General features: G+C 44.5%; 7 protein-coding genes, 1 long non-coding RNA gene and 1 pseudogene across 33 annotated transcripts in view; 2 read left to right on the top strand and 7 right to left on the bottom strand.

Moving 5' to 3' along the window:
* LOC105482937 (potassium channel tetramerization domain containing 6) overlaps positions 1-3,871 on the bottom strand; it is an 11,137-nt gene extending 7,266 nt beyond the window's left edge. Inside the window, exon 1 of one of the 3 annotated variants that reach the window (XM_011743428.2) lies at positions 3,744-3,871. The gene's annotated coding sequence lies outside the window, so the exon portion shown is untranslated. The other 2 variants (XM_071091985.1, XM_011743437.3) reach the window with 2 other exon arrangements.
* Positions 3,872-3,990: 119 nt separating this feature from the next.
* LOC105482930 (uncharacterized) lies at positions 3,991-11,977 on the top strand. Of its 2 annotated transcripts, XR_987939.3 has the most exons (5): positions 3,991-5,413; positions 6,872-7,046; positions 8,335-8,468; positions 9,949-10,130; positions 11,496-11,977. It is a non-coding gene; the product is annotated as an uncharacterized lncRNA (long non-coding RNA). The 2 variants fall into 2 exon arrangements; XR_987938.3 differs by lacking the exon at positions 8,335-8,468 and having other exon boundaries at positions 3,992-5,413.
* A 33,366-nt stretch (positions 11,978-45,343) lies between these two features.
* LOC112427148 (U2 spliceosomal RNA) lies at positions 45,344-45,491 on the bottom strand (annotated as a pseudogene).
* Positions 45,492-72,995: 27,504 nt separating this feature from the next.
* On the top strand, positions 72,996-79,214 carry LOC105482923 (pyruvate dehydrogenase E1 subunit beta). The gene is made up of 10 exons (XM_011743402.3): positions 72,996-73,140; positions 73,224-73,277; positions 74,892-74,999; positions 75,083-75,145; positions 75,248-75,283; positions 75,915-76,200; positions 76,622-76,732; positions 77,070-77,161; positions 78,238-78,379; positions 78,669-79,214. The coding sequence occupies exons 1-10, from the start codon at positions 73,099-73,101 to the stop codon at positions 78,812-78,814; spliced, it is 1,080 nt and encodes a 359-aa protein (XP_011741704.1). The 5' UTR covers positions 72,996-73,098; the 3' UTR covers positions 78,815-79,214.
* Positions 79,215-80,793: 1,579 nt separating this feature from the next.
* Positions 80,794-178,715, bottom strand: LOC105482885 (PX domain containing serine/threonine kinase like). Of its 11 annotated transcripts, none has more exons than XM_024793242.2 (19): positions 178,516-178,715; positions 142,896-142,946; positions 139,026-139,073; positions 125,574-125,760; positions 117,424-117,501; positions 116,867-116,940; positions 116,244-116,318; positions 112,493-112,597; positions 111,836-111,937; positions 110,395-110,556; positions 109,875-109,992; positions 108,222-108,300; positions 103,659-103,707; positions 98,836-98,913; positions 98,222-98,308; positions 97,677-97,746; positions 94,880-94,939; positions 83,325-83,358; positions 80,794-82,065 (listed from the first exon to the last, which is right to left on the bottom strand). In XM_024793242.2, exons 1-19 carry the CDS (start codon positions 178,615-178,617, stop codon positions 81,882-81,884), a joined length of 1,743 nt encoding a protein of 580 aa, XP_024649010.1. In that variant the 5' UTR covers positions 178,618-178,715; the 3' UTR covers positions 80,794-81,881. The 11 variants fall into 11 exon arrangements, with proteins under 11 accessions (XP_024649010.1, XP_011741657.1, XP_011741666.1 ...); XM_011743355.3 differs by lacking the exon at positions 83,325-83,358 and adding an exon at positions 86,592-86,624 and having other exon boundaries at positions 94,880-94,942; positions 178,516-178,714; XM_011743364.3 differs by lacking the exon at positions 83,325-83,358 and adding an exon at positions 86,592-86,621 and having other exon boundaries at positions 94,880-94,942; positions 178,516-178,714.
* A 16,072-nt stretch (positions 178,716-194,787) lies between these two features.
* Positions 194,788-201,361, bottom strand: LOC139355279 (hydroxyacyl-thioester dehydratase type 2). Its single transcript, XM_071091974.1, has one exon. The coding sequence runs from the start codon at positions 201,359-201,361 to the stop codon at positions 200,855-200,857; it is 507 nt and encodes a 168-aa protein (XP_070948075.1). The 3' UTR covers positions 194,788-200,854.
* A 41-nt stretch (positions 201,362-201,402) lies between these two features.
* Positions 201,403-212,015, bottom strand: LOC105482860 (ribonuclease P/MRP subunit p14). Of its 11 annotated transcripts, none has more exons than XM_071091980.1 (7): positions 211,846-212,015; positions 210,301-210,391; positions 207,882-207,979; positions 207,695-207,779; positions 202,386-202,462; positions 201,980-202,058; positions 201,403-201,536 (listed from the first exon to the last, which is right to left on the bottom strand). In XM_071091980.1, the coding sequence occupies exons 3-7, from the start codon at positions 207,956-207,958 to the stop codon at positions 201,480-201,482; spliced, it is 375 nt and encodes a 124-aa protein (XP_070948081.1). In that variant the 5' UTR covers positions 207,959-207,979; positions 210,301-210,391; positions 211,846-212,015; the 3' UTR covers positions 201,403-201,479. The 11 variants fall into 11 exon arrangements, with proteins under 11 accessions (XP_070948081.1, XP_070948077.1, XP_011741560.2 ...); XM_071091976.1 differs by having other exon boundaries at positions 208,093-210,391; positions 211,846-212,014; XM_011743258.3 differs by lacking the exon at positions 210,301-210,391 and adding an exon at positions 208,093-208,204 and having other exon boundaries at positions 211,846-212,014.
* Positions 212,016-223,890: 11,875 nt separating this feature from the next.
* On the bottom strand, positions 223,891-279,495 carry LOC105482849 (abhydrolase domain containing 6, acylglycerol lipase). 3 transcript variants are annotated; one of them, XM_071091973.1, is made up of 11 exons: positions 279,119-279,495; positions 275,939-276,035; positions 267,593-267,657; positions 260,873-261,016; positions 249,254-249,410; positions 247,154-247,267; positions 245,503-245,635; positions 241,758-241,915; positions 231,007-231,061; positions 230,693-230,793; positions 223,891-225,029 (listed from the first exon to the last, which is right to left on the bottom strand). In XM_071091973.1, the coding sequence occupies exons 4-11, from the start codon at positions 260,989-260,991 to the stop codon at positions 224,853-224,855; spliced, it is 1,014 nt and encodes a 337-aa protein (XP_070948074.1). In that variant the 5' UTR covers positions 260,992-261,016; positions 267,593-267,657; positions 275,939-276,035; positions 279,119-279,495; the 3' UTR covers positions 223,891-224,852. The 3 variants fall into 3 exon arrangements, with proteins under 3 accessions (XP_070948074.1, XP_011741523.1, XP_011741530.1); XM_011743221.3 differs by lacking the exon at positions 275,939-276,035; XM_011743228.3 differs by lacking the exons at positions 267,593-267,657; positions 275,939-276,035.
* Positions 279,496-282,769: 3,274 nt separating this feature from the next.
* Positions 282,770-283,140, bottom strand: LOC112426866 (translation machinery-associated protein 7-like). Its single transcript, XM_071090507.1, has one exon. It carries the CDS (start codon positions 283,109-283,111, stop codon positions 282,917-282,919), a length of 195 nt encoding a protein of 64 aa, XP_070946608.1. The 5' UTR covers positions 283,112-283,140; the 3' UTR covers positions 282,770-282,916.
* Positions 283,141-288,358: the final 5,218 nt, after the last annotated feature.

Below are 288,358 nucleotides of genomic sequence, written 5' to 3'. Positions count from 1 at the left end.
CGAAACCCCGTCTCTACTAAAAACACAAAAAATTAGCCGGGCGAGGTGGCGGCGCCTGTGGTCCCAGCTACTCGGGAGGCTGAGGCAGGAGAATGGCGGGAACCCGGGAGGCGGAGCTTGCAGTGAGCTGAGATCTGGCCACTGCACTCCAGCCTGGGCGACAGAGCGAGACTCCGTCTCAAAAAAAAAAAAAAAAAATTGAAGCAAAGTCACTATTAGTCACTTCCAATAACAATGACTAAACTGTCTAAAGAAATCAAATTGTTCATTAAAGAGTTCAAAGGGAAAAAACAGTATTGATTAGTTTAAATTTTATCTCTAGCTGCTTCTAAATATCTTCTGTGGAGATGCTTAAATACAGCAAGAAACAAACAAACAAAAAAGCACGAAGAATTCCTTGTTATACAATAGCTGGATAATGATCAATTTCTGAATTCTGAACTGACGACCATTAGGAACATCTCTGAAATGATGCAGATGAATGAAATACAATCCCAAAGAATTTCCAGAATAGTTTCAATCTCTTCTACTAAATCATTTTCCAGAGCTACTAACAATTACAAAATGATTCATTTGCTTTTCATCTTCTCTCCCTTCTGGCACAGTCTCCAGTGGAGGGCTTAATGAGAAGTTAAATGACCACAAGACAGGCAGCAGAAGGAAGATCTTGAAATGGGTATCAAATAGGCCGGTTTTACTTGATGAAAGCAAATAAATATCTACTATTTCAGAAAATATACCAGGAATGGTAACAATGAAAAATGAAAAAAGTTTTCCTTTACAGTGACTTTCCCTACTAAAACTAAAGATAGTTTTGAAAGACAGCAAACGCAACCAAGCACCAACAGCTATAAAGTTCAAAGAAGTATCCGACCCTGTAAAATCAGTTCACCTGAAAACATGTAACCTTTGATGCAAAGAAAATTCTTGTGAAAACAACACTGACCATTCCCCAAAGAATATAAAGCAGTGCTGAAAATTCACCCATGTTTAAGCTTCAAAGGTTATTGTGACTAATGTATAAATTCTGACAGTGTCATGTTAGCAGGTAATTAAGCTTAAGAAAACACATACTGAAGAATTTACAGAAGCCTTAAAAGAAAATATTAATTTTCTAAAGTAGTATATCTGAAGAATGCATAATTCAGTAAGTTAATAACTTAAAAAAGTAACCTAAGAACCCTTAAATGCCATTCTCCCTGTCACTGCAGAATTGCAATTTCAGGCCTCATGGTTACGATGAACCAACCTAACAATATTCTGGGTTTATCATTCTTGCTATAGATTAAGAATTCTCCAGGGCAAAAGTCCTAATCCTGTATAACTACCTATATGTTGCAATAAAAACCTCCGAACTTCAATGAAAAGTAAAAACTTCCAACTACTGACTTCCCAGAGTTTCCAGGCAGCCCTTTAAAATGCGTTTTTAATGAAACCTTCGTGTCTGGTAGTCAGAAAAGACTCAATAAACTCCCTCTCTCTATACTTACCTTCAAAATTGCCTTTTTACTGAGTTTTGCTCTTCTTGAAATGTGAGAGTTTGAAAGTGAAATACTTTTTATAGTAACTAGTTCAGCGACATCTAAAGGAGCCTTTGGGGTTAACATTCACATACAGGCCAGCACAAGTAGCCAGGCATACAAGGATAATGTGATTATGGTGTTACATTATCCTTAACCATACCACTGCAGAAATGGATTTTTCTCTAAAAGTAATCATTTTCTCTTTCTCCTCTCTCAACCATGTGGTCAAGAAGAGAGGAGTTACAGGTTTAAAAGTGACCTAATATTAAAAAGCTGTCACAAAATCGTAACACTCCTCTTAACCCTCAGTTTCCGAAAGGTAAGATGGGCTAATACCATCTTCCCAAAAGTAATTACACCATTTAGGCACTACACAAAAGCAAAAATTGGCCTATAAGAGTAACACATCACAGGACAAGGAAAGAGAACAGGTTCCCAGGGAGGTCCTGTAGTCGAATTTTGCTCCATTACTGATTATGAGACCCTGAGAAAATGACTCTTTATGCTCAGCTTCTTCTTTGGGGAAATGGAGAAAATAAAGGAGATCATGAATATAAAACCATCTGTAAACTGGCAAGTATTAGACAAACGTGAAAACACTAGTGGCAGCAGCATAAACAAAATTTCTATGTTAACATGAAAAACTTGAGTGTGAACAAAGTAATTTAGAGCATTGGCCTGGAGACGGCAAATATGGAGGAGGCAGCCTCTTAATTTGCTCTAAATCTCCCCGGGTCCTCTTTTTCCCACAGCTCCAGAAGGGAGAACTACATACAGGTAAAGGGGAATGTCTAGTTTTCCCAGAGATCACCCAACATCTGAGCTCCTGATCTCAGAAGGAACTTCCTTAAAGCATGACTCAGGATTATCTCCAAGGTAAAGCTGAATCCAAATACATACATGTACTCCATTTTAAATGGACCCCAAATATCAAAATCCAAACGCACCGAAGGATTCATAGGGTTCACCCTAAGATTTCTGTAAGTAGTAATGCTTTGGTTAAAATATGATTTATGAAAATTCAAATCACAAAACTTTGGGATGGCATCCGTGGCTGTCCTGACCACTCCACTCCATCGTTCATATCTAAAGCATAGCACAAAATCAAGTATCCTTATGGACTGATGGTTTTCGGCCAAAGAGAAAATTCTCTCAACCTACCAACCCTGCTGACAAAACCATTTTCCTTTTCCTAGCTACATATTTATTCATTTGAAAACATCTCAATCTTGGGCTCAGGACTGTGCTACATGCTGTCCCCAAGCTTCTCTCCTATCCCAGGATGATTCAAGTAATAGGGCATTTGTGACAGCGAAAAAAAGAACATGCCAGGGGGATATGGAAGAGATGCTTAGGCTACCCCAAATATTCTTAGCCGAGCCGGGTCATCCCAGGTCACTTTGCCACCCAAACCTCTTCTATCACAAAGTCCTAAAATTGGATCCATCAACTTGTTCTAGAACTGGTATACTTGAACAGAAACCTGATAACTTCAGCAGAATATCCAAACAGGATCTCTGTCACGTTTCATTTCCCCGTCCCACCCCCAGACACAGCCTCCACCACTGACAGCCCAGCAGGTGCTGCCAGGGCTCCCCATTACCACAGCCATTTATCACCTCTGACATCAAGCATTAAAAACGCCACCACACACACAAATCTAGGCATAAAGAACTCAGCTGCAATCTGAGTGTCTCTTCAGGGTAGAAAATCCCAAAGCCAGGGTTTTGAGTCCTGGCTCACGCTTTAAACTAGGGCAATTGGTGGCTAATAAGCGCAATCTCCCAAAAACAATCATTTTCGAGCACACCCCGAATGTCTCCGTCCGGGCCGTGCTTCGCTGCTGCCCCACCAGCGAAACCCCCACAAACCCGACCCGGCCAGGGGTAGGGCGGGCGATGCTCCGGGCCCGGACGAGGGGCGCGCCGCGGAGCTCCGAACCCGGGCCCGCAGAAACCGCGCATCCCCGCGGGCGGACCCCAGAACCCCCGCCCAGGCCCCGCCGCGGGCACCTCCGCCGCCGGCTCGTGCCAGCCCCGGGACGCGCGGTCCCCTCAACGCGGCCCCGCCGCCGCCGCCCGGTTCCAGGAGCCCCCGCCCAGATAATCCTCTGCCCCGCTCCCCTGGCCGCTCCGCGCAGATGTCTCCCGAAACCCGGCCCTCCCAAGCCCCGGCCCTCCCAAGCCCCGGCCCCGCAAGCCCCAAGCCAGCCCCACTCACTGCGCGGCGGCGGCGGCGGCGGCGGCGGCCGGGCCGGGAGATGCCCGCGGCCGGAGAGCGCGAGCGCGGGGACGAGCGAGCCCGCGCCCGGCGGCGGCGGCGGCGGCGGCGGCAGAAGGGACGACTGAGCCCGCGCCCGGAGTTGCGGCTCCAGCTGCCCGGCGCGGGCGGCGCCTTCCCAGCAGAGCCGTAGCGCCACGAGCGCGGGCGCCCCCTAACGGCAGCGCGGGCGGGAAGCCTGAGAGCCGGGCGGCCTTAGGAGCGAGCGCAGCCGGAGCCGCGCGGTCAAGACCGCAAGACCGCAGCCCCGAAGCCCCGCCCTGAAGCCCCAGTCCCGCCCCTTAGGCTCAGCTCAGAAGCCCCGAAGCCCCGAAACCCCGCCCCTGCGTCCCGCCTCCGTCCGCAGCCTGGGGTCCGCCCAGCCCCAGGCCCACTGCGTCCTCAGAGCTGGTGTTTCCACAGCTGTTTCTCCTTAGTCATTTCATGAACTTGTATGGGGCCCCCACTATATCTCAGGCCTGGGGGTTTAGGAGATACAGCGGCTACCAAGACGGAAGCGGGTCCTAATGAAAGGAGAAGACAGACAAGATTCAAGGAAACAGCTAATAGACAAAATAAGGACAGGTTATGATCATAAGCGTTGGGAGAGGCGTGATTAGAGGACTTAGATGGAGAAGGGAAGGGAGCCCCTGCTTCAAACGCAGTAGCCAAGGAAGACCTGGACCCCGGACCTGCGGTCGGAGCCTCTCCTGCCTGCCCTGCACTGGGGAGACAACCCTGCGATGAGGCCTGTGAAGAAGACCCCGCGGCCACCCCTCCGGCCTGGTGGGCAGGACAGCAAAGGACAGCTGGGCCCAGAGCCTCAGCAACACGGGCAGCCAGGTGGAGAGAAGGGCAGAGCCACCTTCAGCAGACGAAACGACCCGTGCAAAGGCTCTGGGGCCTGGAGGAGCTCGGCCCTAGATGAGACTGGCGCCGGTATTGTCCCCACTTCACCAGGAAGGAAGCCAAGACTGCAGAGGATGGGCAGCTCCTAACGCCTCAGGGCTAATTGGCCTCCATCCGTCCACTCGTTCCAAGCTAGCCAGGCCTCTGTCCCCTTCCGTTGGGACCGGTTACCTGATGCTGGGTTTAACCTTCTCCACCAGAATAACCACTGGCCTTAGAAACTTACTTGGGGCCGGGCGCGGTGGCTCAAGCCTGTAATCCCAGCACTTTGGGAGGCCGAGACGGGCGGATCACGAGGTCAGGAGATCGAGACCATCCTGGCTAACACGGGGAAACCCCATCTCTACTAAAAAAAAATACAAAAAACTAGCCGGGCGAGGTGGCTGGCGCCTGTAGTCCCAGCTACTCGGGAGGCTGAGGCAGGAGAATGGCGTGAACCCGGGAGGCGGAGCTTGCATTGAGCTGAGATCCGGCCACTGTACTCCAGCCTGGGCGACAGAGCGAGACTCCGTCTCAAAAAAAAAAAAAAAAAAAGAAACTTACTTGGGTTTCACGTCTGCATGTGTGTGAGCTAGCTCTGGGATTGAAATTATATCAGCATGATCATCACAGTTGTATCTGATACTTGATTCTTCTCCAAAGCTCAAATTGATAGGTTAAATAAATGACATATGCTTCATCAACATACCCAAGTGCTACATGATCAAATTCACAAAGACTAGGTGAGAATACAGGGAAATGTGTGTGAAAATGATCAAAATGATCAGTACACAAACTAGTATACATGATATCCTGATTTTATTTTTAAAAACATATATACAGACAAAAATGTTGAAGGATCATCGTGTTCAAGATAATAGTATGGGGATGTTAATGGCATTGCTTCTTAACATTCTTCTGAATTTTCATGCATATTGAATTTATAATCAGAAAAATACAATGAATTTGGGGGTTTTTTTGTTTTTTTTTTTTTTTTGGCCCCCCGCCCTGCCCCACCCCGCTGGGTTTTGTTGTTGTTGTTGTTTTAATAGAAGGACAATACCAAAATTACCCAATACTCAGATCTCCAGAATTTGGTGCCACTGATAACCCAGAATTGCCTCTGACTTACTGGGTGTCCTTGGAAGAGTTATTTCCCCTCTCAGGGCTTCTATTTCCACATATAAAAACTGATGGATTAATTTTGTTATTGGTGATTTTGTCAGACCTAGTCCTTCCTATCTTAAAATTTTTATAACTATTGCTAATTGTACTTTCACTTTTGTATTTTATAATCGATAGATGGCTATTGAAATGCAGTTGGGTTTTACATAATCTTATATTCAGCAAAATTGAACTCTTTCCGTTCTAATAAGTTTGTAGGTTCTCTTGAATTTGCTGTGCAAATAATCATAGAATCTGCAAGTCGTAACAGTGTGGTATCTTCCCGTCCTTTTTTTCCTTTTTCTTGCAGTACTGTGCTGACTAAATTCTCCCACACAATGTTGAAGAGCAGTGATGGTAATGGGCATTTCTATCCTGTTCTTGACTGCTTCTAACATATCACCGTTAACTATAGTGTTTGTTGTGGATTTTTTTGATAGATATTCTTTATCAGGGTAAGGAAGCACTATTCTTCTTTACTATGAATGGGTGCTGAATTTTATCAATGTGAGATTCCCCCCATTGCAATGTAATGAATTACAACCATGGATCTTATTATATTAAACCATCCACGTGTTCCCAGGATAAACTCACCTTGATGATGTATTTTTTTAAGTCAATATATTTTTATTCAAGGAATTTCACACATCATGATGTATTATTTTTTCAATATACTGCTAGATTCCATTTGCTAATATTTCATTAGGGTTTTTGTATCCATGTGGATGACTGAGATACGCTACTATTTTCCATTCTTATTCTCTCCTCGTCTGGCTTTGCTATCAAAGTTACTTGAGCTCATAACATACCTTAAGGAATGAGTGTCTATTCACTAGACTGGGATTTTCTATAGAATTTGAATGTTCTATAGGATTCTCCCGCAAACCATCTGGATCTGTTAGTTTGGAGGATTGGGGGTGGAAAGGGTTTATATTGGAAGCTGTTTGCCTCCATAGAGCTCAGGGTTGCAAGCCTGCTGGGGAAGGCTGGCTTCTGGTTTACAACTGCCCCTGACCCTCTGCACCTCTCTTTTCCAGGTGGCCACCAAGTATCCAGGCTCTTGTGGTAAAGACACTGATCCTGGTCTGCCCCGGGCCAGGCTGACCTGGAGGAGGCTGTTTATTATTGCAGCTACACCTGTTACAGGAAAGAACCAAGCCCAGCACGGTGCTGGGAGGGCAAAGGGGGACCAGCAGTTGACACAACTGATTGGTAGGAATGAAGCCTGGAGTTCTGAGTCCCCTGCCTCTCTCCCTTCTTCTTCTCCCAACTCTCACTGCCTAGCCGACCTCACCTCCTACTTGTCAGGAAAACCTTTCCCCTTCAGTGGGAGCCCCCTGGACCTCTCCTCTGCCCTCTTTTGGATTGACCAGCATTGCGCTACCCTCCCCTCATGAGATGGCTGGGGGATTCCACCTCCTGTTCAGGTGATCCCCTCCCTGGGCTCTGGTCCATTCCTTCTCCCGCCCTTTAGCCTCTCCAGGCTCAGATCTTCCATCCCTCCCTCTCTCCAGTCCCCATCTCCCATGCCCATCAGCAGATAAACAGCCTCAGGTCTCCGTCTGACTCAAGAATTTTCAGACTTCTCCTTTGACACAGTGTCCCCCTCCCTCTCTTCCTTTGCTGTGTCCCCCACTTCTCCTAAACCCCAACCTGTAACATTCAATCTGACCTCAGGGCCCACCTCTCCATCTAAATAGGTCACCAGAATCTTCCTTGATACTAAATCCCAAAGAGGCTCCTCTGACCTACGTGGCTCAGTCTTCTCCACAGCAAGGCCTCTGCAGTGACGTCTGCCAGGGGACAGCCCCTTCCCTTGGCTTCTAGGATGAGTGTTCTCCTCGTTCTCCTCCTTCTTCTGTAGCTCCTCCTCTTAGACTTAACAAAGATGCTCCTCTTGCTTTACCCCGACACTTATGCCCAAGTTTCTGTCCAACACCATCCCCTCCTCTCCATGTACCTCTCTCCATGGAATGACTCAGCCACCTCCATGGGTTCCTTTACTGTATCTGAGCCAAAGGCTTCCAAATCCATGTCTCTGGGCCAGCCCTCTGTCCTGAATCCAGAGCTATAGATCTTGTCTATTCTATAGCCCCAATTGTGTACAAGGTACTGTGCCAGGTGCTTTTACCCACTGTATCGGTTACCTTTTGCCACATAACAAATAATCCCAAAAGGTAGGGTCTTAAAACAACTTCCGAGCACTTTCCTCTCCGTTTCTGTGGGTCAGGGACTTGGAAGCAGCTCAGGATCCCTCAGGAGCTTGCAGTCTAATGGGTAGTAGGGGCTGCAGTCATCTGAAGCCTGGAGACTTCCCTTCCAAACTCCCTCACGTGGCGTTCAGCACAAGGCATTCATTCCTTGTCATGAGAGTCTCTCCTGACAACATGGCAGCAGACGTCCCCCAGAGCGAGTGACCCAAGAGACAGCAAGATAGAAGCCACAATGTCTTCTATAACTCAACCTCAAAAGCGACACACATATTATTATGGTCCCACAGATAAACCCTACTACAGTGCGGGAGGGCACCACAAGGCATGAAGCAGGAGGCTGCCACCACACCCTCACCACAGCTCGGAGGGCAGAACACCCCCATGGCCCACGGGATAGATGAGAAGGCGAAGGCACACAGAGGTGAAGTTATTGATCCAGGCACATGACTAAGTGTGGGAGGAGAGACTGGAACATGGTTCTGCCGGCTCCCTGCAGTTTCCTCCTCCTCACAGCCCGTCGAACCAGGGTCCACTGCCAGCCTCCTCACCCTCAGCATGTGCAAACCTGAACTCTCCTCACCACCCCCAAACCTCCCAAGTCTCCAGCTCAGCTCGGCAAATGGCGCCTCCGTCCTCCCATCTGCCCAGACCAGAAGCTTTGAGTCATGCCTGCTCCTCCCTCCCCCTCACTTCCCAGTGCCAGAGAACCCAGCCCTGCCAAGTCTTCCCCCTCAGTGCAGCCTGAATTCATTTCTCCTTCTCCCTCTTCATCTCCACCACCATCAAGTGAGGCCAAGCCACCAATATGTCCATCTCAGACCTCTGCAGTAGCCCCCTCCTGGTGTCCCCTATTCCCTCAGACCCCCATGTTGCCCATCCGTCCTCCTCTCTCCAGCATAAGTCAGCTCTAAGAGCACGAAGCTGCGTGTCACCCTGCCTGCTTTATACTCCCTCAGTGGCACCCATTGCCTTCAGGGTCCAGTTCAAACTCCCCACAGTGTGGTCTCGTCCCTGACCACTGGTCCTTCCTTCTCCCCTCTCCTCTCTCTCTGGGCCCAGCCTCTCTGGCCACATTTTAGGTCCTGGGACCCACTGCTAATTTTCTCACTTCAGGGCCTTCCATTATGCTGTTTCCCTGACCTAGATCTCTCTTTCCCCACCCCTTAGCATGCCTGTCTCCTCATCCTTTAGCATACTGTCACCTCCTCAGGGAGGGCTTCCCTGACCTCCCAGCGAGGCTGAGTCCCCCCAGCTATAACTTCCACAGTGCCTATCCTTCCCTCTCTCCACCTCCCTGCTTCTCAGCTGGACTGTGAGCTTCCTGAGGACAGAGGCTGTGTCCCCTTAGCTCATAACTGCACCCTAGTACTTCACCTGGTACCCGCCACTTAGCACGTTCTCAACAGCTATGTTACAGTTTGGTGCATTCTCTGCACTGTCTCCCGCTTGCACTCCATACTCCAGCACGTGGACAATGTTCGTTTCCTTAGATGAATTACGGGATCTCTGACCTCCAGATGTTCACTCATGCTATTCCCTCTCAAGGCATGCCCTTCCCTTTTTCCCCCCGATTCACTCAGCTAACTCCAGTTTATTCATCAGCAACTTGGTTTGCCAGATTTAGCAAATGAAAATACAGGATGCTCTGTTAAATTTGAATTTCAGATAAACAATGAATAATTTTTTCATATAAGTATGTCCCAAATATTGCATTAGATACAAGTATCCAGTATTTTACCTGGCCACCCTCTCAGGAACCAGCACCACTCCCCTCTCCTTTGAGAGGTCTCCCTGGCCTCCACCTCTACTTTAGGTCTGCTCGCCCCCTCAGCCAGGGGTCCCAAACCAGCCCCCTGCTGGCTCCTGCTGAGCACGTAAACACTCCCTCTGTTTTGAAACAGTCTGTACCAACTGGACTGTGATCTCCTGACACAGAGAACTGTGTCTCAGACTCCATTCAGAATCTCTCTTCACCTGGGACAATCTTGGCCCTCAGGAGAGGGTCAGTCGGGTTTACAGAGAAGAGAAATGAAAGAGCAATGAAGAGAAAAAGTAAACAAGATGGGAAAAGGAACTACAAAAGGTAACACAGCCCAAGGAGCAAGAGCAGGCTGAAGCTCTTGACTGATTGCGCGCAATGTGGAGTTGCCCTTCCCACCTCCCTCCATGCCTTGCCTTGCCTCTGTCAGTTAGAGCCCCTCTTCCCCCAGCTCCAGTCTCAGGGAGCTTTCGGATTATTCTGGGGCAGGAATGCAAAAATAAACCAGTCTGGGTCCCTTTAAAAGGTTTTCCAAAACAACCTCTTTAGCTTCAGAATGGAAGGCCCTAGGCAGGCGCAGTAGCTCACACCTGTAATCCCAGTACTTTGGGAGGCCAAAGCAGGAGGATGGATCACTTGAGCCCATGAGTGTGAGACCAGCCTGAGAAACATAGTAAGATCCCCCCATCCCTACAAAAAAAATACAAAAATTAGCAGGCCATGGCGATGTGCACCTATAGTCGCAGCTACTTAGGAGGACGAGGTAGGAGGATTGCTTGAGGTGGTTGATGCTGCAGTGAGCTGTGATTGCATCAGTGCATTCCAGCCTGGGAAACAGAGTAAGACCCCAACTCAAAAAATAATTAATTAATCAATTCATTAATTAAAATAAAATGGGAAGCCCTGTGAGGGAGCAAGGTAGGAGTTCATGCTTCAGCCCCGGATGGAGGAGCGCTGTGAGGGTGCAGTGGGCAAGGAGGCACCCCCAAAGTGGGGGGCAGCTCAACTGCTATCAGAGTCCAAGCAGGTCACCTGAGGGCCAAACCTGCACTCAGCTCACACATGGCCATTCCAATTACCTCCCACAAGCCCTGCCATGCTGGGGGTGGTCCCTAGGGACTGCAAGAGCTGAGGAACCCTAAAGCAGTGAGTTGCATCGATTATCTGAACCCTCATCTCCGCTGATCTCCTTCCAACTACCCGTTGTGGCATATTCTGAGGAGTCCAGGAACTGGCCAGTGGGGAAATGCAGTCTACTCTGCCTCTCTTGGTGGTGGGCTCTGTCTCTTCAGTGTATGGGGGTGTGTGTGTGTGTGTGTGTGTGTGTGTGTGTGTGTGTCCCTTTCTTTTACTTTGGTCCTTGTGCCACCAGTTTCACCAACTGTGATTTTCTTAGGACTTGTAAATGGCCTTCTTTAGCTTTTTACTCACTGGGTGCATCAACTCAGAAATAAATTCCTAAACAGCCCCCTTGCACTCTCTGTCCCTGGGAACTGGCCCCAGCCCCTCTCCACATTTGCCTCAGCTTCCAGGCCACCCTCTGGCACAAGTGACCCTTGCAGCCAGCAGTTTCCAATGCCTCCTCCACATCCAGCCATTAAGACGCTTTGGCAAGTTTGATGAGAGTGTTTTTCCTTTTTTTAATAAGGTTTCTAATTGCCTGTTATTTCCAACCTTCTCTTTCATCAGCTTCCAAAACTCTGCTGGGAGCTACAGAACCAGGGAAAGGAATCTGGTTCTCACCAGTGTCAGGAGAGAGGCCCTGCGGTTGTCCTTGGATGTCACCATCCTCTTCACCATTATGACTCGTAATTATAGACAACGGATCTTAAATTAGCCCAGGAATCAGAAGCTCTGGCTCCTGTCTTCAGCCCCAGGAGTGTCTCAGCGTGGCACCTCTGAAAAGTTTACTGGCTTTGAGACCCCTTTTATGTCAAATGGGAATAAAGCTGCCTAGCCATAGCATCACCGGCTGGTGTGAAAAGAGCTCATAAAACAACTCCAGATTCTGAAGTCTCACCCTTACAACTCCGTGCCCCCAAACACTTGTCTGTAACACATTTCAGGCCTTGGTTTGTCCTCTTGCCCTGTTCCTAATCCAAGCCATTTCCTCTGCATGTGTTTAGTTGTTTAGCAAGGGCGTAATCACTAGCAAAGCCTCGCTTCTGCCTTTTCTGTCCAGTCCCTCCCAGGCTGGAGCTCTCTGGGTCCTCGGGGCTCTCTTTCCACACTTTTTCCTACCTGGATGCCTACTCTCAATCTCAACCCAATAAGGGGGCACCAACCCGCTGCCCCTGCCCCATCTCAAATACGTTGCCTTGTCAAGGAGTTCTGCATGACTGTCTGAAATATGGTTACGACAGGGATTAGGATATGCTCCCCCAAAATATGGCAACTTGGTATACTGGATATTTTTAAGTTGAAAGAATTTGAGAAAGAGCAGATGCAGGAAGGACTCTTTGACCTTCCCCTGAAACTAGTCATAAGCCCTTATTTAGTTCCTTATGAAGTCCTCCACACACAAAACTTGTATTACATAAATGTGTAAGTTTTTATCTTGTTAATCTGTCTTTTGCTACAGAAGGAAAAAGGTATTTTTTCCTCCATATAATTACCTTTATAGAACTCCTATGTTTTATACAACCTGCAATTAATATTTGTAAAGTTGCCATAATACTGGATCTGTGAATGTTCTAGGAGCTTCTGAAATGTAAAGTGTGATTACAAGGCAAGAATGCTATTTTAACCCTATTAAAATGTCCCTAGGGTTTTGGGGCAATACAGGGGTTGGAGGGCTCAACACCTCAATAGTTAACAGTGGATCCATTGTCATCTCAGAAAAAAAAAAAAAAAAGAGAAAGAGAGATAGACACAGCATCATGTCGAGCAGTAACTATAGCAACTGCATGAAGAGCCATGTTTTGGGATTCAGAATTGCCTTACACATGTCACTTATCTCCTGTTACTGACGTCAGGTCCCAAGATGACTGGGTGGGACCCCAGTTTGCTCTCTGGCTGTGTCACTTACCAGCAACCAGGGCTCGGACCCACTCAAAAGCCTCTCAGCCTCAGTTTCCTCAACTGTAAAATGGAATAAACAACTTCTTGGCAGGGCTGTTATGACACTAAAATGAAACAATTAAAGTATGAAAAATTCTGACAATGCAGTGCCTGGCATGAAGTTGGCACACAACAAATTGGTAGCTCTTATTATAATAACTAATTGCTGCCCTGCTGATTTGAAGAGATAAATATAGAAGTGAAACCCTGGCAGGCAGCAGGAGAACTGGGCTAAGAGAGAGGGGACTTTTTGAGACTGATGATTTGATTGTTCCAACAAGATCTCTTAAAACATCCATTTATTTTGGTGGCAAGTTGAGATATTGTCCACCTTGATAATTGCTGTGAATAATTAAGGAACAATGACTTCCACTGACGTTCTTATAGCACTTGTGTGATTAATTAAATATATCTTTTTATAATCCTTTCTGAATTAAGACGCACAAAACCTAAATTCCTAACATTGTAAAACTAAGTTGGCAGAGTGATGTAATTATACACAGTAATAAACAGGAAAGCAATAACTTAAATATCATTAAATACTTAGGTAATAACGAGGAAGAAACAGCATCCCCATTTTGACTGAATTTTTTTTTAAGTATAATTTCGCGACTGCGGTATAACATCCATATAGAAATATACACAGAGCAAAAACAACTCAATGAATTTTCACAAAGTAAACATACCCTGGTAACCAACATGCAGATAAAGACAAAGAACAACACCAGTACTCCAGGAGCCCCCTCATATCCCTTCTTGGCTAATCTTTCCTTTACTTTCTTTATTTTTTTTTCTTTTCTCCTCTTCCTCCTTCTTCCTCTTTGAGATATAATTTGCAAGCCATACAATATATTCATTGTAAATATAGTTTGATGATTTTTTCTAAATGTATGCAGTTGTGCAACCATCACCACCATTCACTTATTTGTTTGTTTGTTTGTTTGTTTGAGATGGAGTTTCGCTCTTGTTGCCCAGGCTGGAGTGCAATGTCACGATATTGGCTGACTGCAGCCTCTGATTCCTGGGTTCAACAGATTCTCCTGCCTCAGCCTCTTGAGTAGCTGGGATTACAGGCACCCACCACCATGCCTGGCTAATTTTTGTATTTTTAGTAGAGACAGGGCTTCACCATGTTGGCCTGGCTGGTCTTGAACTCCTGACCTCAGGTGATCCACCCGCCTCAGCCTCCAGAAGTGCTGGGATGACAGGCATGAGCCAACACAACAGACCACTATCCAGTTTTAGAATCCTTGCTTTGCTCCAAAAACTTCTCTTGTTCAAAGTCAGTCCCTTATTATGGTCAGTCCTTACTCCCGTCCTCAGCCCCAGACAACCATTGATCTGCTTTCTGTCCCTAGAGTTTAGAGTTTTGCCTTTACTAAAATTTTTAAATAAGTGGAACCATACAACAGGAGACAAACAATAATAGTCTTTTGTGTTATAACTGTTGTTTGTTTGTTTGTTTGTTTTTTGAGACAGAATCTCGCTGTGTCACCCAGGCTGGAGTGCAGTGGCATGATCTCGGCTCACTGCAACTTCCGCCTCTGGGGTTCAAGCGATTCTTCTGCCTCAACCTCCTGAGTAGCTGGGACTACAGGCGCCCGCCACCATGCCCGGCTAATTTTTCTATTTTTAGTAGAGAAGGGGTTTCACCATATTGGTCAGGCTAGTCTTAAACTCCTGACCTCATGATCTGCCTGCCTCGGCCATAACTGGTTTTTTAATCATAAAACATATAAATATGAATATTGCCAGATTAGAGTTTTCAAAGTGTGGCACATGAAACAACTTTAGTTCCTCAACAAAACACTAGCAAACAGAATTCAACAACATATTAAGAAGATTATTCACCTAATCAAGTGGGATTCACTCCAGGGATGCAAGGATGGCTCAGCATATGCAAATCAATAAACATGGTACATACATCATCAGAATCAAGGACAAAACCAATATTAGCATTTCCATAGATGCTGAAAAAAAAAAGACAAAAGTCAATATTCCTTCATAATAAAAACCCTCAACAAATTGGGTATAGAAGGAACACACCTTGACACAATAAAGGGTATATATGACAAGCCTACAGCTAATATAATACTGAACAGGGAAAAATTAAAAGCCTTTCCACTAAGATCTGGAAAAAGACAAGGATGCCCACTTTCGCCACTTTTATTCAACATAGTACTAGAAGTCCTAACCAGAGCAATTAAGCAAGAGAAATACATCAAGGACATTCAAATTGAAAAGGAAAAAGTCAAATAATCCCTGTTTGCAAATAACATGATCTTATATTTACAAAAGCCTAAAGACTCCATGAAAAAAAACCTTAGAATTGATCAATAAATTTAGTAAAATTGCAGAATACAAAACCGACATGCAAAAATCAGTAGTGCTTCTATATGCTAACAGTGATCAATCTGAAAAAGAAATCAAGAAAACAATTTTATTTATAATAGCTACAAAAAAAAAAATACCTAGGAATAAATTTAAACAAAGAAACAGGGCCAGGCATGGCAGCTCATGCTTATAGTCACAGCACTTTGGGAGGCCGAGGTGGGCATATTACTTGTGTTCAGGAGTTTGAGACCAGCCTGAGCAACATGGGGAAACCCCATCTCTACAAAAAGTACAAAAAATTAGCTGAAGTCCCAGCTACTTGGGAGGCTGGGATAAGAAGATACCTGTGCCCAGGAGGTCGAGGTTGCAGTGAGTCATGATCATGGCAATGCAGTCCAGCCTGGGCACTGGAATGAAACCCTGTCTCAAAAAAAAGGAAGATCTGCACAAAGAAAACTGTAAAACAGTGATGAAAGAAATTTAAGAGGACACAAAAAATGGAAAGATATCCCATGTTCACAGATTGGAAAAATTAATATTATTAAAATGTTTATAATACCCAAAGTGATCTACAGATTCAATGCAATGTCTATCAAAATAACAATGACATTCTTCACAGAATTAGAAAAAAAAAATCCTGGGTGGGCACAGTGGCTCAAGCCTATAATCCCAACACTTTGGGAGGCCGAGACAAGAGGATCACCTGAGTTCGAGAGTTTGAGACCAGCCTGACCAACATGGAGAAACCCCGTCTCTACTAAAAATACAAAATTAGCCAGGCGTGGTGGCACATGCCTGTAATCCCAGCTACTCAGGAGGCTGAGGCAAGAGAATTGCTTAAACCTGGGAGGCAGAGGTTGCAGTGAGCTAAGATCGTGCCACTGCACTTCAGCCAGGGCAACAAGAGCAAAACTCCATCTCAAAAAAGAAAGAAAGAAAGAAAAAAGAATCCTAAAATAATGTGGAACCACAAAATACCTCAAATAGCTGAAGCAATCCTAAGCAAAAAAAAAAACAAAGTTGGAAGCATCACACTACTTGATTTCAAATTATACTACAAAGCTCTAGTAACCAAAACAGCATTCCACTGGCATAAAAACAGACACATAGACCAGTGGAACAAAATCAAGAACCCAGAAATAAATCCATGCATTTACAGCCAACTGATTTCCACAGAGGCACCAAGAACATACATTGGGGAAAGGGCTGCCTCTAATAAATGGTGCTGGGAAAATTGGATATCAGTATGCAGAAAAATAAAATTAGATCCCCATCTTTCATCATATACAAAAATCAACTCAAAATGGATTAAAGACTTAAATGTAAGGCCTACAACTCTGAAACTACTGGAAGGAAACATTGGGGAAACACTACAGGACAGTGGTCTGAACAAAGATTTTTTTGGGTAAGACCTCAAAAGCACAGGCAACAAAAGCAAAAAATTAACAAAGTGAAGAGACAACCTTCAGAATGGGAGAAAATATTTGCAAAGTATCCATCTGCTACAGTTTGGATATTTGACTCTCAAAAACCTCATGTTGAAATTGACCCATGTTGGAGGCAGAGCCTAACTGGAGGGTCCACTTCCAATGGGTTATAGGGGCAGATCCCTGATGAATGGCTTAGTGTTGACCTCACAGTAAGGAGTGTGCTCTCTATTAGCTCCTGTGGGAGCTGGTTGTTTAGAAAGAGCTTGGCACCTGCCTCCCCTCTCTCCTACTTCCTCTCTCTGGCAATGCCAGCTCCCTTTTGCCTTCTGCCATGGGTAGAAGCAGCCTGAAGGCCTCACTGAAAACATGCTGGTGCCACGCTTCTTGTATAGCCTGCGGAACCATGAACCAAAGAAACCTCTTTTCTTTATAAACAACCCAGCTTCAGGTATTCCTTTATAGCAACACTGCACAGACTGAGACACCATCTGTATTAGTTCATTTTCATGATGCTAATAAAGACATACCCAAAACTGGGGACAAAAAAGGTTTCATTGGACTTATAGTTCCACATGTCTGGGGAGGCCTCAGAATCATGGCAAGAGGTGAAAAGTTCTTCTTACATGGCAGCGGTAAGAGAAAATGAGGAAGAAGCAAAGGCAGAAACCCCTGATAAACCCATCAGATCTTGTGAGACTTGTTCACAATCACAAGAATAGCACGGGACCCAGAAGGAGGTAATTATTACCTCCTGTCCCCAGGTAATGATTACCTCCTCCTGGGTCCCTCCCACAATATGTGGGAATTCTGGGAGGTACAATCCAAGTTGACATTTGGGTGGGGACATAGCCAAACCATATCACCATCCGACAAGGGATTAATAGCCAGAATATATAAGGAACTCAAACAACTCAATAGTAAAACAAACAAACAAACAAATAATCCCATAAAAATGGGCAAAATATATGAATAGACATTTCTCAAAAGAAGACATACAAATGGCCAACAGGTACATGAGAAAATGCTTGACATCACTAATCATCAGGGATATGCAGATCAAAAGCACAATTAAATATGACCTCACCCCAATTAAAATGTCTGTTATCAAAAAAACAAAAAATAACAAATGCTGGCAAGGATGTAGGAAAGGGGGAACAGTTGTATACTGTTGGTGGGAAAGTAAATTAGTTACAGCCACTATGGAGAACAGTATGGAAGTTCCTCAAAAAACTAAAAATAGAACTACCATATGATCTGGCAATCCCACTGCAGGGTATATACCCAAAACAAAGGAAATCAGCATGTCAGAGATATCTGCACTCCTATGTTTATTGCAGCACTATTCACAACAGCCAAGATATGGAATCAAGCTGTGTGCCCATCAATGGATAAATGAACTTCATAAAGAAAATATGGTATATATATACAATGAAATATTCGTCAGCCATAAAAAAGAATGAAATCCTGTCATTTGCAGCACCATGGATGGAACTGGAGGAGGTCATTATGTTCATATAAGCCAGGCACAGAAAGACAAATACCATATATTCTTATTCATATGTGGGAGCTAAAAACGTGGGTCTCATGGAGGTAGAGAGTAGAATGGTGGTTACCAGAGTCTGGGAAGTTAGCGGGGATGAAGAGAGCTTGATTAATAGTTACAAAAATACGGTTAGATGGAAGAAATACATTCTAGTATTTGATAGTGCAGTAGGGAAATTATAGTTAACAATAATTTATTGTGTATCTCAAAATAGCTAGAAGAGAAGAATTACAATGTTTCCAACACAAAGAAAAGTGCTTGAGGTGATGGATATCCCAATTACCCTAATTTGATCATTCCACATTGTATACATGTACCAAAATGTCACCTGTAGCCCCAGAATATATACAACCATTACATATCATGTTTAAAAAAGAAAGAACTGGCCGGGCGCGGTGGCTTATGCCTATAATCCCAGCACTTTGGGAGGCTGAGACGGACGGATCACCGGAGGTTGGGAGTTTGAGACCATCCTGACCAACATGGAGAAACCCTGTCTCTACTAAAAATACAAAAAAAAATAGCTGGGTGTGGTGGTGCATGCTTGTAATCCCAGCCACTCAGGAAACTGAGGCAGGAGAATCGCTTGAATCCGGGAGGCGGAGGTTGCAGAGAGACGAGATCACACCACTGCACTCCAACCTGGGCAACAAGAGCGAAATTCCATCTCAAAAAGAGAAAAAGAAAGAAAGAAAGAAAGAAAGAAAGAAAGAAAGAAAGAAAGAAAGAAAGAAAGAAAGAAAGAAAGAAAGAAAGAAAGAAAGAAAGAAAGAAAGAAAGAAAGAAAGAAAGAAAGAAAGAAAGAAAGAAAGAAAGAATTAATTTCGTGTGTATAGATAACCATTTGCTATCTTAATTGTGTATTTTTAATTAGATACATGAAAATAACTAGCACATCATGCCAATGATGTCACAGATACTATTGCTTAGATCTGGACTAAGTTTTAAAATTAATCAATTTAAAAAAACATTAGGCCCGGCGCGATGGCTCACGCCTGTAATCCCAGCACTTTGGGAGGCTGAGGCGGGTGGATCACGAGGTCAGGAGTTCAAGACCAGCCTAGCCAAGATGGTGAAACCCCGCCTCTACTAACAGTACAAAAAGTAGCCAGACATGGTGGCAGGCGCCTGTAATCCCAGCTACTCAAGAGGCTGAGGCAGGAGAATCGCTTGAACCCAGGAGGTGGAGGTTTCAGTGAGCCGAGATCGTACCACAGCATACCAGCCTGGGTGACAGAGCGAGACTACATCTCAAAAAACAAAAAACAAAAAAATGATGTTTATGGCCATTGAGGTGTTTTATTCATCATTTCGACACTTTTTTTATTGTGTGCCTTCTATGTACTAGATGCTAGATAAATGTTCATTTGATGATTCAAATTAAGTCAGAAAATGTCTATGGAGGTTTAGGAGCATAAGAAGGTGCTGTGCTGTCCTTTCCCCACTCCCATGCAATGAAGGGGGTAGTGGGGTGTGCGGGATAGACCCCTGACCCTCAGAGAGCTAGTGTTGAGGTTAGAGAGAAAACATACCAATAAAATGAGAAATCGCAGCAAAACAGGAAAGAATAATCCCCAAGGGATGCAGGACACACAGTAGTGCATGGTTACGTGTTTGCATATAGCAGCTGCCACAAAGGCTTTGGACTGACAAGAAGATTCAGAATTCTGGAAGGGGAGTGAAAGTGTGTATGGATGATGAGGGACTTGGCTCAAAGACAGATAGAATTCAGACAGGCAAAGAAGAAAGTGATGGGTCCAGCAAAATCAGAAGCAGAACAGAGAAAAACACATGCTAGGGTCAATGAGCTGACCGATGGACTAGTGCAGAGTTGAAAACGGTGAAGAGTTGGCCACAGGTCAGAAGGGCTGATTCCAATGTTCTACCCACAAACAACCATGAACTGGACTCATGAAAAACAAAAGATGTCATGAGAATGTTTAGGCTGCCTCAATCAATCATTTGTGGAATCTCTACAGAATAGATAGGTGGGTTGGTAGACGGATGGATGGATGGATGGATAGATAGATGGTTGAATAGATGGATGAATGGATGGATGGATGGATGGATGGATGGATGGATGGATGGATGGATAGATGGTTGGATAGATGGATGGATGGATGGATGGATGGATGGATGGATGGATGGATGGATGGTTGGATGGATGGATGGATGGTTGGATAGATGGATGGATGGTTGGATAGATGGATAAAGGAAAGCAGGAAAGGAGGTTGTGCATATGTAGCCCACATCCATCCCTGCCTGTGTATGTAAGACCTAAAATTAAAGTTCAATATTATGTGCTGTCTTGACATCTGGTAAAATGAAAGGGCCTCAGATGGCCTAAGAACAAGTTCTGTTCCCCACTATGTTCCTGTAGATATGGTCCCCTGGCCAAATAACCTTCCTTATTTAAGGGACAAGGCACAGTTCCTGCTTATCACTGAGTAACAGGTTTCACTTCCTGCCAGCCCACAGAATTCTTCCAAAAGCCAATCACTTCCTCCTGTAGGGACTAAAGAGCACTTCAGCCTCTTAAAACTACAAAGCCTGCCTCCCAGAGCCCCTGATTGTTTTCTCTGTTCCCGGGTGCAACCCCCATATGGTCCTGTCTCCGCCTTCCCTGGGCTGTGAGTATATGTGATGAGTAAGCTGTCTCAATCTCACCTGGCCAGTGTACTCTTCAGTCACGCCTATAATCCTAGCTAGGAATCCCTCCCTCACTAATGGGATGAAGAAGAGGCAATCAAAATAATCCTCTCCATTTTTCTTTGCTGATAGAACCTGGATTTTGTTCAAGGGGCCATCCCCCACAACATGACTTAGAAAATGGTCGCTTCATCCCTAGCTCAGAGATAAATCCTAACTGGTTTTATTCCCTCTTAGTGGTACCATTAGACTGTAGTATGTGACCCAGTTCTGCCCATTAAAACCTGAGGATATATCTGATGGGAGGTTTCTGGGAAGGAATTCCTGACTCCTGAGAAGGGAACACTGAAATAAAGGCCCCTGTTCTCTCTCTCTATGTTGTTGTGTCTAAACACCATGTGTTCACCTGCAGCTCTAGTTACCCTGTGGCCATGAGCATATGCACCCTACTCTCGAGGAAACTGGAAAACAGATGGAAAAGCCTGGGTCAGGCTGGGAGCAGTGGCTGACACCTGTAATCCCAGCGCTTTGGGAGGCTGAGGTGCCAGGATCTCAGGCCCAGGAGTTCAAGACTGAGTCTTAACTGCCACCATTGAGCCAGTGAATCAACCTTCGTACCTTTGAATAATGTCTTTTCTTATTGTTTATGCCAGTTTGGGTCAGTATTTTCTCTTCTTTGCAACTGCAAACATCTTACTGATACATCAGCTCTAAGCTGTGTGGGTAAACATGAATTCCTAAATCCATCCAAAGGGATGGCATTCTTAAAGAGTTTTCAGAAGGACCTTAAGTTTAAAGTTCAAATTGACGAAATACTCAGATGAGGTTGATTTAATTATCAGAGAAAGGAACTAGCCACTGAGCGCCTACTGCATACATTCACAATATCCCTAAAGTTGGTTACATTATTGCTCCTGTTTTATGGAGGAGGAAACAGACGCTCGGAGGTATGTGACGAGTTCAGGTCACATGAGCAGCAAGCATCAGAGCTGGGGTTTAAAACCCAGGTCTGTGTGTCTTGTCAGACCCCTGCAGGGGGTTTCACCCTGAGTGCATCAGACTGGGAACTAACTGGAAAGGCAAAATGAAGGAAGGGTCGAAGGAATATCAGCAAGCAATTTTTTTTAAGCAAAACTAGAAGGACTTCTTCTATTTTTTAGAGAAAACAACGCTATCAGCAATCTCTCACTTTTTCTGGCACATCTGAACCAGACACAAATGTATGTGAAAATGCAAAATCACATGGGAGATGTACAATCAATCAGTCAGCAAGTATTGATGGAGCTCACAGCGTGAGCCTGGCAGCCAGGGTAGCTGCTGGGCGTTGTGTTTTCTAGTCCCACTGAGAGAGGGGCCAGACTAGAGTACAAACTCCAGTTCAAGATGAGAATAATCATTAAAATGTAGTTTAAAGATCCCCTCAGCCGGGCGCGGTGGCTCAAGCCTGTAATCCCAGCACTTTGGGAGGCCGAGGCGGGTGGATCACGAGGTCAGGAGATCGAGACTATCCTGGCTAACACGGTGAAACCCCGTCTCTACTAAAAATACAAAAAAAATTAGCCGGGCGTGGTAGCGGGCGCCTGTTGTCCCAGCTACTTGGGAGGCTGAGTCGGGAGAATGGCGTGAACCCAGGGGGCGGAGCTTGCAGTGAGCCGAGATCGCGCCACTGCACTCCAGCCTGGGAGACACAGCGAGACTCCGTCTCAAAAAAAAAAATAAATAAATAAATAAAGATCCCCTCACAGGCTGGGCACAGTGGCCTCCCGCCTGTAATCCCAGCACTTTGGGAGATCTCTTGACGTCAGGAGTTCAAGACCAGCCTGGCCAACATGGTGAAACCCCATCCCTATACAAAAATACAAAAAATAGCCGGGCATGTTGGTGCATGCCTGTAGTCCCAGCTAGTTGGGAGGCTGAGGCAGGAGAATTGCTTGAACCTGGGAGGTAGAGGTTGCAGTGAGCTGAGATCCTGCCACTGCACTCCAGCCAGCCTGGGTGACAGAGCAAGACTCTGCCTAAAAAAAAGAAGAAAAAGAAAAAAAAAATCCCCTCTCAGGATTATAGGTCTGTATTAAAATCTCTTCTATCACCGCAGTGTCACCTTGAGCAAGCTTCTTATATCACTGAGCCTTAGTTTTCTGATCCGTGAAATGGAAATAATAGTAGTGCTCAGTACAAAAGGCTACTCTTCCAGGTCCAGTTTGTATCTAACAGATGTTAGAAAATATTATTTTTTATCCTTTTATTATTCCTTTTGAAAAAGTAGATGTCTGGCTCATGCCTGTAATCCCAGCACTTTGGGAGGCTGAGGTGGGCGGATCACAAGGTCAGGAGATTGAGACCATCCTGGCTAACGCGGTGAAACCCTGTCTCTACTAAAAATACAAAAAAAAAAAAAAAAAAAAAATTAGCTGGGTATGGTGGTGGGCACCTGTAGTCCCAGCTACTTGGGAGGCTGAGGCAGGAGAATGGCGTGAACCCGGGAGGCAGAGCTTGCAGTGAGCCAAGATCACACCCCTACACTCCAGCCTGGGTGACAGAGCAAGACTCCGTCTCAAAAAAAAAAAAAAAAAGAAAAAGTAGATGTCTATAATCTCCCACCTGGAAACACAGAGCTGGCTGTGGGCCTGGATCATGCTGTAGGGTGTTAATCCACATGGTTGGGTCTTCCTGTATTTTCCTTTCTCTCTTTCTCCCAATTCAGAAGGCAGCTGACTCTGGGAATACTGTCCGGAGTCTGGAAGCCTGTGGAAGGTGATACAACCAGCTGTTACTGTAACTTCAGAAAGGGTCCCAGGATGGCAGGAAAGCAGCAGAGGACCCTGAAGCCAAAGGGACCACTTAGCAGGACCAACAGATCCCTTGACCAACTATGTGGGCCAATGACCCAGAGCCAGATTCATTTCCCTCCCTAATCATGGCCTTACTTCAACCTCTAGGACTGTGGACAACTCAGTGAGTACGTGTTGCTGGGGAAGTGGGTATGTGCCCATGAAAGACCATGGTTAGAGGTTTTATACCAGTCTGGCACAGCAAAGACCTGGACTCAGAGTCAAGTTCTAGAAAAGAAAGCTTTATTTTTCATATACCTGAGTTGTGGCCTGAAATGCCTACCAGCCATAGCTGGTGTGAAGAATTTCCAGTTGCTTGTTCCAAGGAGACCACAGTGGACACAAAGGTCTGCAAATCTCAACCAGGAGCAGGAAAGAAGGTAAACCTAGAGGAGAGACCACAGGCCCATCACCAAGAGGAGGGCGTGCAGGCAGCGATCAGCCAGAGGCCTTTGGTGTGGGCTTGGGCACCAAGGAGGAAGCAAATGAGGGAATTAAGGAAAAAATAAACCCACCTGGCAGAAAACTGCCACTGTTCACAGTCTCTCACACCCAATTCTTATTAAATCCAGAGATTTGGGTTTGCAGCTAGGGTTTAGCAATTAAAACTGTTACGTTGCAACACCTTTCCGGTTTGAAGTGGTAAAGGCATAAGGCCTGCGAATTTGTGGATTTGACACCGCAGCCTTCTGTGCAAACATCTGACTCACTCTGCACACACCCGTGGGGGAAGCAGCCAGCTCAGGTTTCATTCTTAACCCCCAAACTCTGCTGTGAATGTCAGTTCTTTCCCAGAAGCAAACTGAACAAAGCAAATCTCTTTAAATCAGTGCTGACAGCCTAAACCCAAGTTTATGAAGGTTCAGGCCACAGAGGAGGGCCTGTGCTCCAGCGTTGCACCGTGAGGGGTGAGGGGTTCTGACTCAAATGAGCCAGAACCTAGACTTCGCTATTTTCATCACCTTAACATTTACATTCCGAGAGCCTGGGGAAATGGATCTTTGAGATGACAGAACATTAACCTTTGCTATAGCAAAGTCTGGGCCGTCTCCAAGTGCCTAACAAAAAATGGTACTCCTTATCTTCATTCTAGCCTCCAGTCTGTTGGAAAGGTCACAACAGGGGAGGGGTATGGACAGCAGCGAAGTCTCAGGAAATCTTAGTGCTCACAGGGCCTGTAGCTACCCTCCAAGTCCACTCTGGCATTTTCTGCATAAGTAAACTCAGGCTTAGGAGAGGTTAGGGAACCTCTACAATGTCCCAGCACTGGGTGGTCCATGAGCTGCTGCTGAGATCCAAGCTACCTTCTCTGGTCTGTTCATTCACTGTAATGAATGTGTGCTGGTTACTGCCAAGGAACTTGCTTCTGTGGTTGTGTGGGTCATGGTGGACAGCACACCCCAACCTCCCCTGAGGAAGTCAAGGAGGCCCCAGATCCCCTCTCCCCACCTCCTGAGAGCAGAGATGTGACCCACACCCTGCCATCAGGACACTCCACCTGCAACGTCTGTGGGAGATCGGAATATGACCCCCTAAGTACGCCTCTTTGTTGTAAGCACTGTTGAGCTGAAGGCAATTGAGAAGACACAGATGCAGAAAAGCTCTCTGCCCTTCCTCTACTTGCCTAAAAGCAGGACATGGATTACAAAGACAAAAGGTATCCTGTACCCCTTTCTACCAAGGAGGACAAAGGTTGGGACTGGGCGTGGTGGCTCACGCCTCTAATCCCAGCACTTTGGGAGACCCAGGCGGGTGGATCACCTGACATCAGGATTTCGAGACCAGCCTGGCCAACATGGTGAAACCCTGTCTCTACTAAAAATACAAAAAAATTAGCTGGGCATGGCGGCGGACCCCTGTAATCCCAGCTACTCGGGAGGCTGAGGCAGGAGGATCACTTGAGGCAGAGGTTGCAGTGAGCTGAGATCATGCCACTGCACTCCAGCCTGGGCAACAGAACGAGACTCTGTCTCCAAAAAAAAAAAAAAGGAGGACAAAGGTTAACCACTGAAGACAACTCGAGACCCTCCTGGGCCCCTGGAGATGACGCCAGAGGAATCAACATGAACAAGCTTCACTCACTGGCCTTTATCTGCCAATTACTTGCCTTCCCACAAGTTGCTGCCCCTGGAGACTCAAATCCTTTTCCCATCTTGTCACTTCTCTAAACATTCGCTGTTCTTTGTTGGAGATGCTATATAAGCTGGAGTTCCTGGAGAACAACTCACTTCCTGGGTATCCCCCATGTATATATGTTGCTGGAAAAGAGGGTCCTGATCCAGACCCCAAGAACAGGTTCTTGCATCTAGTGCAGGAAAGAATTCAAGGCAAGCTGGGCACGGTGGCTCACGCCTGTAATCCCAGCACTTTGGGAGGCCAAGGCGGGTGGATCACTTGAGGTTGAGAGTTCGAGACCTCCTGACCAACAGTGAGAAACCCCGTCTCTACTAAAAATACAAAATTAGCCAGGCGTGGTTGCGTGTGCCTGTAATCCCAGCTACTCGGGAGGCTGAGGCAGGAGAATCGCTTGAACCTGGGAGGCAGAGGTTGTGGTGAGCCAAGATCAGCCATTGTACTCCAGCCTGGGCAACAAGAGCAAAACTCCATCTCAAAAAAAAAAAAAAAAAAAATTCAAGGAGAGCCACAGACCACAGTGAAAGAAGCAAGTTTATTGGAAACTACCCTGTTACAGAGTCAAGTAGAGCATCCTCAGAAAAGCAGGAGGAGGAACATGCCATCCTCGGTTAGCATCTCTACTTATAAGAAACTATAAGGACTATAATTAAACTTGAAATGTGCAGATGTGCTCGCTAAAGGTAGTGGCTATTAGTATTGTTAATGACCATTAATCCTTCAATCGAAGCCTGCTCATTATCATTATCTTTAAGTACATGGGCTCCATGCTTAGGACATCTGGACATTCTGCAAGCTTGGTGGGAGCTGCTCTGTAGGGCCATAAATATTCTGTAATTATAATTGGTGGTCAGCTTAGGGTGTGGCTATTTTCAGATCCTAAATATTAATCTTTTAAGCGTCTTATGTGTGCCCAGTTACTCACTTCAAGAGGGAGTCACTCTGGTCATGTGTTATTAAACCAGAGGCCTGGTAAGCAGGGGTTCCTCTAACATATATAAAATATATACATTAATAAACTCCTGTTTGCTTTTCTTTTCTTTTGTTAATCTGTCTTTTGTTACAGGAGTCTGTTCCAACTGAGAACTTAGGAAGGTTGAGGAAAAATTTGGGTTTTTTTTTTCCCCAACATGCCCAAACTGCCCACGACTGCCATGTTGGTTCTGCCCCAGGAACAGACTACTGTGACCAGAGCCACATATTCTTTTTTTTTTTTTTTTTTTTTTTGAGATGGAGTTTGGCCGGGCGCGGTGGCTCACGCCTGTAATCCCAGCACTTTGGGAGGCCGAGGCGGGCGGATCACAAGGTCAGGAGATCCAGACCACGGTGAAACCCCGTCTCTACTAAAAATACAAAAAATTAGCCGGGCGCGGTTGTGGGCGCCTGTAGTCCCAGCTACTCGGGAGGCTGAGGCAGGAGAATGGCGTGAACCCGGGAGGCGGAGCTTGCAGTGAGCCGAGATTGCGCCACTGCACTCCAGCCTGGGCTGGGCGACAGAGCGAGACTCCGTCTCAAAAAAAAAAAAAAAAAAAAAAAAAGATGAGATGGAGTTTGGCTCTTGTTGCCCAGACTGGAGTGCAGTTACACAATCTCAGCTCATTGCAAACTCCATCTTCTGGGTTCAAGCGAGTCTCCTGTCTCAGCCTCCTGAGTAGCTGGGATTATAGGCATGCACCACCACGCCTAGCTAATTTTGTATTTTTAGTAGAGACAGGGTTTCATCATGTTTGTCAGGCTGTTCTCAAACTCCTGACCTCAGATGATCCACCTGCCTCGGCCTCCCAAAGTGCTAGGGTTACAAGCGTGAGCCACCGCGCCCGGCCCCAGAGCCAGGTATTCTAATGATAACCTTGCCAGGTGATCAGTTCACCTGTTGACTAATTTGCATAATGAACAGTTTGCCTCGAATTCAGACCTCTTTTGAGAGTTTTTGCATTTATTCAGCTGCCCTATTCATTTTTTATTTTTTTTAGCCACCTTTTAGGCATTTTTAACAATTTAAAAAATTAATTTCCTCTAAGGGGCTTTTCCCCTGCTAAATTTCATATTTCTGATTATTTATGAAATGTATCGTCTTTTCTAAGCAATGAAATTGTTCTTTATGGTGTAGGAGTCTTTTGATAATATATTTACCTTCAAACAAACTGGAAGATACTTTTTTGTTTTTGTTTTTGTTTTTGTTTTGCAACAGAGTCTCACTCTGTCACCCAGGCTGGAGTGCAGTGGCCGGATCTCAGCTCACTGCAAGTTCTGCCTCCTGGGTTCACGCCATTCTCCTGCCTCAGCCTTCCGAGCAGCTCGGACTACAGATGCCCGCCACCACGCCTGGCTAATTTTTTGTATTTTTAGTAGAGATAGGGTTTCACCCTGTTAGCCAGGATGGTCTCGATCTCCTGACCTCGTAATCTGCCTGCCTTGGCCTCCCAAAGTGCTGGGATTACAGGCGTGAGCCACCAGGCGTAAGCCACTGCACCCGGCCAAGATACTTTTTTGTAAGTTTCCATAAAGACTCTTTCTTCAAAGTTGTATGTTTACAGCAAGAGACCCTTACTGAGTCTGCTGTTCAAGATACTAAATTCAGAAAATAATCCTAGATTTTAAACATCAAATGAGTGCTCTTGGTGGGCAATAGAGCTGACTTTCATGGTGGCATGAGACACCAGCACAGCTCTTAGCAACTAACCATAATTAATGTCTGATGATAATGAATAAGAATATACTAGACCAAATGTGTGATACTGGGTTCATATTCCATTTCATTCCATAAATAAGTATTGTGTGTGACTACATTTATAATAAAAGCAGGCCAGATGCAGTGGTTCACGCCTATAATCCCAGCATTTTGGGAGGACAAAGCAGGTGGATCACTTGAGGTCAAGAGTTCGAGACCAGCCTGGCCAACATGGTGAAAACTCGTCTCTACTGAAAATACAAAAATTAGCCAGTCGTGGTGGTGTGCACCTATAGTCCCACCGACTCGGGAGACTGAATGAAGCAGGATGATCACTTGAACCCAGTGAGCTGAGATCCTGCCACTGCACCCCAGTCTGGGTGACAGAGTAAGACTCAATCTCAATAAAAAAAATATATATATATACAGGCCGGGCGCGGTGGCTCAAGCCTGTAATCCCAGCACTTTGGGAGGCCGAGGCGGGCGGATCACAAGGTCAGGAGATCGAGACCACAGTGAAACCCCGTCTCTACTAAAAATACAAAAAAATTAGCCGGGCGCGGTGGCGGGTGCCTGTAGTCCTAGCTACTCAGGAGGCTGAGGCAGGAGAATGGCGTGAACCCAGGAGGCGGAGCTTGCAGTGAGCCGAGATCGCGCCACTGCACTCCAGCCTGGGCAACAGCGTGAGACTCCGTCTCAAAAAAAAAAAAAAAAATATATATATATATATATATATATATATATATATATATATATACAATAAAAATAAAAACAACTAACATTTTTTAAAGGCTGGCCATGTGCTGAAGACTGGGCTGAGCTGTGTACCTCTATTTTCTCTTTTTCTGGTGCTTCCTGAGAGCAGGGCCTTGTCTTTCTTCCCCACCGTATTCTCAGCTGGCCCATAGTAGATGCTCTATAACTATTTTCAGAATAACTGAGTGACCTTGTTGGCTGGTACTGTTGTTACCTATCACCTCAAATGTGTAAGTGAGGAAATTCAGGTTGAGGAGTTGATACTTGCCCAAGAACAAGAGAAAGGGCAGCATGCCTCTGGAGCCTGCATTCCTAATGCAGGTGAGTGTGACCTCACCCTTGTGCTCTAACAAGTAAAGCCCTAGACGGAGGCAGGGGAGGATGACAGATGAATTAAAACATCATTTTAATGTGAGGCTCAGAGTTGGGGGACTGAGGGTGGGTGTGTAGGTGCAGCGATCCCTCCGTGGGATGGTTCTGAAATGGCTCTCTATGAACCCTAAATGCCTTTATTATTGGGAATGTGGGAGTAGAACATTCCAGAATGAGCCAAGGCTTTCTAGGGAGCCTTGGGACAGAGAACAAGCTAGGGACAGAGGCCAAGAGTACAACAGGTGGCCTGTTCAACATGTTGTAGTTTTCCAACAAAAGGTTAGTTTTGACCTCTCTTTTTTGCTTCATCTGACACATACAAATTATTATAATTATAATTATTATTATTATTATTGTTTTGAGACAGAGTCTCACTCTGTCTCCCAAGCTGGGGTGCAGTGGTGCAATCTTAACTCATTCCAGCCTCTGCCTCCCAGGTTCAAGCAATTCTCATGCCTCAGTCACCCAAGTAGCTGGGATTACTGGTGTGGGCCACCACACCCTGCTAATTTTTTTTTTTTTTTTTTTTTTTGAGACAAAGTCTTGCTCTGTTGCCCAGGCTGGAGTGCAATGGCGCGATCTCTGCTCACTGCAACCTCTGCCTCCCCACTTCAAGCGATTCTCCTACCTCAGCCTCCCGAATAGCTTGGATTACAGGCGCGAGCCACTATGCCCAGCTAATTGTTTGTGTTTTCAGTAGAGACAGGGTTTCACCATGTTGGTCAGGCTGGTCTTGAGCTCCTGGCCTCACATGATCCACCCACCCCAGCCTCCCAAAGTGCGTGAGCCACAGCACCTGGCTAGTTCTGTATCTTTATTGTGGTGGTTGCCCAATTCCATACGTGCAACAAAATAGCGTAGGACTATCCACACACTATACCAATATCAATTTCCTTGTTTTGATATTCTGCGATAGTTACCTGAGCTGCAACCATTGGAGAAACTAGGTGAAGGGCACACAGGACCTTTCTGTACTCTCTTGGTAACTTCCTGTGAACCTATAACTAAATCAATAATTTAATCAAAATAGAAAGATTTTTTAAGCCAGGCTCAGTGGCTTACACCTGTAATCCCAGCACTTTGGGAGGCCGAGGCAGGCGGATCACGAGGTCAAGAGATCAAGACCATTCTAACCAACATAGTGAAACCTCATCTCTACTAAAAATATAAAAATTAGCTGGGCGTGGTGGTGCACACCTGTAATCCTAGCTACTCTGGAGGCTGAGGCAAGAGAATCGCTTGAACACGGGTTGCGGAGGTTTCAGTGAGCCAAGATCACACCACCACACTCCAGCCTGGTGACAGAGCAAGACTCCGTCTCAAAAAAAAAAAAGAAAGTTTTTTTTTAAATTGTGGTTCATGCATCACCTGGTTTCTCAGATTTCCCTTTATAAACATTTGCAGAGATTCTGGTGAAATGGAAAGATGGATATGCCTTTCATATACAGAAAGTCCCCTTATTCTTTTGACAGCTTCATAATATTCTATTTCATAACTATGCCAGGTATTTTTTAATCCAGATCCTAACCCATGAATATTTAGGTGATTTCCATTTTTTGCTGTTATAAATATTATCATAAATAGTTGCCATGAATCATCTTATCACTCATTGTTTTTGTGACTGTGTTTGCAGATTCCTCTAAGTAGCAAAACTGATTTTCTTAAAATCAGTTTTCAAGAAAATCTATGCTATGTTGTTATATTTATGCTGTGTTTTAAGCCAATACATACATTTTTTTCAAAGAGCCTCAAAATTCTGAAAATAGATATTTATATCTACATTCTAAATGGCAAAGGTAAAAAGAAAGAAAAGGAAAGAGAGAAAGAAAGAGAGAGAGAGAGAAAGAAAGAAAGGAAGAAAGAAAGAGAAAGAAAGAAAGAAAGAAAGAAAGAAAGAAAGAAAGAAAGAAAGAAAGAAAGAAAGAAAGAAAGAAAGAAAGAAAGAAAGAAAGAAAGAAAGAGAAAGAAAGAAAGAAGGGAGGGAGGGAGGGAGGGAGGGAGGGAGGGAGGGAGGAAGGAAGGAAGGAAGGAAGGAAGGAAGGAAGGAAGGAAGGAAGGAAGGAAGGAAGGAAGGAAGGAAGGAAGGAAGGAAGGAAGGAAGGAAGGGCGGGCCAGGCACGGTAGCTCATGCCTATAATTCAAGCACTCGGGGAGGCCAAGGCAGGCATATCACTTGAGCACAGGAGTTTGAGACCAGCCTGGGCAACATAGGGAGATCTTGTCTGTACAAAAAATACAAACGTTAGCTAGGCATGGTGGCATGCCCCAGTAGTCCCAGCTACTTAGGAGGCTGAGGCAGGATTGCTTGAGCCTGGGAGGCAGAGGTTGCAGTGAGCCAACATCATTCCACTGCATTCCAGCCTAGGTGACAGATTGAGACCCTGTCTCAAAAAATATATATAAAACAAAAAAATTTTAAATAAGTAAATGGCAAAAATAGTCTTGATATGGTTTGGCTGTGTCCCCACACAAATCTCATTTTGAATTGTAGTTCCCATAATCCCCACATGTCATGGGAGGGACCAGGTGGAGATAATTGAATCAGAGGCAGTTACCCTCTTGCTGTTCTCGTGATAGTGAGTGAGTTCTCACGAGATCTGATGGTTTTATAAGGGGCTTACCCCTTTGCTCAGCATTCACTTCTTTCACCTGCCGCCATGATTATGAGTTTCCTGAGGCCTCTCTAGCCATTTGGAATTGTGAGTTAATTAAACCTCTTTTCCTTATAAATTACCCAGTCTCAGGTATGTCTTCATAGCAGCATGAAAACAGAATAATAGTCTACTTCAAGTTACTGTACATATTCAACATTAATAAAATAACATTTCTGGCTGGGCACAGTGGCTCATGCCTGTAATCCCAGCATTTTGGGAGGCCAAGGCAGGTGGATCGCTTGAGCCCAGGAGATCAGCCTGGGCAACATGGCAAAACCCCTGTTATCTACAAAAAAAAAAAAAATGGAAAAAATTAGCCAGGAGTTGTGGCACGTGCCTGTGGTCCCAGCTATTTGGGAGGCTGAGGTGGGAGGATCACCTGAGTCCAGGAGGTCAAGGCTGCAGTGAGCCAAAATTGTGCCACTGCATTCCAGCCTGGGGTGGGTGGGGAGAGAGTGAGACCCTATCTCAAAATAAATTTAAAAAATAAAATAACATTTCTGTGTGGTTAATTCAAACTAATCATTTATCTATTGGCATTGATTTAATTACTTTTAAAAAGGAATATACTATTATAATATAGTTCCTTTTTACACAGACGCAGAGATAATATGGTGAAATCTTGTCTCCCTAAATATAAGAACAAAACATAAGACTGGTATAATCGTTCAGAGCGACATTAACGCCAATGTTATAAGTCAGTTCTAACGTATTTAATAAAACGACTTTCCTTTAGTCAAATTTTTTTTTAAATCTAGTCAAGTAATCAGCATCGAAATGTTTCGGACACTAAGCAGTGTCTCTTTTGTGCCTGGAAATGGGTGTCTTATTCATCCTCTAGAAGTTCACAGTACAGAGTGTGGGCGAAGCTTTCTGGACAACCTGTCCCTCTGTCAGCTTTTGCCTCTGCAAAGCCAAAATGTGTGTTCTGTGTCTGAGTATTGCAACCTACAAGAAATGTGGCTAAGGCCAGAAAACAGAAGTGTGTGTACTTTTGGAAGGCTGCGCATCTCATGAGTCACATGGGAGCAGCCCCGACCGTGGTTTGTGCACCTTCTGCCCTGGCAGCTGCCGGTCAAGCGAAGAGGGCGCCCTCTAGGGGTGAGCCTGGGCAGCAAAATCGTCACCTTCCCCTGGGAAAGAGAATGCAGGGATTCACCTTCAGGAATTCTCTTTCCTAAAAAGCTACACCTCTAAAGCTATCAAAAATGAAATTCTATCAATAAGGTACCAGAAGTAACCAAATGGACCCATGTGTGTGCCTGCGTGTGTATGCATGCGTGCACGCGCATATAAACTGAGTATCAGTATGAGCAGGAAACCGGTATCCGTGCCGGCCTCCTGGGAGGGGAACCGCATAAAGAAGATGGGGACAAGGGGGAAACTCGCTTTCCCCTCCCCTCAACTTTTATTATGAAAAACTTTCAAATAGAAAAGTTGAGAGAATAGTGCAATAAATTCCCGCATACTCAGCACCTAGATTTCACGTGGTTAGCATGTTTGTTAGCATGTTTGTATTTGCTTTCTCTCTATATTCGTTTGTCTGACTTCTCTTAGACTCACCTTTCACAGTAAAGTCTTTGGACCCTTTCAACTGTATACTATGTGTATGTCACCTATCCAAATAAGTTTATTAATAATTAATAGTAACCACCTCTGAGAGGTGTTGTGAGTGAGGGTTAAATTAAATGAGAAGGGCATAAAATACCGGGCGCAGCGCCAAGCACAGAGTACCTGCTCAAGAAATGCTGTGGTCACTCTCACACTTCCCTTCATTCACTCCTAGGTCCCACAGGAAACTCAGCACCTTTGATTTCTTCTCAGTCTTTTCCCAAGCCAGCCCTCTTTCTCCTGTTCCACTTTTCCACACCTCTCTCAACTTCTGTATGCCTCCTGGCAAGGCGCAGAGTAAAAGAGATCATCACACCCTGCAGGAAAAGAGATCATCACACCCTGCAGGAAAGCGGCGGGGCCTCCAGACAACAGTTACAAGTAGACCACTGCGCTGGAGGAGGCCTAGGCAGCCACGACACTTAACCCTTAACCCTGCCCCGGCTGCTCCTAGAAAATGGCTTCATGTCTGCAAATAGCCACCCTTTCTCATGGCTTATCTTGTAATAGGGTTGGCAATTTTCTGATGTCAGAATACGTAAGTACGAAATATTAAAATAATATAAAATAAGGCCGGGCACAGTGGCTCACGCCCGTAATCCCAGAACTTTGGGAGGCCAAGGCAGGTGGATCACGAGGTCAGGAGTTCAAGACCAGCCTGGCCAAGATGGTGAAACCCCGTCTCTACTAAAAATACAAAAATTAGCCGGGCAGGGTGACAGATGCCTGTAATCCCAGCTACTCGGGAGGCTGAGGCAGGAGAATCACTTGAACCCGGGTGGCAGGGGTTTGACAGAGTGAGACTCTGTCTCAAAATAAATAAATAATATATATATATATAATATATAAAATATAAAATGTAAGTATGTGGTAAAAACCAAGAAGAGATGTTAACTCTATCTCTAAATTTATATCATATAATATGTATATGCAGTATAATATACATATATTAATATACTACACTACACATAATATGTGTTAACATGTATATGTTTCATCACATAGTATAACATAAATGTGCAATATAATTCAATATGTGGTAAAAATTTAAAAAAAAAAAGAGAGATTTGGCCGGGCGCAGTGGTTCACACCTGTAATCCCGAACTTTGGGAGGCTGAGACAGGTGGATCACCTGGCGTTGGGAGTTCAAGACCAGCCTGACCAACATGGTGAAACCCCATCTCTACTAAAATTACAAAATTCGCCAGGTGTGGTAGCAGGTGCCTGTAATCCCAGCTACTCGGGAGACTGAGGCAGGAGAATCGCTTGAACCCGGGAGGCAGAGGTTGTGGTGAACCAAGATCATGCCACTGCACTCCAGCCTGGGCAATAAGAGTGAAATTCTGGCTCAAAAAAAAAAAAAAAAAGTAGAGATTCTACTCTATGTCTTTCTTGTTCTCTATACACATGTATATTCAACATATAGAACATGTATATAACACGTTACACATGTGTATATTAATTACATATGCTATCTATCACACATATGTATATGTATCATAGGAAAAAGCAACTCTTTTTTCTCTACATACTCACACCCTCAGTTTACTTCTGACATCAGATGTGTGAGTTTTTTCCCACACATCAATTCTCTGGCAGACACCAATTGGGTGTCCTACAATTAATTCAATTTTGACACCAATTAGAGTTAGTGCAAACCCCACAGGTTAAGGGCTCAGTCCCACAAGGCTGCCCCCACTTCAGATGCTGGTTGCAAGTCCCAGGTTGTCACTTGTACTTCTGACCAACTACAAATCGGGATTCCCTTCCTCAGGTTTGACACTTTGCTAGGGTGGCTTATAGAACTCAGAAAACACTTATGTTTACCTGTTTATTATAAAGGATATCACAAAGGATGGAGATGAACAGCCAGATGAAGAGGTACATAGGGCAAAGTGCTGGGTGACCCATACCCCAGCACTTCCACCCATTCAACAACCTGAAAGCTCTCCAGAGCCCACGGTTTTGTAAAGGCATCATCATATGGGCATGATCAATTATTAACTCAATCTCCAGCCCACTCACCTTCCCAGAAGATGGGGAGTGGAGCTAAAAGCTCCAAACTTCTCATCATGGTTTGGTCTTTCTGGTGACTGGTCCCCATCCAAGAACCCACCAAGAGTCACCTCATTAGGACAAAAGATGCTCCTATCACCAATTCCAAGGCATTAGGAGCTCTGTGGAACGAACTGGGGTCAAAGACCAAATATTAGAACAAAAGATACACCTAGCACCTCTATCGCTCAGGAAATTACAAGGGTTTTCAGAGGTCTGTGCCAAGAAGTGGGTCGAAGACCAAAATATATTTATTATAAATAACATCATCATGGTATATTACATATATATACACATACTAACATCCACAATATGATACATATAATATGAGATATAGATATGTTTACAGATCTAGTTAACATCTCTAACTACTTGGTTTTTGTTTTTTTTTTTTTTTTTGAGAAGGAGTCTCGCTCTGTTGCCCAGGCTGGAGTGCAGTGGCGCGATCTTGGCTCACTGCAAGCTCCGCCTCCCGGGTTCACGCCATTCTCCTGGCTCAGCGTCCCGAGTAGCTGGGACTACAGGCAACCGCCACCACGCCTGGCTAATTTTTTGTATTTTTTTAGTATAGACGGGGCTTCACCATGTTAGCCAGGATGGTCTTGATCTCCTGACCTCGTGATCCGCCCATCTTGGCCTCCCAAAGTGCTGGAATTATAGGCTTGAGCCACCGCGCCTGGCAACTACTTGGTTTCTAACCATGTACTGAATCATGTTTGGCCAGACTCACCCTCCACCGAGCCAGGGCCCTAAGTCCCATCTCTTATTTTTCAAAGTAAACCAACTGAGTCACCACCTGCTCTGTTAGCCACATCCAATGTGACTCTGGGGTCTCAGATCTTTCTGGCAACTGTGCATAAGCCCAGACCTTACTCCAGTCCTTGGGGAGAGAAAGCTAGGGAACTCCTCTGCCCCTCAGAGGCCCTGTTTTTCCATTGCCTTGGTTCTGTTGCTACCACAGTGGGTACCAGGGAGAGCAATTCCCTATAAGCCATGTGTGCCTTCTCCACCACCAGAAGGCTGCTCCATGGGGCCTGACCCTGCCCACGTGTGACTATTCCTAGAGGAGAAGAGTTCGCTCCTGCAGGGTCACGGCAGCCCCAGATGCATCAGCCTTGGCTAACAGTTCACAGCCACTTGCTGTGGAAGGGCCCACAAAGAAAACCAAGGAAACCCCAACAAAAATAACATTTGCTGAGCATTCACTGTGTGCCAGGAACTGTGCAAAATGCTTTTTTTTTTTAAAGAGATAGGGTCTCACTATGTTGCCCGGGCTGGTCTCGAACTCCTGGACTCAAATAATCCTCCCACCTCCACCTCCCAAGTAGCTGGGATTACAGGAATGAGTCACTGCACCTGGCTTAAAATACTTACAATATGTTATCAAATTTAACCTGATCAGCTCAACCCCTCTACAAAGCAGGCATTTTTCCCTGACTTGAGTTCTGCTTTTTTTGGTGAGTTCCTCTTGGGAGACCTTAATTCATGTTTTAAAATTAATTAATCAATTAACATTTATACAGCACTTACTATGTGGCAGACACTGAGTGAGCAGCTTTACAAACATTAACTCACTGAGCCCTCATCACAGCCCTATGAGATGAGCACTACTATTATTACCATAATAGTCACAAGCAATGAGCTCAAAGTCACACAGCTAGTAAGTGGTAGAAGTGGGATGCCTGTTTTGCCAGTGGAAATGTAATGGAGGTAACTCAAAGTGGGAACATGTGCACATGAAGTATATTGGCAAGGGCGTGGAGAAATAGGCACTCTCAGGTATTGCTTATGGGAGGGCAAATTTGCAAGGCAATGTGACAATATTGAACACAATTTAAAATGCATATGCAGTAGTTACTTTGACCTTGATATTCTTCCACTAGAAATTATTCACAGATATTTATATGCATATGAAAACATATGGACAAGTCATCTTATTGTACCATGTTTGTATTAGTAAAGACTAGAAGCAACCAGAATGATGATTATGACATCAGGGCCGGGCGTGGTGGCTCACACCTGTAATCCCAGCACTTTCGGAGGCCAAGGCGGGCAGATCACATGAGGTCAGGAGTTCAAGACCAGCCTGGCCAACATGGCAAAGCCCTGTCTCTACTAAAAAATACAAAACTTAGGCCAGGCGTGGTGGTTCACACCTGTAATCCCAGCACTTTGGGAGGCCGAGGCGGGCGGATCACACAGTCAGGAGATCTAGACCATCCTGGCTAACACAGTGAAACCCCGTCTTTACTAAAAATACAAAAAAAAAAAAAAAAAATTAGCTGGATGTGGTGGTGGGTGCCTGTAATCCCAGCTACTGGGGAGGCCAAGGCAGAGAGAATTGCTTGAATCCGGGAGGCGGAAGTTGCAGTGAGCCAAGATCATGCCACTGCACTCCAGCCTGGACAAAACAGCAAGACTCTGTCTCAGAAAAAAAAGCAGGACATCAGTTAAATGAGTTATAATGTAGCAGGACAAGCCACAGACAAAACTCCTTAGACACCGAGTTAAAGAAGGAAGGGGTTTATTCGGCTGGGGGCATTGGCAAGACTCCTGTCTCAAGAGCTGAGCTCCCCAAGTGAGCAATTCCTGTCCCTTTTAAGGGCTCACAACTCTAAGCGGGTGCACGTGAGAGGGTCGTGATAGATTGAGCAAGCGGGGGTACGTGACTGGGGGCTGCATGCACTGGTAATTAGATTGGAAGAAAACAGAATAGGGATTTTCACAGTGCTTTTCTATACAATATCTGTAATCTATAGATAACATAACCGATTAAGTCAGAGGCTGATCTTTAACTACCAAGCCCAGGGTGTGGCACAGGGCTGTCTGCTTGTGGATTTCACCTCTGCCTTTTAGTTTTTACTTTTTCTTTCTTTGGAGGCAGAAACTGGGCATAAGACAATATGAGGGATGGTCTCCTCCCTTAATAATACAGCCACACTCTGGAATACTATAAAGCTGTGAAGATGAGTGAAATCTACTGGCACTGAAGTAAAGTCCTCCAAGATGTATTTGTAATGAAAATACAAAGCACAGAGCATATGTGTGTTTTCAAGGCTAATATCCAAGACAAAGTCTAGGGTCTGACTCCAGGGAAGGTAAACACATCCTCTGTCTATAACTGTATGAATGTGGTGATAGCAGCCCAATTGAATTTGTTGCCATTTCAACGTATAAATTTGGCTGTGTGGGGAGGGGGCAAAATTCAGGCCACAGTGGGGCTTTAGTCTCCCTGTCCTGGTGCACACTTTCCCCACGGAACTGAATCTGGAACCAATAGAGAACACAGAAAAAGGCAACGGGGATTATCCACTCCCTCGCGCACGCGCTCTTGGACCACAGCGCCTCTGGTTAATGACAAATAACCCTCCTCAATGTTATGTGCCTGCCCACTCGCTGCTGCCACCAACTCCAAGGTATTGCCTCCTGGCAGGGGCAGAGGAGAATAGAAAAAAGAAAGCAAAAATCAAAATGGGATTCTCTCCGCCGCTCCCTAGCAAACGTGGGGGCGCACACACATACACACACACACACACACACATCCCAGATGAGAAAGAGAAGGCTTCTGGAACACTTCCCGTCTGGACCTACTGCACGGCTTCTGAGTTTCCAGCAGCTGTCTTTGAGTCCAGGCTGGGCAATACCCAAGGGGAAAAAATATGTAAACTTTCCACCATTTTGACGGAACTTTTTTTTTCTTTTTTGGAGACAGAGTTTCGCTATGGAGTAGTGACGCAGTCTCGGCTCACTGCAGCCTCTGCCGTCTCGGTTCAAGCAATTCTCCTGGCTCAGCCTCCCGAGTAGCTGGGATTGCTGTATGTGCACCACCATGCCCGGTAACCCAGCTAATTTTTGTATTTTCAATAGAGACAGGGTTTCACCATGTTGGCCAGGCTGGTCTTGAACTCCTCACCTCAAGTCATCTACCTGCCTCGGCCCCCCAAAGTGCTGGGATTACAAATGTGAGCCACCGTGCCCGGGTGGGGCTTTTGAAGGGGTGGCCTGCCCCTCCACACCTGTGGGCGTTTCTCGTTAGGTAGAACGAGAGACTTGAGAAAAGAAATGAGACACAGAAACAAAGTATAGAGAAAGAAAAAGTGGGCCCAGGGGTCCTGCGCTCAGCATACAGAGGACCCGCGCAGGCACTGGTCTCTGAGTTCCCTCAGTATTTATTGATCATTATCTTTACCATCTTAGAAAAAGGGAAGTGGCAGGATAATAGGGAGAAGGTCAGCAGTAAGACACATGAATAAAGATCTCTGTGACATGAATAAGTTTAAGGAAAAGTGCTGTGCCTTGATATGCATATGCAAACATCTCCATAAACCTTTTTAGTGCATAAAGAGCAACGTTGCGCTAGCAAGTCCCACCTTCAGCCCTAAGGCGGTTTTCTCCTTTCTCAGTAAACAGAACATATAATCAGGTTTTACACCTAGATGTTCCATTGCCCAGGGACGGGCAGGAGACAGATGCTTTTCCCTATCTCAACTGCCAAGAGGCTTCTTTGCTCTTGTACTAGTCCTCCTCAGCACAGATCCTTCACAGGTGTCAGGCTGGGGGACGATCATGTCTTTCCCTTCCCACGAGGCCATATTTCGGACTATCGCGTGGGGAGAAACCTTGGACAATACCTAGCTTTCCCAGGCAGAGGTCCCTGCGACCTTTGGCAGTGTACGTGTCCCTGGGTGCTTGAGATTAAGAGAATGGTGATGACTTTTCACAAGCATACTGCCTTCAGGCACTTGTTTAACAAAGCACACCCTGCACAGCCCAAAATCCGTTAAACCTTGAGTCACCACAGCACATGTCTCTTGCAAGGACAAGGTTGGGGGTAGGGTCACAGATTAACAGCATCTCAAATACAGAACAAAATGGAGTCTCTTATGTGTACTTCTTTCCATATAGACACAGTAACAGTCTGATCTCTCTTTCTTTTCCCCACAGCTTTGAATTCTCATCTCTTTCCCCAGTCCACTGACTACAATTTACTTTTCAGAGTCCTTAGCCACTCTATGCCTTCTGAAAGGATCTGTAGTTGCAGCCAATGTGATCAGAAAGTACTGGGAAGATCACAGAGATGGGGGAGATCAAGAGAGACATCCCAAATAGTTGTGTATGAACTCACGGGGTTCACCCGGTGCTTGCATGTATGGATCTCACCCCAAACAGAATGCTACAGGTTTTGTGAACTCTGTTGCAGGCAGGTCTCCGCCCAGGTCACTGAATGACCTCAATTTAGTAGAAGCCAATTACAGTTTGGCCAGACTTGGGGGCACACAGGTGGGACTGATCTGAATAGCCCTGCAAATACTTTCAAAATTTTACTTGGAACCACAGCTTACACAAAGCTGGTTGAAATTTCTAACCTGAACTTCAGCTTCAAGGTTACCTGCTAAAATTAAAAACATCAACATTATTTAGCCAGACTGACAATGAAATAGAGACAAAAGACAGAAACTACTAAATTCAGGAATGAAAGAAGGAATATCACTACAGACTCCCTCCTTGACACTTTAAAAGGCTCATAAGTGAATATTATGACAAACCAAGGCATAAAAACTTGGTAACTTAGATGAAGTGGACCAATTCCTTGATACATACAAATGACCCCAATTTTCCCAAGAACAAATAGATATCCTGAATAGTTCTATATTTGGTGAAGAACTTGAATTTGTAGCTAAAAGCACCTGAAAAAGACATCTCCAGGTAGTTTCACTCACAAATTCTATCAAACATTTAAAGAAGAAATAACACCAATTCTACACAATCTCATTCAGAAAACAGAAAAGGAGAGAACACTTCCCAGTTCATTTTGTGAGGCCAACATTACCTTGATGTCAAAATCAGACAAGACAAGAAAATTACAAACCAAAGATCTTTCTTGAACATAGACCTGAATCTCAGCAAAATATTAACAAATTAAATCCACCAATATACATGCATGTGTGCATATCTTACCATGATCAAGCCAGGTTTATACCAAGAATTCAAGGATGGTTCAATATTTGAAAATCAATTAATGTAAAATCCACCATGTTAACAATCTAAAGAAGAGGCCAGGCACAGTGACTCATGCTTGTAATCCCAGCACTTTGGGAGGCTGAGGCGGGTGGATCACAAGGTCAGGAGTTTGAGACCAGCCTGGACAACATGGTGAAACCCCATCTCTACTAAAAATACAAAAATTAGCCGGGCGTGGTGGCGGGTGCCTGTTGTCCCAGCTACTTGGGAGGCTGAGGCAGAAGAATTGCTTGAACCCAGGAGGCAGAAGTTGCAGTGAGCCGAGATCACGCCACTGCACTCCAGCCTGGGCCACAAAGCAAGACTGTTTGAAAAAAAAAAAAAAAAATGCTAAAGAAAAAAATCAATCAAATAAACTGATGTAGACAAAGTATCTCACAAAATTCAATGGTCATTCTGGTAAAAGGACTCGGCAAACTGGGAATAGAAGAGAGCTTCCTTAGCCTGAATAAGGGAATCTACAAAAAAAACAAAAACAAACATCATTCTTAATGTTGAAAGATTGAACACTTTCCCTCTGAGATCAGGAACAAGACAAGGTCATTCATTCTCACCACTCCTATTCAATTGTACTAGAAGACCAGCAATAAGACAAGAAAAACAAACAAAAGACATGCATTTTAGAAGGAAAGAAATTGTATTTTTCACAGACAACATAATCGTCTATGCAGACGATTCCAAGGAATGTATAGAAAAGCTCCTAAAAATAATAAATGAGTTCAGCAAGACTGCAGGACATAATGTCAACATGTGAAAATCAATTGTATTTCAAAACACTAGCAGTAACTGATTGGATTCTGATCTGAATTCAATTGAAATTTTTTTTAAACAGCATTGACAAATCCTAAAAAACAAAATACTTGGGCATAAATCTAATAAAATATCCACGATTGATATACTGAAAACTATAAAACATTGATGAAAGAAATCAAAAAACACCTAAGCAAATGGAGAAACAGGCTGCACTTGTGGATGGTAACATTCAGTATAGTTAGGATGACAATTTCCCCAAAATGTTCTATAGATTTAACACTATTCTAATAGATATTCTATCAAGATTTTTTTTTGTAGATGCAGATAAGCTGATTCTAAAACAATTTTGAAAAATAAGAGCAGGCCAGGTGTGGTGGCTGACAACTGTAATCCCCGAGGCCAAGGCAAGCAGATCACTTGAGGCCAAGAGCTCAAGACCAGCCTGGCCAACATGGTGAAACCCCATCTGTACTAAAAATACAAAAATTATCTGGGCCTGGTGACACACACCTGTAATCCCAGCTACTTGGGTGGCTGAGGTGCTTGAATCTGGGAGGCAGAGGTTGTAGTGAGCTGAGATCGTGCCACTGCACTCCAGCCTGGGCAACAGAGTGAGACTCTATCTCAAAAAAAAAAAAAAAAAGGAAGGTTGGAAGACTCACACTACCTAATTATCAAAAGTACTATATAACTACAGTAATCAAGACTGAATAATATTGAAGAAGAGATAAGCACACAGATCAATGGATCAGAATACAAAGTCCAAAAATAGATCCACTCAAAATGGCCAATTGATTTTTGACAAGGGTCCAAAGGCAATTCAATGAAGAAAAGATAGTCTTTTCACCAAATGATGTTGAAACAACTGGACAACCAGATGCCAAAAAAACTCAGATCTAAACCTGACACTTTAAACAAAAATTAACTCAAAGTGGACCATAGATCTAAACGTAAAACTATAAAACTTCAGAAAAAAACATAAAAGAAAACTTTGCAACCTGACACTAAGCAAGGAGTTTGTAGAAAATGACACCAATACATGATCCATTAAAAAAAAAAAAAAAGTGATAAATTGAGTTTCATCAAAATTTAAACTTTTTTCTTTGCGAAAGGCTCTGTTAAGAGAATGAAAAGATATCTCTCACTGGGAGAAAATATTTGCAAATCACATATTCAACATAGAACTTATATCCAGAACAGAAAGATAGATATCAATTGTAAGAAGCTATAAGAAAACAAATGACTAATCCCAGCACTTTGGGAGGCCAAGGCAGGCAGATCACGATGTCAGGAGATTGAGACCATCCTGGCTAACATGGTGAAACGCCATCTTTACTAAAAATACAAAAGATTAGCTGGGCGCTGTGGCAGGCACCTGTAGTCCCAGCTACTCAGGAGGCTGAGGCAGGAGAATGGCGTGAACCCGGGAGACGGAGCTTGCAGTGAGCCAAGATAGCACCACTGCACTCCCGCCTGGGTGACAGAGCAAGACTCCGTCTCAAAAAATAATAATAATAATAAAAATTTTTAAAAAAGAAAACAAATGACTAATTAAAAAATGTGCAAAAGATTTGAACAGACATTTCTCCAAAGATGATATACAAATGGCCAATAAGCACAGTAAGAGATGCCCAATATCATTAGCCATTAGTGAAGCACAACTCAAAACCACCATGAGATATCACTACACACCTACTAGAGAGGCAAAAATTAAAAACAAACAAATGATAATACCAAATACCAAATATTTTTTTCTTCACAAAAGGCACTGTTAAGAGAATGAAAAGACATCTCGGCCGGGCGCGGTGGCTCACGCCTGTAATCCCAGCACTTTGGGAGGCCGACGCGGGCGGATCACAAGGTCAGGAGATCGAGACCACGGTGAAACCCCGTCTCTACTAAAAATACAAAAAATTAGCCGGGCGCGGTTGTGGGCGCCTGTAGTCCCAGCTACTCGGGAGGCTGAGGCAGGAGAATGGCGTGAACCCGGGAGGCGGAGCTTGCAGTGAGCCGAGATCGCGCCACTGCACTCCAGCCTGGGCGACAGAGCGAGACTCCGTCTCAAAAAAAAAAAAAAAAAAGACATCTCACACTGGGATTAAATATTTGCAAATCACATATTCAACATAGAACTTGTATCCAGAATAGATAGATAGACATCAATTTTAAGAAGCTGTAAGAAAACAAATGACTAATTTAAAAATGGGCAAAAGATTTGAACAGACATTCCAGTTGTGGAGCAACTGGAACTCTTACACATTGTTGGGGAGAATACAAAATAGTGTAGCTGCTCCAGAAGACAGTTTGACAATTCCTTAAAAGTTAGGCTGGGTGCAATAGCTCATGTATGTAATCTCAGCACTTTGGGAAGCTGAGGTGGGCAGATTGCTCAAGTTCAGGAGTTTGAGACCAGCCAGGGCAACATGGCGAAACCCCACCTCCACAAAATAAACAAAAATTAGCCAGACATGGTGGCATGTGCCTGGTTCCAGGTACTTGGAAGGCTGAGGTTGGAAGGTTGCTTAAGCCCGAAAGACAGAGGCTGCAGTGAGTTAAGACAGCACCACTGCATTGCAGCCTGGCAATAGGACAAGATGGCAGCTTTTACCACTTCTATTCAACATAGTATTGGAAGTCCTAGCCAAAGCAATTGGGTAAGAAAAAGAAATAAAAGGCATCTAAACTGGAAATGAAGGAGTAAATTGCCTTTTTTCCTCACATGACAAGATCTTATATGTAGAAAACCCTAAAGATTACACACACACACCTATTAGAACTGCATTTGATCTTAGCCAAAAGGCCAAGAAGTGATTCTGTTAGAATGAATGAACAAATTTAGCAAAGGTGCAGGATACAAAATCAACACACAAAAACCAGTTGTATTTCTATACATTGATAATAGACAATCTAAAATGAACATTAAGAAAACAATTCAATTTACAATAACATCAAAAAGGATAAGGCCAGGCACAGTAGCTCACACCTACTATCTGAGCACTTTGGGAGGCCAAGGTGGGAGGATTGTTTGAGGAGTTAGAGGCTGTAGTGAGCTGTGATTGTACCACTGCACTCCAGCCTGGGCAACAGAGTGAGATCCTGTCTCCAAAAAAGAAAAAAACAAAGTTAAGGTAACAGGAAAAGCAGCTTCTGTTGACCAAGATGCAGCAGATAAGCTCCCAGATGACATTAAGAAAATCACTGAGGCTGGGTGTGGTGGCTTATGCCTGTAATCCCAGCACTTTTGGAGGCAGAGGTGGACAGATCACCTGAAGTCAGGAGTTCAAGACCAGCCTGGCCAACATAGTTAAACCCCATTTCTACTAAAAACACAAGAAATTAGCCGAACTTGGTAGCAAATGCCTGTTATTCCAGCTACTTGGAAGACTGAGGTACGAGAATTGTTTGAACCTGGGAGGCGGAGGTTGCAGTGAGCCAAGATGGCACCACTGCATTCCAGCCTTAGTAACAGCGAGACTCTGTCTCAAAAAAAAAAAAAAAAAAAAGAACTGATGAGAAAGGATATCTGCCTGAGCAGGTTTTTATGCAGATGAAAGTGCCCTGTTCTGGAAAATAAAATGCCAAAAAGAACATTTATTAGTAAGGAAGAGAAGGGAGCACCAGGAATTAAGGTAGGAAGGGATGGGCTAACTCTACTGCTTTGTGCAAATGCAGTCAGGTTTGTGATCATGACTGCCTTTATCCATAAAGCTGCTAACCTCTGAGCCTTGAACAGAAAAGATAAACACCAGCTGCTGGTCTTTTGTTTGTACAACAATAAGGCCTAGACAACGAGAACCCTTTTTCTGGATGCGTCTCATCGATGCTTTGTCCCTGAACTCAGGAAGTAACTTGATAGTAAGGAACTGCCTTTTAAAGTTCTCTTAATATTGGACAATGCCCCTGGCCACCCAGAACACCATGAGGTCAACACTTGGAGTTGTCTACTTGTCCCCAAGCATAAGGTCTATAATTCAGCCTCCAGATCAGGGGATCATAAGGACCTGCAAGGCTCATTACACACAATAGTCTATGGAAAGGATTGTCAGTGCTATGGAAGAAAACCCAGACAGAGAGACTATCATGAAAGTCAGGAAGGATCGCACCATTGAACATGCCATCATTGTTATGGAAAAAACTGTGAAAGCCTAAATAAATAAATAAATAATAAAAATTAAAAGCTGTGAAAGCCATCAAGCCCAAAACAAAAAAGGTGGGGAGGGTGTGGGTGGAGGGTTTCAAGATATGGATCTTGGGGAAATTAAAGAGCTAATAGATGCCACACCAGAGGAATTAATAGAAGACAGCTTGATGGAGATGAGTGCTTCTGAACCAGTGCCAGATCATGAGGAAGAAGACATAAAAGAATCATTACTAGAAAAGAAATTAACATTAGACAGTCTGACAGAAGGTTTCTCATTATTCATGACTGCTTTTTACTTCTTTTACATGGACCCTTCCATGATATGGGCACAAAAACTACAGCAAATGGTAGAAGAGGCATTGGTAGCATATAGAAATATTTTTAGAGAAATGAACAAAAAAGTCAGAAATAAATTACATTGCATTTCTGTGGTTTCACTGAGTGTGTCCACTTCTCCTGCCTCCCCTTCCACCTCCTCTGCCTCTGCCACTTCTGAGACAGCAAAAACAACCTTCCTCTTCCTCCTCCTCCTCCTCAGCCTACTCAACAGGAAGTGAAGAGGATGAAGACCTTTGTGATGACACACTTCCGCTTAATGAACAGTGAATGTGTTTTCTCTTCCTTATGATTTTTAAATAGCATTTTCTTTACTCTAATTTACTTCATTAAGAATATAGCTCGGGCACAGTGGCTCACACCTGTACTCCCAGCACTTTGGGAGGCCGAGGTGGGTAGATCACCTGAGGATGGGAGTTCAAGACCAGCCTGGCCAACATGGTGAAACCCTGTCTCTACTAAAAATACAAAAATTAGCCAGGCGTGATGGTGCAAGCCTGTAATCCCAGCTACTTGGGAGGCTGAGGCGGGAGAATCGCTTGAACCTGGGCGGCGGAGGTTGCAGTGAGTCCAGATTGTGCCACTACACTCCACCCTGGGTGACAGAGCAAGACTCTGAATTAAAAAAAAAAAAAAAAAGTAGTATACAATAGATATAACATACAAAATGTGTTAATTGTGTTATTGTAAAATTTCTAGTCAACAGTAAGCTATTTGTAGTTAAACTTCGGGGGAGTCAAAAATGACACATGGATTTCTGAGTGCAAGGAGGATCAATGCCCCTGATTCTTCAAGTTCAAGGGCCAACTATGTACAAAAATCAACTCAAAATGTATCATAGACCTAAATATAGGAGGTAATATTATAAAACCCTGGGAAGAAAACATATGGGAGCAGCTCCATGACATCTAACTTAATAATTTCTCACATATGACACCAAAAACACAGGCAATAAAACAAAAAAATAGTTAAATTGGACTTTACCAAAATTTAAAAATGTGTGCAACAAAGGACACTATCAACAGAGTAAAAATGCAACCCAAGGAATAAGAGAAAATAATTATATCTGATAAACAATTAATATCTAGAATATATATGGAGAGAACTTCTACAATTCATAGCAGAAAAAAAACTATTTAAAAATGGACAAAGGACTTGAATAGACATTTCTCCAAGGAAGATATGCAAATGGCTGATAAGCACGTGAAAAAATATTCAGTATCACTAATCATTAGGGACACAAAAATCAAAATTACAATGAGGTATCACTGCAAACACACTACGATGGCTATTATCTAAAACACACATATACATGGCCGGGCATGGAGATTCATGCCTGTAATCCCAGCACTTTGGGAGGTCAAGGCAGGTAGATCACTTGAGGCCAGGAATTCGAGACCAACCTGGCCAACATAGTGAAACCCCATCTCTATCAAAAATACAAAAACTAGCTGGGCATGGTGGCGCATGCCTGTGGTCCAAGTTATTTGGGGGGGAGTGGGGGCGCTGAGGCATGAGAATTGCTTGAACCTAGGAGGCAGAGGCTGCAGTGAGCCAAGATCACACCATTGTACTACAGCCTGGGCAACAGAGTGAGACTCCATCTCAAAAAGTAAATAATTAATTTTTTGAAAATAAAAAACACATAAAGGAACAAAACAGAAAATAATAAGTGTTGTTGAGGATGTGGAGAAATTGAAAGGTTTTGTTTTGTGTGTTCTGACTCTTCCACTGACCAGTTACCCCAACCAGTCCACCCCATCTCTCTCTCCCTTTCCTTGGGCCTTTCTATTTCTTGAGACACAACAATATTGAAATTAGGCAAGGTGTGGTGGCTCACACCTGTAATCCCAGCACCTTGGGAGGCCGAGGTGGGAGGATTGTGTGAGCCTGGGAGGTCAAGGCCACAGTGAGCCATGATTGTGCTACTGCACTCCAGGCTGGGCAACAAAGCAAGACCCTGTCTCCAAGAAAAAAAGAAGAAAAAAAACTAAGCCAAATACTAACCCTAAAATAGTCTCAAAAGTGTTCAAGTGATAGGAAGAGTCATACATTTCTCATTTTAAATCAAAACCTAGAAATAATTAAGTTTAGTAAGGAAAGCATGTCAAAAGCCAAGATAGGGTGAAAGATAGGTCCCTTGCATCAAACAGCCAAATTATAAATGATAGAAAAAGCTCTTGAAGGAAATTAAAAGTGCTACTCCAGTGAACACACAAATGACAAGAAAGCAAAAACAGCCTTTTGCGAATGTGGAGAAAGTTTGCATGGTCTGGATAGATCAAACCAGCCACAATATTCCCTTAAGCCAAAGCCTAATCCGGAGCAATTCTTCAGTTCCATGAAGGTTCAGAGAGTAAGGAAGCTGCAGAAGAAAAGTTGAAAGCTAGCAGAGGTTGGTTCATGAGGTTTAAGGAAAAAAGCTGTCTCCATAACATAAAAGTGCAATGTGAAGTAGCAAGTGCTACTAGAGAAGCGGCAGCAAGTTCTCCAGAAGATCTAGCTAAGATCATTGATGAAGGTGGCTACACTAAACAATAGATTTCCCATGTGGATGAAACAGGCTTCTGTTGGAAAGAAGATGCCATCTAGTACTATCATAGCTAGAGAGGAGAAATCAACGCTTGGTTTCAGAGCTTCAGAGGACAGGCCGACTTGTTTGTTTTTGAGACAGGGTCTCACTCTGTTGCCCAGGCTGGAGTGCAGTGGCACAGTCATGGCTCACTGCAGCCTTGACCTCCTGGGCTCAAGTGTTATCCTCCTGCCTCAGCCTCCCACATAGATGGAACCACATGCCCAGCTAATTTTTAAAAATGTTTTTGTAGAATCAGGGTCTCCCTACATTGCCAGGCTGGTCTCATCTGGGCTCAAGTAATCTTCCTGCCTCAGCCTGCCAAAGTGCTGGGATTACAGGCATGAGCCACCATGTCCAGCCCAGGCTGACTCCTCTGTTAGGGGCTAAAGCTGCTGGTGACTTTCAGTTGAAGCCAATGCTCATTTATCATTCCTAAGCTCCTAGAGCCCTTAAAAAATTCCACTCTGCCTGTGCTTTAATAAACAGACAAAGCCTGGATGACAGCACATCCATTTACAGCATGGTTTACTGAATATCTTTTTTTTTTTTTTTTTTTTTTTTTGAGACGGAGTCTCACGCTGTTGCCCAGGCTGGAGTGCAGTGGCGCGATCTCGGCTCACTGCAAGCTCCGCCTCCTCGGTTCACGCCATTCTCCTGCCTCAGCCTCCTGAGTAGCTAGGACTACAGGCGCCCGCCGCCGCGCCCGGCTAATTTTTTTTTGTATTTTTAGTAGAGACGGGGTTTCACTGTGGTCTCGATCTCCTGACCTTGTGATCCGCCCGCCTCGGCCTCCCAAAGTGCTGGGATTACAGGCTTGAGCCACCGCGCCCGGCCGGTTTACTGAATATCTTAAGCCTACTGTTGAGACCTACTGCTCAGAAAAAAGATCCCTTTCAAAAGATTAGTGCTTATTGACAGTGCACACGATCACTGGAGATGTGTAAGACGTACAAAAACATTAACGTGTTGTTTTCATGTCTGCTAACCCTACAGCCATTCTGCAGCCATTCAAGAAGTAATTTCAACTTTCAAGTTTTATTATTTAAGAAATACACTTCATGCCGGGTAAGGTGGCTCACGCCTATAATCCCAGAACTTTGGAAGGCCGAGGAGGATCGCTTGGGCCCAGGAGTTTGAGACCAGCCTGGGCAACATGGCGAGACCCCATCTCTACAAAACATTTAAAAATAAGCCAGGTGTTGTGGTGCATGTCTGTGGTCCTGAGGTGGCATACACCTGAGGAAGCTCAGGCTGGAGGATTGCTTGAGTCCAGGAGGTTGAGACTGCAGTGAGCTGTGATCATGCCACTGCACTCCAGCCAGGGTGACAGAATGAGACTCAAAAAAAAAAAAAAAAGAAGAAATGCACTTCATAAGGCTTCAGCTGCCATAGAGAGTGATTCCTCTGATGGATCTTGTAAATTGAAAACCTTTCAGAAAGAATTCACCAGTGTAGATGCCATTCACAACCTTTGTGATTCATGGGAGGAGGTCAAAATATTAACATGAACAGAAGTTTGGAAGAAGTTGATTCTCACCTACACGAATGACTTTGAGGGGTCCAAGACTTCGGTGGAGGAAGGAACTACAGATGTGGAAACAGCAAGAGAACTAGAATTAGAAGTGGAACCTGAAGATGTGACTGAATTGCTGCAATCTCATGATCAAACTTGAATGGATGAGGAGTTGCTTCTTAAGAAAGTGGTTTCTTGAGATGGAATCTACTCCTGATGTAGACGACTGTGAACATTGTTGAAATGACAACAAAGGGCTGGGCACAATGGCTCATCTATAATCCCAGCACTCTGAGAGGCCAAGGCAGGTGGATCGCTTGAGCCCAGGAGTTCGAGACAGGCCTGGGCAACATAGTAAGATGTCATCTCTACTAAAAACTTTTTGAAAAAATTTAAAAAAAGAAATGACAACGAAGGATTTAGAATATTTCATAAACTTAGTTGATAAAGCAGTGACAAGATTGGAGGAGACTGACCAATTTTGAAAGAAGGTCTGTTGGGGGTAAAATACTATCAAATGGCATCATGTGCTACAGAGAAACCTTTGTGAATAGTCATTTGACATGGCAAACTTCACTGTTGTCTTATTTTAAGAAATTGCCACAACCACTCCAACCTTCAGCAACCATCACCCTGATCTGTCAGCAGCCACCAACATCAAGGCCAGGCCCTCGGCCAGCAAAATGATTACAACTCACTGAGGCTCAGATGATGGTTAACATTTTTTTGTAATAAAGTATTTTTAAATTAAGGTATGCACATTTTTAGATATAATCCTATGGCACAATAGACTGCAAAATAGTGTAAACATAACTTTTATATGTGCTGGGAAACAAAACAATTTGTGTGACTTGCTTTATTGCAATATTTGTGTTATTGTGGTGACGTGGAACCATACCTGCAATATCTCCAAGGTATGCTGTATACCCAAAAGAGGTAAAAGCAGGCATTCAGACAGATATTTGTACACCAATATTTATAGCAGCATTAGTCACAAATCCAAAAGGTGGGGGCAACCCAAATGTCCATCAACAGACAAATGGATCAGCAAAATGTGGTGTAGGCATACAATGAAATACTATACAGCCTTAGAAATAAATGAAATTCTGGCTGGGCGCGGTGGCTCACGCCTGTAATCCCAGCACTTTGGGAGGCCGAGGCGGGCGGATCACAAGGTCAGGAGATCGAGACCACGGTGAAACCCCGTCTCTACTAAAAATACAAAAAATTAGCCGGGCGCGGTTGTGGGCGCCTGTAGTCCCAGCTACTCGGGAGGCTGAGGCAGGAGAATGGCGTGAACCCGGGAGGCGGAGCTTGCAGTGAGCCGAGATCGCGCCACTGCACTCCAGCCTGGGCGACAGAGCGAGACTCCGTCTCAAAAAAAAAAAAAAAAAAAAAAAAAAAAAAAAAAAAAAAAAGAAATAAATGAAATTCTAACGTGTACAACATGGGTGAACCTTGACATGCCAAGTGAAATAAGCCAGACACAAAAAAAGACAAATTTTGGATGATGCCACTTACATGAGGTACTTAGTCAAATTCATAGAGAGCAGAATAGCGATTGCCAAGGGGTGGAGTGTTGGGGTGAACAGACCCAACACCAGGTTGTGGGGGTGACAAAGTCCAGTGGAGTCGAAGGATTGAGAAAAAGAGAAAAAGATAGGACACTAGGAGGCCATTGCTATTGTATGGAGGCCGCGAAGGCTCTGCGCTCTGGGAGCCCACGGTATTTATTGGTAATCCAACAAAGAAACAGGTGCTGAGAATGTGGAGGTCAAAAGAGCATGTTGCATTAAACACATGATTTACAGCTGTGATGGTTTAGCATTTATATGGAACATATTCTGCTTCTTGAGATAATGGGAACAGGAGCCTAGGAGGGCTAGAAGCAAGGAGCCAGCAAGTCTAGACACGTTCCAAAGGACATTATGCAAGCCCTGCCTCAGTTTGCCTCCCAACTTTTGCCTCCCAGCTTTTTCCCAACCTGCCCCCCTTCTCTTTTTTGTAAAAGAGAAGGTATCGTTATTACTATCATTATTACTAGCATAAGAGCTGGCCTCTTTAAATTGAGCAAGGCAATTGTAGGCTGTGCAGCCCTTAAAAGTGATCCAGCTTCATTTTTCTTAGCCCTCATTCAAACTGGAGTTACTCTGGTTTGGATGCTTCCCACATACCTCCCCTTTCCCTTTTACAAGAGGACGCTTAATCCTAGAGGTTGCAAAAGGATGAAGGTCCATCTTCCATAACTTCTTCATGCTGAATAGGGGCGATGATACTCCTGCCTAACTATTAGGGTTTCTTGTATTCAGAGTAGAGAGGAGCTGAGTCAGAAAGCATTGGTCCATTACGCATGGTGACTCTGGTCACTCTTCGTTCCATCTTGGCATTCAGATTCAACTGGCTCATGGCTCATACTGGGGGAACCCGGTCCATGGTTGGGATCCATGGGTCCCTCCAGTCTCTCGTTCCATGGTCATGCACATCTTGAGGGCATCCACACGGTTCGTTCATCTCCTGCAAAAACACAAGCATACCGTCATCCCCACATTAGTAAATCTACTGAAACAGAAGCAAAACCTTTTTGTGGTTGTAGCCAGGAGGCATGCAGTTGCTGAAGCATTTGTTAACTCACTTTCTGCCTCTTTGGTTAATTACCACGAGGTAAAACTTTCCACTGATAATGAGAAACAGGCCTTTTCTGATTAACAGAAGGCATGGAGAAAGCAAATTGAGGCTTTTTATTTTATTTTATTTTTTTGAGATGGAGTCTTGCTCTGTAGCCCAGGCTGGAGTGCAGCGGTGCAACCTTGGTTCACTGCAAGCTCCGCCTCCCGGTTCACGCCATTCTCCTGCCTCAGCCTCAGTCCCTGTAGCTGGGACTACAGGCGCTCACCACTACACCCAACTAACTTTTTGTATTTTTTAGTAGAGGCGGGGTTTCACCGTGTTAGCCAGGATGGTCTTGATCTCCTGACCCCGTGATCCACCCGCCTCGGCCTCCCAAAGTGCCGGGATGACAGGCGTGAGCCACTGCGCCTGGCCAGATTGAGGCTTTTCAAACTTTCAGTTCACACTGTACAGGTGGGTCCACTAGATGCTGTGGCTCATGATAGATCTTCAGATGTTTGGTGGGCGCCCACACAGGCACCTGATCGTCACCTGGAGACACACAAGCAAATCCTCTTCCCATAAAATTATCTTTAGGCAGGGATCGGAGCAAGTATATTCAGAGGTAAGGAGAATTTGGGGGCCTAATGGCTTCCTGATGTTTGACAGGTGTTCCCTCGGAAGTTAGGAATTCCCTTTCTCTCCATATTGCTGCGTGGGCATGGGGGACTAGGTAAGCATACTTAGAGTCTGTATATAAATTTACCCTTTTTCCTTCTAATTCTAGTGTACAATGGCCCCTGCTTTTGCTGGGATGTCTCTCCCTAACAAAGGAGTGGGGCTTTCAGGCATAATTAGAAAAGCATGTGAAAAGAGTAAAGTTCCCCAGTCACAACTTAGTGCTGGGAGAAGTATCTAGTGACTGGCTCTCCTAGCACCCCTCGGATAGTGACAGATCTGGAGGACAGTTGTCCGGCACAGGAGAGTAAGACTGAGAAGGCTGTGCCAGTGTCCAGGAGACAGTTAACCTCCTGGCCCTCAGTGGTCAAGCATACCTGGGGAGAGTGATGGCATGGGCTGGCGCTTGCCCTGGGCACCCTCAGTCCTGCTGCTGGATCGTCTGGTTAGTGGTTTTGGACTCAGAGGACCTTCGTTCCCTGGGGCAGTGTGCCTTCCAGTGATTCCCTTGACACAAGGGGCAAGGACGAGGGGGCAGCTTATTTCTATTCGGACAATCTTTCTTAAAGTGTCCTTGCAGCCCGCACTGGAAGCAAGCCCTACTAGGCATTTGATCTTCCCAGCCTTTCCCTTTTCCAGAGCCTCCAAAGTCTGCTTGCCTAAGGGTCATGACTAAAGTGGCGGCCTTTTTTTTTTTTTTTTTTTTTTTTAATCCCGTTTGTCCCGTTCAGCCTGCTCCTCCTGATCTCCGTTATAAAAAAACCGAGGTTGCCAAGTTCAATAGGGTTTCTAAGTTTTGCTCCAGGCCTAGGGCGGACTTTTGAAGTTTTTTCTAATATCTGCAACTGACTGATAAACTCATCAAGATTAGTTGCCTTCAACAGAGTCAGGTGACAGGGAGGTATGCTTCCTCAATGCCTCTCTTTGTCTCTCCAGAAAGGCAGTAGGATTTTCTTCCTTTCCCTGTGTTATAGTGGACGTCATTAAATAATTCATAGCCTTCTTCCTAGTTTTCCTTAGTCCTTCTAGCACGCAAGTTAACAAAAGTCTGCGGCACCAATCTTCATGTTCTGATTCTGCATCCCAGTGAAGGTCTGCACTGGGAACTGCCTGCTGGCCTGTGGGGAATCGTTCTCTTTCCTCTGTTGTCATCCTATCATTGACCTGACTGAGATACCAGAGATCGCCAAACTCTCGGGCTGCAGTTATGGTGGGTTAGTGTCTGATCTAGCAATAACATATCTCTCCATGTCACATCAAAGGATTGTCCTAACCCTTGTAAAACATCAATATAGTCATCAGGGTTATCTGAGAATTTACCTGGTCTATTTTAATTTGCTTCAAGTCTGACAGGGAAAAAGGTACAAATACTCTGGGCTGAATTCTCCAGAATACATCTTAGGGATGTTTTTGCCTTGGGGGGAACCTTTCCCATCTGAAAAAAAAAGAACATAGGGATGCCAGCATCCCTAGTCACTTTCAGATGAGCATTAGTCCTAGAGCATCCTCTATGGTCCTAAGGCTTATTCCTTTCCAGGGTGCGTAACCACCCACGGGCCTCTGCTTATCAGATTAGTTACGTTCACCGATGTAGCAGTTCTCACCCATTTTCCCGTCTTTCTTGACCACAAAGAAAGGGGTCCAGGCTGCTGGATTCTAGTAGTCCTTTACCAGCGTGCCCAACATTGCCTTTGCGCTCAGAGGTAAATTCTAGAGCTGGGCTGGGTCCCCGAGTATTTCATAACAACCCAACTGCCCCACCAAGATGCATTTCCATAAACAGTTCTTTTTTTTTTTTTTTTTTTTTAGACGGAGTCTCGCTCTGTCGCCCAGGCTGGAGTGCAGTGGCCGGATCTCAGCTCACTGCAAGCTCCGCCTCCCGGGTTCGGGCCATTCTCCTGTCTCAGCCTCCTGAGTAGCTGGGACTACAGGCGCCCGCCACCTCGCCCGGCTAGTTTTTTGTATTTTTTAGTAGAGACGGGGTTTCACCGTGTTAGCCAGGATGGTCTCGATCTCCTGACCTAGTGATCCGCCCGTCTCGGCCTCCCAAAGTGCTGGGATTACAGGCTTGAGCCACCGCGCCCGGCCCATAAACAGTTCTTAACGCAAATTCATTTCCAAGTGTGTAGGTAACCTTTTGAGTCAGGATTAAGATAGTTTTTTGATTCTGTGAGTACTTTAATACTTGGCTGAGTGCAAACAGCTCACACATTCAAGCAGACCAATTATTAAGCATTTTTAATTTATTTTTTGAGACGGAGTCTGGCTCTGTGGCCCAGGCTGTAGTGCAGTGGTGCGATCTCGGCTCACTGCAAGCTCCACCTCCCCAGTTCACGCCATTCTCCTGCCTCAGCCTCCCGAGTAGCTGGGACTACAGGTACCCGCCACCGTGCCTGGAAAATTTTCTTGTATTTTTAGTAGAGATGGGGTTTCACCATGTTAGCCAGGATGGTCTCAATCTCCTGACCTTGTGATCTGCCCACCTCAGCCTCCCAAAGTGCTGGGATTACAGGTGTGAGCCAAAGCGCCTGGCCTCCCACCGAGCTTCTTTTAGATGTCCTCGGATGTCCTTTGATGATGCATTCTCCACTTTCACACGCTCTGGCATTCCTTCACTGAGGTCTTTGTCGCCCCACATTAAGCAGCCAGGAATGTTGGGGTGATCAGACCCAATACCAGGTCGTGGGGGTGACAAAGTCTGGCGGAGTCAAAGGATTGAGAAAAAAGACAGTAAGAAATAAAGATAGGACACCAGAGGGCCATTGCTATTGTATGGAGGCCATGAAGGCCCCGCGCTCTGGGAGCCCACAGTATTTATTGGTAATCCAACAAAGAAACAGGTGCTGAGAATGTGGAGGACAAAAGAGCACGTTGCATTAAACACATGATTTACAGCTGTGACGGTTTAGCATTTATATGGAACATGTTCTGCTACTTGAGGTAATGGGAACAGGAGCCAGCAAGTCTAGACACATTCCAAAGGACACGATGCAAGCCCTGCCTCAGTTTCCCTCCCAACACTCAGCTTTTTCCCAACAGTGGTGGGAGGGGAGAATGAAGTTATTGTTTATTGGTAGAATTTTAGCTGGGGAAGATAAAACAGTTCTGGAGATGGATGGTGGTGTGGCTAAACAGTGTGAATGTGCTTAGTGCCACAGAACTGCACAACTAAAAACCATAAGTTTTATGCAAATTTAATCACAATTTTAAAACACAATCTAATTAGAATATGGTCAAAAGACATAAACACACACTTTCACCACAAAGGATGACCTGTCACCAAAGATGGATGGCAAGTCAGCACATGAAAAGATGATTGGGCTGGGTACAGTGGTAATAGCTCATGCCTATAGTCCCAGCACTTTGGGAGGCCAAGGTGCAAGGATCATTTGAGGCCAGGAGTTCAAGACCAGCACAAGCAACATGACAAGACCCCTGTCTCTACAAAAAATAAAATAAAATTAGCCAGGTGTGGTGGTGCACACCTGTGGTCTCAGCTATTTGAGAAGCTGAGGTGGGAGGATCGTGTAAGCCCAGACAGCAAGGCTGCAATTATCTGTGATTGTGCCACTGCATTCCAGCCTGGGTGACATAGTAAAACCCTGTCTCGTCAGGCGTGGTGGCTCACGCCTGTAATCTCAGCACTTTGGGAGGCCGAGGCGGGCAGATCACGAGGTCAGGAGATTGAGAGCATCCTGGCTAACACGGTGACATGGTGAAACCCTGTCTCTATTAAAAATACAAAAAAAAAATTAGCCAGGCGTGGTGGCAGCGCCTGTAGTCCCAGCTACTTGGGAGGCTGAGGCAGGAGAATGGCATGAACCCGGGAGGCGGAGGTTGAAGTGAGCCGAGATTGCACCACTGCACTCCAGCCTGGGCGACAGAGCCAGACTCCGACTCAAAAAAAAAAAAAAAGAAAAGAAAACCTGTCTCAAATAATAATAATAATAATATTGCCAAGTGCTAGAAAGGATCCAGATTCTCATACATTGGGGACATAACATTAAATGACACAGCCACTCTGGAAAAACAGTTTGGCAGGTTCCGAAAATTTAAAAATACACATACCATTACAATCATACAATTACAATTATACAATCTACGATTTCCTGCAGAAATGAAAACTGATGCTCACTCCTAAACCTGTAAGCCAATGTTCTGTGGTGAGCAGGTCTATGTAAACTCCCAAAGACAAAGGGAGGTGAAAGGCTGAAGACAGAGGGTGAAAAATCCAGTTTCTCAGAAGGAAACATTTAATAGGGACTTACAAACAGAAGTGATGTCTCTGGCAGCCAAGAGATGGTGGATGCCCACACCCACCTGCTTTCCAGAAAATATTAATTAGCAAGCTGTTTTTGATAAAACGTGCAGTTGGTCATGGCTCAGACCCTCTTGTGAAACAACTAGGTACCACTGGGGAAGTTAGATAAGCATCTTTATGAGGGGTTATCTATGTACAGGCATTGTTTCTCTATGAGGAGTTGGATGCTATGGGCATTGTTTCTTGACCTTGTTGTGGGAATGGGAGCGAGTTCGTATGCAGACATCAGTCATCATGGCAGTTTTGCTTCAAAATGGTGTTACTCTTGCCATGCAGCAGGCTGTTTTCCTACAATCAATGTTGATAACAGCGTTATTGGCAATAGCCAAAACTGGATACAGCCCAAATGTCCTTCAATGGGTGAAAGGGTAAATTAATGCAGCCATACTATTTAGCAATAAAAAAAAAAAAATTGACTGGGCACGGTGGCTCACGACTGTAATTACAGCACTTTGGGAGGCGGAGGCAGGTGGATCACTTGAGGTCAGGAGTTCGAGACCAGCCTAGCCAACATGGCGAAACCCCATCTCTACTAAAACTACAGAAATTAGGCCAGTGTGGTGGCACGTGGCTATAGTCCCAGCTATTCGGGAGACTGAGGCAGGATAATAGCTTGAACCTGAGAGGCGGAGATTGCAGTGAGCCAAGATGGTGCCATAGAACTCCAGCCTGGGCAACATAGTGAAACTCTGTTTTCATAAAAAAAAAAAAAAAAAAAAAAAAGGAAAAAAATTTGATACATAGTTTTGTTTTTTTGTTTTTTTGTTTTGTTTTGTTTTGTTTTGTTTTTTGAGACAGAGTCTCACTCTCACCTAGGCTGGAGGTGGTGCGATCTCGGCTCACTGCAAGCTCTGCGTCCTGGGTTCACGCCGTTCTCCTGCCTCAGCCTCATGAGTATCTGGGACTACAGGTGCTTGCCACCACGCCCAGCTAATTTTTTTCTATTTTTAGTACAGATGGGTTTTCACTGTGTTGGGCAGGATGGTCTCGATCTCCTGACCTTGTGATCCGCCCACCTTGGCCTCCCAAAGTGCTGGGATTACAGGCGTGAGCCATCGTGCCAGGCTTGATACATAATTTGAATGGATCTCAAGGGCATGTCAGCTGATGACAAGAGCCAGTCTCAAAGAGCTATATATTGTATGATTCTTGAAATCATACATATTGAACATTCTTGAAATAACAAATTATAGTACTTGAGAATAGATCAGTGGTAGCCAGGAGTTAGGAGTTGGGGAAGACGTGACTGTGAGGTAACAAGGAAGTTTCTTTGTGGCAAGAGAACAATTCTGTAATCTGATTGTGGTGGTAGCTACATGAAAATGTATGTGATAAAACTCTATAGTACTACACACACACACACACACACACACACACACACACACACAAATACATTTACAAACTGATGAAATCTGAATACAGTCTCTCCTAGAGTTAATAGTATAGTTGTACCAATGTCAAGTTACTGGGTTTTGACAACTATGGCTATATATTATAATTGGGTAAAGGTACACAGAAAATCTGATTATTATTATTTTTAATAGAGATGAGGTCTCACTATGTTGTCCAGGCTGCTCTCAAACTCCTGGCCTCAAGCCATCCTCCTGCCTTGGCTTTCCAAAGTGCTGGGATTACAGGCGCGAGCCATGGCACCCAGTCCGAAAACCTTGAATGAAGGACTTTCTGACACGGACAGAGAACCCAAAGTGTTCTCAAGGACAAATATTCCGTGTAACCCTGCAAAGATTTAGTTCTGAGAGAAGCCTAGTTGGTCAATTTACACCTTGAAACCTCTTTTAGGAAAATCTAGTGAGCATAGAGATGCAGTCATTTTGAAAAGATTATGGATTTAAAATTCACTACTTTGACCTTTTGTGTTTTTTACTCTGTAAACTAAAAATAAAATACTAAGCCCCCCAATCAACTGAATGGACCCTCACCCCCTTGCCCAAGGAGATCCCCAAGACAACCTAAAAAACAAGTTCAGGTCACTAGATGGGAAGGGAGGTAGGATAACCTCAGTATACTTTTCTCCCTTTGGAGTTTAGGTGCAACTGACCAGCATTAACATTAAAATAGAGATCTTAAGACTGATAAAACAGACTCTTTATAGCAATAAGATCCCAAATTCCAACCCAACTCTGGCATAGCATCACATGACAGATAACAGGGTCTAAAGGAACTACAAGTATTTTACCCTAAAATATATTTCTTTGACATATTTTGGAATGGCCTTGCGAAGCTTTGTCTTGGGAAAATTTGCATTCTGTAGAGAATCCCTTCCTTTTCCAGGTCTTGCCCTCATCCAGGAGAAATTCAACTAAGAGTCGGACACCTTTTAAGGTCTGATAAGAGACATTTACCATCTATATACTCTGAAGCCTGCTACTCAGAGGCTTCATCTACCTAACAAAAACCTTGGCTTCCACAACCCCTCTTAACTCAAGCATTTCTTTATACTGACTTCAATTCTTCAGGAAAAGCTTAACTCTTTCAACCAACTGCCAATCAGAAAATCTTTGCATCCATCTATTACCTGGAAGCATCCCACTCCCAACTTGGAGATGTCCCACCTTTCCTGGCTCAACCAATGTATACCTTACATGTGTTGATTTATGTCTTTGCCTGTAATATCTGTCTCCCTAAAATGTATAAAATCAAATGGTAACCCAACTACCTTGAACCCATGTTCTCAGGACCTCCTGAGGCTGTGTCATGGGCCAAGGTCACCAAATTACAAGGTTCAGAATAAACTTCTTTAAATATTTTACAGTTTGACTTTCTTCGTTAACAACTTTTGAAGGGGTGGCCTGCCCCTCCACACCTGTGGGCGTTTCTCGTTAGGTGGAACGAGAGACTTGAGAAAAGAAATGAGACACAGAAACAAAGTATAGAGAAAGAAAAAGTGGGCCCAGGGGACCGGTGCCTGCACCGGTCTCTGAGTTCCCTCAGTATTTATTGATCATTATATTTACTGTCTTAGAAAAAGGAAAGTGGCAGGATAACAAGATCATCCTAGGGAGAAGGTCAGCAGTAAGACACATGAATAAAGATCTCTGTGACATGAATAAGTTTAAGAAAAAGTGCTGTGCCTTGATATGCATATGCAAACATCTCCATAAACCTTTTTAGTGTATAAAGAGCAGCATTGCACTAGCAAGTCCCACCTTCAGCCCTAAGGCGGTTTTCTCCTTTCTCAGTAAACAGAACATACAATTGGGTTTTACACCGAGATGTTCCATTGCCCAGGGACGGGCAGGAGACGGATGCTTTTATCTATCTCAAGTGCCAAGAGGCTTCTTTGCTCTTATACTAGTCCTCCTCAGCACAGATCCTTCACGGGTGTCAGGCTGGGGGACGATCAGGTCTTTCCCTTCCCACGAGGCCATATTTCAGACTATCGCGTGGGGAGAAACCTTGGACAATACCTAGCTTTCCTAGGCAGAGGTCCCTGCGACCTTTGGCAGTGTACGTGTCCCTGGGTGCTTGAGATTAAGAGAATGGTGATGACTTTTCACAAGCATACTGCCTTCAGGCACTTGTTTAACAAAGCACATCCTGCACAGCCCAAAATCCATTAAACCTTGAGTCACCACAGCACATGTCTCTTGCAAGGACAACGTTGAGGGTAGGGTCACAGATTAACAGCATCTCAAATACAGAACAAAATGGAGTCTCTTATGTGTACTTCTTTCCATATAGACACAGTAACAGTCTGATCTTTCTTTTCCCCACAAACTTTTAAACAGAAAATTCCACCTAGCCTTTCCAAACTGGCCAGTTTGAGTTTGAAAGGAAGGCACGTGTACTAATGAGTATCTACAGTCATTATTTCAAAAGAACATTCTCAGCTGGGGCCTATGACTCACATTGCCTTCCAGACTAGCTACACAGACTCAGTGTTCCTGGCTTTTCTGGATCTCTGTATTAAATATAGCTCAAGAATACTGTCCTTTGTTTAGACCACAGTCCAGATCCTGGCTTCTCTTTGGGCTATCATTCCTTCATCTTGATGTCTCTGTCAAAGGCATGTGAACCAGAGCAACTCCATATTGAATAGGAGCTGGGTAAAATGCGGCTGAGACGTACTGGTGAGATACAGGACTAGCTGGATTTCCTAGGCCGACTAAAAATCCCTAAGCCTAGCTGGGAAGGTGACCACATCCACCTTTAAACACAGGACTTGCAACTTAGCTCACACCTGACAAATCAGGTAGTAAAGAAAGCTCACTAAAATGCTAATTAGGCAAAAACAGGAGGTAAAGAAATAGCCAATCATCTGTCACCTGAGAGCACAGGGGGAGAGACAATAATTGAGATATAAACTCAGGCATTCGAGCCAGCAATGGCAACCCCCTTTGGGTCCCCTCCCATTTTATGGGATCTCTGTTTTCACTTTATTAAATCTTGTAACTGCACACTCTTCTGATCCGTGTTTGTTACAGCTGAGCTTTCGCTCACTATTCACCACTGCTGTTTGCTGCCGTCGCAGAACCGCCGCTGACTTCCACCCCTCCGAATCCGACAGGGTGTCCGCTGTGCTACTGATCCAGTGAGATGCCCATTGCAGCTCCTGATCTGGCTAGAGGCTCGCCATTGTTCCTTCACGGCTAAGTGCCCGGGTTCATCCTAATTGAGCTGAACACTAGTTGCTGGGTTCCACGGTTCTCTTCCATGATCCACGGCTTCTAATAGAGCTGTAACACTCACTGCATGGCCCAAGATTCCATTTCTTGGAATCCGTGAGGCCAAGAACCCCAGGTCAGAGAACAAGAGGCTTGCCGCTGTAGCAGGACGAGTGGCAGACAAAACTCCTCAGACACCAAGTTAAAGAAGGAAGGGGTTTATTCGGCCGGGGGCATCGGCAAGTCTTCTGTCTCAAGAGCCGAGCTCCCCAAGTGAGCAATTCCTGTCCCTTTTAAGGGCTCACAACTCTAAGGGGGTGCGTGTGAGAGGGTTGTGATCGATTAAGCAAGCAGGGGGTACGTGACTGGGGGCTACATGCACCAGTAATTAGATTGCAACAAAACAAGATATGGATTTTCACAGTGCATTTCTCTAGAATGTCTGTAATCTACAGATAACATAACCTATTAGGTCAGGGGTCGATCTCTAACTACCAGGCCCAGGTATGGAGCTGGGCTGTCTGCCTGTGGATTTTATTTCTGCTTTTTAGCTTTTACTTCTTCTTTTTTTGGAGGCAGAAATTGGGCATAAGACGATATGAGGGGTGGTATCCTCCCTTATTCCCCCCTTTTGAGAGTTTCACTGTTTTGATTTGTGGGAGTTCTCATTTTCATTTTCGCTACCCATGTCTTCTTCCAAGACAGATTGATAGTGATTCATATAGTACACTTGTGCTAAAGCATTTTGGTGAACTAAGGTAGCGATGAAGCTTTTTATCATTTGAAGAAGTGCAGGTAGCAAACAAGGGAGCAGTAGGCAGGTTCCTATTATTATTATAACTCCTATTATAAGAGTTTTAGATCCTCCTATCGCTGGGAACCATTTTCCAAACGTGGCCCCAGGATCAAATCCATGCCACACTTGCATGGGCACACGTGCCAGTTTTGTCATATTTCTAACTATTTCTTCAACTACTTGCCCTTGATCATGTATGTGTAGACGGCAATTAGTAAGGTTAAATTTTCCACAGACCCCTCCTTCAGCTGCTAGCAAGTAGTCGAGAGCTAATCTATTTTGATAGATAGTATTTCTCATCTGAGTTTCTTGCTGGACCAGAATAGTCAAGGCTCTGCCGGTTTTATTAGTGATTATTTCTAAGACAGCTTGTTACGGTATGATTCAGTTGATCATGTAAATGGGGGTCCGGGATCCCCACGAGCCGTCTTGTGCCCAAGTAGCAGGCCCACAATATTGTATGATTCTCTCAGGGGGCCATTCATGGTCTTTCCAATTTCCTATAGCTATGCTTCTCTTTTCGCAGGAAGCATAGACAGGGAAACCCAGGAGTTCGCCTGTTTTTATGGGCAGTAGGAAGAAAGATGGTTTAATAGTGCCAATAACATAACTACCTGCCCACGGGTCAGGTAATTTGGCATAAGCTCTATGCCTACATATCCAGTATAATCCAGTGGGGGCTGTCCAGTCCCAGTGAGACTCTGGGTGGGTCCACACGGTTTGCAACTTTGGGAATTTACTAAATGGATTCCTCTGTTTGATTTGAACTCCACCACATGATTGTTTTTGTGGTACCATTATATAGTTTCTGTCCCAGACAACTAGGTCATCCTATAGGGTGACTGAATTCTTTTCTTTCTTTAGCTATGCCATATTGTCCAATAATTGAGGCTTTTAGGACCCAGAAATTATCAGGGTGGTTCTTTTGAGCTGGGAATTCATCAGGAACTGGGTCTGTAGGTACTAATTCTTGGGCTTCCCATGGCCATTGATCTCCTATTACAGTTCCTCCACATACATAACATGAAGTGACATTGAGAGACTGGGCTACATGCTCAGCTAATTGCAAGAACAAATTTCTTGTTTTTCCTGGAATTTCTGGTACTAGCACATTCAGTTCATCAATGATGTGGTGTGATCTCGGCTCACTGCAAGCTCTGCCTCCCAGGTTCATGCCATTCTCCTACCTCAGCCTCCTGAGTAGCTTGGACCATAGGCGCCCGCCATCGTGCCTGGCTAATTTTTTGAATTTTTAGCAGAGACGGGGTTTCACTGTGTTAGCCAGGATGGTCTCGATCTCCTGACTTCGTGATCCGCCCGCCTCGGCCTCCCAAAGTGCTGGGATTACAGGCGTGAGACACTGCACCTGGCCCAGGCTTCCTTCTAATGGCAAATCTACCTTTAATGCTAGCCAGTCTATCTTACACAAAGTTTTAAGTTTTCCTAGTGTCATAGTACTCCATAGTCTCCTTTAAATTCTTTTTTGAAATTTTTCAACATAGTTCCTAGTAGGGTGGGCTTATTTGTGCCTGACCTATGCTTCTTCGAGACAAAACACCATGCTCACACCACATGCACACCACAAAACAAAGAATGGGTAAAAAGGACACACACACACTTTTGCAGTTTGCACCAAAACAAAATCAAAACCAAAATCAGAACATCCAGAAATCCAAGCCAGGTCAAAACCAAAACCAAAGTATCAAGCAGGCCAAGTCAAGTCAAAAACAAAAACCAAAGTGCTGGTACAGGCACACCATGGGTGATCAGGCCACACTTCCACTCAAATGGAGTGGGCAAGTTTCCAAGACCAGTCCTGTCAAGCAATTAAAACCAAGTCAAAATGAAAACCAAAACCAAAGTGCCAATAAAGGCACGCCATGGGTGATCAGGCCACGCTTCCACTCAAACAGTGGGCAAGTTTCAAAGACTAGTCTTACCAAATTTTAGATGTGCCCATTCCTTCCTGGTGTTCAGCCACTACTTGGATCCTCCATGGGGGCCTGCCACACACTGCTCTGGCAAGGCGTCCCACTGGGGCAAATGCTTACCTGGGAGCACTCTCAGGATCTGCATCGCTCTGGCTGGTCGGAGTCCCCCACAGGGATGTTCCACAGGGCAGGCTTAAGCCATCTAAGGAGCTGCCTCCACCATCTGCCAATCACCTCGCTTACTGATCAAGGAACCAAGAAATGTAGCAGGAGGAGCCACAGACAAAACTCCTCAGACTCCAAGTTAAAGAAGGAAGGGGTTTATTCAGCCAGGAGCATTGGCAAGACTTCTGTCTCAAGAGTCGAGCTCCCCGAGTGAGCAATTCCTGTCCCTTTTAAGGGCTCACAACTCTAAGGGTGTGCATGACAGGGTCGTGATGGATTGAGCAAGCAGGGGGTACGTGACTGGGGGCTGCGTGCACTGGTAATTAGATCGGAACAAAACAAGATAGGGATTTTCACAGTGCATTTCTATATAATGTCTGTAATCTATAGATAACATAACCTGTTAGGTCAGGGGTCGATCTTTAACTACCAGGCCCAGGGTGTGGCGCTGGGCTGTCTGCCTGTGGATTTCATTTCTGCCTTTTAGTTTTTATTTCTTTTTTCTTTGGAGGCAGAAATTGGGCATAAGACCATATGAGGGGTGGTCTGCTCCCTTACCGCCATCTTGGAAGTGGCCCACTACCATCTTGGGAGCTCTTTTTTTTTTTCTTTTCCCTTTTTGTGGAGAATGGGGTCTTGCTATATTACCCAGGCAGGTCTTGAACTCCTGGGCTCAAGCTATCCTCCTGCCTCTGCCTCCCTGAGAGCTGGGATTACAGGCATGAGCCACTGCACCTGGCCCATCTTGGGAGCTCTAAGAACAAGGACCCCCTGGTAACACTGGGCTGCATTCCCAGAAAGTTAAGGCATTGTCAGTCACAGAATGAGATAGGAGGTCAGCACAAGATACAGGTCATAAAGACCTTGCTGATAAAACAGTTTGCAGGAAGGAAGCTGGCCAAAACCCACCAAAAGCAAGACGGAGATGAGAGTGTCCTCTGGTCATCCTCACTGCTACACTCCCACCAGTGCCATGACAGTTTACAAATGCCATGGCAACATCAGGAAGTTACCCTATATGGTCGAAAAAGGGGAGACATGAATAATCCACCCCTCAATTAGCATATAATCAAGAAATACCTGTAAAAATGGGCAACCAGTAGCCCTTGAGGCTGCTTTGTCTATGGAGTAGCCATTCTTTTATTCTTTACTTTCTTAGTAAACTCGCTTTTGCTTTGCACTGTGGACTCGCCCTGAATTCTTTCTGTGCCAGTTCCAAGAACCCTCTCTTGGGGTCTGGATGGGGATACCTTTCCTATAACATCTTTCTGGTGACCACTGAAGGGACTACAGTGTGGAAACCCTGGACCCAAACCCCTTACTTACCAAGGTTTTCACCAAAAGTAAAAGTTGCTAAGAGTTAACATTGTAATATGTATTTGAGACTACTAAAGAAACAGTTCTTCCACATGTAAGGCATGTAGGGAAAGTGAAATGTATTTTTGGTAAAAGATTATAAGAAGTCCCGGGAATGTGGATTTTTCTTGCCTAAAGGGTAAAGGGATTGTTTTAAGTTAAACAGGATAAAGCTAAATGTTTGAGCAAGTTATGAAAAGTTTATAAAAAAATGAATCTTGTAAAAATAAATTCTTCATGTGAACATATTGGCTAAAGTTAAAGGGGTATTATTCAGGTTTTCCATAAATTAAGCATTGGAATAAAAGTACAACAGGTTTTTCTTAGAACACTAATCTGTTCTTTCACAAAAAAAGTAAAGGGTTAATAAAAGGTTTATGAAAATCTTACATATGGTCAAACTAATTGAGTATTCCTAATTTATGCAATATAGTTATCTGCATAAGTACAAATAAGTATATGTTTTCTTTTGCAACAGGACACAATTGGAGAAACTGGTTATTTTATCAAGGCTTTGACTGGAATGGCATGTTTTCTTTTAAGGAATTAAACTTGACTTATAGAGCCAATAGAAGCCCCCTGGGGAACTGGCCTCATACCTTGCCTACACAGTCCTTGTACAGGGTTTCTGACCTGCGGTAAGTAAACAATGTCACTTTCTAACAGGCCCAGGAACTCCAAGTTATCTTGAAACCTCAAGAAGAGAGGAATTTACCCAACTCATAGGTATCTGAGGGTACAAACCCATGGCAGGGCTCAGTTCTAGGAGTCTTATCTAAGATTCCTTCTTTGGAACAGAGTTCCATGAATGCCAATTTAAAAAGAGCTTATGTGGCTGGGTGCCATGGCTCACACCTGTAATCCCAGCACTTCCGGAGGCCAAGGTGGGCAGATCACTTGAGGTCAGGAGTTCGAGACCAGCCTGGCCAACAAGGTGAAATCCTGTCTGTACTAAAAATACACAAATATTAGTAGGGCACGGTGATAGGCACCTGTAATCCTAGCTACTTGGGAGGTTGAGGCAGGAGAATTGCTTGAGCCCAGGAGGCAGAGATTGTAGTGAGCTGAGATTGCACCACTGCACTCCAGCCTGGGTGACAGAGTGAGATTCCATCTCAATAAATAAATAAATAAAAGAGCTTATATGAAAAATAATTATTCTTGCTGCACTTTATACAAATAATCAGGCCAAGTATAATAAAGTAAATCAGTCTTACCAAGATTTGTCTTTAGTAAAAATGGGAAACTGGAGAGAGAAATATTATGTTTCAAGAACTATGGTACACTTGTTATTAGATTCTAGTCTCATCAGTTGTTTTTAAGTTTGTTTCTGCAATTTAGGCTAACCCTGCTTATTCCCGTGAACCAACCAGTGATCTCTGACTGCTACTCAAAACAAACAAGAGTGATGGTGTCAGGCCTCTGAGCCCAAGCCTGCACGTATTCATGCCTGAATACGTGCCTGAAGCAAGTGAAGAATGACAAAAGAAGTGAAAATGGCCAGTTCCTGCCTTAACTGATGATATTACCAGTGAAATTCTTTCTCCTGGCTCATCCTGGCTCAAAAGCTCCCCCACTGAGCACCTTGTGGCCCCCACCCCTGCCAGCCAGAGAACAACCCCCTTTGACTGTAATTTTCCACTACCTACCCAAATCCTATAAAATGGCCCCACCCCTACCTCCCTTCACTGAATCTCTTCATGGACTCAGCTGGCCTTCACCCAGGTGATTAAAAAGCTTTATTGCTCACACAAAGCCTGTTTGGTGGTCTCTTCACATGGATGTGCGTGAAAGATGGGTAATGTAAAAATCTGAATCAATATTCTAATTCTGGACACCCTGGAATCAGCTAGCAACCCCACATCAGCTTGGTTCCAACAGTTGCCCAGTTCATGAAAAGCCTTCTAATTTAGGTTACTTGGGATAATTTTACTTATTTTGCTTTACTCTTGTGGAATATATTCCTATTGTACTCTTTGTGTAGGAGTGCAGGATAAGCTTGCTGAATGTTTTCTTAAACTGAATACTTACTAATCTTCCAGATATCACCTTTTGTTGGAACTTGGAGTTATGATCCTCACCAGTATGGCCCTCACCATACTGATGTTTTCTGACTGAGCTCCTCTCTACCCTGAATATAAGAGACCCTAATAGGTAGGCAGGAATATCATCACCCCTATTTGGCCTGAAGAAGTTACAGAAGATGGATCTTCGTCCCTCTGAAACTTTTAGGATTAAAGTTTCTCTTATAATAGGGATGAGGCAAATGTCAGAGGAATGTGAACCACAGCAACTCCATCTTGAATAGGAACTGGGTAAAATCAGGCTGAGACCTACTGGGCTGCATTCCCAGACAGTCAAGCATTCTCTGTCACAGGATGAGATAGGAGGTCAGCACAAGATACAGGTCCTAGAGACCTTGCTGATAAAACAGGTTGCAGCAAAGAAACTGGCCAAAACCCACCCAAACCAAGATGGCAATGACAGTGACCTCTGGTTGTCCTCACTGCTACACTCCCACCAGCGCCATGACAGTTTACAAATGCCATGGCAACATCAAGAAGTTACCCTATATGGTCTAAAAAGGGGAGGCATGAATAATCCACCCCTCATTCAGTATAAAATCAATAAATAATTATAAAAATGGGCAACCGACAGCCCTCAGGGCTGCTCTGTCTATAGAGTAGCCATTCTTTTATTCCTTTACTTTCTTACTAAACTTGCTTTTGCTTTGCACTGTGGACTTGCCCTGAATTCTTTCTTGTGTGAGATCCAAGAACTCTCTCCTGGGATCTTAATCGGGACTCCTTTCCTGTAACATCTTTTGCTTGGCAAATCTGATCCTGAAATCTTTTGGTGCTAGGTGGTGGGAAAGGTGGGAAGGACTGATTCACTTTTTCATTCTAAGCACCACCTTCAAATTTTGGGGAGCTGAAATCTCAAGTTCAGGAGTTTCTCAGGGATGCTGTGTGGCAGTCTGGGAAGTGCTGGCCATTCCTCAGGCTTCCTGGCAGGGACTGATGGGACTAGATGATGGTGGTGGGTGAGGGAGACTCAGAAGGCGTTGATTCTACATCTTGAAGATCATCCGTCCATTTTACAGATGAGACAGAGTCCCAGAGAGTAAAGGTTGTTATGCCTAGACCATTTATTCCCCGAAGAAGACCACCAGAGTCCAGAGTCAAAGCTAAGCAGCAAGGATCTTTATTACAGGTTCGAACCTGGAACTCTCCCTCGCTCGTGAAACGAGACGGGCAGGAGAGCTCTCCCACTGAGCTCCGAGCAGTGTTATATAGTCTCAGAAAAGTGGGCATAGAGTTATTATACAAATCAGATATATGATTGGCTAGTGTTTGAACAAGGCGATTTGGCTAACTATGATTGGTTCCCGCCATTTCTGATATTTTGGTTCAAACTTTGAGGCGGGAGAGCAGGTTTATGGCAGCAAGAGTTTATCTTACTTAAACACGTCTTGTGACCTTGCCTCAGAACTTACAAAATCTCTGGTATGTGCAAAACAAAATCTCTGGTACGTGCAGAAAACCAGGTACTCACAGAACTTATGAAATCTCTGGTATGTGCAAAGATTAGAGAGCAGAACAAGGGTGTAGCGGGTGGGGGGCGGGTACACATCTATCTTTGTGTCCTTTCAAGGTCATCTCCATGCAGCTGTCCCCAAATTTCTATCTCTAGTTCTGACTAGGCCCTAGGCTCCAGCCAACCTGGGTATGTCCCAGTCATCTAAAGAATAAAGGCTGGCTGCAGGGGCTCATGCCTGTAATCCCAGCACTTTGGGAGGCTGAGGCAGGTGGATCACTTGAGGTCGAGAGTTCAACACCAGCCTGGCCAACATAGTGAAAACTCATCTCTACTAAAAATAAAAAAATTAGCCGGGCATGGTGGCAGGTGCCTGTAATCCCAGCTACTCAGGAGGCTGAAGCAGGAGAATAACTTGAACCTGGGAGGCAGAGGTTGCAGTGAGCTGAGATGGCGCGACTGCACTTCAGCCTGGGTGACAGTGAGAGACTCCATCTCAAAAAACAAAAATAGACTCTTACTTCCCCAGCTCCTCACAATTACACTGCCCCAGGCTCCTCCCTTGTCCCATCTATCCATCCAACAACGACAAAAATCCAAAATTTTCCTCAGCTCTTCCCTAGCACTTACAGCATTCCTATTGATTCTAGCCCAAATAGAACTCAAAACTGTCCCCCTCCTCTCCATCTGGAAGTTGCCTCCTAGTCTGACTCTGTCGCCACCACAGACTTCCCAGCATCCGCCTGCTATGCCTTTGCCTCCACCCCTTCCCATTCTCAGTCAGCAACCTACTGATCAATTAGGGATGGCCCTAGATGCACTACTGCACTGGGTCCCAGAGACCTTAGATTATAAACCCAGACTCCTCATCACAGCCCACAAAACCCTAATTTGGAAGTTGCAAATTCCTAATTTGGCAGCCTGCAGCTGTGATCCACAGAAGGGAATGTTTGGAATGTCTCGGGGATAGGTGGAGACTGGGTCTCCAATTGTCCCATCTGACCCCCAAGGGCCAAACTAAGACTAATGAGCTTCCAGAGGTTGTCCCTATGGTCAAGTGTTAGGCATCTCCCCATAGGGCCTTCTCTAAAGTTGTTGTAACCTTCCCCCAAACAGGACCCCAACCTCTGCTTCAGGAAGCAGTGGGAAAAGACCATGCTTTAGAGTTAGTCCTAAATATCGGCTCATTTAATCAGTTTCTGCTCCAGTTTACCCATCTTCTAAATGGAGATAATAATAACACTAATTACCCAAGTGGGGTACTGTGAGAATGAGCTATAAGGCACAGATCTCAATGCTTGGCTCACAGTAGGTGGTTAATGCAATCAATGAAAGCTGTGGTCTGCATTATAAGGAATTAACAGACAGCACTGTCCAGGGAAGACTAGGCTCACTCATAAAGTGTTAAGTTCCCCATCACTACAGCGTGTGCAAGCACTTCTTGGGGCCCAAAGGATTCCAGTACCCACAACAGGTTGGCCTAACTCTTAAGGTCTCTCCAGCTTCCAGAGATCATGCTCCTCAGTGTCTGACTTTTAGTCCCCACGCTTCAAGTAACACCGACCAGGCACGTGTGCCCAGCGTGCACCCCGCAAGTCGGTCACCGCCTACTGTCAATAAAGTTGATTTGAGGCGGCTCCAGGCAGAGGGGCAGTGCCACCCATACAGCCACCTCCGCCCGGCCCCGCGGCCCCTCACCCGGTGGGCGGGGGAGGGGGGGGCCGAGTCACGCAGGCGCCGCGCCTTGCCATTGGCCCGCGCCGGGGGAGGCGGGGCTTTCTCACGTCTGCCAGCCCCTCTGTGTTGTCATTTGGCAGCGGATAGAGGACACGATCAAGATGGCGGCGGTATCTGGCTTGGTGCGGAGACCCCTTCGAGAGGTAGGCAGCAGCGCGCGGCCTGTATTCCCACGCCACCCGTGTCCACCCTGCGTCCCGCCATCATCTTCCTCTTTCCCTGCCAGGTCTCCGGGCTGCTGAAGAGGCGCTTTCACTGGACCGCCCCGGCTGCGCTGCAGGTAACAGGCGCGGGCGCTTGTCGGACGAGGGCGGGGAGGGGCCCTCTTCTCTCGGGAAGGGGGCCGGAGTCGCGCCTGCGCCGTGGCCGGCCGGCGCCGTGGGTCTGGTTTGCGGAGCCAGCATCCTCCCTGGAGCTCCTGCTGCCTCTGTCGCCGCCTGGCGCTTATCACCCCGGCGAGTCACTACCTCACAGCTGGCTGGGCAATGGGGGAAAACTAAGATTAGGCGTTTCTTCCCTCACTTCATGGTTTTTTTCCTTTAAATTGCAGCAAAATAGACCTAACTTAAAATGTACTTTTTAGAAGTGTATAATTCAGTGGCATTAAGTACATTCACCATGTTGTACAACCATTAACCACCATCCATTTCCAGAACTTTTTAATCATCCTAAACAGAAACTGTCCGTTACTCGGTAACTCCTCATTTCCCTTAACCAAAGCCGTGGTAACCCCTGTTGTACTTTTCTGTCTCTATGAGGTTACCTATTCTAGAATTTTATATAAGTGGCATAATTTGTCCTTTTGTGTCTGGCTTATCTGAGCGTAATGTCCTCAGGGTTCATCCATGTTGTAGCATGCGTCAGAGTTTGATTCCTTCCTAAGGCTGAATAATATATATATGTATGTATTTTTGAGATAGTCTTGCTCTGTCACTCAGGCTGGAGTGCAGTGGCGCGATCTGAGCTCACTGCAACCTCCACCTCCGGGGCTCAAGGGATTCTCGCGCCTCACACTCCTGAGTAGCTGTGATTACAGGCGGGCGCCACCACACCCGGCTGATTTTTGTATTTTTAGTAGAGACAGGGTCTCACCATATTGCCCAGGCTGGTCTTGAACTCCTGGCCTCAAGTGACGTGCCTGCCTTGGCCTCCCAAAGTTCTAGGATTACAAGCATGAGCCACCTCGCCTAGCCCGACATTTTCTTGTTTTTGTTTGTTTGAGAGGGAGTTTTGCTCTTGTTATCCAGGCTGGAGTGCAATGGCACTATCTCGGCTCGCTGCAACCTCCGCCTCCTGGGTTCAAGCAGTTCTGCCTTAGCCTCCTGAGTAGCTGGGATTACAGGCACCCGCCACCACACCCGGCTAATTTTTTTATTTTTAGTGGAGGCCAGGTTTCACCACGTTGATCCAAACCTGCCTTGGCTTCCCAAAGTGCTGGGATTACAGGTGTGAGCCACCGTGCCTGGCCTTGTTTTGTCTATTGTGAATAATGCTGCTGTGAACATTGATGTGCAAGTATATGCTTGAATCCCTGCTTTCAGTTATTTGGGGCATATACATAGAAGTGGAATTGATGGATTGTATGTTAATTCTCCTCTCCTTCCTTTTTTTTAAAACTATATTTTACCATTCATTATATTAAAATAGCAACTCCTACATTCTGGATGCAAAGTGTTTGGCACCTAGTGAGTGCTCAGTACACTAACACATACAGTCAAAGACCAACTATGTGTGATAGAAATGTTACTTTTAGAATCCTTTGAGTTTTTAAAGAGAAACTTGTTCTAGTGTTTTTATATTGTATGCTCTGGGCAGCCTAGGTAAATATAAAGGAAGAAAATCTTAGTTGAATCTCAAACAATTCTTATTGACTGTTTTTGCATACCTGTGACAGGTGACAGTTCGTGATGCTATAAATCAGGGTATGGATGAGGAGCTGGAAAGAGATGAGAAGGTATTTCTGCTTGGAGAAGAAGTTGCCCAGTACGATGGGGCATACAAGGTAACTAAAATATATGAAAGTTATACAAAATTGAGGTCACTGTTACCCCCAGATACACTTAAGGGATCAAATCTTAATTGTAGGTTAGTCGAGGGCTGTGGAAGAAATATGGAGACAAGAGGATTATTGACACTCCCATATCAGAGGTAAGCCTTCCAGGGGGAAGCAGACCCTAGAGGGCATGTCTGTTAGTGTCCACTGTCTTCATTTTTATGGATTTTCACTTATGTTTATATTTTACTTTATAGATGGGCTTTGCTGGAATTGCTGTAGGTGCAGCTATGGTATGTAATACTCTTTATGGGAAGCTTATCCAAAGACATTTCTTGTTTTCTTTTGAGACGGAGTCTCACTCTGTCGCCCAGCCTGGAGTGCACTGGCATGATCTCAGCTTCCAGGTTCAAGCGATTCTCCTGCCTCGGCCTCCATAGTGACTGGGATTACAGGTCGTGCCACCATGCCCGGCTAATTTTTGTGTTTTTAGTAGAGATGGGGTTCTACCATGTTGGCCAGGCTGGTCTCGAACTCCTGGCCTCAAGTGATCTGCCCACCTTGGCCTCCCAAAGTGCTGGGATTACAGGCGTGAGCCACTGTGCCCATCCCCAAAGATATTTAACATCACCTTTTAAAAACATTTGGGAAAAAAACAAAACAATTCCAAGTAGGTAGATGTGGTGGTGCTTGCCTGTAGTCCCAGCTACTCTGCATGCTGAGGCAGGAGGATTACTTGAGCCTAGGAGTTACAGGCTGCAGTGAGCTATGATGTGCGCCACTGCACTCCAGCCTGGGTGACAGTGAAACCCTGTTTATAAAAAATAAAAACATTATTTGAATGTTGGAAGACTTGGAGTGATTGTTTGCTAGTCTTTATTGCTGTTTCTAGTCTTTTTAACATCCACATTTTTGATTTTACAGGCTGGGTTGCGGCCCATTTGTGAATTTATGACCTTCAATTTCTCCATGCAAGCCATTGACCAGGTTATAAACTCAGCTGCCAAGACCTACTACATGTCTGGTGGCCTTCAGCCTGTGCCTATAGTCTTCAGGGGGCCCAATGGTGCCTCAGCAGGTGTAGCTGCCCAGCACTCACAGTGCTTTGCTGCCTGGTATGGGCACTGCCCAGGCTTAAAGGTGGTCAGTCCCTGGAATTCAGAGGATGCTAAAGGACTTATTAAATCAGCCATTCGGGATAACAATCCAGGTCAGCACAGGGACCCTTTGTTTTTTTTTTTGAAAATTGAAAAACTAAAATGATATATTTGCACAGAGGAAACCATTAAAGTCTTTTAGTTAGGCTTAGATATATCATATAAAATGTTAATAATTTATATAGTAAAGACAGTAAAGAATGTGCTTGCTTTTCCTATTTCCAACTATAAGGGGGCCAGCTAGGTAAGGGAGACATTTACTGCACACCCACAATACTGGTTTTAATAGATAAAATTATATTGACCAAACTACAAATTTAAGTACCTAAACTGCTCTCAAGGCTGCTGGTCGTGGTAGAAATAAGGCTAATCAGCACAGTGAAACTTCTCACAAGATGAATGATATTGCTTTGTATAGTTTTAGTCATTCTGCATGTGATTAGTTACTTTTGTTTAAATATTTATGTTTTTCAGTCGTGGTGCTAGAGAATGAATTGATGTATGGGGTTCCTTTTGAATTTCCTCCGGAAGCTCAGTCAAAAGATTTTCTGATTCCTATTGGAAAAGCCAAAATAGAAAGGCAAGGTAAGAGAACTAAGATACATAAACAGTATTTTTAATCCAGTCCCTCAATTTTGGTAAAATTTAACCTACAAGTTACTGTCATATACTTTGAAAAATTATAGAATGAGCTCAAGTTAAGAATGTGTGATGCCCCAATTTCTCATTCAGTTGTGCTTTTCTAGATCTCAGTCTGGTAGGTTTGTGTTTCATTTCTAGGAAGGCTGCCACGTTCCTCAGCTCACTGGAATGAAGTTGAGTTGAAGACTTTATGAATGAACAAGAGCCACAGCTGGCTGCACAGTGGTGTAGCATCTTCAGTTTCAATCTGATCTCTCATCTGTGACCACTCTGTTTTCAGGAACACATATAACTGTGGTTTCCCATTCGAGACCTGTGGGCCACTGCTTAGAAGCTGCAGCAGTGCTATCTAAAGAGGGAGTTGAATGTGAGGTGAGTGGTCATTTACTTGTTCTTAAAGAATTAGAAAGGCTCCTTTTAGATTTAAGACCCAGAAGAGTTCTGTAACAGGTTAATTAGATGTAAAACCTTGCTTTGTCACTCATTTGTGTCTCTGCTTAAAGCTGGAAACCTGCCTGCAGTTCACATCTTAGCTTTTTACCACTCAGGTCACTTAGGTTCTGGATCTTGTTTTTGAGAGATGGGGAGCTCTCTGAACCTCTTCTGGTTCTCAGTGATCCCCCCGAGAGAGAGAGAGAGAAAGTTTTATTCTGTTGCTCAGGCAGAAGTGCAGTGGCTGAATCCTAGCTCACTGTAACCTCTAACTCCTGGGCCCAAGTGATGCTCCCACCTCACCCTTCTGAGGTTCTGGATCTTTTAGAAACGTACCATGTGCTAGTTATACTTGGGCAAGTTATATACTCTAAATCTGTTTCATCAGCTATAAAATGGGGATAATGCTGTCCCATGATAGGGCAGTTGTGAGAATTACATTTAGTGTAGTGCTTGGGACATGATAGGCACTCAGCTGTTAACTGTTACTCATTTTGATGAGGGAATTTAAAGTGAAGGAGGATTGTCTGGGCGTGGTGGATCACCTGAGGTCAGGAGTTCGAGACCAGCCTGGCCAACATGGTGAAACCCCATCTCTACTAAAAGTACAAAAATTAGCTGGGTGTGGTGGTCTGTGCCTGTAATCCCAGCTACTCCAGAGGCTGAGGCAGGAGAATGGCTTGAACTTCGAAGGCAGAGGTGGCAGTGAGCCAAGATCACACCACTACACTCCAGCCTGGACAGCAAGAGCAAAACTCCATCTCAAAAGAAAAAAAGTGAAGGAAGATGAATGAATCCTATAACTGCACAGAGCTGCTTGTGGTGGACATACAGATCTTTGTTTTAATTAAAATTTCTCCTTTTACAGTTTGTACATTCATGTACCTATTCATAGGCAGATTAGATTTTCCTAGATACAAAGATTAACAGGAAACAAAAAAGGAAATGGTATTATGGGGATAAGGCTCTATTTGTGCTTCAATAGCTCTGTAAACTTGATTATATTACCTGTTTAGGTGATAAATATGCGTACCATCAGACCAATGGACATGGAAACCATAGAAGCCAGTGTCATGAAGACAAATCATCTCGTAACTGTGGAAGGAGGCTGGCCACAGTTTGGAGTAGGAGCTGAAATCTGTGCCAGGATCATGGAAGGTATTTCAAAGAAACTGGTTCTAGAATACAGTCAAGCTGTAGTAAACATCATGTACCTGAATACGTACAGGATAAAGAGATTGAAAGCTAGGAGTGGCCAAACGACTTGAACTTTAAACTTGTAAGTTTGGCATTTCTCCTCAGGCAAATATTTTAAAAGCAAATCCAGAAAGCAGTTCCCCATAATTAGCATTCCTTATGTTTTCTCTTCCTGGTGAGCCACACTTCTGTGCCAAGGTGGTAGTGCCCAGCTGGCATTTGCTCTCTCTCAGTTGAGCCTTCCTTCTAGGTCCTGCGTTCAATTTCCTGGATGCTCCTGCTGTTCGTGTCACTGGTGCTGACGTCCCTATGCCTTATGCAAAGATTCTAGAAGACAACTCTATACCTCAGGTCAAAGACATCATATTTGCAATAAAGAAAACATTAAATATTTAGTTTGGACTTGAGTATCAAGTCGTTGAAATTTATTTGAAATACTTGCTGGCACTGCACTTGTACTGCAAGACCTGACTACTCATAAAGGAAAACGATTTCTAAAGCAACAGCAGGTGTTTTTGTACAGGGAAGTTTAAATGTGTTTGTGTGGGGAAAACTCTCCACTCTCCTGCCCTAGATGCCATGCTTCCTTTTGTCTGTTACAGTTGCCACGTTCTTTGAATAACAAATTATATAACATTTTACCCTGTCTCACCACAAGGACAAAGTATGGATGTGGCAGAGTCCTGATGAAAGATATATCCAAACAAGATAACTTATATGTATAAAATTAAAGCATATAGTATACATTTACTGTTAGTTTGTTTTGATAAGGAATAAAGGAATTAATTCCTCACTATGACTGGGTTTTTTTTTTTTTTTTTTTTTTTTTTTTGAGACAAGGTTTGGCTTTGTTCCCCAAGCTGGAGTGTGGTGGCACAGTCTCGGCTCACTGCAACTTCTGCCTCCCAGGTTCAAGTGATTCTCCTGCCTCAGCCTCAGGAGTAGGAAATTAGCCACCACATCTGGCTAATTTTGGTATTTTTAGTAGAGGTGGGGTTTCACCATGTTGGCCAGGCTGGTCTTGAACTCCTGACCCCAGGTGATCCATCTGCCTCGGCCTCCCAAAGTGCTGGGATTACAGGCATGAGCCACCACACCTGGCCATGACTATTATATTTTTATATTAAAAGAATTGACTGGGCCGGGTGTGGTGGCTCATGCCTGTAATCCCAGCACTTTGGGAGGCCAAGGTGGGCGGATCATGAGGTCAGGAGATCGAGACCATCCTAACATGGTGAAACCCCATCTTTACTAAAGCCAGGCATGGTGGCACGCGCCTGTAGTCCCAGCTGTTTGGGAGGCTGAGGCAGGAGAATTGCTTGAACCCGGGAGGAGGAGTTTGCAGTGAGCCGAGATGGCGCCACTGCACTCCAGCCTAGGCAACAGAGCAAGACTCTGTCTCAAAAAAAAAAAAAAAAAAAAAAAGAATTGGCTGGGTGTGGTGGTGGCTCACACGTGTAATCCTAGCACTTTGGGAGGCCAAGGTGGGTGGATCCCTTGAGTGTAGGAGTTCAAGACCAGCCTGGGGAACATGGTGAAACCCCATCTCTACAAAGATAGAAAAAAAGTCAATGTGGGTAGAAAACTTGAAATTCTATTAAGAAATTAGTGCCACCAGGCACAGTAGCGCATGCCTATAATCCCAGCACTTTGGGAGGCTGAGGCAGGGATTGCTTGAGCCCAGGAGTTTGAGACCAGGCTGGGGCAACATTGTGAAAACACTGCCTACAAAAAAAACAAAAAAACAGGTATCTGGTGGTGTGCCTATAGGAGGGGCGCTGGAGCCCTGCAGTGACCTGTGATTGGGTCACTGCACTCCAGCCTGGGTGAAAGAGCAAAGCCCTGTCTTAAAAATAACAACAAAAGAAATTAGTGCCATGTGAAAAATAAGCTGATACTGTACAAGAATTACCTGTTTGTATTCATATATCTGAACTATCCAAAATAGTCAGCAAAACTGACTTCAGAAGGACTCAGGCCTCAAGCCTTCATCAGGTCATCACCTAGGTTGCATCACACTTGAAACAGGAACTTCTCCACTGACTCTCTAAATGCCTAATTCTAATAGCATTCTTTTTAAAATTATGGCAAAGTTTATGTCAGATGTTTTTCCCATTGCCAAAGATCAGATATTCTGTCAAATACTGCCCTCTTCAGAAGCTGAGATGGAAAAGATGGGTTTAAATTAGTTACAGAAGCATATAGGTGGTACCTAATTTAAGTAGCAAGACAGGATTTTTAGTTCTTAGAGGAAAAGTGAGACACAAAAGAATAGAGACAGGATAGGCAGGAAGGAAACCTCAGACTGTGTGAATCTATTCTTAACAACAGATGCTACAAAAAGTTACCATTTGAAATATCAAGCTACAGACACGTTTTCTTGACATCATTTTAATAAAAAATACAGCTGACATTTATCACAGATTACATGAAACTATACACAATGACATTCTCTCTGCATAGTAACCAACACTGATGTGTGTACTTGAATTTTTAAATGGATTATTTATAATCCTTTAAAGTGCAATTGAAAGGTTTAAGCAAATCAGGATAAAGGATCTAATAAATGAGTAACATTAAAAAGATGCAATATTGATATATTTAAATAAATCTTTCAAACATCTTAATTGATTTTTATAGATGCCAAATTTACTTCTGTTGTAACAATTACCTGCCCCCCTCAAACCCCAAACTTAATTGCTGAGAATTAAGAAGATCCTCTAATAGGCCATAGCTTTTTCTGATGCTAATATTTTTGTCTGTTTCAATACATTCTAACTAAAAAGAACTATGGGTCTAGAGTAGTTGCTTTAGCAGCCCTGAGTTCTATAACCACAATGGTATTACTGTTAGAACTTAAGAGAATGTTGTGAATGTTCCCCATTCTATTTGAGGGGAAAACGAAGAACTCAGTTGCTTTCTGATTCAGCAAAGTAACTATGCTTTGGGCTATAGTGTTAATGTCTAAGATAAAAGTAGCAAAAGTTGGAGTTATCTAAGAATCAGAAAATGCTTTAGAGAAATGAACTGTAAGAGGAATGTTTCTAGGAGCTGTCTGATGGGGTAGAAGGGCTTGCAACACAAAGGCCATTTACTGCTGTGATTGAATATTATCATTGTTTTTCTGTCTATTTCCTTTAGTTGGTGAAAATATTTCAATATGCTGCTGCCCCTGAAGCATGCCCATTAGAGGATAAACAAGACTCCTTTACAGGGTTAATAAAGGAGCAAAATCTTAAGGGAGCAATGCCAGCCTAACTTTATTCTGCTTAAAGAATTATTTCCCTCTTGAAAAGCTTCTTACATGAGCATCTGCAAAATAGTACTGTTTGTGGCTGTACTGGCTCAGCAATTATCTTCCCAGGAAGAGGGTAGTTTGGGGGTAGGGGTGAGTAGGAATAAAAAACAACTTTTCCCTCCAAGTGTAAACAGGAAGCTTCAGCCGATCTTCGGAGCACTGTGATCACAGGTTTTGGCTTTCCTCAAAGTTCCTTTTTGGAAATTCTGGATAGAGCTGAGCAAGGCCCCTCGGCTCACGCCATTCACAGCCTGAGACGAGAGCTGGGCAGGTGCCTCGGTGCTCGCAGGAGGCAAGGGAGCTGCTGGTGGTGGTGGAGGTGGAGGAGGTGGAGGTAATGCAGATATCCCTGTGTAGGAAGAAGGGGCAATCAGCATTCACCTCCGCAGCTGCCCTGCACACATGCTACTGCTCAGTCCTGAGCACAACGGACTGGTGAGAGTCCACATGTTTTCCTCAGAGGGACCAAGATACCTAGTACTGTATGAGTTCTTAAAATACTAAACAAAGCTAGAAGCATCAAAGGGGAATTAAAAGTTGCCATTTTTTTCAAACAATAGTCATGTTAAAGGCTGTTGGAACAAATAATTACAGATTACATGAAACCATATATGGTGACATGCTCTGCACAGATGAGGCTCTGACCCCATTTGCAAATATTAGTAATAGTCCCCACAGAAGAGTTCCATCTATCAGTTACTTTAGCCAGGTCCCAGGAAGCTCTGTCTACTTCTGAGCTAGCAATTAAAGATAGACATCTGCATGATGGAGTTGGCCTTCCTGAATGTCAGTTACTCATAAGGCATGAACAGTTCTTTCGTTGCTCCAACACACACAATATTTGAAGGATGTGATTTTATGTAAAATGACAAACCAAGCATTCTCAGCAAGGAATCAGTGTCTCCTGGGTTATTCATTTCCCAGAGGAGTCTGTCTCAAATAATAATTTCCTGATAGGTTGCATTAAAGAAATATAAAATGCTAATAACTGTTAGCAATGCAAAGCAGGGGGCAGAGGGGTCTCTCTGCCATGGTATTCTTACAGAGAAATATTTCTCAAGTACTGTTCTCTCCATTGTGGCCCAACCAAGGAACAGGACAGAACTGCACTAAATGTGTCTTTGACGAAGCATCGGGAGAAACTAGAATGTCGTGTTGTACCGCAGTGGGCAAGGAGAAGGAAACTGGGCAGGTGTCTAAAACTTCCTTCCCTCAGCTTCCAGGCCCATGGACATTTGCAACTCGAATTTTATGTTTTGGAATCAATGAATGGTTCTCTCAGGACAGAATAAACACGGAGTACAGAAAAAGCCTTGCCTTAAAGAATGTTCCTGTGTCACAGTTAGTTGCCTTGTCTCCTGTGACCTTGCAGCTCTCTGAGACTCTGCCTGTTAGATGTTGTCTCTGTCCCTCCCAGGGCTACCCCAGGGAGACATTCTGCCAGGTGGTTTCCCCTACACTGCTACTGAGTTGTGATAACAGGTAAAGCTACCCTACTTAAGTTTGTATGGATGAGTGGCTCAGAATCACCAATACAATACTCAAGTACCTCCTTTTCACCAAGTGTAACAGGTATCGGTTAAAGTCTTACAATAGAAAATCACTTACCTTTCTTTACATCTTTTACTCAAACCTAAGGCAGCTGAAATTAAAGAACCACACAAACACACACGCTCATGCTCTGCAATCTTGGAATGCTCAAATATAGCAATACAAATAAAGATTAAATACAGACAAATGACCAACATGTTCATTGGTTCTACACAATAACAACTGATGAATGAAATTCTGTTATGTTTTATGCTAAGGTGGATTGTGGGAAAATGTTCCTGGCTTTATGTCAGAGGGTTACAGAGATAAAAATGACTTTAAACCTGAAGTAACTGCTGAAGTGGGAAAGTGGAGAATAAGCGTGTGTGATAAGCATTCCTCTGAAGAGGACTTCTGGAGAGCAACCAGTGAAATACCAGAAGGAGGGGAGACCTCTGCTGAAGGTTTTTGGAACTGAGTCTCTTGACTGCAACACCAAGTGGGCCCGAAGGAGTGAGCTCTGCCCACCTGGGGGTGAGTAGGTACCAATGCCCTTCCCCAGCACCCTCCCACCCAATGGCCAGAAAAGGGCAGTGGAATCTGGACTTGATATTCAGGGCCACGTAGTGTAACAGAAGGAGCTCCAGGATTTCTGCCTCCCAGGTTTGTGCTTTGACTCCCTGCAGAAGAATCACTGTGCAGTTAAGGACGGGCTCTCGCCTGCGGCAGTACTTGGGAGTTCTACTAAAGGCCCAGCACTGGCCATCTAGAGACTGATTAGCCCTCCAGGCAAGGATTCTGGGAGGCTGGAGATGGGCATCAGGGCTGGGCTCAGGGGTAGGGGCTACCATCTTGGCACAGAACAAAACTGCTTGGCCTCACAGAGAACCAACCCTTGGTTTTCGCCTCATTACCAAGCCCTCAAAATTAGAAGTGCAAATGCACCACCACAGAGTTTGGGAGTTGGAGGTGGGGTTCAGTACATGGATTTTCCACTGTCCAAGTGAAGGCTGAAACTCTTGTCACTTTAAATGAGTCTCTTTGAAAATGTAGTTGGTGTCAGGCCGGGCGCGGTGGCTCAAGCCTGTAATCCCAGCACTTTGGGAGGCCGAGACGGGCGGATCACGAGGTCAGGAGATCGAGACCATCCTGGCTAACACGGTGAAACCCCGTCTCTGCTAAAAAATACAAAAAACTAGCCGGGCGCAGTGGCGGGCGCCTGTAGTCCCAACTACTCGGGAGGCTGAGGCAGGAGAATGGCGTGAACCCGGAAGGCGGAGCTTGCAGTGAGCTGAGATCCGGCCACTGCACTCCAGCCTGGGAGGCAGAGCCAGACTCTGTCTCAAAAAAAAAAAAAAAAAAAAAAAAAAGAAAATGTAGTTGGTGTCAATAAATACACTGTCCTAAGGGCTCCAGGGTAACCTGTGCCTGTAAAGCAGATGGAACGAAAGGACAGGCAGCAGGATCTCCCTGATGTGGCCTCAGCAGGCTGGAGCAGTCCAGTGGGGCTTGATGTCCCAGCAGGTCATCCGCTTTTCCCCACTGGGCCTGCAACAACTATGGTGGCTCTTATGTACAACCAGGGCAAGTAAGGCCAGAACCCAGCTTGCCAGTTTGGAACACTCTGGAGGGGAGAGGAGGTCTAGAGGTCAGAAGGTGGAAACTGGAGGAGGCAGGAACATAGACCTGGGACTCGGTCTCACTCAGTCTGCCCCATTGATTGTTTTTGGCTTTTCCTTTTGGCCCTTTCCGTGGTCCACAAGCTTCCTGAAAGGTCCATTGGGGCTTGACTTACAACACATGGCTAACAATGGAGGGAAGAGGGGGCAGGGGCAACGAGGGCCAAATGAAAGTTGACCATTTGGCCTGTGACAAACCTGGGAACAACTGCCTGCTGCCTGTGCTGTCTCCATCCCTAAAATGTGAATAAGTCCCTCCTGCCAAGAGACCTCCAATACCCTTATCTCCAGGCCACATACAAGAGCAGACCGATTCCATGTTAGACTGATGATACCTGAATTCGCACCCAGGATGGGGGATGCTGCAAACGGCTTACCTTCAGTTATGACCAAGTCAGTCCCGATTTCTCCCATCTCACTTTCTCTTAGACAAAATCCCTGAGAGCCAACTGCTTACTCCACCCACCCCCAAATCCTCTCCACCAAACCACATGGGAACCTGGCAATCCAGCAGAGGCCCTGGCAGAGGGCAGAGAATGCTGCAGGGAGAGCGTAGGTCAGATCTAGGGAGGAATGCCAGGCCAGAAACACCCTCAACAGCCTTGTGGACAGGATGTCTGAGGGTTCCCCCCTTGACTCCTTTTCTTTTTTTTTGAGATGTAGTTGCGCTCTGTCACCCAGGCTGGAGTGCAGTGGCACGATCTTGGCTCACTGCAAGCTCCACCTCCCGGGTTAAAGCGATTCTCTGCCTCAGCCTCCTGAGTAGCTGGGATTGCAGGCATGTGCCACCATGCCCAGCTAATTTTTGTATTTTTAGTACAGACGGGGTTTCACCAGGTTGGCCAGGCTGGTCTTGAACTCCTGACCTTGTGATCCACCTGCCTCAGCCTCCCAAAGTGCTGGGATTACAGGCATGAGCCACTGCGCCCGGCTCCCCTCCCCACTGACTCTTAGGCCCATGTTAGCAGCCAGCAGTGGGTAATCTACAGGTCTCTCTAATTCCAAGCTCCTCTGTGGTCACATACAAGAGGGGAGGCCAAGTGGCCATGAGACCACACTAGGGTAACACCAGACTTACCAGCCACTCTCGGGAGAGAACCGAAGCAGGCAGCCCCCAGCTCTCAGGAGAACCACCTTCTCCTTTGGCCTCAGGCAGGTGAGGAGGCTGTACTCCTGTCACAGCTCGAGAATTATAAAGGATGCTTACAAAAGAACTGTTTTTCCCTACCTCAGTTATAAAAGCCAGTAAGTTGTCTCCCTGTAACCAAGAACTCAACTGCCTAACCCTCTTTCCTCTTCATCAGAGTAACTAGGGAACCAACATTTTTGCAGCAACAGGACTTTTGAGAGTTATGGTTTCCAAAATTAAAATATACCAAAATGCCATGCAGTTGATTTGCAGGTTTTAGAGCTGTATTTTAAAACTGAAATAAGAGTGAAAATGAAGATTTTGAAAGTCATGATGAAAATGAAATGAATATAGATGAAGTCACTGGGTGCTTTTTTAAAGATGCTGTATTTCATTTAAATATTCAGATAAGGAAATAGTCTCAAATCTGCTTTCCCACTTGTTAATCACTTCAAAAATCGAGACACTTTGGGTCCTATATCACACACAGAAACAGAGCATCTTTAAAGTTAGAGAAATCAGCATAGTTTACTTTACCGAAAATTCACGTTCAAAATGGTGCATGCTCTACTGAAAACAGCAAAGAGAGAAAGAGAAAGAGGGGACACAAGTCATTATTCAGATTTTAGTGTCATTTAATCAAATAGTAACAGACAGTAAAATATTAGTCTGAGTCACAAGCTGATTATTCTCACTGTGAAACTAGGATATACTCAACCACAAAAGGCACTGGTTTGTAAACACAATTGTGAGGCTTTTAAAACATAGCAAACGTATTTATAGAATAACCAATGAGTCGCTTTTTGAGCCACCTAATGAGTTGCTTTCTTCTTCATGTTCTTTGTCCTCTCAGCCAGTTAGATACTATTTTTATTTATTTACAAGCACGATGCTCACTTCAGAAGAGCCATGAAGGTTTTAACTCTGAAGAGCAGAATGGATATGAGGAATGTACTTAGTTCTATTATTAAACAAGGACGGTTGATCAAGAGGGGGGAAAAATGAAAACCCACCACTTTTTTCCAAGCAAGTCTTCTAGAGTCTACAATAGATTTGTCTCTTTAAAGTTGGGAGGAGTGTGAGCAGGCCTAAGGCCAGAGATCCTGGGCAGGCATCGTCAAGGTGGGAGCACTGGGCCCCTCCCTGAGGCCCTGTGAGCCCCTCCCTAGAGGCTGAATTGGGCAGTGAAACTTACTTAAGGCTATAAAGCCGTTTTAAAAAGGAAAGCAAGGCAAATGTTTTTCTTGTCTTCTTTTAAACTGACTAGATCCCCAGCTAAATGTGAAGGATCATGCTTTGATAAATCTCAGAGTTCCTAATGAACCAACTCTGCCCCACAGCTTTCTCCTGGAAAGGGGTTGGGAAAGTGGGAAAAGAGGCCCTCCAGCCTTCTCAGTCCCACTGTCCCCCAAGGCTAGCCAGAGAAACTAGAATCCCTCTTTCTCCAAGGTGGGTCGTAGAAACAGAAACCCTTTTCCCCAAAGCCCGCTATCATACCTAAAAATATTACTCTCCCTCCACTTTTCTGTGTAAAAACTGTTCATAAAGAAATCACTTGATCAGGCCGGGCGCGGTGGCTCAAGCCTGTAATCCCAGCACTTTGGGAGGCCGAGACGGGCGGATCACGAGGTCAGGAGATCGAGACCATCCTGGCTAACACAGTGAAACCCCGTCTCTACTAAAAAAATACAAAAAAACTAGCCGGGCGAGGTGGCGGGCGCCTGTAGTCCCAGCTACTCGGGAGGCTGAGGCAGGAGAATGGCGTGAACCCAGGAGGCGGAGCTTGCAGTGAGCTGAGATCCGGCCACTGCACTCCAGCCTGGGTGACAGAGCAAGACTCCGTCTCAAAAAAAAAAAAAAAAAAAAGAAATCACTTGGCTGGGCATGGTGGCTCACGCCGGTAATCCCAGCACTTTGGGAGGCCAAGGTGGGCGGATCACCTGAGGCCAGAAGTTCAAGACCAGCCTGGCCAACGTGGCGAAACTCTGTATCTACTAAAAATACAAAAAAGTAGCCGGGTGTGGTGATGGATGCCTGTAGTCCCAGCTACCTGGGAGGCTGAGGCAGGAGAATTACTTGAACCCGGGAGGCAGAGACTGCAGTGAGCCGAGATCGCGCCATTGCACTCCAGCCTGGGCAACAAGAGCGAAACTCCACATCAAAAAAGAAAAGAAATCGCCTGACCTACCTTGTCTGACTATAGGTCATAAGACCCCCATTCCAGAGAGGGTCCTGCCCACACCCAGAAGGAAGGAATGCTGCTCAGACAGGCTGAGAACAATCTAGATAGACAGCCTTGCTGGGTTTCCCCACTCAGCCTATTAGCATTAGATCATAGCCTTTTCCTCCAATCATATTTCCACACAGCTGTCCATACTTTGTTGAACCTAAGCATAAAAATGGACAATTTTCCCTGTACCTTTGGGTCTTCATTCTGAAGGCTCCTGTGTATACACATTAAATAATAAACTCGTATGCCTTTTCTCTTATTAATCTGTTTTGCGAGTTGAATTTTAAGCAAACCTTCGGAGGGCTCCCACACCTCTTTCTCTGCAGATTTGAAACTTCCCTCTCTCTCCACTCATTCTTGCAAACTGGGTTTTCTACAAACTGCCAGCTCTCTCACCTCAAAATTATTGCTTAAAATATAAACTACAAGTAAGAACAGCTAGAATTATCCGATTGCAGGACATTCTTTTTTTTTTTTTTTTTTTTAAAAAGCAGGCACACAATTGCTGGAAAGGGCTCATAAGAGTAAGACCCCTTCACTTAGAAACCAAGATTAAGACCACCTTTAGCTGCCAGTTTATACCCGATAGTGCTTTACTGCTTATAAAGCCTCGCCATGTATGCCACCTATCTAATAAAGAGCGAGACTTCTTTTAAAAGACAGCCTCAAGAAATTATTTGTCCAAGGTCATAGTGGGAATGTGGCAGAGCTAGGTAGGACTCAAGCTCTGGTTTACTGACTCAACATTCAGGGTTCTTTTCACGCCAGCCGAACACAGTATTTAAGAGTACGGGCCTTGCAGTGCACCCTCAGAAAGCAGGCACTCAGTATATCAATGGGGTAAATGAACAACGACAGAACAAGTTACACTCCTGGCTCTAGCACCCGCCTAACTTGTGTGACCTTGGTCAAAGTCTCTTAACCCTACTAGAGCATCAGTTTCTTCATCTGTAAAATGGAGCTAAGCTGGAGTCCACTCACACTGGAAAAGAAGGTATTCACGATGATTAACTGAAACAAATGACTATAAAGCAACAGTGCCTGGCACAAAATAAGTGTTCCAAATATATTAGATATAATTATTTTAAATAACAATGTAGGGTCCTCTGCTTACTTAGCTTTCCCAAAATACTCTTTTACAAACCCATTTTTTTAGAAAAAGGGCCGTGATCCCACCATTATGGGAGGCCAAGGCGGGCAAATCACTTGAGCCCCAAAGCTCAAGACCAGCCTGGGCAACATGGCAAAACCCGTCTCTACAAAAAAGACAAAAATCAGCCAAGGGTGACGGCGCATGCCTGTAGTTCCACTCGGGAGGCTGAGGTGGGAGGTTAAGGCTACAGTGAGCCGTGATTGCACCACTGCACTCCAGCCAAGGTGACAGAGAGAGACCTTGTCTCAAAAAAACAGATAGCAAGGCAATAGGCCTGTCTGCTCCCAAAGGAGGGTGGGAGGGAATCTTTGCGTGTGTGTAAATTGGGTCCTTTACAACCTATCAGTTCTCTGAATAGAGGATAAACACTAGTTGGTGGTATTACCATGAAATAAACCAGGATAAAGAATTGTAAAGTCCTGGAAAGAGGGACCTTCCTGAGGCAGAAAACAACCTTTTGCAGAAAAGACAGTGCTAGGAATGTTATTACTGGAAAAACAGGGGTCTCAGCAAAAGAGTCTTAGAGAATCCCACCCCACCCAATGCAACTGCCAGCAGACTTAGAGAAAGGATATTTCTCCCATCAGCTTGGTAAGGATCTCAAGAAGGAGCCCCCAGAGAAGAAGCTGCAGTAAGAAAAGGGAGGGGCCCCAGCCCTTACACAATTGCTGGAAAGGGCTCATAAGAGTAAGACTCCTTCACTTAGAAACTGAGATTAAGACCACCTTTAGCTGCCATAAATGTGCTTACAACTGATGCTTTAGGGAAGAAAGGCACTGCTGCTGAATTCAACTTACCTAAGCTGATCTATTGCTGAGCAAACTGCCAAAGGCCAGAGTCCACAGTGGATTTAGGATTTAGAGTGTGCTTGATTAGAAAGAACTGTGAGGCCAGGTGCTGTGGCTCACATCTATAATCCCAGCAATTTGGAAGGCTGAGGTGAGAGAAGCACTTGTGCCCAGGAGTTTGAGACCAGCCTGGGCAACATGGTGAGACCCCTGTCTCTACAAAAAATTTAAAAATTAGCTTGATGTGGTGGTGCACGCCTATAGTCCCAGTCTCTCAGGAGGCTGAGGCAGGAGGATCACTTGAGCCCAGAAGAAGGCCGACCTCCAGTTCTGCAAGGAAGAACAGTCTAAGCAGGGGCTGGCCAGCCAAAAGTTGCAATCCTGGCTGGGCACAATGGCTCAAGCCTGTAATCGCAGCACTCTGGAGGCCGAGGCAGGTGGATCACTTTGAGGTCAGGAGTTCAAGACCAGCTGGGCCAATATAGTGAAACCCCATCTCTACCAAAAATACAAAAAAATTAGCCAGACGTGGTGGTGAGTGCCTATAATCCCAGCTACTCGGGAGACTGAGGCATAAAAATCGCTTGAACCCAGGAGGTGGAAGTTGCAATGAGCCAAGATCGCACGACTGCATTCCAGCCTGGGCAACAGACCAAGACTCTGTCTCAAAAACAAAAATGGTGTAATCCCTAGGCGCAGAGTCCTGCTGTCACTCCGCAGAGGCCTTGAAGGCAGAGCAAGCCTATGTAAATCAAAGATTTGCCAAGCATCTCCTACACATGCCCCATACCCTAGAAGAAGGAAAGTTGTACAGAGAGGCCAAGCAGAATCTGAACAAACAGGCCTTGCTGGGGTTATATCATACCCTTTTTGTCCAATCACACTGAGATGGAACTGGGACCACCCCCAACTTTTAGGGACCTGTAAACCTCAAGGCATGGAAATAAGGGAAAATCCAAATGTTCCTTTAAGAAAAATTTCAGGCATCCAACTAGCCCTAGAGGTAATTAAGTGACTTGGTAAACAAGAAGGTAATAAGTGGCTGAAGAACAATAGCCAAAGAAGTTAAAGCTCCAGAGAAGTTCCCTTGCCCTATAGAAACTAAAGATAAGATCTTAACATATGTCCCTGAGTTGTCTTTCAAAGGCTCAGGCCCCCACTGAAGACCCTCACCACAAAGATCCCAGATTAGGAGGAAAAGAAGACTAAACTGTACCCATTATGGATCCCACTGTCCTTTGTTCTAAGTTTCTTCCTGAGAGGCTTGGAGAAAGTCACTCCCCCTAGCAAGTTAGCATTTTTCTACTGACCCCAAAATTCTTAGATCTTCTGCAACTAAGATCAACTGCAAGTTAGATCTCTGAATCTACCTGTGAGCACCCCCTACCCCCAAGATGTCCCGCCCTTTTAAACTTAAACCAATGTGCAACCTCCGTGTACTGATTTGTAATTTTGCCTGTAGCTTCTGTTTTCCTGAAATTTACCCCACTGTTAAAAATCCTTGCCTGTAAGCCACCTGGAAGGTCAGATTTTTGAGCATTTCACTGCCTGGTCCCCCTTGCACAGCACTTTGCAATAAATGCCTTCCTTTCTATCACTGAAACAGCCTTGGTGTGGGGATCTGGTTTTATTGCACTGGGTGAACGGACCCAAATTGGGTTCTATAACAACATTTCTATATGGTTGTCAATCATGCCTATCTGATGACATCTCCATAAAAGGCCCAAGAGAGCAGGGTTTGGAGAGCTTCCAGATAGCTGAACATGCGGAGGTTCCTGAAGGGTGATGTGCCCAGGGAAGGCATGGAAGCTCCTTCCCCCACACTTCGCCCTATGCATCTTTTCATCTGTATCCTTTGTAACATCTTTTTTTTTTTTTTTTTTTTTGAGATGGAGTCTCGCTCTGTCGCCCAGGCTGGAGTGCAGTGGCCGGATCTCAGCTCACTGCAAGCTCCGCCTCCCGGGTTCACACCATTCTCCTGCCTCAGCCTCCGGAGCAGCTGGGACTACAGGCGCCCGCCACCTCGCCCGGCTAGTTTTTTGTATTTTTTTAGTAGAGACGGGGTTTCACCGTGTTAGCCAGGATGGTCTTGATCTCCTGACCTCGTGATCCACCCGTCTCGGCCTCCCAAAGTGCTGGGATTACAGGCTTGAGCCACCACGCCCGGCCGTAACATCCTTTATAATAAACCAGTAAACATGCTTCCCTGCATTCTGTGAGCTGCTCCAGCAAATTTACAGAAACTAAAGAGGGGGCTGTGGGAACTCCTACTTGAAGCTGGTTGGTCAAAAGTTCTGGAGTCCCATCCTTGCAAATAGTGTCAGAAAGAGCAGGTCGTTTTGGGGACTGAGCCTCAACCTGTGGAGTCTGACGCTATCTCCAGGTAGATACCCAGCTGGTATCCACAGCAAAACTGATTGCTTAATTGGTGGTGGACAGAACCACTCCCCCATGCCCTGACATTTGGTCACAGAAGTCTGTCTGTGTTGATTATTATTGTGTTGAGTGACAGAATAAGAAAAAACACTTTTGAGTGTGAGTTTTTTCCTAAACAGTGTCTACTGTTTTGGAGCTTCTGAGAGGCACTGGAAATGTGACTCCACAAGAGCTAGGGCCTTGTCTAGCCATTTCTGTAACCCAGGGCCAAGCACAGTCCTTAGCAAACCATAGGTTCTCAGTAAATGCACCTTGACTACATCTTGAATGAATAAACTCCCTTGGGTTGAAATGCTTAGGGCCTGAAATGCTAGGTTGCCAGGCAAATACTCAATATTAGTTACCCTTTTCATGAGATGCATTACAGGAAATGCCCAGCAGAGGTCAGATTGCAGGCTGAGTCAGTTTCATCAACAAAACATTAAGGAGATAAAAGAAAGGAGGAGCCAATATTTGCTGGGAACCTCTCATCTCTGCCAGGCACTCTCACTCTGCCAGGCATTGTGCTGGGGCCTCACATGTGTTTTCCTTCTAAATCCTCAAGACTCCCCTTCAGGCTGGGTGCTATCAAATTCACAGGAATGCCCCTCCCACTCACCTCCAAGTTTTCCCAACATTGACTCTAATTACACAAGATACCTTTTTCTCTTATTCTAAAAGTTACCTTATCTCACGCAGACTTGCTACTGTATGAGACAGCGCCCATTTAAACACAGATAAATTAGAGAATTCCCCCCAAAAGTCCAAATAGATTGTAAATTCCCAAAGGCATTTAGAGATAAGAACCAACTGTCAACTGAGCAGGGGCAGATCTAACCACACAGAGAAGGGCTGTGAACCCTGAAACAGGTGCCTCAAGCGCCTTGCTTGTTAAAGGAGGATTTATGGATTCTCATTATTAATTTTCTCCAATTTTCTTAATATGCCCAAGTGGTGTTAAATTAACATTCTATCTTCTAGGAAATGGCTCAATATAGTCTGGGCAGTAGATCACCACACATTTCTAATGGGACTAAACAGTTTATCTCCACAAAAGATAAAAAAGGCCTATTTTCTGTCTTGATCAACATTTGGGGGCTTTCTTGGGAAATCTGACAAAGTAAGATAAGGACAAGAATATCCTTCCATGGACCAGGAACTCTGCTACCCAAAACAGGCCCTGGCCCTAGAACATTTCAGCAGTAAGGCACCAGTAACCACCCTCAGCCAGAAGTAAGTCATTCACACTAGTCCCCTTGTGTTTGCTTGCTCTCATTTTCTTAGGAGGGTCAGTTAGAAGCATTTGAGTGGAGTTGAGGAATGCTCTTGGCAGCTCCTGGGTGCTGTGTTAGGTATTAACAATGAATATAGGATCAACTCATATACCAATCCCCTGCCAGTGACTCTCCCTTCACACAGCTGTAGGAACCCTTCCAAGCACAGCCAGCAAGCTCTGAGTGGCAGAAGCAGCTCCTCGCACATCTAAAACAACTGGTTCATTTAAGAAGCAAAAGGAGACACTGGTGTCCCAACTGTTTTTACTGGGCTTGCAAAAGACTAGGAGAGACATCTTGGCTCAAAAATAAAAGAAAGATATCATAGGGCTGCTCCACAAAATCAGGGATTATTTTTATAAGCAGTCTCCAAGATAAATTCCTTTTACATTTTTCAATCAAAACTTGTATCTAATTTACAAAGGAGAAACAAAGGCTAATAACAGAAAAATATTCAGATAATTAAATACATTACAGAGCAAAACAGAGTCAAATCATTGCCATAAAATCAGAAACACAGTGACTCTTTCACTCCTCCACCTAGGCATCTTACCAGTTGTGCTCTGTGACAAAACTGACCCTATGGACGGGCTCCCTGAGGAGAGAGGCCTGGCAGGACGGGACCCCTGGGCCACAGTGTGTTTGTGTTGTTCAGCTGAGCACGTACCAAGACAGGCTCCAATCTGAGGAGCTCTGTATGAAACTTTTCAGCAAAGACAGCAAGCTGGAGCCAGGGGATGGCCAGTGGCCCTGAAACTGGTCCATTCCCTGTGAAAACTGAGCTTGGAAATCTAGCCCCTCAGCTCTCCCAAATGACACTGCTTATTTGCAGTCCCACTGATCTCTATTGAGAAAGCTGCTGCTATCTAACCCCTGAAATTGTTGGGCCAAGGCAGGAAGAGGCAAAGCCTGCTCCTCCTGTTGGCAGACAGGAAGGTGGCATGTCACTTTACTCCATCACTAACCTGATGTAGAGGGTGGAGTTGGCGATGACGGGGACGTGAGAGGTGAGCTGGCCCCAGATCCTGCTAAGATAAAACACAGAGAAACCCTCATGGGGACCAACGAAAGACATTTGGAATTTGGCCCAGGCTGGGACCCACTGCTGTCTGAGAATCTATACTTGGCTTAGTGTGTGAGCCTTGTGAAACAAGATGATGAGGGACAAAAAAACTCAAGAGACTGGACCCAATGACAGGCTTTTACTCTGGTGCAAGGTCCACCTCCTTCCCCAAGCTACTAAAAGCTCCTTGCCTCCCACTGCTCCCCAAAGCCTGCCTGGTTTGAAACTTTGTACAATCAACAGCTTATGCAATTGGCTGCAATATCTCTTCCTGACCCAATCTCCACTCCTAGGTAATGACAAATGACAGAGGCCACAAGTGGTACAGGGGACAGAGAGGTGCAGAGCAGCCTGCTGGGGGCTTCCAAAGGATGGGAGAGCTCCCTACAGCATCTACCCAGTAACATATTCTGCAGAACTTCCATTTTATCAGCAAGAAGAGTCAACTAGATAGGGTCTATTCAGTTCATGGATTTCACAGGCCTTTTCTTATCTAGAATCAGTAAATACCCTTCTTCACATTAAAACAATGTGCAAAATCCCACCTGTTGCATGCTTTTTCTGGCTCTAGTAACCTTATTATATTGTAAATATTCCCAAGTTCTCAGTATCTCCCTATTACTTGGTGATCCTGAGAAAATACCTTCCTGAGCTGACATGAAGTGGCCCAATGAGCAGATGTTCCTACATAAGCCTTTCTGTGGACACAGAAAGCCCCCTCCCACACATAGAGATCCTATGGAGAGGTTAACCAAATCTCCCTAGTCAGGTGCTTTCTGAGCTGATGGGCACACACACCCAAAGGGAGGGCTGTCATCACATGCCTGAGAAGCAACCAGAGCTGGTGTGGTTAAGGCCCCAGCCATCACTTCACTCACTACCCACAGGACATGTTGGTGCCTCATGGACACTGGCCATCATGAGAAATGTCCTGATCAAATCACACCTCCCTCCAGCTTAATACTTTTCTACTTGCAATATTCCCTCAGTTCCCTCTAAAATATGAGGGTGTTTCACTGAAAAAGGGGGTAAAACTCAATGCATGCTGTCTTTATACTGTTTGTAGTGCTAATGAACTTTAATGGGGAGAAGCTTGACTGCCTGATTCCAGTAGGGTTTGGGAATTATCTGTATATATCCATCAACTGCTACTTCATTTTCCTAAACTCCTGAGGGCACTGGGGTATCCTGAAGTCCTTGAGTCCCACCTGGCTGCACGTGACACAGCTTTGCAGGCAGGCAGGGTCTTAGAAGGTAGAGAGCACACTGTCAGGCTTTCTCTGCTCTATAAAAAATTAGCCACTGGACAGAATGACTGCTGTTTGGAGTCATGAGTCTCAGCATAGTAATGACCATGACTGGTCCGTGACCCTCCCATCAACCATGGAGAAAATAGGCTTCCAATTCTGAAATTACCCGCCAGCCACAACAGCATTCACCCCCGAGGAGCCTGCACTGGTCCTCTTTGGGACCTCCCCTCCTTCCTCTCCTTTGCAGCTCTCCCTGAGCCCTTCTCCAGTCTGGACTCTGCAGTGGTGTCAATGTGACTCTCACTCTCCTTCTGGAGTCTATGGACTTTCTCTATTCAGGGCTCCCAATCTCCAGCTCTGGCCGCGCCACTTGCATTCTCCAGCTGTGGCTCATCCAGCCCTCAGGGCTGCAGCCTAATCATCTTGTACACTTTTCTCCTCACGCCCCAGGCAGACATTCTCCTCCCTGACTTCACTGAGAAGACTGAGGCATGACCTGTGAATACCCCCAATTTCCTCCCTTCTACTTTCCTCCCTGTCCCCACCAAATCCTACTGCTAGGAAGAGATGCATGAGTTTCCTCAAAGCTGACACGAGAGCTGGGCTTTGGATGCTAACCCTTGGCTTTCTACCCCCCTGGCACCCCTGCCAGTCACCGTCTCTTTTGCATCTTCAAATTCCCCCTCTCTGCTCTGTCCTTCCTCTGCCTAAAATATAAGCAGGTTTTCCCCAACCCAAAAATCTCCCCTTCCCATGGCCCTCCAGGGCTAAGCCAAAACTGCTTGGTCACTAGGGTGAAACCCTCCCTTCTCTATGTGGGCTCTACTTTACAGATTCATAAATTAGAAAAACTGGAAGGCCCCCAGGGATCATTCAATCTGGCTCTGATTTCCAAAGATGGGACATTATGGCCCAAAGCCAGCAGAGCTGGGTGAGGGACAGCTGGGAGTGGCAGCAAGGACGGCCAACTCAGGATGGTGCTCTTTGTACCATCTCGGTTTCTTGCCATCCCCACACACCGTCGAGTCCTTTCCTTAATTCACACAGGAAGGCACATCCTCCCATCACATGGGGTCCAGAGCAGCAGGCAGGATTTAAGGTCATTTCTGTTCATGCAGGCTCTACTAAAAAACAGGAGGCCTTACATTTTAAGTCAGGTCTGTTTTCCTCCCATGGCTAATGCTCCTGTGTCTTTAGTTGATCAAATTCTGCCATCAGTGAAGAAGGTGAGCTACCCAATTACCTCAGAAGTCCCTTCTAGCATTTGAGTGCTGTAAGCCTATGAATGCTGTTGCAATCCTTCATTAGAGACAGAGTTATTTTGTTCTCTGTAGTCATTACTACATTGCCCAGTTTCTGGCCAGCAGAACTCAAGACCTCTTGACCAACTAGAGACTACTGACCCTGACCTCTGGGTCCTGGGTCCCATTATCATCTATAGCCAGTTACCTGAATTATTGGAGTTGTTGTACTTCGCTGAATGCTCCTCACTATTTTCAAGAGCAGATCGTTTTGACTTCTTTAAGAATAAAAGAAAAGGGGGAGGAGGGAGAGGAAAGCAAAGAATAAACACAGTGAAGCTGGAAGTCAGAGTAAAAATATTTTTCAGGCATACCATTAAACTAGCTACAGACAAGGTCATACTTAGCCCCATAACTTAATACAGTGAAGAAGCCCCAGTCAAAACTAAAGGGGGAAATTAAACAACAAATGCTGACTTTACTAGCTCAGGCCAATTGTTTCCTCCAATTACATACATTATGCCATGATCTGCCCAGCAAGCTAGGAAACTACATGGGCCATTTCTCTGCTGATTATCATATGGCTTTTTTTCTTTTCCAAAAAAAGCTGCACCCCAGTCATATGGAAATAGTCTTAGCTTTCAAGGAGATATAGCACAGCCATCTGTCATTAAATGGGCACCATTAACCTAGAGCTTTCTTCACATGTACTCAAGAACTCATGGAGGGAATGCAGAGAGACACCAGACTTACCTTTCGAGCTAAAATCTTTCTTTTCTTTCTTTCCTCCTCAGATCCATGGTGTGACTGAGCTCTTGCCAGTCTTCGATGCTGGTGAATCTTTAAGAGAGCATAAGATATAAGCATATCCCACAGAAGGCAGCTTCCTAATGAAAATCTTCTCCAACATGTTTTGGCAAACCACATTTTATTGGGATGAAAAAACTTTCCTTGCTCAGGCTGTCTACTTCCTGGCTCAGGTCTGGATGCCAGGTAGAGGAGTATGTCAGAGGAAGAGGTCCTTTCTCATGCCCCTGATGCCTTCCTGCCTTCCCCTCTTTTACAGAAGAAGAATGTGGTGAGATAGCATGGACCATGCATGCCCCCAACTACCACCAGCCAGCATGCCCTGATCAGAAACCCAGACTGCCCTTCCTGGACATGTTTGTTTCCCACATAGACTAAGCAGGACTGAGGGCAGGACTGTCAAGTATTCAGCTCTGCGGGGCAGCATTCAGCCTAAAGGCTGGCTGAAAGTAAGTATGCTTAAAATATTTGTGGAGTGAACAGTCAAATGTCAATCACTATAAAAACCACGGCAGAAGATGGGGACACTAAAAGGTAAAGAGGAACTGTTATCAATTTACCTGTTTCTGTTCTTCAATGAGTCTCTTCTCTATACATTCTTTGGCAATTCTCAATGCCTCTTTTAACTTTGTAGGGATCTGAAAGGAGAGAAAAGTACATCATCCATTGGAACAGGTGACTGGAGATACTCCCAAGTCCTGGAGTAAATGAAGGAGCAGGTGGTTATCAAGAGCCATTTGGAATAAAATCAGTTAAAGCTGTCCATTCAAATCCTACCCCAGCCACTTCTGGTATCCCTAACACACTCACTTCTCTAGCATTTTTTAGCAATGAACACATAAACTAAAACATAAATAAACATGATATGTTTCAAGTAATTCAAGTGATTCTCAAGGGCTGTAAATTGCCAAAACAATCTGAAAAAGAAAAACAAAGTTGAAGGCCTCATGTTTCCTGATTTTGAAACCTATTACATAGCTACAATAATTAAAACAGTGTGGTACTGACATGCAGGCAGATACATAGACCAATGGAAAAGAAGAGAGAGCCCAGAAATAAACCCTTGTAGATATGGTCAAATAATCTTTGACAAGGGTTCCAAGAACATACAATGGGGGAAAGGACAGTATATTCAATAATGGTGCTGGGAAAATTGGATATCCACATACAAAAGAATGAAGTTGGACCCTTACCTTACACCATAAACAAAAATTAACTCAAAATGAATTCAAAACCTAAATAGAAGACCTAAAACTATAAAACTCCTAAAAGAAAAGACACAGGGGAAAAGCTTCATGACACTGGATTTGGCAGTGATTTCTTGGATATGCCACCAAAAGCCCAGGCAATAAAAGAAAAAATAATTAAACTTCATCAATTTAAAACTTTGGTGCAGCTGGGCACGGTGGCTCACGCCTGTAATCCCAACACTTTGGGAGGCCGAGGTGGGTGGATCACTTGAGGTCAGAAGTTCGAGACCAATCTGGCCAACATGGCAAAACCCCATCTCTACTAAAGATACAAAAATTAGCCAGGTGTGGTGGTGCATGCCTGTAATCTACTCGGGAGGCTGAGGCAGGAAAATTGCTTGAACCTGGGAGGGTGGAGGTTGCAGTGAGCTGAGATTGTGCTGCTGCACTCCAGTCTAAGCAACAGAGCAAGACCCTATCTCCAAAAGAAAAAAAAGAAAAATAAATAAATAAATAAAACATTGGTGCAACAAAGAACAACGGAGTAAAAAGACAACTCAAGGAATGGGACATAGTATTTGCAAATCATAGGTCTGATAAGGGGTTAATATCCAGAATATATAAAGGAACTCCAACAACTCAACAACAAAATGTAAGTAACCCAATTAAAAAGAGGCAAAAGACATAGACATTTCTCTAAAGAAAATATACAAATGGCCAACAAACATATGAAAAGACACTCAATGTCTTTAGTCATTAGAGAAATGTAAATCAAAACCACAATGAGACATCACCTTACACCCATTAGGATAGCCACTATTAAAATAATAAGATAAGTATTGGTGAGAATGTGGAGCGACTGAAACCCTTGTACACTGCTGGTAGAAATGTAGAGTAGTAGAGCTGCTATGGAAAACAGTATGGAGGTGCCTCAAAAAACTACAAAATGGAACATGAGGAATTCCACTTCTGGGTATATATCCAAAAGAATCAAAAGCAGGATCTCAAAAAGATACTTGCACACTCATGTAAACTGTAGCATTATTCATGATAGACAAGAGATAAAAGCAGCCTAAATGTTCATCAACAGATGAACGGATAAACAAAGTGTGGCATATACGTACAATGGAATATTATTCAGCCTTAAAAAAAAGGAAATATTGTCACATGCTACAATATAGATGACCATTGAGGACATTATGCTAAGTGAAATAAATGATTCACAAAGGATAAATACTTATATAAGGTTTCTAGAGTAGTCAAGATCATAGAAACAAAGTACAATAGTGATTGCCAGGAGCTGTGAGGAGGGAGAAATGGAGAGTTATTATTCTACAGGTATAGAGTTTCAGGTTGCAAGCTCTAGAGATCTGTTATACAACAATGTGAAGATGGTTAACACCACTAAACTGTACACTTAAAAATGGTTCAGAGAGTAAATTTTATATTGTATTTTTTATAAAAATTAAAAATTTTAAAATTAGGTCAGGCACAGTGGCTCGCACCTGTAATCCCAGCACTTTGGGAGGCCACTTGGGGCCAAGAGTTCAAGACTAGCCTGGGCAACATAGTGAGACCCTGTCTCTACAAAAAATTAAAAAATGAGCAGGGTGTGGTGGCATATGCCTGTTGTCCCAGCTACTCAACAGGCTGAGGCAGGAGGATCACCTGAGCCCAGGAGATTGAGGCTGCACTAAGCCCTGTCATTGCACCACCGCACTCCAGCCTGGCAGCAAAAAATCGCATACCTCAAAAAAAAAAAAAAATTAACATTAAAATTAAAAATTAAAAAAATTGGCTGGGTACAGTGGCTTATGCCTGTAATCCCAGTACTTTGGGAGGCCAAGGTGGTTGGATCACCTGAGGTCAGGAGTTCAAGACCAGCCTGACCAACATGATGAAACCCCATCTCTACTAAAAATACAAAAATTAGCTAGGTGTGGTGGCACATGCTTGTAATCCCAGCTGCTCGGGAGGCTGAAGCAGAATTGCTTGAACCTGGGAGGTGGAGGTTGAAGTGAGCCGAGATCACGCCATTGTACTCCAGCCTGGGCGACAAGAGTGAGACTCTGTCTCAAAAGAAAAAAAAAATTTTTTTTAATTATATAAAGCTTATTGGAACATACACGAATCCAACCAGTTATTATTTTATAACTTCATAGATATTTTCTTTGTGAGAGATTTATGTTCTGAATTTTACAAGAGTAAACTTTCCGGCTTTCCCTGTTGGGAGACATTCCTAACAGCCCAGTTTGTTTCTGAGCCTATCATTTCTTTCTTGTTTTTTTTGAGACAGAGTCTCACTCTGTTCCCCAGGCTGGAGTGCAGTGGCATGATCTCAGCTCACTGCAACCTCTGCCTCCATCATTTCTTTTTTTTTGAGACAGAGTCTCACTTTGTTACCCAGGCTGGAGTGTAGTAGTGTGATCTCAGTTCACTGCAACCTCTGCCTCCCGGGTCCAAGCAATTCTCCTGCTTTAGCCTCCCAAGTAGCTGGGATTACAGGCACCTGCCACTAAGGCTGGCTAATTTTTGTATTTTTAGTGGAGATGGGGTTTTGCCATGTTGGCCAGACTGGTCTGGAACTCCTGACCTCAAATGATCCACCTGCCTCAGCCTCCCAAAGTGCTGGGATTACAGGCATGAGCCACCACGCCTGGGCCATTTCTTAATTTATTAGCTTTTTAAACCATGAGCAGTCCAGTCCTGGAAAATAAGATCCCCAGATCATGTTGAACTTTCTGTCTTCATTATTCTGTAAAAATTTCAAAAAAAAAAAAAAAGCTGTCAGTAGGTAATACAGTCACATAGTTTAAAATCCCAAAGGTATAAAAGGGCACATACACAGTGAAAAGTCTCCTACCTACATCCATGGAGGAAACCAATGTTACCAGTCTCCTGTATATCTTTCCAGAAAGTCAGTGTACATACAATAATTAATGTTGGATTTTAAAATCTTACTATCTTTGCTGCATAGGCTCTCTGGCTTAGGGGAAGAGCGAGGTCTAATACTAATTCCTGAATCCTAGAGGCCGGACTGTCAGGGTTGGAGGAGAATATATTTATTGACAAGGCTGAAGAAATTTCCTAAGATGTTTCAGTGAAGAAGATAATAATTTAAATGTTTTTTCTCTCCTACTGCAGATCCAAAGAAGCTATTACTGTCAGAATTCCTCTAACTTTCAAAACAGAACAGAGGAAAGCACCTCTCGCACTGACACAATCTTCTAAACCCTTGGTTTTCTTTCTTTCTTTTCTTTTGTTTTCTAAATTTATTTTCATCCTAACAGTATTACATGTTCTTTTGGAATATAGAAAGGAGAGGGAGAATTACCTTTTATCCTCCCACCCAAATTGCACTCACAGTGAGCACTGCCAAGAGCCATGGCCCAAACAAGGAGTTTCTGTAGATGGCTTCAGTTGTCTAATGACAACAGACATATATTACTCACCAATTTTACACATGAGTACGTGCAGACTCAAAGATTAAGTGCTTGCCCACAGGTCAGTAGCTCTCAACTGGGAGCAATTTTGTATACCACCCCCCAGGAGACATTTAGCAATGTCTGGAGACATTTTTGGTTGTCACAGTGCGGGAAAGGGGGCAAGGAGTATTGCTGGAATCTAGTGGTGAGGTCAGGGATGCTGCTTCACATCCTACCATGCACAGGCAACCCCCACAACAAAGAATCATCTGGCCCAAAATGTCAAATGCCGTGGCTGAAAAACCCTGCTGTAGATATCTTACTTTTAGATATCAAAAAAACAGAATATTAGCTGTTATCTACAGCTAATATTATAAGAACAAAGTAAGATATCATTCTGTTTTTTTGGGTTCCAAAGCCCACTCTCTTTCCATGACACATAATACCACTGCTTCCCAGGAGAAGACCTCCTTCCAGGCTTGTTTCTAGATAGGTATGTTGTTTTATACATATCTTATTTTTTTATACCTAAGAACAAATCTAAATCATTTTCCATATTACAACAATGTCTTTATCAATTTCACTTTTAATTATATTATCAAATAGATGTACCATAAATTATTAACCTAGCCCCTAATTGTAGGACATTTAGATTGTTTCCAAACCTTCCCTATTATATATCTTTTCTTTTTTTGGCTAAAAATACAGCTAACTTTCAAAGTCAACTTAGTTATGTCACAAACCAAAAAACAATATAATTGTCTTTACCTTAAACTGTGGTTTTTCAGAAGTGGTTAGTAAAACATCGCTGAATAATCTGTAAAGAAAAGAAACAAACAAAAATCCTTCTTGAACCAGGTGCACTCTCAGACTAGGATTAAAGCAGATTAAGACACTTTTAGCCCATGAGGTCTCCCTTCCCTGCACCACATCCTGCAGCCCCCGGCCCCATCCACCATTCCATGTTCACTAACAAATGCAAAGTAACTGTGTTACTAGGGTATCTGGGACAGCTGTGTATTACAGGGGGTTTCCCTGCTATGGGCAATATTGCATTTTTAAGAAATTACTTTTGCGAATGCTAATTTGCAAAAATATCGCAAATAATATATGCAGTAGATATTTCTAAATAGAATAGTTTTCTGCTATTTTTCTTGCCTCAGGAGAGGATAAAATTTATTCTAGAGTTCAGTAACATAAAAATGTTCAAGTAGAAAGGAACTGTCCTGATTGGAATCTTAACAGGAAAGTAATTTTCTTCTAAGTATTTCTCATACTTCATTTTAAAAAGTAGTAGCTTTTGAAGTAAATCAATTCTCTCTTCAAAAATATGTTACTGGCCAGGCATGGTGGTTCATGTCTTGTAATCCCAGCACTCTGTGAGGCTGAGGCAGGGGGATCACTTGAGGTCAGGAGTTCGAGACCAGAGTGGGCAGTGTGGTGAAACCCCATCTGTACTAAAAATACAAAAATTAGCCAGGTGTGGTGGTGCATGCCTATAGTCCCACCTACTTGGGAGGCTAAGGCAGGAGAATCCCTGGAACCCAGGAGGCAGAGGCTGCAGCGAGCCAAGATTGCACCACTGCACTCCAGCTTGGGCAACAGAGCAAGACTCCGTCTCAAAAAAAAAAATAAAAGGTATGTTATTACAAAAAAGTAAATTTAAACAGACACTGGGTCTACTTAGGGGGAGGGGTGGGGAGAGGAGCAGAAATAATAACTATTGTGTACTGGGCTTAATAGCTGGATGATGAAGTATGTACAACAAACCCCCATGACATGTGTTTACCTATGTAGCAAACTTTTGCATGTACCCACAAACCTAAAAGTTAAAAATAAAAATAATAAAAAATGATTTAAAAATTACCCATGTGACCAAAAAAAAAGTATATTATTAAAAACAATAGCATGAGCCAGGTACAGTGGCTCACACCTGTAATCTCAGTACTTTGGGAGGCTGAGGCAGGCGGATCACCTGAGGTCAGGAGTTCAAGATCAGCCTGGACAACATGGTGAAACCCTGTTTCTACTAAAAATACAAAAATTAGCCAGGTATGGTGGTGTGCACCTGTAGTTCCAGCTACTCGGGAAGCTGAGGCAAGAGAATCACTTGAACCCGGGAGGCGGAGGTTGCAGTGAGCCAAGATCACGCCACTGCACTCCAGCCTGGGCAACAGAACGAGATTTTACCTTAAAAAAAAAAAAAAAAATGAAAAGAAGAGAAAAAAACAATAGCATGAACTGGGTGACTGGGCACAGTGGCGTGCGCCTGTAGTCCCAGCTACTCCAGAGCTAGAGGTGGGAGGACCATTTGAGCTCAGGAGTTTAAGACCAGCCTGCATAACACAGCAAGACTCTCAAAAAGAAGGAGGGGGAGAAGGAAGGGAAGGGGGAGTGGGAGGGAAAGAAAAGAGGGGAGGGGAGTAGAGGGGAGTGGAGGGGAGGGGAGGGGAGAGGAGAGAGGGAGAGAGGGAGAGACGCAGAGAGGGAGAGAGGGAGAGAGGGAGAGAGGGAGAGAGGGAAAGCATGAACAACTCTGAACTGCTGGGTAAAACAGGTCAAAGAATAGAAATGGTTGCTTGGGTAGCACCCAAACAGCTATAAGTGAGTCTTTCTTTGAATATGCCTCCTGCCCCTCCCCTACTTTTTAAAGAGATGGAGTTTTGTTATGTTGTTCAGGCTGCCCTGGAAGTCCTGGGCTCAATCAATCCTCCCACCTTGGCCTCCTGAGTAGCTAGAACTATAGGCATGTGCCAGTATGTCTGGCTGAATATCCTGCACCCCTACTTTGTTTTATTATTTTTTTTATTTTATTTTTTTGAGACGGAGTCTCGCTCTGTCGCCCAGGCTGGAGTGCAGTGGCACGCTCCAGAGCAAGCTCCGCCTCCTGGGTAGCTGGGACTACAGACGCCTGTCACCACACCCGGCTAATTTTTTGTATTTTTAGTAGAGACAGGGTTTCACCGTGTTAGCCAGGATGGTCTCGATCTCCTGACCTCGTGATCCGCCCGCCTTGGCCTCCTAAAGTGCTGGGATTACAGGCGTGAGCCACCATGCCCACCCCTCACTTTGTTTTATTTTTGAGACAGGGTCTCACTCTGTCATCTAGGCTGGAGTGCAGTGCGCATTCACGGCTCACTGCAAATTCAAATTCCTAGGCTCAAGCGATTCTACCACCTCAGCCTTCCAAGTAGCTGGGATTATTACGTGGTGCACAGCACCATGCCTAGCTAATTTTGTTGTTGTTGTATTTTTTGTAGAGAGAGGGTTTTGCCATGTTGGCCAAGCTGGTCTTCAACTCCTGAGCTCAAGTGATCCACCCGCCTCAGCCTCCCAAACTGCTGGGATTACAGGTGTGAGCCAACGCGCCCAGCTACATTACTCTTTTTTAAAGATGGGAACTTCATCACAAGCAGAAATGACAGGATTAGCTTTCCCCACAGGGCTCCTCAGGGCCCTGTCTCTCCCTCAGCCACACATCTGTTTACTTCCAGAGGACACATTTTAATTGAACATGGTTTACACCTGTCCAAGAGTTCTTTTCATGGCTGAAGCCCACATGGTAGAAAGACTTAGGTGAAGAAAAAATGTTTGGATTCACTTAAGGACTGGAAGACTGGAGAAAGATGTAAGAACTTTGGAATGGGGAATGTAAACGCAAACTAGAGTAAATTAACCTGTACACAGGCTATTTCCTAAGTACAAGTGCATTTTGCTAGAAAAGTTTGTGTGAAAGTTGTTTTCCAAACTGGGTCTGTTTTTCCACATGCACATTGTTTGTTTTGTTTTGAGAAGGAGTCTCGCTCTGTCGCCCAGGCTGGAGTGCAGTGGTGAGATCTTGGCTCACTGCAACCTCTGCCTCCCCAGTTCAAGTGATTCTTCTGCCTCAGTCTCCCGAGCAGCTGGGATATCAGGAGTGTGCCACCACACCCAGCTAATTTTTTATATTTTCTTAGTAGAGACAGGGTTTCACCACACGTTGGCCAGGATGGTCTAGAACTCCTGACCTCAAGTGATCCACCTGCCTCAGCCTCCCAAAGTACTGGGATTACAGGTGTGAGCCACTGCCCGGCCCACATTATTACATTATTATTAATGGTTGTTGGTTTGGCAACAGATGCTTCAGTGTCTGTGGAACAGTAGAATGTCACATCCACGGTGCAGGGGCTTGGTTTCCTCTTTTCATTACAGTGCCTAGGACAGCAGCTGGCCTCCAAAAGGCCCTCTGTAAACACTTGTGGAAAGAATGAACCAGGAACCTGAAGTTATCTCTGCCTTCTCTGAACTCTGGCTGCATGCATTTCAAGCCGTCCCCCCTGCCTTGTTTCCCCATATTATTGTTTCCAGAGTATATCTGTTATACAATAAGCTGATGCAGACAAAGCACCAGATACACTGCATGGTGTGTGATGTTCAAAAAAGATCAGCTGGTTCAGCAGTAAGCATAACTAACACTTAATGAACACATATTAAGTGCCGGGTCCCTACTGGGAATCACCTTATTAAATCCTCCCAACTACCTTCTGAGGTGGGAACTGTTATTATCATTCCCATTTCACAGTTCACAAAACTCTACTTCCAAAGGTTAAGAAACTTGTCCAAGGTCACCCAGGTAGAAGTGGTGAAGCTGGAATCCACCTCCAGGTCTGTCTGACCCCAAGCACACCCTTCTTAACCACTCTGCTGCCTTTCCATGAAAGAACAGAAAATGCAACTGAAGGGAAGGCCCCAAAGCACTATTTCAGCTGCCCTGGTTATCTATGCATAACCCAGTTTCAGAGAAAATGTCTTCTGAGCTCCAAGACCTTAGAACAGTGCCTGGTACGTGCTAGAGTTTAATAAATAGTACCCAGTCAGTAAATTCACAAGCAAAAGCATGGGTGCTCAGAGACACGTTACCCTCCTCCTGGAGGGCAGACCCTTCAAGGCCCTGTGACTTGTGAACTATGCACAGCTGGGGGCCAACTGGTTTGCTGATGCAGGGTCAGAACAGAGCCACTTGAGAGGGCCCTCCTTCAGTATTTCCTAAGCTGGGGGTTGCGACATGTACACACACCCAATGCTAATGTACGTACACACAATGCTAACATTGAGTGAGGAGATACACGTGAAAATGACACAGATGTTAAAGGACAGCCATCAGACCAGGAGAGCAGAGAGGTCACAAACAAAGGGTCAAGACATCATGCTGCAAGTGCCCATCAGCAAGCAGGCCACGCCAACTCTGCAGGGACCGCAAGAGTCTTTACTACAGTACCAGGTGCTTGGACACAGTGGTCTGGTGTTCAACATAGTTATCAAGATTACAACCAACGCATATGATTGACTTACGGCATCTGTAAGAGCCGGGAGACGGTAGGCATGCCATTTTTACAGGCTTCACAAGACAGCGTAGACTCCAACACGGCCACTTGAAATGAACAGATACACATTTTAGTTCCACAGAACACGCTGGCAAATCCACTTGCTGATGAAAAGTTTGACACCACTTTGCAATAACTGTCTGCGGGCTGATCAGGACAGTGTCAAAACTCTTCACACACAGACAGATGGCATACGTGGGGTGGGGGAATGTTGGCAACATTGGCATTACCGATGACTCAAAAGAAATGGTTTAGCAACTACATGCTGACAGAAAGCTAAACATATTTCAAAGATAATTGGAGGAAGGATTCAAGATACCATTCATAAAAGTGTTTGTTCTCTTGAAAGAGATGTAAACACTACACAGAAGTAAAATTCTGAACTTGAAAGACATTTTGCTGCTTGCCTGCTTTTCATCAAAACCAGCACACAAAATGCCAATTGTTGATATCTCATCATCCAACATCTTGGATGCTATTAACAGGAGCAGCCAGATTTTTCTACCCACAGGTCACTGTTCAGCTTCAGAGGTTCAAATTCAACACAATAGTCCCAGGGCCTGTTCTCTTGAATTGCCTCTTTTGACACAGTAACGCTTGGTGAAGGGTGGACTTGTGTATCTCCAAGGCACAGGGGTCCAAGAGCTACCCTGCCTTCCCCTCTCTCTGCTCCAGCTGTGAGTGCCAGCCTGGCTGTGGAGGGGATGAAAGGGTCCTGGATGAGTCTGTACCAGTTCCTGCATCCCTCCTTCCTAAAGGTGCTCTCACTTGTCCTCCAGCTCCCCTTGGCCCCCGCAAGCAATGCTGTAAGAGCTCCTGGATCCAATTTGTCTGGGTGTCTGCATTCCTGCCTGCCTGCCCTAGGTCTGGGCCTGCTAGGCTCTTATCTACTAGGCTTCCGGTCTATGGCTTGCTTGTTTTGTTTTGTTTTTGTTCGAGGCAGAGTCTTGCTGTGTCGCCCAGGCTGGAGTGCACTGGCACAATCTCGGCTCACTGCAACCTCCACCTCCCAAGAGGAGGGTTCAAGCAATTCTCGTGCCTCAGTCTCCCAAAAAGCTGGGATTACAGGCATACACCTCCATGCCCAACTAATTTCTGTATTTTTAGTAGAGATGGGATTTCATTATGTTGGCCAGGCTGGTCTCGAACTCCTGACCTCATATGATCCACCCGCCTCAGCCTTCCAAAGTGCTGGGATTACAGGTGTGAGCCACCATGCCTGGCCTCTCTTGTTTCTTACAAGTCTCACTTCAGCCTTGATCTGATGTCTGACGCCTGCCTGAGTCCTCGAAACCTGTTTCAAGTTGCCTGGCTCTGGCTTCTGCATCACACTCATGCAGGCCATACTTCTCTTTACATTCTTCTGCTTCCAAAGCTCTAAAGCATTTTACGAAAAGTTCCCAGAAATTTCAGATAGCCTGACAAATGGACAAGCCACCTGAATTTTCACAGAAGTGTATTTAAATAAACTACTCAAATTTGGTCTACTTTTAAATTGGGTAAGAATTTCTGGCTGTGGAGGACAGCAACTTCCTCTGGGTCTTTCCTGGACTCTGGAAAGGGGATGAGTGGCTCTGCACACTACCAGGGCCCAGAAGACCCTTCCCAACCCCATACTGACCCACAGCCATGGACGGAGCAGGAGGGAAGGAGTCCACAGGTACCGAGTCTGGTGGTCGTCCATAAGTCATTTCATACAGTAAGTGGCCAAAGCAGTGGACATCCACACTTTCCAATGTCTGTGGAAGAAACAGCAGCAGTGCGTTCACCCTTCACTTTGGCTTTGTGGACCCCCATGCTCCTGCCCCAAGCCTCCTCTGAGAAACAAAGCCCAGGGACAGCCCTGCTCCTCATTGGTAATGTAAATACAACTCCAAAGCCTTTTGTAAAACCTCATGAGGTATCCCAAAGGTCTTGGTCTGACCCTCCACAGTTTTCCAATCAGTGAGTCCACCTCCCTGCTTACCCAACCGCCATTTCAACTCAGCCTCCCAGAGATTCAGCAAAGCTCTGAGGGCTGATGGGCAAGGACTGTCCCAACTGTACCTTTCACTACTTGGTGCATATTTCCTACATGAGCAGATCATGGGGTAACTGACACCTAAAACTGAAAGTGCTATTTCAATACTTTAGCAACTTACATTGATTTTCCTGAATTGTGAAAAATAAGATCGGTAGAAGGCAGGCAGGCCCAATAAGGAATTCTCAAGGTCTAGCAGCCGGCAAGTGTCCCCATCGAGCATCACGTTGGAGGCGTGAAGATGCCCATAAGGGAATCCCTTGTCATGAAGAAACTTCAGTACCTATTAAAGCATATGGGAAAGTTACATTTTCCCCCCAACTCATTCAGATATAAGACAAGTTAAACTTTGTTTTTTAGTCAATATATTTTGAAGCAAAACCAAACAGGTCACTGGGAAGATTCCTGAAGAAAAATGGCACCTCTACCCATTTGTTTGGAAAAGGAAGTGAAGCTGAATACTTTCCAGTTTTGAGGCTGTGAGATGCAACATCAGTTCTTTCTTTCCCCAAAAGAATAGAGAATCAGCCTGCATATGCTTGGAATTAATAACTCTGACGCCAAAAGGCTCTGCTTTAAGCACTTTCTGATTCCAATCGGCCAGCTCTCTTCAGGGCAAAGTCTTGATCCTCCTGCATAGATGAGTGAGGCTATCATATAAGTGCTTCTGCCAGTAATTCAGAAAAAGGGGTTGAACTAGAAAACATCTCTAGTTCAGTCTCTCCTCCAAATATATTTAGCTGTTTATTAATAGGAACACACAACAGGATCCCAGAAAAAGCAGTAAATCTTTTAGCTGCCATGTAAATAATCAGTGGCTTACCCAGTAAGGGAGATGCCTAGATATAGCCCTGCAATGTCCTGGTGAACTAGAGCAGTGATAGCCAACTGGGGTGCCCAGAGTAATTCACTAAGGACTAGAAGAAAATATTACAACTTCTCTTCCTAGTTGTTTTTAAAAATATTATTTTTTTAACTTGTAATATATAAAATATATTACTAGTATGCTCTCTCCATCCAAAAAAATATAATATATATACACACATACACATACATGTATGTGTGTAGTAGTACACACATATAATTTATAGTTAAATAGACATAACATTGGGATATTAAATTGGTTATTACTGATAAGGTTGCATAATCCCAGAAGCTTGGAGAATACTGATCTAGAGGGTGATGTTGGAAAGGCTTCTTACTGTTGGTTATACTTCTGCAAGGGAGCCATATGGCTATGTATACGACATAACAAAATAAAAAATCTTGGCACAGGGATAAATAGCAACCAAAGATAATATAAAAGTTGGTATCCACACAGTAAAGTTCTTAAAACTCAGACACTAAATTGCAATAGCTAAAGCTTTAAGAATTTTGTAGACCTAAGTGACTGTTGCCTTAGTCTCAAATATTTGCTTGTTGAGGCAAAATATGACAATGCAATCAGTTTATAAGTAATCAGACAACTTAAGTGATTTTGGATATGACTTAAGAACTTTTCCAGGTGAATAATGCAATTTTGGATGAAATTTGAATGCAACTTAAACAAAAGTACCTCTTACCTCTAATATTTGCCGTCCATATGTTTTTATTTGCTGGAGTTCCAGGCCCTGAATCTTCTTAGGGTTGCAGTACTTCTTTAGAAATGGGTCTTTTGGTTTTGCCTTTGGAAAAGAACAAAGAACACATAAGAAAGCAGTAGAGGGGCCAATATCTGCACACAGACTCCCTGACCAGGCAGGATTCTACAGAGGCTAGGGGTGCCAGAGATGGCCAGCTGCAAGATGTGAGTTTTTAAAATACAACAGTCTGTGTTGTTGATAGAAAGAGGCTGACCCAGATTCCATCCGTTCTCTAGCCCAGTGAAGATGTGCCTGGTCTTACCCTTAGCAGACCCCAAAGTCTTGCATATTGTTCGAATTCTTCAGTACTGCTTTGTTAAGTGCAAAACACAAACTTAAAAACTGACCTAAGAGAGCAGCTTGCAATGTAATGGACATAATTATTAAATGTTCAACCTTTCCTCACGTGGGAAAAGGAATGGTCTTTAACCAAACTAGGTAGAGTTTTTATTGCATGAATAAAAGTAAATTCCAAATAAAATCGAAACTAACATCAAATCCTCAGGGCCTAGCCTCTGGAGTCTTAGAGACTAAGTATCAATAACAGGTTCTAAAGGAACTTGAGAATTCCTTATGACCATGAACTTGCACAGGTACCTTGTAGATCAGATCCTTCAACGTTCCCTTCTCATTAAACATCCTAATTAGCAACGCTGAGGATTCATTAGCTGTGGCAAAGGTAACTCGATAGATGTAAGGGTGCTGTCAAAACAAAAAAGAAATTCACATTGATTTGTATCAGGATCTAGGTCCTTCTAAATCCAGAATCTGGTTATGCAGAGTCAAGTACTACTGTGGTGGTGCAGTTGCATATGAATGTAGTGATATTCCCTGAACACATGGCATTTTCAAGTCATTCGGTGACCAGCTAGTTCCTCCTTCTTCAGATGGAGGAAGGGACATAAACTGTAGGAACAAAGGAAAACAGGAAACAGATAATGGATGTGGTAAACTCTACAAGTGAAGGGGTCCTCTTTGGTGTGTGCACTCTCACGGCTCAGGCAAAAGTGTGGTGGAAGACAGAGAATGTCCAAGTTTTGAGGATAACAGTGTTAATATCCTGTCTCTGTAAGTCAGTAAAGAATATAGCCAAATCTCAGAACTGCCAAATGGAGACCAGGATCAATGTGTCTTCGCTCACAGCTTTGCCTAACATTCCGCACTGCTGTTTGGGTGCCAAGCCAAGAAGCATGATAGCCAGAAAACAGGCAAAAGTAGCATCTTCTGGAATCTCAGCCCTTTCCACAGTAGCTGGCATGAATCTTCCTACCCTTCTATAGAATTCTGCAACATAAAGATTCACAGTGTCCTCCTCAGATGAGGAAACTGACATTAAGCAACTAGGGTGGAGAAAAGACAAATTATTTAATGTGTGAAAGGAAAGTGCTTTTTCCCTGGAATTCTGGTTACATGAAACAAACTGGGTCTAGACAAGTATTACAATGCTCATTAGCTCAAAGGAATATCATGAAAATTTAAACCCATGGGAGCTGAGCTATGCAGGGATTTTGGAGGCTGGCATGCAGTAGGTTGGCAGGTAGAAAGGTACACCCAGGAAAATACAGTAATTGATCATGAAGTTCTCCTGATCATCACATCAGAATGGTTGCTGCTGACTTTTTAACAGCTTTGTTGAGATATAATTCACACGCCATTACTATTCACACATTTAAACTGTACAAGTCAATGATTTTCAGTATATTCAGTTATGTAACTATCATACAATCTAATTATAGAACATTTTCAACACCCCAAAAAGAAACACAATGGGTAGAATAAAAATCCTTGAGTACATACTCATACAAATTTTTTAAACAGGGAGAAGAGAAGCTCTTTAGAGTAGAATGCCAACTAATAAATAAATATAGAAGAAATAATACAGTTAGAAAATCACATTAAATGCTAAAATGCTAGTGGGCTTGATAAAGAACAGAATATGTAGTCTCACAATTATCTCCTTACACACTGGTTATTAATTACAGGTATTTATCTTAAGAAATTAAGGATGGGTATAATGTTTAGCACAAATTGTTCACTATGGCTTTTTTCTTTTTTAAAAAATAAGACCAAAAAGCTGGAGGTGATCTAAATGTCAATGGAAGATTGAGTAAACTAAGGTATAGCCAATGATAATTCTTTTTTTTTTTTTTTTTTTTTTTTTTTTTTTGAGACGGAGTCTTGTTCTGTCACCCAGGCTGGAGTGCAGTGGCCAGATCTCAGCTCACTGCAGCCTCCGCCTCCCGGGTTCACGCCATTCTCCTGCCTCAGCCTCCCGAGTAGCTGGGACTACAGGCGCCCGCCACCTCGCCCGGCTAGTTTTTTGTATTTTTTAGTAGAGACGGGGTTTCACCGTGTTAGCCAGGATGGTCTCGATCTCCTGACCTTGTGATCCGCCCGCCTCGGCCTCCCAAAGTGCTGGGATTACAGGCTTGAGCCACCGCGCCCGGCAGCCAATGATAATTCTATACAGCCCATAATAATGATGCTATATTTATTGACAACCAAAGATGCTCATGGTTTGACAACTAAAGATGCTCATGGTACACCACTAATGAAAAAAAATCAGGTTTTAAAGCACTACATATATAATTTACTTTTTTTATCACAAAAATTCTTAAAAAGTAACAACTGAACATTTTGGTTCTGTCAGGCCTCTGAGCCCAAGCCAAACCATCGCATCCCCTGTGACTTGCATGTATAGGCCCAGATGGCCTGAAGTAACTGAAGAATCACAAAAGAAGTGCAAATGCCCTGCCTCGCCTTAACGGATGACATTCCACCACAAAAGAAGTGAAAATGGCCGGTCCTTGCCTTAAGCGAGGATATTATCTTGTGAAATTCCTTTTCCTGGCTCATCCCGGCTCAAAAAGCTCCCCGACTGAGCACCTTGTGACCCCCACTCCTGCCTGCCAGAGAACAACCCCCCTTTGACTGTAATTTTCCTTTACCTACCCAAATTCTATAAAACAGCCCCACCCTTATCTCCCTTTGCTGACTCTCTTTTCGGACTCAGCCCACCTGCACCCAGGTGAAATAAACAGCCATGTTGCTCACACAAAGCCTGTTTGGTGGTCTCTTCACACGGACGCGCATGACAGGTTCATACTTCTGGTTGATTGGGATTACAAGTAAGTTTTATTTTCTTGTTTTTGCTTATCTGTCTTCTGACTTTGCTACAATTAATAACCATTTATATGTGCTATCTTTTTTAAAAGAAGCACATCTAGTAAAAGAAATTTAGGGCCAGGTGCTGTGGCTCACACTTGTAATCCCAGCACTTTGGGAGGCTGAGGCAGGCGGATCATGAGGTCAGGAGTTCGAGACCAGCCTGGCCAACATGGTGACACCCTGTCTCTACTAAAAATACAAAAATTAGCTGGGTGTGGTGGCACGCGCCTGTAATCCCAGCTACTCAGGAGGCTGAGGCAGGAGAATCGCTTGAACCCAGGAGGTGGAGGTTGCAGTGAGCTGAGACTGTACCACCGCACTCCAGCCTGGGTGACAGACAGAGACTCCATCTTGAAAAAAAAAAAAAAAAGAAATTTAGAACTAGCTCCTGACAGCCTGTGTCACACAACCAATCAAGCTCTAAGACCAAAGTGTCTTTTGGCTTCACATTGCACCTCATTAATAGCTTGGTTTTGCTAGCTTGACAAGACACTATATGGCCAAAAACAAACTTGTCAAACCAAGTGCACAAGTCAGCGTAATTGTGTTCAGTTCGCTAGTGATTCATTCCAGGGAACTACATCTTCATGCAGACAAGATAAAGAATGTCAATGTTAACTCAATTTCCTGGCCAGATTAGTCTTTGCTGAAGACATTCTGCACATATTTTGAAATATATCAATGTGGTTCTTTGCACTGAAGGCCCTAGATAGAGCTGTGTAATAGCATAAATTATACTGTGTATTCCTAAAGGTCAACTTGTTAGCCTGTGAGGGTAGCAACTCAGATAGAAAAATGGCGATTTTGCCTTTTCTTCACCCAGCTTATCTAAATCCTTATTAGTTCTGTTTTCTCAGGTTAGGAAGAGTATCTTTCAGTTCCACTGATACAAACACCTTCACCAAGAACGAGGCTGGGAGAAGTGGCTGCTTCCCTACTCTGATCTTGTTTAAAATACAAAGTCTATGTTTAAATTACTACGTTTCATGGGTTGTGTAGATGTCATGAATGCCATTTCAAATGGCCTATGATCTATGAGATTAGCCCTATACAATTTCAGACTGAACTGAAATCCACTGTATTTCCCCATTCTCTTTTCCAGCTCTTCTGTCCATGTTCACCCAGAAAAAATACTGTGACTCTGTCATCAGCACTGAGAATACTAGAAAGACATACTCACCAAACAGGAAGGCAGAAGTTTGATTAGACACTGAAAATCTTTATCTGACAAATACTTGTCCGGGCCAAGGTCAGCCTGAAAACATGAAAAGGAGTATCAGGGTACTGCTTGGTCACCAAAAGAAAAATTCCTTGTCTTTCCCTTTAATTTTATTATCCAAAATATGACTGGAAACCAAAGATGAAAACCACAATAAGTCTGGCTGCCTCAAGACCTTTCTGGAAAAGCAGTGTGTAAAAAATACCAGACTTAACTGTCATCTTATCTAATACCATTAACCAAATGTATCACTAAAACTCTCAAAGTCAAAGAGATAAAGTAATGACACAAGTCGTCTTTTTTTGGAGTAAACTCCAAAACTGTAAACCCTAAAGAGATTCCAGAATCATTTTAAACTGTTCCTATTTCTTTCCAAATGTTTACTAGTTGACCAAATATAATAGAATTTATATAACCAAATGCACAGGAAAACGATTTAAAATGACTTTTCTTTGAAAAGGACCAAGGAAGCCTTTACATCATCACTTAAGAGCACAGTACAATTTTGTAATTCCCTTGTCAAATCTGCTTTCATTAACCCATCTAAAGTCACTGAATGAGACTGAAGCAAAAAGCTAGCTTACCCAGCTTAACACTAGCCGTTCCTTTGGCTGATTTTTAATCTTCATCAAGAAATATTTCTTCCTTATTCTCCAACCTGCCATAAAAGCAAAAACGTGCTTAGAGCTGCACAATTTTTGCAACAATTGATATGTTTCACTAAGTAATCAAGAAAAATTAAGTTTGGCAATATTATTCGCAGTTACATAGGCACAAGTAAAAGAACCATTTAATAACATTGACATAGCAAAGGCTATACTTAAAAAGAAACGGTAAATGAAGAAAATTTTCACGGAAATGGCAGGAAACTAGCACTTCAGTTTAGATTTAGTGAAAAAAATAGATGAAGAAGGAATGGTGTTTCTGAAAGTTATTACCATCCAAATCCTTTGATGAGGCTTTAACCAAGGTTCATTAAGTATTAAAAGTTAACAGCTGTATCCTCAAGCAGTTGGGATGCAAAAAGAAAAAGAAGTCACCTGCATTTAAGCATGTTCTTGGGATATGTATCAGAAAGCATAACTAAGGATCCAGTTCTGTGATCTGTCTTTTTAACAGAATGAGCATGCCAATGTCTCACCTATGTCTTTCAAAGGTTCCACCACCTCCCACTTTGGTTCTGATCGGAAGAACATGGAAACCTGTTGTAAGGCAATCTCTGCAAAGACATTTTAGAAACCCATTAGTCAGACATATCAGGAAAGGGCCATATGCTGAAGATGTTATTCCTGTAAATGAAATCCTTATAGTCTATAACCTTTTTTAAAAACGTAATTACCAATAAATAAATAAAATAAACACAAACTAAATGCAATGTGGGATTCTAGATTGGACCCTGGAAAAGTACATTAGCAGAAAAACTGGTAAAATCTGAATAAAGCCCATAGTTAATAGTAACATTACTAATATTCACTTCTAGTTTTGATAAATGTGCCATGGTTGTATAGAATATTAACATTAGGAGAAACTGGATGAGAAGTATATGGCAATTTTCTGTACTATCACTGCAACTTCTTTTGTTTAGTTCTGTTTGTTTTTTGAGATAGGGTCTCACTCTGTTGCCCAGGCTGGAACGCAGTGGCACAGTCACGGCTCACTGCAACCTTAACCTCCTGGGCTCAAGTGATCCTCCCACCTCAGCCTCCCGAATAGCTGGGACTACAAGCATGGGCCATCACGCCTGGCTAAATTGGTTTTTTTTTTTTTTTTTTTTTTTGAGGCAGAGTTTCACTCTTGTTGCCCAGGCTGGAGTGCAATGGTGAGATCTCGGCTCACCGCAACCTCCACCTCCTGGGTTCAAGCAATTCTCCTGCCTCAGCCTCCAGAGTAGTTAAGATTATAGGCATGCGCCACCATGCCCGGCTAATTTTGTATTTTTAGTAGAGATGCGGGTTTCTCCATGTTGGTCAGGCTGGTCTCGAACTCCCGATCTCAGGTGATCGCCTACCTCAGCCTCTCAAAGTGCTGGGATTACGGGTGTAAGCCACCACGCCTGCCCGAGGCCTGGCTAATTTCTGGTGTGTGGGTTTTTTTTGTTTTGTTTTTTAGTGACAAGGTATTTGCCATCTCACCCAGGCCGGTCTCAAACTCTTGGCTCACGAAAGCCACCCATCTCGACCTCCCAAAGTACTGGGAATACAAGCATGAATCACTGCACCAGCCCACTGCAATTTCTACGTAAATTTAAAATTATTCTAAAATGTAAAGTTTATTTTAAAAATTATTACTGTGAAAATGTATATTTTTCAAAACTGGAAAATCTAAGATATGTAATCTAGCTGGTCTAAGCCAAGAATTCAATATACGCACCAGACCACAGCCCAAGCCCAAAACTCAAAACATGTTCTAAAGTCAGCTGAGAACAGCATTTAATGTTGCTCCAAGTACTATTTATCCCATCTGGAATTATAGCTTTCATCAACAAAAAAGTGATTAGCCTTAAATATATACTAGAAACAAAAGCCAGTGTACAGCAACAACATGGTTCTATTGTGGAAAGTCACCGAGTGCCTGTTTACTGGGGGAAAAAAAATCCATCCTCTTTTTGTGTTCATTTATCATGAAAATGTTTCCCCCTTTTAAGAAGACAATGAGAAAGGAAGTTCTTTAAAATTCACTGCATTAAGAAATTATCAAAATTTACATTTCCTGTAAAAAGCAACATCTGTAATTTGCCATTTCCCCTCATTGCAGTGAGTAAATGAAGCCACTCCAGATCCTTGAAAGCAAACAGCAATCCTCCAAATGCACTGTGGAATTTCACTTCTGCCTAGCATTAATTACATTCCAGGCAGACTGGTGAGGCATGAGGGATTCAGTAGAAATGCTCTCCATATGTCAAAATGACCTTGTTTGGAATTCACATGTCAAGAGCTTGGCAGACAATATCATTTGGATATGTTTTATAGTACATTTTGAGTTAAGAGATCAGGGAAAAAAACAATTTACTAGCTATTTGTTTACTGACTCAATATGTAAAGTGTCAATAGCATCAACTCAGAAGAAAACATGTGATGACCAAATACAAAACTGGCTCCATTCACATTTGTTCTAACTACCCCAGTGTGACAAACCATCTGGAAGATCTGGGTGCAGCAGAAACACACAGACTTTCATTATCAACACTGGGACTTTGTACCTCTTCTATAATTCATGTTAATATAAAGTGCTTTTAGTATTTCCAAAGTAACTCGAACATAAAGAAACTTAAAAGGAAATTAAGTGAAAATCATTCACATCAACTTTGAGAAGGAGCATGAAAAATAATTCTCTAATGTGTATAATGTCATTCTAAAAGATTGACAGTGACACGGAATTCCCCACAAAATCATTATTCAGCAATATCTACTGTATGCTACTATGTGCTACACATTGTTTTAGGAATAGGGGAAATAGCTGTGAACAGATGGAACACACTGGATTTCTTACTGATAAACTGAGGACTGTGAAATAGCCTTTTTCACTTAGGGGTTAGGGAATTGGAGAAAGGACAATTTCTTCCCACTGAACTGTGATTTACTGTCAAATAAACTGCATGACTATCATGTGCCAAATAATAATCCCCTCCTTCCCCAGACTCGGGCAACACACTTCAATCCTAAACATCTACTCCTTTGCTTAGAAGCCTTTACTGGTTCCCCACTTCCTTGCCAAATCAAGACCAAACTTATAAACCTAGTGTTCAACCAACCTCTGGCTTTAACCTACCTTTCTGGCTTTATCTCCCACAGTGTGTGGGATCTCTCTGCACACTGAGATTTGCCTACCATGGCCCCTAAACACTGGCCTGTCCCCATTCCCTCAGCATTTTCCATCTGGCCCAGACTCAGCCCAGATGTTCTGCTCCATTAGCCAGGACTCTCTCTCTCCCTCCCTCTTTCTTTCCTCTGTACATTTCTAGTGCTCTATGTGTCCCTCTCTTACGGGGTTACCCTGTGAATGTCCTCTATTAGGACTACTCTATTCCACCTAGACTGTATGCTGTGGTTGGAAGGGTATATCTGGGTAAAGCCAGGATATATCTTCTCAAGCTGCTCTGCCCAGAGCACTGGCCACTGCCTCTCAGCCAGGGTACCTTCTACTCACCCCTCAAGTCTCAGTGTAGGAATGACCTCTTCTGGAAAGCCTTCCTTCATCTTTAGGTGTGGATCATCCGTGCCCCCGCCCCCTTCCCCAAGGTGCTCCCTAACATTTACTCTGCCACAGCCATCACCTGTCAATCTCCTGGTGTAACTGTCATGCAGTAGGAAGTGGGGGAATTATTCTTTCCTCCTTGCTGTATACATAGCACCTGGCACACAGTAGATACTCAGTAAGTATCTGACGAAGCAGGAACCAAGGGTTCAATCATGTTCAGCAGATGTGGAAACTCTCTCCCATTAGAACATGAAATCCATGAGAAGGAAGGCATCTGCCCTCTAGTTCTGACACAGGAACTGACTGACACGTGGAAAAACTGCATGCTCAGAAAGTGCTGATAAACAAACTGGAGACAGGAAATGGAGAACACAGCCTTCAAGTCCATCCTGTGCTTCCCACAGAGCTCAGTTGTACCAGGCGCCCCCATTGTGAGCAGGGAACAAACACTGACTCCTCTAGGACTGGAGCTGGGGTTCAGACCCCCAGTCCACTATAGCAGGTTGCACTGCAGAGAGGCCTGCAACCTCACCAAATACCCCGCTGTTGATCTAAATATAGTCCTCTTTCCCCGCTCTCTCCCTTTTTATATCCTGAGTCCACTACTGTCCTACCTTTTCAAGGGATTCCTGGGGCTTTAGGCCTAAAAGGTAACTTCAGCACTCCCTGGTCCATTCCCCGCTCCCCAGCCTCTTGTTTTATAGGTCAAGATGTGGGCCCACAGAGAGGAAATGCTGCTAATGACAAAGCTGGGACCAGGATACAGGCCTCTTGATTTCTGGTCCAAATGACTTTTGCATGGACATTAAAACCCCCTTACTCCAAGAGGGTATGAGGACTGAGGCGGGAAGATGGCTACAGTGCAGTGAGGCTTTTAAATGATAGAAGTACCTTGTTAAAAAGATGAATATTGTAGGCTGGGCGCAGTGGCTCATGCCTGTAACCCCAGCGCTTTGGGAGGCCGAGGTGGGCGGATCACAAGGTCAGGAGTTCGAGACCAGCCTGGCCAACATGGTGAAACCCCCATCTCTACTAAAAATAGAAAAAATTAGCTGGGTGTCGTAGCAAGTGCCTGTAATCCCAGCTACTCGGGAGGCTGAGGCGGGAGAATCACTTGAATTGGGAGGCTGAGGTTGCAATGAACCAAGACCATGCCACAGCACTCCAGCCTGCCCAACAGAGTGAGACTCTGTCTCAAAAAAAAAAAAAAAAAAAAATGTAAGGGAGATATATGTGTGAGACAAACATCTCATGGACAGGAGATACCTGTTTTCCCTGTACAACAGCTGACTGTCAATTAGACTTTCTAATTCAAATGAACACCTCACAACTCCCTCACAGAAGAACAAGGGCCTACATTTCCTTTCTGAGGATTGGCTCTTCTGGAGAAAACCTGGAAAAGAAAGAAAGTCCCAGCAGTCCCAGGCTGGGGACCCAGGTAAGAGAGGAGGAAGCTGCCAATGTCCTGAGAGCTCCTGGTTAACCATCCTCTGGGAATAGAATGCCATCACAGTCCCCCTCTAACAACGCACCCTCACCCTCTGTCAGAGCAAGGACCAGGAAAAGTGCTCTGCTGATTCTGGCCACCACTTGAACACAGAACTCAAATCCTGCTGAAATGAAGCTGGGTGGTGACTGCAGACCATGTGGAAAATGAGAAGAGGTGGAGACATTATCCATATTAAAAGGGAAAAGTGGGCCAGGCACAGTGGCTGATGCCTGTAATCCCAGCACTTTGGGAGGCCGAGGCGGGCAGATTGTTTGAGCTTAAGAGTTCGAGACCAGCCTAGTCAACATAGCAAAACCCCCTCTCTACAAACAATTTAAAACTTAGCTGGGCATGGTGGTGTGCACTTGTAATCCCAGCTACTCAGGAGGCTGGGGTGCAAGGATCACTTGAACCCAGAAGGTAATGGGTGCACAGAGCTGGGATAGCGCCACTGCACTCCAGCCTGGGTAACAGAGTGAGACCCTTGCTCAAAAAACAACAGGGGGAAAGCGGCCCTGCTTAGAGAAGTGCCACAAGGTGAGAGGCATGCAGGGGATGCTTCTGGGCCATGCTGTGAATCTCAGGAATGGTCCAGTCAAGCTGGCATGGAGGTGGTGGCCTATGTTTCCTTTTCCTGAGGTGGCTGGTGCATCAGCCTCGAGGCTAGACAAACTCTGAAATTTCATTCAAAGGGGGATATAAACCAATGTCTCTCTGAAAACAGCATCCATCACCCATTGTTTCATTCCAGGATTATGCCCTCTGAACAGCGGCCAGCACAGGTTCTGGCAGGAGTTTCTGATGGTCTTTTTATACCCCTGCCCACATCTGCTTTGGACTCCTGATCCTCTACCATGCTGGAGGCCTGGGGGTGGGAAGGGGGAGTGGAGATCAAAGACAATAACAGCATGTGGGGCAGGTATAGAAAAAAGCAGAGAATCGACAACTGTCAGAATAGACAACCTTCTAGGAGCCACAAAGCATTTTAACTTAAACGCTCAGACCAGACTAAAGTCACACAAATGTGCAATCCTGGCTAGGGCCCTCCCTCTCTGGGGGCCTTAGTTGAACTCATTTATGAAAAGAGAGGGTTAGACATGATACATCTGCTCTAAGATCCCTTTTAGTTCTGACCCCATGGGACTCAATGCACTTCTGGTGCCAGCTCCCTGAGAGCAAGGAACACATTTATTTGTGCCTGCATCCCCAACACCCAGCACACATCACATTTGTTGAACAAAAGGCGGCCGGGCGCGGTGGCTCAAGCCTGTAATCCCAGCACTTTGGGAGGCCGAGACGGGCGGATCACGAGGTCAGGAGATCGAGACCATCCTGGCTAATATGGTGAAACCCCGTCTCTACTAAAAATACAAAAAACTAGCCGGGCGAGGTGGTGGGCGCCTGTAGTCCCAGCTACTCGGGAGGCTGAGGCAGGAGAATGGCGTAAACCCGGGAGGCGGAGCTTGCAGTGAGCTGAGATCCGGCCACTGCACTCCAGCCTGGGCGACAAAGCAAGACTCCGTCTCAAAACAAAAAACAAACAAACAAACAAACAAACAAACAAAAGGCATCATTATACATACACTACACCTTCATGCTTGCCCTCAGAAGAACATTAGCAGGCACTCGCAGGGAATGAGGGAGATAAACCACTGAGTGGGCCTGGGTTAGGGCTGATTTGACAAGTCAGTCCAGATGGCCTGCTGTCTGACAATTTTGGGAGCAATCAAGGTGAAACATTGAGAAATGAAAGCCACAAAAGATGCTACTTTGACAGAATTCAAGCTGTCCCTAGAGCCCCAGTCCTATCTGTGCTATTTTTTCTCTTCCCTGAACAAAAAAACAAGTGGAGGCAAGAATGGAATCCTTGTAACAATTCAGTGCTCCATTTGGTAACTTATAGTAAGTGTGAGTTTGAAATAAACTTTTCTTCTCTTGGTTACACTGTAGAAAGGCATTTTCCTTAGCCCTGCACAGCACTTCAGCTAGGAAATGGCAGGTACATCCTAGCGCAAGGCTTCTCATGGTTTAATGTGCATGCAAATCACCTGGGGACCTTGTTAAAATCAGATCCTGATTCAGGAAGTCTGGGATGAGGATTGAATTCTGCACCTTCGACAAGCCCCCAGTGATGCCAATGCTGCTGGTCAGAGAACCACACTGTGAGTCACAAGCCTCAAGGGCTGTGGTTTTCAAACTTGGCTCCATATTGGAATCACTTGGGAAGCTTCACAGACTACAAGCTCCACCCACAGAGACTCTGATTTAATCAGCATGCACGCAGCCTGGGCATGAGAAATTTTTTTAATGCTCCCCAGGTGATTCTACTGTGGAGAAAAACTTGGTGCCTGCCAAGTAGACATCTGTTTCCCTCTCTGAAACAGGGATATTTTGGTGAATGAATGGGTATGAATAAATAAATAAAAGTGAAATAGGAATAAAAGTGCCTCTCTCTAATTACTTCAAAAGCAATGTTTTAAAGACTCAAATATCTGATATGGTGTATTCTCTTAGCAAGTAAATTAACAATATCCATAGTTCCACTCAGGAAGTCACTAAAGCATGGTTTCTCTTTAATAAATCAGGTGAAACAACGTTTCTATTGTTCTTTTCAAAGTGACAGCAGAATGTATTAAATATTTAGTTTCTCATTCTGCTGACATCAGGCTTAGGTTATTGATGCCAGCTTTGAGTGTAATCGGTACTGGAAGAGAAGCCCTTTCAACCACAGTCCCTTAGTGGCTGCCCTGATCCAGGAAAGATCTGGAAGAGAATGACCTCCTATGCTTTGCACTGAGTGGGTCTCAGGGAGCAAATAGGAAGACACAGAAAGGACCCTTCTGACTGTGTTTAAAGTAAATTCCCAGAAAAAAACAGAAACACACAACATATCGTAAATACAAAAACAGAGCCAAATACAAATCAAATTAAGATTATTGTGTGTACAAGGTGTTGATTAGAGGTCAAAAGTAATATAAAAAATTACTGTACACGTTACTGTGGATTTATTATTATTATTATTATTTTTAAGATGGAGTCTTGCTCTGTTGCCTAGGCTAGAGTGCAGTGGCACTATCTCAGCTCACTGCAACCTCCGCCTCCCGGGTTCAAGGGATTATCCTGCCTCAGCCTCCCGAGTAGCTAGGATTACAGGCATGTGCCGCCATGCCTGGCTAATTTTTTTATTTTTAGTAGAGACAGGGTTTCACCATGTTGGCCAGGCTGGTCTCAAACTCCTGACCTCAGGCAATCCACCTGCCTTGCCCTCTCAAAGTGCTGGGATTACAGGCGTGAGCCATCGCGTCTGGCCTATTGTAGAGTACTCACTCTCTGTTCTGTCAGAGAAGACAACAAAGGCAAGAGTATAAGCACACATACAATAATTTATCTTCCATATTTTTCTGTGCAGACTTTACAAACATTTTGGAAGTAAATTATTTTCTTCTTACACATCTACAGTAAACTACAATCAAGAAAATCTTAGTAAATTCATAATACACTATAACAGATATATACATATCCCCATTTTGAGAAAGCGTTTCTCCCACATGTTATCTCCAGCCTCTTTAGCCATGTGACCACAGCTCACAGATTCCTTTGCTTACCAGTGTAGTTTGCGGAATAGTTGTTTGGATCTAAAAACTTCTTAACCAGCTCACAATTAGACAAGATATGATTTGTGGTGATCACGTTGAGATAGTTCTGAAGACCTTTCTGCCTCTCAGCTATGAATTCACGATCCATGTTACCAATCAATTTTTTGGGAGGAAGAGGCAGACTTAAGCCTGCAATCTTAAAAAAAAAAAAAAAAAAAAAGTTACACTCATGTCATCCACAAATAAGAATCAATACAAAAATCTTGACCTATCATATTTCATTAAACCTAAGACAATGTAGATTTTAGATGCATCCTAATTTCAGTGATACAAAAATTGTGAAAAACTGCATTTAGAATTGATAAAATACTGTATTAAGTTATTTTATTTTTGAGATGGAGTCTCACTCAGTCACCCAGGCTGGAGTGCAGTGGTGCCGTCTTGGCTCACTGAAACCTCCACCTCCTGGCTTCAAGAGATTCTCCTGCCTCCGCCTCCTGAGTAGCTGGGACTACAGGCATGCGACACCATGCCCAGATAATTTTTGTATTTTTAGGAGAGATGGGGTTTCACTGTGTTGGCCAGGCTGATCTCAAACTCTTGACCTCAAGTGATCCACCAGCTTCGGCCTCCAAAAGTGCTGGGATTACAGGTATGAGCCACCACACCTGGCCAAGCATAGTAATTTTAAAACTTTATTTTTTTAATGTGCTTTTATTTTTACTAAAGTTATATAAAAACATAATTTCAAGAGTAACTCACTTTCTTAAATTATAACTGGCAGTCCCATGACACCCCTCACTCCTGCTACCAGGTGACAGAGCCATTCTCTGCTCCCCTAAGACAGCCACATTCAAGTCTCTCAGCTGATCTTTTGACAATGGGGGAATGCTCATACTGTCATGGCTTGAGTTTTCATTTTTAGGCATTATCTGTAGATTTCCCATTATGGAAGATGAGGATTAAGTTCTCTTTCACAATCCTGACCTCATCTCACACATCCTGTCCCTAATCCTCCTGACATCATTATAATTTTATTTGGTACAATATTCATGTTTACCTTAAGTACATAATATTCACAACTGAGCTAGAGCCATGCTTACTTTTCCTTTACAGCAACGTGTAGTCTTTTTTCGGTTTTCTATTCAACTTGAAAGTCTCCATCCAAGCCTTCTTTCAACACACTCAGATACACAGCTGTGTCAGTTTTATCTTTTGAAGAGTATCTTCCAGAGTCCAACAATCTGCTCCAAGCAGGACTGGCGGTCCCTACACTGCTGCAAAGCTGGCATCCCGGGACCTCCTTTCATCCTCATCCTAGAGATGCTTTTGCCTTTGTCGTACTAAACCCCATTTTGTATCCCCTACCTTCGTTTTTTGTGCATAATTCCCTTGTTTTTGGCAGAGTGTACCCTCTGTTGGCTTTTTTTTTTTTTTGGAGTTGGAGTCTCACTCTATCGCGCAGGCTGGAGTGCAGTGGCGCGATTTTGGCTCACTGCAAACTCTGCCTCCCGGGTTCACGCCATTCTCCTGCCTCAGCCTCCCAAGTAGCTGGGACTACAGGCGCCCACCATAACGCCTGGCTAATTTTTTTGTATCTTTAGTAGAGATGGGGTTTCACTGTGTTAGTCAGGATGGTCTCAATCTCCTGACCTCGTGATCCGCCCACCTCGGCCTCCCAAAGTGCTGGGATTACAGGCGTGAGCCACAGCGCCAAGCCCTCTGTTGGCTTTAAAAAGGAGAACAAGAGATACATTTTTTTGAAACTTTGCATATATAAGGATGTCTTTATCCTTCCCTTATACTTGATTTATAGCTAGTGTTGATGTGGAATTTTAAGTTGGGAATACATTTTCTTCAGAGTTTTATTTTTATTTATTTATTTACTTACTTACTTACTGTGAGACGGAGACTCCCTCTGTCGCCCAGGCTGGAGTGCAGTGACGCGATCTTAGCTCACTGCAATCTCTGCCTCCTAGGTTCAAGCGGTTCTCCTGCCTCAGCCTCCAAGCAGCTGGGATTATAGGCATGTGCCACCGCACCCGGCTAATTTTTGTATTTTTAGTCGAGATGGGGTTTTACCATATTGGCCAGGCTGGTCTCAAACTCCTGACATCAGGTGATCTGCCTGCCTCGGCCTCTCAAAGTATTGGGATTACAGGCGTGAGCCACTGCGCCCAGCCTTTCTTCAGAATTGTAAATAAATATTTGGGCGTCTTCTAGTTTATAGTGCTGCTGTTAAAGGTTCAAGCATATTGATGCCTTTTTTTTTTTTTTTTTTTTTTTTTTAAGAGATAGGGTCTTGCTTTGCACCCAGGCTGGAGTGTGGTGGCGTGATCACAGCCCACTGTCACCTCGGATTCCTGAGCTCAAGAGATCCTGTCACCCCAGCCTTACAAGTAGCTGGGACTACAGCTGCACGCCACCACACACAGCTAATCATAATGATTCTTGATCCATTTTTTGTTGCTATTTTCCCAGAAGCTTTCAGGATCTTCTCTATGACCTCAGTTTGTGACTTTCATGTATCTGTTTTCATCCCTCATGCTGAGCACTCAGTCCTTTCAAACTAAAAACTAATCTCCTTAAGTTCTTTGGCATTTTATTGTATTGTTAGGTCATTATTTCTTCCCCTTCATGCCTTCTGCTTTCTTTTACTGAAACTCCTATTTTTTCAATGTTGGACTTCCTGGACTGCTCCTGTAATTTTATCTTTTTAATTTTCTGCTCTCTTTTTGTTTTGTTTTGTTTTTGAGACAGGTTCTCACCCTGTCACCCAGGCCGGAGTGCAGTGGCATGGTCACCACTCACTATAGCCTCGACCTCCTGAGCTCAAGCAATCCTATCACCTCAGCCTCTACAGGTGGTGCACACCTGTAGCTGGGACTACAGATGTGCACCACCATGCCCAACTAATTTCTGTATTTCGCTTTTCTTTTTTTTAAAGAGCATTTCTTTTATCTTTCAGCCCTTCTAAATAGTTGTCTACTGTTATTTTTTTTATTTGTATGTACTTTTTTCTATTCTTTTTCTTCCTTAATAGCACCCTGAATGTAATACCATTTCTTATCTCTCTGAGAAGACAAAAGATAATCTTTCTCAAGTGTCTAAAGCATTCTTCTCACTGCATACCTTCTGCTTCCTGATCGTTCCTTTTTTTTTCCTATTTGTTTTGGTCACTTCGTGTTAAAAGTCTTTCTTGGTGGGAGTCAGGTAGGAACAGGAACTGGGATTTAAGGGCCACACTTCAGAGGTATCCCAGGTCTCCTTTTTGCCAGAATTATGGGAAGATAATGTTGTGGGATGTGAGCAGTGAAATTTAGAAAAAGCAGAGAGTCCTACAAAACATATCCACAGGAGGACAATGAAAGAGTAACTTACACCAAGCAGGTGAAACTCTAACGCTTCAGAAACAGATGAGGAAGAACGTGGCAAATTTTTACCAAAGGTAAGTATTGAACATTGAGAAAAAGTAAACTAGTTCTTAGGTATAAAAATAAAGGGCTACCAGGAACAGTGGCTCACGCCTGTAACTCCAGCACTATGGGAGGCTGAGGTGGGTGGATCACCTGAGGTCAGGAGTTCAAACCCAGCCTGGGCAACATGGTGAAACTCCATCTCTACTAAACATACAAAAATCAGGCAAGCATGGTAGTGGGCGCCTGTAATCCCAGCTACTCAGGAGGCTGAGGCAGGAGAATCGCTTGAACCCAGGAGGTGGAGGCTGCAGTGAGCCAAGATTGCACCACTGCACTCCAGCCTGGGTGACGGAGCAAGACTCTGTCTCAAATAGTAATAATAATAATAAAGAGCTACCAAAATATATAAGCTAATATCTGATCAGACTAGTTATGTCTACATAATCCTTAAAAAAATGAAGTCTGGGCCGGGCGCAGTGGCTCAAGCCTGTAATCCCAGCACTTTGGGAGGCCGAGACGGGCGGATCACGAGGTCAGGAGATCGAGACCATCCTGGCTAACACAGTGAAACCCCGTCTCTACTAAAAATACAAAAACTTAGCCGGGCGAGGTGGCAGGCGCCTGTAGTCCCAGCTACTCAGGAGGCTGAGGCAGGAGAATGGCGTGAACCCGGGAGGCGGAGCTTGCAGTGAGCTGAGATCCGGCCAATGCACTCCAGCCTGGGTGACAGAGCGAGACTCCATCTCAAAAAAAAAAAAAAAAAATGAAGTCTGGCAGGGTGTGGTGGCTCATGCCTGTAATCCCAGCACTCTGGGAGGCTAAGGCAGGCGGATCACCTGAGGTCGGGAGTTTGAGACCAGCCTGATCAACATGGAGAAACTCCATCTCTACTAAAAATACAAAAAATTAGCTGAGCGTGGTGGTGCATGCCTGTAATCCCAGCTACTCGGGAGGCTGAGGCAGGAGAATCACTTGAACCCGGGGGGCAGAGGTTGCGATGAGCCGAGATCACACCACTGCACTCCAGTCTGGGCAACAAGAGCAAAACTCCATCGCCAAAAAAAAAAAAAAAAAAAAAAAGTAAGAAAAACGAAGTCCAAATCCAATGAAAACATTTAAATAAGAAAGAAAAATGAGTCCTGTAGGAGTCTGGTGACCCTTGGTTATCAGCCCATATTCAAGAGTGGAGCATCAAAAGTTGACTGGAACCTCTGGGTGAGTGTCCTGGGGTTTATCTACTGTGGGCTTTATTTTACCGGATGACCCTACACAGCTGTTTTACTGGACAAACCTTTAGCTCTTTCCTCTTAGGCTGGACAGATTCCCCTAAAATAATCTTCTAATCTTCTGCCTGAAAAGTCTGAAGCCTGACTGCCAGAATTCTGGCAGTTGAGACGAAGAAGGAAGCTAGGGAGGGAGTGGGGTCTTCATGTATATTAGGTACATGTTTTCAAATATGCCTGCATTCCCCAGCCTAAAGACTGTTTGACCCTCTCCAGAAAATAAACTTATGTCTTTTTGCTAGAGGGAGGAGGGCAGGAATAATTTTCATGGACATGGGAGATTTGGGGATCTGACTGCTTCTTAAACAGACTTGCAACTGCTTGACCTTCACCCCACTCTGGGGACAGCACCTGGTACTGCCAATACTGGAACCTTCCAGGGGTTCTGTGATGTAAATTGAGACCCAATGAGATTATCTGCTTCCCATCTCTGAATTCTGCCTTCCTACATCTGCTTAATCAGTTAGCTCTCACCCACTGGATTTTCAGCCTAAAGTGTTTTATTGTGTTTTTTCTTCTCCTGTTCTGTTTGTCCTTGAAAGGGTGTGTTTGTGTATATAAACAATCCACTGTTATTCTAGACTGGTTTGGGGAGGGAGAAAAAGTAAATACAGGTACTCAATCTACTATCATTTCCCACATTATTTAAAATGTTTAGTCTTTTCTTTCTTTTCTTTTTTTTTCTTTAGAGAGAGATAGGGTCTCACTATGTACTTGAACTCCTGGTTGCAAGTAATCCTCCCACCTCAGCCTGCCTCTCAAGTAGCTGGGACTGTGAGTTTATTTTTTAAACATAAAAAGCAAAGCATGAGATAGGCATTTTAATTTAATGAGCAAAGTCACTTTCAAAGAGTAGTGCTATTCTAGACTTGTGATTATATTAGAGCAGTCCAGTGGCATGTGTATTGATCGAGGGTAAGGTCTAAAGAGAAGGGCATCTTGAATTCAGAAAAGGATATAACCTAAACCATTAAATTGGGCAAACCTAACTGAGATTGTTCCATTCTGTATTTTTCAAACAACATTGATGCAGCCAGATGAAGACCTTGAACTTGACACTGGAGAAGATGAAAAGGTTGGCAGATAATTCTAAATTGCCAATTTCTCAAACATAATTATGAAAATATATCAGAGCATACACAGAGTAAATTTTCTATCACAGCATAATTCATTTCCAAATAAGATAATCAAATTTCACGTCATCTGCCTCATTTATACAGTTAGGCTTTATCTAATAGTGGTTTTTTCTTTAGCTGAATAAAATGCATACGTATGAAGAAAGTACATAACCTAGCTATTGCACATCCAAGCCAATCACTTTATTTTTTGGTTCAAGGGCATAAAGAATTAAAGGAAGGGTAGGCCGGGCACAGTGGCTCATGCCTGTAATCCCAGCACTTTGGGAGGCCGAGGCGAGTGGATTACCTGGGGTCAGGAGTTAGATACCAGCCTAACCAACATAGCAAAACCCCATCTCTACTAAAAATACAAAAACTAGTCAGGTATGGTGGTGCACGACTGTAATTTCAGCAGCTCCTCAGGAGGCTGAGGCACAAGAATTGCTTGAACCCAGGAGGCAGAGGTTGCAGTGAGCCACGATGGCGCCACCGCACTCCAGCCTGGGTAATGGAGTGAGACTCTGTCTCCAAAAAATAAATAAATAAATAAATAATAAATAAATAAAGGGTAATATATTACCTAAAACACAACTGATGTATCTTTCCTGAAACTATATTATGAAGTTGCAGAATATCATCTCATTTATGTGTATGTAAGCTAAGTTATCACTTAATGTTGTCTATAGGTTCTTACAGACTGGGACTTTAAGCAAAATGAATAACAAGACTAATTTTACCATAGGCTAATTAATTAATTTTATTTATTTTATTTTATTTTTTGAGACAGAGTTTCGCTCTTGTCACCCATGCTGGAGTGCAATGGCACAATCTCGGCTCACTGCAACATCCGCCTCCTGGGTTCAACCAATTCTCCTGCCTCAGCCTCCCGAGTAACTGGGATTACAGGTGCCCGCCACCAAACCCAGCTAATTTTTGTATTTTTAGTAGAGATGGGGTTTTACCATGTTTGGCAGGCTGGTCTCAAACTCCTGATCTCAAATGATCCACCCGCCTCAGCCTCCCAAAGTGCTGGGATTATAGGCATGAGCCACCACACCCAGCCAGGCTAATTTATACAAACAAGAATTAACTTCCTACAGCATATTTCTGGTCACAAAAACATCAGCAAACTTCCAAAGACCTAAAACATGTCTAATATTAAACACTGAAATAAATATAACCTATATACAATTTAAGAAAGATTAATAAAAACAAGATAATAATTATTGTTTTGGAGGGTAGCTGTTGTTAACTTGGTGAATTTTTGCACTTAACATTCATTACTTAAAGCAATTATGTAGATATTAAAATGTAATTCATTAATGAATCCAGAAGAAATGGAAAATTACTTAAGGCAATTATGATGCTTAGCATTGGTGAGATTTTGCCAACTTAACAAGATAATTATTTACACCATGTTTCCAGTTTAGGGTCTCAGGTAGCCGGAGTCCATCCCATGTCAGGGTGCACTCACACACACCCACACTCACATGGGGACTATGCAGACAAGCCGGTTCACCTAACCTGTACGTCTTTGGGATGTGGGAAGAAACTGGAGTACCCAGAGAAAATCCACATAGACATGGAGAGAACGTGCAAACTCCATTCAGACAGTGGCCTTGGTCGTGGATAGATTTATTTTTTTCTCACCAACACTACAACCAAACAATGTTGAAAAAAACAGTGTCATCTGAGAACCTGCTGTTTTAGCCCAGGATATGGTTACACAGGCACAAAAGAAAAATGTCTGGAGGACTCACACCAACTGCTTAACAATAACCATTTCTAGAAGTGGGTTGGTTCATTAATTTTTATTTCTCTACTGTGAAATGTTTATAGTGTGCATTGACTATATTTTTTCAATTAAAGAAAGAAAATTGCTTTTGTTTATCAAACTGATTGTATATGGAGCAAAAATTTTAAAAATTCCATTACCCCGCCGGGCGCGGTGGCTCAAGCCTGTAATCCCAGCACTTTGGGAGGCCGAGACGGGCGGATCACGAGGTCAGGAGATCGAGACCATCCTGGCTAATATGGTGAAACCCCGTCTCTACTAAAAATACAAAAAACTAGCCGGGCGAGGTGGTGGGCGCCTGTAGTCCCAGCTACTCGGGAGGCTGAGGCAGGAGAATGGCGTAAACCCGGGAGGCGGAGCTTGCAGTGAGCTGAGATCCGGCCACTGCACTCCAGCCTGGGCGACAAAGCGAGACTCCGTCTCAAAAAAAAAAAAAAAAAAAAAAAAAAAAATTCCATTACCCAGTATCGACAGATTTGCTTGCACTACCACATAGCAGCAGCCCCAGCTGAATCCACGTCACTCAGAAAGGAGTCACATCTGACATCATTGGATTCAAATCCCAATATTCTGGCTCCTTTTCTTTCATTGTGGGGATGTAAGAATGAATTTCATAAAGTATCTGTTTTGAACTTCGTGGCTTCCAAGCTTCAACCAATCTATTTTGTCAACTTTCATTTCACTTTTTAAAATGTATTACTCTGCCCAAACATCCCATCAGTTCTTTCAAACCGTCAGGTGAAACAAAGAGCTCTTTTGCCAACAGCTGCAATTATAATGTCCCTGCTATGTCAGACAGACCGGAGGTGGTTTTCCTGCCCTAAGTTTAAGATCTCACAAAAAAAAATTCCTAAAGGTACTCAAACTATGCAACATGTGTGTTATTTTAAAACCCCATCTCTTAAAAAAGATTATTCAAGAGACACTTTCTCTTTCAGCTTTCTCCTAGAATTCCTACACTGCTTACCAACTACAGAATAGAAAATTTAGAACTCCAATGGTTAATTAGAAGGGAGGAAAAAAAATACTACACACGGAATAATAAAGTCTCTAAGCCACTGATTTCCTAGACACCTCCACACTGATGACTTCAAGCCAGGATGCCTCATCATCTCACTTTCACTACCTTCCTCTTTAACATGCCCTATGGATTCCCTTCTTGAGTTCCTTATAGAAGGAAAAGAGAACAAGACAGCCAGCAGAGGAGTCCTGAGTTCCATGCACAACTGCAAGTGAAAATGGAAAGGGGAGGCCAGGCGCCGTGGCTCACAACTATAGTCCCAGCATTTTGGGAGGCCGAGGGGGGTGGATCACCTGAGGTCAGGAGTTCGAGACCAATCTGGCCAACATGATGAAACCCCCATCTCTACTGAAGATACAAAAAAAATTAGCCAGGCACAATGGTGGGTGCCTGTAATTCCAGCAATTTGGGAGGCTGAGGCAGGAGAATCACTTGAACCCGGGACGTGGAGGTTGCAGTGATCATGATCTCAGCTCACTGCATTCCAGCCTGGGCAACAGAGTGACACTGTCTTAAAAAAAAAAAAAAAAAAGAAGAAGAAGAAGAAAGAAAGAAAATGGAAAGTGGGAAATGATTCCCAAATTGGGATTTAGAGTCCAAAATTATATGACAAACTATATTACAGTTTCAAGAAAATTAGCTTTTATCTGGAGGAAAAACTTAATTTTTTTTTTTTTTTTTGAGATAGAGTCTCACTCTGTCGCCCAGGCTGGAGTGCAGTGTGCAATCTCAGTTCACTGCAAGCTCCGCCTCCCGGGTTCACGCCATTCTCCTGCTTCAGCCTCCCAAGTAGCTGAGACTACAGGCGCCCGCCACCACATCCTAATAATTTTTTGTATTTTTAGTAGAGATGGGGTTTCACCGTGTTAGCCAGGATGGTCTCGATCTCCTGACCTCGTGATCCACCCGCCTCGGCCTCCCAAAGTGCTGGGATTACAGGCGTGAGCCACCGCGCCCAGCAAAAAACTTTCAACCTCAATCTGTTCATTGCTCCTTACTTCCAACATCAGATCTTAATAATCTGCAAATTGCCTTCAACCATATTCCAGTCAGTATCCTAGGGAGTTCTAAGCTTTCAACAGACCCTTAATTTGTCTCAACACCCTGCTGTCCCCTGGAGTACAGTAAAGTCTCTCCAGGGTCAACAGTGGGCAGTAAAATTCTAATTACAAAACATTTGTGCTATAAGAGACCTCAGAAGTCATCTAGTTCAACCCCTTTATTTCAGCGGCGAAAGTGAAACCCAACAGAAGAAATGATGGACTTAAGGTCTCAACGCTGTAAGGGGCCTGGGTTCCTTCTCAAGTCTAAGGAACAGAGACTGAGTTCTTTCTCTCTGCCCAGTTCCCAACATTTCAACAGCCTGCTTCTTTCTCTTGGTTGTATGCTGTCTCCCTAGATGGCTGCTAATTTGATGTTGCATTTAAAATAAGGTGGTGATTTTTCTTCATTGTTTCCACAAAATATGCTCACTATAAAAAGTCTGTCAGCCTGGCCAACATAGTGAAACCCCGTCTCTACTAAAAATACAAAAATTAGCTGGGCATGGTGGCACGTGCCTGTAATCTCAGCTACTTGGGAGTCTATGGCAGGAGAAATCACTTGAACCCAAGAGACAGAGATTGCAGTGAGCCAAGATCACACCATTGCCCTCTGGTTTGGGTCACAAGGCGAGACTCTGTCTCAAAAAAAAAAAAAAAGAAAGTTTAGAAAATGCAGCTTTTGCCGGCGCAGTGACTCACACCTGTAATCCCAGCACTTTGGGAGGCTGAGGCGGGCAGATCACGAGGCCAGGAGATCGAGACCATCCTGGCTAACACTGTGAAACTCCGTCTCTACTAAAAATACAAAAAATTAGCCGGGCACGGTGGTGGGCGCCTATTGTCCCAGCTACTTGGAAGGCTGAGGCAGGAGAATGAGGTGAACCCAGGAGGTGGAGACACTGCACTCCAGACTGGGCGACACAGTGAGACTCTGTCTCAAAAAAAAAAGAAAAGAAAATGCAGCTTTTTTTCTGTTTTTCTGCTTACATAGCCTACATGTGCTTGTTTGTGGAGAACTTGGAAAGTACAGAACATTAAAGAAAACAAACAAACAAAAATAAACAGAAAACAACATAACCTATAATTCCACCACCTGGGGATCACCATTAACGTTTTGGCATATTTACTTGCAATCCTATTTTCCAAACATTTCATGTAATTATATTATATGGCATGTATAATTTTGCATTATGCTTTTTTTCACTTAGACATGTTCCTATTGGACTCAGACAACTCTGCATATGTGTATTATATTTCTTTAGCAGGAACTCATTTATCTGTCAAAAGGGTAATTGGACACTGAAAATCATGGTCACAGTTTTATTCTGAGGTTTTAGAGTCTTTTTGGTCTGTTTTTGGATATTGTTTTAAATTACTTCATTGCCAAAAAGCTGTGTGTGCTTTCTTCTGTTTGTTTACTTGAATCCAGAAAAACCTCCCACTGAAATGATGTCTGGCCATATTCTGCCCAACACAAGCCAACATCAATACATGGGGATATTTGCATTTGAAATAGGATGCACATTGAAAGTACCCATTTTGAAAGGTAAAATTACACTGAAGCAAAAATCAAATTCACTATATTAAAAAGGCCATTAAGTGAAGAGTCATGGAGAAACTTTATCACCCCAAAGTATGAGTAAACGAGAGATAAAACTCTCCTCCCTACCCTCTGTTCTTAGAGGCTAAGTCTAGGCAATTTCAATTTCAAAAATATTTCTCCCATAATTCTTACTCAGCCTGGCTGAATGACACTGTACAAAGATCACTCCCCCTTTATGCACAAGCAAAGGTTCGCTTGAGCATAAAGGCAGAAACAGTTCGTAGGCCCACTGTTAATTCCCAAATGCTTACACCACTGCGGAAATGTCACATGGGCTGCTGCACTGGGGATAGGAGAGTCTGAGGAGAAAATCCACTGCTGGAATAAACTGAACATTGATGTCTTATCTACAATGTCATCATAGGCCCAGCTCTTGTCTGAGTGCAAAGAAGATCCTATTAAAATCCATAAATAAAACCAATTAAACCCATCAATGAAAATTTGATCTCTGCCAATATTCTATCTGAAGACTCAAATGGGTCATACTAAAATTAAAACACAAAAAGACAATATGTGTCAAATGCATGACAAGTATGGCAATTACATAAACGTCTGCAGATACTCAGGCCACTTCCTTCAAAAGGAAAATAAGGCATTCACGCTTTCAGCAGCATTATAAATAATGCTAAAGTTTGGGCTTTACAAATGCTTATTTCCTTTTTTGTTTGTTTTTTTGAGACAGAGTCTTGCTCTATCACCCAGGATGCAGTGCAACATGGCGCAATCTCGGCTTACTGCAACCTCCCCTTCCCGGGTTCAAGCAGTTCTCCTGCCTCAGCTCCCTGAGTAGCTGGGATTACAGGCACCCATCACCGCACCCAGCTAATTTTTGTATTTTTAGTAGAGATGGGGTTTCACCATGTTGGCCAGGCTGGTCTCAAACTCCTGACCTCAGGTGATCCACCCGCCTTAGCCTCCCAAAGTGCTGGGATTACAGGAGTGAGCCGCCACATCTGGCCCAAATGCTTATTTTCTGAAGTCCGACCAACAAAACATGGCCTTCTGAAGGAAAAGAAGTATTATGCTTCCTCCTAGTGCACAGTCCTCCTGACCTTTGTGGGCAAGATCTGAGGTCATTCAGAATGAGCGATGATGGCTAGCTCACCAATGACGGGAGCAGTCCTTTCCCTCCAGGCTGAGTCCTTTACATCATAAGCCAAGCACTCTTCCTCAGGGTTAAAGCATTTTATGTTACCAATCAAACCTGAGGTATGACACACAAGAGCGAAATAGTCTTCAGTAATCCAAGGCATTTGAAGTCCAGCCTGCCAGATGAAGACACGGCTGCTACTGGCAGGACTTCCTAAGGTGCTAAAGCCCCTCTTGGACCCTTCAACCATTACAACACTGGGTGTGTCTCTAGATGAAGACCTTGCAGCTCATGCTTCTTTCCATTATGGCCCTCAAGTTAGGAACATTTAAAACAAAGAGATTTCTAACTACGTATTTAGGAGAAAAAGTTAAACAGGAAAAGGTTGAGTCTCCCAGTTACTGCTGCATGTTGATCTGCAGAGCTGACTATGTAGCCTAGTTCAATGAAGAGAGTCAGAGTCCCAGCTCCACCTAAGTGAATAACGCTAGCAATCCACGTAATCATTCCTCATCTTTTAAAAGAAGATATTACATCAGCCTCCTATGACTGTGGTGAGGATACAGTCTGGCACAATAGTACTTGGTTGCAAGGTGACTATTAATTATAAATCACATGTTGATTCCCAAAAGTTTATTTTTAGAGCCACACATCATCTGAGTAAAGTATGAATTTATTTTCTTTGACAGGGAAATGTGCTAATTTCTTGTTTCTGATATTGCCATTTCCAACCAGCTTTTTTTTTGAGATGGAGTTTCACTCTTATTGCCCAGGCTGGAGTGCAATGGCGTGATCTCGGCTCACCACAACCTCTGCCTCCCAGGTTCAAGTGATTCTCCTGCCTCAGCCTCCCAAGTAGCTGAGATTGCAGGCATGCACTACCACGCCTGGCTAATTTTGTATTTTTAGTAGAGACGGGGTTTCTCCATGTTGGTCAGGTGGTCTTGAACTCCTGACCTCAGGTGATCCACCCGCCTCAGCCTCCCCAGCTGCTGGGATTATAGGCGTGAGCCACTGCGCCTGGACTCCACCAGTTTTTTAGACACCCCAAGTAATCAATGTGTGTAATTAGAATGTCAAAACATTTACCTGTAAGCTGTTGTTAAGCAAATCAAAGTCACTGTATCTTCTAACAATCTGTAAGAGACAAGAAGTAGGGTTTTGATTCAGCAAAGACTATCTCTTTTCATTTCTTTATTTAATATGTATTAGTATTAGTAATATTGGCACTCTAGAGCTCAGGCACTTGTGCTAAGGGTAGTAGGGCTTAAACCTGGTGCTTAACTGTTTAACCTGACAAGCCTAGAAAACAGACCTAGCAGTGCCAGGCATTGGCTGGGCCATGGGAAACTGGTTAATGCATGTCAAATTCACAAGATGCCAAGAGATAAGAGAATATTTGTTTTCAGGGCAAACAGTCCTTCACATGTCTTTCTTATTAACCAGGCGCCTAGAAAGATGAATGACTTTAAAAAAAAAAAAAAGTTTTACTGAGCATGGAATCAAAGCAAGAGGAAATGGATAGTTCTGAGGCCATTTCACCTTTGTCCTGGGTCAAACTTCCACCAGGTGAGCTCCCACCACCCTGGAGACTGGACTGCATTGCAGGCAGAGCTGCCCACACCTCGCCCAGGGTGATTCCCCAGGGTTCCCCCTCTTGACAAACAGTCCACCTTCCATTGTCTACACATTCTTTCTCAGTTGTATTGACGCCATTGATTAGGCTATAGTCTAATTCGACTAGCTCTTCAGGCCCTGATCAAGAAAATAATTTTGGTTTGAAATAGTTTGACTTTAATCTTTATTGGTGATTTTCAAATGTTAATGTGCAGAAAAGTATTACCTGGATATCATCTAGAACCCTACTGGGGCTCAGAAAATGATATCCCAAAGTATGGTACTTTGGCATGCTAAGTACTTTGAACTAAAGGAGATTAGAAGGTCTCAGAAATGGGCTGGGCACAGTGGCTTGCAACTGTAATCTCAGCACTTTGGGAGGCTAAGGCAGGTGGATCACCTGAGTCCAGGAGTTCGAGACCAGCCTGGCCAACATGGCAAAACATATCTCTACTAAAAATATAAAAATCAGCTGGGCATGGTGGTGAGCACCTGTAGTCTCAGCTACTCAGGAGGCTGAGGCAGGAGAATCGCTTGGGCCTGGGAGGCAGAGATTGCAGTGAGCAGAGATCACTCCACTGCATCCCAGCCTGGGCAACAGAATGAGACTCTGTCTCAAAAAAAAAAAAAAAAGAAGGGCTCACAAATGAGTTCTTCTTTGTAGTCTTCTGCCCTCCTGTCCCTAGCTCCTCTACCTCTCACAAAGTAAGCCATAAAACCTAGAAAGGTTGCTCTCTCCCTTCTCTCCTGAGGACTCTCATTCTAAAGGGATCCTGCCCCATACCCAGGAGGAAGGAAGGCTACACGGACAGACCAAGAAGAATAGACAGGGCCAGGCACAATGGCTCATACCTATAATCCGAGCACTTTGGGAGGCCAAGGCAGGAGGATCCCTTGAGCCTAGGAGTTAAAGACCAGTCTGGGCAACATAGCAAGATCCCGTTTCTATAAAAATAAAAATAAAAAAAAGAAGAACAGACAAGGCCAGGCATGGTGGCTCATGCCTACAATCCCAGCACTTTGGGAGGCTAAGGCGGGAGCATTGCTTGAACTCAGGAGTTCAAGACCAGCCTGGGCAACATAGCCAAACCCCGTCTCTATAAAAAAATACAAAAACATTAGTTGGGCGTAGTGGCACGTGCCTATAGTTCCAGCTACTCATGAGGCTGAAGTGGGAGGATCGCTTGAGCCCAGGAGATCGAGGCTGCAGTGAGCTGTGATCACGCCACTGCACTCCAGTCTGGGCAAGAGAACAAAACCCTATCTCAAAAAAATAAAAATAAAAATAAAAACATAAAGAAATTGTTTGTTCAATCACATTCTACATGGCTATCCAGTCTTCATCAAATCAAGCATAAAAACGGACAGTTTTCCCTGGGTCTTTGGGTCTTCATTTCTGGAAGTTCCTGTGTCACATAAAACTTTGATTGGCCGGGCGTGGTGGCTCACGCCTGTAATCCCAACACTTTGGGAGGCCGAGGCGGGCAGATCACGAGGTCAGGAGATCGAGACCATCCTGGCTAACACGGTGAAACCCCATCTCTACCAAAAATACAAAAAAATTAGCTGGGCGTGGTGGTGGGCACCTGTAGTCCCAGCTACACGGGAGGCTGAGGCAGGAGAATGGCGTGAACCCAGGAGATGGAGCGTGCAGTGAGCTGAGATTGTGCCACTGGGCGACAGAGAGAGAGACTCCGTCTCAAAAAAAAAAAAAAACAGAAAGCTTTTATTAAATAAATTTGTTATGTTTTCCCCCTTGTTAATCTGTCTTTTGTTATAGAAGTGTTGGCCACAGGCCGGGCGCGGTGGCTCAAGCCTGTAATCCCAGCACTTTGGGAGGCCGAGACGGGCGGATCACGAGGTCAGGAGATCGAGACCATCCTGGCTAACACGGTGAAACCCCGTCTCTACTAAAAAATACAAAAAACTAGCCGGGCGCGGTGGCAGGCGCCTGTAGTCCCAACTGCTCGGGAGGCTGAGGCAGGAGAATGGCGTGAACCCGGGAGGCGGAGCTTGCAGTGAGCTGAGATCCGGCCACTGCACTCCAGCCTGGGCGGTAGAGCGAGACTCCGTCTCAAAAAAAAAAAAAAAAAAAAAAGAAGTGTTGGCCACAACCTTTACCATGGGTGAAGAAAGGTATCACACCTCTCCGCCCTTACAACCCTACCCATTGAAAATTTGATCAGTAGGTCTAGGATGGGGCCCAAGAGTCTACATTTTTGTTGAGTACCTGGGTTTCTAATGCAATGGATCTAGAAAACTGCACCAAGGGTTGATCTTTCTGGGAGGACACTATTGTTGGCCCTGTTTGCGAAATATACATCAAAAAGTTAAATATAAGGTCATCCCTGATAAAAGCCAAGAAGCAAAAGATCATAGAGTGGTTAACCACAGAGAATGAGCAAATTCCAACTCTATTCTGCCAATGATCTAACTGTGACCTCAGACAGTTACTTACTTCACAAATGTAAAATGAGGACAATACTACCACATAGCACATTTTTAAAAGGTTAAGTGAATGAATGTGCTTAAACCAGTACTGAACACTTAATACATGCTCGATAGATGTTAAATATAATAATTATTCAAACAAACAGTAGTTTGAAATTTCAGGCAAAGAAAAGACCAGTGTGGACAACTGTGTGTAAGAGGCTACTTAAAGTAGAAGGTTAAGGTTTGAGCTGGGCTGTGAAGGAGAAGGTAAGATTTTTGGGAGAGAAGAAGGGTTGCAGGGAGGTGGAGGTGGTAATCGTAATTACTAAAACAGGAAAGAAAGGGCCCCTATGCAGAATTCAGCTACCCTCTGTAAGTCAACTTGTATGGGAAGGACTTCTCGATCCGTCCAGGAATTCTTTTCTCTCTGAGGACACCACTGAAGAAAGCAGAGCCTGGGGCCCCAAGATGACCCTCCCCAAGAAGCTGCCCATGAGTGGACCTGAGATCCATAAAATGTAGTGGCCAAAACTGTACAATAGCCAGGACTCAATCTCACCTTTCTACGTGGTAGACTGAACTCAAACCATAGCTACAGGGGAGAAGGTGTGAATTTCTAGAAACAAAACAAGTAATTTGAATATACTATTTGCTCTGGGTTGAGCTGGGGAACAAATTCCTAGATACCCTCCATGCTAATATCAATCATACACAATTTAACCAAACAAGTGGGGACAGGAAAGACTCTTATCATACTTGTCTTAAAGCTAAAGGTTTATAGCTAAAAGAAACATGATTTATATTTATGCATGTTCTGATTTTTCCAGATTTGTAGATGCCCAAGTCAGGCTTTTAGTCACACATTTAGATATTTTCCTAATTGACAAAAAAAAAAAAAAAAATGCTTACCTGCCAGCTGTTTTCCACAGAAATTCCTCTTTGCACTCGAATAATATATTCCTTAAAAAAAGAAGGGAAAAATAGCCTCAGTTATAAAATCCCCAAATCAGGGAATCAAAAATAAGTTTTAAAAAATCAGATAAAGTAGACTTCAGAGCAAGGAAAATTACCAGAGAGAGACAGAAAGGGACATTACATAAAAATAAAAGGGTAATCTACCAGGAAGACATAGCAATCTTAAATGTATATGCATCAAACAACAGAGCTGTAAAATATGTGAGGCAAAAAACTGATAAAACTGAAAGAAGTGACAGACTAATCCAAAATTATAGTTGAAGACTTCAATACTCCTCTGTCAGGAATTGATAGAACAACTAAACAGAACACCAACTAGGATATAGAAGAACTTAACAATACCATCACCCAACAGGATTTAATAAGCATTTATAGAACACTCCATCCAATAATAGTAGAATACACATTCTTTCCAAGTCATTATGCATATCATAGACCAATACAGATCATATCCTGAGCTATAAATCTCAAAAAATTTAAAAGAACCAAAATCATACAAACTAGAAATCAGTAAGATCGGTAACAGGAAAATCTCCACAACAGTTGGGAACTCAACAACACACTTCTAAATAATCCATGTTTTAAAGACAAAATCTCAAGTGAAATTAAAAAATATATACGTTGAACTGAAAGAAAATATAGCATATCAAAATTTGTGGGACACGTCAGCTAACATACCACTGAGAGGGAAATTTAAGCACTAAATACTTATATTAGGAAAGAGAAAAACTATCAAAACCTAAACTCCACCTCAAGAACCTAGAAAAAGAAGAGCATAATAAACTCAAAGCAAGCAGAAGAAAAAAAATAAAGAGCAGAAATCAATAAAATTGAAAACAAAGAAATAGAGAAAAATCAAGAATTAAAAAGCTGATTATTTGAAGAGACCAATAAAATGGACAAAAATGGACAAAGTGGACAAAAAAAAAGATAAGATACGTATTATACGTATTATTAATATCAAGAATGAATTAGGATACCACTACAGACTGTGCAGATACCAAATGGATCAGGGAATGCTATGAACGATTCTACATATATAAATTTGACAACTTAGATGAAATGGACCACTTCCTCAGGAACACTAAATACCACAAAACCCACCCAATATGAAATATATAATTTGATCTTTATAATGATTTATAATTAAATTCATAACTAAAAAACTCCCCCCAAATATATATCAAGGCCCAATGGTTTCACTGGAGAATTCTACTCAGTGTCTTAAGAAGAATCAACACCAATTCTTTACAAACTCTTCTAAAACACAGAAGAGGAAGGAACACTTCCCAATTCACTTGATGAAGCTAGTATTACCCAGATCCCAATACCAAAGACAGAGAAAAAAAAGAGAACTACAGATCAATACCATTCACAAACATAGGCTCAAAAATCCTTACCAAAATATTAGCAAATTGAATTCAGCAATTTATAAAAAGAATTATATACTATGACCAAGTGGGGCTTATTCTAGGGACTCAAGGCTGGTTCACTATTCGGAAACTGATCGATGTAATCCGCCATATTAACAGGCTAATCAAGAAAAATCACATGATAATATTAAATGATGCAGAAAAAGCATCTGACAAAACTCAACATCCTTTCATGATAAAAACTTTTAGAAAAACAGGAATAGAGGACACTTTCTTAAGTTGATGAAAAGGTTCTACAAAAAACCTACAGCTGACATACTTAATGGTGGAAGACTCAATATTTTCCCCTAAGATCACGAACAAGGCAAGGCAGTGTGTTCTCCTACTCAACAAACTACTGGAAGATCTAGCCAGTGTAATAAAAATAGGAAAAGAAATAAAAGGCATATAGATCAAAAGGAAGAAATAAAACTATTCCTATTTTTAGACAACATGATAGTCTATGTAGAAAATCCCAAGGGATCTACAAAAAAATTGGAATTAATAAATTCATAGGCCAGACTCAGTGGCTCATGTCTGTAATCCCAGCACTTTAGCAGGCTGAGGCGGGGGAACTGCTTGAGTCCAGGAGTTTAAGACTAGCCCAGGCAAAACAGCAAGACCTCATCTCTACAAAAATAAAAAAATTAGCTAGGCATGGTGGCACATGCCTGTAGTCCCAGCTACTCAGGAGGCAGAGGGAATGCTTGAGCTGGAAGGTCATGGCTGCAGTGAGCCATGTTGGCCTCCGCACTCCAGCCTTGGCAAAAGAGAGAGACCCTGTCATTAATTAATTAATTAATTGAGTTCAAGAAGGCTACAGAATACAAGTATACAAATATCAATGTATCTATGTACTAGAAATGAACATATATAGGTATAAATTAGAAATACAATACCATTTACAATTACTCAAAAAAAAAATACTTGGGGGGAATCTAAAACATGCATAGTACTTGTACGTCAAAAACTACAAACCACTGATAATGGAAATCAAAGCTCTGAATAAACTAATAGAAATAAAGATTTCAGTTATCCCTAAATTGATATACATGTTTAAAACAAATCCTAATAAAAGATTTTTTTTCCAAATATAGGCAAAATTGTTCTAAAATGTAGATGGGGCCAAGTCAGCAGCTCATGACTATAATCCCAGCATTTTGGGAGGCCAAGGCGGAAGGATCGCTTGAGCTCAGGAGTTCAACTAACCTGTGCAACATGGTGAAACTCCACCTCTACAAAAAATTAAAAAATTAATTAGCCAGGGATGGCGGTATGCACTTGTAGTCCCAGCTACTTAGGAAGCTGAGGAAGGAGAATTGCTTGAGCCTGGGAGGCTGAAGCTGCAGTGAGCCAGGATCATGCCACTGCACTTGCCTGGGCAAGAGAGCAAGACCTTGTCTCTAAATAAATAAATAAAGTATGAGGAATCTACCCGATGTCAAGACTATTATATCAATACAGTAATCAATAATAATTAAATCAATAATAATAGTAATCAAGACCGTGTAGTGTTGGTGGAGGCATAAACATATATGTCACTGGGAGAGAACAGAGAACCCAGAAACAATTCCATATAAGTATGCCTAATTAAATTTTTGATGAAAGTGCAAAGGCAATTCAATAGAGGAATGATAGCCTTTTCAACAAATGGTGCTAGAGCAATTGGACACTCAGCAATGAAATGAACCTCAACCTAAGATTCATGTGTTATATTACTTTCACGCATCAGAGCAATTGGACACTCAGCAATGAAATGAACCTCAACCTAAGATTCATGCGTTGTATTCACACATTGTACTACCAAAATGAATTATGTACTTAAATGTAAAATGTAAAACTGTAAGACTTTTAGGAAAAAATAGGAGAAAAATCTGGGATGCAAGTTTAGGCAAAGAGTTCTTGACAGCAAAAGCATGATCTATGCAAGGGAAAAATTGGACTTCATCAAAATTAAAAACATTTTTCTATGAAAGAACAAACATTTTTTAAAAATCCAATTAGAGGCCGGGCGCGGTGGCTCACGCCTGTAATCCCAGCACTTTGGGAGGCCGAGGCGGGCGGATCACAAGGTCAGGAGATCGAGACCACGGTGAAACCCCGTCTCTACTAAAAATACAAAAAATTAGCCGGGCGCGGTTGTGGGCGCCTGTAGTCCCAGCTACTCGGGAGGCTGAGGCAGGAGAATGGCGTGAACCCGGGAGGCGGAGCTTGCAGTGAGCCGAGATCGCGCCACTGCACTCCAGCCTGGGCGACAGAGCGAGACTCCGTCTCAAAAAAATAAATAAATAAATAAATAAAATAAATAAAAATCCAATTAGAAAATGGGCAAATGTTAAGCATACATTTCACTGAAGAGGATATGCAGATGGCATACATGAAAATATAGTCAACATGACCAGCCCTCAGGGAAATGCAAATTAAGGCCATTATACACCTATCAGAATGGCTTAAATAAAAAACAGTAAGAACACGAAATCCTGGCTAGGATACAGAAAAACTGGATCACTCATACATTGCAGATGGGACTATAAAATGATACAGCTACTCCAGAACTGTTTGGAAGTTTCTTTAAAAACTATATACGCAACTACCATACAACCCAGCAATTGTATTCCTAGACATTTATTCCAAAGAAACGAAAACTTACATTCTCGTAAGAATTTATACACAAATGTTCATAGCAGCTTTATTAGTAAAAGCCTCAAAGTGGAAACAAGACAGATGTCCTTCAACAGGTGGTTAAATTCTGCTACATCCATACCATGGAATACTACTCAACCAAAAAAAGAAATGAACTATTAATACACACAATAACTTGGATGGATTTCCAGAGAATTATACTGAGTGGAAAAAAAAATCTTGTACAATTCTATTTGTGTAACATCCTTGAAGTGACAAAATTATAGAGATGGAGAATAGATTAATGGTTACCTGGAGTTAAGGCTGGGGTAGTGAGATGGGTGTGAGAGGGAAGCGGTGTGGCTACAGAAGGGCAAAGTGAGGAATGCTTGTAATAATAACAGTGTTCTCTATCGTGATTGTATCACCGTCAATATCCTGGTTATAATATTGTACTATAGGTTTGCAAGATGTTACCATTGGAGAAAATTGAGGAAAGGGTAAATGGGATCTCTCTGCACTTTTTTTTTTTTTTTTTGAGACAGAGTCTTGCTCTGTCGCCCAGGCTGGAGTGCAGTGGTACAATCTCAGCTCACTGCAACCTCTGCCTGCCAGGTTCAAGTGATTCTCCTGCCTCAGCCTCTCGAGTAGCTGGGATCACAGGGTGTGCCAACACGTCTGGCTAATTTTTGTATTTTTAGTAGAGACAGGGTTTCGCCATCTTGGCCAGGCTGGTCTCGAACTCCTGACCTCAGGTGATCCGCCCACCTCGGCCTCCCAAAGTGCTAGAATTACAGGCGTGAGCCACCGCGCCTGGCCAAAATGAGAAGTTTTAATAGCTTCCCCAGGTAATTATTACTAAGTAAGCATGAAATACAGACCTAGAGCAGCCTCCAGTTTATACACACTGGACATTATGATGAAAGTATAAATTAAATCATAAAGAATGTTATTGTTTTCCTCAAATGTTCAGAACTGTTTTATTAACTTTTTTTTCAGCTGAGGTCTCACTTTGTTGCCTAGGTTGGAGTACAATGGTACAATCTCAGCTCACTGTAACCTCCACCTGCTGGGTTCAAGCAATCCTCCTGCCTCAGCCTCCCAAGTAGCTGGGACCACAGGCATGCACCACCAACCTCGGCTAATTTTTGTTTTTTTTGTAGAGACAGCATTTCACCACGTTGCCCACGCTGGTCTCGAATTTCTGGACTCAAGTGATCTGCTCACCCTGGGATTACAGGTGGGGTTATAGGTATGAGCCACTGTGCCCGGCCTGGGGCTGGGATTACAGGTATGAGCCACTGTGCCCAGCCTGTTTTACTAACTTTGGGTGGTATCATGTAGGCATTACTCACAGTCACTACTCAACCAATTCTTTCTACTGAATTAATTCCACTTATTTAAATAGGTTATTTAGAAAATAAAGCCAAATGAGATGTTAACCTGGTAACTACATTTTAAAATTGATTGTATTACACTATCATTCATTTATATGCTGTTTATTTGGCAAAGGCTGATAAATTCCAAATAAGCAGGAACTTCTGCCTCTTCTGGATTATGTTAAGGATAATACATTCAACGTTCAACAATGTCTGCTCAATTATTATGTACCTGGCATGGTTTTATATGGGGTTATAAAACATTTCAAAACTGACTTGTGTAGTGTGACGAATCTCTCTCTCTCTCTTTTTTTTTTTTTTCAGAGATAAGGTGTTGCTCTGTCATCCAGGCTAGAGTACAATGGCACACAGCTTCGACTTCCTAGGCTCAAGCAGTCCTCACACCTCAGCCTTCTGAGTGGTTGGGACTACAGGTGTGCTCCACCATCTCCAGCTAATTTTTAAATTTTTTGTAGAAACAGGGTCTCAGTATGTTGCTCAGGCTGGGCTCGAACTCCTGGCCTCCAGCAATTCTTCTGTCTCAGCTTCCCAAAGTGCTGGGATTACAGGCATGAGCTACCACGCCCAGCCTCAGGCAAATCTCTTAAGCAATATGCTAATGCAATTATTTCTGAGTACATAAAGATAAAATGCTAAAAACAACTGACAGTCTTACATTTGGAGATCAGTCCTTTAGCATTTAAATGTTCTTGTCGTCTTAGGTTTGTTTTACTGACACATTTTCTCGGCTTTTTACATTCCTATAGAAATGTAAATTAGCATGTATAATTGGGTAACTCCAAACAAGTACACATAAACAAGTTTTTTTTTATGTTTAGAGGGAAAAAAATGTTAAATCACAAAAATCGCTTTGCGCATCCATTGCTTCATGTATCAGAGGAATAATTTTTTTTTTTTTTTTTTTTTTTTTGAGACAGTCTCACTCTGTCACCAGGCTGGAGTGCAGTGGCACCATCTTGGCTCACTGCAACCTCTGACTCCCTGCATCAAGCGATTCTCCCACCTCAGCTTCCCAAGTAGCTGGGATTTACAGGCAACGCCACCATGCCTGGCTAATTTTTGTATTTTCAGTAGAGAGGGGGTTTCATTATGTTGGTCAGGATGTTCTCAATCTCCTGACCTCGTGATCTATCCACCTCGGCCTCCGAAAGTGCTGGGATTCCAGGCATGAGCCACTGCGCCTGGCCATCAGAGGAATAATTTTAATGTTTAAAATTCCAGCTCAATGTTGGGCACTTAGAAGTTACTAAGTAAGCATTTGCTGGTCTCCTTTATATAAACACACATAAACTACATAGCTTTGAGTTTAAAGTTTGGACATGTGTTTTTATGAAGATGTTGCTGCCAATTGTGGGTATGGATTAAGCATCTATCATGTTCCAAACCTGTGCTTTGTTCATGCTGGGGAAATGATTCTCAACAGAAAAATGCATTCTGACAAAAAAAGGTACTGCGTTCCATTCCTTTCCTGTGTATAGATATAATTTAGATTAAAAAATAAACTTGGCTATAAAACACAATAATGTTTGGGGTAAGCATTTGGCATATGAGAAGCAGTAGCAAAAAGACAATGCCTGTGTCCTGATGTCAGGCTGTGACATCCCAAAATGATATCCTAGTTAATGTTTCTGCCAAGACACTCTATGTTTAGGTCAGTGTTCTTAAAAAGGAGGGTGATTTTGCTCGGCAGACATCTGGCAATGTCTGGAAACATTTTAGGTTGTCACAGGGGACAGGAGTGCTACCTAATAGGTAGCGGCCAGGAATGCTGCTAAATGTCCTGTAAGGCACAGGAGACCCCCACAACAAAGAATATCTGACCCCAAATGTCAAAGTACCGAGGCTGAGAAACCGGGGATCAGGTGAGTAGAACAGGTCACATCAGCCCATGGAGGCTTGGGATACAGGACGGAGTGGGAGTTACTTCTGCTGTCATCTGCCCTGGACCATGGCCCACTGCTATCCCACATGTAATACCATTTGTAACATGTGCATGTCTACCTACAGGGTGCGCTTAGTTACTGGTAGCCCCAAGGCACCACCCATTGTGTTTCCCCTGTAAAGGAACATTAAGAATGAGCCTCCAGAAGTAGAGTAGGATGGTGGTTACCACAGGATGGGAGTGGGAGTGGACCAAGAAAGAGATGATGTTGGTCGAAGGTTTCTAGTAAGACACGAAGAATACGTTGTGGTGATCTACTGCACACCATGGTGATTGTAGTCAATAATAATGCGTATTTCAAAATGGCTAAAACAGTGGATCTTAAATGTTCTCACCACAAAGAAATGATTACTACACGAGGTGATAATATGTTCATTGGCTTGATTCAATTATTCCACAAAGTATATATAGTCATGCACTGCATAATGACATTTCAGTCACAACAGACCACAAATATGATGATGGTCCAATAAGATTAGGGTTTTTTTTTTTTTTGAGACAGAGTCTCACTTTGTCACCCAGGCTGGAGTGCAGTGGCATGATCTCACTTCACTCAACCTCTGCTTCTCAGGTTCATACAACTCTCCTGCCTCAGCTTCCCAAGTAGCTGGGATTACAGGTGCCCACCACCAAGCCTGGCTAATTTTTGTATTTTTAATAGAGATAGGTTTTCACCATGTTTGCTAGGCTGGTCTGGAACTCCTTACCTCAAAGTGATCCACCCATCTCAACCTCCCGAAGTGCTAGGATTACAGGTGTGAACCACAATGGCTGGGCAAGGTCCAATAAGATTATAATGGAGCTAAAAACATTTCTATTGCCTAGTGACATCACAGATGTCTTAATGTTATAGCGCAATGGATTATTCATGTGTTTGTAGTATGCTGGTGTAAATAAACCTACTGCTTTTTATACTTATTTCAGAGTATACTCCTTCTACTTAGAAAAGAAAGGTAACTGTAAAACACCCTCAGACAGGTCCTTCAGGAGGTATCCAGAAGGCATTGCTATCATAGGAGAGCTCCATGTGTGTTATTGCCCCAGAAGACCTTCCAGTGGGATAGGATGTGGAGGTGGAAGAGAGTCATACTGATGATCTTGACACCGTGTAGGCCTAGGCAAATGTGTGTGTTTATGTCTTAGTTTTTGTTTTTGTGTTTTTTTTGAGACAGAGTCCCGCAGCCCAGGCTGGAGTGCAGTGGTACAATCTCGGCTCACTGCAACCTCCACCTCCGGGGTTCAAGTGATTCTCCTGCCTCAGCCTCCCAAGTAGCTGGGACTACAGGCATGTGCCACCATGCCCGGCTAATTTTTGTATTTTTAGTAGAGACGGGGTTTTACCATGTTGGCCAGGATGGTCTCTTATCTCTTGACCTCATGATCTGCCCGCCTTGGCCTCGCAAAGTGCTGGGATTACAGGTGTGAGCCACTGCACCCAGCCTGAATTTTTCTAGATTGCTTAATATACCATCCAGCCTAACCAAAAGGGAAATGTTTTCACCTCAAATTTCCAATGCTGTGAACAAAAAAAAAAGAGGCCAGGCACAGTGGCTCACGCCTCTAATCTCAGCACTTTGGGAGGCCAAGGAAGGTGGATCACAAGGTCAGGAGTTCAAGACGAGCCTGGCCAACACAGTGAAACCCCGTCTCTACTAAAAATACAAAAATTAGCCAGGCATGGAGGCACGCACCTGTAGTCCCAGCTACATGGGAGGCTTAGGCAAGAGGATCACTTGAACCCAGGAGGCGGGGGTTGTGATGAGCCGAGATTGCACCACTGCACCCCAGCCTTGGCAACAGAGTGAGACTCTGTGTCAGAAAAAGGAAAAAAACTACAGCTGCCTACTGCTTGCAACCAGGCTGTAGCTCTTATTAAAGCAAATAGAAGAGAGCCCTGCAGACCAGTAGAAACTTGACATTTGAAGTCAGGCCTCCACCTCCCGAGCTGGAGTCAGCAGCCTGGGATCCTCCAGTGAATCATTCCCATCTTTACTGCCCTCTCTGATGTGGAACAGGATCCCTCTCTGATGTGGAACAGGATCGACAGAGTGCATAAAAGAGAAGATAAAGCACCAAGGCCCATCAGGCATGGAAAGGAGAGCTAACAGCCCTGCAGGGCAGACCTGAGTCAGATGGATTTCAGCCTGCCACCAAACCCTGCCATCTGCTGCCACTTCCCCAAAGGGCCCGCTCCTTTCTGCCCCTCCTCTTGACACAACACCCCCTATCTTGGCATGCCAGGGAGGCTGCTGTGTCAAGCCCCAGCATGTGGGCATTCTGGCAAATCACTGAGGTCTAGTGCTGAAGTTTTTCAAACTGGAAATGCACTTGCACTAAGACCACGTGATTTCTGACTTAAGTGAGGGAGGAAAAGAAAGAATTAACTTAAAACGAGGACTGATCATGTGCTGCGAATTTTGCTAAGCCCCTAACCCAATACTTCTCATTAATCCTCACAGCCACCCTAGGTGGTAGATCTCAGCTCAGTGAGATCGAATGAGCTACCCAAGGTGGCATAGGTAGGATGCAGCTGGCTGGGAACTGGAACCCAAGTCCTGCTGACTCCCAGGACCCTCCAACCTGCCATACACAGCTGGCGACCCGGGGAAGTCCTAAGGCCAGGCTCTTTCTGCAACTTGGAAAGGTGGGAGTCCTCACTAGTCCATGGACTGAGCTGGTTCACCCCAATGATGTAGACCCACTGACTCTTACCTGAGGGTGCAGAGGTGGAGACTGTCATTCCCACAACTTCGGAATTGATTAATGCTCCCAACACTGGCCATGCCATTTTCCAAGTAAGCATCCCCACTGGCAATTTGTTTTCCTGAGTTTCTGAAAGGGTATGTGGGATTTCACTGCACAGTAGCAGGTACTCAAACGTAATTTGGTTTGGTGAAATTTTAGGAAAACTTATTTTGAACCTGTCTAGCCCCAAATTACTTTAGTGAGGCTACAAACACAAGTTACTTTGAAATAAAGGTGTTAAGTAGCTCAAGCCAAAACTTATGCAAACCTTCAAACCAGCCTAGCCCACGTAATTCTCTCTTCCCTTTTGGCACAGCTATCAGATGTGCCGTGAAACTTAAAGTACAGAAAAAGACACCAGCAGCTGTTCAGAGACGTCTTGCAGAGATACCTGTCAGTGTTCCCATCTCTCTACTCCTAAGGCAGAGGGTCTTGACCCTGTTGCATTCTAGAATCACCTAGAGAACTTGAAAAGATACCTACGCTTGTGCCCTCACAGATTCTGATTTAATTTGTCTGGTCTGGGCACACACATTAGCAGGTCTTTTGTTTTTTCTCTTTTTTTTTTCCTTTTCTTTGAGACAGAGTCTCACTTTGTTGCCCAGGCTGGAGTAAAATTCACAATCTTGGCTCACTGTAACCTCTGCCTCTCCCAGGTTCAAGCGATTCTTGTACCTCAGCCTCCCGAGTAGCTGAGATTACAGGCGCACACCACTATGCTCGGCTAATTTTTGTAATTTTAGTAGAGACGGGGTTTTACCATCTTGGCCAGGATGGTCTCAAACTCCTGACCTCAGGTGATCCCACCTGCCTCAGTCTCCCAAAGTGTTGGGATTACAAGCGTGAGCCACCGCCACTACACCTAGCCAGCAGGTCTTAAATGTTCCTCAGTTGGTACTAATGTGCAGCCAGGGGTGAGAACCATTGTTCTAAAACCTCTTAAAGAAATTGGGCTGGGTGTGGTGGCTCATGCTTGTAATCCCAGCACTTTGGGAGGCTGAGGCGGGCGAACCGCAAGGTCAGGAGTTCGAGAACAGCTTGGCCAACATGGTGAAACCCCGTCTCTACTAAAAATACAAAAAATTAGCCGGGCGTAGTGGTGGGCGCCTGTAATCCCAGCTACTCGGGAGGCTGGGGCAGGAGAATCGCTTGAACCCGGGAGGTGGAGGTTGCAGTGAGCTGAGATCATGCCACTGCACTCTAGCCTGCAATAGAGTGAGAGACTCAGTCTCAAAAAAAAAAAAAAAAAAAAAAAAATCGGAAGCAGCTCCACACCACAAAAATAAAAAACCATGAATGAGTCGAAGGAAACAGATGACGCAACCACCAACCAAACCTCATACATAATCTCCTCTACCCTCACCCATATCTCCCCACCTCCTCTTAAGGGCTCAGCTCGTCTGCCTTTTTGGGGTATCGTTGGTATCTAACCTGAGCCTCTAGAAATCGTTCTCACTGGGCTCTGTAGTGGTGGCTCCCGTAGGCACCACTCACACTATCTGCCAATGCTGTTTAAAGGGAGCAAAAAAGAACCATTTCCCTCGGCTGGAGGAAATGAGTCTCTGAAGGATGGATGCCTTGACTAGAAAGTGGTGGATCTGGCAGAGGAAGCAGGCCTGTTTGTCTCCAGCGCCTACCAGCACACCACCCTTCTAGGTTCACTCCCAAACTCACTTCTCCCCTGGCACTTTCTCTTCACGGGAAGGCCTGAAAAGAATGCTGAAAACAAGTGATCTGGCTGGAATCTACCACCATGCTACTTCTCTGCTCCGGGACCTTCCGTGGCTCCCACTGGCCCACAGGATAAATCCAAATTCCTCAGCCTAGCTTCCATATTCTTCTACCACCTGACCAAACTGTCCTAACCCTTTCTTCCCATGCAAACCCTCCTACACCTAGTCAGACTGTTTACATCCTAAATATCCCTTACTTACACTGCTCTTTTTGCTGTTCTACCTATTCAAAATCACACAGCACAACAGCTGCAGCCACAGGCAGCAAGTCCACATCATCCTAGAGGACAGCAAGATTTCTGAGGAAATTCTCATAGAATTCAGCTTGCAGGACTTCTGCCTAGCTCACTGGCCACCTGTCTGGCCACTTACAGTCCTTAATATTTCACTTAGAATTAGTGATTACTCCTTGCTCTGCTAAGTAGTCATTATTTATTGTTGTTTCATCTGCAGATTTTCGGTGCTAGAATTTTTGTGCAACCTAATAATATGCAAAAATTGCCCCAAAACAAATGAAAACATTAAGGGTTTTTAAAGGCATCTGAAGAATCATCACTATATTAACCTAAATTTTGGCAGGTGAATAAAGCCAAATGCATCTTCTTTTCAGCCACATGAAATTTTATTTAAAAATCTAATTCATAGAGGACAGGCACGGTGGCTCACACCTGTAATCCCAGCACTTTGGGAGGCCAAGGCGGGCAGATCATGAGGTCAGGAGATCGAGACCATCCTGGCTAACGCAGTGAAACTCCATCTCTACTAAAAATACAAAAAAATTAGCCGGGCGTGGTGGCGTGTGCCTGTAGTCCCAGCTGCTGGGGAGGCTGAGGCAGGAGAATGGCATGAACCTGGGAGGCGGAGCTTGCAGTGAACTGAGATGGCGCCACTGCACTCCAGCCTGAGTGACAGAGCAAGACTCTGTCTCAAAAAAAAAAAAAAAAATCAAATTCATAGAATCACGTGCTTTAACTTTAGCAAAAGAAGAGACTAAGCACACATTGCAAACACACTTCAATCCCTGCAGTGAGATGAGCGTCATGATCATGCATGCTTCTCTTCTCCCTTCTCCGGGCCTTTTGAAGTCTACACTCTCAGCTGTGGGATGGTCTCCTTCCCTACCAGGAGAGCTGGTCTCCACACTGACTTCAAAGACAGCTGATGTTCCAAAGAGGAAAAACACTGCAAAGAAGCACTCCAAAATCCTTTTGACCTCAAACATGACTACAGAATGGATATGGCTTTTTATTTATTTATTTATTTATTTATTTATTTATTTATTTTATTTTATTTTATTTTTTTTGAGACGGAGTCTAGCTCTGTTGCCCAGGCTGGAGTGCAGTGGCCGGATCTCAGCTCACTGCAAGCCCCGCCTCCCGGGTTCACGCCATTCTCCTGCCTCAGCCTCCCAAGTAGCTGGGAGTACAGGCGCCCGCCACCTCGCCCGGCTAATTTTTTTTTGTATTTTAGTAGAGACGGGGTTTCACCGTGTTAGCCAGGATGGTCTCGATCTCCTGAACTCGTGATCCGCCCGTCTCGGCCTCCCAAAGTGCTGGGATTACAGGCTTGAGCCACCGCGCCCGGCCTGGATATGGCTTTTTAAATAGCCACTTCCTGCAGCATTCTATAGTACAATGACCCTTAAATGACACCCACACAAATTACATAATTTGCTAAAATGGAAACATAGTAATTCCATCTTACATCAAAGTAAAGGAAAAAAATTTTTTTTAATCTGAAGCTCAATTAAATAGTAATTTTAAGCGAAATAAAACCTTCATTTGTTCAATAATCCTCACAATGCCCTAAGACTGTACAAATGGATGAAGTGAACATAATTTCAGGGAACTACCCACTACATGTTTAGCAGGCCGGAAGAGACAACAACATAGAAACTCTGATCCGCTGGAAATTATGCTTTTTCTTTGAGCTCTGGTATCTGAGGTGGCCAGCTCCTTATCCTTCACGCCCTTCGCCGGCAGTGACCTGAGTACCTGCTGGAGACTGAAGTGCTCCCTCCTAGGCTATGTCTTCTCTACCTTCCCCCTTTTCCATTGCCTCAAAGACAGGCCACCTGGGAGCCCTTCCGGAGCCTGAAAGAGGAGCCGGTCACTGTGTCATGATCAGCCACAATGTGCCATCCCTCCTCCATAGCACAGTCACAAGTCCCCAGCGGGGGAGGGCACACGCTTTCCCGTCACAGAGTTCTGGAACAAAGCCCAAAGACCACTTACTATCATTGCGGCCTAACTTCTCTGTGCTTCAGTTTCCTCATCTACAAAATCATGCCTTCAGGGTTGTGGCGAATATGAAACAAGACAGCATATTTAGAGCAGCCAGCACAATGGCCAGCTTTGTAACTGTTCGTTTTCTTCCCTGCTAAGAAAATAGCAAACACAAAGTTTCTGCAGGTTAATATATCAGGGTTCTAATCAGCAAGCACAGGAGACTGCGGCAGCACTGTGAAGAACGTCCAGAAAAAACAAAAAGCAGCCATTCTCTTTGAATATGAGAAACAATTTTATCAGTCTCTGATTTCTAAGAAGGAGTACCATGACTCCAGCCTCTGTTGTCCTAGATTCTATGCCCACTTTTGGCTAATTTTTTTTCCCTGTGTTTTTCAGGTTATCCTCCATGAGCATAAATTATTTTTACAATCAGGGAAAACAATTTTTGGAAAAGTTTTCTCAGTTTGCTACACATGTAATTTAAAATAAGAAATCCTGGCCAGGCACAGTGGTTCACACCTGTAATTCCAGCACTTTGGGAGGCCGAGGCAGGCGGACTGCATGAGCCCAGGAGTTCAAGACCGGCCTGGGCAACATGGTGAAACCCTGTCTCTACAAAACACACACACACACACACAGACACACACACACACACACACACACAATCCAGCTGTGGTGGTGCGTGCCTGTAGTCCCAGCTATTTGAGGGGCTGAGTCGGGTGGATCGCTTAAGCCCAAGAAGGATCATTTAAGCCCAGGGAGATGGAGGCTGCAGTGAGCCGTGACTACACCACCGCACTCCAGCCTGGGCAATAGAGTGAGACCCTTTCTTGGAAAAATAAAATAAAATAAATTAAATAAGGAATCCTGAGTGATAAAGATTGCGATCATCTGAGCTTGGATAAGAGCCTGGTATGATAAATGCACCTTTTTTCCTCTGACAAGGGACCTTTTGGTCATTTTACTACTCATCAGTACTTTCTGTGCTAGGGAAACTGGGACAACAGAAGATGAAAGTAAAGTAAATGAACTCTTCTACTTGTATCAGGGCTGCTACAGCATTTAGTGGGAGAGAAGCTTGAAACTATAGGCTGAAGTCAAGCTACAAGTCCCTACTGGTTTTAATAACGATCACCATCACTAAGGATAACATACACATAAACCTATCCTACTTAGTCTGAAAATGTTGCTGTGTCATCCTGAGACACCAGCTCCAATTTCATAACCAACTGTGGAAGTGACCACAGTATACATGCCATGCAGACATATCTTCGGAGCAGGAGGTATACCTGCTCTGCTTATGAGGCACTTACTCTCTGCCTTCTAGCCCTCAGTTTACTCCATCTCCCAACAAGGTTTGGAGTGAGGCATCACTACATCTCTTATATAACAAGAACCCTGAGGCTCAGAGAGGGTAGATGCCTTAAACAAGGGCACTTGACTAGTAAGTGATGAGAATAGAACTCCACCCCAGGTCAGTCTGACCCAGCGGCACAGCGGTTCCTACCTTCTATGCCCTTGGACACAATGCTTTCACATGCTCCAAGGTCTCATTTTGATGAAGAGAGTGCAGCTGGGCAGGCAGAACCAGTCTATCAAGTCAGGGGGAAGCTGAGAGGGTGAAGGGCAGAGTAAGGACAAGAACCCAGGCCTGGAGAACATGAGCTACTATAGCAACAGAGCTCTCAGAACACCACAACCACCTGGTTTTAATACCCCTACACTTTGCAGCCTACCTCCTACTACATGGACACAAACTGCTGGAGCTGAGTGTAATCTGAGCACCACCTAGAAGTTATATACAAATCAGAAACCATTTTTTCTCCCGAATATTAAGCAAGTCCCAAAATGTACTTTAGGCAGTTAAGAAGCAGCAGAAAGAAACACTTTTACAACAACATGCCTAAAGTGGACATCAGGTTTACATGGTCCTCAGCAATTTGAATAGCAGTTAATTTCAGTTGTACAAAAACGGAACAGGGTCCTCCACAAAGCTGTTTTGCTTTCACAGTGTGCTCCTGTTAAACTCCCAAAGGTACTAACAACGGGTGCACCTCAATGAGCTTCCTTCCTGTGTGTTACTCTTAAAAACCACAGAGGCTCTGGGACTCAATGGTTATAAAACCCCAATGGCTGCAGGGCCAGCAGGTTCTAGACATTAAGCTCAGTCTTTCTCAACCAGTTCAGCAGTTTGAAGAGAGCAGTGACCTAAGGTTTGATATCCAATATGGTAGCCACTATGCACAAGGGACTACTGAGCTCTTGGAATGTGGATAGGGTGACAAAGGGACTGAATTTTTAGCTTAATTTTATTAGTCTAGAGGCTACAATATCGGATAGTGCGCAGTTACAGACTGTTTATTTGCAGGCACAAACACAGATATTTATGAAAATGTGGCCAGGTGCTGTGGCTCACGTCTGTAATCCCAGCACTTTGTGAGGCTGAGGAGGGCGGACCATCTGAGGTCAGGAGTTCGAGACCAGCCTGGCCAACATGGTGAAACCCCGTCTCTACTAAAAATACAAAAATTAGCCAGGCGTGGTGGCAGGCACCAGTAATCCCAGCTACTCTGGAGGCTGAGGCAGGAGAATTGCTTGAACCCGGGAGGCAGAGGTTGCCGTGAGCCGAGATCGCATCACTGCACTCCAGCCTGGGTGACAGTGAGACTCCATCTCAAAAAAAAAAAAAAAAAAAAAGATATTGATGAAAATGAAAGCATACTGGCTGGGCACAGTGGCTCACACCTGTAATCCCAGCACTTTGGGAGGCTGAGGTGGGTGAATCACAAGGTCAGGAGTTTGAGACCAGCCTGACCAATATGGTGAAACTCCATTTCTACTAAAAAAATACAAAAATTAAGGCCGGGCGCGGTGGCTCAAGCCTGTAATCCCAGCACTTTGGGAGGCCGAGACGGGTGGATCACGACGTCAGGAGATCGAGACCATCCTGGCTAACACGGTGAAACCCCGTCTCTACTAAAAAATACAAAAAACTAGCCGGGCGAGGTGGCGGGCGCCTGTAGTCCCAGCTACTCGGGAGGCTGAGGCAGGAGAATGGCGTGAACCCGGGAGGCGGAGCTTGCAGTGAGCTGAGATCCGGCCACTGCACTGCAGCCTGGGTGACAGAGCGAGACTCCGTCTCAAAAAAAAAAAAAAAAAAAAACAAAAAACAAAAAAAAAATTAGCTGGGCGTGGTGGCGCGTGCCTGTAATCCCAGCTACTCAGGAGGCTGAGGCAGGAGAATCACGTGAACCTGGGAGGCAGAGGTTGCAGTGAGCTGAGATCGCGCCACTGCACTCCAGCCTGGGCAACAGAGCGAGACTCCATCTCAAAAAAAAAAAAGAAAGAAAATGAAAGCACACTAAACATAGTGTGTTATGACTTGCTTTTTCTCTCACTTAATATAAGATGGATCTCTTTCCATAACAATACATTTGGGATTTTATTTTTAATTTCTTTTGGAGATGGGGTCTGGCTCTCTTGCCTAGGCTGGAGTGCAGTGGTGCGATCATAGCTCACTGCAGCCTTGAACTCCTGGGCTCAAGTGATCCTCCCACCTCAGCCTCCCTAGTAACTGGGGCTATAGGCATGAGCTACCATGCCTGGCAGATATTATTTTTAATGCCTGTATCTGTGCTGCTCAGTATAGCAGCTATAAGCAATATGTGGCTACTGAGCACCTGATACGTGGCTACTCCCAATAGAGATATGCTGTCATTGTAAAATACACACCAGATTTCAAATGCTTTTATGACAAGAGAAATATAAAACATATTAATTTAAAAAAAAATACAGGGTCTCACTCTGTTACCTAGGCTGGAGTATAGTGGTGCAATCATAGCTCACTGCAGCCTCCACCGCCTGGGCTCAAGGGATTCTTCTACTCAGCCACCTGAGTAGCTGAGACTACAGGTGTGCACCACCACACCTAACTTTTTTTTTTTTTTTTAAGTTTTGTAGAGACTAGGTCTTGCTATGTTGTTTAGGCTGGTCTTGATCTCCTGACCTCAAGTGATCCTCCCTCCTCAGCCTGCCAAAGTGCTGAGATTACAGGCATTAGTCACCGCAGGTAGCATAGTAATAATTTTTACAATGATTGCATGTTGAAATTATAATATTTTGGATATACTGGGTTAAATATAATTAAATTAATTTCACCTGTTTCTTTTTACTTTTTTAATGTGGCTACTAGCAAATGTAAAGTTACATATGTGGCTAGCATTATATTGCCATTGGACAGCACTGCCCTAAGGCCTCTGTTGTATGTAGTGAATTAACTCCATCCCTATGTAGCCAGAATGGAAGAACTGAGAAGATGGTCACACAAATCATTATCTGGTTCTGTGGTTCAGAAGGGGACCACTAGCTTATCCTCTTTCAACCAATGCATAGTGGAGCCATCAATCAGGTCCACTACTCTGCAGGTCCTGACAACAGATCAGCTTAGGGATGGCTGCCAACTCTTACCTCTTTCATTCAAAGTTCACTAGTCAGCCGGGTACGGTGGCTCACACCTGTAATCCCAGCACTTTGGAAGGCAGAGGTAGGTGGATGACTTGAGGTCAGAGTTCGAGACCAGCCTGGCCAACATAGCAAAACCCCATCACTACTGAAAAAACACAAAAATTAGCCGGGCGTGGTCACACATGCCTATAGCCCCAGCTACTTGGGAGGCAGGAAAATCACTTGAACCCGGGAGGTGAAGGTTGCGGTGAGCCGAGTTTGCACCACTGCACTCCAGCCTGGGCAACAGAGTGAGACTCAGTCTCAAAAAAACAAAACAAAACAAAGTTCACTAGCCTCATAGAAACCTTCATTCTTGCCCTTTTTGTACCTCATTTTCTTCAACTAAAAAATTGGGATAATAACACATGCAATTCAAACTATCATGAAGGTAAAACAAAAATCTAGAAACGTTTGGCAACTTCTTATAAAGTTAAAACATACATTTAGCCTACCAATCAGCAATTTCATTCCTAGGCATTCACTTAGGAGAAATGAAAATATATATCTACACAAAGACTTTACCCAAATATTCATGGTAGCTCCATTCATAATAGCCCCAAACTGGAAATAACCCAAATATCTACCAACTGGTGAATGGATAACAAAATAATGTTAAATCCATACAATGGAATACTACTCAGTAATAAAAAGAAACACATAACATCATAGAAGAATTTCAAAGCTTTATGTTAAGTGAAAGAAGCCAGACAAAAAAAAAGACTTTATTGTGTAAGATTCCACTTATAGATAATATTCTATTAATAGAAAGGATGAAACAATGGTAACAGAAAACAGATCAGTAGTTCCCAGGGACCAGAAGGAGAGCAGGGTCTGCAAAGGGGCACCAAGGAAACAATTGGAGTGATGGAAGTGGGTGTGCATATATATATTTGTCAAGATTTATCAAATTGTTTACTTAAAATTGGTAAATTTCATTGTATGTAAATTTTACTTCAACAAAGTTGACCAGAAAGAGAAACAGAGAGAGAAAAGAATTATCTAATCCCTTGAGCCCAGGAGTTCGAGACCAGCCTGGGCAACATAGCGAGACCTTGTCTGTATGAAAAATGAACATGGCCGGGCATGGTGGCTCACACCTGTAATTCCAGCACCTTGGGAAGCCGAGGCAGGCAGATCACTTGAGGTCAGGAGTTCGAGACCACCTCGGCCAACATGGTGAAACCCCATCTCTACTAAAAATACAAAAAAATTAGCTGGGCATGGTGGCACACACCTGTAGTCCCAGCTACTCGGGAGGCTGAGGAAGGAGAATGTATTGAACCTGGGTGGCGGAGGTTGCAGTGAGCCGAGATTGCGCCACTGCACTGCAGCCTGGATGACAGAGCCAGACTCTGCGCCCCCCCACCCCACCCACCCAAAAAAAGGACACAATTAGCCAGGTGTGGTGGTGCGAGGCTGTGGTCCTAACTACTCAGGAGGCTTAAGTGGGAGGATCACTTGAGCCCAGAAGTTTGAGGCTACGATGAGCCAAGAGCACACTACTGCACTCCAGCCTGGTGACAGAGTGAGACTCTGTCTCAGAAAGAAAAAAAAAAAGAAAAAGAAAAAAGAAAAATAATTATAGAATTACTACAAAGCACTTGGCTTGGCATATAGTGAATGCTTAAACAATGTCATCTATTATGACAAGTAACACTCCCCTTTCAGTATTACTCAAGGTGTCTAAAACTAAACTTAGACTCATCATCTTCCTGGGAAAACCAGCTACCCTTCATCTACCTTGTACTACTTCTCTAATCATTCCCTGGTGTCTCTGTTTCCCTTGTGGCCTCTACTTGGCAGACTTTTCCTCTATTGTGTTCCTCCCCTCTCCCTGCCATAGACCTGAGCTGTGGCCTCTCTAACTTCACTGTTCCATTAGCACCCTTGACTCTCTTCTCTCCTTCCTTCACCCTTTCCACTGCACCTTGCACACAGACATTAAATTAAGCTTCCTAAAATGCCACTTTTATGAGCCACACATCCACCCAAACCCCCTCACTGTTGTTCAGATTCCTTAGCCTGGCATCTAGGAGGCCCCACAATTGGCTCTAATCTTCCTTTTCTGTCTTTTACTCCACACCAGAATCTTCCCCAATAAACTCAGTTGGAATGAATGAACAAACAAAGGCAGGAACCAAGTCTGTCTTGCTTAGACCTGTACCCCAAGTGCCTAGGCCATGCCAGGAACACAGGGCATACTCACAGCAGTATCTGCTGAATGAACTAATGAACTCCTGAAGTCTACAAATGCAACCTTGGCCTTAGAGAAGAATCATTCTTCAGATTTTTAAACTGAGATCCTTATGGTGGGTTACTAAGAGTTTGTAAGAGGATGAACAGCGAGGGGCCCCAGAAGGTATTTAAGGATTTATGTGTTAAAGGCTATAAAGCTTTTGTTTCTACTTTTTAAAAATAATAACTTAAATATCAATAAAACAATAACATAAATATTTTTTCCCTCGGTCGGGCGTGGTGGCTCAAGCCTGTAATCCCAGCACTTTGGGAGGTCAAGACGGGCGGATCACGAGGTCAGGAGATCGAGACCATCCTGGCTAACCTGGTGAAACCCCGTCTCTACTAAAAAATACAAAAAACTGCCGGGCGCGGTGGCTCACGCCTGTAATCCCAGCACTTTGCGAGGCCAAGGCAGGCAGATCACGAGGTCAGGAGATCGAGACCATCCTGGCTAACACGGTGAAACCCCGTCTCTACTAAAAATACAAAAAATTAGCCGGGCATGGTGGCGGGTGCCTGTAGTCCCAGCTACTCGGGAGGCTGAGGCAGGAGAATGGCGTGAACCCAGGAGGTAGAGCTTGCAGTGAGGGGAGATCGTGCCACTGTACTTCAGCCTGGGCGACAGAGCAAGGCTCTGTCTCAAAAAAAAAAAAAAAAAAAAAAATACAAAAAACTAGCTGGGCGCGGTGGCGGGCGCCTGTAGTCCCAGCTACTCAGGAGGCTGAGGCAGGAAAATGGCGTAAACCCGGGAGGTGGGGCTTGCAGTGAGCTGAGATCCGGCCACTGCACTCCAGCCTGGGCGACAGAGCGAGACTCCATCTCAAAAAACTAAAAATAAAAATAAAAAAAATAAGTATTTTTTCCCTTCAACCTAGAATAGAGTAGGAGCTTCCAAATGGACACACAGTAAGTATGGGATGTCATGAGTATGTTCATAACTCAGTTGGTTTATCACAGTTTTTACCATTACACAGTATTTTAATTGACTTTGCTCTTAGTCATATACATGATTTCATTCACATCCATAATAAACCACTGACTAAATGTAGGCTCAAGCAATGCCAATGACAAAACACATGTTAGTGAGAAGTTAGAAATACAAGTGAGAACTATCATAAAAACGGTAATTCTACAAGTTGTCTGAAGATGCTCTCAGGGCCTTAAGTTGTATTCCTCTGATCATGATTTAAAAATATATATAGTTCAGATCCCAAACAATATAATTTTTAGTAATATACTGATCTAAATAAAATTTTTTTTTATATTTAAAATCACTTCCAGAGAGAGTTTGTACCATTCCCTATTACTATGAAAGGAGTTTGCAAGTTAGAAAAGGCTGAGGCATACTGATTTAGAACGTTTTCTCTGAAATGCTGGCTCCTCTGTTAACCACTCCGAGTTCCCTAAGCCCCAGGGAGGACCTGACCAGCCTCTCCCCTGTGCCCTGATCTCCCAGGCAGAGGGGCCCTTTAGTATAGTACTTTGCTTCATCTTTGCTTTTGTGGCTGCTATATTGACTAGGATGTCAGCTCCCTGCTTCATTCATCTTTTTATCTTAACAGGCAGCACAGTGCCTGGCACCCAGAAGACTCTTGGTAAGTATCTGTTAATGTTCCTGAGATCAAATGTCTGTGTACTGATGTTGGAACCCCTTTAGGGATTAACAAAAGCTGGGAGAGGAAGAGCTGAAATGGGCATTTGCTAGGGGCTGCCTCCCTTCAGGTCTGGGGAGCTCACGGCTGAGCAATGAGGCCTGCCCACTTGTTTTTTGCTTTGTTTTGTTTTGTTTTGAAACAGAGTTTTAGCCGGGCGCGGTGGCTCACGCCTGTAATCCCAGCACTTTGGGAGGCCGAGGCGGGCGGATCACAAGGTCAGGAGATCGAGACCACGGTGAAACCCCGTCTCTACTAAAAATACAAAAAATTAGCCGGGCGCGGTTGTGGGCACCTGTAGTCCTAGCTACTCGGGAGGCTGAGGCAGGAGAATGGCGTGAACCCGGGAGGCGGAGCTTGCAGTGAGCCGAGATCGCGCCACTGCACTCCAGCCTGGGTGACAGAGCGAGACTCCGTCTCAAAAAAAAAAAAAAAAAAAAAAAAAAGAAACAGAGTTTTGCTCTTGTTGCCCAGGCTGGAGTGCAATGGTGCAATCTCAACTCACTGCAGCCTCCGCCTCCCAGGTTCTAGCAATTCTCCTGCCTCAGCCTCCCGAGTAGCTGGGATTACAGGTGCCCACCCCCACACCTGGCTAATTATCTGCGGATTTTAGTAGAGATGGGGTTTCACCATGTTGGCCAGGCTGGTCTCGAACTCCTGGCCTCAGGTGATCTGCCCATCTTGGCCTCCCAAAGTGCTGGGATTACAGGCAGAAGCCACCGCACCCAGCTGACCACTTGCCTTTTCCATCACCATTGAACACCAATAGCCAGCTCTGCAGCCTGGTAAGGAGGTCCTGAGCTGCATCTCCCAAGCATGGCTGTCAAAACGTGTTACTCCAGGGTAAAAAGGAAAAAACAGGGGAAACCTACTCTTTGAGGTGTCACTGATGTTTTTTGCCACTTATTAGCAAAGTAATCACAGTTGACAGTGAGAGAAACTTTTAAATAAATAATTTTCCTTTTCCCATTCAAAACATATATTTGAATGCCGAAAAAGCACTAGATAGTAAGCGAGTGCTCTGGCAAATACAACAGTAATAAACAACAAAACAAATGACACTTATGTGCTGGGCTTTGTTCTGAATACTCCATGTGGATGAGCTCGGTTAATCCTTATAGTAGTCCTAACATACTCTTTCTATCCTCACATTACAGATGAAAAAACTGAGGCTGGAGAAATCAAGCAGCAATTTGTCCAAGGTCATTAAGCCATTGTTACTCTTCCCAATTACATACAGTTTTACCTGGGTAGGATTGGGGAAGGGGGGTTATAAACAGAAAACAAGGTAGTAAGAAATAATAGGTGTATAAAATGAGTGTACCTTTGAGGCACATATACTCTATGGGAATTTCAGAGGAAGGAAAATTATATTCAGTTTGGCAGACAAGAAGCAGAAGTACCCCGTAACCCATTTGGCAGGTACAATAGTCAGTAGTAGTACACAAGAGCTTTACCTCCAATAATGGCATTCATTCTCAAATTCACTTATTCAGCAAATGTTTGCTGCATGCTTACTATCTATGTGCCAGGGACTGGGCTAGTTTGAAACTGAATCAACACAGCAATACATAGACAATAAAGTCTGGATTTAGAGAAAAAAACAAAACAAGCCTCAAAGAGGTAGAACAAGCTGCCTGCACCCCTTACCGTCTACAGTGGGAGGAAGCAGAGGTGCGTCCTCTATGCACAGACCCTCCTGTCCACCCTCAACAGCATGAGAGCCCCTAGAGCAGCGACTGCTCACCACTGCACTCCTAGAGACCACAACGCTCATCAAAGAGCGGGAGCTTGACAAGTGCCTGTGAAATGTGGAATAAACCAGTGCCAGGCTGCTGGTGAATATGGTGGGCTACATGGTCATATGCATAGATGCCTACAGCATGGCAGTGTGACACTTAGCCATTCCCTGTGCTCTCGCAGACCAGCAGGGTGCTGTGGTGCTGGTCTGATGCTAGAGGTCTGGTGTGAGCAGGCCCATTTCTTTCTGGCTTCATTTCTCTCTACTTCTGCCAAGAGGAACGTGTGCAGGACTAAAGTGCAATGAGTCCCTGCCCAGGAATCACTTGTTACCTGGCAGAAGGGCAGGCTCAAAAGGAAGGCAATGAATGACTGAGAACGACACTGCTTCCCTTTTCACCACTATAGGTGGCTCTTAGACATTTTGAGATCCAGGATTCTCCCATACCAACACTCCATTGACTTCCCCCTCAGTCCAGCAAAAAATCCTCAACTGAATTATGAGGAGAAATGATCTATTTCTGATGAACACATCAAAGAAATGTGAGCAGCCTTGTTTAAATATTATAAAGAGGTGCTGTGACAGCAGGTGGAGCCATGGTTAGTGCTCCAGAACCCTGCTCTCCCACACAGAGCCCTTTGCCCTTCCCCAGGCCACTGTCTAATAAGTCATCTATGCACACACTGAAATGCACCAGGCAAGCTGTAACCCAAAGCAACTTGTTTTCAAACTAAGAGGACATAGTTCATCTGTTGTTCTAAATACAGGACTTTCTTAAAGTAGGATATTTTGGTATTATAGTACATTTGGCATTTGGTATTATAGTACATTTTTTTCAGATGCACATATTTCACCAACACCAACTAAAATAAGTAATACTCCAAGTTTACAGTTTTAAAACGTTTTCCTTTTTCTTTCTTTCTTTTTTTTGTTTTTTTTGGCTTTTTTTTTTTTCGGAGACAGAGTCTCACTCTGTCGCCCAGGCTGGAGTGCACTGGCACGATCTCAGCTCACTGCAACCTCTGCCTCCCAGGTTCAAGCGATTCTTGTGCCTCAGCTTCCCGAATAGCCTGGGACTACAGGCACGCACCACCCACCTGGTTAATTTTTGTATTTTTAGTAGAGATGGGGTTTCACCATGTTGCCCAAGTTGGTCTTGAACTCAAGCCATCCACACACCTCAGCCTCTCAAAGTGCTAGGATTACAGACAAGAGCCACCATGCCTGGCCTAAAAAAGTGTTTCCAACAGTGATTCTTACCCTAAGACCCAAAGCCTAAGAATGGGCTTCAGGTCAGTGAGGTTCTGAGAGGTCACAAAGACATGTTTATGGGTATTTATGAATAGGGAAGCAGTACCTCTGATGAGATCCTTAAAGGAGTTGGGCCCAAAGAGCTAAAGAACTTGTGCTTAGAATATATTCTGAAACAATTCCGATAACAATAAAACTTGGTTGTTTCTTGGAGTTTGGTAAACAGGTGTTTATATTAAATTAGTTTAGTAGCCTTGTAGGTTTAAAAAAAAAATAACATTCTGAGTTATAAAACAGGGTGATGACTAAGGCTTCTTTTTGGGGTACTGAAAATGTTCTGGCTGGGTGCTGTGGCTCATGCCTGTAATCACAACACTTTGGGAGGCTGAGGCAGCTGGATCACCTGAGGTCAGGAGTTTGAGACCAGCCTGGCCAACATGGTGAAATCCCATCTCTACTAAAAATACAAAAATTAGCCAGGCGTGGTAGCGGATGCCTGTAGTCCCACCTACTCAGGAGACTGAGGCAGGAGAATCACTTGAACCCGGGAGGCGGAAGTTGCAGCGAGCCAAGATCACACACCACTGCACTCCAGCTTGGGCAACAAAGCGAGACTCCTTCTCACAAAAAAAAAAAAAAAAATGTTCTAAGATTGATTGTGGTGATGAATACACAACTCTATAAATATACCAAAAGCCATTGAATTGTATGTTTTAAATGAGTGACTCATATGGTATGTGAATTATATAAAGTTTTGTTTTGTTTTGTTTTTGAGATGGAGTCTCACTCTGTCATCCAGGCTGCAGTGCAGTGGCACGATCTCGGCTCACTGCAACCTCTGTCCCCTGGGTTCAAGCAATTCTGCTGCCTCAACCTCCCAAGTAGCTGGGATTACAGGCGTGTGCTACCACTCCCAGCTAATTTTTGTACTTTTAGTAGAGACGGGGCTTTACCATGTTGGCCAGGCTGTTCTCAAACTCCTGACCTCAAGTGGTCTGCCTGCCTCGGCCTTCCAAAGTGCTGGGATTTCAGGCATGAGCCACCATGCCTGGCTCAAAACACTTGATATTTTAACTTCAGCTAAAAATGGTTACTTACCAAATGTGGTTGTCAGCAAGGTGAGCTGGAGACTAAATGGTCAATCTGAAGAAACTATCCTCCTCCTGAGGTCCAAGTATTTACCAAAGACAAAGCACTTGGTTCCATACTCCTAAGTCAAAAGTTTGAAACCACAAATGAAGGGCCACTGTCATCTCTTCTGAAGAGGAGTCAACTTTAATTTCCCCCTGTACATCCTTGGTGCTTGCAAAGGAAGGCACTGATAAGAATGACTTCTCGTTTAAGGAAAAAAACAAAGGAAAAACCCTTTTACTCCCCCTCTGCTATCCCAAACACTTAAGCTCTTATGACTTCTAAAATGGGATCCATCTCCCCCTTTCTCAGGGTGCCAAAAGCTGGAACATAAAAGAGCTTCATTTCCTATAATCTCTAGCAGCCTAAAAAGAAACCACTACTTGCCCTGCAGGAGGAACAGAGGGGTTTATTTTACTTGCTCCAAATAAACCCATTTAAACGCTTTTTTTTTTTTTTTTTTTTTTTTGAGACAGAGTTTCGCTCTTGTTGCCTAGGCTGGAGTGCAATGGTGGGATCTCAGCTCACCGCAACCTCCACCTCCCAGGTTCAAGGATTCTCCTGCCTCAGTCTCCCGAGTAGCTGGGATTACAGGCATGCGCCACCACGCCTAGCTAACTTTGTATCTTTAGTAGAGACGGGGTTTCTCCATGTTGGTCAGGCTGGTCTTGAACTTCTGACCTCAGGTGATCCACCTACCTCAGCCTTCCAAAGTGCTGGAATTACAGGTGTGAGCCACCACACCCGGCCTTAAACTTTCAATCAACAATCTAGGCTGGGTGCAGAGGCTCACACTTGTAATCCCAGCACTTTGGGAAGCCAAGATGGGAGGATCACTTGAGGCCAAGAGTTTGAGACCAGCCTGGGCAACATAGGGAGGCCCTGTCTCGACAGAAAATTTAAAAATTAGCCAGGTGTTGTGATGCGTGCCTGTAGTTCCAGCTACTCAGGAGGCTGAGGCAGAAGGACTGTTTGAGCTGGAGCGGTCAAGGCTACAGTGAGCCACGACTGCTCCATACTGCCCTCCGGCCCAGCTGAGACCCTGTCTTAAAAAAAAAAAAATCGGCCGGGCACAGTGGTTCGGGCCTGTAATCCCAGCACTTTGGGAGGCCGAGGCGGGTGGATCACGAGGTCAGGAGATTGAGACCAGCCAGGCCAACAGGGTGAAACTCTGTCTCTACTAGAAATACAAAAAAGTGCCGGGCGCGGTGGCTCAAGCCTGTAATCCCAGCACTTTGGGAGGCCGAGACGGGCGGATCACGAGGTCAGGAGATCGAGACCATCCTGGCTAACACGGTGAAACCCCGTCTCTACTAAAAATACAAAAAACTAGCCGGGCGAGGTGGTGGGCGCCTGTAGTCCCAGCTACTCGGGAGGCTGAGGCCGGAGAATGGCGTGAACCCGGGAGGCGGAGCTTGCAGTGAGCTGAGATCCGCCACTGCACTCCAACCTGGGCGGCAGAGCGAGACTCCGCCTCAAAAAAAAAAAAAAAAAAAAAAAAAAAAGAAATACAAAAAAAATCAGCCGGGCGTGGTGGCAGTCGCCTGTAATCCCAGCTACTAGGGAGGCTGCGGCAGGAGAATCGCTTGAACCCGGGAGGTGGAGGTTACAGTGAGCCGAGATCGCACCATTACACTCCAGCCTGGGCAACAACAGTGAAACTCTGTCTCAAAAAAAAAAAAAATCTATGTGTTGAACAATCTCAAGATCACAATCCACATGGAAGCTAAGTACACATAGGTGGCTCTTTCCACCGTTCCCTAGGGAAGCAAAACATGTAACTATCTTTTCACATAAAATAAACCACAGCCCCAGAATCTTAGATTTCTTCCTAGTAATTATAGTCAGGTACTCGGATTTATATTCCTATTACGAGAAACCTTTCTCATGGGATAGTCCTCAAAACAGGTGATATACGGGGATTGAGTATCACCAGCCCATAAATTAGGCTGCAAAAAAAACCAACTTCTGGCCAGGCACAGTGGCTCACGCCTGTAATCCCAGCACTTTGGAAGGCTGAGGCGGGCAGATCACTTGAGGTCAGGAGTTCAAGACCAGCCTGGCCAACATCGTAAAACCCCATCTCTACTAAAAATACAAAAATTAGCCGGGCGTGGTGGCTGGCGCCTGTAATACCAGCTACCTGAAACGCAAGGCAGGAGAATCACTTGAACCTCGAAGGTGGAGATGGCAGCGAGCCGAGATCACACTACTATACTCTAGCCTGGGCAACAGAGTAAGACTACATCTCAAAACAAAAACAAAAACAAAAAGACCACAAACCCCAACAACAACAACAAAACCAACATCTTCGATAGGCAGAGACAACTTACGATCTCTAAATGAACTAATTATCAGTACCTAAAAGCTTTCAACTCAGGGTTTTCCAACTGCATCCATCTCAGATTTCCAGGACAAGTGGGGAAAAATACATAACCACATAGAATAGATGCCCAGCAAATAACTGCTCTTATATTTTATTATAATGTGTGGAAGTGCTGCAAGATGGCCGAGTGTAGTGGCTCACGCCTGTAATCCCAAAACTTTGGGAGGCCAAGGCAGACAGATCACCTGAGGTCAGGAGTTACCAGCCTGGACAACATGGTGAAACCCTGTCTCTACTAAAAATACAAAAATTAGCCAGGTGTGGTGGTGGGTGACTGTAATCCCATCTACTAGGGAGGATGAAGCAGGAGAATTGCTTGAACCCCGGAGGCAGAGGTTGCGGTGAGTCGAGATCACGCCACTGCACTCCCATCTGGGGAGCGAGACTCCAGCTCAGAAAAAAAAAAAAAAAAAAGGAAGTGCTGCAAGTTAACTACCACACACTATGCAAACATCTTTAAAAGAATATATATATTTTTTTGAGATGGAGTGTTGCTCTGTCACCCAGGCTGGAGTACAATGGCTCAATCTTGGCTCACTGCAACCGCTGTCTCACAGGTTAAAACAATTCTCCTGCCTCAGCCTCCCAAGTAGCTGGGCCTACAGGCACACCCCACCACACCTGGCTAATTTTTGTATTTTTAGTAGAGACGGAGTGTCACCATATTGGCCAGGCTGGTCTGGAACTGCTGACCTCAGGTGATCCACCCGCCTCAGCCTCCCAAAGTGCTAGGATTACGGGCATGAGCCACTGTGCCCGGCCTAAAGAAATTTTTTTTTTTTTTTTTTTTGAGACTGAGAGTGCAATGGTGTGATCTTGGCTCACTGCAGCCTCCACCTACCGGGTTAAAGCAATTCTCCTGCCTCAGCCTCCCAAGTAGCCGGACTACAGGCATGCGCCACCACGCCCAGTTAATTTTGTATTTTTAGTAGAGACTGAGTTTTATCATGTTGGTCAGGCTGGTCTCGAACTCCTGACCTCATATGATCCGCCTGCCTCGGCCTCCCAAAGTGCTGGGATTACAAGTGTGAGCCACCATGCCTGGCTAAGAAAATTTTTTTAAGTATTCAGTGTAACTTGGAATTCTAAAGAAAAAAGGGAAGTGCTGCAAGTTAACTATCACACACTATGCAAACATCTTTAAAAGAATATTTTTTTTTGGCTCAAATAAATAGCATTCTAAAAGGAAGTTCAAATTCTGATACTGAGTACTAGATTACCTTAAAATTTCAGGATCTGAAAGCAACAATGTCTCCTAATTTTGCATTATATTTGAATAGTTATTCTGGTGATAAATAAATAGAGTTTAAAAGTCTATAAAAAGGGTCAGGTCACTGATAAGAAGCTGAAGTTCAATAAACCAAGCCACTAAAACCATCTGTTTCAGCTGGGCACGGTGGCTCATTCCTGTAATCCCAGCACTTTGGGAGGCTGAGGCGGGTGGATCACGAGGTCAGGAGATTGAGACCATCCTGGCTAACACGGTGAAACTCTGTCTCTACTAAAAATACAAAAAAATTAGCCAGGCGTGGTGGCGGGCACCTGTAGTCCCAGCTACTTGGGAGGCTGAGGCAGGAGAACTGCCTGAACCCGGGAGGCAGAGCTTGCAGTGAGCCGAGATCGTGCCACTGCACTCCAGCCCGGGCAACAGAGCAAGACTCCATCTCAAAAAAAAAAAAAAAAAAGTTTCATGAATGGTAAAGATCCTAGTTGAGGCCAGGTACAGTGGCTCACGCCTGTAATCCCAGCATTTTGGGAGGCCGAGGCAGGAGGATCACTTGAACTCAGGAGTTTGAGACCAACCTGGACAACATAGCAAAACCCCATCTCTACTACAAATCAAAAAATTAGCCAGGTATGGTGGTGCATGCCTATAGTCCCAGCTGCTCAGGAGGCTGAGGCAGGAGGATTGCTTGAGCCAGGAGATTGAGGTTGCCATGAGCTGTGATCCTGCACTCTAGCCTGGGTGACAGAGCAAGACCCTGTCTCACAATTAAAAAAAAAAAAAGACCTCAGAATCCAACATAACAAAGGCTCCATGGACACAGGAGCTGTCTGGTTCACCATTCTAGCTCTAGCGTGTGCCCGGCACATAGGTATTTAATACATTTTTGTTGAATGAATGAGTATAGCTGAATAAATAAGCTATGCAGGAATGCAGTTTCCAAATATCAAAAGTTCAAGGAGAGATCCATTTTCAGTAAAGATTTTAACATGTAATATTACCTTTCCCACAGATTTTTAAAAAATGTTCTCTGTTGTGCCTTAACTATCACTATAATTATCTGTTTCTCAAAAACAAAATGTCCAAATGGAAGATAAATAGTCCCTGATCCAGATGAACTCCACAGAAGAATATTTTAAAAAGAGAAAACTGCCAGGCATGGTGGCTCAAACCTGTAAACCCCGCACCTTAGGAGCCCGAGGCGGGTGGATCACCTGAGGTCAGGTGTTCAAGACCAACCTGGTCAACGTGGTGAAACCCCGTCTCTACTAAAAATACAAAAATTAGCCGGGCGTGGTGGTGCATGCCTGTAATCCCAGCTACTTGGGAGGCTGACGCAGGAGATCACCTGAACCCGGGAAGTGGAAGCTGCAGTGAGCTGAGATTGCACCACTGCACTCTAGCCTGGTGACAGAGTGAGACTCCATCCCCCACCCCCTCAAAAAAGGAGAAAACTGAGATGAAAAGCTATCACACATAGCCTACCTACCAGCAAAAATCGGATATGCACATTTGATAACAGCGCTTTCCAAAACTGTCTGTTTCCTCTGGTTTCTATTTCAGCTAGGTAAGCATTTTTTTAGTCTACTGATTTTAAAGTTTTCCCTTTTATGTAGCCAAGAACTTATCTTTCTGTTGTCCTCTCTTGGTCCTCTCAAATTTTCTCACAACTCACCTGTGTGGCTTTTCACCAGAATTCCTTTTGTCTGGAAAATCCTCCTTCCTCCAAACCTAACCTGAAAGCATCCTCCCCCTAAATACTAGCCTTTCTGATTTTATAGAAGCTTCATTTCCTTGCAGCAGACGGCTGGTCTAGTTCTTAATGCTAAATTCATTTTGCTCCATAAAAATGATGCATCATGGCCGGGCGCGGTGGCTCAAGCCTGTAATCCCAGCACTTTGGGAGGCCGAGACGGGCGGATCACGAGGTCAGGAGATCGAGACCATCCTGGCTAACACGGTGAAACCCCGTCTCTACTAAAAAAATACAAAAAACTAGCCGGGCGAGGTGGCAAATGCCTATAGTCCCAGCTACTCGGGAGGCTGAGGCAGGAGAATGGTGTGAATCCGGGAGGCGGAGCTTGCAGTGAGCTGAGATCCGGCCACTGCACTCCAGCCTGGGTGACAGAGCGAGACTCTGTCTCAAAAAAAAAAAATGCATCAGCATCAGCAAAGCACAGAATCGCCTACCAACACATGTCCTTTCTGCCAGTAGCTCATCCAAATACGCCTTTCTGGTGGTGACCTTGTGTTCTCTTCATCCTTCTGGTGACTCAGTTTTCCAAACCACAGAATTTTTCCCTACCAAGTTCATAAATCCTAAATCATTTTCGGTTATAGGTTGTTTCCCAGCTGGGTGCAGTGGCTCACGCCTATAATCCCAGCACTTTGGGAGGCCAAGGTGGGAGGATCACTTGAGGCCAGGAGTTCAAGATCAGCCTGGGCAACACAGCAAGAACCCCATCGGTATTAAAATATATATATATATATGTGTATATATATACACACACACATATATATATGTTTCCCAAGGTTAAACTTGATAAATGAAAGGAACTATGGAAGGAAATGAGCTTACTTGCAATAATGCCCTCTAATGTGTTCAACCCTTTCCACAAATGTTGTCAGGGAGTGAAGAGATGGAGGGAGGAAGAATACGCTTCACAAATACTTCATCAGGATGATTTCATTTGATCTTTCTAACAACCTTGGGAGACAGGCAGGGCAGGCACTTATTACTCCCATTTACAGATGACAAAACTAAACTTCAAAAAGGTTTAAGCGACTTGCCCAGCCTATATCACATGACTAGCAAATATCAGCCCAGACCTGTATTAAGGTCTTGCCTCTTCCAACCCCAAGTCTGTCTCTATCTCCGTATGTTTCTGTCTACATACAAGGAGTAACCTCCTAGAGATTCAGCATTTCAAAGGGAGAGTAGAGCTCTGACTTCTGGAACACCATCTCCCTTCAGCTACCAAGCTGGAAAGTCATCTTCAGTCTTCCCAAGAAAAAACAGTGCCTTTCTCTTCTATATGCCACTCTTAACAACTACTTTCCAAAATAATTTCCAACAGTTCCTGTTTTAAAAAAGACTTACTCATAAGACACTAATAGTTCAAAAAGTTTGCATCAGCATATGATTTTCTCAATAAAGTTCAGGGCTGATGCAACATTTCTCAGTCAAACTTTACAGCTAAAATGACAAGAACACAGAACAGTCAAAAAATTATGCAAGAGAATGCTACAGTTTTTCACTCTACCACATCTGCCTCGATGGGTCTCCTGTGAGTCATGGTCTTTTGTGTTCAGTCATCACTATAAGAACTGTCATTTTCTACCCTAAATTATTTTATTTTTTAAAGAAAAGATCGGCAGGGCCAGGTGTGGTGGCTCACGTCTATATACCAGCACTTTGTGGGGTTGAGGCAGGAGAATGGCCTGAGCCCAGGCATTCCAGACCAGCTTGGACAACATGGTGAGACGCTGTCTCTACACACACACACACACACACACACACACACACACACAGAAAAGAGCTACAATAAAAACAGAATCCTATTACATCTTTCGCCACCTAGCTAAAGCACTGATCTCTAAGTTATTTTTTCAATGTTCACAATTACCTCGTTACACAAACAGAAAAAGAGGCATAGTAAGGTTGAAGTTGGATTATTTAGTCATTTGATAAACACATTTGAAATCCTATCAAAAACCAGGAAATGAGACCCCAACGTGAGGGAGAAATGCCCCTCCTCTTGTAGCCTGGTGAAGACAAAAAGGAAAGAAGTAATTATAGGACGAACTAATCAAGATTAAGGTGTGGGTAGGCACATGGGCTGGGGCTGTAGAAATCACAGAATGCTTGTATTTATAAACATCTATCTCTTTACTTTCAATACAAAATAAACCTAAAAGACTCGACTCTATTCCCTGAAAGGTTATAAGACTTACTTGCCAATAGTCAAATCAAAAATCAAATTTAATAGCTGAATTACTCTTGACTCCTCATCCTAAATTTCAACCCTTAAGCCATACTCCCTTTAGGCACAAATGATAGCAAGTTTAACAAATTCTGCCCTATATGTGCCTTCTCACATGTCTACAGAATAGGATTAAAGATACGCAGAGTGAAACAAATAGTACTTTTTAAAAAGATAATAATTTTCTTAACTGGAAGTGAATGCTTTGAACAATTCAAGCCCTACAAAGCATGGCTGTCAGAAGAGGAAACTGAGGTTCAAAAAAGTCTCACTTTAATACAACAGAATGAAAGGTCTCTTTGAAGTCATCAGAAGAGCTCGAAGGAAAAGAGAAACAGAAGGCTATTGTGAGCTTTAGCCTCCACACGATGACCCCCCAAGCACACTGCAATGGTAAACAAACAAGCCTCTGAGTCTGAATCTGATTCGGTGGCCTGACAAAACATCACAATTGAAGGAATCTCTCTCCTCATTCATTACTTTTCCAAAAAAGTCCCACTAGCTGGAGCTCCAGGTTTCTTGCTGGTTCCTGGATTTATTGCTTGGAAATTATAATGCATAGTGTGCCTTTCAAAAAAAAAAGGTACAAGCAAATGAAAACAACCACGGTTTTAAAGCCCCATAAAAGACAGTGTATGTAGCAGAAATGAACTCTGCCAGTGTTTACTATGAGGACCTATTACTCCTTTATGCTACTCGAGTGGATTTTAAACTCAAATGAATGCTACCACTGCCCACTAAACAGCAAGTTAGAGAAGCACATTCATACACCTGCTTAACAGCCCCGCTGACTTCCCCACCACTTCCCGGGGCCAGGGCCAAGTGACTGACCTGGAAACGCGGCTGTAGACCCCAGCCACTTGCACTCTGCTGTCCCAACAAGTAGGCTCTGAAGTCACACTTCATTTGGCCCGGCACACCCTCATCCCCATCACCCAGACCCTCAGCTGCAGGGGAGGAAATTCCACAGCCTCAAAAAGGAAAAGGCTGGAAGCGGGCAGAAGTGGATGGTCCCGAGCGGTCTCGTTCCTGCTTCCCTGGTCCAAGGTGAGCCCCAGGCTCCCGCACCCCCAACTCGGAGTCGCTTTCCTGGTCGCCGCCAAGCTCCTTCCACCCCGCGGCGCCGGGGGCTGCGGTCCCCATCCTCGGCCCCTCCGGGCCTCAGCGTTCGCCTGGGCCCCGGGGGCCCTGACCCAGACCCAGCGGCGCGCCACAGCCTTCTCGGCCAGGGCCGCCCACCCCGTGGCCCGGTCCCCGTTAGACGACCCTGCCCGGCCCGCGCCAAGCAGCCCGCAGCCCCCTCGCGGCCCGGGGCCGCCCCCCGACGCCCGCCGCCCGCCCGCCCACTGGGCCGCGCACCGTGTGGGACTGCAGGCTCTGGCTCGCCTCGATGGCTGCTGTCAGCGGCACCGTGTCGTCCAGCAGCACCTTGCCGGCTGGCGGCTTCTCCATGAAGGCCATCCCGGGACGCCCGGCCGCCGCCGCCTAGGGACGCGAGGCAGGAACCTGAGGCGCCGACTCCCGCCGCCAGCCCGGCTCCACCGTTCCGCTGTCAACACGCGCCGCCCCACGCGCCGCCGGGCCCGCGGGGTCCTAGCGCCACCCTCCCCGCTGCCGCCGCCCCGGAGTCCTAGCGCCGACCTAGCGGAGTACGTGTGGGGGCCGCCAGCATTGTCCCCGCTGGCCCGCCCCTCCGCCCTGTGGCTGCCATGGGCTCGCGCTTCCCAGCTCCTCGCAGCCGCACCGCAGACCCCGTGCCCTTAGCTCCGGGCTTCGGACCAGTGAACACCACCCTAAGCCATCACCACCAGTATCCTCAGATCCAGGGACGCCTGGTCCTGAGCCCTGGGATCCAGGAATCTTCAGGGCGAGATTTCCAAACCAGGCCTCTCAGAACTGGGCTTTTCTGGGACCGTACGTCGTGAAACCCTCAGAACTGGACCTCTCTCACCCCCCCCCCAGGCCCAACGACCCTAAAACTCAGAAAAAGGGCCTTCAGGATGGGACCCCCAGTCTGAGCCCTGCAAACCCAGAGACTTTCTGAAACAAGCCCTTCCGATTGAGACTTCATAGGGTCTCTTGAACGAGGCTCCTCAGGCCTGAACACCTAAGAGCTGGACCCCATAATTGGAGGTCTTGGACCCCAGAACCCTCAGACCCAAGCTCTAAGAACTGGAGACCCTATAAAATGGTCCAGAGACCCCCTAGCCTCTACTCTTGGCCCCTACTGCCTGCTCAACCACATCCCTTAGACTTGGGAGTTTTTCATCCCACCATATGGGCTAGAAGAAATTTAAACCAAGAGTCAAGTCAGAGAATCTTGGGATCCACTTCTCAGCCCTAAATCTGCCCACAGTCTGCCTGAACCCGAAGCCATAATCCTGGCACCACCTCATCTCCCCATCTCCATACACACCTAGAAATTTCACCCACACTGGCCTTTCCTAGGGCAGCACTCCAGGATAGTGAAGAGTTAAATTTAGAATCAGAGGACTATCATCTCCATGGCTCTGGCATTTACCAGCTGTGTGATCTTTAATAAGTTACCCAACCTCTCTGAGTTCCAACTCCCCAATTTGCAAAGTGGAGATAATATTATTTGTATGAAAAGGTTAATACAAGGAATGCAGTAGACCGGGAAGGGGCTTGGCACATAATAAAAACTCAAACGGTGGTCAGGCATGATTGCTCACGCTTGCAATCCCAGCACTTTGGGAGGCCAAGGCGGGTGGATCACCTGAGGTCAGGAGTTTGAGACCAGCCTAGCCAACATGGCAAAACCCCCTCTACTAAAAATATAAAAATTAGCTGGGCGTGGTGGCACACGCCTGTAGACCCAGCTACTCTGGAGGCTGAGGCAGAAGAATTGCTTGAACGCAGGAGGGGGAGGATGCAGTGAGCCAAGATTGTACCACTACACTCCAGCCTGGGTGACAGAGTGAGACTCCATCTCAGAAAACAAACAGGCTGGGCGCGGTGGCTCACCCCTGTAATCCCAGCACTTTGGAAGGCCGAGGCAGGCGGATCACGAGGTCAGGAGATCGAGACCATCCCGGCTAACAAGGTGAAACCCCGTCTCTACTAAAAATACAAAAAAAAATTAGCTGGGTGTGGTGGCGGGCGCCTGTAGTCCCAGCTACTCGGGAAACTGAGGCAGGAGAATGGCATGAACCCAGGAGGTGGAGCTTGCAGTGAGCCAAGATCACGCCACTGCACTCCAGCCTGGGGACAGAGCGAGACTCTGTCTCAAAAAAAAAAAAAAAAAAAGACAACAACAACAAAAAACAAACCAAAAAAAAAAAACCAAACAGACAAACAAAAACACCTGAAACCGTGGTCAGGCGTGATGGCTCACCTTTGTAATTCCAGCACTTTGGGAGGCTGAAGAGAGTAGATGACTTGAGCCCAGGAGTTTAGCCTGGGCAATATGGTGAGACCCTGTCTCTACAAAAAAATTTTAAAAATAGCTGGGCATGATGGCTCACACCTGTGGTCCCAACTACTCAGGAGGCTGAGGTGGGAGAATTTTTTGAGCACAGGAGGTTGAAGCCTCAGTGAGCCATGATCGTGCCACTTCACTCCAGCCTGGGCAACAGAGCAAGACCGTCTCCAGAAAAACAAACAAAACAAAGTCAGTATTAGTTTCCTCCTTCCCCTACAGCTCACAGAATGGAAGATTCCTAACTCTTAAATTGCCTCCACTAAATTTCTACATTTTAGATAAGGGAACAAAATTTCTGGGTAATTGCACCACCACCACCAAAATTTGACATCCCAGGAAAGGCCCACATCATGTGTAAAGGGTCCCTTCTCCAGATCTCAAGCTTAATGGGATGGTTGGGCAGCCCCATGGAGTCAAGTGGCCATGACAGATTGGTCCCATGGGCCAAGATCCAATAGAGCAAGATGTGAAGAAGGAATCATGGAACTTCATGATTCAGCCCTAAAATAATCAGAACTCTCCCTGCATTCCATTTTTGTGCCAGTGTGTTTAAAAGCAGCAGTCTATTAAAGCAAATCCATATGTCATTTAGGGAGGATTCAACTTTTTCTTTCATTTCTTTGTTTTAAGGCAAATAGATTATTTCTCTGCTAGAGTCACAGAAACCAAAATTCAGCTATAATCATTACTCCTATCGTGATGTGGACTGACCAAGAGAAGGCTCTTTTCTCTTACTGCAGGTGGGAGTATAAATTGGCCCAACCTTTTCGGAGGGCATTCATACATTCAACAATTATTTGCTAAGTACCTACTATGTAATAGGCCTAGTACTAGGAGCTAGAACAAATACGTATTAAGGGCTTTGAAAATGTTCTTATCCTATGACCAAAGTAATTCTGCATCTAGGAGAGTATCCTAAGAAAATAATCAAAGATCAGTTAAAAAAAAAATAGCATGCAAGGATAAATGACTAACAGTTGGGTTTTGGACGAATCTTGGTACAATCATGAATTTTTTGCAATGTTAAAAATCAAGCCAGGCTGCCAGGCGCGGTGGCTCAAGCCTGTAATCCCAGCACTTTGGGAGGCCGAGGCGGGTGGATCACGAGGTCAGGAGATCGAGACTATCCTGGCTAACATGGTGAAACCCCGTCTCTACTAAAAATACAAAAAACTAGCCGGGCGTGGTGGCGGGCGCCTGTAGTCTCAGCTACTTGGGAGGCTGAGGCGGGAGAATGGCGTGAACCCGGGAGGCGGAGCTTGCAGTGAGCCGAGATCACGCCACTGCACTGCAGCCTGGGTGACAGAGCGAGACTCCGTCTCAAAAAAAAAAAAAAAAATCAAGCCAGGCTAAGTGGTGCATGCGGGTACTCCCAGGCAGTCAGGAGGCTGAGGTGGGAGGATCACTTGAACCCGGAAGGTGGAGGCTGCAATGAGCCGAGATTGCGTCACTGCATTCCAGCCTGGGCAACAGAGTGAAACCCTGTCTCAATAAATAAATAAATAAACAAACAAACAAAAAGTCACATGATTAAATAATATTTTATGATCTTGAGAAATGCTCTTGATATAATAGTAAATGAAAAAGCAATTTAGCATCTGTATAATCTCAACATATCTATAGGACAAACACCAGAAGGAAATATATCAAAATATGGGCTGAGTGCAGAGGTTCACACCTGTAATCCCAGCACTTTGAAAGGCCAAGGCAGGCAGATCACTTGAGGTCAGAAGTCTGAGACCAGCCTGGACAACATGGTGAAACCCCGTCTCTACTTTTAGAGAAAAATTAGCCAGAACATGGTGGCACACACCTGTAATCCCAGCTACTCGGGAAGTTGAGGCAGGAGAATCATTTAAACCCAAGAGGTGGAGGTTGCAGTAAGCCGATATCGTACCACTGCACTCCAGTCTCGGTGACAGAGAGAGACTCCGTCTCAAAAATAAATAAATAAATAAATATGAACACTGGGCCTCTAAGAAGCAGAATCATGATGATTTCTTCTGTATGGTTTTCTGTATTTAACTTGTATGATTGAGGGAAAAATGTTAGACAACTGGAGTCCAGTGCTCTGACAACTGCTTCCATAAGATAAAGTCACGATGGTAACAGGAAGAAGGCTTCTCTGGGGTTTAGCTCCATTTTCTCTGTAGTCTGTCCAGACACACAGTCCAAATGCTTTTGTAAGAGAAACCAACTTGTCCATAGTTCATACCTTACAAGAAATTTCACATGCTCTGAAAAATGCATTTTGCATACTTTTACAAATTAGATTTTTTTCTTTAAGATTATGTGATTGGCGGATGACAATCTTCATGCGTATGTTTTTGATAAATGATCACAGTAGTGATTTTTTTTCTTTCAAAGTCAGTAAGTGGTACATGAAGACTTTCGATATTGCAGGTCCTGTAGAGGACAAAATGGAAAAGAAGCAGACTCCTTTTCATCCAATAATTTTTAAGGAGGATAGGAAAGTTTGTCACAGAAACAGTGACTCCAAGACAGCCTGTATTGAGTCCTGAAATTGAGGCACTGGGTACCATGAGAAGATAAGAAAGAAAAGAGTCATGACACTAGACTGGGTTATGGGGCAACTGAGGAAGAACTGAGGTTTGCGAGGGGCCTTTAAGGTTGGGTGAGATTTGGATAGCAGGATATGGAGAAAGAACATTTCACTCAATCTTTTTTTTTTCCAAAACGGAATCTTGCTCTGTTGCCCAGGCTGGAGTGCAGTGGCACGATCTCAGCTCACTGCAACCTCCACATCCCCGATTCAGGCAATTCCCCTGCCTCAGCCTCCCGAGTAGCTGGGATTACAGGTGCCTGCCACCACACCTGGCTAATTTTTGTATTTTTAGTAGAGACAGGGTTTCACCATGTTGGTCAGGCTGGTCTCGAACTCCTGACCTCATGATTTGCCTGTCTCGGCCTCCCAAAGTGCTGGGATTATAGGCATGAGCCACTGCACCCGGCCCATTTCACTCAATCTTTTAGCATACCCCTTGCAGAACACTAGATACCAGACACTATGTCAGGCACAGGGGAGTTAAAACAAACAGGACAGATGTCATCTGCTATCAAGCTGCTTACCTACATGAACGAGAAAAACCATGAGTCTGAGCTCAGTGGCTCACCCCTGTAATCCCAGCACTTTGGGAGGCTGAGGCAGGCGGATGGCTTGAGGCCAGGAGTTCAAGACCAGCCTGGGCAACATAGCAAGACCCTATCTCTACAAAAAATAAAGGCCAGGCGTGGTGGCTCAAGCCTGTAATACCAGCACTTTGGGAGGCTGAGATGGGTGGATCACTTAAGGTCAGGAATTCAAGACCAGCCTGGCCAACATGGCAAAACCACTAAAAGTACAAAAATTGGCCAGGTATGGTGATGCACCCGTGTTATCCCAGCTACTCGGGAGGCTGAGGCAGGAGAATCGCTTGAACTCGGGAGGTGGAGGTTGTAGTGAGCCAAGATTGTGCCATTGCACTCCAGCCTGGGCGACAGAGCAAGACTCTGGCTCAAAAAAAAAAAAAAAAAAAGAAAGAAAGAAAGAAAGAAAAAGAAAAAGAAAAAATTAGCCGGGCATGATGGTGTATGCCTGTAGTCCCAGCTATTCAAGAGGCTGAGGTGGAAGGATAGCTTGAGCCTGGGAAGGTTGAAGCTGCAGTGAGCCGTGACGGTACAACTGTACTCCAGCCTGGGCAACAGAGTGAGAACCTGTACCCACCACTCCCCACCCCTGCTAAAAGAAAGAAAGAAGGAAAAGAAAACAACGTGGATGTGCAGTGACAGGCTAGTTCAGGGGTTTATGGAAGACTTGGGCACTGCAAAGCCATGTAGGCTGTAGGACTGGAGAGTAGAATGTGTGAAGGGCTGGGGAGGAGATGGCTCAACAGGAAAGGTGGGGAAAGGAACCCTTCCGCACCCTTCTATTCCCAGCTCTGTTACACCAGCAACTGACAGTTAAGGACGTTTGCAAGGGAACAGATACTTCCCTCGGAGGAGCCCCTCTGAGATCACAGTGACCACTGACAAACACATCTGGCCTGGGCTCCGCTGCTTCAAGGATGGGAACACGAATAACATGCAGATAAAAGTAATCAGGGGGTCGGGAGCAGTGGCTCAAGCCTATAATCCCAGCACTTTAGGAGGCCGAGGCGGCAGATCACTTGAGGTCGGGAGTTCGAGACCAGCCTGACCTACATGGAGAAACCCTGTCTCTACTAAAATTACAAAATTAGCAAGGCATAGTGGTGCATGCCTATAACCCCAGCTACTCGGGAGGCTAAGGCAGAAGAATTGCTTGAAACTGGGAGGCAGAGGTTGTGTGAGCCGAGATCACGCTACTGCACTCCAGTATGGGTAACAAGAGCGAAACTCCGTTTCAAAAAAAAAAAAAAGGCCTGGTGTGATGGCTCATGCCTGTAATCCCAGGACTTTGGGAGGCCAAGGCAAGCAGATCACAAGGAGTTCGAGACCAGCCTGCTGGCCAATATGGTGAAACCCCATCTCTACTAAAAATACAAAAATTAGCCAGGCGTGGTGGCACGTGCCTATAATCCCAGCTACTTGGGAGGCTGAGGCAGAAGAACCGCTTGAACCCGGGAGGCGGAGGTTGCAGTGAGCCGAGACCGTGCCACTGCACTCCACCCTGGGCGACAGAGCAAGACTCTATCTCAAAAATAAATAAATAAATAAATAAATAAAAAAGTAGTGAATGAGTGATGAGAATGAGAAGAGGGAGATAAGTGGGGAAGTCGGGAGGGAGAGGGGAAGGTAGGCAGATAGGTAAGGAGAGAAAAAAAGATTGTGACATTCAAAAACTAGGCAAAAAGCTGCCCTCATAAGCCTGAGGAAGAAGCTGGAGTGTTGGTCATGGTTAAGGGCCTAAGCTCCCAGGCGACTTCTTGGGTTCATACCGGCTCCACAGCTCACTGGCAGCCTGACCTCTCTTTGCTTCAGCTCCTCATCTGCAGAATGAAAATAATGATAGCCTCCACCCTGTGGGATCATTGCGAGGACTGGATGAGCTCACGTAAGCAATGACCTGGAAGACAGGCTGGTAGGGAGAATGCAGGGTATTAGCTCTTATGTTATAAAGGAAATCAGGGTCGGGTGTGGGGGCTTGTCTCTTTAGGACTCCTGGGTCTCTTTGGGGACAGTTCCTGGCACAGAGTTTGTGCTCAGTAAATATTTGTCAAATAGATGTGTGAACAAAACAAAAAAAGGAGGCAGGGCATGGTGGCTCACACCTATAATCCTAGCACCTTGGGAGACTGAGACGGGAAGATGGCTTGAGGCCAGGAATTCAAGACCAGGTGGGGCAACACAGTGAGACCCTGTCTCTACAAAATTTTTAAACATTTGCTAGGTGTGGTGATACATGCTTGTAGGCCTAGCTGCTCAGAAGGCTGAGGTGGGAGGATCTCTTGAGCCCAGCTGAGGTGGCAGTGACCCGTGATTGTGCCACTGCCCTCCAGCCTGGTCAACCAAGCAAGACTGTCTCTAAAAAAAAATATAAAAATTAAAAATAAAGGAAATCAGCAGGTGAACCATACAGGGAGAGAAAAGTTGTTCAACGGAAAGGTATTCAAATAGTTTTCTCCCTGGAAAGGAAGAGAACAGAAAAGGAATTAGAATTGAAGGTCAGAGTTGCAAAGATCATAAAATAACAGCCCTATCTAGTTTTCCTTACTAAGGAAAGGAAACTGAACGTGAGAAATCAGGTATTTGATGAAATGAAACCAGAGACAAGCTCTCAGTCTAGCCTTTCCCTTTCTCTGTGAATTCTTCTGGGAAGTGAGCCCCTTAAAATAAATATTGTGGTAAGCCTCATGATTTATTTTTATCTACCCAAATCGGTGTCTTGTTAGTGATCCTCTGAGGATACTGGACTTAAACTGGATCCATGATCCACGGGGAACTGGGTTTCAAACCCCAGGAGAGCCTTAATATCCATTTGGCATTTGAAATGGCTAAGGCCTAGCTGGGCATGGTAGCTCACGCCTATAATCCCAGCACTTTGGGAGGCCAAGACAGGCAGATCGCTTGAGCCCAGGAGTTTGAGACCAGCCTAGGCAACACAGTGAGATTCTCATCTCTACAAAAAGTCATAAAATTAGCCGGGCATGGTGGCATGTGCCTGTGATCCCAGCTACTCAGGAAGCTGAGGTAAGAGGATCACATGAGCACAGGGAGGTCGAGGCTGCAGTAAGCTGTGATCCCACCACTCCACTCCAGCCCGGGTGACAGAGCCAGACCCTGTCTCAAAAAAAAGAAAAGAAATGGCTCAGGCTGAACATAGGGAAACGCCCCCAAGGCTGGAGCTGATCTAATTTAAATCAGTTTTGTGTCTATAGTCTCAGGCTGCCTAAGGCTAATGAGGAATGAGGGAACCTCAGCTTTTGCCACACACACAACTACCCAGGGGTAGCAAAAAAAAAAAAATATATATATATATATATATACACACACACACACACACACATACACACATATATATACATGTATGTGTGTATATATATATATTTATATTTCCCACTGTTGCCAAATGTTTAGATGGCCCACAGGTTGTTTGTCTAACAACTTGATGTTTGCCCAGATTGACTGAAGATAATGAGTTTTAGCGAGGATGCTCCTTAGGCCTGGCAACTACTCTACAAAATCAGATCATAGAAGCTTGTGAAAAACTCAGTATTTCCTAAGTAGGATGGCCTCCCAACTCAAAATGCTTTTATTTCTTTAAATATTCATGATCTGGATCTAAACACAACAAAACTCAACCCACAGTCATTCTTATTTCCTTTACGTGTTGATATTTTCCACCACATCACAGGGGACTGCTGCCCAGGGTTTATAAGAAGGTCATTTGAATTGCTTTATAGCTAAAAACCACCTTAGGGATTAACTGTGGGGCCTCCTATTAATCTTGTATTTATGTGGTGTTAACATTGGTTCTGGGTTCCTTACGATTTTTGAATTTTTTTTTTTTTTTGAGACGGAGTCTCACTCTGTCGCCTAGGCTGGAGTGCAGTGGCGCAATCCCGGCTCACTGCAAGCTCCGCCTCTCGGGTTCACGCCATTCTCCTGCCTCAGCCTCCTGAGTAGCTGGGACTACAGGCACCCGCCACCACGCCCGGCTAGTTTTTTTTTTTCGTATTTTTTAGTAAAGACGGGGTTTCACCATGTTAGCCAGGATGGTCTCGATCTCCTGACCTCATGATCCACCCGCCTCGGCCTCCCAAAATGCTGGGATTACAGGTGTGAGCCACCGCACCCAGCCCAATTTTTGAATTTAAATGGTTTCTTCTAGTTGGTGATTCTGCTCCAACTCATAATTTCTCTGAAGATGCTGAGAATTAATTTATCTGCTGTGTTTGTAACCCAAAATAAAAGCAAAGATAAGAACAAAGGAGTTGAAACATCTGGGACCCTGGAGATATCTGTGGACCAACACTAATTCAGCAGCACTCCCATTCTGCTCAGACAGAGCTAGATAATAAGCTATGCTGATACATGAGGCATTCACAGTGGCACAGTTGCTCAGAGTGACAGTCATCCCTTGGTAGAAAATGTTTTAATATAAAAACTTAATAGATGTCATGGCAATTTTCTTTGGGAATAAATTGGTCTCTGAATCATACTCTAAAAACATAAAGGAAAAATGACTAATAATTCAGCACAAAATGAAAACCTGTGGTTGCCTAAGAGGTATCAGTGTGCATTTAGCAATTTCTTCTTTTTCTAGGTGAATATGCATGTCAGGTCCACAAGACAAATGGTGGCTGTTGCCAGGCTTTCTTCCCATTGCTACTCGAGATTTGCTCCTCAGAAAAAGAAATAAGTGGCATTTCACCAATATGGAAATGTTTCTAATAGAATATAAAAATCCATTAAGCAATTTTCCAGTACATTAGGCTAAAAGTGCTTAAAACGAGTATCTCTGTGACAATTAAACATCACATAATGTGCAGTTGCATAAACCCCTATGTAGAAAGTGCTAGAACAATTTGGCCTTTTTTTTTTTTTTTGAGACGGAGTCTCGCTCTGCCGCCCAGGCTGGAGTGCAGTGGCCGGATCTCAGCTCACTGCAAGCTCCGCCTCCTGGGTTCACGCCATTCTCCTGCCTCAGCCTCCCAAGTAGCTGGGACTACAGGCGCCCGCCACCTCGCCCGGCTAGTTTTTTTTGTATTTTTTAGTAGAGACGGGGTTTCACCGTGTCAGCCAGGATGGTCTCGATCTCCTGACCTCGTGATCCGCCCGTCTCGGCCTCCCAAAGTGCTGGGATTACAGGCTTGAGCCACCGCGCCCGGCAAAAAGAGTCATTCTTTTGAGCAGTTTGTATAGACTCAGAATGAGAAAGCCAAGCAACCAGTTTTCCTGATAGCCAGCTTTAACAAAGCATGTGTGGTTTGAGAATCTTGACTCTAGATAAAAATGACAAGTTATTATTTAAAGAGAAGTACTGATAACTTCTTGTCTACTTCTCTGTTTCCAACCTTTATTGATTTATAGATTTCAAAGACCATGACTCTTAGGGAGCATAAAAATGTGGAAATCTGTATGCAGAGGCTCATTCCAGCATTTTGGGAGGCCAAGGCAGGAGTATCGCTTGAGACCAGGAGTTCGAGACCACCTGGGCAACACAGTGAGACCCACATTTCTACAACAAAAATACATACATTTTAAGAAAGTGAACATGAAGGCCGAGCACAGTGGCTCATGCCTGTTATCTCAGCACTTTTGGGAAGCCAAGGTGGGAGGACTGCTTGAGCCCAGGAGTTTGAGACTAGCCTGGGCAACAAAGTGAAACCTCATCTCTGCAAAAAAATCAAAAAATAAGCCAGACATGGTGCTGTGTGCCTGTTCTCTGCTATATAGAAGGCTGAGGCAGGATTGTGTAAGCCCAGGATATGCTACAGTGATTGCACCACTGCAACTCAAGCCTGGGAGACAGAGTGAGACTCTGTCTCAGAAAACAAACAAAAAAACCAGTGGAAATGCTCACATTGAGAAGCTACTTTTTTTTTTTTTGAGACGGAGTCATGCACTGTTGCGCAGGTTGGAGTGCAGCTGTGCGATCTCGGCTCACTGCAAGCTCCGCCTCCCGGGTTCACGCCATTCTCCTGCCTCAGCCTCCCGAGTAGCTGGGATTATAAGCACCTGCCACCACGCCCGGCTAATTTTTTGTACTTTTAGTAGAGACGGGGTTTCACGGTGTTAGCCAGGATGATCTCGATCTCCTGACCTCGTGATCCACCTGCCTCGGCCTCCCAAAGTGCTGGGATTACAGGAGTTGTAGCAGGACGAGCTGCAGACAAAACCTCTCAGACACCAAGTTGTAGAAGGAAGGGCTTTATTCAGCTGGGAGCATCAGCAAGCTACTGCCTTAAAATCTAAGCTCCCTTGAGTGCACAGTTTCTGTCCCTTTTAAGGGCTCACAACACTAAAGATTTCACATGAAAGGGTCGTGATTGATTTGAGCAAGCAAGGGGTATGTGACAGGGGGTTGCATGCATGGGTTGTCAGAGAGAAACAAAACAGGACCGGGAGTTTCACTATGTTCTTTTATACAATGCCTGGAATCTATGAATAATACCGGTTTCTAAGTTATGAGTTGATTTTTAACTACTGGGTTTAGGCCAGGCAGGTCCAGGCCTGATTTTGGGCCTGGCACCGTGCTGCCTGTCTTTGGTTTTACTTCCTTGTTTTTTTCTTAGAACAGGTACTGAGTATAAAACAATATAAAACAATATGAGAGGCTCTCTCTCTTTCCTCATTCCACCCTTTTGAGACTCTCACTTTTTATTAGTGGGAGTTCTCACTCTTATTTTTCCTACTTATGTCTTTTTATGCAGTAGATTGATAGTGATTCATGTAGTATACTTGTGCTGAAGCATTTTGATGAACTAAGGTAGCAATGAAGCTCTTTTATCATTTGAAGAAGTACAGATAGCAAACAAGGGAGCAGTAAGCAGGTTCTTCTTCTTCTTATAACTTTTATTATAAGAGTTTTAAATCCTCCTAGTGCTGGGAACTAATTTTTAAACATGGGTTCAGGGTCTGAGGGGTTTGTGATTAACAATTCTAAAGGGTTGCAGCTCCCACTCATGCAGGAGGGGCTGACTTTTCCTTTCTGGAGCCAAACAAGTTATTTTTTATTTTTTATATATATTTTTTAAGTAGCCCAAATGACACAAGACCAGTATTGACACATTTCACATAAATTTGATTCTTGACAGCTATACTTATTTTTTTGCCGTGTAACATTTTTCTTAATCTAGAGAACTGCATCCCATTCCATGCTGCTTATTACTAACAGCAGTACCTGTGTTAAATTTTAAGGTTACATTTTTGGGGATCCCTCTTTCTTCTGTTCTAGCTATTACTTTACTTGTGTCACTTAGAAAAGGACCAGTCCTTAGTCTTATTTTAAAAACTGTGATCCGAGGTCAGGAGATCGAGACCATCCTGGTTAACACGGTGAAACCCCGTCTCTACTAAAAAATACAAAAAACTAGCTGGCCAAGGTGGCGGACGCCTGTAGTCCCAGCTACTCGGGAGGCTGAGGTAGGAGAATGGCGTGAACCCGGGAGGCGGAGCTTGCAGTGAGCTGAGATCCGGCCACTGCACTCCAGCCTGGGTGACAGCACGAGACTCCGTCTCAAAAAAAAAAAAAAAAAAAAAAACAAAACAAACAAACAAAAAAAAACTGTGATCATGGGAGGCTTAAAATGAGTCATAACACGCATCAGGTTGGTTATTTCCTGGGCTACATACCTTGGATAGAATATCATTATACAAACAAGTTTCTTTTAGAGTCCTGGTATACTTATAATAACTATAAAATAATAGGACTGTAGCAATCTTTTGTCCTACCTCAGTGACTTGATGTCTTAGGAAGGAACAGCCCTCAGTCTTAGGAAGGTCAGTTGAAGTCCTTACAGTACAAGTCCAAATTTTAAGGAAAATGAATCCCACGATGAGTTTCCTCATGCTTCAGCCGTGCGTGGATCAGTCAGCTTCCGGGTGTGACTGGAGCAGGGCTTGTCTTTTTCAGAGTCACTTTGCAGGGGTTAGCGAAGCTGCTTCCATCCACGTACAGCTCCCAGTCTACAGATGTTTAAGGATGGTCTCAGAGGTTAGGCCCACTAGAATAAACTGAGTGCAATACTTTTACACAGTTATGTTTAACTGGGCTCTTTGATACCAGGAGCAAGGTGGCGGGTTTACAGTGTTGTAAACTTTAATGGTTATGCGGGGATTTTTTACAGAGCAAGCTTTGGTATCTAGATAGTCTAGCATTTATTAGCTAATGGTGTCCTTTGGTATTTATTAAAATCACCACAGCATGAGGGGACTTTATGTTTAGGTTTTGCCTAAGAGTTAGCTTATCTGCTTCTTGTGCTAATGGGGCCATTGCTGCCAGGGCCCTTGGACATGGGGACCAATCTTTGGAAACCCTGTCTAGCTGTTTTGAGAGATGGGCTGCTGGCCTTGGCCAGGGCCCTACAGTCTGGGTTAAAACTCCAACTGCCATTTGGGTTTTTTTTTGACATATAGAGTGTAAAGAGTTTTGTCAGGTCAAGTAGCCTCAGGGCTGGGGCAGACATGAGTTTTTCTTTTTAACTCATGAAAAGCTTGTTGCTGCTGGTTGTAATAGATGTAGTTTATCTAATTTATATTTTTATTGACTGTCATTTACTAAAATATTGATTTAAATCCTGTAACTATTTGATTTCGAGCTTTAAATTGATCTGGTATTTCTTGTGGTTAATTTCAAGGTTAAATTGATCTGGTGTTTCTCCAATTGCATCTAAATAGATGTAAGAGTTGAAAGACCTATAAAGGGTTTCTCTCACTTTACGATGTCTTATTATTATTATTATTATTTTCTGGTTGATGAAATGCCAGGGTGAAAGGGATAGCCAAATGGACTAAAGCACAAGTGTCACTCTAGTTATTTGGCAGAGTGCCCAGTAAAGGTCCACCACAACAGCACCACACATCTGCTTGGGGATGCACAAGGGCTGACTGATTAATAAGCTCTTAAAAACTCTTAAGCTCACTGCATCCCTTCAGGTCTCCAAGGAATACTGTCTCCTCCTTGCCGTGAGAGACACAAAGTGAACTTAGTGTTGGGAGATGGAAGCTGGATGGCCCTTGGGGACTGACCTGCAGGGACTTTGGGATATAGCAGAGAGAGCTTGGCATGACTTATTACTCCAGGCTGTAGAATCCTGGAAAAGAGCTACCATGTAGCCCATGCCTGGTTGACTGGAGGACCACCCCAGTGGAAGGGTGACAATCAGGGCCTCTGGCCTGCCATGTGTACAAGCATAACAATTGCTTTTGTTTAACGTGCAGATGGAATATTTGATCCATTTCAACCAGGCATTTACATCTTGGTATGCTGTCTTAATTGTCAAAGTTTGTTTTAAGTCTTTAACTTCTATGATCTTCTAGTAAAATGAACGTTTTCTTTAGCACCTATTTTTATTAGTTTTTAGACCAAAAAAAAGCTAACCACCATTTTATGTTTAACAATGCTTTTTGTATGATTTTTATACCAGATAAGCTAAATTTTACCTTTTTATTAGTGTGCTATTAATTTTAATAAAACCCTGTAGACATATTTATCCAATTTTTCATGTTTGACCATAAGGTAAGATTTTATAGACTCTTTTTAACCTTTTATAATTTTTTTTAAAGAGCAGGTTGATGTTTTAAGAAAAACCTGTTGCATTTTAAATGTCCAGTTCACAGAAAAACTGGATGATACCTTTTTAACTCTAGCTATTGTGTTTACACACAGAATTTTCTTTACAATTAACGTTTTAAAATTTGCCTAAACTTTCAAAACAATAATTTTTTGACCTTTTAATGTAGGTAAAAATCCACATTCTTATGCCTCTTTATAATCTTTTTACTAAAGGTATATTTTACTTTTTTATACACTTTGCACATAAACTCTTTTTTCCAATAGTACTCAGGAGGCCATATTATTTTTAAGTTATACGACATTTTTTGCATAAAAATTTTTTATAACATTTTTTTCTTTTACGACTTTCGCAGACAATTTTTTTTTTGACATGTCTCAACTTTCTGACTTACTACAAACTTTTTTTTTTTTTTTTTTTGAGACTGAGTCTGGCTCTGTCGCCCAGGCTGGAGTGCAGTGGCTGGATCTCAGCTCACTGCAAGCTCCGCCTCCCGGGTTTACGCCATTCTCCTGCCTCAGCCTCCGGAGTAGCTGGGACCACAGGCGCCCGCCACCTCGCCCGGCTAGTTTTTTGTATTTTTTTAGTAGAGACGGGGTTTCACCGTGTTAGCCAGGATGGTCTCGATCTCCTGACCTTGTGATCCGCCCGTCTCAGCCTCCCAAAGTGCTGGGATTACAGGCTTGAGCCACCGCGCCCGGCTACAAACTTTTTTTAAAAAAAAACCAGTTAATTTATTTCAGGACAAGAATTTACCATATAACATTTTTTTTAATGTAAATTCTGCCTCCCCCCTTTTTTCCTTTCTTGAAAGTTTTCAACATAGTTCTCAGTGGGGTGGGCTTATTTTGCACCTGACCCATGTTTTCTCAAGACAAAATACCACACTCACACCACACACATTCACCACAAAACATAGAACGGGTAAAGAGGGCGCACACACACACACACACTTTTATCGTTTATACCAAACCAAAATCAGAATACCACGAAATTCAAAATCCGAGTACCAAGAAATTTAAGCCAAGTCAAAACCAAAACCAAAGTATCCGGCAATTTAAGTCAAGACAAAACCAGAACAAAAGTGCCAATACAGGCACACCATGGGTGATCAGGCCACGCTTCCACTCAAATGGAGTGGGGCAAGTTCCAAAGACTAGTCTTACCAAGTTTCAGATGTCCGGACTCCAAGTGCCAGTTCCTTCCCGGTGTTCAGCCACTGTGTTAATCCTCTGTGGGGGCCTGCTACGCACTGCTCTGATGAGGCGTTCTACCAGGAAAACTGCCTACCTGGGAGCACTCTTTGGCTCGCGTCACTCAGGCTGGTCAGAGTCCCCCGCAGGGATGCTCCACAGGGCAGGCCTAAGCCGCCTAACAGGCTGCCTCAGCCGTCCATCAGTTACATCGCTTCCCGGTCAGGGAACCAAGAACTGTAGCGGGACCAGCTGCAGACAAAACCTCTCAGACACCAAGTTGTAGAAGGAAAGGCTTTATTCAGCTGGGAGCATCAGCAAGCTACTGCCTTAAAATCCGAGCTCCGAGTGTACAATTTCTGTCCCTTTTAAGGGCTCACAACACTAAAGATTTTTCTTTTTTTTTTTTTTTGAGACGGAGTCTGGCTCTGTCGCCCAGGCTGGATCTCAGCTCACTGCAAGCTCCGCCTCCCAGGTTTATGCCATTCTCCTGCCTCAGCCTCCCAAGTAGCTGGGACTACAGGCACCCACCACCTCGCCCGGCTAGTTTTTTGTGTTTTTTAGTAGAGACAGGGTTTCACCGTGTTAGCCAGGATGGTCTCGATCTCCTGACCTAGTGATCCGCCCGTCTCGGTCTCCCAAAGTGCTGGGATTACAGGCTTGAGCCACCGCGCCCGGCCAACACTAAAGATTTCACATGAAAGGGCCATGATTGATTTGAGCAAGCAAGGGGTACGTGACAGGGTTTGCATGCACTGGTTGTCAAGAGAGAAACAAAGCAGGACCGGGAGTTTCACTATGTTCTTTTATACAATGCCTGGAATCTATGAATAATATCGGTTTCTAAGTTATGAGTTGATTTTTAACTACTGGGTTTAGGCCAGGCAGGCCCAAGCCTGGTTGTGGGCCTGGCACTGGGCTGCCTGTCTTTGGTTTTACTGCTTTGTTTTTTTCTTAAAACAGGTACTGAGTATAAAACAATATAAAACAATATGAGAGGGTCTCTCTCTCCTCAGCGTTGAGCCACTGCGCCCTGGGGCTACTTTTGAAACTTACACAGTATAAATCAACTATCATTCAGATCTGACATCCCTTCCTTTCCCTATATTTTTCATCTTTAACCCTTTAAGCAATTCTTCGGTGAAGACAAATAATCACTGAATGTTGGCTTAAAAAAAGGGTAGGTGATATGCATGGGTGGAAGACTTTCAACTAATAGTATTACGAAAATGCTACAACTCTAGCAGGGAATAAGATCTAGAACATTCCGAAAGCAAAAAGATTGCTATAGAATGATTCCCATTATTTTAATGCCATGTAAGATGCTATTACAGAAACTGACAGTGCTCCAGTTCCAGCAATGCCAATGAAGGAAATAAAAATATTTCACCCCAAAATATATTTGTCATATTTTCAGATGGCTGTTCAGAGAGCCAACAGAAGTAGCCTTGCAAAGTTGTCTTTTGTGGGGGAAACTTGTATTTGCAGAGAATCTGCTTGATGCAGCCTGGCTTTCCCTTGTCTGGATCTTGGGAAGATTAACTCAGTCTGACACTTTAAAGGTCTGAAACATGCTGGGACATGGTGGCTCACACTTGTAATACCAGCACTTTGGGAGGCCAGATCACCTGAGGTCAGGAGTTTGAGGCCAGCCTGGCCAACATGGTGAAACTCCGTCTCTACTAAAAACGCAAAATTAGCTTGGCATGGTGGTGTGCGCCTGTAATCCCAGCAACTGGGGAGGCTGAGGCAAGAGAATCGCTTGAACCTGGGAGGCGGAGGCTGCAGTGAGCCAAGATCGTGCCATTGCAATCCTGCCTGGGCAATAAGAGCAAGACTCCATCTCAAACAACAAAAAAGGTCTAAAACATTCATCATCTATTCTTTTGAGGGTTGCCACCTGTGGAGCTTCATTTACGTAACAAGACCACCTTTGCTAGCCAGGCTTCCTCTTCTCCTGCTCCCGGAAACTGTTATGCCACTGTTCCGAGCCCACTCTTTCTGTAACCTTAAGGTGGTATTTAAGCTTCTAAACCCTATTGTGTAGGGGTTTGGGGGGATAATCACTCTGTGGCTCTCCCCTTCATGCAAGCTAATATATTGGTATGCCTTTTCTCCAATTAATCTGCCTTTTCTCAGTTGATTTTTCAGAGTGAACCTTCAGAGGGCAAAGGGGAAGTTTCCCTTTGGCCCCTACAGGAACCTAAGACCCACAGAGTGATGGAAAAAGGAAAGGCTTTGGAGCCAGGCAGGTCCAAGTTTGAATCCCAGCTGTACTGCTTATTCACTGAACAACCTTGGGCAAGTCACAGTTATCCTACTTAAAAAGAGGATAACGTTAACTTCACAAAGTTGTTTCAAGGATTAGCATTAATGTAGAAAATCAACTCATCAGGCTCTGAAAAAATGGTGGCTATCAGTATCAATGATCACATCCCGTTCCAGTTATGGACATAACTTTAAGACTGCTGCTAAATCCCAGGGAATGAGTTCTGCAGAGCAAGTGGTTTTGGCCTCAAGTCCATATATTTTTGCCTCATGTTTCCCATTGTGTTTTGCCATTTGAACACATTTTCAGCACGTCTAGTGATTCACCTATAAACGTCTTCTTTAGGTGTACCTCAGCCTGCATATACTGCGCATTCTGAAACTCACGAGAACAGTATCCTTGCTCCTCACATTGATTTTGGTCTTGTCTTCCACCTTTGAAAACGAGAGTTATGGTATAATACAATATTAAAGTTTTTTTTTTTTTTTTTTTTTTTTTGAGACGGAGTCTCGCTCTGTCGCCCAGGCTGGAGTGCAGTGGCACGATCTCGGCTCACTGCAAGCTCCGCCTCCTGGGTTTACGCCATTCTCCTGCCTCAGCCTCCTGAGTAGCTGGGACTACAGGCGCCCGCCACCGCGCCCGGCTAATTTTTTGTATTTTCAGTAGAGACGGGGTTTCACCGTGGTCTCGATCTCCTGACCTTGTGATCCGCCCGCCTCGGCCTCCCAAAGTGCTGGGATTACAGGCGTGAGCCACCGCGCCCGGCCTAATATTAAAGTTTTAAAGTACTAACTTTATACACAGCACTGCCCTCTAGTGACTAGAATAATCCATTTTTTTTCTTTCTTTTTTTTTTTTTTTTGAGACTGAGTCTCACTCCATCACCCAGGATAAAGAGCAGTGGCACGATCTAGGATCAGTGCAACCTCCGCCTCCCAGTTCAAGTGATTCTCCTGCCTCAGCCTCCGAGTAGCTGGGATTACAGGCATGCACCACCACGCCCAGGTAATTTTTCTGTATTCTTAGTAGAGATGGGGTTTCATCACGATGGCCAGGATGGTCTCAATCGCTTGACCTTGACCTCGTGATCCGCCCGTCTCAGCCTCCCAAAGTGCTGAGATTACAGGCGTGAACCACCACATCTGGCCTAGAATAATTATTTCTAGTCATCTGTTCAGCTGCTCTCTGGGTAAAAATTAAAAATTCTGGCCGGGCGCGGTGGCTCAAGCCTGTAATCCCAGCACTTTGGGAGGCCGAGACGGGCGGATCACTAGGTCAGGAGATCGAGACCATCCTGGCTAACACGGTGAAACCCCGTCTCTACTAAAAAATACAAAAAACTAGCTGGGCGAGGTGGCCGTGCCTGTAGTCCCAGCTACTCGGGAGGCTGAGGCAGGAGAATGGCGTAAACCCGGGAGGCGGAGCTTGCAGTGAGCTGAGATCCGGCCACTGCACTCCAGCCTGGGCGACAGAGCGAGACTCCGTCTCAAAAAAAAAAAAAAAAAAAAAAATTAAAAATTCTGTCATAGATTGTTTTGAATGTATTGGCTGACGTAAGATACATGGAAATCATAACTACAATGAGATACCACCTCATGCCCGATAGTAATTTGAAGAACAATTTGACAATTCTTTTTTTTTTTTTTTTTTTGAGACGGAGTCTTGCTCTGCCGCCCAGGCTGGAGTGCAGTGGCCGGATCTCAGCTCACTGCAAGCTCCGCCTCCCGGGTTCACGCCATTCTCCTGCCTCAGCCTCCCCAGTAGCTGGGACTACAGGCGCCCGCCACCTCGCCCAGCTAGTTTTTTGTATTTTTTAGTAGAGACGGGGTTTCACCGTGTCAGCCAGGATGGTCTCGATCTCCTGACCTCGTGATCCGCCCGCCTCGGCCTCCCAAAGTGCTGGGATTACAGGCTTGAGCCACCGCGCCCGGCCGACAATTCTTTATATTAAAGTTACACGATCCAGCAATTCCACTAGTGGAATTTAAAACCTGTGCACATAAAAACCTCTTCTATAATGTTCCTATTAAACAGTCAAAAAGCAAAAATAATCCAAATATCAACTGATGGATGGGTAAATACAATGGATTATTATTCAGCCATAAAATAAAATGTACTGATACATGCTGTAAAATGGATGAACCCTGAAAACATGCTATATCGAAGAAGCCAGTTCCAAAGGACCATATATTGTATGAACTTATATGAAATGTCCAGAACAGGGAAATCCATAGACACAGAAAGTAGACTGGTGACTCCCTAGGACTGGAGGAGATAAATGGATTGACTGCTAATGGGGGTTTCTTTTGGGGGATGAAAATTGCTAAAAAAAAAATTGATTTGGTGATGGTTGTACAACTGTGCGGATATTCTGAAAACCACTGAAATGTACACTTTAAAAAGGTGAATTTTATGGTATGTGAATTACATCTCAATGTTACTAAAAAATGGAAACAAAAGTGTTGGCTGTGTTGGGATGGCCATTTAGTACTAACATGTTAGGTACATCTTCCCTTCAATATAACCTCCCTGGCCCCCAGCCCCCAGTCTTAAGAATTTGGCCTCCACAGTCTTCTTAATATTTTTTTATTTCTTACAATTTTTTTTTTACTATAAGCATGTATTATTCATATGAGAGGTAGATCCAAATTTTCAAGGAATAATCTGAACTTTTAAAAGAGGAACTGTACTTAAGAACACTAACAGAGGTTGGTTGACACCCTGAAAGACTGGTCTGTTATGTTTAACTGTGGGCCAGTCAGCTTCAAACTCAGGAAAACCTCTCACCTCAGTTGCAGGGGAAATGGGCAACAGTAATTAGAAGCTACTGCTGAGAGGCTGGGCCCTGTGCTTAACTCCATCTATCATCTCCACCAACTATCCCATGTGGCATGTGTTACCACTATTTTATAGATCAGAGTTTACATAACTGAGACCAAGGATGCACATACACCCCTCCCCTGAAACGCAAGTCTCACTGAAGGTAGACCCAAGATGCCACCTTGTGACTCAGATACTTAAGAACAGGGCCTAAAAATATTCATTGATAAAAGGTAGGTGTTCAAAGATGACCCAACTTCTATTTTCACCTTCAGTAATTGTTACAGTTAAAATTCAGTGAGAAGCTGCTTCTACAAAGATATAGGTAGGGTTCTGTTATCCAAATGCAAATCTATCTAGGTCTGAATTCCTAAAAGTACAATCTTTTTTTTTTTTTCTGAGGTGGAGTTTTGCTCTGTCACCCAGGATGAGTACAATGGTATGATTTTGGCTCACTGCAACCGTTCAAGCGATTCTCCTGCTTCAGCCTCCCAAGTAGCTGGGATTACAGGTGCCCGCCACCACACCCAGTTTGTTTTTGTATTTTTAGTACAGATGGGGTTTTACATGTTGGCCAGGCTGGTCTTCAACTCATGACCTCAAGTGATTTGCCTGCCTCGACCTCCCAAAATGCCGGGATTACAGGCGTGAGCCACCATGCCTGATTTAAAAGTAGAGTCTTCAAATAACCTTCCCAATACTTTTTTCTTTTTTGAGACAGGGTCTCACTGTCACCCAGACTACAGTGCAGTGGTACGATCTCAGTCTCACCATAACCTCCAGCTCTCAGGCCCAAGCAATTCTCCCACCTCAGCCTCTTGAGCAGCTGGGTCTACAGGGCCAAGTCACCAAGCACAGATAGTTGTATTTTTTTTTTTTTTTGGTAGTGATGGGGTTTTACCATGTTGGCCAGGCTGGTCTTGGACTCCTGACCTCAAGTGGTCCACCTGCCGCAGCCTCCCAAAGTGCCAGGATTATAGGCATGAGCCACCGGGCCCAGCCCACTTCTTGAATTAAAAAGCAAAAAACAAAAAAGCCAGGTAGATAATGAAAATCCTGCATACACTCAAGTCTGCATGAAGCATAAGGCCAAACCGGAAAGTGGGCATTTGAACAACCCTATACCTGCTCCCTTCCCCTAACTAAGATGGGCTTCTGGGCCTATCAACCATTCTTTGGTGAAAAGCAGCAATCCATTTCCCCAGAGGCTCTTTAACTACAGCATTGGTGTTTGAGGTTACATCTTTAAACACATATTTCAGGATTTGGGAGCTTCTGGAACCATAACTTTAACCCAGCCTTCCATAACAGTCTTTTTACTTTCTATTACAGAACATGACACTGCAATAATAGCAATGAACCGCTTCAGCTTTTTCACTTCTGCAGAAGCTAAAACAACTTCTCCAATATATAAAGGGGCTGGAAAGCTAATTTCCTGGGAAAGAAATACACAACCTGGCCCTGGCATTTTAGTTCCCAGGAGAGCTGAGATAAGTCCGTTGATCAAAACTCCATGTACAATTGTATTTCCAAACTTGGTGTGTTTTGCAAAGTCTTCATTTAAATGCAAAGGATTGACATCCCCCGTTAATTCTGAGAAGGTAGCCACATCTGTCTGTGTGAAGGCCCTCCTAAGTTCAGCGCGGTCTCCAACTTTGATGTGCATATGCTGAAAGTGCTGCAGGGTCAGCACTGGCAGGTTCAGGCAGACTGTCCTCCGAAGCCCACCCCACCAAAAGCGATGGCTGGAAATTAGTGGGAACATCTTCAGCACCCACAAATTTCATCAAGAGCTTTTAGCCTGCTTCAGTCTTCAAACATGCAGGCACCAAAAAAATAAATATGAGAGTGGAGAAATGTTTCCGAAATGGAAGACTATTCATTCAATCCAATACTAGTTCCCTACTATTACCAGATAATGCAAGGAGAAATGGAGAAACCTACAAGAGAAAGAAAAAGGTTAAAGCATCGGGAGAAACTCCACTGAAGCACAGGGCAATGGGGAAATGTGCCAGTTTTATAGGATTAACAAAACTGATGCAGGAGCATTTTACAGAGCATCCTGAGAGGAAGCCTTCAATGACAAGTAGTCACAGCTCAAAAAGAGCATACCAATATATAACACACAAGGCATTAAGCGTTAAGTGAAAAATAAGCCTTAACCACAGGACTGCAAGTTTTATCCCAAAACATCTCCCACAGAATTTAAAATCTAAGTGCTCTGGCTCACATTTTTGGAAACAATCAAGTCCTTTATTTTCCCCTACTTAGATCATTTTAATCATATTACATTTATGCAAGCACAAAAATGAGTTGAGTATATTAAGAAGCAGTCGACCCACCACTCAATCTTGTTTGGAATATGTGAAGGAATAGTCTTTACCTGAATCACCCGGAAAGCACATTTTTTGCCTTTATAGGATCCTAACAGGGTCAAAGAGCTCCACAATTTGACAAGACCACTGCAGAAATATCAAGAAAATACACACTGTGTCATAGACAGAGAACACAATGAACCTCAACTAAGGTTTCTAAAATATTCACTTCTGACTTTGCAACTGTAACCATCAATGGGAAACTACAGCTGTAACCAAATCCTAAGTTTTGCCCTCTCTAGAGTACAAGTTTCTGGTGGATGAATGTTCATATTCATCCCAGTTTAAATTCCCAAAAGCTGCTCAGAGTTCACAACGAAAAAATTTTCATTCTCAGGACAGCATTTTTGCTCTGTTTCTCCATTGGTCTCTCTCTGCCCTGTTATACTATAAATGTCCCACTCTCTGTCATACCTACTACATATTCTCAAGATGGCCGACAAGGTCTTCTCTTCATAGGTTAGGATGTCCAAAGGTAAGGCAGCATCAACCTGAATGTGGAATAATGCTATTAGCAGGCTATTCTCACCATTATTCTTGAATGCTTATCAACTTTTGACAACCATTGAGTTTTCAGCTTTTCTCCTCCACAAAAGCAGTATTTTATTTAATGGTGCTGGCGCTTTAGTTGCCTACTTACTTACAGCTCCCTCTGCCTAGCATGTTCTGCCTACACCTCTGCATATGGCTGATGTCCCTCATCCTTTGAGTCTTCATTTAAATTGTTCCTTGACTGATCTTCAAGTTGAGACAAAGTCAGCTTGTTATGTTCTTTCTTGTACAGGACACCACACCTTCTCTTTTATAATTCCCTTTATTCTTGTCACTAATTGTCTAACATGTTTTCCTACTACAAGAACCAAGACATTAGTCCATGTGGCAGAGGCCATGTCTGTTTGTTCACAGCTATATAAACCCCAGGAATGAGGTTTTCTACCTGACACACAGGTACACACAGACATATATATATATATTTCTTTAATTTTGTATTTAGAAAAATTATAGACTCACAAGAGATCACAAAGAAATGTACAGGGATTGGCCAGGCACAGTGGCTCATGCCTATAATCCCAGCACTTTGGGAGGCCAAGGGGGGGCGGATCACCTGAGGTTGGGAGTTTGACACCAGCCTGATCAACACGGAGAAACCCCATTTTTACTAAAAATACAAAATTAGCCCGGTGTGGTGGCACATGCCTGTAATCCCAGCTACTTGGGAGGCTGAGGCAGGAGAATTGCTTGAACCTGGGAGGCGGAGGTTGCGGTGAGGCAAGATCGTGCCATTGCACTCCAGCCTGGGCAACAAGAGCAAAGCTTCGTCTCAAAAATAAATAAATTAATTTTAAAAAAATGTACAGGGAGGTTCCATGCACTCTTCATCTAGCCTCCTGCAATGTCAATGTCTTGCATAACTACATTACAGTAGTAAAACTAGAAAAGTGGTATTGGTACAATCCAGAGGTTATTCAGATTTTACCAACTGTATATCTACTCATATTTATACCTGTGTGTGGCTCCATGTAATTTTCCCTATGTAAAATCCCACAGATTTTACCAATTGTATGTCTACTCATATTTATACCTGTGTGTGGCTCTATGTAATTTTACCAAAAAAAAAAAAAGACACTGCCAAACTATGTTCCAGAGTGGCTGCACTATTTTACATACTCATTATAGTGTATGAGTGATCCAGTTTCTTCGCATTCTTGCTAGCATTTAAAGTTGTTATTTTTTATTTCAGTCATTCTGCTAGGTATACAGTGGTATTTCATTGTGTCATTAATGTGCATTTCCCTAATGGCTAATGTTAAACACCTTTCCATGTGCTTCTTTGCCAACTATACATTCTCTTTAGTAAAATGTCTGTTAATGTTTTTGTTACTGTTTTGTTTTGTTAAAGTATCAAAAATGAGTTTTGATACTTCTTTATGACTATTATTTTCTTGAGACAAGAATCTCGCTCTGTCACCCTGGCTGGAGTGCAGTGGTGTGATCTTGGCTCACTGCAACCTCTGCCTCCCAGGTTCAAGTGATTCTCCTGCCTTAGTCTCCCGAGTAGCTGGGGTTACAGGCACGTGCCACCACACCTGGCTAGTTTTTATAGTTTTAGCATAGACGGGGTTTTGCTATGTTGGCCAGGATGGTCTCCAACTCCTGACCTCAGGCAATCAACCCACTTCAGCTTCCCAAAGTGCTGGGATTACAGGCGTGAGCCACCACACCTGCGTGTTATTATTATTGAGACAGGGTCTTGTTCTGTTGCCCAGGCTGCATGCAGTGGTGCAATCATAGTTCACTACAGCCTCGAACTCCTGACCTCAAGAAATCTTCCTGCCTTGGTCTCCCAAAGTGTTGGGATTACGGGCATGAGCCACTGCATCAGGCCAAATGTCATTTATATATTCTAAACACTATAGTCCTTTGTTGGATACGTGGTTTACAAATATTTTCCCCTAGTATGTAATTCATCTTTTCATCCTTTCCCATCCCCACCCCCAGCCATGGTGGTGTGATCACCACTCACTGCAACCTTGAGCTCTTGGGCTCAAGCAATCCTCCCACCCTAGTCTCTTGACTAGTTGGGACTATAGGTGCACACCACCACACCTGGCTCAATTTTTCAAATTTTTTTTGTAGAGACGGGGTTTCACCAGATACCCAGGCTGGTCTGGAGCTCCTGGGCTCAACTGATCCATCCACTTGGCCTCTGGAAGTGGTGGGATTATAGCTGTGAGCCACCGCGCCTGGCCTTTTCATCCTCTTGAAGAGTCTTTTGCAGAGGCTTTACATTTTGATGAGGTACTTAGCATATTTTGATTTGACAGACTATATGAATCAGAAAATAATTTCCTGAGCATCCTGTCTTCTCTCACCCTTTTTTTTTTTTTTTTTTTTTTTTTGTTGAGACGGAGTCTCACTCTGTCGCCCAGGCTGGAGTGCAGTGGCCGGATCTCAGCTCACTGCAAGCTCCACCTCCCGGGTTTACGCCATTCTCCCGCCTCAGCCTCCCGAGTAGCTGGGACTACAGGCACCCGCCACCACACCCGGCTAGTTTTTTGTATTTTTTTTAGTAGAGACGGGGTTTCACCGTGTTAGCCAGGATGGTCTCGATCTCCTGACCTTGTGATCTGCCCGTCTCGGTCTCCCAAAGTGCTGGGATTACAGGCTTGAGCCACTGCACCCGGCCATTTTCTCAACTTCTAAAACTCTACTTCTCTACTTCTTTTCTCAAATCTGCTTAAAGTGTTGGTCTATGACAAAATAAGGAGTTGAATCAGAATGTAAACCAATAGTATCATTAATCACCGTGTTTAGTTCAGTTCATCTTTTTTTCATAAAGAGGTTTTTTTTTTTTTTTGAGACAGAGTATTGCTCTGTTGCCCAGGCTGGAATGCAGTGGCGTGATATGGGCTCACTGCAACCTCCGCCTCCCAGGTTCAAGCAATTCTCCTCCATCAGCCTTCCAAATAGCTAGGACTACAGGTATGTGCCACCACGCCCAGCTAATTTTTGCATTTTTAGTAAAGACAGGGTTTCACCATGTTTTCCAGGCTAGTCTCAAACTCCTGACCTTACGTGATCCACTCGCTTCAGCCTCCCCAAGAGCTGGGATTACAGGAGTGAGCCACTGAGCCTGGCCCATAAGGAGACTTTCTCATTAAAAGTGGTAGTGCACTGGTTCTGCTGCAAATTCCTTATCTCTTCAAGATGGGCAAAGAGTTTGCAGGTTGCCAGTCTAGGCCACACTTTGAGTAGCACTGTACTACAACAAACATTTGTCTACTGTGTTCCTTGTAAAACAGAAGGCATATTAGAATAAACCAAACAAAATTCATCACCTCTGAAAGTTTACTTCTGCAATTTCAAACACAGTTTTAAAATAATCTCTAGGGGAATACAAAAATTAGCTGGGCATAGTGGCAGGCGCCTGTAGTCCCAGCTACTCGGGACGTTGAGGCAGGAGAATCGCTTGAATCCGGGTGGGCGGAGGTTGTGCCACTGCGCTCCAGCCTGGGCGACAAAGCAAGACTCCGTCTCAAAAAAATAAATAAATAAAGTAATCTCTAGGGGAACCCTCATACACTACTGGGAGGAATGTAACTGTACAACCACTATGGAGAACAGCATGGAGGTTTCCCAAAAAACTAAAAATAGGTCAGGTGCAGTGGCTCATGTTTATAATCCCAGAACTTTGGGAGGCCAAGGCAAGAGGACTGCTTGAGTCCAGGAGCCTGGGCAACATAGTGAGACTTTGTCTCTACAAGTAAAAAAATTGGCTTGGTGGTACATATACCTGTGGTTCCAGCTACTAGGGATTCTAGGGTGGGAGAATCACTTGAGCTTGGGCAGTTGAGGCTGTAGTGAGCCATGAGCATGCCACTGCACTCCACCCTGGGCATCACAACAAGACTTCATCTCAAAAACAAAAACAAAAAACAAAATAGAATTCTAAAAATAGAACACCATTTAATCCAGCAAGTCTACTACTAAGCAGCAATCCAAGGGAAAGGAAATCAATTCAAAAAGACTGGGTGTAGCTGGGTGTAGTGGCTCATGTTGTAATCCCAGCACTTTGGGAGGCCAAGGCGGGAGAAAAAAAAAAAAAGACATATGCACTCTCACATTTATTGCAGTACTATTCCCAATAGCCAAAATATAGAACTTAAGCGTCCATCAATGGATAAAAAAAAAAGGGGTATGTATTACAATGGAATATTACTCAGCCATAAAAAAAAAAATGAAATTCTGTCATTTGTAGCACCATGAATAGAACTGGAGGCCATTTTGTTAAGTGAAGTAAGCCAGGCACAGAAAGACAGCTGTTGCATGTTCTCACTCGTACGTGAGAGCTAAAAAGGCAGATCTTGCCAGGTGCAGTGGCTCACGCCTATAATCCCAGCACTTTGGGAGCCTGAGGCGGGTGGATCACCTGAGGTCAGGAGTTCGAGACCCGCCTGGCCAACACGGCGAAACCCTGTCTCTAGAAAAAATATAAAAATTAGCTGGGCATGGTAGCGTATGCCTGTAATCTCAGCTACTGCGGGGAGGCTAAGGCAGGAAAATCCCTTGAACCTGGGAGGCAGAGGCTGCAGTGAGCCGAGAATGTACCACTGCACTCCAGCCTGGGCAACAGAGCAAGCTCCATCTCAAAAAAAAAAAAAAAAGGTAGATCTCATGAGGATAGAAAGTAGATTGGTGATTACCAGAGGCTGGGAAAGGTAGCAGGGTAGAGACGATGAAGGAGGAAAAAAGGGAATACAAATGTGTTTATTACAATACATGAATAAAACATTTAAAAATACAGAGTTGTATAATTTAAAAAAATTTTTTTTTAATGTTTGAAAAGCATTCTTTCCGTATTTCTTTCTTTTTTTTTGAGACAAAGAGTCTCGCTCTGTCGCCAGGCTGGAGTGCAGTGGGGCGATCTCAGCTAACTGCAACCTCTGCCTCCCAGGTTCAAACGATTCTCCTGACTCAGCCTCCCAAGTAGCTGGGATTACAGGTATGTGCCACCACACCCGGCTTATTTTTGTATTTTTAGTAGAGATGGGGTTTCACCATGTTGGCCAGGATGGTCTCGAACTCTTGACCTCGTGATCAAACTGCTGGGATTATAGGCCTCCAAACTGCTGGGATTACAGGCGTGAGCCACTGCGCCCAGCCTCCTCCTGTATTTCTTACAAAGATCTTTGGAATGTTCAATCTACCAAGTGATTCCATACCTCCCCAAACAGGTCCTTCACGGCCGAAATAAGCAGCTGTTTGAACTGTGCAGCATTCAGTCCAACTCCACAATCTTGAAATTCTCTAAAAAAACATGAAAAAAAAAAGACATCATATTAAATTTCATTCTGTTCAGATTGATGTTAGAAAAGTAATCTAAAATAGAACTTAGGAAACTAAACTTACAGGCAGACTTTCATGTAGTGGTACTCGGAAGGGTTTTTGTAAACTACTCTTTCATATGTGGCAGCAGGGGCAGGCATCTTCTCCAGTGCTGATCACACCTACAGTAAGTCAAGAGGGCTAGAAATGACCAATGCACATGCTATTTTTCACAGTTTTCATGAGAATTTGGCCTATTTGGGTTATTTTTGTTTGTTTGAAGGCAGGGTCTCACCTGTCATCTAGGCTGAAGTGCAGTGGTGCAATCACAGTTCATTGTAGCCTCCACCTCAGGCTCTCCAGGCTCAGGTGATCCTCCTGCCTCAGCCTCCTGAGTAGCTGGGACTCTAGGCACATGCCACCACATCCAGCAAATTTTTGTATTTTTGTAGAGACAGGGTTTCACCATGTTGCCCAGGCTAGTTTCAAACTCCTGGGCTCAAGCAATTTGCCCACCTCAGCCTCCCAAAGTGCTAGCATTACAAATGTGACCATCAGGTCCGGCCTTCCTGTTGTTTTTGTTTTTTGTTTTGGAGGAGTCTCGCTTGGTCACCCAGGCAGGGGTGCAGTGGTGCAATCTTGGCTCACTGCAAACTCTGCCTCCCGGGTTCAAGCAATTCTCCTGCCTCAGCCTCCCCAGTAGCTGCGATTACAGGCATGTGCCACCATGCCTGGCTAACTTTTTTGTATTTTTAGTAGAGACGAGGTTTCACCATATTGGTCAGGCTGGTCTTGAACTCCTAACCTTGTGATACACCCGCCTTGGCCTCCCAAAGTGCCGGGATTACAGGCGTGAGCCACCGTGCCCAGCCACCTGTTTGGTTTTTAAAAGACTTCTGGGCACAGTAACTCATCTAATTCTGGTCAAACTAAGGTTACCAATATGAAGACAAAAGAAATTTCTATATTCTGTATATGCCAAATTACTATACTCTTACTTAAAACATAACATAATTTTGGCTAACAATTTTCCTTATGAGCACCCAGCTCTGTGCTAAACATTTGACATGCCTTAGCTTGTCTTCAAAATGCTCCTGAGGTAAGCGATATTATTATTCCCATTTTTGAGAAGATGACACAGAGGTTTAGTATACGTAGGTAACATCTGCCCAAGGGTACCCAGAGATTCCAACCACTCTGAGCTCGCTCAAGACCAGTTATGATGCCTCTTTATCCAAAGAAAAAGGTATAAAGGAGTAAAATCTTAAGATTTGAAGAGTAAACATGAAGATCCTCTTGTTTACTCTCAGTCAACACAGAACACAAAGAGAAGAATGAGGGGTGGTCGTTCTGCCATCTTCTCCCATCCTGGGTCTGCCTGCTCTCAATCTGAAAGCCAGGTCTGTGCAAGACTGTCTGTGAATGACTGAGCTTAAACAGCACAGGGGTTGAGAAGAGGGATTCCTGGAATGGGCACTCGATGCAGCTTCTAAAAGGTCTGAACTTTCAAGAACGTAGAACATGCTCATCTCTCTGCAGACAGTTCCTTTCCTTGGCTCCCTACCAACCTTGCTCTCCCCTGGACAGGTCCTATTCATCCTTCAACTTTCAGTTTAAATGTCACCTCTTCATGGAGGTCTTCTCTGACACCCTGCTCTAAATTAAGTCCCCAAGTTATGCAATCTCTTAACATTGTCTATTTGTTTAATATATGGATCCCCCACTGCAGGGACCAGGAAACTGAGGCCCAATCAAGGAAAGAGACTTATCCAAGGTCACAGAGCTACAGACCAGCATTTCCAAAACCACTCTGAGTTAGACCCAATTTCAACCACTCCCAGATGGTGACCTCTGGAGAAAAGAAGTCAGGGTCAAGGAGCTACATCTACCAATCCATTCAACAAACATTAATACTTTGGGACCTGGCGTGGTACTCATGCCTGTAATCTCAACAGTTTGGGAGGCCAGGAGTTTGAGACCAGCCTGGGAAACATAGTGAGACCCTGTCTCTTAAAAATAAACAAACAAACAAAAAAATTTAAATTAGCCAGGCATGGTAGTGTGTGCCTGTAGTTCCAGCTACTCCAGGGGCTGAGGTGGGAGGATAGTTTGAGTTTGGGAGGTTAAGGATACAGTGCACTGTGATTGTACCACCGCACTCCAGCCTGGGTGACAGAGCATCACCCTGTCTCCAAAACAAACAAAAAATACTGTAATACTATGACACAAAGTAGGTATTCAAATGAGGGAAAAGTGATAGTGGTAAGCCTATATATTCAAAAGAATCCTTGGTTTCAGGACAGCGGCAAACCTGATGCTTCTTTCCCAGTCACCAGAGTCTCCCCTAACTACAAGGGCAGGGCAAACAAGAAACCTCATCTGTTTCTTTCATTGCTTGGCGCATAAATGTTTTTTAGTGTTACTGCCTTGATGGAGCTGGCTGCCTAAAGTAGGGGAGTGAAATTACGCCCAGGGCTTAGATGCCAGTAAAATGAAGACTTACACAACGTCCACGAGATGGACAGTGGTGACGGCTGCACAGCGTTGTGAATGTATTCAATGCCACTTACGATAAATTTTATGTCACGTATTTTCTGCAATTAAAAAAAAAAACTTACAAATGACAGCACTGCCCTCTGCAGGCTGTTCTGAGATTAAAGGAGAGGATGACTGGGAAATTATTTTGTATAGACTGGTATTAAATATATTCACCAGGCTCTCCACAGATGTGGGCTCACGAAGTCACTGTCACTATCATCTTTAAAGTCTTGTTGTTTGTTTTGAGATAGTGTCTCACTCTGTCGCCCAGGCTGGAATGCTTCGGGCCGAAGCAATTCTTGTGCCTCAGCCTTCTGAGTAGCTGGAATTACAGGCGTACGTCATCACGCCCGGCTAACTTTTGCATTTTTAGTACAAATGGGGTTTTGCCATATTGGCCCAGGCTGGTCTCCAACTCCTGGCGTCAAGTGATCCGCCGACCTCGGCCCCCTCAAAGTACTGGGATTACAGGCATGAGCCACAGCGCCGGGGCTAAAGTCAGCCTTTTTTAGTGGCTGCACAGGGATGCTCCTAATCTGACCTATTAGTAATACATCTTTGATTCCCCCTACTCCCCCGCTTCTCCAACTCTACGGTGGCCCGTGAGTCCATTAACATCTACTCAAACTACATCATTCCTCTGCTCAAAACCTTGCTATGGTTCCCGTTTTATCCAGAGTAAGGCCAAAGTCCTTAGAACAGCCTGCAAGGCTCTGCCTGGAGGTTCCGCAGGGCTGCCCCCCCAACACCTCTGACCTCTTGTCCTGCCATTCTCCCTCCGCTCAATCCCCGCCACCATACAGGCCTAACCTAGTTCTTTCGCACGCGCCAGTCTCGCTCCCACCCCTGGGCCTCGGCTCTAGCTTTTCCCCATGCTGGGAAACCTCTTCCTCCAGGCAGCCACCGGGCTCACACCCTTGCCTCCTTCTTGGCTTAACTCAAATCTCAATCGGTTTGGCCCAGTGCCCTTCTCGGCTAACACCGCACCCCACCCCCATGCCCCGTCCCTGCTTTCTTTTTCGTAGCATTTGCCTTTTTCTATGACTATTATGTAACTCGTTTATCTTTATCTGTACTCGCCCCACATCCCAACAGAAAGTCCACTCCAAGAATCTTGCTATCTTGTTCACTGCTGTTTCCCAAGGCCCTAAAACACTGTGTCGTGTACAGTGGACATGCAACGTCCAGTTTTTGGACTAAATCAATCACTTTTAAAAGCTCAACTTCCCTACTGTTGAGAACTTGGGTGGCTTTCAGTATTTTTCAACAACCACCATTTAGCGCTCACCTCGCGCCGGGCGCACGGAGGGCGCTCAGGACACGGTTCCGAAGTCTCGCCTGCGCCTCTGCGGCCGAGACCCTGCGCGGCGCCGCACGGAGGCACGCAGCGCCCCGGGCCGGAACGGACTAGCGGCCCAAACCGCGCCGCCCGCCCCGCGCATGCGCCCGGGGCGCGGCCAACTAAGACGGCTCCCGAACCACCACCGCTCTTTGGAGAGCTTCCACCTACCCACTCTCCGTCGGACTAGCCTGACGCCTGCCCAGACTGCTATTCGCTGCAAGAACCCGCCAAGGCTTGGAGCTCCCCGGCAGCAGCCAGACCTGGGGCCGAGAAACTCCTGGTGTCTTTACGTTTGGCTTCTCCTCGTTCCGCCCCACGAAGCGTGACGCCCAGGCGGATATGACGTCACCGCGCAGCGTCTTCTTAAGGACCCAGGCGCGAATCCTGATCCGGAGCTGAGAGTGGCCGAGCTCAGCGCCCTCTGGTGTCCATTCCGGAAAAGCCGTATGTGCAGTTTGCTAAGGGTGCGGTTTATAAGGCGTGTTTATTCCGCCTTGGACGGTGCTTCATAGTTATCCATTTCTTAATGCATTCATTCATTCAACAATTTTTTTTTGTTTTTTTTTGTTTTTTTTTTTTGAGACGGAGTCTCGCTCTGCCGCCCAGGCTGGAGTGCAGTGGCCGGATCTCAGCTCACTGCAAGCTCCGCCTCCCGGGTTCACGCCATTCTCCTGCCTCAGCCTCCCGAGTAGTTGGGACTACAGGCGCCCGCCACCGCGCCCGGCTAGTTTTTTGTATTTTTTAGTAGAGACGGGGTTTCACCGTGTTAGCCAGGATGGTCTCGATCTCCTGACCTCGTGATCCGCCCGTCTCGGCCTCCCAAAGTGCTGGGATTACAGGCTTGAGCCACCGCGCCCGGCCTTTTGTTTTTTTTTTGAGACAGTTTCACTCTGTCGCCCAGGCTGGAGTGCATTGGCGCAATCTGGCTCACTGCAACCTCCACCTCTAGGACTCAAGCGATTCTTCCACCTCAGCCTCCTGAGTAGCTGGGACTACAGGTATGCTCCACCATGCCTGGCTAATTTTTGTATTTTTAGTAGAGACGGGGTTTCACCATGTTGGCCAGGCTGGTCTCAAACTCCTGGCCTCAAGTGATCTGCCCACTTTGGCCTCCCAAAGTGCTGGATTACAGACGTGAGGAACTGCACCCGAGTCATTCTACAGAATTTTTTTTATTATATTATAATTTATTTATTTATTGAGATGGAGTCTTGCTCTGTCGCCAGGCTGGAGTGCAGTGGCGCGATCTCGGCTCACTGCAACCTCCGCCTCCCTTCAAGTGATTCTTCTGCCTCAGCCTCCCAAGTAGCTGGGACTACAGGCATACACCACCATGCCCAGCTAATTTTTGTATTTTTAGTAGAGACGAGGTTTCACCATGTTAGCCAGGATGGTCTTGATCTCTTGGACCTCGTGATCCGCCCACCTCGGCCTCCCAAAGTGTTGGGATTACAGGCGTGAGCCACCAAGCCTGGCCTAATTTTTGTATTTTTAGTAGAGACGGGGTTTCGCCATGTTGGCCAAGCAGGTCTCAAACTCCTGACCTCAGCAATCCACCCACCTTGCCTTGCAAAAGTGCTGGGATTACAGACGTGAGCCACCATGCCCAGCCTACAAATTTATATCTAGCATCTCCTCTCCTCAATATCTCCTATGTCAAGCACTCCCCAAAGATAGTACCCACTCTCAGTGTCCCTTGTGACTCCCAGCACATGGTATGTGTTCTACCTAGGCGGTCCTGAAAAGACCCACAAAGTAAAGACTTTGTGCTAGGCACTATGCAAAATATTTTACATATGTTGTCTCGTGGAACCCTCACACAATCCTGAGATGGCTATTACTATGATCATTACATTTCAGAGGTAGAAACTGAGGCGCAGGCCTGGCAGTGGCTCATGCCTGTAATTCCGGCACTTTGGGAGGCCGAGGTGGGCAGATCACTTGAGGCCAGGAGTTCAAGACCAGCCTGGCCAACATGGTGAGACCCCCATCTCTACTAAAAATACAAAAATTAGCCGGGCACGGTGGTGCACACCTGTAATCCCAGTTACTCAGAAGGCTGAAGCAGGAAAATGGCTTGAACCTGGGAGGCAGAGGTTGCGGTAAGCCGAGATCACACCACTGCACTCCAGCCTGGCAACAGAAAAAGAAACTGAGGCACAGAGAGGCTAAGTTATTTGCTCAAGATCACAGTTAGCAGTGGCATGGGCTGTCTGATTCTAGCCAGTGCTCTACACACTGCACTGTATTACCACCAATTGAGGGGCTGCAGTGGGAAGGAAAGCTTTAGTGTAAGCCCCAAAAGGATGGAGCCTTGTCTGTGTTGCTCACCACTGCATCCCAGTTCCTGGTACCCAATGGTGACCTAACATCTATTTACTGAAGGCATTTGTTCATAAATGGATAGGCTGGTTTTGCTTGGGTTGGGGGGCAAAGGGTTGCCTTGCACAGGACAGTTGAGTCAGCGGGGATCTCCTTCCTCAATTCTTTTCTCAAAATCCCACTGTGTTGTTTCCAGCAGCTTCAGTCCTTGACCTTGGCCATGCTCTCCAGTTCTGTGGTTCCTACTTTCTTCTTCCTTCAGAGGAGACAGGGCTTGTTCCAGATGTGGGAAGAGGTGGAGAAAGCAAACACAGACCCCACAGAACCTGGCATTTTCTTTCTCAAAGCAGCTTGATTTCAGAAGCCGCCAGAACTTGCTTCAAATTCATCCTCTGCCACTTACCTACCTCCCTCATCTGTCACATGGAGAGATTATTAGCAGCTACCTCACAGAGTTGAGGGAAAAAGAGTTGATGGTATAAAGTGTCTGGCACCCCAGGAAACCCTCAGTAATATGAGAGGGTTCCTGTAAGCCAGCTGCCTGGCAAACGTATCCTGCCAGGCAGCCCAGGAAAACCAGAGCAGTTCCTGCATTTTGAACTTCAAGGAACAATAGATAATTATCACCCTGCTGCAACAAATGCTGAAAATGCAGTGTCTTCCCAGTTGCCTGAATTCTCTCATGCTGTCTTATTAATTCAGAGTGGAGGATAAAAGAGACACCTTTGAATGATAAAGACAAAAACCTTTTGTTTTTTTGTGTGGTGACTCAGGCCTGTAATCCAGCACTTTAGGAGGCCGAGGCAAGCGGAACACCTGAGGTCAGGAGTTCAAGACCAGCCTGGCCAACGTGGCGAAACCCTGTCTCTATTAAAAATACAAAAATTAGCTGGGTGTGGTGGTATGCACCCTACTCAGGAGGCTGAGGCAGAAGAATTGCTTGAGCCCAGGAGGCAGAGGCTGCAGTGAGCTGAGATCATGCCACTGCAATCCAGCTGAGATGACAGAGTGAGACTCTGTCTCAAAACAAAACAAAAAAACAAAACCAAAAAAAACCTTTGTTTTTCAACTAAATTTTATATAAAAAAAATTTTTTTGGACAGTGTGTCACTGTCACCCAGACTGTAGTACAATAATGTGATAATGGGTCACTGCAGCCTCAACCTCCCAGGCTCAGCCAATCCTCCCACCCCAGCCTCCCAAGTAACTGGGACTACAAGTACATGCCACCATGCCCAGCTAATTTTTAATGTTTCTATAGAAACAGGGTGTCACCATGTCCTCAGGCTGGTCTTGATCTCCTAGACTCAAGCGATCCTTCTGTGTTGGCCTCCCCAAAATGCTGGGATTACAGGTGTGAGCCGCCTCGCCGTGACTAAATTTTATTTTTTGAATAGGTACTGTAGGCTTACAGCATACATTTCAAATGACATAAATGGATAAATATTAAAAAGTGACTTCCACCTCTTCCGCTGTCGGCCTCTCCCCTCTCCAGGAGCAACCACTAGTATGAGTTTCTTTTTTTTTTTTTTTTTGAGACGGAGTCTCGCTCTGTCGCCCAGACTGGAGTGCAGTGGCGCGATCTCGGCTCACTGCAAGCTCCGCCTCCCGAGTTCACGCCATTCTCCTGCCTCAGCCTCCGGAGTAGCTGGGACTACAGGTGCCCGCCACCACGCCCGGCTAATTTCTTTTTGTATTTTTAGTAGAGACGGGGTTTCACCGTGTTAGCCAGGATGGTCTCGATCTCCTGACCTCGTGATCCACCCGCCTCGGCCTCCCAAAGTGCTGGGATTACAGGCTTGAGTCACTGCACCCGGCCTAGTATGAGTTTCTTAAGTGTCCCCTGAAAAATATGATAGGCTTTTCCCTCTTGACAACATATCTAAAATTGCTCCAGATCAAAACACACAAGGCTGCCTCAGTCTTTTTTTCTTTTTTTTGGAGATAGGGTCTCACTCTGTGAAACTGACCTTCTCAGTCTTAAAATTTGAGAAAGTTACATTTGTCTTATCTGAGTTCCTTTCTCAGTAAACCAACCATGAGTCATCCCAGATAGTATCAAGGAGCTGAAACTCACCAGATCACTGCATTTGGATGAGTCCAGACCCTTCATCCTTCACGATTGCCTGTCTCCCACGACCTGCTTTCTGTTGACTAACTCCCCTTCCTTATCCTTCCCTGATTCCTGTTTTCCTGCATGTAGTTATATTTCCGCTGTATAAACTCCTAATTTTAGTCAGTCAGGGAGATGGATTTCAGACTGATCTCCCATGTCCACAGCAGCAGCACCCAAGGAAAGCCTTCTTCCCTGGCAATATTCATTGTTTCAGTGATTAGCTTTCTCTTTGGTGAACGGCAGGACCTAGACGCAACTGCTGGTGTTTTGGTAACAGATTCTGCTGAGTCTAGCCTCAGCTGGATCCCATAGGGAGTCCTGGAGCATAAATGATACTAAGGAAGCTTCCAGGCTTTGAGGCAAGGGGGCCAAGCCTTCACATTCCTCCTGTCATTGGCTGCCACCTATAGGGTTGCCAGATTTAGCAAATAAAAATAGAGGATAGGCCAGGCACAGTGGCTCATGTCTGTAATCACAGTGCTTTTGGAGGCTGAGGCAGGAGGATTGCTTGAGCCCAGGAGTTCTTACCCGTTTGTGTGTGTGCAAATGCACAGAAATCCCAGTGGACTGACTGATAGGGGAAGGGTGGGGCTGTGCAGAGGGTGTAGGAGACTCATTTTTTAAGCAATCTTTTTGTTTGATTTTTTTTTTTTTTTTGAGACAGAATTTCGTTCTTGTTGCCCAGGCTGGAGTGCAATGGTGCGATCTCGGCTCACCGCAACCTCCGCCTCCCAGGTTCAAGCGATTCTCCTGCTTCAGCCTCCCAAGTAACTGGGATTACAGGCATGCACCACTGCACCCGGCTAATTTGTTTGTTTTGTTTTGTTCTGAGTCAGAATTTCACTCTTCTTGCCCAGACTGGAGTGCAATGGCCCGATCTCTGCTCACTTCTACCTCCACCTCCTGGGTTCAAGTAATTCTCCCGCCTCAGCCTCCAGAGTAGCTGGGATTACATGCATGTGCCACCATGCGTAGCTGATTTTGTATTTTTAGTAGAGACAGGGTTTCTCCATGTTGGTCAGGCTGGTCTTGAACTCCCAACCTCAGATGATCTGTCTGCCTCGGCCTCCCAAAATTTTGGGATTACAGGCGTGAGCCACTGCGCCTGGCCTAATTTTGCATTTTCAGTAGAGACAGGGTTTCACCATGTTGGCCAGGCTGGTCTCGAACTCCTGACCTCAGGTGATCCACCTGCCTCAGCCTCCAAAGTGCTGGGATTAGGTGTGAGCCACTGCACCCGACTGTTTGATTTCTTTTAAAGTGACAGCATCATTTTGGTAACACTAATTATTAAATAAAAAATCAGGACCTGCTACTTACATAGTTAGGCACAAGAGGGAGCTGTGGGCCACATCTCTCTGTTTTTTCTTTCTTTTTTTTTTTTCCTCTGCAAAAACAAGCAAAAATACAGAATGCCCAGTTAAATTTGAGTTTCAGATAAATAATGAGTGGGACATCTTTATACTAAAAATGTATTTGTTGTTTATCTGAAATTAACATTTAACTGGGCAAACCGTATTTTATCTGGCAACACTTGGACGTGAGAGGAGAACAGGTATAGCCTTGCAGGCATCTCCAGTCATCTGAGGGTAGCTCAACACGGCAGCCAACCCAGCAGGTTGGGGTGGATGCGGGAGTCAGTAAAGGAGACCTGGGAAGGACATAAGTACACCCCTTTCGGGCAGGAACACTGGGGACAGTGCACCAGACAATGGTAAAAGAAGACTAGAAGCCCTTTCCTAGACCATCAAAACCACCCCCATCACCCAGGGAACAGCGAGACAGCCTGGCCCTGCCCCAGCACCCATCCCTCTGCCAGCAGCTACTGGAGGACATCTTTTCTCCTTCAGTCATTCCCCTGCTTGTCTGCGGGTTATAGCTGGAGCCATGCTTTTTGACTTGGTCTCACCCAGCATTTCTGAACTATATTTAAATGATGGAGGAAACTTTCCTTGGAAGTGATCTTAGAAACCTCTCTCCTAAAAAATGGCTCCAGGGCCCCAGGAAGGGAGATTTTGGGAGAGGGGATAACCACTCATGTAATGAAGCAGCCTGTTTCTGGAGGGGCCTTAAATCCTTTCTTCAAATTCAGAGCTCCTCTCCTGGGGGTTCAAAGAGGTCCTTACAAAGAGATTTGCACCCGGCTTTCTCTGGAGCACTCTGCATCCCTGTTATAGGAACCTGGGGCTCTGTGGGTTTGGACCTAGAAGAGCTCCAGGGAAAATAGCAGGAGGAGGAGTGGGTAACAGTAATGTCTAGCATCACCCCATTTGTGTTATTTAAAAAAAAATAATCCACAAAACCAACCAGTTTTACACTGCTTACCTGTATGTATGTGTGCAAATGCACAGGAACCCCAATGGACTGACTGATGGGGGAAGGGTGGGGCTATGTAGAGGGTGTAGGAGACTCTCCTTTTTTAAGCAATCTTTTTGTTTGATTTCTTTTAAAGCAACAGAGCATCATTTTGGTAACACTAATAATTATTAAATAAAAATCAGGACCTGTTACTTACATAGTTAGGCACAAGAGGGAGCTGTGGACCTATCTGTATGCTGCTTCTTCCACGTTGGAAGAAAAAAATGCTTCCTCAGCCCACCCCTAAGGCAGGAGAGCCGGACCTGGAAAGCAGGCTCCCATCCCTTATCTGCAATCCTAAAGCCTGTAATCCCAGCACTTTGGGAGGCCGAGACGGGCGGATCACTAGGTCAGGAGATCGAGACCATCCTGGCGAACACGGTGAAACCCCATCTCTACTAAAAAATACAAAAAACTAGCCGGGCGAGGCGGCGGGCGCCTGTAGTCCTAGCTACTCGGGAGGCTGAGGCAGGAGAATGGCGTAAACCCGGGGGGCGGAGCTTGCAGTGAGCTGAGATCCGGCCACTGCACTCTAGCCTGGGTGACAGAGCCAGACTCCGTATCAAAAAAAAAAAAAAGAGAATCTGGAAACCAAATATCTTCACCCAGTGCCAATGCTTAATCTGAACTAAGGTGAGGCTTACAGCTTTTGTCCCACTTACTGTGGCTAGACATACATTGCATTGCAGAAATATGAATGCATTTATTTGATCATGTGTGGTGGCCCCAGACCCTGCAGAGGGCATCACATGATACATGGAATACACACTGTGATACCTTTCCAGGTTGGAACGCTTCTGAATTCGAATCACGTCTGGCCTGAGAGCTTTGGGGAGGGGCTGTCTTGGCAGCCACCTTTCCAGTTGTCCTTCAGGAAGTCACCTGCCCCCAACCCAGCCAGCTTTGGCCTTTGGTCATTGGAATTGTTACCCTCTTACTGCCCCTACAAACCCTTCCTTCTTCCACCCCCTGCTGCAGCTCCTGGTGTGGCCTCAGATGCCTGTTCATTGCCTTGAGGATTTAAAGACCAGAGATCCAGAAACCAATGAAGGGAAGGTTCCTCCAAGAGCCAAGAGAGAGGGACTGTCCTGTTGCTGAAAGGAGACCTGAGCAGTCACTTGTCCTCTCCCTCTGCCAGACTAGGCTGATGATGGTCACAAGACTCTCCTCTCACTGCCAGCACAGGCAACCCCAAGTCCACACGCTGGTTGGTACCAGCCCCAGGGAGCAAATACTGGGCCCCAGAGCCCTGGGGCAGCTGGGGACACCAGAAGAGCCAGCCCCAGGACTGTCACTTGGCAGGTAATTTGAGGATATCTTCACTGCCCTATCTGTGACCAGCCCCGTCCCTCCAAAAAAACCCTCTACTTTTTTGTCTCCTTTCAGGAAATGGAGAAATTGTAAGAACAGCACCCAATTTGGGGTTGGGGAGGGAGAAAAGGCTGATGAGAAGGTCCAGTCTGTGGTTAAAGGGTGATGCTGGGCCAGGTGCGGTGGCTCATGCTTGTAATCCCAGCACTTTGGGAGGCCGAGGTGGGCGGATCACGAGGTCAGGAGATGGAGACCATCCTGGCTAACACGGTGAAACCCCATCTCTACTAAAAATACAAAAAATTAGCCGGGCGAGGTGGCAGGTGCTTGTAGTCCCAGCTACTCGGGAGGCTGAGGCAGGAGAATGGCGTGAACCCAGGAGGTGGAGCTTGCAGTGAGCCGAGAACACACCACTGCACTCCAGCCTGGGCGACAGAGCGAGAGACTCCGCTTCAAAAAAAAAAAAAAAAAAAAAGGGTGACGCTGGAAGAGCTGAAAGGTGATAGCTCCTCCAAAGCAGAAGGCTGGGGCCTGCACGTGTTAAAATCTACAGCCACCATTTTAGAACAATGTTAGTTACCTAAGCAACCCACGATCCTAAGAACAATATCCAGGGCTTGGAAAGTAAATAAGGCGGCCTAAATGCAGCATTTATCTATAAATATTAGACCCCAAATTTGTTTGAAGGCAGGTATAGCCCCTGGCCAGTAAGCAATCCCTCTAACAGATGCCTGGGCAGACCCCCGCAGAGCCTCAGGGCTGGCTTCTGAAGTGGCAGCTAGGAGCAGCCACATATTTTTTTTCTTTTTCTTGTCTTTCTTTTTTTCTTTTCTTTTCTTGAGACAGAGTCTTGCTGTGCTGCCCAGGTTGGAGTGCAGTGGCGCAATCTTGACTCACTGCAACCTCCGCCTCCCGGGTTCAAGCAATTCTTGTGCCTCAGCCTCCCCAGTAGCTGGGACTACAGATGTGCACCACCATGCCTGGCAAATTTTTTGTATTTTTAGTAAAGAAGGGGTTTTGCCATGTTGGCCAGGCTGGTCTTAAACTCCTAACCTCAGGTGATCTAGCTGCCTCAGCTTCCCAAAATTCTGGGATTACAGGCGTGAGCCACTGTGTCCGGCCAGGCCACATCTCTTGACTGCTTTCCATGCCAGACCCCAGAGAGGCAACGAGACTGAGCCGAGACTTCTCCCAAAGCCGAATATTGTTGGGAACAAACAACACTCATTTCCACAGTATTGGGGGCGGGGAGAGGGTATCAGCAAGGTGAATGAGCCCTTCCGAAGTAGATGACACTCTAGTCCTGGTTATTAAAGAGGCTGGAGTGGAGAGGGCAAGCTGTCCCTGGGTATGTCCTTAGCAGAATGATGTCGGAATCCAGGTGAGTTCTGTTTCCTGTCCAGCAGGAGGCTGGGCAGTTGGAAGTCCTTAACTATGATAAATGAACAACTGGGTCACCTTCTTCAATGGGGGCTCAAGCCAGGAGGTGTGGCCCCAGCAATCTACAGCTAAGGCTGCCACACACTGGCCTGGTCCAGGTGAGCCAATGGAGCCCCAGGCGGACTGGTAAGTTATGAGGGAGAGCTCCTGCCTGAACAGGTAAAAGCATTGTTTTTACACATTACCTTGAGTTATACACTGAGAGGCTTCCCTTTCCTCATAAGCTATGTGACCTTGGGCAAGATTCTTCACTGCTCCATGCCTCGGTACCTCTGCTGTAAAACTGGCATGCTGTCATACGTACAGGGCTGCGTGAAAACACTTAGAATAGCCCCTGGCATATACTTACAAAGTTTAGTCCTCCAGCCTGGCCTGACATAGGTTCTGAGAATTTCCTCTGGGCAAAGCAACAAGGTTCCCCAGGATGGGGAATATTCACTGGGGCTCAAATGGAAGATACAGGCTTACACAGGCAGTCTCATCAGTTTGATGCATTTGTTACATCAATCACTCCTACTGTTACCTCTGTCCAGGACAAGGAGCCCAGACTGACTCCAAACTGAGTTCTCACCGTTGCTTGTCCCTCTTCAACACCTGACCAGAAGGGTCTGCCCACAGCAGCCCTGAAGGCCCCAACTCCAGGCAGTGGGATCGAGAGCCCAGCTGCAGCTGTGATTCCTGGGGCTTTCCATTGTTATTTCACAAGTTCCTGGCAGTCTTTCAGGGGGTGCTGTGATGAATAAGTACTTTCTTCTTCCCGACTGTCATCAAAGGCACACACCATAGAGCACAGCGGGGTGTGGCATGGGGGACTCAGAGCTGGCAGTAACCAGCAGGCTTGCTATAGTCACAGAGGCAGGAATTCAGACACAAGAGTCTTTCTTCTGAGCGTGGCCAGAATTGCAGAACCAAGCAAGAACCTGAAAACCCACCTTATCGTTAAAAATGACTCCTTCATACCCTCTGCTCACAATTTGTAGTAAGTGCTTTCTGGTGACAGCAGAGGGGATGGAAGCTGTGTCCAGCTGCAGAAACTGCCTACTGTCCTTCTGGGCTGGGATGGATGGCACACACCCTGCCTGAATGACCCCATGGTGGGCACAGTTCAGGGACTGCTTTTGATGTCATCTTTAGCTGGTATTCAACCCAGAGCATAAGAATTCCTGTATCCACTATGGTTTCTGACCCGAGGTGCTTATCCCAGGTCTGGGGCTTCTTCAGTGACCCTGAGGAAACCATCTCTCATCACCTAGGCCCACCAACACTGAACCCCTCTCCCACTATACTCAGAATTCTTGGTGAATATAGGAAATTGGAACAAATAAAATGTCTAATATCTACTTTCTTTTCTACTTCATTGATTTTTGGTTTTGTCTGTATTATTTCCCTTTATTTTTCTCTGGCTTTGATACTACTTTCTCATTTCTTGAGATAGAAGCTTAATTTATTGATTTTTCTTTCCTTTTTTCTTTCTTTTCTTTTCTTTTCTTTTATAAGAGACGAGGTCTTGCCATGCTGCCCAGGCTGGTCTCAAACTCCTGGGCTCAAGCAATCCTCCTGCCTTGGCCTTCCAAGGTGTTGGAACTACAGGTGTGAGCTACTCCACCTAGCGTCTTCCCTTCTAATATATGTTTTGAAGCCTATAAATTTCCCTCGGAGCAGTGCTTTAGCTGCATCCCAGCTTGATGTCATATTCTCATATCTTCTTCTTGTTTTTAAGCTCTAAGTTCCATTCTTCTCTGGTAAACTAAAATATTCAAACACAGTCCTGAATTCCAATTTAAACTATAAAGTTTATCTCACCTTATTACCAGAATGACTTGGATGTAGATTTTCTGTAAAAAAAAAAATTGGAAAGAGTGAAGCTCCTGGGGAGTTTAGGGCTCCTAAATCCTATAGAAGAGAGTCAAAAAGAATAGTTTGATGACTCTTGCCTTTTGTTTTTGATATACAATTTCCAGTGAATGATTTTTTTTTTTTTTTTGACATAGACTTTTGCGCTTGTTGCCCAGGCTGGAGTGCAATGGCACAATCTCGGCTCATGGCAACCTCTGCCTCCCGGGTTCAAGAGATTCTCCTGCCTCAGCCTCCAGAGTAGCTGGGAATACAGGCACCTGCCGTCGCACCTAATTTTTTGTATTTTTTTTTTTTTAGTAGAGATGGGGTTTCACTATGTTGACCAGGCTGGTCTCGAACTCCTGACCTCAGGTGATCCACCCGCCTCAGCCTCCCAAAGTGCTGGGATTATAGGCGTGAGCCACTGCACCCAACCTTAAAAAACACATTTTAGGCCAGGCGCGGTGGCTCAAGCCTGTAATCCCAGCACTTTGGGAGGCCGAGATGGGTGGATCACGAGGTCAGGAGATCAAGACCATCCTGGCTAACATGGTGAAACCTCATCTCTACTAAAAAAAATACAAAAAACTAGCTGGGCGAGGTGACGGGCGCCTGTGGTCCCAGCTACTCGGGAGGCTGAGGCAGGAGAATGGCGTGAACCCGGGAGGCGGAGCTTGCAGTGAGCCCAGATCGCGCCACTGCACTCCAGCCTGGGCAACAGAGCGAGACTCCATCTCAAAAAAAAAACACACACACACATTTTAAAGTTAACAGAAAATGTGCCAACATTGTACCTAATTAGGAGTTCAGAAACAGAAACCACCTGCATGTTACTGATCTAGACTTATTAAATTTATTTCATGTCACTGTGGTCACTTTTACAGCTGTTTAGACTTATTTTTAATCACATTACTCTTCACAGAATTCACAGAATTCATTAACAAACTAGTATGTTACATCCAAGGGTTCTTAGTAGCACACCGAAATAGAAAACGAGGCCCACGAGTTGTTGCTTCTGTGTGGAACCTGAGTCTGATTACTTAAGACAGATGTCTAGAACATTATTGCTTTATTAGGCCTATTTTTTAAAATAATAAATTATCCCTAGGAAACCCACCCTGCCAGGTGCTCATTCTGTGACTGCTGTGGGTTCACTCAGAACATACCTAACTCATGGGTACTGAATGAACCACCCACCCATGTATCCTGCTGCTCCAGCGGCTGGAGCAATGCCCCTCCATGCATGTAAACATTTTCTACAGCTTGCCACTTTCCTCCCTGGTCTTGCAGCCAATGGGCTGCAGTCATACATGGGTCTCTATGTAAAATTTAAATTAGACCTAAACAACAGGGTTCGGCAAATGAGGACTAATGCTCCTATAAAAGCCACTGCCCATGCAAGGGAATACACCTGAAGCAACAAAAATATCTTGAGTCTCCAACTATAAGGAATGTCTCAAAGAAAATGTCCTTGACTTAATTACGGTCCAAGGTGGCTGCTTTGCATAAGCTTGTCAGTGACATGAACTTGAAGACTTCGTGGTACATTTCATGGCTAGGGTTTCTTATTTTGTTCCATATGAGTTTCTATTTTGTGAAAAATATCTTGGAGGTTTTCGCGTGGTCCCCAAAGCTCTGGGGAACCGTGGATACCAGGGATAAGGAACTGGCTTCCTCAGGGTCACTGGCGCTCCGACCGCATTTGGGGCAGGATCCCTGAGAGTGGTGGCCGCGTCAGACTTGGGGGATGGGAGCGGGTGCTGTGTGCAGAATGCAGGCTGCAGTCAGGGCCTCAGTCCAGCTTCTTGTTGTTGTCTGTGTTGTGCACAGAAGCTAAAAAGTCGATTATGAGCTTGGCTGTCTTCCTGGGTCTCTCCATCACTACCGAGTGCCCACAGTTTTCCAGAAGCTCCACCTGGCAGTTGGCAATTGACTTGGCCAACATGTCTGCCCCAGACACATCCAGCACCTGCCAGGCAAGAAAGGGAGCTGGATGATACACAAAGATTCAGACACCCACATGTGCACTCCGTGGACAGAACTTCCACAAAGGTCTGACAGGGGTCAGTGGGGCAGGAGGATGTGAATTTTAGGACCAAGTCCCTTTGGTGTTGGGGCTTGTGGCTTTCTGAATGGAAGTAACCATGATGCCTCCTGTTTTATTCTGCAACTCTGTGTCAGGGGTTGGGCTGCTGTCAGCAATACTGAGGTAGAAAACACATGTTCCTTGCCCTTGAGGAGGTTATGGTACGATGGGGAAGCCAGAGAGCACAGGGGATGAGCAGGGTCGAGGGAAGACCTCATTCCTGAGTCCTGGCAGAGCAGAGAGGGGACAAGGGAGGAACATTCATGGATGTGGAAACAGCACAGGGTGGGAGATCATGGTGAGTGCAAGGGTCACCAAGGAGCATGGCGGCTGAGACACCAAGCACATGGGCAGTGGAGGTGGCATGGTGGGGAGAAGGGGCAGAAAGGAGGGCACTGCTCCTACAGCCACACAGACCATGGGGAGCCACGGGCTGTGTTAAGGTGAGTGACTTGATCAGGCTGGCCTTGTGGCTGGTTAGGGCAGCCCAAGCTATGGGAAGGATGCAAGAGGGGAAGGCTAATTATCACAAGCTGGGAGCATCTCTCTTTTTTTTTTTTTTGAAATGGAGTTTCATTCTTTTGCCCAGGCTGGAGTGAAGTGGCGCGATCTCAGCTCACTGCAACCTCCACCTCCCAGGTTCAAGCGATTCTTCTGCCTTAGCCTCCCCAGTAGCTGGGATTATAGGCACCTGCCATCATGCCTGGCTAATTTTTATATTTTTAGTAGCGATGGGGTTTCGCCATGTTGGCCAGGCTGGTCTCGAACTCCTGACCTCAGGTGATCCACCTGCCTCAGCCTCCCAAAGTGCTAGGATTACAGGCGTGAGCCACAGCACCCAGCTGGAGTTATCTCTTTGAAGGTCCTCTGGGGATCCCCAGAGCTGTGTGTTTCCTGGCTCTAACGTCTGCGGATATGGGGAATGCTTTTCCAACATGAAAGCCAGAACTTTTCCAGGGCTGACCCTTTCCAAACAACTCATTTCCTCTCATTTTCCTCTGGGTCCCCGGCTACTATCCAATCCACCTCCATCTTTTTCCCCAACATCCTCCCTCGGAAGTGGATCCACATTCACTCTCCTTCTCTTTGTTGCCTTTACCTTCAATTCATCCCAGACAAGAGGGCCCCTCCTCCCCATCCTTAACAGCAAAAGCAAAAGCCCCAACAAACTCAAGCGTCTTCTGTGTCTTTGCTCTATTCTCACCAACTCAAACTATTAAAACCAAGATTTTCTGCCCACTGGGGAGTTAAGGTAAGAGGATGCCTCAGTCAAGGAACAGAGCACTGCAAGGTGTCCCTGGACCAGGAAAAGGAACAGCTAATGGGGAGCTTAACAGCTAATTCCAGCCAAGGAAATGGAAACCTCTGCCTTGTCACTCACTCACAGCTAAGGCTGCCATGGCAACCCACTGAGCAGGAATAACACCCAGCTACTGTGGAAACACCCAGAAGAAACGCAGATGTAGTCAACCAGTGAAAAAAGCATGAAAAAGTAGAAAGTCCCAACTGAGTGTCTTTTTTTTGTTTGTTTGTTTTGAGACAGGGTCTCGCTCTGTTGCCCAGGCTGGAGTGCAGTGGCAGGATCATGGCTCACTGCAGCCTTGACCTCCCGGGCTCAAGTGATCCTCCCACCTCAGCACCCCCCAGGTAGCTGGGATGACAGGTATGCACCACCATGTCCAACCAAAACTGAGTGTCTATCCTGCAGAGAGATCAGAAACCACAACTCACAGGCAAGAATACCCATATGAGCTGCTGGCTTTGGCATTGTTTGCTGGTTAGCATTACAAATCCATTATTCCCCATGGCCACCCAGAGGTATGTGCAACTACTGAACAGCCCCTGATGAGATACACACATCTGTGGGAACCATATCAGCTATTTCCTAGATAGACTATTCATATAAATGGTCAAATTTTTTCCTGGGCTGGGTGTGGTGGCTCACATCTATAATCTCAGCACTCTGGGAGGCCGAGGTGGGAAGATCTCTTGAACCCAGGAGTTCGAGACCAGCCTGGGCAACATAGTAAGACCTCATCTCTGTAAAAAAATTAAAAATTAGCTGGGTATGGTGGCGCATGCCTGTAGTCTCAGCTCCTTGAGAGGCTGAGGTGGGAGCATTGCTTGAGCTCAGGAGGTTGAGGCTGCAGTGAGCTATGGTTGCACCACTGCATTCTAGCCTGGGTGACAGAGCAAGAACCAGTCTCAAAACAAACAAACAAACAAACCCTCACAAAAAACAAAAATCAAAACCTTTTCCTGCATCGCTTTACACCAGCGCTAAAACTAGGGTGAGGCAAGTGAGGCACTCGCCTAAGGCACAAAATTTGAGTGCCAAAAAACTCATAAATTCAGAGAAAAATATTTTGGTGCAGTATATTTAAAAAGCATTAATGGAAAAAGACACATGATGAACAAAACATCAAAATTATAAATACAGATAAGATCTGACCCTGCGCTTGCATGACACATCTCTCTCATCTCACCCTTGTCTTGGGCCTGTTATGCACTACAGGGGTAGGTAGATGATAAGCTGCTGGAGGGCAGGGATCCTGGCTGTCTTGGTCCCTACTGTATCCTCAGGGCCTAATACAGTGTTAGGCACACACTAGATGCTCAATAAATGCCTGTTAATTGGATTAAATGTGTAGTCAGTCAGGTGGTGGGTTTATCCCTTCACTAGTTGGTTTGTTGGCTCAATTTCTCGCTTGTTTGCACACTCACTGAGTACTCTGGGTCTCCTGCATACCAGGCATGGTGCTGGCAGGGAGAAGGGACATAAAGAATAATAGCCTGTCTGTCTCTAGATGGCCCTCCCGCTTTGGTGGACTGAACATAGAGGAGTGATGCTTGAACTGAAGCATGCAGAAACCCTCTCAGGAAGGGCTGCCATGTTTGGGTGTACAGGTTGTATACTGCCCAAATCCATCATTCACATAAATGACAATGCACATGGCTCCCCCTGTAGCTGTGCAGTATAGCAGCCAGCCTACAGGGATCCAAAGAAGGAGGAGGCTGAATTTGGCCTGCTAGGGGCAGGTGCTGTGACACCAAATGTTGATGACAGAGCAGGAAAAGAGCCAGTGAGCTTGGGAGGCAAAAGGCTGTGAAATAAAAGACTCCCTGAAGCCTCTGCTATCTGGCCTCTGTCCCAGGGACAGTCCACAAAACACATGAAGGATCTGATCGTATTTATAGCAAGCCCATAGAATGTCAGGCTCTTTTTCTGGAACAAAATGGACTTCTGAGTCTGGGAAAAAATTCGAGACCATGCATTGAGGCTACCAACAGAGGCAAAGGGCATGAGCAATCTAATCTAATACCAGCTAACCTAATCTTTTTTTTTTTTTTTTTTTGCAATTGGAAGATCACTTGCATACATATTATTTTATTTGAGCCTCAAAATAACCCCAGTACTAGAAGAGAAACCCTCAATTTAGAGGGGCTGAGTTACTTGCTCAAGGTCATGGGCTGACCAAGGACAAAAACAGGGCTGGAACACAGACTTTCAGACTCCAAGGCCAGTACCCTTGCTTCAGTGCTGTCTCCACAGGAAGATGGGTTACGGCCTCTCCCTGTTGGCTCCTGAGAGCCCCAAATCACCTTTGGGGATTTTAGAACAACAGAAAGCCTTCACTGCTTTGGCTCTGATTCCTGATCAAATGACTCTCTGCTGGCATAGCCCAGGGCACAAACAAAGCTTCTTTCAGTCCTTTGATGCTACAGAAGAGAGTACATGAGATCCCCTCCTCTCCACGTCCACAAACCCACACTGTGAAACCTTACCATGCCTGGCTCATCTAAGACACCATTACCTCTTACTCTGTGTACACGCCATGGGCACAGCCTGGCTGCTCCTCCCTACTCTCTCCTGCCTGGGCCATTCATGCACTTGTGGGTCTTTGTGGCCACAGCGTGACCTCCTGCCAGTTAAAAATTGATGCATTGGCTGGGCACGGTGGCTCAAGCCTGTAATCCTAGCACTTTGGGAGGCCGAGACGGGCGGATCACGAGGTCAGGAGATCGAGACCATCCTGGCTAACACGGTGAAACCCCGTCTCTACTAAAAAATACAAAAAAAAAAACTAGCCGGGCGAGGTGGCAGGCGCCTGTAGTCCCAGCTACTTAGGTGGCTGAGGCAGGAGAATGGTGTAAACCCGGGAGGCGGAGCTTGCAGTGAGCTGAGATCCGGCCACTGCACTCCAGCCTGGGGGACAGAGCGAGACTCCATCTCAAAAAAATAAAAATAAAAAAATAAAAATTGATGCATTTAGGTAAAAGGTATGCAGGTATAGTCTGTATTTTACTTTTATTTTTTTGAGATAGGATCCTGCCCTGTGGCCCAGGCTGGTGTGCAGTGAAGCAATCATGGCTCACTGCCACGTCCATATCCTGGACTCAAGTGATCCTCCTGCCTCACCTGAGACTACAGGTGCATATCACCATGCTTGGCTACTTTTTAAAAAATTTATTTTTTATAGAGATGGGATCTCATTATGTTGCCCAGGTTGGTCTCGAACTCCTGGGCTCAAGCGATCCTCCTGCCTTAGCCTCCCAAAGTGCTGGCATTATAGGTGTAAGCCACCATGCCCGGCCTTCTTTCAAATTTTCTATAAGTTTGAAGTTATTTCAAAATAAAATATTTTTTAAAAATAAAATAAATCTGTTTGTGCTGACATGAAATGATTTCCAAGATATGTACTTCTTTTATATATATATATATGAATATCATATATATGTACACACACGTATAATCTTATATGCATAACTATATATATCTAAGCTTTCAAACATGCATCTTAGATGCCAGTGTATCTAGTATGTTTGAAAGCTTAGATATGTATAGGTATGCATATATATACACTATATGTGTGCTTAGAATAAGAGTAGGCAAACAATGGCTCGCTGCCTGTTTTTATAAATAAAGGTTCACTGGAATACAGCCATGCCATTTGTTTACATACTGCCCATGGCTGCTTTTATACTACAAGGTCAGAGTTACTCACTCAGGCTGGAGTGCAGTGGCATGATCTCGGCTCACTGCAAGCTCCACCTCCTGGGTTCACACCATTCTCCTGCCTCAACCTCCTGAGTAGCTGGGATTACAGGTGCCCGCCACCAAGCCTGGCTAATTTTTAAATTTTTTTTTTAGTAGAGATGGGGTTTCACCATGTTAGCCAGGATGGTCTCGATCTCCTGACCTTGTGATCCACCCACCTCGGCCTCCCAAAGTACTGGGATTACAGGCATGAGCCACCACGCCCGGCCTGAAGATTTTTTATACCATGTGACTACATGGCTTTGATAAAAATGCTTTTTAAAAATGATTTAAAATTGCCTTTCCTTTTACCAAACCAAATGTTGTTTCTCTCAACTCCCAGAACCCTGCCCACTGTCAACACCGGCACCCAACACAGGTGCCTTCCCCCTTTCTTGACAGCAGCGATCAGCTCACTCCATAAATAATCACTTGTTCTTCCTCAAGGTCGTTTTTCCTCAGAGGCCCTGGTGACCAGCACAGACCACCGCAGGGATGTGTTACATACCTGGTCTTGTTTCCCCCAGATGATCTGCGTCGGAACCTTGATCTTGTCCATGTTCTGATGGAGGGAGTATCTGGACTTCTCACTGACGATTTCCAAAAACACTTGTCAGAAAAGGAAAACAAAGTTAGCATGTGCTGGACTGTGCCTGTGACATCACCGCGGAATCAAGGGATAGTCACTAGGTCCAGGCCACCACTTCCTCTCTTCAGGGGCCCAAGGAGACATTCAAAGTGTCAGAGATTTAAGAAATAAAAGCCATCCATCCACAGAGCTTCACCTGTAACAAGCTCCAAGCTGAAAGTAGGGCTACTTACGCTTTCGGTAGAAGTTGTTATGAGGGATGCGGACATCGACAAGGCCTTGCAGGATCTAAGGATAAATAACCCAAAGTTAGAGAGCAAGGGAAGACTCATTTCCTCAGGCATCTCACAGCTCTGCGACAATAAATGGGAATGAGGTCCAGCAATTTATCGCACTGTCAAGGTCTTTAGAGCCTGGTCCTCTGAATTCCCATGATGCAGCATACAGTCTAATGGGGAGTTAGGCTTCCAAGAAGCTTTTCTTTTTTAATTATTATTATAAAGGAACTTGGGTAATATAGTGAAGCCGGAGGTGCCCTATAGCATGTTAAAGACACCTGAGATGACCTGACAGCAACTTTAGCTTGAGAGATTCTCTGCTTCACTTAAGATGTAATCAGGACGGGCCGGGCATGGTGGCTCATGCCTGTAAGCCCAGCACTTCGGGAGGCCAAGGCAGGCAAATCACTTGAGGCCAGGAGTTTGAGACCAGCCTGGCCAACATGGTGAAACCCCCATCTCTACTAAAAAGATAAAAACTAGCCAGATGTGGTGGTGCATGTCTATAATCCCATCTACTCGGGAGGCTGAGGCAGGAGAATCACTTGAACCTGGGAGGTGGAGGTTGCAGTGAGCTGAGATTGTGCCACTGCACTCCAGCCTGGGTGACAGAGCAAGACTCCATCTCAAAAAAAAAAAAAAAAAAGACATAATGAGGATGACCACAATATCAAGTAATTAGCTAGTAATATCCAAATGCAGAATGAGTTCCATTAAAAAAAATTAAGCCACTGGGAATGATAGGTCTATTAAACAACGAAGAAATAAACTACTGAGAAGATTCTGGGGAGGGTTCCACAGTCCCACTGGGGAGGGTTCAACAGTCCTTTGTTTATCATATGACACTGTCTTTGCCTTCCCTGCTGAGGGCTGGTGAGGGCTGCAGCCAATGTGGACAGGCCACATATCCTGGACCTGGGCTACTGACCCAAAAAGGTAGTGGTGGCTGGAAGGAATGCAGTCCTTCTCTTCCTCCTGCCTCAGGACTTCTGAGGTAGAGTACAGGGTTCACCTTAGTGGCTGTACTCCTCTACTCCTCTCCTCTACCTGCAAACAGGTCTGAACCCTTTAAATGCACTCTCTCAGGAGTCCTGTGCACTGACTGAAAGTGGGGAAGACCCAGCCATGGCTGCTATGGACTAAACCAACCCTCTGGAGCATCACTAGACTCTAACTCATTCAGCCTGGACATGAGGACAATGACAATTTATTGAATAACAACATTGTGCTCAGCATCAGACATTTTCTTTGTTCAGCTATCCATCCTGTACCCACATATCTATTCATCTTGTATCCATCCATCTTCCACCTTTGCTCAATCCAGCCATCCATCCTGAACCACATATGCATTTGTCTACCTATCTATCCTGCATTCACCAATCCATCCAACCTTCATCTCTGCATTAACCAGATACCCTCCCATCCATCCATCTAACCATTCAGCCATCTATCCATCCTGCAGACCTAAATCATGTGTGCACTGGCACATGAATCAATTCATGCAAAAATCTATCCTGCATCTACCCACCCATCCATTTTCCATTCTTGCATCATCCAGGCATCCTCTCATCCATCAATCCATCCAGGCATCCTCTCATCCATCAATCCATCCAATCTATACCTAAGAGCTACTTCATGCAAGCACTGTGCTAAAGTCTGGGGATAGAACAGGCAATTAAGACAAAGTCCCGGCCGGGCGCGGTGGCTCAAGCCTGTAATCCCAGCACTTTGGGAGGCCGAGGCGGATGGATCACGAGGTCAGAAGATCGAGACCATCCTGGCTAACATGGTGAAACCCCGTCTCTACTAAAAATACAAAAAACTAGCCGGACGAGGTGGCGGGCGCCTGTAGTCCCAGCTACTTGGAGGCTGAGGCGGGAGAATGGCGTAAACCCGGGAGGTGGAGCTTGCAGTGAGCAGAGATCGCGCCACTGCACTCCAGCGTGGGCGACACAGCGAGACTCCGTCTCAAAAAAAAAAAAAAAAAAAAAAAGACAAAGTCCCTAGTGGAAGACACAGACGTGCAATCACAACACAATATGACATGGTGGGCTGAGTGCACACGTGCTCCTTCTCTCCTAGGAAGGAAAGACTTTTGGAGCTGCCATTTATTTTTCTCTCGGTGTTTTCATATCCCTGACAACCCAAAACATGGAGTTTTCTAAAACACCATTTGGCCACTCTATTCTGGGAAGAGATCAGTGCTGGGAGAAAGGAATGCAACTTCATGGCTAAGAAGGGATTTCAGGGGTGGATCATGCCACAGCATCAGATTCTGGGTGTTTCCTGAGGGACAGGCTATATCTATTAACCAAGCCATGTTCACAACTTCCGAATGGGACCCATTTTCTCGAGTCTTAGGAGGACCCACCCACCCCCAGGCAGGGCCCAGCTCCTACAACAGACGGAGATAATTTGGGGTCACGAAGCCTCAGCCATGGACTCTCCTCTCTTGGTTCTTCACGCCATTTCCCTAGATGACCTCATTCAGGCCCCAAACCTTCAATATTAGCATCTGCTGATGGCTCCAGTGGTACAGCTTCAGGCCAGACTTCCCTCAGCTACACCTTGACCTCTGCACTTGCAGGCCTCACAAGCAACCTGAACTTAACACATGAAAAATGGAGCCCCTGGTATATTCCCCAAACCTGCCCTTGTCCCTCTTCAGAATATACTACCTCTATTTTTGGTTTTGGTTTTGTTTTTTTGAGACAGGGTCTCACTCTGTCGCCCAGGATGGAGTGCAGTGGCATGATCTTGGCTTCCTGCAGCCTCTGCCTCCTGGGCTCAGGTGATCCTCTCACCTCAGCCTCCCGTGTAGCTGGAACTATAGGCATGCGCCACCATGCTTGGCTAATTTTTTAAAACAATTTTTTGTACAGATGGGGTTTTGCCATGTTGCCCAGGCTGGTCTTGAACTCCTGCACTCATGCAATCCACCCACCTTGGCCTCCCAAAGTGCGAGCCACCATGCCCAGCCAGGAAAAAACTACCTTTATCCATCCAGGACCTCAAGTGCTAGAAGTCACCTGTGACTCCTTCCCTTTCCCCAACCCCCATTTCCAATCTGCCTGTACATCCTGTCCATTCTTTCTCAAATCTCTTGTTTCCATTGCTACCACCCTAGTCTACACCACCATCATCTCCAAGGCAAGATAGTTCCCAAATGGGTTCCTCTGTTCCATTTGGGCTCTCCTACAATTCCTCAGTTGTAGGAGGAATATACTTAGAAAAACCCCTGGCTCTTTTCCATAACCTATAAGGTCCTACAGGATCTAGTCCAGCATTTTTCAAAGTGGTTCTTGGGAGTCCAGGAGGTCAAACTACTTTCCTAATACTCAATGTTACTTGCCTCTTCACTTACATTCTTTCAAAAGTACACTGTTTTTCAGAGCCTATAAAATGTGGGATGATGTCCTGGTTCTTGGCTACTGGAATGAGTGCTTGTACATTTATTGCATTTTAGAATCTTCTGAGTTTTCGTTTATTTTCTTTTATTTGTATTTAAATAGAGATGGGGTCTTGCTATGTTGACCAGGCTAGTCTTGAACTCCTAGTCTTAAGCAAGCCTCTCATCTTGGCCTCCCAAAGTGCTGGAATTACAGGCATGAACCACTGCACCTGGCCTGAGTTTTAATTTCTAATATGGTAAATATTAATAATAAATATAACCCCTATAAATAAAAACTCTTTGGGTTCCCCAATAATTTTTAAAAGTATAAGGAAGATAGGTTCCATGATGGCCAAATAGGAACAGCTCTGGTCTGCAGCATCCAGTGTGATCGATGAAGAAGATGGGTAATTTCTGCATTTCCAACTGATGTACCTGGTTCATCTCACTGGGACTGGTTGGACAGTGGGTGCAGCCCATGGAGGGCGAGCCAAAGCAGGGCAGGACATCATCTCATCCGGGAAGCACAAGGGATCAGGGTATTTCCCTTTCCTAGCCAAGGGAAGCCATGACAGACTATACCTGGAAAAATGGGACATTTCCACCCAAATACTGCACTTTTCCCAAGGTCTTAGCAACTGGCAGACAAGGATATTCTCTCCTGTGCCTGACTCGGCAGGTCCCAGGCCCACGGAGCCTTCCTCACTGCTAGCACAGTAGTCTGAGATCAAACTGCAAGGTGGCAGCCTGGCTGGGGGAGGGGCGTCCACCATTGCTGAGGCTTAAGTAGGTAAACAAAGCAGCCTGGAAACTCGAACTGGGTGAAGGCCACTGCAGCTCAGCAAGGCCAGCTGCCTCTAGACTCCACTTGTATGGGCAGGGCTTAGCTGAACAAAAGGCAGCAGACAACTTCTGCAGACTTAAATGTCCCTGTCTGACAGCTCTGAAGAGAGCAGTGATTCTCCCAGCACGGCATTTGAGCTCCAAGAAGGGACAGACTGCTTCCTCAAGTGGGTCCCTGACCCCCGTGTAGCCTACCTGGGAGACACCTCCCAGTAGGGGCCAACTGACACCTCATACAGCCGGGTGCCCCTCTGAGACGAAGCTTCCAGAGGAAGGATCAGACAGCAATATTTGCTGTTCTGCAGCCTCCACTGGTGATACCCAGGCAAACAGGGTCTGGAGTGGACCTCCAGTAAACTCCAACAGACCTGCAGCTGAGGGACCTGACTGTTAGAAGGAAAACTAACAAACAGAAGGAATAGCATCAATATCAACAAAAAGGACATCTACACCAAAATCCCACCTGTAGGTCACCAACATCAAAGACCAAAGGTAGATACAACCACAAAGATGGGGAGAAACTAGAGCAGAAAAGCTGAAAGTTCTAACAACCAGAGCACCTCTTATCCTCCAAAGGAACACAGCTCCTTGCCAGCAACGGAACAAAGCTGGATGGAGAATGATTTTGATGAGTTGACAGAAGTAGGCTTCAGAAGGTCAGTAATAACAAAGTTGTCCGAGCTAAAGGAGCATGTTTGAGTTCATCACAAGGAAGCTAAAAATCTTGAAAAAAGGTTAGACAAATGGCTAACTAGAATAAACAGTGTAAAGAAGACCTTAAATGACCTGATGGAGCTGAAAACCATGGCACGAGAACTTCATGACGCACGCACAAGCTTCAATAGCTGATTTGATCAAGTGAAAGAAAGGGTATCCATGATAAATAAATAAATAATAAAATAAAGTGAGAAGACAAGGTTAGAGAAAAAAAAATAAAAAGAAACAAACAAAACCTTCAAGAAATATGGGACTATGTGAAAAGACTAAATCTATGTTTGATTGGTGTACCTGAAAGAGATGGGAAGAATGGAACCAAGTTGAAAAACATTCTTAAGGATATAATCCAGGAGAATTTCCCCAACCTAGCAAGGCTGGCCAACATTCAAATTCAGGAAACACAGAGAACACTACAAAGTTACTCCTCAAGAAGAGCAACCCCAAGACACATAATTGTCAGATTCACCAAGGTTGAAATGAAGGAAAAAATGTTAAGGGCAGCCAGAGAGAAAGGTCGGGTTACCCACAAAGGGAAGCCCATCAGACTAACAGCAGACCTCTTGGCAGAAACCCTACAAACCAGAAGAGAGTGGGGGCCAATATTCAACATTCTTAAAGAAAAGAATTTTCAACCCAGAATTTCATATCCAGCCAAACTAAGCTTCACAAGTGAAGGAGAAATAAAATCCTTTACAGACAAGCAAATGCTGAGAGATTTTGTCACCACCAGGCCTGCCTTACAAGAGCTCCTAAAGGAAGCACTAAACATGGAAAGGAACAATTGGTACCAGCCACTGCAAAAACATGCCAAATTGTAAAGATCATCGACACTATGAAGAAACTGCATCAATTAACGGGCAAAATAACCAGCTAATATCATAATGACAGGATCAAATTCACACATAACAATATTAACCTTAAATGTAAATGGGCTAAATGCCTCAATTAAAAGACACAGACTGGCAAACTGGACAAAGACACAGACTGGCAAATTGGACAAGACCCATCGGTGTGCTGTATTCAGGAGACCCATCTCACATGCAGAGACACACATAGGCTCAAAATAAAGGGATGGAGGAAGATCTACCAAACAAATGGAAAGCAAAAAAAAAGCAGGGTTGCAATCCTAGTCTCTGATAAAACAGACTTTAAACCAAAAAAGATCAAAAGAGACAAAGAAGGCCATTACATAATGGTAAAGGGATCAATTAAACAAGAAGAGCTAACTATCCTAAATATATATGCACCCAATACAGGAGCATCCAGATTCATAAAGCAAGTTCTTAAGATTAGACCTACATAGAGACTTAGACTCCCATACAATAATAATGGGAGACTTTAACACCCCACTGTCAATATTAGACAGATCAACGAGACAGAAGGTTAACAAGGATATCCAGGCCTGAACTCACCTCTGCACCAAGCAGACCTAATAGACATCTACAGAACTCTCCACCCCAAATCAACAGAATATACATTCTTCTCAGCACCACATCACATGTATTCTAAAATTGACCACATAATTGGAAGTAAAGCACTCCTCAGCAAATGTAAAAGAACAGAAATCACAACAAACTGTCTCTCAGACCACAGTGCAATCAAATTAGAGCTTAGGATTAAGAAACTCACTCAAAACCACACAATTACATGGAAACTGAACAACCTGCTCCTGAATAACTACTGGGTACATAACAAAATGAAAGCAGAAATAAATATGCTCTTTGAAACCAATGAGAACAAAGACATAACATACCAGAATCTCTGGGACACATTTAAAGCAGTGTGTAGAGGGAAATATAGCACTAAATGCCCATAAGAGAAAGCAAGAAAGATCTAAAATCGACAACCTAACATCACAATTAAAAGAACTAGAGAAGCAAGAGCAAACAAATTCAAAAGCTAGCAGAAGGCAAGAAATAACTAAGATCAGAGCAGAACTGAAGGAAATAGAGACACAAAAAACCCTTCAAAAAATCAATGAATCCAGGAGCTGGTTTTTTGAAAAGATCAACAAAATTGACAGACCGCTAGCAAGACTAATAAAGAAGAAAAGAAAGAAGAATCAAATAGACACAGTAAAAAATGATAAAGGGGATATCACCACCAATCCCACAGAAATACAAACTACCATCAGAGAATACTATAAACACCTCCACACAAATAAACTAGAGAATACAGAAGAAATGGATAAATTCCTGGACACATACACCCTCCCAAGACTAAATCAGGAAGAAGTTGAATCTCTGAATAGACCAATAACAGGCTCTGAAATTGAGGCAATAATTAATAGCCTATCAAGCAAAAAAAGTCCAGGACCAGATGGATTCACAGCCAAATTCTACCAGAGGTACAAAGAGGAGCTGTTACCATTCCTTCTGAAACTTTTCCAATCAATAGAAAAAGGGTGAATCTTCCCTAACTCATTTTATGAGGCCAGCATCATTCTGATGTCAAAGCCTGTCAGAGGCACAACAAAAAAAGATAGTTTTAGACCAATATTCCTGATGAATATCAATGTGAAAATCCTCAATAAAATACTGGCAAACCGAATCCAGCAGCACATCAAAAAGCTTATCTGCCACGATCAAGTTGGCTTCATTCCTGGGATGCAAGGCTGGTTCAACATACGCAAATCAATAAATGTAATCCATCACATAAACAGAACCAATGACAAAAACCACATGATTATCACAATAGTTGCAGAAAACGCCTTTGACAAAATTCAACAGCCCTTAATGCTAAAAACTCTCAATAAACTAGGTATTGATGGAACATATCTCAAAATAACAAGAGCTATTTATGACAAACCCACAGCCAATATCATACTGAATGGGCAAAAACTGGAAGCATTCCCTTTGAAAACTGGCACAAGACAGGGATGCCCTCTCTCACCACTCCTATTCAACATAGTGTTGGAAGTTCTGGCTAGGGCAATCAGGCAAGAGAAATAAATAAAGGGTATTCAATTAGGAAAAGAGGGAGTCAAATTGTCCCTGTTTGCAGATGACATGATTGTATATTTAGAAAACCCCATCATCTCAGCCCCAAATCTCCTTAAGCTGATAAGCAACTTCAGCAAAGTCTCAGGATACAAAATCAGTGTGCAAAAATCACAAGCATTCTTTACATCAATAACAGACAAACAGAGAGTCAAATCATGAGTGAACTCCCATTCACAGTTGCTACAAAGAGAATAAAATACCTAGGAATCCAACTTGCAAGGGATGTGAAGGACCTTTTCAAGGAGAACTACAAACCACTGCTCAGTGAAATAAAAGAGGACACAAGCAAATGGAAGAATATTCCATGCTCATAGATAGAAAGAATCAATATCGTGAAAATGGCCATACTGCCCAAGGTGATTTATAGGTTCAATGCCATCCCCATCAAGCTACCAATGACTTTCTTCACAAAATTGGAAAAAACTACTTTAAAGTTCATATGGAACCAAAAAAGAGCCTGCATTGCCAAGACAATCCTAAGCCAAAAGAACAAAGCTGGAAGCATCATGCTACCTGACTTCAAACTACACTACAAGGCTACAGTAACCAAAACATCATGGTACTGGTACAAAAACAGATATATAGACAAATGGAACAGAACAGAGGCCTCAGAAATAACACTACAGATCCACAACCATCTGATCTTTGACAAACCTGACAAAAACAAGAAATGGGGAAATGATTCCCTATTTAACAAATGGTGCTGGGAAAACTGGCTAGCCATATGTAGAAAGCTGAAACTGGATCCTTTCCTTACACTTTATAGAAAAATTAATTCAAGATGGATTAAAGACTTAAATGTTAGACCTAAAACCATAAAAACCCTAGAAGAAAACCAAGGCAATACCATTCAGGACATAGGCATGGGCAAGGACTTCATGACTAAACCAAAAGCAATGGCAACAAAAGCCAAAATAGACAAATGGGATCTAATTAAACTAAAGAGCTTCTGCACAGCAAAAGAAACTGCCATCAGAGTGAACAGGCAACCTACAGAATGGGAGAAAATGTTTGCTATCTACCCATCTGACAAAGGGCTAATATCCAGAATCTACAAAGAACTTAAACAAATTTACAAGAAAAAAAAACCCCATCAAAAAGTGGGCAAAGGATATGAACAGACACTTCTCAAAAGAAGACATCTATGCAGCCAACAGACACATGAAAAAATGCTCATCATCACTGGTCATCAGAGAAATGCAAATCAAAACCACAATGAGATACCATCACGCACCAGTTAGAATGGCAATCATTAAAAGGTCAGGAAACAACAGAAGCTGGAGAGGATGTGGAGAAATAGGAATGCTTTTACACTGTTGGTGGGAGTGTAAATTAGTTCAACCATTGTGGAAGACAGCATGGCAATTCCTCAAGGATCTAGAATTAGAAATGCCATTTGACCCAGCAATCCCATTATTAGGTATATACCCAAAGAATTATAAATCATGCTACTATAAAGACACATGCACATGTATGTTTATTGCAGCACTATTCACAATAGCAAAGACTTGGAGCCAACCCAAATGTCCATCAATGATAGACTGGATTAAGAAAATGTGGTACATATATATCGTGGAATACTATGTAGCCATAAAAAGGATGAGTTCATGTCCTTTGCAGGGACATGGATGAAGCTGGAAACCATTATTCTCAGCAAACTGTCACAAGGACAGAAAACCAAACACCATGTTCTCACTCATAGGTGGGAAGTGAACAATGAGAACACTTGGATACAGGGCAGGGAACATCACACAATGAGGCCTGTCGGGGGGTTGGGGGCTGGGGGAGGGATAGCATTAGGAGAAATACCTAATGTAAATTATGAGTTGATGGGTGCAGCACACCAACATGGCACATGCATACTTACATATCAAACCTGCATGCTGTGCACATGCACCCTAGAACTTAAAGTATATTTAAAAAAAAAAAAAGAGTATAAGGGGTCCTAGCCAGGCACGGTGGCTCACACCTGTAATCCCAGCACTTTGGGAGGCCAAGGTGTACAGATCACGAGGTCAGGAGTTTGAGACCAGCCTGACCAACATGGTGAAACCCCATCTCTACTAAAAATAAAAAATTAGCCAGGCATGGTGGCAGGCACCTCTAATCCCAGCTACTCAAGAGGCTGAGGCAGAAGAATCACTTAAACCTGGGAGATGGAGGTTGCAGTTTGCCGAGATCATGCCACTGCACTCTAGCCTAGGCAACAGAGCAAGGCTCCATTCAAAAAAAAAAAAAAAGAGTATAAGGGGTCCTAAGATTTTTTTTTTTTAAATTGAGTATCTCTGATTTAGCCCCTGCCTCCCTTTCTAACTCCATCTTGACCATTCTCTTATTCTTGGAGCTCCAGCTACCCCAGCCTCCTTTGTCTTGAATATGCATGTTTTTCCACCTCTGCATATGCTGTCCCTCAAAGAGGCTTATCAAAGCCACCCTTGCCTCCCTGTATTCAATCACTACACCATCTTCATTTCCGCTATAAAACTCATGACCACTGGTAATTCATTGTTTACTTGTTATTGTCTGCCTCCCCGCACTGGACCATGTCTGCCCAGGGACCTTCTTGTCTGTATTGACCACTGTGCCGGCACAGTGCCCGAAGTGTTGCAGGCACTGCACAAACACTTGTTAAATATATACAGAAGAGGACAAGGAGTCAATGAGTAGGTGAAGGAGGGAATACGTGCAGGGAGCTGGTACTCTCTCCCGGGCCTCTGGGGAGGGTAGTTGTGTCGCTGCTGCAACCACGTTACCTGCTGGGGCACCTTGAAGCGGACATAGGAGCAGAGCTGAAGCATTTCACTCATCTCTTCTGGGGTAGACGGGATCAAGGGAATCTTCTCCACAGCGGCAGAGTCCTGCAGTTCTTTGAGCCGTTGTACGAATTGATTGTCAGTTGAGTACTGCAGGCCTGTGGGATTCAAACCCAAATGGCTTGATGATACATCCACCTTCTTACCAACCCCCATTTTATATAGGGAACTTCCAATAGCAGCCCAGAGTTAATATATTTCAGGTTTATTTCATGAGTAGATTTCTTTTTTGTTGGTACTGCCATCCTTGCTCAAATCAAAACCACACTGAGAAACACACAAAAAAATCCTTCCACATATTTCAGGGACTGGTTACTCACACTGTGGTCCATGGACCAGGAGCATCAAAAGCCCATAAGAAATGCAGACGCTGCCCCTCCCTGGCCCTCTTGAACCAGAATTTGCATTCTCACAAGTTGCCAGGGGATTCATATGTATGATAGAATTTAAGGAGGGTTAGCCTAGAAGACAACTTGCCTGATTACATTTGATTGTTGACAGGAAATGTGAGGAAATACATGACCGGAAGAAAACATAGGGCTGGCATGAATGACACTCCTTCCCTTGGCCTGGACCCACATGGTACTCTCTTATTTGGGGTCAATGACAAAACACAGGGGGACTGGGAGGCTTCCGAGCTGTCCCTTGCTTTAGGGCAGCAACCCTGCTGCCTTCTCCACAGTTGCTCTTCCTCTAGGAGAGCAAAATTGAGATTTCTCATTATCTCCCATCACCTCAGGGCATGACATGAGAGTCCACAGAAGCTGATGCTATGTATGCAAGAGGGCAAAACTAATTTTCACTTCCAGCATGGAACAAATTTCTAGGCATTTAGCTTAGCCAAATAATTAGTTTTATTTTTAAATTTTTTTATTTTTTTACTTTGTTCTGGAATACATGTGCAGAACATGCAGGTCTGTTACATAGGAATACATGTGACATGGTGGTTTGCTGCACCTATCAACCTGTCATCTAGGTTTTAAGCCCCACATGCATTCGGCATTTGTCCTAACGCTCTCCCTCCCCGTGACCCCCACACTCTGACAGGCCCCGGTGTGTGATGTTCCCCTTTCTGTGTCCCTGTGTTCTCATTGTTCATCTCCCACTTATGAGTGAGAACATGTGGTGTTTGGTTTTCTGTTCCTGTATTAGTCTGCTGAGAATGATGCTTCCAGCTTCATCCATGTCCTTGCAAAGGACATGAAATCATTCTTTTTTATGGCTACATAGTATTCCATGGTATATATGTGCCACATTTTCTTTATCCAGTTTATCATTGATGGGCATTTGGGTTGGTTCCAAGTCTTTGCTATTGTAAATAGTGCTGCAATAAACATATGTGTGCATGTTAGACTTTTTTAAAAAAATTTTATATTTTTGTAGAGATGGGGGTCTCCCCTAGGCTGGTCTTGAACTCCTGGCCTCAAGCAATCCTCCCCTCTCAGCCTCCCAAAGTTTTGGGTTTACAGGTGTGAGCTTCTCGCCCAGCAAAATCTAGCAAAGAGCAGTAGCATCAATAATATTGATTGTGATGCAGAAATCCACACTTTATAAATCTATGTCCAGCAAATCCTTTAAATCTAACATGAGTATGATGTATGGCTTTCATGACGCCATGAAGCAGATGACATTATCTTTTTCCTCTCTCTTCAAAACTAAACCTAGGTTAGATGTCACTTGGTATCCTGGACTGGATCCCAGAACAGAAAAAGGACATTAGTTGAAAAACTAAATGAAATCCAAATAAAGCCTGGAATTTAGTTACCAGTAATATACTAATGTTGGTTTCTTAGTTGTGACAAATTTACTGTGGTAATATGAGCTATTAATGGGGAAACTGAGTAAAGGTTATATGGGGCTCTCTATACTATCTCTGCAACTTTTCTGTAAATTTACAATTATTTCAACATTTTTAGAAAGTTTATTTTAAAACTCTTGGTAGAATATGATCTTGAATTTATTTCTACTTTTTAGTTTTCACATACAAACTTAAGTTTAAATTTCCAATTGAAATTCGGATGTAAATTTTTTCTCTGAGCAAATGAACCTATACTTGAAAAAGTCAGTTAGATTTTACCTCCTGTAAGTGATTTAAAATCTGAAAACCTTGCATGGATGCTGTTCCTTCAATTCTCAAACTTATTATTATAAGATCAAATTATTTCAGATATGATACTTGAAAAAAAGAGAAGACTCTTTAGTGTCTTCTCTTCAATTTCAATGTCCTTAACATATCAAAAATGATTAGCTTTCAGAGTGGCAGAAGGATTTTAAAGGTCAATTTAGTTAAGTTTCAGTAAAAGTCATTAAATGTTCAATTCATGGCTGGATTCTAGTTGAATCATACATAATGAATCATACATACATACAGAAGATATGAGTCATAAAAAGGAGGTAGTAAATATGCAAGGACTTCCAAACATTACAGCTTGGGTTCTGGAGTCAAGCAGCCTGGGCTCTGTTCCTATTGTGGTTCTGGCACTAATGTAATTTCTTTGTGCCTCAATGTTTCCATTTATAAAATAGGCATAATATCTTGACCTGGATGGTAACTGCATACGTAAAATGTCATTGAGATGTGCATTTAATTTGGACAATTTACTATGTATAAATAATACCCCAATAAAGCACCAAAGGGAGAGGGAGAGAGAGGCTGGGTGCAGTGGCTCACGCCTATTCCCAGCACTTTGGGAGGTGGAGGCAGGCAGATCACTTGAGGTCAGGAGTTCAAGTGATTCAGGCCAACAGGATCCTGGCCAACAGGATTCAAATTTGCCTGGCCAACCTTGCAAAACCCCACCTCTGCTGAAAAGACAAAAAGTTAACTGGGCATGGTGGCACACGCCTGTAATCTCAGCTACTTGAGTGGCTGAGGCACAAGAATTGCTTGAACCTGGGAGGTCAAGGCTGCAGTGAGCCGTGATCGCGCCACTGCACTCCAGTCTGGGCAACAGACTCTGTCTCAAAAAAAAAAGAAGAAAGGAGAGAGAGGGAGAGAGGGAGATAGAGGAGAAAGAGAGAAAACATGATTTTTATCTATTATATATTATAAATACAAGTCTGAAGACTTACAGAAGAAAAATAAATTCAGAAATCCAACTTCAAATGGTAATATCTAAGAACATGTTACACTTCACATTGACATATGTACATGTAATAACAGAGGAACTAAAGTTTGATTTCTTAAAGATCTTATTATAATAAATAAACATCTCTCAATTTTTACCAAAAAAGGGGAGGAGCATAATTATAGTAGCTTTACCTCTCAGGGCTACTGCAAGAATTAAATTCATATAAACAGCTTAGGTCGTAAGAGCCCAATAAATGTTGGATGTTAATAGTAACATTATATTTCAAAGTATGTGCTGCAAAGCACTATGTACATTTTAATCAACCACCTCAAATTCCGTTTTTTTTTTTTCTAAAGGTTTACAGGCATGAGCCACTGTGCCTGGCCCCACCTCAAATTCTTGGTGTAACAAGGCTGGCTCTATATTTTCAAAATCAGTCTGGTTATGATTATGATTATATAACTATTGGTTGGTTAGAGTTATCAGTAAAACACTGCATATCTCTCAAGCATACATCAAAAAGATGATTCTAAAAAACAGTCATAGCAGACACTAGCTACTTGTTTCCTCAGGGATTCATCCCAGCGGAGGGATGTTTCAGCCTCATAACTTACCAGCAGGACACACAAGACATAGGCTGGAGACATCCGATGGGTAGTAAGCAGCATACACCCCAGCCACCTGGCCACCCATGGAGGTGCCTACCAGGTGGAAAGGTTTTTTGTTCAGCTTCAGGCATTCTACAAACTAGGAAGGGAAATGAGAAAGCAGCTTGGTTATACAGCTGTAGACAATGGCAATGGTGATTACAGCATAGAAGACCCCTGGACTTCCTATGGACCACTGAAAATGACTACTGTTTAAAGAGAGTCTGAAACTCTACTGGATCCGTTATAAGATGAGCCCTGTGGCATGCATGGACTTCTCTTTATCTGGCACAAGAGATTGAGAGGTCATTTATAAATATAAAATCAACAGGGATTCTGCTAATTAATGGGTCAGCAAACTTTTCCTTCTTTTCTTTTTTTCTGAGATAGGGTCTCACTCTGTCACCCAGGTTGCAGTGCAGTGGCGTGATCATGGCTCAGTGCAGCCTTGACCTCTGGGGCTCAGGTGATCCTCCCATCTCAGTCTTTCGAGTAGCTAGAACTACAGGCATGCACCACCACATCTGGCTATTTTTTTTTGTAGAGATGAGGTTTCATCATATTGCCCAGGCTGATGAAGTTTTCTATAAAGGTCCAGAGAGTAAATATTTCCTGCTTTGAGAGCCATATGATCTGTTGCAACTATTCAACTCTGCTGTTGCAGACAAAAGCAGTCAAAGGCAATATGTATTAAATAAAAGAATGAATGTGGCTTTGTTCCAATAAAATTTAGTTTACAAGAATAGGTACAAGCTAAACATAGCTCATGGACTGTAGCTTGAGGGCTCCTGCCCTTATTTAAAGATCTTCTCATCCATCTGACCATCCATTCATATAACTACCCATTCATTTGTCTATTCAACCATCCATCCATCCAACCATCCATCCATCTATCCATCCAATCATCCAATCAGCCATCCACCCAACTACCCACCATTCTAAAAAATATTTATTGGATATCTATTATGTACAGGAAACTATGATTAGATGCTGAAAACACAGCAAAGAGCTAAAAAGACAAGGTTCCTGACCCAATTTAAAAAACAGCTTAATGGAGGAGGCAGATATTAAATATCCTCATTTGGGGGAAAATACTTAAGGTCAACCTGAAACTTACAGGCTACCCCATTCTGAAATGGCTCTTAAACTCCTATGATCTTGAAAGCTTAGCCAGAGAAGGCTAGAGATAGATTCTAAAATAGGTGCTAGCAATAGATGCTAAAGTAGGTTACAATGTGAAGAACACCCTCCCCAGCTAGGCAGAGGGGCTATTACTGTTATCATATAGCTGGTAAGCAGAAAAAGAGATCCCTAGGAAGGGAACTGGTTTTAAGAAATTCTAAACCCCTTTTCAAAGAGTTAAGAAAATGCTCAGATTGTATTTAGTTACAAACAACTGCAATAGGCTTAGAGGTGAACAGTCTGTAATAAGCCCTGGCCCTCCACTGCCAACCGGAGATATCATCAGGTTGCCATTTGGCTTGCCATCACTTGTAGACAGAATGTACTAGAGACTGGTCATGAGGTAGCACGGGACTCCCTTCCCTGCTCTCCAGACTTGGACACGCAATGGCGGCTGAGACAGTCTGGGCAAACTTTGGTAGAGCCTCCTGCTTACCTGGTGTATCCTCTTGACTTGCCCATCTATGGACAGATCATCCAGGGAGGAGCGGGTGGTGCCCTCGTGTCCTGGCATGTCCACGCAGACCAAGTGCAGGTTCTTTGGAAGGAACTGAGGACACACAGACCTGGAGAGTCAGCATGTGGTGTGCAAAACATGTCTCCCCATTTTCTTGGGAGGTTGCCCCATGTACAGTGACCCAGACAGTCATCCCTGGGGATGTATGGGTCTTGGCCACTCAGTGTTTTACCCCAGTAATGTGAATAAGCATTGCCAGTAGCCTCATCAGGAGCAGAGGCCCGCAAAGACTAATATATAAATGGAAGCAAGCTCAGGAGATGCCTGTAAAAAGGGGACAAAGTCGGGGCAGTAGGCTTAAGTCTCTTGCTTTTTCTTCACACCAGTTGACACGTACTACCTCATCTTTCCCTCACCCCTTCCACACTTACTCCAGCCATGCAGCTGCTGACTTGGAAATGCAAGGGATGGTTCTGTTCTCTCATATCCTAGCCAGCTCCAGAGCCAACAGGAGCAATGTTTTCCCCAAGAACCACGTCTGATCACCCTGATTCTGGTTTGCCTGGTTTCTTTTTACTTTAAGGTCTAATTCTCGAAATTATTATTATCCTAAAACACCTTCTTCCATTTAGATATGTACCACTTTTAACCAGGAAACTGAGAAACATAAGTTACCAACAAACAAACATCCAGTTATGAGAAAGATGCTTATCTGAGGAGGGGACAGGAAGTTCATCAAGGCATGAAGATGACTGTCCTCACAGTGGAATTTGGAATTAAGAACACAACTAACTAGAGGGTGTGTGAGTCTTTACCTCCTGGTGTAGATGATACTTGGGATCTCTCAGGTATGGTCTTGCTTGAGGTGAGAGCCAGGGATGCTTCCTGCCCAAGACTTCTGCCAGCCCCAACCTTCACACCTGATCACTCTTACCAAGGGCAGCAAGTTGCCACACCCAAGCAAACCAAGACAAAAAGTGAACTCGGACAACTCTTCCAGAGAGCTGCCAGATCAAGACTGCTTCTCTAAATGGCAAAGGAAAAGAAAAAAGCAGATGCAGAAGAGGGAGTGGGAAGGAAAGGAAAAGAAGGAGTGAAGGAAGAAGATGGAGGGGAAGGAAGAGAAGAAACTTGGGAGTACAAGAAAAGACTTTTAAAAGCCCAACTCTGAATTCACAGCAGTTCTGAGATGCAGCTGTGTCAGAAGCCTCCCCAAAGAAATACCCATGAGGTAAAAAGATTTCTAAGCCATAGGTTTTATATATCATATTCAACTCAATAATTTTTTTCTGACAAAAGAATGAGTAATATATTGCATTAGTTTGTTAGTTTGTTTTGAGATAGGGTCTCACTCCTGTCGCCCAGGCTGGAGTGCGGTATAGCACAATCTTGGTTCACTGCAGCCTTGACTTCCCAGGCTCAGGTGATTCTCCCATCTCAGCCTCCAAAGTAGGTGGGACTACAGGTGCATGCCACCATGCCTGGCCAATTTTTTTTTTTTTTTTTTTTGTATTTTTTGTAGAGATGGAGTCTCCCTGTGTTGCCCAGGCTGGTCTCAAACTCCTGGGCTCAAGTCATCTGCCCACCTTGGCCTCCCCAAAGTGCTGGGATTACAGGTGTGAGCCACTGTGCCAGACCACACTGCATTAGTTCTAATATGACTTGAACCACCACAGTTCTGAGTTCCCTTTGCTTTCTACCATTGTCGATGACATCATGTCCTAGTGGAAACGCTTTTCTTCTTCCCTTTTTTTTTTTGTTTTGAGACAGAGTCTTATTCTGTTGCCCAGGCTAAATGCAGTGGCATGATCATGGCTCACTGAAGCCTTGACCTCCCAGGCTCAAGCAATCTTCCCACCTCGGCCTCCTGAGTAGCCGAGACTACAGGCACGCACCACCACACCTGGCTCATTTTTCCTTTTTTGTAGAGACAGCGTTTCTTTATATTGTCCAGGCTGGTTTTGAACTCCTGGACTCAAGCAATCCTCCTGCCTCAGCCTCCCAAAGTGTGGGATTACAGGCATGAGCCACTGCACCCAACTCCCTTTTCTTACGAGAGAGAAGAATCGAGAATTGCACCTTGACCACACTGAGCCACATATCCTTGTGGGCAGAGAATCCATGGAGCATGAGGATGGAGGGTTTGTGCCCAGGCCTGCCCCGGAAGGAATAACAGAACTGATAGTCTTCATGGTGAACATAGCGGACTTGCATGCCCAGTGTCCTCCGCCAGTACCTGGAGAGGGTGGGAAATAAAGACGAACCAAAATCAGTAAGCTCTAGATGAGTGGCTTCAAGATGGGCACAGATCCTCTCTATAAGTCTTACTTAGTGATAACACAAACACTTCTCCAGTCCTTGTCCTCCATTAGTCTCTAGAGTCCTCCTGAGCTTTACCCTCAAGGAATACGAAGCCAAACCATTCCAGAGAACACCTTAAATGAACTATTTTGCTATATATTTTACTAATCACTCTAGGAAGGGAAATGTGGTGTTTTCTTAAGAAGCATGCAACACATAATAACCTTTTGATAATATGTCTTTCTAGAGACTTTGAGAGTGATAACTTATTTCTTGAGAACCATCTGCACTGGTCCTCTGGCTTTGTTCCTCATAACATATGGCAGCTGGTTGAAAGCTCAGCTTCTGCTGGTTACATAAGACTTGGCAGTGCTGGACTTTGGCCCAAAATCAATTTCAATATGAAACTAGCATCTAAACAAATTGAACTCTCTGCATGGTGAATCCCTCCAAGATGAGAGATAATTAATTTAATCAGAGATGCACTTTGTAAGATACTTCACACTAAAGAAGTAGCCAAGTCTTGCAAAAGCAAATAACCTAAACTGACTGGTCTTAACTCTTTGTGTAAAATAAGCAGAGAGGGAGAGAAGATATATATTCATATTTACTTTTATCTGCATACAAAAAATGTGGGAGTTGGCCGGGCGCGGTGGCTCAAGCCTGTAATCCCAGCACTTTGGGAGGCCGAGACGGGCGGATCACGAGGTCAGGAGATCGAGACCATCCTGGCTAACACAGTGAAACCCCGTCTCTACTAAAAATACAAAAAAAAATTAGCCGGGCGAGGTGGCGGGCGCCTGTAGTCCCAGCTACTCGGGAGGCTGAGGCAGGAGAATGGCGTAAACCCGGGAGGCAGAGCTTGCAGTGAGCCGAGATAGCGCCATTGCACTCCAGCCTGGGCGACAGAGCGAGACTCCGTCTCAAAAAAAAAAAAAAAAAAAAAAAATGTGGGAGCATACATAATGTTTTTTGTTTGTTTGTTTGGTCAGGTTTTGTGTTTGTTCGTTTGTTTTTCAGGATAGAGTCTCGCTCTGTCACCCAGCCTGGGGCAATCTCAGCTCACTGCAACCTCCACCTCCTGGGTTCAAGCAATTCTTGTGCCTCAGTCTGCTGAGTATCTAGGGTTACAGGCGCACACCACCATGCCTGCCTAATTTTTGTATTTTTAGTAGAGACAGGGTTTCGCCATGTTGGCCAGGCCAGTCTCAAACTCCTGGCCTCAAGTGATCTGCCCGCCTTGGCCTCCCAAAGTGCTGGGGTTACAGGCGTCCAGCTGGTTAAACCGCACCTGGTTGGTTTCTTTTGAAACCTTTTTAATGACTGCATTGCCACTCAAAACGTAAAGAACATAATAGCATTGGCTAGCTTAAAAGCTCTTCTTACAACAAGGCAAGCATATTTCAAAATTCTAAATTATAACATGACTTTGTTCATCCATTCACATCCCTTCTCATTCACTTACTGACTTTGAATGTCCCCTCCAAAACTCATGTTTAAATGTAATTGCCATTGTGAGGTGAGACTGTTAAGAGGTAATTAGGCCCTGACAGTTTTGCCTTCATAAATAGATTAATGCCATTATTGAGGGAGTACTTTCCTGGTAAAAGTGAGTCTGGGCCCCTCTTGCCTCTGGCTCACTCTTATAGTCTCTTGTCCTTCTACCTTCCACCATGGGATGACACAGCAGGAAGGCCCTTGCCAGATATTGGTGCCATTCTTTTGGGCTTCCCAACTTCCAGAACCATAAGCCAAACAAATTTCTTTTCTTTTTTTTTTTTTTTTTTGAGACGGAGTCTCGCTCTGTCGCCCAGGCTGGAGTGCAGTGGCCGGATCTCAGCTCACTGCAAGCTCCGCCTCCCGGGTTTACGCCATTCTCCTGCCTCAGCCTCCCGAGTAGCTGGGACTATAGGCGCCCACCACCTCGCCCGGCTAGTTTTTTGTATTTTTTAGTAGAGACGAGGTTTCACTGGGTTAGCCAGGATGGTCTCGATCTCCTGACCTTGTGATCCGCCCGTCTCGGCCTCCCAAAGTGCTGGGATTACAGGCTTGAGCCACTGCGCCCAGCCACAAATTTCTTTTCTTTATAAATTACCTAGTCTGTGGCATTCTGCTATAGCAACACAAAATGGAATAAGACACTAACTATATAATCTTATGAGGAAATGCTGCATTGCACTAAGAATATGGCAAAGATTAAATGATGAGGTAATCCATGTACAAAGTTTTGTTCAATGCCCAGCACATGGTAAGTATTCAGTACATGATAGTTACTAATATTATGTAAAGATGATTTTGTCCTTCCAAATACATCATTTGCCAAAAATTAAAAGGAAAAATTAGGGGAAATATTTGCAATGAATATGACAGCTACAGATTGATATCCTTAATAAATAAAAAGCTCACAAATTGATCTCAACCATGCTAAAATCCTAATTCAACACTAGGCAAAATAAATGAAAAGGTACCTTAGAGTAGAAAAGATATTAATGACTAACAAACATAAAAAACATGTTCAAGTTCACTAGTAATTAAAAATATGAATAGTGCACCAACATGGATGGAACTGGAGATCATTATGTTAAGTGAAGTAAGCCAGGCACAGAAAGACAAATATCACATGTTCTCACTTACTTATGGGATCTAAAAATCAAAACAATGGAACTCATGGGCATAGAGAGTAGAAGGATGGTTACCAGAGGCTGAGATGAGTAGTTGGGGGTAAGGGGGATGCTTAATGGGTACAAAAAAAAAATAGAATGAATAAGACCTATTGATAGCACAATACAGTGACTATAGTCAATAATAACTTATTTGTATATTTTTAAATAACAAATTTTATTTGTATATTTAAAAATAATATTTTTAAAGAGTGTAACCGGATTGTTTGTAACTCAAAGGATAAACACTTGAGGGGATGGATACCCCATTCTCCATGATGTGCTTATTTCACATGGCATACCTGTATCAAAACATCTCATGTACCCCATATATACATAGTATGTATCCCCCCCAATTTTTTAAATAAAAATTAATAAAGAAAAAAATGAATACCCTTTATGAGCTTCTAAATTAGAAAAGTGGTGGGTTTTTAAAATTGAGATGGGGTCTTACTCTGTCACCCAGGCTGGAGTGCAGTGACACAATCACGGTTCACTGCAGCCCCTGTCCTCCTGTGTCCAAGTGATCCTCCCACTTCGGTCTCCTGAATAGCTGAAATTACAGGTGCATATACCATGCCTGGCTAATTTTTTAATTTTTAAATTTTTTTGATAGAGACCGGGTCTCCCTGTGTTGCCTGGGCTGGTCTTGAACTCAAGTGATCCTGCCACTGAGCCACTGTAGCTGGCGTGTGTGTGTGCGTGTGTGTGTGTGCGCATGCGTGTGTGCACACACATGCATTTATATAACCAGTTACACAGTTCAGCCTTTCTAGAAAGCAATCTGGCATAAAATATCAAGAATCTTTGAAACCTCATGCCCCTTGTTGACCCAGTAATTATAGTTCCAAGAATAATCTATCTCAAGGAAGTAAGTAGCAACCTTGAAAAAGAATATTTTTAAAGATGTTCCAGCCATGTTATGTGTTGTTTAAAATACAAAAAAATCAGTACTAACCTTAGTGTCCATGAATAGGAAATATATTAAACTACCATATAGCTAGGTGATGTCATATTCTGCTATTATTTAAAATGGAGTTTTCAAAGAATATTCAATAACATGGAAAAATATTTATGACATGATGTCAAGTGAAAAAACAGGATGCAATTTTATTTTTAATACTGTTGATTCCAATTATGTTAAAAAAAAAAACTATTAAGTATACACAGATGAAGTGGTGGGGGGGAGAGGTGGGAAGAACAAAAGAAGCATTGAAGAAAATTATTCCAGGGGTTATGGGTAATGCACATTTTCTCTGTGTTACCTTTTTATTTTTAAATTATTTATTATTTTTTATTTTTGGTACCGGGAGTGGGGCTCGAATGGGTTACGTTTTTATAATCATCAAATTCTCTATAACTCTCATACAAATCACAGTGTGAGATCACGGAAGAGCTGAAAGGACCTGGTGGAAAAGGTGAAACTTCAGCAGACTACTGGATACTCAACATACATCAGCTGGAAGCTGGAGAAGGTGTGCCAGGAGGTAGAGACGGCAGAGGCAAGGGCCTGGGGGAGAGTGAAGTATGACTTGGACCAGAGTGAAGAGACAAAGGGTTGGAAGGCAGCCAGACTGCCAGACTCAGGAATTGAGGGCTTCTTCATTACCAGATGGAGCTCTTTGGTACTACTTGATATTTTTCATTTAATTGGTACATCCACTGGACAAGTTTACCTAGGCTCCACAAACAAGGAGTTGGAAAACTAATATTTTTTCTTTTCTTTTTTTTTTGAGACGGAGTTTCACTCTTGTTGCCCAGGTTGGAGTGCAGTGGCGCGATCTTAGCTCACTGCAACCTCCGCCTCCCGGGTTCACATGATTCCCCTGCTTCAGCCTCCTGAATAGCTGGGATTGCAGGCATGCACCACCAGGCCCGGCTCATTTTTTTTTTTTTAATTTTTTTTTTATTTTTTAGATGGAGTCTCACTCTATCGCCCAGGCTGGAATGCAGTGGCACTATCTTGGCTCACTGCAACTTCCACCTTCTGCGTTCAAGTGATTCTCCCACTTCAGCTTCCCAAGTAGCTGGGACTACAGGCGCATGCCACCACGCCTGGCTAATTTTTGTATTTGTAGTAGAGACGGGGTTTCACCATGTTGGCCAGGCTGGTCTTGAACTCCTGACCTTGTGATCCACCCACCTCAGCCTTCCAAAGTGCTGGGATTATAGGAGTGGGCCTTTGTGCCCGGCCTCTAATTTTCGTATTTTTTTTTTTTTTAGTAGAGACAGGGTTTCTCTAGAAACCCTTTTAGTAGAGACATGTTGGCTAGGGTGGTCTCGAACTCCTGACCTCAGATGGTCTGCCTCTCTCAGCCTCCCAAAGTGCTGGGATCACAGGCATGAGCCACCATGCCCAGCCCAGAGAACTAATATTTTCAAATGATCCCCTCAACGAAAGAGTAGGAAGATGACTCTAAGATACCAGGCCAGCTGAAAAGTTCTGAAAGACCCATGGCCCAGATGGAAAAAAACAACTTCTTTGGTTTAATGATAGTATATAATAGAGAATAGATTACCTCTAATTCACAAAAGCAGAACCTTACAGAACAGAAACAAAGAGAAGAATTAAGGTGGGATGAATGAATGTCTCAGGAGAAAGATCTTTTACAATCTCAATACACGCACCAAACTGCTCCTGTTTCAGGGACAGAAGTCACTGAAGGCTCTATTGACCTAAATAGAAAAGCTCCAAAGAGGACCTCGCCGGCTTTAATAAAGTCTCCTGGAGTCCAGAGTCCTCACCCTATAAGTCTCTCTCTAGTTAACAGGAACCTCTGAAGAAAAGAACTTACAGATTTTTTTATACTGTGGTAAATAGACATAACATAAACATTTACCATTTTAACAAGCGTACAATCAATGGCATTACACAACACTGCTAAATTGCCACCACTGTCCATTTCTAGAACTTTTCATCATCCCAAATAGAAACTCTGTACCCATTAAACATTAACTCCTTATTTCCCCCAGTCCCCTGGCAACCTCTATTCTACTTTCTCTATGAGTTTGTCTATTCTGGGTAAAAGTGGAATCATACAAAATTTGTTCTTTTGTGTCTGGTTAGTTTCACTTAGCACAGCTGTTCTCAAGGTTCATCCATGTTGTATTAATAGCATGCATCAGATTGTCATTCCCTTTTAAGGCTGAATAATATTCTATTGTGTATATACCACATTCTGTTTATCCATTTGTCTGTTGGACATTTAGGTTATTTCTATCTTTTGGCTATTGTAAAGAATGCTGCTATGGACATTGGTGCACACATTGAGACCCTGCTTGCAATTCTTTGGGATTTACACTCATAAGTGGAATTGCTGGATGATATGTTAAATGTATAACTTTCTGGGGAGCCAACAAATTTGTGCATAGTCACTATACTATTTTACATTCCCAACAGCAGTGCATAGGGGGTTCCAATCTCTCCACATCCTCACCAATGCTTCTTTTTCATTTTTTAAAGTTATGTATATCTTACCACAACAAAAAGAAAGAAACCAGGCCAGGCATAGTGGCTCACAACTGTAATCCCAGCACTTTGGGAGGCTGAGGCGGATGGATCGCTTGAGCCCAGGAGTTCAAGCCTGTCTCTATAAAAACCTGCAAAAATTAGCTGGCAAGGTTGCATGCACCTGTAGCCCCTGTTACTCTGGAAGTTGAGGTGGGAGGATCACTTGAGCCTGGGAGGCAGAGGTTGCAGTGAGCAGCCTAGGTTGGTCTCAAACTCCTGGGCTCAAGCAATTGGCCACCTCTGCCTCCCAAAGTGCTGAAATTACAGGCATAAGCTGCAGCACCCAGCTCCAAATTCACTAATTAATTCCAACAAATTATTTATAGATTTTTTTGGACTTTCAGTGTACACAATTGTGTCATCTGCAAACAATGAACAATGTCAGCTTTATTTCTTCTTTTCCAATTCTCATCCCCTTTTCTTTCTTTTCTTCTTTTTTTTTTTCTGAGACGGAGTCTCACTCTGTCGCCCAGGCTGGAGTGCAGTGGCGCGATCTCGGCTCACTGCAAGCTCCGCCTCCCGGGTTCACGCCATTCTCCTGCCTCAGCCTCCCGAGTAGCTGGGACTACAGGTGCCTGCCACCACACCCAGCTAATTTTGTTTTGTATTTTTTAGTAGAGATGGGGTTTCACAGTGTTAGCCAGGATGGTCTCGATCTCCTGACCTCGTGATCCGCCCGCCTTGGCCTCCCAAAGTGCTGGGATTACAGGTGTGAGCCACCGCACCCGGCCCCCTTTTCTTTCTTATATTTATATAAGTGAACTGCTCACTATGATTTCTTACCTTGATTTCACAACTGAGTTTCTTTGGGAAAACAATCATCTTAGAAAATCTGTCTTTTTCATCTTGTGAACAGTCCTGATATTTTCATTACACAATGAAAATCAGACCTGATGTCATCCGCAGTGGCCACAGCATCCCCAGTGTGGCTCTCTATTGACTCACGTTGAAGCATTTGGTACCTCCTGCAGGAGCAGCCATAGTCCACGGTGCTGTGGAAGTGTGCTGGCCATGCTCCAAGGACACTTAGACCCAGAGAGAGCTGCTCTGAAGACTTGCTGTGGCCTACTGGGGACACCTGTTCTTGTTCCCGGAGGAGCTGAGACGATCCCAGAGGGAACTCCAGGAGCTTGCACGATGTGATGACTTCACCAAACCCTTATGATCATATGGCAGGACAGTGGGGAATGGGGAGTGGGTGCCAAGCTCTCTCTACTGCCTGCTGATCCTGTTTGTGTAGCAATCCTGAAAATTAACCTGACCTACCTAGGTCTGTGAGGTGAACCCACTGGTGGTCATTACTAGCAGCCGAGCCAATGAAGGCCTTTGGAGGAGTCGCTGTGGTTAAGGGATGTAAGTGACTCATGGTGAAGCTGCTCATTCTATGACAACCACTGTGTAAATGTCACTTGCGGTGAGGCTATTTGGAGGAAACAGTCTGTACATTTCAGTGATGCGGAGGAAGTGCCTCACAGGATTGCTGACAGCTCTCTGCAATGGCATCATGGGTTTTATTACTAAAACCATAATCCTCCATGTCACAATGCCACCTGGCATGATCTGAAAGGTTTTCTAGGATTTTCATCTTCCCCAACCAGCTGGGTTTTCTTCTTGGCCTGTGTGCCCGAGTTCCCAAAATAAAGAGCATTGTGTTTGTCTTTCAGCCACAGCTCTGAGCTGGGTGACAGGCATGGGCAGGCTTTAAGACCCCATGCATCCATACTGCCAATTAAAGAGGCTCTGAATGCTCTGCACTGTGGGGCCTCTCTGGTTTTTTCGTGGTATTATTTGTTAATAAAAGTAAATTATTTGCTATGCAGCATCATTCATAATAGCCGAAAGGTGGAAACAACCCAAGTGTCCATCAACAGATGAATGGATACACAAACTGTGTACACACACAATGGAATATTATTCAACCACAACAGAAAGTGAAGGAGTGACGCATGCTACAACATGGAGGAACCTTGAAAACATTATGCTAAGTGAGAGAAACCAGACACAAAGGTCACACATTATATAACCCCACTGATGTGAAATGTCCGTAATGGGCACATCTAAAAAGACAGGAAGTAGGTAAGTGGTTGCCAGAAGATGAAGTGAGGGAGAAACTGGGAGTGACGGCTACTAGGTATGGGGACTCCTTTAGGGAGGTGGAAATATTTGAAATTAGATAGTGGTAATGGTTGTACAACACTCTGAATACATTAAAACCACTGAATTGTACACTTTATTTATTAATATTTCATTTATTTATTTATTTAGACAGAGTCTCACTCTGTCACCCAGGCTGGAGTGCAGTGGCACGATCTCGGCTCAGTGCAACCCCCGCTTCCTGGGTTCAAGCGATTCTTCTGCCTCAGCCTCCCAGGTAGCTGGAATTACAGGCACGCACCACCACGCCTGGCTAACTTTTTGTATTTTTAGTAGAGACAGGTTTTACCATGTTGGCCAGCTGGTCTCGAACTCCTGGCCTCAAGTGATCCACCCACCTCCTCAGCCTCCCAAGTGCTGGGATTACAGGTGTGAGCTACCGTGCCCAGCCTTGAATTGTACACTTTAAAATGGTGACTTTTATGTTACGTGAATTTTAACTTAATTAAAAAAGCAAATTATTTGCTATCAACTTATTTTTCTCATTACAAATGAAACATCAAAATTACCCTGACACCCTGACTCTGAAAGCCTTCTCCTCGACAGCCCAGGGAACTGTTGGGGGACTATGCAGCATTGAGGTTGGTTTCCACACGAGGTGGGTGGAATAACCTTTATATAATCACACCTCTGTATGTGGCCATATCCATGGTTACAAGCCACATCAGTGAATTGCGTTCTCTGCTTCAATTTCATGTGGTTAATAAAAACAGCGTTTTGTGTGTGGCAGTCCATGATGCCTCGACAAGGCTATGAGAAGGGGCACGCAACTCTGGCTTCTCCATGTCAGGGGTCATCCAGGAGCCTTAGCCCACAAAGCACAGAACTCCTGCTACCAGCACTGCAAGGGCAACGGCATTTCAGCTTCAGAGTGAGTCTCGCTTTCTCAATGCAGAAGGTGGGTCCCAGGTGACTCGGAAGAGGGTCACAACTCCCCACTCTCACCCCCAGAGAGCAAGGGTGAAAGATGAAAAGCTCCCTTCCATTCAATTAGTTTCCTTTCAAGGATCAGAGCCTGGCTGGCAGGCGGAAAATTCCACACTCAAGTGAAACAAAAGGGAGCCAGAAAAGAGGGCAGATAAAGGGTATAACACCCTCCCTGCACTCTTCTACATACAGAAGTGAGTTCCGACTTCCCGAAGTCCCAGTTAGATCTCAATGGGCTTACCTATAGCACAGAGAGGAACCAGGTCTATTTTGGTGCTCCCTTCATCACGGGATGTACACCATGGGGGTGGGAAGGGCAATTTCATTTGATAATTGGACAGTGGCATGAAAAGGCAATGAAGCACATCATGAGAAAATCACTTTCTTTTTGACTGTTAAACTTCTGGTTCCAACAAGGAGAAAGGCTCAGCTCAGGGCTGCTACATCTTTCACGCTGCTCATGCTTTGTAACAAAGTAAAAGGAGACACAATTTAATAAGACCGTTTAATGTCATTGTGTTTATTTTTACTTTTATATATATATATACATTATTTTTTGAGATGTAGTTCTGCTCTTGTTGCCGAGGCTGGAGTGCAATGGCGCAATCTCAGCTCACCGCAACCTCCACCTCCCGGGTTCAAGCAATTCTCCTGCCTCAGCCTCCCGAGGAACTGGGATTACAGGCATGCACCACCATGCCTGGCTAATTTTGTATTTTTAGTAGAGACAGGGTTTCTCCATGTTGGTCAGGCTGGTCTTGAACTCCTGACCTCAGGTGATCTGCCTGCCTCGGCCTCCCAAAATGCTGGGATTACAAGCATGAGCCATCTGCCAGGCACTTTTTGATATTAATTTGCTATTTATGACAAGCTTTCCACTTAAGGGAGTGATATTCATATCACTTTTTAAATACTTGATTTAATGATTTTTATTTTAAAGATGGCTCACTCTAAAGAAAATACAAAATAAGGACAGGTGGTATCCAGAGAGGACAAGAATAATAGTGGTACAAGAATGACATATTTTGGAAATTTATTTTTCTTTCTGTCACTTCTTTACTAATGACTTCTAGAACAACTCTAAAAGTATTCTGTCCTACACATGCCATCTCAATGGTTCTGGTCTTTCTTGTTCATTTTTCAGTAACATCGCTGCACCTGTCAGGACATCACAGGGTCAGAATCCAATGATCAAGGCCAGGCGTGGTGGCTCACACCTGTAATCCCAGCACTTTGGGAGGATGAGGTGGGAGGATCACTTGAGGTCAGGAGTTCGAGACCAGCTTGGCCAACATGGTGAAAGCCTGTTTCTACTAAAAATACAAAAATTAGCCAGGCATGGTGACATGCGCCTGTAGTCCCAGCTACTTGGGAGGCTGACGCAGGAGAATCGCTTGAGCCTGGGAAGCAGAGGTTGCAATGAGCCAAGATCACACCACTGCACTCCAGCCTAGGTGACAGAGGGAGACTCTGTCTCAAAAACAAAACAAAACAAAACAAAACAAAAAACCAAAAAAACAAAAAACATCCAATGATCAAGAAGATATCAAAGGAGTTTCCATAAAAATGTACAATACTTGCTTGAAGACAGAATCACTGACTTTGGGAATGTGGGTAGAGAAAGATGCTATCAGAAACCTGAAAGGGCCAGGCATGATGGCTCATGCCTGTAATTCCAGCACTTTGAGAGGGCGAGATGGGTGGATCATTTGAGGCCAGGAGTTTGAGACCAGCCTGGCCAATGTGGTGAAACCCCATCTGTACTAAAAATAAAAAAAAATTAGCTGGGCTTGGTGGCACACACCTGTAAAATCCCAGCTACTCAGAGGCTGAAGCAGGAAAATTGATTGAACCTAGGAGGTGGAGGTTGCAGTGAGCCGAGATCGTCCCACTGCACTCCAGCCTGGGCAACAGAGCACAACTCTGTCTCCAAAAAACAAACAAATAAGCCAACAAACCTGAAAGAACTGATCTGGTAATATTCTTCAAGAGCACTCCCAAAATTCCAAACAGGATGAGTACCTTTCAACTTTTCTCTATGTCTATTTCCTGATAAAATGTAGGACAACAACCACAAAAAGGACAAGCAGAGAAGTTGTCAATATTATGATACTCTTGAAAATGTCAATGATGAAACTGGCTTACCAATAGTAGATTCTTATCAGCGCTGAAGGCCACAGAAGAAATGAAGCCACGAATGCCAGGATTGGGATGGCCAGTGTCCCGCCCGCAATCACAAACATGTTAACCACATCAACATCCATCCTGCTCTTTCAGGCTGGCTGACTCCTGCAGGGGCCAAAGAGAATGACGATATTAAAACTCTGTATCAAGGGAAAAGAGGCGAAGAAGCAAAGGGGACAAGAAAAGTGAAGTTCTCGGAATGAGGGTAAAGAACAGGAGGAAACCAAAGCAGGCAAGTGCTTTAAAAAAAAACAAATAGACGTGACAACTAAAAGTAACGAGGAATTTTTCAGAGGAGCCTGGATTTGTAAAAAACACTATAAAGGACGTTGTTGGGACAAATATGGAAATCTGCATAAGGGCTGGGTATTAGACAACGTTATTGTATCAGTGATACAATTCTTGAGTATGATGATGAAATTGTGGTTATGTATGTACATAGGAAAATATCTTCTCTCTTAGGAGCTGTCTGCTGAAGTTGTAAGGGGTGAAGTATGATGGTATCTGCTACTCACTTTTAAAGGTTCAGGAGAGAAAAAGTAGTGTGTGTTTGTGTATCTGTGTGTGTGTGTTGGTGTGTGTGTTGGTGGGAGGAAAAGAGAGAAATAAAGCAAATATGGTAAAATGCTAACCACTGGGGAATCCAGGTGAAGGTTACATAATATTATCCTTTCGATCTTTCTTTAGGCTTGCAGTATTTAAAAATAAAAAGAAGCTGGGCGCCGTGGCTCACGCCTGTAATCCCAGCACTTTGGGAGGCTGAGCTGGGCAGATCACCTGAGGTCAAGAGTTTGAGACTAGCCTGGCCAACATGGTGAAACCCCATCTCTACTAAAAATACAAAAACTAGCCAATTGTAGTGGCAGGCGCCTGTAATCCCAGCTACTCTGGAGGCTGAGGCAGGAGAATCAGGAGAATCGCTTGAACCCAGGAGGCGGAGGTTGCAGTGAACCGAGATTGTGCCATTACACTCTAGCCTGGGCAACAAGAGCAAGACTCCATCTCAAAACAAAACAAAACAAAAACAAAAACAAATAAAAAAATAAAAAAGGAGGACAGATTGGGCTCATGCCTGTGATCCAGCACTTTGGGAGGCTGAGGCGGGAGGATCACTTGAGCCCAGGAGTTTGAAGCTGTAGTAAGCAATGAATGCACCACTGCACTCCAGCCTAGGCAACGGAGTGAGAACCTTTGAAAAAAGAAGACAGACTTTTAAAGAAATCAATGAACAAATATACATGTACACATGGATACAAGAAACCAGTAACTGTGATTGCATCTAAGGTGGGGAATTACATAGCTAAGTGTCAGGAACAGACAGGAGACTTATTTTTCACTTTTTAAAACTTTTAAGTTGTTTCGTAAATATATAACCAATTCTAAAAATAAATACGTAATATAAAGTTAGGGGGGAATAAGCCAAAAAGGTAGTTTTCAGTGTACTTTCTGATGTCTTCCTAAAGACTTACACATCTGAAGGCTAGAATGTGGGATGCATGAGAGTAAGGACCGGGTGTCCCCAGCACCAAGACTAGGACCTGACACATTATCGGGGCATTAGAATTCCAGCTGTATCACAGGCCCTGCCCTGTCCTGTCTTATGAGCTTACAATACAGTTCATTCTAGCATGGAATGAAAAATACTTCAGGCTGGGTTCCGTGGCTCATGCCTGTACTCTCAATGCTTTGGGAGGCAGAGGCGGAAGGATAGCTTGAGGCCAGGCATTCAAGACCAGCCTGGTCAACATGGCAAGACCTCATATCTATTTACATATATATATATCTGTGTGTGTGTATATACACACATATATGTATATACACACATATATATCATAAAGTATATAAATATATATTTCAAGTCCCATCATTTTCCTCAATACAACACCTGGAAGGACCTGGAAGCCAGGTGTGACTCTCTGCCTTGATTCCCAGTCATCTGTGCTAAGTGTGCAGGATTCACCAAACATAATACAGATTTCTTTAGGAAAAGCATTAACATCTAGCAAATCATGGCTTTCCTTACATTTCCTGGGAAATGAAGCAATCTCTCCCATATGCCTCTATCGACTGATACTTAATTCAATTTGATAACAAGTTCAATGCAGCACAGTATAACCTCCCAAATCACTGAGCACAAGGGTCAGCAGCTTTTTCTGTAGAGCGCCAGACAGTGATGATTTTAGCACTGTGGGACACAGAGTCTCTATCACAGCTACTCAATCTGCCACTGGATGAGAAAGCAGCCATTGAAGATATGTAACAAATGAGTATGACTGTGTTCCAATAAAACTTCACAGAAATAGACTGTAGGCCAAATTTGACCTGTAGGCTCTAATTTGCCAACCTTCGATATAGCACATCAACCCTGTCACATAGGAAAGGCAAGTGTTTCATCCTGTTTTATAGGCTGAGGGAATTGAGGCTCTGAGAGGCTAACTAGCCCAAGGTCACCCAGCTGGTAGTCATGATTACAAAACAGGTTTCTAACTCCAATCCACTACCTTTGCACCAAGTTCCACTTTGTCTATTTTTTTTTCCCCCCCACAAATGGCCGGTCCTCAGTCTCTGTAACCTCTTTGCTGTTAGGTGTCTACATTCATCATCCCTAATTTCTCCATGAAGATATGAGCTCTCCATCTTCAAGAGGTTTCGCCTAGCAAGCACCTCACAGCCTAGAGAAGGAGACACAGGCACCCATAGGTGGGTTAGATGGTTCTTTTCATTACATACACATACTCTACTTGAGTACAGTCCTGAGTCTACAGTGATGAAAGCTGCCACCTTCCCAGGGCATAAGCACTGGCTTTGTCTCCAATGCAACTGCCCTCTCAGTTTCTTAGTCACTGTAAATAATTTTCTCAGCACACTGAAATCATTGGCCTGCTTTTCCTTCTGGAACCAGAGCTCCTTGAGGGTAGGGACAATCATGTATGTTCTTTCTCAGTGTCAAGTATGGCACAGGACACAAATAAGGTACAAATGAATCAATGAAAAGCAAATTTACAAAATGGGTTCCATCTGTTTCATTTCTTTCAGGAACAACCATTCCCAATGATTCTGTAAGAGACCTGACATCTTTCCTCTTTTAGTAATTACAAAAATCCCTGAAGGAGTCACCTATTTAACACTGGCTACAATTTACCCTGCTAGAAGGCATCACCATCAAGGAGTAAGCGAGTTAATCACAGACTGAAGGGAATCTGTACAGGTCTGTTGGAACATCGTGGGCTGTGAATGAGTTGACAAAGATGGGAACTGTCAGCTTTGAGAAGACTTTTCCACATCATACAAAGTCCTTAAAAACTGCTGGGAGCCACTGTGAATTCAGATTACTGAGCAGCAGGGAGTCCCTTGGACTAGGAATTAGAACAATTTATGCCCAAAGCCATATATATCATAGACTCTGACACTGGAGATGATAGCCCCGAAATGAAGGCATGATCATCCAAAAAACCCCTCTCTGCTCTGTCGGTGCCTGCCAAAATGCCAGTCAGTTTCAGCGAAGGCCGCATCTGGCTCCATCTTCTATTTAACAGCAGAATAAAGTCTTCCCTAAGCAGCTTTTGTAGAACATGATCAATTTAGCAAGGTTTGGACTTATTACAGAAAACCCTGCACACTCTCCCTGACAAGGTCAGATAAATCCAGACCTTAGTTGAAGAAACCACAATTCTGAGTTTTCTGTACAGATAAAGAGTAGGCAATGTATTCCTACCTCTACAACATCCTTCATTTTACAAAGGACTGGCTTCAGCTTTCCTTTAAAAAGACAGCTCCCCTGCCATGCTGGTGTTTATTTCTAGAATACTCTATGTACCCAGGGGAGAGGCTGGAGGCAGAAAAAAACTGAAGCATTGTGATCCAGGAACTGCCAATGGCCAAAAATCAGAGATCAACTAAGAAGTGTAACTTGAGTTTCCCAAAGCATGGGACAACTGAGAGTTTGCAAGATGACTTTAGTGAGTAGGAGAGTACTAAAGAGTGTTTCAGGGGTATACAGCATCGGATAACAACATATATACTAGGAAAGTCATCTCTTTTCAGTTCTTTTCAGTCCTGCTTGGGTCAAAGAGAAACTCTCAGTGTGGTGGTGTTAAACAGCTCTCTAGGCTGGGCGCAGTGGCTCATACCTATAATCCCAGCACTTTGGGAGGCTGAGGCAGGCAGATTGCTTGAGCAGAGGAGTTTGAGACTGGCCTGGGCAACATAGAGAGACCCTATCTCTACAAAAAATATAAAAATTAGCCGGGCATGGTGGCATGCGCCTGTAGTCTCAGCTACTCAGGAGGCTGAGGTGGGAGGATCACTTGAGCCTGGAGGCTGAGGTTTCAGTGAGCTGAGAATGTGCCACTGCACTCCAGCCTAGGTGACAGAGGGAGACTGTTTCAAAAAAAAAAGGAGTAAATTTAAAGAAAAATGTTTAATAGGTGATACATGAGTCTAGCAAAAATCTTGATGGTTGTCCATGAATGGCAGACTCATGCGATGGATGGCACCAGGCTGGGGCCACCAGTGTGGCAGCTGGCCCTCTCCAACGTGGCTCTTCCACATGTCAGCTGGGAGACCTTGGCTTTCTCACCTAGTTAATGAGAACATTCAAATAGTCGTGTCTGTTCTTTCTTACTCTGGTGACTTAAACATTTCTGGAATTATGCCAGGCCATTAAAGAGTAGGATCTGGCTCGCCCCCACAATAATCTTCTTTCCTATTAGAGTTCCCAGAACCTAAAACATCACCTGGCAAAGACTTGGTGCTTGATCATGTTTATCGCCTGACTGAATACACTGAAAAAGAAAAACACTTCATTTTACCTATTTATCGTGTAAAGTGAGGCACCCCAAGGTTAAAGACACTGCGGCACAGTGTGAAGCAGGCAATGCCAGGAAGGAGAGCTGGCCATGCTGGCACCAGGAAAAACATACTCTCACATCCCAGGCTCAGGATCCTCTGCCACTACCTAACACCCAAGCTGTGCATTTGGGGGCCCTTATGTCTGAACACAGTGGCAAAGATTAATTGGATGGGGGACATGTCAGTGGATCCAGATAAACATTGCATCAGGGAAATGAAGTTTAATCTGGGGTTAGGAGTAAGGCACATCTCACAGTTTTCTGTTAATGTTCTCACTGATTTGAAAACTGGGATCTTGAGTTCTGATATCTTAGTCTTCAGGGTATAAAGTAAAATCCAAGAATAAACAACGTAAAACACTTTAATAGAATCTCATAGACACATCTCACCTCACTTCTCCTGACTTACTGATTTCTGTCTTTTTTTTTTTTTTTTTTTTTTTTTTTTTTGAGATGGAGTCTCGCTGTGTGAGCCAGGCTGGAATGTAGTGGTATAATCTTGGTTCACTGCCACCTCCGCCTCCTGGGTTCAAGCGCTTCTCCTGTCTCAGCCTCCTGAGTAGCTGGGATTACAGGCATCTGCCACCATGCCTAGCTAATTTTTGTCTTTTTAGTAGAGACAGGGTTTCACCATGTTGGGCTGGTCTCAAACTCCTGACCTCAAGTGATCCCCCTGCCTCAGCCTCTCAAAGTGCTGGGATTACAGGCGCAAGCCGCTGCACCTGGCCAACTTACTGATTTCTGCCGACAGTAATTGCATCAGTCTAACCTCCTAGATGCCAACGCAAGTTTCATTCTCCTACTTGCTCATCACTCCTGTTAGCCAAAGGTGAAGAGGCACTAGCACTGGAGTCAACTTGTCCAAGTCTAAACAAACTGCACTGCCCAATATATGGCAATTTAAACTTAAATTGATTAAAGCCAAAGAAAATTCAAACTTCAGTTCTTCAGCCACACTAGCCACACTTCAAGTGCTCAACAGCTACATGTGGATAAGAACTACCATATTAGACAGCACAGCCTTAGGGGACTTACATCCCTAAAAACTAATCCCTAAAAACCCAATCCCAGTTGGGTTCAACATTTACTAGGAATGTAAAGTAAAAAGAAAAATTGTCACCAGGTGTAGGAGTTTGTATGATTTGGACCGCAGCTCCCCTCAGTCACCACACTGGGTCCAGGTCCTCCCTTCCTCTCCCTCCTGTTTCTGTAAAGGCTATTCTTTCATGCCCCACAGTCCCACCACCATCAGCTGCCACAGGAATCTTCTCAATTTCACACCAGGGATCAGGCTGTGCTGGTCTCATATTCACCAAATAAAATGTGAACTCTGACCGCCCCATGTGGTCCCAGCTGAACTTCCCAGTCCTGACACCCACGTCTTTGCCTGCACTCCAAATAACCAGCTCCTAGCCCCCATGCAAGCCCCACACAGCTTCATTCTGTCTTCCTTCCTGCTGTCCCCTTGGTGTGGAGCACACCCACGTCTGGGCTGCCTGATGAACCCTTCTCTGCCCTCAGGGCCGGTTCAAGTGTCCCCTTTCCAGGAAAGCACTGGGGCCCATGAGCCCATGCCTTCCAGACTCCCTTCAAATTCAGAGGCAGGTTCCCCCGCAGAGTTTTTCAGAACTATTTGTAGGGGGTTTTTAGGGTGTGCACCAGAGCTTTGAAAACCACCAGGTGCCCTTCCCACCAGACCTACTGATCAGAGAAATCATGCAGCACAGTTTGGCCTGCAGAGGGCTTGGGAGCAGGGCTTACAATAGTAGTCCCAGTCTCATTAAAAGCTGCCTTTTGGGGTAAATCTATGGTGGTTAAAATCCATACTCACTCTTCAAAGAGCACAGCCTTCTCTCCCAACTGCTACTGGCTCTGGCAGAAGCTGAAAATGAGATTCTGGAATCACAAGAAATAAAATGACACAGTATTAACTCATACTAGCGAATATGAATGAAGTGCTAACAGCCGGCCAAATTGCTGGCTTCAGTGAAGGTGGAGTGCTGTCTTCCTCAGCACAGGCAAAGTACAAACAGCTTGTGGCTTTATACTACAAGTCTCTTGTAGTATAAACAAGGCTTTATACTTTATAGCCTCTTGTTCAGGTCACCTACGCCAGTGAGGCAATAAGGCAAATGTGCACAAAGGGCAGGGCTTGACAGAGGTCAAAGAAGAAATCTGGTGAGTCATCCAGCATGGAACGATAGTTAAAGCTCTCCTCCATTGGGGTTAGGGCTTACCTAAACAGTGTGTTCAGAAAGGAATGGAAGCAAGGCAGCAACCAATGGGCAAGTGAGGATAATATTGTTACCAGAGTGATGGCACTGGTACTGTCAGGGGAGCCGCACCGCTCCAAAACTGGGCCAGGCAGAAGCAGGGAGGCACTACAAACTGCCCAGCAGCCAGAGAATGAGATGAGCAAAGGAAATGAAATCAGCAAAACCCCTGAATTGTTTCAGATGAAGAGTTAAATATAAAAAATAAAACCATCAAAGTTCTAGGAGGAAACATGAGAATCCTATTTTAAAAATATCTCCATAGGAAAGGGCTTTCTAAGTAATGTCTAACATTCAGAGGCCATAACAAAAAGAGTATTAGTTGCATAAAAAAGGTTTTAAATTTCCACCTGGAAAGAGATACAATAAATAAGATTAAAATTTGTAAATACATAATAGAGACAACATAGTAATTTCCTTAATGTATAAAGGGTTCCCACAAATCAAGACCAACAACAGCAAAACCTAATAGAAAAATGAGCAAATGATCTGAACAGATAATTCACCACAAAGGAAATCCAAATGACTCTTAAACATATAAAAAGATGCTCAATCTTATTTATAACAAGAGATATGCAAATTAAATCTACAGGGTGATGGTGATCTTCCTTTATTGTACTGGTAAAGAACAAGAAGTTTAATACAGACTGTGCCATTGAGGCAATGGAAAAATAGATGCTCTCATATAATGTACCAATTTGCATTCTCATCAGCAAACTCTACAGATTGCAATTCGGCAAAATCTGTGGCTATGTAAAATGCACATATCCTTGACCTAATGATCATCTCTTTTTTTTTTTTTTTGAGATGGAGTTTCACTCTTGTTGCCCAGGCTGGAGTGCAATGGCGCGATCTCGGCTCACTGCAACCTCCGCTTCCTGGGTTCAAGCTATTCTCCTGCCTCAGCCTCCCGAGTAGCTGGGATTACAGGCATGCGCCACCACGCCTGGCTAATTTTGTATTTTCAGTAGAGACAGGGTTTCTCCATGTTGGTCAGGCTGGTCTTCGAACTCCCGGCCTCAGGTGATCTGCCTGCCTTGGCTTCCCAAAGTGCTAGGATTACAGGTGTGAGCCACCATGCCTGGCTATGATCTTTTCTTCTAGGAATTTATCTGTGTTTATGCCTGATTATGTGTGAAAACGTTTGTGTAAGAGTATTATAATAGTATTCATAATGGCAAAAGATTGGAAATAATTCACATGCTCACATAGAGTGAACTTATAGTTAAGTAAATGATGATATAGCTTTGCAAAGAAATACATGTAGCCATTAAATACAAATAGAAATTAAATATAAGCCATCTGAATAATGAGACAGTCCTATTTGTTCCTATGGGTAATGACCTCCAAGGTACATTAACTCAAAAAAGCATGGAACAGAAGACAGTGGTTAAGAGTAATACCTCTAATATTGAAAAACAGAGAGTGAGAGAGAAAACATATTTGTTATGCTTATGTATGTGGGAAATCCTTCTGAATGGACACAAAATAAATTGGCCATGATTATAGTTAGCACTGGGAAACTGCAGGACTGGGGACAGAGATGAGAGGGAGACTTTTCACTGATACCTTCTGTCCCTTTTGAAGTGCTACTATGTGCATATTTAATGAAAAACTGGGCATTTAATGAATAGCCTGGGCATTGTGGCTCACGCCTGTAATCCCAGCACTTTGGGAGGCCAAGGCGGGCGGATCACTTGAGGCCAGGAGTTCGAGACCAGTCTGGCCAACACGGTGAAACCCCAACTCTACTAGAAATACAAAAATTAGCCAGGCGTGGTGCTGTGTGCCTGTAGTCCCAGCAACTCAGGAGGCTGAGGCACGAGGATCGCTTGACTGGGAGGTGGAGGTTGCAATGAGCCATGACTGTGCCATTGTACTCTAGCCTGGATGATAGAGCGAGACTGTCTCAAAAACAAACAAACAAACAAACAAACAAAAATACTACAATATAAACTCCTCAAATAAAGTAGTCCATCTGTATTGTTCAGTATGGTAGCCACTAGTCACATGTGGCTGCTTAAAATTAAATTGAAATTAAATAAAATTTAAAATTCGGATCCTCAGCTGCACTAGCCACATGTCAAATGCTCAGTAGCCACTAGTTTGTGGTTATCATATTGGACAGCAGAAATATAGAACATTTCCCTTATCGTGCTTGCTTCGGCAGCACATATACTAAAATTAGAACATTTCCCTTATCACAAAAGTTCTACTGGCCAGTCCCAGACTCTACACTAGTTCAAGAGGCCAGGCACCGTGGCACACACTTGTAATCCCAGCACTTTGGGAGGCTGAAGCAGGAGGATCACCTTGAGCCCAGGAGTTCGAGACAAGCCTGGGCAATGTAGCAAGACCCCATCTCTGTTAAAAATACAAAAATTAGTCGGGTGTGGTGGTACATGCCTGTAGTCCCAGCTAGAATCCCTTGAACCTGGGAGGCGGAGGTTGCAGTGAGCCAAGATCAGGCCACTGCACTCCAGACTGGGTGACACAGTAAGACTCTGTCTCAAAAAAAAAAAAAAGAGCCCATTAGAGACAGCAACCAAATATTAACTGTTTCACATTATGAGGGAAGAAATACAAATGTGAATGCTGGAAGGATGGAGGATGAAACTCCCTCCATCTCCACACACGCTACGCAGCCTAGCAGCCCGCTCTATTAACATTCAATGATTCAATGACTGGGGGACTACTGCCTACGTGACTGTCCAAAAGTTATGCCTGCATGGCAGGAACTTTAGTCCTTAAGACTCAAAGTCCAGTAGTCTAAGATAGAAGATAGGAATTTAAATTTTTCTAATGATAAACGTTCTTATCATTCTATCCTGGAAACACATGACCATCCATAAACCACAAATTCTTATCTCCTTTGTGGTTCTGGGAGAGGTACTGGTTAGATGGTTCACTCTCTCTTGCTTTGCACCAAAACTCTGACAACTGGTTCCTCATGGGGGTTCTCATTCAAGAACCAGTCTAGCCCACAGTCCCTCCCTGCTTTGGCCACCTGGGCAGCACCGTGGGAAAGAGAAGTCAGTCCAGTGAGGCTTGTCCTGTGGGTGGAGGATCAGAGAGAACCAGAAAGCAGTGCTACCTGATCCTCTAGAGAAGTGACAGGCAGAGGGGGGACAGGCAGGCAGATCAGTCTGAGGCTCAGCTGGAAGGCAGGGGGGTTGTGTATCCTGTGGTACAGCTTTTAACAAATCACACTGGCCAAGAAGCAAGGCAATGAAACATGTCACACATGCACTGACCTAGCAACATCAGCCTCTTTGGTCAAGATGTAGGCTGTGGTGATAGTCTGGAATAACCGCCTGCTTGAAAACATGTTTAAAACAAGACAACCCTACAGAAATACAAGCCAGTCTCCTGCTGGATAAAACAGGAGCCAAAAGCCACTTGACCCTTTACCTTCAAGGAGCCCAAAGTCTTCAGGCTCTAGTGGAGCCCACAACAGGCTTTGATCTGAACATTTCTCACTGAATTAGCATGAATACGTGTACTGTCATCAGCCAGGTCACCCCTCAATGGTAAAGTGCTAGAAAGAGCATCATGTACGTGACTATTTGCCACATGGCTGAAAGGAATTAAAATAGCTCTCTATTGGTGTGCTATATAGCAGACAGCAAAAATAGAACCTCAGCACCCAAAACATTCTCTGTTGGCCAAACTTGTACTTTTAAATAAGAGGAAAAGCAGGGAGGTCAAAGATGCTTTTGCCCCTCCCTCCCTCCCTCCTTCCCTCCCTCCCTTCCTTCCTTCCTTCCCTCCTTCCCTCCTTCCAAGACAGGGTCTCCCTCTGGTGCCCGGGCTACAGTGCAGTGGCACCATCTCAGCTCACTGCAACCTCTGCTTCCAGGGTTCAAACAATTCTCATGCCTCCTCCTCTCCAAGTAGCTGGGACTACAGGCATGCACCACCACGCCTGGCTAATTTTTGTATTTTTAGTAGAGACAGGGTTTCGCCATGTTAGCCAGGCTGGCCTCAAACTCCTGGCCTCAAATGATCCACCTGCCTTGGCCTCCCAAAGTGCTGGGATTATAGGCGTGAGCCACCATGCCCAGCCTGGGGTTTTGCCTTTCTAAAGGAGGTGAAGTGGCCAGGTGCAGTGGCTCATGGCTGTAATCCCAGCACTTTGGGAGGCCCAGCTGGGTGAATTACCTAAGGTTAGGAGCTCAAGACCAGCCTGGCCAACATGGTGAAATCCTGTCTCTACTAAAAATACACAATTAGCCAGGTGTGGGGGCGGGCACCTGTAATCTCAGCTACTCAGGAGGTTGAGGCAGGAGAATCACTTGAACCTGGGAGGCAGAGGCTGCGATGAGCTGAGATGGAGCCATTGCACTCTAGCTGGGTGACAGAGCGAGACTCCGTCTCAAAACACAAACAAAAAAAAAGGAGATGAAGTTGGTCTACGGTACTTTCTAACTGCAGGAACAAAGTTGATGTTAAACAAGAAAAGGAGCCCTGTTAATAAACACTGGCAGACTTTAGCAGGACAAGACTTCCCACTCCCAGCACAAAGTCTAGCATTCAGGGTCCTTGTGAGCTGATCCACATCTTCTTTCTAGCCAGAATCTCCTCCCCGGAGACCTCAGTAGCCCAAGAAGATGAACACCAGAAAAAAGGATATATGGTAAAGCCACACTCAGAATTTCATAGCTAAGAGTAAAATACAGTTTTGTTTAGTACTTTATCCAAATAAACAAAACAAAAATCAAATCTATCTATTTTAAAAGCAATAGTAAATGCTAAGCAAAATTTAGGTTATAATTACACTTGTGTGCTTTTTTTTTTTAATTTGGGACAGTGTCTTGCTCTGTTGCCCAGGTTAGATTGCAGTAGCGCACTGCAGCCTCGACCTCCTGGGCCCAAGTGATCCTTCCACCTCAGCCTCATGAGTAGCTGGGACCACAGGCATGCACCACCATGCCCAGCTAATTTTTCACTTTTTGTAGAGATGGGGTCTCTCTATGTTACCCAGGCTGTTCTCGAACCCCTGGCCTCAAGAATCTTCTTGCCTTGCCCTCCCAAAGTGCTGGGATTACAGGTGCGAGCCACCATGCTCAGCCCTGTGCGAATTCTTAGAACAAAGACTTGATCTCGTGTAAACTGTTTTACAGTATAAGTCTTTCCAATTAACATTTGGTCATCACTGTGCTATCATAAGCCATTTTTGCAAAAATATCTTAGGGCCTCACTGATTTCTCGAGGGCCTCTCAATTCTTTGATTTTCAAGTCTCTCCCCTAAAGGAGTGTTCATCCCTTCTCTTCATCAATTGTTGGCAGATCTCACATTGCCAGATCCTATTATTGCTTTGACACGTCATCCAAGCAGTTCTCCAACATCACTGGCTTTGATTTCATGAGATATTGCCTCTCTTAAGAGTTGCAATTTTACTTTCCATTGTTTGTATCATACCTGCAAAACATATGACGACCAGAGAGAGACCCAGAGTCAAAATACGGATGCTCCTGGAGCCTAACTGACCATCAGGGTTGAAAACAGAGGGAGAGATGATGAAGTAGGACCTAATTTTGCACATGGCTAGTCCATTAATGAGTATTTTCCTGTTATGAAAACTTCTGCTTCCCAGTCAGGCGCAGTGGCTCACGCCTGTAATCCCAGCACTTTGGGAGGCTGAGGCAGGTGGATCACTTGAGGTTCGAGACTAGCCTGGCCAATATGGTGAAATCCTGTCTCTAACTAAAAATACAAAAAAAATTAGCCAGGCATGGTGGCACACACCTGTAGTCCCAGCTACTAAGGAGGCTGAGGCATGAGAATCCCTTGAACTCGAGAGGCAGAGGCTGCAGTGAGCCGAGTTCGCGCCACTGCACTCCAGCCTGGGCAACAGAATGAGACTCTGTCTCAAAAAAAAAAAAAAAAAAAAAAGAAAAGAAAACTTTTGCTTCCCATCCACAATATGGAAACTGTGGAGAATCAGATGCTAGATACACTTAATAATCTGACTCCCTTATGACTATGCCTGCACTGGCTTTCTGGGTTTTTTTCTCTATTTTCTCCACTCTCTCTCCCTGTAAGACTTAAGACATCCTCTGTTTACCCCGTTATCCTTTAAAAAATCTTTCCGGTGGAGCTAGAAGTTATCTCCTTCACTTAGCCTTTCCTCAATCCCCCAGTAACCTTTGTTTCATCCTCCACGCCCCAGAATATTTGGTATGAATACTTCCTTCTCAAGACACTTGTGATTTGTATCTTGCGATGAAAACACTGGCTGGACTCTCTACTACGCTGCAAGCCCCTCAAAAAGAAGTTTGACCACATCTTTGCCTCTGTCACAATACTTAGTATCCATTGTGCCTTGCCCTTGGCGGACTTGGTCAATGCCAAATGATAAGCTGGAAAGCCAAAACAGAACCAACTGCTGACTGATAAGAAACCACTGCCTGCACCCATCACACAGACTTAGGGGGAGAAGTCATGAATCAACAGGGCTGCCCTACCAGTGTCAACACAGGCCATTCCTTCACTCTGCTCATACGGCCACCAATGAAAGAAACATTCATCAGAGCAGTATAGTTTTAGAAGTTTTAGTTTGGATGGGCAGCTGGGTCCTAGAGAAGTTAAGCAAGCTGCTCAATGTTACACAGCTTTCTCTTCCTCTCTACTAATTCACCAGTGGCTGGCAGTGGCTCTCAGCATGATGTTGAAGGCACTTGGGATTTGGTGCCTGCCCATCTCTCAAGAGTCATCTTCTTCTATCACTGCCTATCACCTGCCTGCCATCCCTTCCCATAACGATCTGTAATCCCCAGACACACCGTGCTCTCCCACACCTCCAGGACTTTGGCACACCTGCTCCCCTCTCCCCAGCACACCTATTCTCCCTCTTGCCTGGCGAGCTGCAGCCCATCCTAAAAGTCTTGGTTATTAAAGCCCTGCCCCTCTCTATAAATGCTCCTCTGACAGTTCAGTTTTGCAGCTCAACAACCTGGGTTCAAATTTCTGCTCTGCCACTGACCACTGTGACTCTGTTCTGGTTACATGCTTGCCATGTGACTGTAGCAAGGGACCTAACCTCTTAGAATTCTACCTCAGTGTGAGGATGAAATGGGATGATGCAAGGAAACGGTTCAAAGCAGTGACAGGCAGATATTAAGCAGTCACTCTGCACTGCTGGGATCTTGCCTGACTTCACAGGCAGTTAGGCAGCCCTGCCATACCTCCACCACCCTGCATGGCCACTGCTCAGGCCTATGGAGATGCCTAAGTAGTCTCTGGGCAGGGTCTGCATTGCCATCTTTATACTCTCAGAATCCAGTCCCATCCCCAGACTTCATCATATGTAAGGTCTGAATCCTTTTCTGGATATATCACAAGGCAAACACCCAATGCCAACAGCCAAACAGCCACAGCTTCTGGAAAAATGCCTCAGAGCAAAGTTGCTGTTAATGTATTACTTAAAAAGAAGAGGATCCCAACCCGCAGCAGTGTAAGAACCTCTGCCCATACCTCCTGAGTGCTGTCCTGCTCCCCTGAATCAGCAGTTTCCTTGGCACAGTACCAGCGAGTCGCACAAAAGCTCATGACAGACCCCAAACCCATCCAACCACAGGCAGCAACACCCTACGTGGCCTCTAGGATTGGGAAGCGTCAAATAGGATCCAGAGGGTTTCTAAGAGTCTGGTTTAGGAGAATACCTTGATCTTCTTGGAAGAGGCAACTACATGCAAGGTCAGAAAGGACTTTAATGTTGTGAAAATCATGTCCGGTTTCAGTTTCTCAACTGTGGCACAAGTGACATTGGAGGCCATATAATTCTTTGTTGTGGCACTGTCCTGTGCATTGTAGGACGGTTAGCAGCATCCCTGGCCTCTATTCACTTGATATTACCTACAAGTTGTGACAACCGACAACAACAAAAAAATTTAAAACTTACCCAGGTTTGGCCGGGCACGGTGGCTCACATCTGCAATCCCAGCACTTTGGGAGGTCAAGGGGGGTGGATCACCTGAGGTCAGGAGTTCGAGACCAGCCTGAAAAACATGGAGAAACCCCGTCTCTACTAAAAATACAAAATTAGCCAGGCATGCTGGTGCATGCCTATAATCCCAGTTCCTCGGGAGGCTGAGGCAGGAGAATCACTTGAACCCGGGAGGTGGAGGTTGCGGTGAGCTGAGATCACACCACTGCACTCCAGCCTGGGCGACAGAGCGAGACTCACCTAAAAATAAATAAATAAATAAATTACCCAGCTTTGGTGGTGCACACCTGTAGCCCCAGTTACTTAGGAGGCTAAGGTAGCAGGATTGCTTGAACCCGGGCGTTTAAAGTTACAGTGAGCTATGATTGCTCCACTGCACTCCAGCATGGGTAACAGAGTGAGACTCTGTCTCTAAAAAAAAAAAAAAAAAAAAAAAATTTAAGACTCAAATACGAGAAATTTTTTAATGATTTTTTTTTTCAAATTGCAGAACTAGCTTCCCGGCATCCTCCAAACACTTAGCTTTGATGGGGATGTCCTTGCCTCTTTTCTTTTGAACACTCATCACAGTAATAATTGATCTAATCACCAAAATCACCAGGAGTTTCATAAAAAGTATGACATAGTATGCCGGGTGTGGTGGTGCACACTTGTAGTCCCAGCTACTTGGGAGGCTGAGGTGGGAGAATCACTTGAGCCCAAGAGTTCCAGGCCAGCTTGAGTAGGAAACATAGTGAGACTTCATCTCTAAAAAATAAACTTTTTTTTAAAGAATATGACATAGTGAAGCTGATTTCCACTCTTAGCTGCCTGCTAGCCTACTAGGATAAACACTCATCCTTTATTTATTTTTTTATTTTCTGAGACTGGGTCTTACTTTGTCACCTAGGCTGGAGTGCAGTGGCGCAATCTCAGCTCACTGCAACCTCCACCTCCCAGGCTCAAGCAAACCTCCCACCTCAGGCTCCCAAGTAGCTGGGACTACAGGTGCGCAACACCACTCCCAGGTAATTTTTTTTTTTTTTTTTTTTTTTGGTAGAGATGGGGTTTCGCCATGTTGCCCAGGCTAGTCTTGAACTCCTGGGTTCAGGTTATCCTCTTGCCTTGGCCTCTCAAAGTGCTGGCCACTTTGAGGTGTGAGCCCACAACACCCAGTCAAAACACTCATGCTTGCCTCTCTTCCCTCTAAACCCAAAGATAATCTTTGAGTCTAACCTCTTGCCCCCAGGATAGACCTCACCCAACACATACTGCAAACCAGGATCACCTCTAAGGACAAGGTTTTTCTCACATCAAGTTTCAGAATTACTTCCCAGTTGCACAAACTGCATTCCCATCTTTTACTCTAGGTTTGCAGATGCTCACAGAACTCAAAGGTCACACATTTTAAAAGCTAAAAAAAAAAACCAGAAGGGCAATTCTGTCTCTAACTACAAAGACAATGGGTAATTTAGAGTTGAAGAAAGCCACAGAATGTGTCGAAAAATGCAAAATAATAAAAATAATAAAAAGATGAAAATAGAGTTGGAGAAAGTCTCATAGGCCTTTCTGAGCACAAAAAATGGTTAACTTCTGCAGAGTCAGTGTGAGCCATTTATTAATGATTTTTTTCCAGTAATTCAAGGTAATGGTCAATTACCACTCTTCATAATAACAGCTGCTGCTTTCTGAGTGCTTAACACATGCTGGGCCCTGTGCATTATTTTATCTAAATATTGCCACTACCCTCTAAAGTGGGTACTGTTACCAGAAGCTGAGCGGCCCTTGCTAGTCTGAGAACGAAATTTTAGAAAAATAAATTGGTGCTGGAAACACAGGTGATTAATTTCTCTTATTTATAATTTCCTATATTATAACAATGTTCTTGATAAGAATTTGTTGAAACTGGGTAAAAAGTCTAGTGGTTTGAGGCCGGGTGGGGGAGGTTGGGGGGAGGGCGGTGATTCTGAGGCCAGACTCACTTCGTGTCCTGGGAAGGGACCACCTCTGGAAGCCTCATATTCCTACTCTCAGGAATGGGCACAGCGGTGGTACCTACCTCAAGGGGCCGTTGGGGAAACTATGGCAGGTAATTCTTTTAAGGGGCTTAGGACAAGGTCTGGCACACAGTATTTGCTTATTCTATGTCAGCTCTTATTCATTACAAACTATTTTAAACTCTTAGCCAGGTGGAGCCACTAGGGATTTCTGAGCAGGCAGGAGCAGCGGGGAGTGGGGTGGTGAGATAAATGCGGGCCTCCAGGTGCCAGCTGGAGTAAGACCTCCCCTTTATTTCCTCTTCTTAACCACCCAGCTCCTGGAGCACACAAAAGGCTCAAAATACATATTCCCTGCATGCACAGTATCTAGACCCTCTGGCATCCTATTCCTCCCCCACTCCCCCATGCCTCACTCTGTCAGCCGGCCTCGCTGTGGGCTCAGGGGTGCAAACCCTGCACGTGCACTGCCCTGCAGCCGGCGTTACACAATCCGCATTTCTAAGGCAGAGGGGAAGCCCGTGTCGCCGTAGGCGGGGGACCGCAGGTTGCCGGCGAGTACCTGGCTGGACAGCACCCTGACTCAAGGGTTTCGACAAGGAGAGGGCGCAAGGGCACGGGAGCCGGGGTAGGCTGGGGAAAGGGAAACTGAAAGGCTGCTCGGGGAGGGGAGTATTAGCGGAGAGAGATCTGGGGGGCGGCGCGGAGGCGGCGCGTGACACGGAGCAAGATGCTGTCTGGGAGGGCGAGCTGCACTCCTTCTCCAGGAAATGGGGGAAACGGGGCTGCAGCAGCCCCAAAATCCTCTCAGCACTGCGAGGGGCGCCTAAGGGCTGCTGCGGGCGCAGGGGGAGGGGAGGCGGAGTAGAAAGAGGGTGCAGGTTCCAACCGGTCCTCACTGTGTCCCCCGGCTTCAAGAGGCTGGCAGTCTGAACCCCGGACGTGGGCGCCGGGGTTCGGGTATCTCAAACCTATCCAGGCAGCGGGAGGTGGGGGCAGCGTCCGCGCGGGGAGCAGAGTGGAAAGGCAGGTGCAGATCCCCGACTCTTTCCACCCGATGCGCAGCTGCCTGGAGGCACTGGGGGAGAGGTCACGGGGCCATCAAGGCGCCCTATCCCCCTAGGGGCGCACCACCGCCCATCCGCCCGCCCCCGCTCACCTGACCGGCCTCAGCCGCCTGGGTCCCGCCGCTGGGCCTGGACCCCGGTCCTCGGTCTCTAGCCCCGGACTCGGACCTGCCGCGGCGCTCCTACCCGCGCCGCTCCCAGCTCGGGCGCCCAGCCCAGCTGGACTCCTTAAAGGCGCAGCGTGCCGGTTCGCGTCCTCCGACAGAAAAGTCGGCCCGGCGCGGCCCCGGCGCCGCGCGCTGTCCCCCAGCGGCCGCGCTCTGTTTAGGGGCTCCGGGGCGCTTCCGGGGCGCTTATCCCCAGCTCCTCTGCGCGCGGGCTCACAGAGTTAAATCTGGAGGATACAGTTAGCGTTCCGCACAACCCGACGCCAGCAGCTGTCTCCTAGCACCCGAGAGCCAGGGCAAGAGCAGGATCGCCTAACGAGGTACTGGGGGTGGAGCCCGAGCGCCCGGTCCCGCCCCCGGCGCCCCGCCCCCGAGCGCACACTGTGGCGGGGCTCGGGGAGGGCCTCTGAGCCCGCAGAGCCACACACAGTTCCACATCCCCGGCCCGAATTCTTCCCGGCACTGTTTCACTTATGGAGCACCTACTGTGTGCCTGGTGCGGCTGGGCGTTAAACTCGCCAAAGTGACTCAGACAGGGTCTCTGGATCTCTGCCCCGAAAGGCATCAGAGAGAAAGGGACAGGCGGGGGTTCTCAGGCAGCAAAGCAACACTGCTTGACATCGGTTGTCTCACGTAATCCTATGAGGTGGGCACTGGGGTCGGCTTCTTTTCTCAGAAGATACCGATGCTCAGGGAGGTGAGGGACTTGCCCTGGATAGTCTAGGAAATGGAAGAAATGGGGGCGCAGGAGCCCCCAGATCCTCTAGACACTGCGAGGATTCCACCCCAATGAACACCGTAGGCGCTCGTGCTCCCCCCCTGGCTTTCGGGTGCTTGGAGACAGTTGCCGGCGTCGGGTAGTGCGGGACGTCAGTCTGTAAGGACAGAACTGGGAATTCCAACTCAGGATCGTCTGACTCCAAAGCTATGCGGGAGAAATGGGCTTCTGGAAAGGCCTTTGGACACCTCTAGTTAAACCCCTGCTATGGTCATTTCTTTCTTTTAGGGACAGTTAAACCCCAGCTTGGCCTGGCTACTCTTCCCTGTTTTTCATGTCTCAGTTTAGCTGCCACTTCCTGCAGGAAGCCTTCAGTAAGCCCTCTTTGGGCTCATACTGCACTGTGGGCTTCTTTCATCAAAACATATATTCGTTCGTTTAACAGATATTTACTACACCTGTTAGGGGCCTCAGTGGCACCCAGGTCTTCCTGCGCACTGAGTGCTTGGCCTGCTTGTCTGCCTGCCATTCCAGACATTAAGGGGCCAGGGCCCAGCAGGATTCCCTTGGCCGTTTAAATCCACCACAAAGGCAGCCTTTGGGCCTCAGCCTGCCAAGGCCTCAACGCTGGTGGAGCCTGGCTGAGTGGGGCAGGTTCTTGGTTTTAAGAATAGGACACGGTCAAGAAATCCCAGAGATGTGGCAAAAGGGCATCTCTGAAGCCACTAGTGAGCCCCATGCCCGTAAACCCTGCTCTGCAGGGCAGCTGGAATTCATCTGGAGTTTGGGACAGTCCCCCTGACTTGGGCTGGAACATTTTCCTTTAAATTGTTGGCTGCCTTATCACTCAGACTTCAAGGACTGCATGTGATTCACTTCAGGGAATGGCCCCCGAATTTCAGTGGCAATTTACTCACCAAAGAGTGGGTTGCTCAGTCCCACCTCTCTGGCTTTATCTCTCCTCATGGCCGAAGCAGAACCTTTCCAAGCCAGCAGTCCACCAACATCCCCAGAACAGGTCCATAGAGGTAGCACGAATTGTGGGGATTAAATGTCCTTCAGTCACTACTGGCTGCCTATTGGATTAGCATCTTGGGCTCAGGAACATTCACCAAAACAGGAGTCCAGCGGATGAACAACTAAATAGACAATGAAATTGATGGAAGGCCCCAGCCTAGAAGCCATCAATACACTTTACCTGGTATAAAGTTTAAAACAATTGCTCTTTAGTCTTTTCATTTTCCCTCTCCAAAACCTTAAAAATGGGTAGTTCATCAGTTTGGTGGGTTTTTTATTTAACTCACAGCCCGTGACCCTGGGGGTCTGGAATTTCTATATCCTGAGGGTTTTTTTCCCCTCAGAGTTTTATATTTAGAAACACCTTTTTGAGCCCCACGTGGGATTCACATTCTGGGTGACTTATCTCCACTCCACTGGATGACTGACAGGAGAGAAGCCTTATTAGCTCCAGTTTTACAGTGAAGGCGGCAAGAGGAGATAAGGGAACTCAACTCCGGCCCCTCCCTGAGTCGGTGATGCCCCTGAGTGCTGTCACTGAGGAATCAGGGCCTAGGTAGGAGGCCAGGGAGCAGTCCCAGGGGCCTGGTACTTTCCAGATGGTGCCTTTAGTCATCCCAAATAGAAACTCCTTATCAGTGGACAGGTCTCACCCTGGCATTAAGAAAGAGTTTTGAAACCTTTCTTCTGCCAGCAGTTGCAGCGGAACGCTCCAGGATTCACTCTGCCATGAAGCCTGTACATGTCTCCCACATGCAGCAGCACAGCTATCAGAGCTGAAGGGTGCCATTATTTAATGCGCACCTACTACCTTCAGCCACAGGGCATCAAATCACTTAGTCCTCACAACACGTAGTGAAATATGCTCACCTGTGAGATATACTAACCCACTTTACAGACACACCGAGATGCAGAGGGGTTAATGAACTCACTCAAGATCCCACAGCCAGCACATGGCAGGGCCAGCAGTCAAAAGAGTTCACTCATTCATTTATATATCAAACATTACTGAGAACCTACTATATACTAGGTACTGTCTGGATGAACAGAGACACACTTCTTGCCCTCAAGGACTTAGAGTCTATTTATAATAATAAAATATTAGAAGCTATTTAATCAGGGAATCACACACAAGCTATGATGGAATCACACAAAAGCCATGTCAGCACATGGAAATGTGTGTAGGAGAAAAGTGAAAAACACAGATACCATGTGTACACAGACACCAGTTGGGCAGCGCCCCTGAGCTTATGAGTCATTCGTACCATCTATTCCTCAGGCATTTGCTGTGTGACAACTCTGAGCCAACCACTGAGCCCTCTGCCCAATCTGGAACTCCAACATCACTGCCTCCTAGCAGCCTTACCTGACTATCCAGGCAAAATTAATTTTTCCATTGTCCACACCCCTGTAGCACATTATATATGTGGATACGTTTATTTATTGAGGCAACTCTCAACTCACAGAGTTGTGAACTCCTTTTCCACTTCCATCTCCCCAGGAATACCTGAGATGGATAATTATTAAGAAATAAGTTTAAGCTGGGCATGGTGGCTCACACCTATAATCTCAGCACTTTGGGAGGCCGAGGCAGGAGGATCATCTGAGGTCAGGAGTTCATGAGGCATCTGCCCCTGTGATCCAATCACCTGCCAGGCTCTTTTTAACAACCAGCTCTTCTGGGAAATAATAGAATGAGAACTCACTCACCCACCACCCCTCCCCACCAAAGGGCATTAATCTATTCACAAGGGACCTGCCTTCATGACCCAAACACCCCCATTAAGCCCACCCCCAATACTGGGATCACATTTCTTTTCTTTTCTTTTTTTTTTTTTTTTAACAAAAGTTTATTCTTAAATGTACAACAGCTCTAAGACAACACTTAATTCCAGCTTTAGGTGGCAAAAGATGTTATGGCAGGCAATATAGACGTTTAAATAAGGATGAAATAAAGGGTCACCATCTCCTCAGGCACAAGGAACAGCTTACTTTTTGCCAGATTTCTTAATTCCACCTGTGGCCAAGGGCCCCTTCCCCGCGGCCTTCGCTCTTAGCTCCTCGAGTTTCTTCTGCTCCTCTTTTTGTTTCTGCTTGAAAGCCTTATCTTCCTCATCCATCTCCTTGGCCTGCTTCTTAGGCTGTTTCAGTGGCTTCTTCTTGCCACCTTCGCGGCCGAACATGGCGCCTGCCGCCCCTTCCCCAGACCCTGCCTCCGGAAACCGGGATCACATTTCAATATGAGATTTGGAGGGGACAAACATTCAAACCATATCACCAAGGTCACACAGCTAGTCAGTGATACTGCCAGAATTCAAACAAAGTTTTGTATGTCTGAGCACAAAATCTATATTCTAACCATTCAGCCACCTGCTGCCATGACAAGTAATGGAATTAAATAAGGAGAATACAACAAAATCTCACCTTAAAAAGCTTGTACCCAGCATTTTATGAAATAATAACATTTTTAGGCTAAAAATACTTATTTCCAAATGCCTTAAAATATTGCTTATTCATTTATTTGTGAATTAAATGTTTACAAGCATTTACTTATGCATAGGACCCAAGCTGTGGTAGACAAAATTTTACTCCTTCCTTTAAGGAGAACAGTCTAAATTATATACACCTGAAAAAAGAACATCCATGCAAGAGTTAAGTAATAAGAACATATCATAAGGCAGCAAGTCAACATATGTCAACACATGTCATATGTAGTATATGATCATAGAAAGGACTCACTAATTAGGAAGTTCTAAGATTGTAATTCCTACTATATTGATTCATTCGCTGAAAATGCCAGTTGAGCATAGCACTAGGCCAGAGAGTGTCCTGGATGGGAAGGAAAGGGAGGACTTTGAGAGAGCAGTATCACTGCACCTGCAGCACTCTGATAAGCTCAGGCTTGCCAAGCACCTGGAGAGAAGTGGGAAGATGCTGTAGTCTGAATATGGTTTGTTGATCCCCACAAATCTCATGTAGAAATTTGATCCCCAATGTTGGAGGTGGAGCTTAATGCCAGGTGCTTGGGTCTCGAGGACAGATCACTCATGAATAGATGAATGCTCTCTGACAGGGAGGGGTGGTGAGTAAATGAGTTCTCACGATATTATTTCCCATGAGAGCTAGTGGGTATATCAAAATAGCCTGGCAACTCCCCACTCTCTCTCTCTTGCTTCCTCTTCTACCGTGTGATCTCTACACATGCACACTCTACTTCAACGTCCACTATGAAAGGAAACATCCTGAGGCCCTCACCAGATGGATGGTCTTGATCCTTCTAGCCAGCAGAATTATGAGCCAAATAAACCTTCCTTTTCTCCCCTCCTCTCCTCTCCTCTCCTCTCCTCTCCTCTCCTCTCCTCTCCTCTCCTCTCCTCTCCTCTCCTCCTCTCTCTCTCTCTCTCTGTCTTTCTTTTTGGCAGAGTCTTGCTCTGTTGCCCAGGCTGGAGTGCAGTGGCACAGTCCTGGCTCACTGCTACCTATGCCTCCTGGGTTCAAGCAATGCTCCTGTCTCAGCCTCCTGAGTAGCTGGGATTACAGGCACATGTCACCACACCCAGCTAATTTTTGTATTTTTAGTAGAGGCAGAGTTTTACCAGTTGGCCAGGCTGGTCTCAAACTCCTGACCTCAGGTGATCCTCCTGCCTCGGCCTCCCAAAGTGTTGGGATTACAGGTGTGAGCCACCATGCCCGGCTTTATCTTATTTCTTAATAATTACCCAATCTCAAGTATTCCTTTATGGCGACATAAAATGGACTAAGACAGAAGGCGATGGAAAATTTCCAAAAGATTAACCTGGACCTTTAATAAGAGGTGAGGGATACTAACACCCAGAATGATTGGGACTCCACTGCTAAAGACAGAAAAGGTTAATGTAAATCCAAATTAGGATAAAAAAGATGAATGCAAAAGGAATGGAGCATATGGAATGTTAACAGATGGCAGAGGGAAAGCCAAACGACCAGTTTCCTATTTTACATCATCTTGATCATGGAGAACGATTTGATCAGGCAAAAATATCACAAAGAGGGAAACTGAGCTCAGGATAGGAAGAAAAGATGGAGAAAGAGCACACAAAAATTTAAATTAGTTCAAATTACCATATCAAGAGAAATTACTGCCCAAGATACTAAAAGGATATTTAAATGTGATCTCAAGAAACATATTCAGTGATCTTTGAGAAATTATGCTAGAAGATTTTAATGGGTGAGAGCCCCATTTCAAATAAAGGAGAAAGACTGATACACAGATCTCGAGACCAAGAGGTATGGTATTGATTTTTAGCAAAGTTCTGCATCTGATTGTTAAACTAAAACAAAAGAGGTAAGTACAAGAGCTCTTTTGGGTTCACTGTGAATAATCACACCAAAGGAATAATGTTTCACAGTTACTAGCATAAATAGACCTGGAGACCGTTGCAGAAAATTGCATACAGAATCTTGACTGTAGTAGGCTTTGAACAAAACATTTTATAATCTGTTTATGGAGAAGATGAAGTAATTTAGACTTTGAAATATCACAGTTTGGTGGAGTCATAGAAGGTTAAACAACAGTGGCCCAATTTTGTTTAATCTGACAAAATGAGACTGGAAGCAATTTTTTTCTTCCTTCCTCCCTCCCTCCCTCCCTCCCTCCCTTCGTTCCTTCCTTCATTCCTTCCTCTCTCTCTCATTCTCTCTTTCTCTCTCTCTCTCTTTCTCTCTTTCTTTCCTTCATCTCATTATGTTGCCCAGGCTGGTCTTGAGCTGCTTGACTCAAGCCATCCTCCTCCCTCAGCTTCCCAAAGTACTGGGATTACAGGCCTGAACCACCATGTCCTGCCTGGAAGCAATTTTCTAATAAAATGTTCTAGTTCTTTCTTCTTGAAATTTTTTTTTTTAAATTGAGATGAACACAAATTCAGACTTCTCATTAAATTTTAAATTAAACAAAGCTAGGGAGAAAATTGAGATTCAAAACTGTTACAATAATTTGGAATACGCCAAAAACATTATGGTGAAATTTAACCATCCCACCTTTAAACTTTTAAAATCCGAATTGAAGGCTGGGCACAGTGGCTCACACCTGTAATCCCAGCACTTTGGGAGGCTGAGGTGGGCGGATCACGAGGTCAGGAGATCAAGACCATCCTGGCCAACATGGTGAAACCCCATCTCTACTAAAAATACAAAAAATTAGCTGGACATGGTGGTGTGTGCCTATGATCCCAGCTACTTGGGAGGCTGAGGTGGGAGAATCCCTTGAACCAGGGAGTCGGAGGTTGCAGCGAGCCGAGATAGTGCCACTGCACTCCAGCCTGGCGACAGAGCAAGACTTCATCTCAAAAAAAAAAAAAAAAAAAAAAAATCCAAATTGTATCTCAGCATATGGTAGACCAGATGCAGCCTTCTCAACTCATCTCTATTCTGGATAAAATAGACTTTTTCATATGTTGTTGGGCTGACATGTATCAAAATAAGAGTAGGGGACAGTGAGCAACAAATAAATGTGAAATGCAGTGTTGTCCTGAGAACAAATGTTTATCGTACCCATAAACAATATTGGGAGACTAAACTTGGCCAGCTGTAACTTTGTGGAGCTGAACCTGAAAGCTCCATGTTTAGTGGGGACCCTCAAATGAGCTATGGCAGTGCCAGATGCTGGCGTGCCTTCACTACCATCATGTACAAAGAAGGATGCTCTCTGTAAACCACCCAGAATTCTCATAGATCATAATTCACCACATACGAGCTTAGTGAAAGAAGCCAGACACAAAAGAGCAGATACTGTATGAGCTCACTCGATAAAGTTCAAAAACAGAACAACTACTCTAAGATGTTAAAAATTAGAAGTGGTTGCCTTTGGGGGGAAATGACTGGAAGGGGGCTTGAGGCAGATATCTGAGGTGCCAGTAATTATTCTGTATCTTTATCTGGGGTGGTAGTTATCCAAGTGTATTCACTTGTGCAAATTTCTCAAACTACATACTTATGTGCAATTTTCTATATGTATGTTATGCTTAAATACAAATATATTCTTAACAATAAAGTCAAAACCAGTATCACCATCACACACAAAGAAATGAGTCACGATGAGACAGAAAGAGAGAAAGAGAGAGAGGAAGAAGGTCAGCAGTAAGGGCAAACAACCAATTTATAGAGTCCCCAAGTTTCTTTGTATATAAAGATATATTTATATGTATGTATTTAATTTGCATTAATTTCTTTAATTTGCATATATTAAAGAAATACGTGCAAATATTTAGAATTTTATAATGTGAATATATATAATTTTATAATTCTATATATTTGCATATAGAATTATTAAATTATAAACTAATTATGTGTGTAATGTTAGCACAAATAAAAGGTGGAATCACAAAAATTAGTAAACAACAGTAGATTTCTTAAATAATTAGACATGTTTTTAAAGGAACAAATAGAAATTTTTAAAATAAAATATCTATTTTGAAGTTGAAGGAATAGATATCAAAGAGTGTGAATGGATACGCAATACCCAAAGGATGAGTGAAACAACAGGTAAGATACAGCTAATGAGACAATTGATTTGGTAGCCAGATCTGAAGACATTTTCCAGAATTCAGCACAGAGTGATGACATGACTAAATATGAAAAAGACGTTATGGAATATGAAGGATAGACTGAGAAGGTTTAATATTTAATTAGTCTGAAAGGTGGAGAGTAGGAGGGGAGGCCATATTTGAGGTGGAAATGGTTGAGAATTTCTAGGGCAGGAAATAGAACGTGACTCCACAGATAAAGGAAGCACAACATATCTTTTTCTTTTTTTTTAAATTTCCATAGGTTTTTGGGGAACAGGTGGTGTTTGGCTACATAAATAAGTTCTTTAGTGGTGGTTTCTGAGATTTTGGTGCACGCATCACTCAAGCAGTACACACTGTACCCAACGTGTAGTCTTTTATCCCTCACCCCCTTCCCACCCTTTCCCTGAGGCCCCAAAGTGCATTGTGTCATTCTTACGTCTTTGGATCCTCATAACTTAGCTCCCACTTATCGGTGAGAACATACGATGTTTAGTTTTCCATTCCTGAGTTACTTCACTTAGAATAATGGTCTCCAATTCCATCCAGGTTGCTGCAAATGCCATTATTTTGTTCCTTTTCATGGCTGAGTAGTATCCTATGGTGTGTGTGTGTGTATATATATATCACATTTTCTTTATCCACTCATTGATTGATGGGCATTTGGGCTGGTTCCACATTTTTGCAATTGCGAATTGTGCTGCTATAAACATGCATGTTCATGTATCTTTTTCATATAATGACTTCTTTTCCTCTAGGTAGATACCCAGTAGTGGGATTGCTGGATCAAATGGTAGTTCTACTTTTAGTTCTTTAAGGAATCTCCACACTGTTTTCCATAGTGGTTATACTAGTTTACATTCCCACCAGCAGTGTAGAGGTGTTCCC

Source organism: Macaca nemestrina, chromosome 2 (genome assembly GCF_043159975.1).
Source record: "Macaca nemestrina isolate mMacNem1 chromosome 2, mMacNem.hap1, whole genome shotgun sequence".
Classification (NCBI taxonomy): domain Eukaryota; kingdom Metazoa; phylum Chordata; class Mammalia; order Primates; family Cercopithecidae; genus Macaca; species Macaca nemestrina.
Note: the sequence above shows the minus strand (reverse complement) of the source record. Positions and strands in the feature narration are given on the sequence as shown.

Bases quoted from the DNA above. Each gene is read 5' to 3' on its own strand.
- LOC105482923 (XM_011743402.3), top strand. From the start codon at position 73,099: ATGGCGGCGGTATCTGGCTTGGTGCGGAGACCCCTTCGAGAG. The intron at 75,000-75,082 runs GTAACTAAAATA...TCTTAATTGTAG, and splicing joins AGTACGATGGGGCATACAAG to GTTAGTCGAGGGCTGTGGAA. The intron at 78,380-78,668 runs GTATTTCAAAGA...CCTTCCTTCTAG, and splicing joins CTGTGCCAGGATCATGGAAG to GTCCTGCGTTCAATTTCCTG.
- LOC139355279 (XM_071091974.1), bottom strand. From the start codon at position 201,361: ATGTTCCCACTAATTTCCAGCCATCGCTTTTGGTGGGGTGGGCTTCGG.
- LOC105482885 (XM_024793241.2), bottom strand. From the start codon at position 178,617: ATGGCCTTCATGGAGAAGCCGCCAGCCGGCAAGGTGCTGCTGGACGAC. The intron at 98,309-98,835 runs GTAAATTGATAA...GCTCTCTTAAAG, and splicing joins TCATTGAAGAACAGAAACAG to ATTCACCAGCATCGAAGACT. The intron at 94,943-97,676 runs GTAACTGGCTAT...GTTTTATCTTAG, and splicing joins CAACAACTCCAATAATTCAG to CAGGATCTGGGGCCAGCTCA.
- LOC105482860 (XM_071091980.1), bottom strand. From the start codon at position 207,958: ATGCCTGCCCCTGCTGCCACATATGAAAGAGTAGTTTACAAAAACCCT. The intron at 207,780-207,881 runs GTAAGTTTAGTT...ATGTTTTTTTAG, and splicing joins CACTACATGAAAGTCTGCCT to AGAATTTCAAGATTGTGGAG. The intron at 201,537-201,979 runs GTAAAGACTATT...TTTCTCTTGTAG, and splicing joins GTGCTTTCCGGGTGATTCAG to GTTTCTCCATTTCTCCTTGC.
- LOC112426866 (XM_071090507.1), bottom strand. From the start codon at position 283,111: ATGTTCGGCCGCGAAGGTGGCAAGAAGAAGCCACTGAAACAGCCTAAG.
- LOC105482849 (XM_071091973.1), bottom strand. From the start codon at position 260,991: ATGGATGTTGATGTGGTTAACATGTTTGTGATTGCGGGCGGGACACTG. The intron at 230,794-231,006 runs GTAAGTAGCCCT...TTTTCTGACAAG, and splicing joins TAACAACTTCTACCGAAAGC to TGTTTTTGGAAATCGTCAGT. The intron at 225,030-230,692 runs GTATGTAACACA...CTTGCCTGGCAG, and splicing joins TCTGGGGGAAACAAGACCAG to GTGCTGGATGTGTCTGGGGC.